The sequence below is a fragment of the Coturnix japonica genome, chromosome 3, assembly GCF_054131305.1.
Source record: "Coturnix japonica strain WE chromosome 3, WE-NBRP24, whole genome shotgun sequence".
NCBI lineage: Eukaryota > Metazoa > Chordata > Aves > Galliformes > Phasianidae > Coturnix > Coturnix japonica.
Window position 1 is genome coordinate 41,160,125 of NC_140665.1, and position 288,358 is coordinate 41,448,482.

Here is a 288,358-nt window from a genome sequence, read left to right on the forward strand (position 1 = left end):
AGCCTGAATGCTCGTGGCTGAACTGCGTCTTGGGAGCTGTCATAGGCTCTGAGGCTGTGTGGGATAATGTGTTTTTGTGGCTGTCTGCAAGTTGTTCTTTTTTTTGTGTAAGCCTTTCACAGTTAGTCGACAAGGAGGGAGACAGCTCCTCTCTCTTAGGCAATATGGGTATGCTTCTCCTCCTCTCCCTCATTGCCAAAAAGCCTTTTAAAATAGATGTGTTTAAGAGTGCTTGCGCATGACTCAGGTGAATGACTTGCGGATATTAACGATAGCATTTATAGTAAATCAATTGTATCATAAGGAAGAGTGCATTGAGGACATACTCTGTTTTATGGTTGTACAAGGAAAGAATGGGACAAAATCCTACTGCCTTCATCTGTTGGCTCAGGAGGTCATTAACTTCCTGATAAGTGAGCAATAACATGGGGATATTTACTGGCTCTGAATTTTCTTTGTGCTTAGGCAGATTTATTGATGGATGGAGAGTAAATTACAGCTTTGGGAATGTGTTTTTGGAGGATGGGATGCTTGCTTAAGCTTTCAGCTTCCTTTTGTCAGCTTAGACTAGAGCTGAGCACTCATTAAAATGTTAATATTGCTGTGGAAGTTGGGTTTAGGAAGTATGACCTGAAGTGCTCTCTCTTCTTAGCAAAAGTTGCTGTTCTACGTCTCAAATTTAGCTTATGCATGAATAATCTTGTTCCATTCTCTTGTAATTTCTCTGACAAACCCAGTTTCAACTGTTCATTGGCCATTTTAGTGCCACTGTGCTCTTGCTTTCTTCTATGTGCTCAAAGTAATATATGTATTTTTACATGTATGTAAAGTTGTGAACACCTGAATAGCTCATGTACATACTCAGCAAATAGTACATGGCTTTATCATAGCTTATATGAAGGCTGCCCTGAAAGTAACGCCTCCTATTTTATTATGTTGGTGAGTGGTGGTACAGAAGCAGAGGCTGAACCAGTATCCCATTACTTTTTGTTGTTGTGTGACAGATGGCAGCAGAGAGGCAGTCTGACAAAATGGCATCTGACATGGAAGTGCAAATGAAGCAAAAGCATATCATTGGAGTCCTCCATGCAGGGAAAGTAGCATCCATTGACATTCATCAACACTTGCCGGACATTTATGGAGACCAAACAGTGCTTTATCAGCACAGTGAGGTGGTGGGTGCTGCATTTCAGCTGTAGGTGACAGTGGATCTCTTCTGCTGGTACAAGTTTTGGACAAGTGTGGCATGCAGGTTCCTGTTCATTGCTGGCAAAAATGAATAGCTAATGGTGACTGTATTGGAAAAATAGCACTTTATTGCTGATAATTTGCTCTATCAGATAGTATTATTGTGCTCTTTGTTTCGATTGTAGTTTCCATGGAAAAAGAGACGTTACTTTCAGAGCAACCTACGCATCTCTATGAGAGGAAGATATTACCTGCATTAAATGGGAATGGCTGAATGTGCCTGTAGTGGTAGAATAAATTTGGAATGATGTAACCGACTAAATGTAAACCCACTGCTTTGCACTAAAATCTGGCTTAGAGCTGTTTCTTTCTCAAGAATGTATATTTACATGAAAATGTTCCTTTCTGTTCCCTAGCCTGTGGTGGAAGAAGCTACCCTGGATGAAGAACCTGCAAAAGAGGCAAGTCTGTGTATCTGTGTTTCACACATTAGTGAATGATTATAATATAACCTTCTGCCTAACAGAAATAGAATGTCTGAGGAGCTTTCTCTGTGTATGCTCCTGGCCTTGAAGTGCAATGTGGTTGCTTTTCCTTTATTGTTTTTTTTTGGCTTTAAAGAAGAAATACAAAGGTGGTCAACTGAAAACTAGGGAAAACTATTTTCTTCTGCTTCCATTCCCAGAAAGAACACAACTTCTCCAGGCTGGTGCCTTTCCTAAGGGGGAGATTTTGTAATGGCCTCAGGAAGAGTAACCACTATCGTAACGCTGCTTCTGTGTCATGAACTGTGCCTGACTGATTAGTTTTACATGTTGTTAGACTTTGATTCCTGTACATCCACTGGGGCAGTTCTTCATCGAGAGCATGAATAATTGTTTCATGCAAGTTTTATTTATTTGCATTATTGTGGCACTGCACTATTTTTCTAAAAAGAAAGAGTTGTAGAAAAATACTGTCCTTGCCTCAGAGCTCAAATTCCAAGTAGAAGCAATGGAAGGTGATAGGGAGCTGAGAAGCAGCTGAGAACAAAATAAGCGTTGACTCTACTGATTAGCTGAGGGCAAAACCTGACTGCATAACTGGTTGCTGCTGACCAGAGCTGTCAGCAGATGGTAATGCTGCTGGTCTGAGACAGTAAGTGAAGGATGTTGTCAAAGGCCCTGTATTTCCTTATTTCAAAAAGTGAAGGAGGCTGACAATTTTAGGACTGAAGGGAGGTTGCAAAGATGTTTGTCTAAATTGCCTCCTTTGAACACACAAAGCCTCCCAGCTTCTGGTAAGCTCCTTTTAAGCTTTGGAATTTCATGTTTTTCCTTTGAGATATTTGGGTTTATGAGAAGGGTATGGTGGTTGTTGTTACTTATTGCTATGCTGAAGGAAAATCTTAAGCTCTTACGGTAGAAAGGGGGGATGGAGTCTTGGTTTTTGAGCTCTTTGGAATAGGTACAGCTTCATAATGTAAACTTCTCCCTCGTCCAATTTTTAAAGACAGCAACAAATTATTCTCCAAAAAGCCTGGGGCTGAAATCAAGTGCAGGTAACAGTCCTCATCTTAAAATCTTCTGAGAATATTGCTGAAAATTAAGGTCATGGTTAGTGGGCTCTTGGGTTTCAGCAGGATATTTTTGCTTCACTCCCTAAATGAATTTAAACCTACTTCATTTTCATTAAGGATGCACCTTAGTATTCTTAACTTTTAGGTGAGATAAAACATACAGGTAATGATTATGTAGAAATCCCAGCCTTATGTTCTCTTATTTTTGGATGTGTTTTCTGCTCTAAGTACAATTTGCTATTTGGTATCTGTAATTGTGTTTAGCTCCTGCTGCAGAAAGGCGGTTGTGGTGCCTGCATTTCTAGTGGGAGTGATGCAGTCATGTCTGACAGAAACTTGTAATTATATATTAGAAAACACGCACAGTGTCAACTAGCATATCCTCCACAGTGAAATGTCTGTCAAATGTCAAAGTTCCCTCGCCATTCAATTAACTTTACTTGGTGTTCTACAGAGAATATCATTAAGGAAAATGGTTGGCTTTCTTTGCCCTTACTCTGCTGCTGTCATGTCATTTCAGACGTTGCCTGGCTGAGGCTGTAAGCGTGATAATTTCAGTGAAGTGTACATTTTGCTGCAAGGGTCTTGAAGGGAACTGTCTGCTGTTGAGGTGAATTCTCTTACTGACTGCTTTTCTGCCCAATTCCAAAGTCGGTTTTTCTACATAACATTAAAGTGTGACTTAGGTGGTGAATCGAAATCAGGATATGCAATGTATAATACTTGTTCAGAGGATGCTCTTGTCAAAACCTTGCTCTGGGCTATGTTGGCCTCCTGCTGTTTCTCTTATCAAGGACATAGTACAGACAAATGAGACAGTGGCAAATACATTATGGAAGCTTCACTTCTTATGTGATCTTGTGTTGATGGACAAGTTTTTTCTTATAAATGTCTTGAAGAGCATAACTAATTAATGCTGAAGCATCACTTGTGTGAGTTGTCCAGGGTCTATCCTGAGCAGTGTTGAAGCAGGACTCTGCTGATAAGGATCTTGCTTCTGTTCTTGTTACTCCAAGAAGTACCCATGCAGTGAGATGGTGCAGCTTGCACAGTTCAGGGAAACGATTTGCATCGTGTTACATTTCACCTCCTTTCCATTTCTTTCATTTTATTTTTATGTCCTAAGTAGGCACCAGTGCAACCTGGTATGATCCTATTGTTCAGTATGTAGTAATGGGCAGTCCGGTGCTTTGGACCATAGCAGTCAGTGCTGTGTAAATGTTGAGTAAATGCTGAATAAGGGGGAAAAGGTCGTTATAAAAGATACACAAGTTGTGAAGCATTTAACAGAATCAGGATGCTTGATTTTTGGACAAGGGTTATTACTCTAAGGGAAAAAAAGTTCATCTGTGGGGAAAAGTGTTTGCTCATGCAAATTAACTTGTTCTACAATGGCAGTTGGTGCCCAAGAGACTGTGCTACCTATGAACTAATGGTGTCACTGAGAGAAGTGAGTCACTTGGCAGCTGTAATAAATTCTTTCTGTGATGACTGTCGTGCTCCTAGAGAGCTGTGGTTTTGGAGTTATTCTTGACTCTTATTTTAACTGGGGGGAGGGGGCGGGGAATGCACAAATTTTACACACAGATAATTGCAGCTCTAGGATTAAGAAGTCCATTATTCTGTTTTGTTATAATAAACTGAAAAAGTCAATGTTCTCCCCAAATTTTCTTGTTGACTGCAGTTTGTTCTCTCATAAGAACATAGTGTTTCACATTAGAATAAAAAGTCTTTCACTGAACTCTCTTTTCTTTAACTCCCAGCTTGTGTATTATTTTAACTCTTAAACCTTGAACATAGCTACTTTCCCCAAAGTAAAATTGAAGTGGCAAAAATGAAGGAAGCAAAACAAACACTGCTGCTCTGGAAGAAATAAAGCTTTCCACTGACTACTTTCTTTCAAGGGGATGCCATGATGGGGAATGCCAGAACGTAGCCCCACCAACTGTGCCTTAAATACATGTATTCCCAAATGGATGTTGTTAGGCATAAGGTAATTATTCTGTTAGAATTGTAGGTGACAAGAATTAAACTTCTGTTTCCAAGTACTTATTTGATTTAGTGTGCAATATAATTTTATTCAAGAAGCTACCTGGTTCTATGTGGTTTTCCTGTTGACTGGAAAGGGAGCCACAGGTAGTTAAGCTCATGACTAAATTGCAGGCTCTTCACATTGGTGTGTAGCAGTAGGACGAAGAGTAATGGGCAAAGAATTTGAATGTAGGAAGTTCCATAGAAACACGCAGAACATTTTTTACTGTAAGGTTGATGGAGCACTGGAGCAGACTGCCTAGAGAGGTTGTTGAGTCTCCCTCCTTCCATGCAGGTATTCAAGACTTCAAGACCCAGCAGCATACATGTGCTGCTTATTGTAGAAAGCCTTTAATGGGGGGGACAGAACGGGGGGTGGGGGGGGGTCTGGGCTCAGTGATCTCTTGAGATCCCTCCGAACCCCTGTGATTCTGTGTGATCAAATGACCTTTTGGTAGTTTAAAGCCTTAGGTTTTAACTTCATATTAGTACTTCAGATGCACAGAAGGAGCTTAGTAAATTAGATTCTACCAGTGTTTACACCGGTCTTGGATTCCCTGATAGCTATTTTCATCTGTTTTGTAGCTTCTTTCTTCCCCCTTTAATTGCTGTTTGTGTGAAGTCAGTAATTAAGCAGACTGATTGCTGGGTTCTTTCAGTTCTGTCTGGGTTTCTTTCTGTCATCAATCTGAAAAGGACAAAAAAAAGGGGGGGGAAAGGGGAATGTTCTGTGAACTAATAAGAAATTGAATGTATGATGGATGACTAAAGTACTTCCTACTCCTTTTGCTGATGTCTTTTGTTATCTGTGGTGCCCTTAGTTTTAAATTGTGCTGTTAAAGTGTATTTATTAATGTTCAAATATCTGTAAGGATGGCCTGCTCATTTCATGTGCTGCTGTGAGCACAGATCTCATCTCTAGTGATCTGAAACTGATGGGGTCCATGACACTTGCCAACGTAAGAATTTATTCTTTTTATTTCTTTTTAGTCTAGTTTTCAACTGCAGGAAGAAGGATATCACAACATATATAGTAGTACCTCTTGAGGAAGAAAATACAATTAATAGATCTATAAGAAATACGTTACTGTTAATGTGACCAGATTGCTTCCTGATATGCTCCTGTATGTGCACTAATTTATCCCCTGCATTCCTTTAAAAAAAATAAAATAAAATAGATCTTCTATGATAAAAAGGTTTGAGGGACGTACAAGAATGTGACAGCACTTTTTTTTAATATTATTTCCTTTATATTTAAGGAAAGAAAGTTATGAATCACCCTTCCTACAAAAGGTGCTGATAGAAAGAGATTAAGAAGCACAGGCAGTGCCTTGGTTAGGTCAGTGAGCCCTCTTCAGGGAGGGCTCTCTCGCCTGGAAATTGTTTCCAGTTTGAATAGGCAAGGTAGTCTTAATCATTTCCCCATCCTGCAGTGTGCGCCTGGGGGCTGTGTTACATCATCTGTTAAAGATGCAGAGCGCCCTGTTTGTCATGCTGCAGCCATGATCTTGCAAAGCTGTCGTGTGGTCTCTGTCCAGCTAAATAGGAAAGTCATGCAAAGAGTAATTCAGTATGATCTTAGGTGAAAAGGATAAAATTCTTGATCTTTACATCTCCTTTGAAATCTTTCTGGGAGGCCTCTCAAAAGGAGAAGAATGTGCTGAATTCTTTGGCTGGTGTTAAGACCCTGAAAGAGCCTTCTAGGTTGGATTGGCACCAGTCAGTGCTGCTGGCAATGCACACAATTTTTCCTTGGCATGAGTAAAAGTCCATGACAGTTTTTGCTAATGTAAGGCTTAACAGCTAGGACAAACTATGTAGAGCTGTTTGCTTCTTTCCCAGCCACCTCTATTAATTTATTGTTGTACTGGGAGGAATAACACAACACTTCTGTAACTTTTCTGGCATTTCCGTCACTGTTTTGATTGTTTCACTGTGATAGTGATTCTATTAACAAGTGTGATAGAAAGAAATGGGAACAATGCAGCAGATATTCAGTGCCTGTTTTAGCTTTGACTAGCAAGATTTTAGTGTTGCTTTGCTGTGCCAAACCTGTAACATGAGAATGAGTGCTAGAATCAAGTGGAGGTCTTCCCATATTTTCTTGGTTGCTTTAGTGTTCTTGAACTTGTGGGTTCCGTATTGACTAGGAGAGCTGGCCACCATGAAGATCAATGCAGTGGTGATGGAAAGTACCAGGTAGAACTGGTAGTGTAGGATGACTGATTATCTTGTTGCGGTCTACTTACAAACCTTCATAGTGGAGGAGGGCAAAGGGTAATAAGGTGCTTTGGTTTCCTTGCACCAATATAGAGTGGTATTGATATATATTCTTAATTTAATTTGTATATGTATGGGAAGTGATTTGTAGCTCTCATGGATATCCTTTTAAACTAGACACTTTTTGCATGTTTTTATTTTTATTTTTATTTTTGTGGCTTTCAATTTGTAAAATGTCTTTTCACTCTCTGTTGTTCTGTCAAAGACAAGAACTGCGGTGGGTAACCAGTGAACAACAGACAAATGTTGATATTTACATACTTATTTTAGCACCAGAATCATGTTGTGTGTGCTTCACTTCTGCTGGCAGTTCAGCTCAGTGTTGCCTCTTAAGGCATCTCCTTGTTAAGTGAAGCAGCTCAGGATACTGCTGTGTCTTGCAGTATGCAAATAGAGGGTAACAAATAACAATAACTATGGTAATACTGGGTAAATGTAGTGTCATGAACAATGATGGTACATGACTTTATGCCAATGATGTTACCAGTGTCTCTTCCTGTTAGTGTTTGGGCTAAAGTGAGAGCAGTGGATGAGTGTTGCAGCCTCAGTGAGTGATGCACTGATGGGTGGAAATAGGGATGATGCCAATGCCAATCCCACAAATATTGGTAGTGGAGCATCTGTGCCTAGTTATTTATTGATCTGTTTTTGTTGTATTTTCTTTTTACCCCCATCTTATTCTTATCTGCCTTATGCTTGAGCATGAAGCAGAAGGCTTCCTCTTGGATTCCTGCTGTAGTAGGTAATTATTCAGCTCCAGGAGTAAGCATTTAAGCTTTTATGTTGTTCTGAGCTGCTCCTGTGATCTAGCTTCCATGATTCATGCCTGTGCTTGCCAACAAGAGTTAGTGTAAACCTTAATTAAATGTGTAAAACATTTTGAACTTACTGAGTCATTTTCCTGAGATACAGCTTATGATGCTGTGTGTCACTGGCAGACTTGCACACCTTTTGGGTCCTCAGTGCCAGCTTTGAATAAATAATTGGCTTATGGGGGGCGGAGTGTGTATGTGTGTTTCTGAATAGTCAAACTTGAAATAACTGAATAAAAAGAATATTCAATAATAAAGAAATACCCAAGACTAGTATACTCAGTTTGCAATTGAAGAATGTGTGCTTTTGTCTCCTTCATGCTCATCATAGGATTTGAAAACTCCAAAGGCTTTGATGTCTAATTGAATCTGACATAGTCCTACTGATGATGATACCAGGCAAAATTGAGCCATCCTCTCTTGAGCTCTGCAGCTTCCCTGGATTTAGGACAAATTTGATAACTATTTGCTTTCTCGACATGGAAATGGTTCACCTGTGGAGATCAACTGGAATTCTCTCTGATATTGTGACTTCAGGAATTCTCGCTTTGGCTTCCATAATAGTTCATCTTTTCATTAAATGCTCTTGCAAGTGTAGCATTATAAATGGAATATTTTAAGCTCTAATTGTGGTGAAGAATAGAAAACTAGCTAGAATATCTGAATTGGAAAAGAAGTGTGACTTCAGCTTCCATATAGGAAAACTACTTAACTGGCTGATGATTCATGGCTGTGATTGAGTAGAGCAGTAGGAAATATTCTTGTTCTGACAGATTTTTATCAGGTTCTACAAGTTTTTGTTTTTAACTGGTGTCTTAAAGCAGTCTAATTTGCTGCATCCTCTTTGGGAGGAAATGAGACAATCTGATCAAAGCTGCTTAGAAAAACCTGAAGTTGAGTTTGAGTTTTTTGGTTTTGGTTTTTTTTTTTTTTGGACTGCTGGTGTACTGTAGACATCTGAGATATTTGATTTTTTTCTTCTTTTAAACTGGTCACTGTATAGGTACAGAAAATGCTGGCATGGAAGTAGGGGGACAGACTCTTCAGCAGGTTCTGTGCTGACAGAACAAGGGGAAATGGTTTCAAGTTTAAAGAGGGCAGATTTAGGTTAGATGTAAGGAAAAAGTCTTCTACGGTGAGAGTGGTAAGGCAGTGGAACAGGTTGTACAGCAGTACGGTGTATGCACTGTCCCTGGGGGCTTTCGAGGCAAGGCTGGATAAGGCAGAGGAGTTGGACTAGATGGCCAGCTGTATGCCGGGATGATGGTAGTTCTTCCAAGTTGATGTAGTAAGGGGATAGCCACAAAGGGTTTCTTGGGAACCATCAGACCACCAGCTCCCGCACTCCTGGCTGGAGCTGAAGATCCTTCTGGAATTAACTGTAGTCAGCTTAAACAGAAATGCTTCCCATATTCCTTCTACACAGTCGTTTGTTTGTTGTGGCCTATATGTAGCGTCCATTCTTTAAATATTTCTTTTAATTGTTTTTTTTTTTATTTGTTTGTTTGCCTTTAAGGCAAGTACTATGTGGTCTTGAAACTGGTAGTGTGTAAAGCTTCATTGCAAGCATACTTTTGGACAGTGAGCATGTTAGCACCTGGTGATCTGAACAGCTGTGAATGTCAGTGTACATTTGAGCCTCCTTTCTGACAGTTGCAAATATAAAATCAAGATACTTCTGGATTAGCCAAGTCAACTTTTTCTTTGCTGATGATATTAAGGGAGAGAGTTCTTTGCCCTATGCCAGTCTACAGGGCCTTGATTTATTCCTTCTAATATACTATATTTTAGTATAAGTAATCCTTGTAAAGATATTTGCCTTTGGCTTTGCTGATATAAGTAAAGTCATATTTTGCAGCGTCTCAGGCACGGACTCAGATGTGAACGATCCAAATCATTTATTACAAGTTCTCACATCCCTTATATACCTTCACAAGTTGTTATTTTCTAACTTTCCCATCCGCCCTTACAACTTTCCCAAACATCTTACATGTCAACAAAGCATTCTACAAAACACTTTTCAACTGTCCATGCAGGCACATATCCAATCAGAGCTGTGAGACTCTTCTTCTCCTTGCAGAGGTGTCCTTGGTTCTCATGCTGTTTATCTTGCTCCACAGCTGCTGCTCTGAACAGCTTTTCTTGTATTCCCACAATATTTGACTTCAAATGCATCTGGTTCATGAAGACCAGTAGGAAACGTGTGCAGTGCAAATGTTTACAGGACATTCAAGCAGGCCAGCTGAGCAGAGGCACAGTGGCATGCTGTCCCAGCAGTACAGCTGTACTAAGATCAGTCCCTGGTACTGTGAGAAGAACAGGCATTCAAACCTTGCTTTCCCCAGCTACTGTTTTCCTACTCAGTTTTAACTGACATAGGTGTGCTGTGCACAAGAACAGTTGGAAAAGCTTTTCAAGAAACTGTACTCCTTGCTGATGGTGCAGGGAAGCATTTAAAGATGCACGAGAGAGACGCTGACTGCAGGAGAAGCAGTGTAAGCTCTGTTTTCCTTAGCCATCTGGGTATAGTGACTCGTGCTGCTTTGAAGAGTAAAACTAACCCAGATTAAGGTGTTTGTTTGCAATAATTAAAGGCTTTCTGGAGGATGGTGAGCACTTGCAAATCCTGTTTGCTTTGCTGCATCAGAGAATACAGGTGCTTGGATGTATCCTCTTGTATTGGATGTATTTGCAGGGTGAATTTCATTGCTTATGCGCTGTTCAGCAGGATGGAGAAGAAAAATGAAAGCAAGCAAAATCAGCTTAAGTTTTTACAGTATTGGGACTGAGGAGTGTGTCAGGGCCTGAGTAGCTAGTTGTCTTTCTTGCACAGTCCTTGAGTACTGCATGTGTGCTGTGGCTGAGACAGAGATACCACCGTCTTCTGTACAAAGAGAACAGGTCTGCCCGAAGTCTAGGGCTTTGGGCTTGAATAACTACAAATTTGTTTGTTTTTTATCTGATGGGAAAATGACCGTCATTTAAAAGGTTAGAAAAAAAACAGTGGTTTTGTGAAATGTTACTGTAGTCTGGACACACAAACCTATCTGCATATGCAGAATTATTTTAACAGAAAGATCTTCAAGACTGAAAAAAAATAATGTCATTATTTCTCCTTGTTTCTGAGATATTTTGATTTCAATATATGGCAAAATAATCAGTGGAGTAAATTTGTTAGTGTAGAAACAAAAGAGCTTCCTATGTGATTTCTTGAGGAAGAAAGTATGTGGGAGGCACCAGCTGTATACAATGGTGTTTTAAGGCATCCATTGGTTTCTCTTTTCCTCTTGCCTTCTGACTAATTTGAAGGATAAACGTGAGGCAGCATAAACATAAAAGCAACCTAGAACTTGTGGGTTTGTGTGCTCAATGGTGATACTGCATTTAAAACCAGTTTCATTGTAGATTTCATTGTAGAACTCTTCACAGGGCTATGACAGCACTGTGATTGGCAGATAGTGCTTTCACTTTAAACAAGGCGGGACTTTAATTCAGTTTTTTTATTATAATAAGCTTGATGAGAGGATTAAGATGTTTGCACTCAGAGGAAATTTTACATATATATATATATATAATGTGAAACCTGAAGACAACCATAGTTCAAAGATCTAATGGAACCAAACAGCTTGTTGGGTACCTCTATTTTTGGTATGGAACAAGTGGTTTCTCTTGTCCCATGTCTGTGTTACTCTTGAATATTTTAGGTGACTGTTTGAGTGACAGGGACAGGGCACAATGTATGTCCTATATATCTTTTAAAGTAATCTTAATATATCGCACTTCCAGACAGTGAATGTTGACATAATTTGGAAAGAATAGCCATCTCTTACCAGGTGCTGCTCTGTATCTGATGTTGTCTCACTGCAGCTGTGGGATGGAAGTTCAGCACCAGGAGCATCTGAGGAATGGCAGCATGAGCTGTAGCAAATAAATGTGTGCTGGGTGTCTGAGGATCCTAAGCCATGCTGCTTTGCCTGTTCTCCTATATTGTTTTGTATTAGGTAGGGTGAAACTAGCAAATGAACTGCAGGCCTGTCTTCCAATTGCAGCATGGCCATACCTGCAGTGTTGCCATGGGAACAAAAACATCTCATTTAAAGACTTGCACTGAAAACTACTGTACTTAGAGATAGCACTGCCTGTAAGCAAGCAATTATGCAGCTGTTTGTTGCTGAAGGATGCCATGGTTGACAGATTAAGTTCAATTTATTCTGAATAATTGGTTTTCACTTGAAAAATCTTTAGCCTGTTCCTAAGGCAACTCATAATTGCACTGCTAGTGTAGTCTCAACAGTAATTTTCAGATATTGTGGCCACCTTCAGTCAGACCTGAAAGAGCAGCAGCATTTTCAGAAAAACTCCTCAAAAGTTTTGGGTGAGTTGACAGCTGAGCAGAGATGAGAGGCCCAGAATGGAGTTCTACCAAGGGAGGAAATCAGCAAAACACTCCAGTGCGTGCTGCTTGAGCTAGCAAGCTGGCCTGCTTCTGTCCCTGTCCAAGAAAAGGGAAGGGGAAGAGTTGTCTGAGGGATGGAGACCACAAACTGTGTTTTCTGCTTCTTGTATTACAGATTACCTACCTTTACTTGTGGGAGACTGTGCTCCCTGAATAAAAAGAACAGAAGTTTGATGGCTTCTTTGTTTCTCTACAGAAAGTAGAACGTACTTTTGAAGATGCGCATCCACTTGGTTTTGAACTTCGCTTTTATGTAGTTACAAAACCAGACCAGCTTTGAGGGAGAATGCATCTTAAAGGTGCAGAATGTTATTTTGTAGCACATGCCTGTGTGAATTAAAAGCAGGCGTAATTCTTTTTAACTGAGTCCTTCAGCATGTACTTGGCCAGCCTCAGCTGCACTGTCTTGTAAGCAATACTGACATCTAGTGCAACTTAAGTACCGCTGAGCAGCCTGCTTTTGAAGCTTCTATAGGAACTTAACTTTTAAGATGTCAAAAATTTCTGATGTTTGTGATTTAATCAGTTTGGGATTCAGGCAGCTCACACACACACCTTGCTCATTTTCTGAAAACTTGCTGCAGGGAGTGGTGCAGCCTCAGGATTCTGATGTTTTGGGATGTGTGTTCCCTTCTTACCTCTAGGGATGTCCTTCCCTGGGTGGGCAAATTAAGTTGATGGAGGACATGTTTCCATATCATATAATACATATTCCTGTCCTCCTGATATTTTCTATGGCATGTCCTCATTTATGTTACTGTCATTCTTTAGGTATTGGTACAATGCTTGTACTACTAAGGGTAATGCAGTACTGTGCTTTTTTGGTTAGTGCTCAATGAGCTGTCATAGAGGAAGTCTTGGAGAGCTCAAACAAACCACCAAAGCAGGGTGATGCTTCAATATGGCAACTATCTTGAAGATAAGCTACTGAATGGATTTTAGCAGAGCTTCCAAATAGGTTTTGTATATTCATGTACAAAACTATATTGTGTGATACACATCTTGTATACTTGTAGCCTGATAAATTGCGTTGGGTTAAGTGTGAGAGAGAATGTCAAGTACTTCTCAGATGGGTAGGTATCATAACCAAAATTATTTATTAAGGCAAGGCTCTATCATAATTATCTGCGTTACCGTGTTTCACTCAAGTTTCAAAACAAACGAGCAAAGAAGTTCCCCTATAAATTCTGCTAAATCTCGCCCCTCCCACTCCATAACTATCCCGTTTCTGGACGGAGCCTGAGACTGATCCAGCCCAGGACCGGTTTCTACTTGGAGCAGGAGGTGTTGGTCTGAGTGACCTCTAGAGGTCGCCTCAACCTGAGTTATTCTAAGGATGAGGATTTCAGCCTCTTGCCTGCTCTTCCTTTTCTGGAATGAAAGATACAGAAAGGTCCTTTCTGTGCTTCTTTTTTAGTCCAATTCATCTGAGTGGATGGTGCATGAGAAATATTGGGTGTTTCCTAACTAAATGACTAGGCAACCTCTTCAGCTGTGCTGGAAGCATCTGCACAGTGCTGCAGGCCATGGTGACTTGGTGTAGTGAGAGACTGGCCCCAAGGAGCCCGGTACAGTGATTCAATGAAACTTATCCCTTTGAGTGTTGTTTGGGTTGCTGTGTCTTTCTGAGTGGCACACATTAGTTGTGGTGTCATAGAGCTCAGTTTGGGCCGGTCTGAAGCATAGCCATGATATTTTGGTATTCAAGGTAAATGCATTAATTTTACACCCCTCCCATATTTCTCAAAAGGCTTTCTGCTCTTCCATCTTCTGAGCCTGGCAGGTCTAGACTCAGATCCACAGCTCTGTATCTCATACAGCCACAGCAGCAGTACAAGGAGCAGCTCACTGTGATGCTCAGAGTGCATTTGTTTCTATTTGATGGCCTCTTGAAAAGAAATGCATTGGAAGAGAGGGATGCCTTACCTCATCTTCATGTGATAGGCAATCTCTATCTGGTTGCCTCTGAGAGACTGTACTCCTACTCTGCAGAGAGTTCCTTGAGTTGCAGACCTGTAAACAATAACAAGAGTAATTTGTGCAGTTGTCCAGAGAGGTGGCAAATGCCCAGTTCTTGGTGATATTCAGGGTCAGGCTAAGCGGTGCTCCAAGTGATCTGATCTAGCTGTAAGTTTTCCTGTTCTCTGCAGGGAGTTGGACTAGATGACCTTTAGGAGTACCTTCTAACTCAAATGTTTCTATGAAGTTGTTCTGGGCTAGTTCTTGAGCTTGCAGTAACTTTGTCCGACAGTAGAGGTCTGTCTTGTTTGGAAGAAATGTGGAGATTTTTATCAGTTAAGAGTTAATCAGCACTGTGAGAACCTGAGTCACTTTTCAGTGTTAGCTTTTGTTTCTTGAATGCCAATATGAACACTTTTATGATGACAGCAGCTGACACTGAAGTGCCGCATGCAATTCAGTGAATGATGTCAGCCAGTGGTTAGGGAAATGCTGCCAGCCAAATGCAAGAAGCTGGGCTGGGCAGCTCAAGTGCCTGCTTTCCAATCCTAACAGCAGAGAGGAACCAAGAAAGTCAGAGACCACAGCCAGATTTCTAAGACTGTGGATGAATAATCAATGGAAAAAAACACACGAGATGTTGCAGTTTGTCCTTCTCTTGAAGTTTTTAAGTCAGGCTAAATGCTTTTCTTAAAAAAATTGCTTTCTAGAAAATAGTTAAGTTCTATCTTTCAGGCTTCACTTAGGTGAAGGAGGATGAAATCACATGGATCGCATCAGGCAGGAATTTTTACGGTAAGTGATCATAGCTGTTTCTTTCAAGGTTTAAAAAATAAAGTTCCGCAATCATTCTTATTTTTCAACCTGAATCAGTTCTAAGTATTCTTTGTATCTATTTCATCTTTTAGGTCTATGAATGGTGCAACTCTGAGCAGTTTAGAAACTTTTTCACTAAACCTCTTAAGAGCACAGGACTCCAAAGTGAGACTTTGATTACCTATGACTCATACCTCCTCTAGGACTGACAATTAAAATATACAAAATTTCCCTTCTTTAACCCTTTGTTCATACTGTTGTGGTATGATTATTTCATTTAAAGTGTGAAGCTGTTTTGCACTGAGCCAACACAGATCTATTTATTGCTTTTGCTGAAGTTCAACGACCTCAGCCCAAACAAGTCAAAGCTATGACAGCTCCTTCTAATCATCCTGTAAGTTAATCATCCCACAGCTTGGCTAACTATGCAGTGTACAGACGGTTCTCCTGCTCTGTCTATCCAAACTTAACATATGCTTGCTCTTGATCAATATTGATTTCAGAATCCTGTTGTCAAATCCATTCCTCATTTTGCAAAATATATTTGGGGAGGGATTATCTCATTTAAGGCCATAACCCACAGATGGACTGCTTTCTCCCATTAGCTCTGTAGCTGCAGTTATTTGGGTTCGCTGTTGAAAGATTATGGAAGGTAAATGTGATGCAAAGTTATGGTTGAATGAACAATTCTATTCCCCACTGCTGCTTGTTTTGTGCAGTGCATGGGAGGCACTGGGGGCAGAAGGAAGGGAATAGCCTGTGACAGCAGAGCTATGCTAGTATGCTGACTTTTCCTTGTTTGAAATTCTATCTTAATTTCCTGACATTTTGCCTTAGAAATACATAGTGGAATATGATTATTGAGATGAAATATCTAGTGAATATGTTTAGAGGAATAGAGAGAATTTTGTATGAAGAGATGAGGGGAAAAAAGTAATTGTTTTTCTTTTATGTGTTGATCAGTGAAGATCAACTAATTTCAGAAGCAATTTAAATCTTCCATGTACAGATATTTGAAGTGTGCATGAATCACATTAAGTTACAGGTAGATTTGGATGGACGCTAATAAATGAGAAGAAAAGGACTAAGGATGACTTTTTCCTAAAGGAAATAAGTGAAATATTTTCAGCTGTAGGTTCTCTTGCTCTCCTCTGAAGTCTGTGGCTGACGTTTCGCATTAATTATTTCTAAATGCTCTATAGCATGAGCAAGACATGGAGGTCATGGATAGAATAAACTGTTACTATAACTCTGAAAAATCTGCATTTGGATAGTCTCTAATCTTAGAATAACTGGGCTGCCCAAAAGGATGAACAAGAAGTAAATACTTGTTAGAACATGCTAATATTCTAACTATATGCTGAGATGAAAGTCTGAATACAATAAGGCATTTGCTTCTGGCAATAAGCTTCCCTGGCTCATGGTGATAAGGAATTATCCACTGTGAGAATTCACCCTCACAGTGATTATTGTAGTAAGGAAAGGATATGATACAGAAGCTAAACTATTCCCATGCCATTTTAAGCACCCAGATAATTTATTTGGATCTATTCTGCCTGTAGGAAAAGTCAGAGTTTTAAAGAACTCGTTCAAAGTCTGTCTTCCAATAGCTGTTGAAAGTTTTAGAGTTTATAGCTAACAATAATTTGTTGATGTGAAGTATTCTTGGGTAATCTCTGTATGTTTGGTGTCTACCACATATGAAAAATGGGGGGAACAGCCCAAGGTGTAGCAACCCTCTGTAATTCCAGTTTGCATCCAGAACTGAATGTTCAGTTACTCCTTCTGCATATACATATACATACATACATACATACACATATATATAGTGTTGATTTGCACTAAGAAAGACTTGCTGAAAAACCTTTTAGAAGGCTACCATATATATACATTTTTCTTTTCTTGTTCCTCCTGGACACTGTGCAATTGGTTTCTAAACATGAACATCTAGACCATTGCTGTCAAGCATTGTGTCTGAGGTCAGAACCACTGTGCCTATGGGAAAGTGGCTGTTTGACCTTGTGTTTATGAGGTGTGTTTTATGTCTTTTTGTTGTTGTTTTAGGAAAGGCAGAAAGCGGTTGAATCCTTTAAAACCTTGGCCACAAGATTCCTTAACCTTTTGGGCATGTGCAGCTGACAAGTGTATAGTTGACAGATAAACAGAGGTTAAACCAGATGTTCTGTATGAAAGATTATCATGATAGAAAGATAATCAATGGTAAATGGAAAACGCTTACTGATGTCTAAAGCTCACTGTAAACTCCAAACAGGAGTGATCTCCAGAGAAAGAGATGATGTTGCGTCTTTTCAGCTTTGAGTTATGAAGGAAGTAGAAGAGTCACTTTAAAAAATTAGGAACAGAAAGTAATATCTGCAAAACCCACCTAGCTCTTTACCATTGACTTCAGTGTAGAGTAACACTATGCTTACAGTAAAATCTGAGCATTATTTGTTCTTTATTTTAAGTGCTGTAAAGGATGCAGTATATTCCCAACTAAATACAACAGTGGAATGCTTTATTTCTTCCTCAGTCTTGTGATCATGGCTTATGGCTACCTGGCTGCTCCTGGGGTGCAAATTGCCATCTTCTTGATCCTGATGGGATTAGATGAGAGCAGACCTGCCAAGAGCTGTGTAGTTCATCAACAAAGAAGTGCTGAGTATTGCATTGAAGAAAAAGCAATTATCAACTATATCAACTATAGAAACCATGGAAAAATTTGGGATATATTCAGAAAAACCTAAATAATTAAAAAAATAATGCTGGGCTCTGTCATACATACACTGTGGGAAACCTCACATCTTTTATAGACATGAGTGCAGAATTAGAAGTATAGCTAAATTGTTACAGTATGAAAAACTGCAACTTTAAACTTATCCTATTTGACTCCAGCATGATTCTAAGTGATAATCAAGAAACTAAGAATTAATGTAAACCTTGGAGAATTGTGTATGTTTGAAATTAAATGTGATACACTTACTGGCAATATATAGCCAGCAAGTGCAAGTCCTCACAGCATTTTCACCATGTTGTGGCATCTGAAGGTCTTCCCTGCCTTACTCAGTGCATGCTGAGAGTTTTCAATGAAATGTTCTTTTTGCTCTTTTATCAGAATTAGACCCAAAGTTACAGAGCACTTAAAACACCAAAGAAAGAGTTTATGTACTATTGCTCATATTCCCTCCCTGCTATCATGAGGACCATTTCTTATCAGAGGACCTGGATTCTCCTCCTTGGCCCAGCCTCTGGAAGGGGCTGCTCTTGTGCTCGGTGCTCCTCAGAACTCACCTGAATGTTCCTCCAGTACTAGGCTTGGCACCAATAGCCACAGTGTCTTCTAAATACTGTTCTCACCAGATTAATTGCTTATGTTCCCCCATTGGTTTATCTCAGCAGTTGCTCTGCATCTGCATTCTTACGACCATTGCATTTCTCATGACCAGTGTTGTGTCACAGCACATGCTTCTGCACTTGTTGGCTGCAGAGTGCTCTGTGATATTTATGTTTAGGACAGGAGGTTCTTGCTTGGAGCGTCTCAGATTTTAATGCCATTATCTGATTAGTTTTTTTCCTGCAGAGTACCTCAGAAGAGGTAGTACTGGTCAGGGAAGAAGCTTATTCAAGCTAGATGGAAATCAAGTCAATACTAAATTCTGATTCAACTAGCTGCTTCATTGTATGCTCAATCATTAAATGCAGGGATTATCCCATTGGCATTTTTGAGAATGGACATTTTGTTTTAGGTCGGGCTGTCCTACAGCATTCATACAGCATCATAGATTACCACTGACGAAGGCAGTGCATCATTGTTGGTGTGCTGCTGAGCCCACATCCTCTGAATCTGGACGTGAACTCCTCTGGCAGGTTCCCAAAGGGGGAGGCAGTGATGCCCATGATCTCTGATTCCTATGCCACTGAATCAATCTCAGCATTTGTGCACTCTATAAAAACCTCTGCATGTATCTGTATACAACACTTTTGTGTGTAGTCCTTGTTTTCTTTGTACAGGTTTTCTAAAAACCATTCAGAGAAAGCAAATCTCTGAGGGCTGCAAAGCCAACAAATGATAGACTTCCCCATCCTGGATGAGTCACAGCAGCCTGCACAACTAACAGGTGCGCAGTGGCAAAGTGAGCACAGCAGGCAGTGCGGGGTAGCCTTCTCAGTTCTGAATGCTGAGCTCCTTCCCTCTCCAGCACAGGGTTTAAAAGGAGCAGTCAGACACCGAGCTCTTGAACACCTCTTTCATTTTTCCTGTAAATCTTTGCCACTGGATAAGCATCTTTTGTAAATTGGCATATTTTCCAGAGAAAGAGGCAGCCCTCAGACCTGTTCCATTTCTCCCCATGCTGCCAGCACATCCTAGCTCCTGCTGGGGCTACGTATCTGCACGCAGCTCCTGAGTCGAGTCAAAGATTGGATCCAGACTAGCTCTTGCCTTTAATCTGCTGCTGGGCAGGGCTGGTGCCTGGTGACGCGCTGAGCTAAGCTGGCTGCAGCAAGTTAATAGAGAAGCAGGAAGGTGCCAGAGCCCTGCAGAATGGCTCAAGGTCTAGGAGTGTCTGACCAGCACCACGCTCCTGAATGCTGAAATAAGATGATAAAGCTGTCTCACAAGAAACTGCAGAAATTTTTTCTTAGAAAGGTAAAATGCTTTTTTCTTTTCTTTTTTTCTTTCCTTATGTTGGCTTCCTGCTTTGCCTTCCAAAATTAGACTGATGACAAAGTTTGACAGTTGCCTTGTTTTTGTGTGCTCAACCTTGTGTCTCCTTTGCCATGAGATGCCTGAAGCTGTTTTCTTGATGCCGTGTTTTCTTGGCTCGTGGTTTGGGACAGGATGGAAATGATCAGAACTGCACTTGGACAGCATGCTACACAAGCTAGCTTGATTACAGGTTACAGGCTGTGCCACCCTGCCCTTCTGTGCTGCCTTGTAACCTTGTTTTTTGACACTATATTCTGAGTCTCTTGGGTTGAGTTTTAGTGCTCCAAGTTTCATTTGCAGTGCAAGGGAAATACTGCTCATTGTGACCAATGCTTATTTTGGGGGGCTGGGGGAAGGTATTGAAAGCAGGTATCTGTATATTTTTTACATTTGTGTTTTTTACAGTGTTTTCAAATATAGCCTTGTAACTCAGTGAGCATGCTATGCTTTCGAATACTACTATGATCAAAACTATTCGGGTTGTAGTTTGAAACTGCTTCTAGATCATACTTTATTTGGTACTGTACCCATCTGGGTACTTAGTGCTGTAGTGACTGACAGTCCAAAATAGCATTTTCTGAATATCTGATTTATCTCAAGTTGCTGTTATGGCTACATGCAAGCACTACCTTGTAATTATGATAATACACATACTTAATTGTGTTCCTTCCAGTCCCTACTTCTCTTCATTGCTTGTCCATGCAGTTTGCATTCCAGATAACCCTACTGCATAAACACTGTTAGAGGTTTATCTCAGTTTTTAGTATGGGGGCGCCTCAACTATAATGAACTAGGTTCTATGTTTTCACCACAAAATACAATTTCAAATGATGGGATTTCCTACTGATAGACTTGTCTTCTCAACAAAAGTTCAGTATTTGGCTGTGTTTTAGCTAAAAACAATTTTAACAGTGTGTGAATGAAGACAATGGCCATGTTCCTGTGGTGGTTAGATCTGGTACGTAGCTCACTGATTTTGGCACTTTGAAAGATTACGGATAGTTAGCTGTACTGCTTATTTTGGAGTTGGTTTCTAGCACCTAAACACTGACAGCACAGGCATGTAATTGAACTTTTGGGGCTTCTTATGGTACCTGACAATTTTCCCTTTTGCCAGAGAATGTTTTTTACCACTGGCAGTTCCTGATCAAGCGATCATCATTCCACTGTGATAGAACCATAACAGTTGACATTCTGTTAAATTTTTGCATACAGGACTGGAAGTCCCCAGTCAATTAACATGGGTAGAAATGTAAGAGAATGATTGATTCTTTCGAACCATGCTAAATTTGAACTTGGTGTAGTTGTTGGAAATCACGTGTTCTTGCTGAGCCAGTCATTTGAAGTGATAAAGTGAAGGTGGGTGAAACCAAAAAGGAGATAAGTGTAGTTTAACATGCCAATAGCAGTCGGGCATTGATAATCTAATGGGTCTTGCAGGAAAATGCTCTATTGTGAAAAAATATCTATATGGTACCATACAACAGATGCTGAGGATTCACATACTTACCTGTGGTGATGGTTCACATTATTTTCCCTGGAAGTGGGGTGGAGAATTTTCAGTAACATGTTTTGATTTGTGGTGATGTCTGGAAGAGAATTTGTGAGACTGTTTCAAGCTTCTAAAAGTTCTGTGCCCGCTCAGTTTGTAGGGACCTTTTTCTAAATGTTGGAAAATATAGGCACCACAAAGCAAATGGCTCTCTGCTACCACTGACTATGTTTGCATACATCTGAATCAAGCGAGTGTATCAGCATATGAAGACAGAATCTTGACTCGTTCTGATCTTGGGCTGTAAGTCAGGGGAATCAGAGGCCACATCATCCCAGACTGCTTGATCAGACCACAGCTATTATCGAAAGTTCTGTTTTTTTTTAAACACATTTTCAAGCTTGTGTCCTTTGGTTAGATGTGTAGTTCAGCTGATGATTGCTTCCTTTACTTACATAGCCACTGTCCCAGAAATGTCTTTTTCATGAAAGTTTAGAAAAGGACCTATATCGCTTTTCTTGCTTTTGTGATTGCAACTGTACTGCAGTCTACCTGAGTCCTTGCCTACCTGATAATTGTTCAAATATCTCTGTGCACTTAAGTAGCTAAAAGAGCATGCTTGGAACTTTGCACAAAAAAGAATGCCCTGAATTTAATTTACTTTTACCTTAGAACACATAAATAAATAGGCCTTAGAATGGTCCTGTGTCCTCTTGGCAAAAGTATCTATTGAGCAATGACTGCAACACAGGAGACTTGAATCCCGGGGGTTGGACTTGATGATCTCTAAGGTCCCTTCCAACCCGCACGAGACTGTGAGACTGTGTGAGACAGCAAATTGATTCCAGCAATTAGACTCCATCAGAGCTTTCTCTTTAGAAGCAAGCAATTCACATCCCATGTACATTACTAATTGTATGGACACCAGTAGCTACATATGATTGAGTGATTTTTATGTACATGCAGAGTTTCAGAGTTAATCTCTTAATGGTTTTGTGTGAAATGTATAAGTACGCCTCCACTAGAAGTTAATATGGTGTATTTCAAGCTCACAATATTATTCAGTGGAGCTGTATCAGACTAATTAAATTTATAAGATGTCAGAGCTTTTGTTGAATTCATCTGCAAGCTCACCTATTTCTAAAATGTAGGTTTTTTGCTTTTTTTCTTCTTTATTTACCTTAAAGCGTTAGTCCAGTTTCTTTCTACCTGCACAAATCTAACACTGTCTGCAGCATCTGAGAATGTAACCAACAGGAATTCTGAAGGCAATTTGTTTGGACATCAGATGTGTTGTCTGTTTCTTTTGTTTATTTATTTGTTCTAAATAATTGCAGCTTTGATTGCAAGCAGAACTTGGTTGGCATCCCTATATTTAATAATCTCACTGAGTCAGTAGGGAAATAAGAAGTGAGTGGAAAACATTGATTTGAATGTTATTCTAGTAGAAAAATAGATTTTACTAAAAATGAGTGATTTTTGAACTTTGCTGCTCTACAGCAAGATGTTATCTCTGTTAACAGGAGAGAAGCACTTAGGCAAAACAAAACAAGTCATTTATAGTGATCTGGTGCTGTAAGTTCATATTTGTATATATTCAAATACATGCTTGTAGCATTAAAAAAAGGCTTAGTTACTCTTTTTCGGAGCTGTGTAAAATTAATTGGAAACAACTGCAATGTTATTACTCTTTTGTGGTTTGTGTGACATCTCCCTACCTTTTCTCCATCACTGCCAACAGAAGTTTCTGTCCTAAGGGAACATATGACTGAGCCATTGATAGAAAGCAGAGAAAAGAATGAAAGACTGCGTAGCTCCAAAGGAATCTGAGAGAGAGCAGATCTTTTAGACTTTACCTTCACATGTATGTGAGTCATACTCATGGGCAAGGTATTTGTAATCTTTATGATGCTTTTTGTGTTAATTTTAATATAAAGCAATATGCTTCACACGTCTAATAGTTTTCTTTATCATGTGCTGTCCCTTGTAAGGCAGTCTGTATTATTAGGGATCTGGGCAGCTCCTTTATCTGTGCATTGCAACAGCATCCACCTGGCTATTTGCAGGGCTTGGGCATAAGCAAGATAAGAAAAAAGACTAATTTGCTATGTACAGCAGTCTGCTTCTCTTGGAATCACCTGCTTTGTCTACATCAAGAGTTGTCCCTGATGCTGCATTGTCTTCCAGTTGTAAATCAGTGACAGGGATTTCTTGCAAAAATGCATCGTTTGACTGTAAGTACATGGATGTCTCTCTTGCAAGAAAGTTGTCTGAAAATTACACTTCTAGAAGTATGTGATTATTTATAATTCTTCAGATCCTTCAAAATTCAGAACTAGTAATGACTAAGCATGCCCACATGAGTAAGTGATGGCATTCAGAGAAATTGTCCAAAGAGCCCTTAAAACAGCTGTTTTCAGAGGAAACAAAATTGGAAGCAACTGGATGTGTTCCTGTCTGGGTTTAAGTGGAAAAGCTGCAAGCAAGAACAGCTCAGACCTCTAACTTTTATACTCCTTTCTGCACACATAAAAAAGATGTGTCCATCAATTGCAAGTGTGACACTGAGAATGTCTCATAGACAGGCAACAATTAGGACTCTGAAGTTTTGGGTCCTGTGCTGTGGGTGGTAGAGGATGCAGCTATTTGTTTTGTTAGTAGTCTGCTTGGAAAAATCGTAAGGGAAGCTTTCCAAGCATACGAACCTCCTAGATTTCATGAGATACTAAGAAGAAAAAATGTACTTGTGAAGATAGTTTTACTGTAGCTTCAGTAGAGTGTGTTTAATTCTAGGCATCTACATAGAATTACAAATGAAACATATTACAAATGAAAATTGTATCTCCATATAAAAGCAGTGTTAAGGTTGAATATTATAAGGCACTTTTGCATTTAAATCCCTTGATTATTTTAAGAAGATATAAGTGCTACGAAATAATCTTTTGGCATTATGTTTTGTACTACCTCCATGCAGGAGGAATTAGTGTCAGAATTGCAAAGGGATGTTTTAGTTGAGGGAATTGGGGATGGGTTTGTTTTTGAACTAAGCAAAGTGTATACTTTCTTTCTCACCTTGCTGCCTAAAATAGCTGAACCTGTCAAGCTTGTAAGTTTGTGAAAGAATTGAGCCCAAGGCAGGCTTCCGATGTGGAAGACTTCAGTCTAAATAGACTTGATTTGGCAGAAACAGGAGCAACTGAAGCATAATTCTGTGATGGGGATGCGTCAGCAGATTCCACAGAAGGTGGTGCTCATGGAGATGGTGTGAGAACAACCACACTGAAGTAGACTGAAATTGAGCTGTTGGGGTTCTATGTCCTTGATTCTTTCTTTTTCCAATTTGAGTGCATTTTGAGCAATGCTGTGCCAAATTCTGTGAGCACAAATGAAAATGTCCTACTCATACACTACCACTATGTTGGCACTTCCACTGCAGTCACTGGGATGGATACTGTTACGTAAGGGTTGTGTAACTGAATTGCAGGTGTCATGCAAATGAAGTCTAAGCCCAACTGACAATTTATTGTATATGATGAATTTGAGCCAATGCAGTCTGGGTGGAGTTCTTGGTGTTTTATTTGCCATGCATGGTATGGCAATCATTTCAAGGTTAGGGAACAAATATGAGCCAAGCACTTTACCTTTACCTGAGGGAACAGAAAACAGGTTCCTTTTAAACCATCAGGGCACTCCTAATGAGAGGTATGGATTGAATAGCAGCAGTTATGTGGAATAGATTTGTATGTTATGTATTTAAGTATAATATGAAAACTCCCTGAATTTTTCATATGAATAAAACCATTACAGGAGGTTAAATAACAGCTTTACTTTCATGGGTCAAAAGGCTTGGTAGAGCTGTGTCATAGTTTTATGTTGGCAGGCTTTCTTCTTCACATATTTTCTAAACAAATGAAAAGCAACCTCCTTAGATGTACCTATAGGCCTTTTATAAAATTGCTTATATGAATCCTAACTAATACACAGGCAAAGATTACAATACAGGTTTCTCTCCTCCCTTCTTTATTAATGCACTTCTTGACACTGTGGATTGTCTACAGAGACTGTGTGACTCATCCCTTCAGCTCACAAAAGGTCTCACCCCCAGTATCTCTCTGTTTTTTGCCAGCAGGCAAGTGCTTGCCACTGGCACTCTGCTGGCTCTTGAAAAATGCTTCTGGACTTGAACTACACCCATTTACTCTGTCTTCTGGGGTAAATGCTGAAGTGATAGAAACCTGTCAAATAACAGAACCATTGTGACTTTTGGAAAGGATTGCTCAGGTTAGTTGCATGGCACAGCCTTGCTCTGTGATGTGCTGCATGACCGTTATCAGATTACAGACTGGCCTGGCTTGGAAGGGACCTCCAGGTTCATGAATCTCCAGCCCCCTCACCGCAGGCAAGGCTGACAGCCTCCACATCTAGTACTAGACCAGGCTGCCCAGGACCCCATCCAACCTGTCCCTGAACACCTTCAGGGATGGGGCATCCACAACCTCTCTGTGCAGCCTTTTCCAGCACCTCACCAACCTCATAGTAAAGAACTTTCCCGATACCCAACCTAAATCTTCCCTCCTTCAACTTAAGACCATTTCCCCTTGTCCTGCTGTTATCTACCATTTCAGAGAGTTGTCTCTCCTCCTGTTTACAGGCTCCCTTCAGGTACTGAAAAACTGCAATTATGTCACCCCACAGCCTTCTTTTCTCCATGCTGAACAAGCCCAGCTCCTTCAGCCTGTCTTCATAGGGGAGGTGCTCCAGCCCTCTGGTCATCTCTATGGCCCTCCTCTGGACCCTCTCCAACAGAAAGACACTATCTTCTATTGGGGACTCCAGACCTGGACACAGTACTCCAGATAAATCTAGGGCATTCTCTAAAACTGCTGTTTTTGCTTATTTTCCCCCAAGGAAACACTTTTCACTGAGCATGATAATTTTACTGCCAAGTCTATTGCACTATTTTCTTCTACTACATCCAAATGATGCCATTTGGAAAATGGAACTCCTTTTTCTTCACCTAAATGACTTTATCCTCTTGGCTAAATCCTCAAATTGTACCCTGTCCTCAAGCATGATCCCTTCACTCTTAGCTTGTTTTCAAGTGGTTTCCCACTTCTGTTACCTCTATCTGGGATTCAGCACTGTAGCTAACAGCAAAATACGCATACTGTGCACCTTCTGCTGCAGCACAAAGGATTCTTCCTGTAGGCAGAATGCTTGAGAAACCTGAATGCCATTCTGGCCTGGTTCATATTTTTTTTTTCCCCCTGTTTTACCGGTGTGATAGGTCACTGACTTTTCAATTGAATTCATGTGGTCTTCCATTTCTTTAGTTGTGTTCCTTTGAGAACAGGCATCAAGTATCTGTGCATTAGTTATGGTCTATGTGATCTTCCTGGTCTTGTAATTCATGTGTAGCTGCATTATTTGCTTGCTGTTCTGAGTCCAGCATTAGCACTGACATGTGCCAGCTTTTGTAGCTTTCTGGAGTGATACACAATCTCCTTTTCAGCAGCTACTTCTGACCTTTAATGATTATTTTTAAAAGGCAGAAACATATGAGCTTTCTGTTTTGAAACTCTCAAGAAGTAAAAGGTGCGAGCTTGGCACTGATCTATTATCAACAAGTTCTGGTGCTACTATATAAATGAAGGTATGAGACATGCAAATAAGGTTGCTTCTGGCGTGTTTCCAGGTATCACACAGATTTAACTATTTCTTCCTTTGCTTGTGTTTTTTTAATCTATTTCAAATTTGATGCAGGCTACAAAATTGGGTGAGTCTTAGAGGAAATGTATATACTGTGTTTTCTCGAGAATAGTATTACATATCTACACTTCAGTTGTGTAGGCAAAGAGATTGCTTCACCTACCTTATGCTAGTGGTTGTCTCAGCTCAGTGCCAACTAATTTAACAGGAAAAAAGTAGCTCTAAGATACATCTTCATTTTAAGCTGTCCTGTGGGCTTGTCTGTATTTCATCTGTGGCTCTCTGATTTTCTGTCTCAAGCAGATTAATGTTCTATCAAACACAGTAAAAATCATTACTCACAGTACACTTGTAACCTAGTATATAAGTGAAGATTTAATACTTGCTACAAATGTACTGTGCAGCTCTAACCGTATATTTCTAAAACTAAAGATAACTTAAGATGTCTTCAGAGATGTAGGATGATGAGATGCCTGTGTTAAATCTTCAGCAACACTCTATTAAAGAAATGGGTTTGTTGTTAGGTCTACATGCAAGCAGTAATCCCAAGGAAGTCTATTGTGAGATCATAAAATCATGGAATGGCTTGGGTTAGAAGGGACACCAAAGGTCATTGAGTAACAGCCCCTTGCCACAGGCAGGGCTACTAACCTCCAGACCTGTATTAGACCAGGCTGCCCAGGACCGTCTGCTTTCGTATTCTGATGGATGTAGACCTCTTGTGCTCTCAAAAAGGCATCCTTTAAGAGTAGCCAGCTTTGTTTTGCTCCTTTGCCTTTAAGGACAGCTTCCTAGGAGGTAAATGGCCTAATGAAGAGGGAGGCTGGGTGCTGTTGGGTATAAAAGCAGAATATGCTCTATGGAAACATGTGACTAGTTTTATTAGCTCTAGTGCCCAACATCTTGCAGCCAGTTTTTTTGGAAGGTTGATGCAGAAAGGAAATCATTTGTGTTTTGTTGTTGTTTGTTTTTCAGCAGGATGTTAATAAGATCTCATTCCCTTTTATTCTCCTTTTCCTACCCTGTGCTGCTAGATAATTGAACATTTCCCCCTTGTCTGAAGGATGAAAGAAAGCCTTATCTACTTAAATACAAGCCATCTGTTAATCTAGAAAATAAAGGTGTGTTTGTGTAGATCGATATGACTGAGGAAACTGGTAGAGGCATTCTAGCTTTTGTTTAATATTTTTAATAAAAAGGAAAACGAATTCATACTTAAGTTTAATCTCAGGGGAAATATCTCTGGGAGTCTTAACAGGATGCATTGTTAAGCTCTGAAAATCAAGGTGATCTCACAGCCCTCTCAACGAACGAGTTTATGTATGAGGGCATCTGCTGTGTCTCACTTGTGAGCTTGGTGGGGAAGAAAGTCATCTTAGTACAAACCTAGCAGCTATGGTAAATGAAAGGAAAACTGGTTAGAATTATTTATTTATTTATTTATTTATTTAAATCTCACCTTTTATATTGCTTCAGGGAATAGCAGATTTTCTTTAACAGAAGGTGTTAGAAGGTGCATGGTTGTGCAGGGAAAAATGAGCCATTTATAAAAGTATTAGAAAAGCTGAAGTGCATTTCAGTTTGAAGTGCTGAGCATTGCCACAACCTTGCACCTATTTATGCGTGCATTCGTAAGAAATATTGTGAGCAGGGAGGACTGGACACTGGGAATCAGACTTCTGGTACTGATTTGTCTGAATCACCTTACAAATGCAAATATGCTTATTTATTTGGGATTACCAACAGCTTGGGGAATCTGGGCAACAATATCCAGTTATGAAAATGACTTCCCCTTCATAGATGAAGGAAAGACTGAACAGCAGTAACAGAAGTGGAGAGAGGGAGACTGGGGGAAAAAGTCTGTCACAAAAACTTCAGTTTTCTCAGAATCCATAGTTTTTTCAGCATCGTAGATTTTACAAAAGACTGTTCTGTTACTTTGTCTTTTAAGGTAATAATGAACTGCAGTATTTATCAAATGACATAAAACCTGTGTAAAATAGCTGAGGATGCTATAGCAAGGGACTTTTTGGTAAAAAAGAGAACATGCAGAAGACGAAGGTGATAAATGCAAGAAAGTTGTTTTCTTTGTCTTGATCTTTTGCCTTTCAGTTTCATGCTGGAACAGAATGTGCCTTTTGTGGTCTCCTGGGTTAACATTTACATACTACACATTTTACATCAAAAGGACATTTAAAATAACCTCATTCTCTTAGAAGTTGTATCTGAACTCTTCAACTTATCATCTGATTGTAATGAAAAAGAGAAATTCAAGTGCAGAAAGCAATCATCTTGATTGAAAGACAAGCCCTGCTTCTAGAAGTGGTTATGCAGCTGCACTTGTTGCACACTTGAGTAAATCCAGGCTAATAGACCTATGATTTTCTCTAGCTTCTGCACTGAGAATTTGCTGCTATTGTTCTCCTAATGCTGAACATCGTTTGTTAGAGCAAGCGGTCAACTAATGCAGATAATAATTGGTTACTCTAAACAGGCTTACATCTAGTACTTGCTTGCAAGTGTTCCACTAAAAAAATGATGTTTACCAATGGCTTTCGTATCTTCATTGTACAATAAGGTCCAGCTTGTTCTTGTCAAGTCTATTAAAAAGCTTAGAAAAGATTGTGAAATTTGATGCCTTTCCATCAGGCACTAGGAAACTGAAACTGAGAAAACATGCCAAAGTTGTTGAACATTAAGGTTTTCAAAAATGCGTTTAAAACGTTTTTATGCCATCATCTTTTGGTTGGAAGACATAGGTTCAGTTTAGTAATGAAATCTTAACGTAAATACCATGGAGAGATTTGGAAAATGGTTGATAGAAGCTTCACAAGACATGTTATTTGGTGGCAGCAGTGGTGAGTGTTTTATCACCTCTCCCTTTAGACTTCACAGTGCTTATCTCTGCTTCTGAAGAGGACATATATAGTCCTCAGGTCTGAAACTGCATGCCAGTACTCATACCAGAAAAGCGTCTTGTTTACCTGTTAAAGCCTCACCTAATCACTATCGGTAGTCGTGAATAGAAGTTACTCGGTATGCTTTGTGTGTGCCTGTATGAAATCTGCTCTGCAGTTCAATGCCTATCGTTGGGAGAGCAGTTGAAACAGAATAGAAGATGATTCCTCAAATGAGATTGCATTAGTAACCAGTTTCATGGGCTACCAGTTAAGGGAGCAGAATGTAAACAGTGTGCTGAATAAAACATGCTGTAGATTTGGTTTTGGACAGGGTTTCCATGGCAGCATGGGACACAGTGACCTAATGCCGTTGGGGAAGCTGGCCTCAAAGCAAACTCATGACTCTTGTGTACGTATGTCAAGGGAACATGAGGGAGGAAACTCCTAGCTCCAGTTCTCTGGGCAGAAATGTCTCCTATGGAAACAGCTAGAGTTCAGGGAAATCAACTTTGCAACAAGGCAAACCATGGGAGTCCACACAAGATCAGTGGGAGAAGGAAGGTAGGAGGGAGCATTTCTAAATTGTTGAAAGAAGGTGACTGATCATTCCTGCAGCCCTGTGATAGTGAGCTCTCCTTGCTCGGAGGAAGAGGCCCAGGCAGAACACAACTGAAGGAGGGGGAAAGTTGAAGCTTCTGCTCGCTATTGCTTTACACACCCTCCCAACATGCGTCACTGTAGAAGGATCTGTATACTTGTATTTTAATTAAGAAGTTTAGACTGGAATCCTACAAAAGCCGATTTGGGAATCTAGTATTTACAGATGAGTGATGATTTTTAATTTTCCTCTTACGTTTCTGGAGAGAAGCTTGTGGGGGGGGTGGGGGGCAACCCACTGTGTTGTGTACTCAAATTTGAGCAGTGTCATAGATGTGGAAAAAGAACTTGGGACAAAGATTACAGTATTCAAAGTGTTATTAGATTGAGACTGGCATAATTTTTTGTACCACTGAAGTCTGGCAAAGCGGAGTTTACTTTATGTAAACTGCAGTATAGTAACTTAAATAGGATAAGATAGAATAACTGATTCTGTTTGCATCGTTTGGAGAATCTTCAGATTTGCACCTTTCATGATGAGTGAGAGAGTGTCTAAAGATTATACACCTTTCGCAAATGACTGAAGTGTAGACTGAAAGTGACCCATTGCTGCAAACAGTGGAGGTCAGCAATGGGATAATGTTTCACATTAAGCGAATTGAACAGAATGATGAGTACAAAAAACATATCAAATCCCTTAATTCCTTTTAAAACCCCACTAATCTCTGTGATTGTAGATAATCCTCTGAAGCAGCACCAAACTGATATGTGCAGTGTATGGCCATAAGCACAATATTTAGCCTTGTAGATTGCTCGAACTCCACTGGTCGCTTTCAGAAACTCCATTGCATGTCATTTTCTTATTTCTTCACACATACTGAAGTATAGAGTGTTGTGAAACTTGGAAGTGCTCTCTTTGTTCCTACCCTCTTCCTTAGGTTTTGTCAAGAAACGGTTCCATATTACAGTGTTAAATAAATAAATAAATAAATAAATGCAAACGTGCTTTTCCAAATATTCCAAAGACAGGTTGTATTTGGTCAACAATGGAAAAAGACAACAAGAAGGTTGCTGACTTGCTGGGAAGAAACAACACCCTCATGTTATTTACGAATAGTGTGCTGGGGCTGTTTACTTCAATCTTAATATTCTTTACCAAAACTATTGGAAATTGAAGATTAATAATACTTTATCTCCTTGAAAGAACATTTGTCCTACTATGATCTCATCTCATTCCATTCCTTTTCTGTTTTCCCCACCACTTAGAAATATGTTTCAAGACAAGCAAGTGAAAAATTCCAGATTCTCAGCTGGAAGTTAGGAGACTGAATGAGAAGCTAAAAGACCTAATAACAACTACAGAAATTGGTCTTTCCTGATCAACACACTCTTTCTTCTTCCTTTACCAAAGTTTACATTTAAAATGAATCAATTTCTGTTTTCTTTAAAGATGGATATGCACATCAGAGCTATCTTGAATCTGTGGAGCTGGAAAATGAGGTAGGATTAGATGCAGGGAAAGTATCCTTACAGGTATAATCACACACACTTCACCAGGAATACAGTTTAATTGAAAGGCAGCTTTGTTTATTGTTTAGCTTCATAAGCTTTTATTTACTCTTTGCGGCCCTGATTTCTGTGCAAATAGCTCCTCTAAGCTTTAGCAGCTTTACAACTACAACTTGTTCAGACAGACAGATGGTGTGATGTTAAATCCACCTGACTGCATCATCAATGATGAGAGGAGGCATGAATGGTTTAGCTGGTTTGGGGGTTGCGAGGCTGGGGGCTAATAGGGAAGCAAAACTAATACTAAAACAAATTAATGCATTGTTGTTCCCAGCTGCCCCGACAAGTGATAATGAGAAATCCTGAAATTTTTACCTATATATATAGGTATATATATAGATAGGTAAATATATAAATAAATATTCATATATATATATACCTTTTATTTATATATATAGCTATATATATATATATAATTAAATGGTACTTTAACTGTTGTCTCATTTTGGGTCTCATTTGAGTTTATATAGTTACACTAGATTAAATAATTATAAATAAATAATTATAATTTAAATGTATGTAAGTAAAAGCTTATGGAGGTAACTAAGATCTTAATAAAATACCAAATTATAATGTCTTTCTGAGAAAACAGAGCAGCAATCAAAAAACATATGTGAATGACTTGTAATGGCTCTTGCAGGTTGCTGAACCACCTGATGTAAGGATTTTTTCTCATAACTTCTAATCTGTCGGAAAAGATTAGGAATTGTACCGATAATAGCCAGTGGTATTAATCACTGCACTCACTAAACTTGTGTGTGTGTGGGGGGGGGGGGGAGGTGGTAGGGAGGAACAACACAAAAATCTTTCTACGTTTCTTGCAGTCTATGAGTTTTTGTGTGCCTTTCTTTAACACTGAACTAGTGATTTAGGATGGTTTTTTTTCTATTGACTGGTCACTGTTGCTTTCTACAGCATTTGGACGTATTTTAAACTGTTTTGATCTAGGCCAATCTCAAACCACCATCTTGTAGAGACCTGCAGGGTATAACATCAAAGGCAGAGAAGCTTCTAAGTCTGTATGATTTTATTATTTCAAAAATGAAGAAGGAATGTGCTTCTTGCATCTGAATGTCAGTTATTTCAGTTAATAGTTGCTCTGAATGCTGCATTTTCTTATGAGATGACCCATCTTTTTTCTTGCCCACAAAACACACGAGTTTAATCTCTTTGGAGGTGCCTGTTTTTGTATAGCTAAGTGAAAAAAGAGGAAGATTAGAAGCAAGTGATGATATGGGAGATATAGTAAAAAATACTTAGCTTTGATGTTCTGCATTCTTAATGAGCAAGTCTCATAATTTTCACAGGAAAGGTCATAGTGCATCCTTTGCATAATTTAATATCTTAACTGGGGGCAAAAGGGATGCCTTTAAAAATTGGATGATAAAACACAGTCACAGTGCCCAGAGAGATACTGTAATGACCAGCTTTCCTGAATTTAGAAGTCCATTTAGTAATCCATTTCCTAAGTAACAGTGGCTGGTAAAGTCAGAGAAGTGAGATGTCCCAAAATGTGTGATCACAACTCTTACAACATATTCCAAAGGTTATTCCTGTACCCACTTAGCCCACATGTCTGCAAAATAATGTGTCTTGTATATCTCAACTATGCTTTTTCTATTAGCTTACTCCACTACTCCCATTGGAAGGCTTCTCTTCTTTCCCAATTGTGAATTATCAGCACTTTTAACTATACTTTATTAACCCCTCTGACCTTGGGTTTGTGATGTATAGAGATGTTAGTGGGTTTTGAAGTGTTAATGGTCAGAGCTAATGACAAGCTTTCCAAGCGTATTGCTGAGCTCATTAAAGGTTAAGCAATGCTTTTGTGTATTTAATGGATAACCAATAGTATTAAATATTTGCTGAGTAAACGTCCAGGAATTGAATCATCTATTACAGGTAGCAGATAAAATAAGTGCAAGATGACCTAATTTATGCAAACTTTTTAAAAGGATGGCCATGCAAAATGATCTTGTAGTTATCACTCTATTTAACAACTCTTAGTTTCAGGGTTAATGTTGGACACAGGAGTTAAAGACCTAAATAGTTTTTCTGGATGTTTTCTCCAACCGACAGTAATGGTTTTGTACAACTAAATCTCTTTGTGAAAGAAACGGCATTCAGATTTGTGCAGTGCTTGGACCTTTGGATTTACTTCTATATGAAATTCAAGATAGCTACCAAAGGAAAGCAGTGGTTTTAGTATGATCCAAAAGACCAGTCACTTGTTTAGACACTTGCATTCTGTTTAGAGATTGAATTGTGCATGGCTGGAGAAGAGACTACTTTTTTTTTAGCTTTCTGTTATGGTTTAACCTGGCAGGTGACTGAGCACCACACAGTCATTTGCTCAGTCCCTCGTCTTTCCCAATGGGATGGAGAAGACAACTGGGGGTGAAAAAAAGTTAAACTCACGGGTTGAGATGAAGTTATTTACTAAGAGAAAAAGGAAGAAGATAGTAGTTATGACTATATACATAAATACATATGTATTTATATACAATTATGACTATATAAATATATTTTTAAAAATGTACCTAACAAGTGATGCATAAGCAAGTTCTCACCACCCCCTAGCTAGTCCCCTGAGCAGCAAAAGAGGAAGAGATGAGCTTCTGCTGCTTCCTTTTCCCTTCCAGCACCTTGGGCCCTTCACTGAGAATGGATTTAGCTCAGTATAGCGCTGCTTCACGGCAACTATAACCTTTGGTGTGTTATGAACGTTGTTTTTCTTGTAGAACCAAAACAGCATCATGCGAGACACTCTGAAGAAAATAATTCCATCCCAGTTGATGGATACACTTTGTCTGAAGGAATATAATATATATGCACCAAAATCATTAGGTGATTCCAACCAAAGTGCATTATCATGGATGATTTGCTTCATAATCTCATTAGTACTCTTAAATAAAATGCAACTGTAGGCATAGCCACGGGGGCAGTAGAATTGGAGTTTTATAATCTCAGGGAGTGAATGCAACGATATAATTAGAGGATCCTGCTTTTCTTAGCAATTTAGTACTTGTTTCTGTATTCTGCTGGCCAACTTGGGCAGAAATATCTGTACCCTCATTAACTGTATACTCTGGTCTTCTTTTTCAGCAGCTAGTTTGTATTGTACAAGATAAAGTATATGGATTGCTTTCTGCATTGTTCATGTGTGTAATGATGTAGACTGACTCAATTTATTTTGGTATAGCATTTTTCAGTTACTAGAGCTGAGTAGTTCAGAAGATAGCCAAACGCTCTACAATTTTCCACTTCAGAAATGGCAGTGCAGCAGCTGGAGTGAAAATGTTCACGTACATGCAATCTTCAACTTGAGTAAATAAAAAAAATTGACATTGACATATTGCTGCTGGGGATCTAGGCCATCAGATAGATAATGTACAATGAATAAAACTTGATTGAAGTGTGCTATGAGATTTGTGTGAAAGATGTTATTTGTGGAAAATAATATGTAATACATCTGTGCAGGTCTGGAGGTATTGCATAGGTAGACTGTTTTCTAAACTGAGTTAATAACCAGCTAATGTAAAGTGTAATGTGGAGGGGACAGGAAATAATTGTCATGTCCAAAGTAGTGATATATGCTTTGATGCATAAAATCAAAATAAAACAGTGTCAGCTTATGATCTCCTGGCATGGTAACATCTTCTCTCTTAATTTGTCCCCATAACACTGTTTAGATAACTTGCTGTATATCAAGAAAATAGTTTGTTCTGCTGATGCAGATCTCTTACTGACTAGTAATTAAAAACGAATCTTGATTTGCTAGCTATTGGCAAGCTTTAGCCATGACTTAATTTGAGTGCCAGACACTAAATGCTGTAAGAAATCCTCAACGTGCTGCTGGGAGGAAACCCACACACTAACAGTTCAACTTGGTTTCTGTTTCTTTTTATTTTTTAATGTACAGGAAAATATGGTTTTCTGATGATATATACTTTATTGGGATGTTAATATTTTTATTTATTTTTGAAGATGTTGTGTAGACTAAATCTTATTTCCAAGCCCCATGGACTTGATCTCCCCTCCTGCAGCAAAGCTGAGCCCTGCAAACTGATGAAAGAAGTCCCAGCTGAATTGTTTCTCTTGTCAGTTTTATAGGACTGAGTTCCAGCTGACAGCTTTACACAGTTCTCCCTTTTTCTCTGTCCTGGATTTCTTCATCTGCAGATGAAGTTCTTGTGGAATTGCTGCACTGTCACTCTGCAAGTGATGAGTGCTTTACAGCATGGTGTTTTGCTGTGGGGAGATTGACAGCTTCCCCTTTTCAATTTCATATTTGTTTCCCATCCTTTTCTTCCAAGAGTTCATCAACCTCCATCAGAAGAGCACACGGTGGAACTTCCAGTTCCATGTTCCTGCTTGCTTAGAACACACCTACAGTAAAGCACTGTTTTTTTCTTTATTACTTATTTTGAAAAACATTTTTTTTTTTTTTTCGATGGGGAACTTTCTCTTTCAAAAGTATTAGGCTAGCAGAGTGCTGAGTAAACATTAAGAAACACGGCACTTGGCTACCCCAGGTATTTCAGATGAAAAGACACATGGGCTTGAATTCCCAACAATGGAGATATTATAGGAAAAGGTAAATATTTCTCACTTCAAACTTTAGAGCTACTGAAACACACAAATATAATAACCAAAGTCCATGTGCTTATTTTAAATATACAGTAGAATCCATCAGTTTCCTGAGAGCCCTTTTTCCAGCATGTTTTCTAGTTGTACTTATGGCTATACTGAGAATATTCTTGGGAAGGTGGAGGAACCACGTGTATGCAGAGGCCTTTTCTGCTATTGTTTATTCTGTGACTTTGTATATTTCAGCCTGATACTCCGTGCTATGTATGAGCAGCCAAAATATAAACTATGAATTTCTATGCTGCCTCATTGCTTTGAAAGTTTTGGCATCAGATCATTTGGCTGCCAAGAGAATCAGCTTTTCACAGAGTTAAGAAGTTCTTTATGGGGAAGTGCTGAAACAACATTAATTCCTTTGTGGATGGATTAGTTGATTTAGACTCATTTTCTTGTTATTTGTCTTCTATAGGCTTTGAGAAAGAGGTAATGCGTAATAATTTTTATTTTGTATTTTCTATTCATTTCAATCAGAAAATAAAATTTGCCATTCTGTCCTTCTAGAATGATTTTGTGTTAGAGATGCTAAAAAAATAAGCGTGTATAATGTAATAACCAGATTATGTTTTTCCTTCAGTAACAAGTAGAAGATGCAACTTGGGCATGAGAGACCAGGGCATGAGGCCAGTCAGGTTTTATTTACACACCCTCTTTTCTCCTCAGAAACTTGCTCCTATTTGAAAGTCACAGTTTCTCTGTAAAAGCATTTGATAAGGGGATAGGTATCTTTAGATTTCTACCTGAATGCACAATTTAACAACATTTTCAAGGCAGCAACATGACTTCGGGTACAAAAATGAGATTCTTTGGCCCTCAGCTTTCATTGTTAATGTTGCTATTTCTTTCTGTTGTTGTTACGCTGTAATGATTTTATTACTCCTTTATAAACAAACCTGGGCTTTTCTCTTACATTAACTGTGCAGCTGCACAATTGAAAAATTAGTTTTTGCCTCAGACTGCATTAATCACAAGCTTTCACCTCATCTTTATTTTCTGTAAGCCAAAACAATGGTATTTTTTTCATGCTGGTTGCTCATATCTCATGCTTTGTAGTTAATTTACATCTACTAAACACAGATCATCAAGTCTGTAAGAGGACAACTCAAGAAGACGATAGGGGGTTGTAATTTTAACCCCCTAAATGTCTTCTTTGGAATAATTACGTGGATTTTTTGAGTAAAAAGTAGTCAATTTTTTTTTATTTTATTTTTTTTTTTTTTAGGAAAATAACGAACAACATTTCTTTTTCTTTTGATGCTGTTGAGCACTGCTGTTTTAATATATATGGCAAGCTATTAAATAGTTGAAGAACATAAAATGAACGTTTTGAATAGCTGCCTTTCTCCATAGCTTTATTCTAATGCCTTACTCAAGTGCCTTCTTTCTCGGGGAAAAAATCCAAACAACAGCAACAAAACAACACCAGTAGTTTTTGTATAACACCAGTATATTGCCAGAGAGATTTTGATTCAGTACTATCCACTGAATCAAATTTATGAGAATATTCTTAAGATACCTGAAGAACCCATCAATTTCAGAGGGCCTGAGTTGATAAATAGCCTTGTCCGCCCCATGGTGCTGTAGAGTGTTGGATGCATGCTGTGCATAACAAGTTGCACTCATGCAATTGTCTTCATCCAGAGAAGGAGATGATTTTTCAAATACAGGGAGCAAAGGAGATTACAGGCCAGGTTCTGCTCTGCCTTGTACCTATTGGAGCTGTTAGCATCAGTGCAGGCCAGCATGTTTAAGCTGGGTTTTGAACACTGGGTAGAGGCTCTATGAACAAGACTAAGGAGCATGCTAGTGCTTCTCCTGATTAGATCACAACACATGGGATGAGTAGTGGCTTACCTGATGGCCTCAGTCAGTACAAGGCTTTTACTTTGCCAAATACTAGAAATGTTCAAGAAAGAATAATAAACCTTTTCCTAGGCTTAATGGCCTTAAACAAATACCTGGCAAATGAATATGGGCAGAAAAAATTAAAGTCTCTTTCTCAATATGTTGCGGACTTTTTTCTGGATTTTCTGTTTGTTTTTAAATGTTCTTTTTTGCCAGGTCAGAAGAGCTGCTCAAAAAATGGAATAAACACACTTTCTGACCTACTTGTAACTGATTCTCAGCACCTACTACTACAGATAGGAAATATAACTGTCTTGCTTAATACCGATTTCCTGTGACCCAAATAAGACTTTCGGTGGAAATCTTGAGAATAATATAGGAATAGAATGAGGCATATTTTTCTTTAAAAGTGGGAATAATATTGTTTATTTTGGTGTAGCGTATTTTCTCACTATCAATTTTAGCCTGAAACTGATGAATTGTTAATGTGATAGCATTGAATTTCTAAATGTATTTTCCTATGGGTGATGTGTTTTAAGTGATTAAAATCTGTGTGTAGCAGTAGCATTACACACAGATGATGACAAATGGTATCTTGTGAATGGGAGATTTTTCAAAGCTATAGACACAGCAACTGTCAAACACCCACTAAAGTTTGTGACCTGTTTGACAGCTCGTAATCATTGTTTAAGGAGTCTCATGTGTGTTCCGTTCCTTGCAGCCTCCTTCATTGGCATTCAAATTTTGAAATCAACAGTGATACCTGCAGTATACAGGTTCCAGGTTTCAGTGACTTGTCTGCTAGGATGTGTGTACATGTTTTGTGAGATGGGATGACCTGAAAAACCCAAAATTAAATGTACATAGGGATACCTACTGTAGCAGAAATGCTAAGTCACAGCCTGAACCAATGATGGAGCACCTGGTGGGAAAGCAGGGCCAACTCAGGGGAGTTCAAGTGCGTGCAATGTACCTGAGTGGCCAGAAGGGGTGGAGTCAGGAGCCACCCCTTCCCAGACCTCATTTAAGGGTTGGCAGTGGAGGCAGAGATATCTTGGTGGAGATCCCTGTGTACTTGAAGTCTTCTAAGGGTAAGTGGATTTTTATTTTTTATTTTTTCTCCTTTTTGTCTATGGTTGCTGCATTTGGGCTTCTCCTTGCTTTTTGCAGCCAAAGGCTTTGCTACCCTACTATTATTGCTGTGGTTTCTACTGCATTATAGTGTTACATCTCCTGTAGTGAGTTGATTTTGGTCATACCACTGGTAAAAACACCTGTTGCTGGTTCAGACCCTTGATTAATCACTTGTTATTAGCAACTGAAAGTATCTGCAGTGGCTAGGAGAAAGAAGAAGGCTGGGTGAGTTGGGGAAGAAAATTTTTATGTATTCTTGCTGTTTTCTCAAACATAGTTTACAAGCATGTCTGAAGCAAACACTGCTCTAGTTGGTCTGACCCTGGGCCTCCTCTTGTTCTTGTCTCCTTTGTATTTCATAACCACTTGAAGCTGTTCTGACTAATTAGGATAGTTTAAGCACAAACTTGAGGGAGACAGAACTTGAGCAGGCTTTTTGGATAACTTTTTATTAAGGTTGCTGCTGTTGCGGTTTTTAAGTTTATTGCTTCTAGGCAGTACATGTGTTTAATGTGTACTGTAGTGATCTGGTGCTTCAGATCGGTGACTCTACCCTGAATACTTTATTTCTAAGAGGCTGAAATGTTCCTTTTTTTTTTTTTTTTTTTAATTTTTTCCTAATTATTTTTCCTTAGTTTGAGGTGCCTCCATTCTGATTTAAAATGTCATGAGATTTCTGCTGCTGTGGTAGAAATGTATCCACAAAAGAAATAACTACATACTTTATTTTCAAAAGTAACCATCATGCAGGCATGTATGTATGTGTGTCTATATATCTATTTACATTATTATTTTTAATTGGAGTATCTGAATTTGAAACAATAGCTACCACTGTCTATGTCTTCCATTCTTCAAGGAGGGTGAGCATTTATTCTGCTAGTTGTTGTCTGTTATAGGTTCTATTTTAGTATTATCCAATATAAGAAAACTAAAAATCCCTTCTTGCTGCTATGGTAATCCTTTTGTTTTCTCAGCAATAGTTCTCTTTTGAGCTAGTATTGGTCTGCATATAAAGATTGGCAGTGTTTGTGAGCTTGAGTCAGAAATAATTGATGTATAAGTCAATGGATATGTTATTTCAGGCAAGCTATTTCTGTGTGTTTCTGCTTCAGGTTAGCAAGCGAAGAAGAAAGAATGCTGGCTTTCATCATCTATTCTTGTTAGTTGTGAATGTATGGTGTTGGCCAATACATTATTCCATTTCTGAGGCTTTACTGGTAGTTGTCTTGTTTTGCACCATCACTTGGGTTGTTTAAGTGAGGTCAAGCAATCAATCAATGTGTGTAGTTTTCCACAGAAAGTAGAGTATTTCTACCCTATTACTACTATAATCTCATGCAGTGTTTGAGAGTAAAAATCATGTTCCCACTTCACTGAGTAAAGATCAAGTGATATGTTTTAGAAAAGTTACTAAGTGTGTGCCAAGGTACCATTTTATCAAAGGAATCGATGCCAGAGATTAATTACTAATGGGTAGGAGTTTGCTTTGCATGCTAGTTTTTCAAGATGTGTTTACATTAGTTAACAAGTGGGTGGTGTCAAGGACCAGGATGTTTCTTTTTATTTATAGGTATAGAAGATGAGGTTTTGATTTAAAATCACAGTACCATGGAAAGGCTTGGTTTAGAAAGGACCCTAAAGCCCATCCAGTTTCTACGCTCTGCCATGGGCAGAGCTGCTGCTCAGAAGCCTGGGCTGCCCAAACTTCTAACTGTATCCTGGATTACAAATGGTGAAGAAACTATTCAGTCTGCATTTGTGAAAAACTGTCCTGTGTTTCTCTCAAAAGAGCTACATTTTTAAGGTTTGTTTTCTTCACCCACTGCCCTTTCAAGGGACGGTTCTTCAGCTTCCACACAGCCTCTGGCAGGAGCAAGGGAGAAAGAGAACATCAGAGCTCCACTGTGGTTTTCTGCTATACACTAAACTGACTCCTGCCAGATCATTAAAACTATGGTGATGTATGACAACAGTTGCCTGGTCTATTTGGGTCCAGAAGAAATAATTATAATTAAATCAGCTTCTGCAGGAACAAGATCACATGCAGGTGATTGGTGTTGCTATTCATGTATTGCCAGCTGAGTGACCATGCATGCTAAGAGTGGGATCTCTGCAACTTCAGCAGGTGAAAGAATGAGGGATAGGATGAGGTCATTGGAAGTTCCCAATTCCTGTGACCATATGTGCGGCAATCACCTGGTGTTGATTAGTGTCTTGTAGGGAAATGCACCTGTGCACTTCTCACTAGTGAAATGGGGAGAGGTGCAGTTCTGAAAACTCAATGGAGATTTTAGGGGTGATCCTACAAGAATTTAGTGTAAAAATTAACACCTGAAATCAACAGCATCATGCTGTGGATGTTTAAATACAACAATTACAAGTTTAATTGTACATTCTGTGCTTGAAGCAACTGAAATGAGGGGAAGAGAATGGCTCATAAGTTTTATGAATGAACAGGAACTAGACTGCCTGCTTGAGGCTGTAGAATTTCTGTACGTGGTCTGAAAAATTTAGATTGAACTAGAGTGCATTTGTTTAGAAAGAAGGCTAGAATGAACTTGCAGCCTTTAAGGGGATTGGATGCGCCTTCATTTTACTGCTACTCTGCATGTCATTTAATTTATTGTGTTTCATCTTCAAATCTATTTTTAGCTTAATTAGGTCCTCTCTGTAGTTGATTTCAGAGGCACAGACTTCTTCAAAGGTTAATTTACAGTCCCACTGTTCTGCGTCACCAAGCTGTCAGTGCAGGTTTGAGCCCATTGCTGATACAGTGTGCCTCTTGAATCCACCATCACTTGTGTAGATGACTCCAGAGCAGCTGCCTGTGTCCCTGTGACTTGGACCTCCTTGTGGCCCAATGCTTCTACTTCAGAGCAAATGTTCTGCTTTCATTAAGCTGCCTTGCTTCCAGAAGGGTCACATGTGTCACTTCTGACATCTGGGTGCTTATCTGTTAGCCACCCGCAGAGTGTTGTCTTTCAAATACTGATTAAACTGCACTACTGCTATGAAGAATACAGTTATGGCCCTGTTCTCCCTCCATTATTTTCAAATGAAGTGGATGAAGAAAGCAAGTGCAGTTGTCTATAATTTCAAATAAGAAGTCTGTTTCTCACTTTTTCTGGCTTTAACTTTCTTTTTTTTTTTTTTTTTGGCTGGATCACACTGCAGCAGTAGTAAGATTAAGTGGATAAAGATACAGTTACAACCCAAAAGCAAGTCTTAATTCCTGTTTGATCCTCAATTTTAGGAGCCTGAAAGGCAAGGAAACTGTTTCATAGAATCGCAGAATATCTTGAGTTGAAAGGGACCCACTAGGATCACTGAGTCCAGATGCTGGCTCCCCACAGGAACACCCAAAAATCAGACCTTACATCTGCAAGTTCAGATGCTTCTTGAACTTTGGCAGCTTAGGGCTGTGACTGCTGCCCTAGGGATAGGATCATAGCATATCCTAGGTTGGAAGATGCCCATAAGGAATTTCAGGAGGAGTTGAGCTTATTCTTGTGAGTTCATAGAGCTATTCTGTCACTTGCAAATGGAAGCAGTCTTACTACTCACTGCCCTGGTCAAATGCCTCCAATAACTACTTTAGTTTTGTTATTCCATAAGCTTTAGTAGCTTCCAGAACTTCTATATGGGTTGAATCTGGCTGTTGATCTAGCAAAAAGCTTTACAAAATTAGAAGTGGATGCTAGAGCCTGTTTTTGCACAAATAACTGAGGACAGGGATTGTGCCTGCTCGTTGCAGCCCAGCTGTGGAGCTGCACACATGTTTCTGGCTGAACTGCTCTGGAGGCTGCATAGTTGTAGAAATTTATTTGTTAAGAGATTGACCACTTTTACATGTGGGTAGAATGGTCATCCATGTTGAGTAAGACTGTTGTATGTACACAAAGGAAAACTTATCATGTGTATGATTTTCCAGAGTTTGCTTTGTGTTGACAAATGTTAAAAACCATCTGCTCTTTCTTAACTTAAATATCTGCAGCATTGTAACTCTTCAGGATGCAGTAGTCGATAGACTTGAGGTTTCTTTCATTTGTTTGGTCATCTGGTAATGCTCAGCAACATTTCTCATGGACAGTTGCAGTGAAGGCAGTGTGATTCCTGATTGGGCTTATTTGGGTATTGGAAATCCCCATTCAGACCACTTAGTGCTTGCCTTTTGCTATATGAGCTACTATATTTTCTGTCTTGTTCATGTCCTTTTTATTTGTGGATCTTGCATGATGAGCTGTTTAGGGAATTGGTTATCTTTGTTTTATTGAAGTGGTGTTTGTGTCTGGTAAGTGTTTAATAACACTGGTATTAATGAATGATGTTTGTTTATTAGTGCTGGAACCATTGTCTCAGCTGGAACTCACACCATTCAGCTTCTAGACAAGTTGAAGGAAATAAGATTTACATTTTTTGATTCAGAAACTGAGGGATTTAGAGTCTTTGGTTCAATATTTATTGTTCATTGTAGTGTTTCCAGCATTATCTCTAAAATCACAGCTGCTAGAAGTGAGCTAATCATTAGAAATGCTGCTTTATTCTATCTGTTTAAAGCAAGAAGTCTAACTGCTTGTTTTGAAGAAGCCTTGAAAGTGTTATTCAAGTGCAACACAGTGCGAAGAGCTGGAAGGCAAATAAAAAGGCATTAATCAGTCCAAAGAACCTCCTTATTTTTGAGCAAGCCTCACGGTTTCCAGTAGCTATGTCTGCTTCTTGTGTTTCTATGCTGACCTGTTTGGTGCCTGAGAACTCGCTGGGCCACCTATGGGCCAATGCTGTGGGAGAGAGCTGGGTGTGCTGCTGCCTAGGTCTGCTGCGTCCTCTGTGGGTACCCAGCAGAGCTGCAGTCTGGAGCTGCTACTGAACCCTCAGCGTCTCAGTGCAAGGAAAGGATTACATAGCCCACCAGTTGTCCTCTCACCGTGGTTTTGAAAAGGAAATTTATTGAAAATATATATTACGGAATGCAACATTGAAACACAATGACACCCTTTGACTATTCCTTGACAGGTGCATTTAAGCTGTTCCTCAGCTCAAATAGGCTCTTGATACGGAAATTCCTACAGGTGGGTGAGAAATCCTAAATAGGTAGTAACCCTGTTACTGATGAGTCTGCCCTAACCTCCTGGTGGTTAATTGTAAGGTGGGAGGTTTTGTATTGGTAGGAGTTGAGTGTTAAAAAGAGGCAATTTCACAGCATCGATCTCTCTTTCTCATCTCCTCAGTAACATGGAGTGGCATCCTTACCAATCAGGCAGCTGTGATGATAATGATATCTCTGGCACAGCAGAGTGCTGCCCTAAGTCTGGGAACTTCTAGAATACTGCTGTCAATCTATGTTGTTCCAAAGCTATGGATAATCAATCTGTGTTTTTGCAACAGTTGAACAAAAGTGTCTTTCTTTATGAGAGAGTTGATATTTACACCTCTAAAGTATGTTATTGTTTTGTTTTTTGCTATCTTCAGTGCATTGCTAAACAAAATCTCATGTGAGAAAACAGAGGCAGAACTTTCTTAGTCCCTTGTTTATCTTACTGGGAAAAATATACTTCACAGCTTTCTCTATGCTAAGAGGTATCTCACTAATAGATTTCCAGACTTGTTTTTATTTTTAAGTTGCAATATAGTGTTTGACCACTAAATGTCTCTGAAAACCATGTAAAATTCTGGGAGCAGTGCATATGTCACTGGTAAAGAGCAGAGAAGCCACAGCCCCATCTGTCACTGGTGATGGAGACTCAGTACATGAATAGTGTTACTTGTGATGTAGTGTGTTCTGATAATTGGCACTTTTTCTTGAAGTTACTCTGATTCTTTCTTCTTCACATATTCATAGGGTATAAGTCTGTAGCAAACTCTCCTGCTGTATGTTCAGACTGGTTATGTCTCCTTGTCCTCGTGGCACCTGCAGTACTTATAGGAATGTGCATATTTTTTGGACACTACCGAGAAGTTGTGCATGGATTATTTCATTGCTTGAAGAGCCAGCTATGAAGTAGTGAATGAAAGGGAAAAAATAATACCAGACAAAAAAAGTCTAAATAAAATTGTTATGTAAATGATGACAAAGGTATGACTCACTGTGCTTATAACGGTTGACTCGTATTGTTCAACTTTACAACATCAATTCCTGCTGGAATTGAATTATTTATCAAATTTCCAACTCCTACTTTTTGAAAACCAGCAACAACCACCAACACTCTGTATTGGCTGATTTCAGTAGAAGATGCTCTCATCAGAGCTCACCTTTTCAGGGCAGTTTTCCTGCAGCTGATGTAAGGAAGTATTTCTGGGGTTGTGGACAGAGCAGAGCCTGTGTAGGAAAGGATCACCTGCTGGACTGTGAAGAAGAGCCTGCCAGGCTTGGGAAGCACAACAAGAGGGAGACGTGTAAGTACTGTGGGGGGCAGAGCCAGGGTGCAACATTTTCATAAAAGCTACAGGAAAAATGCTGCCACAATGTAAGGTGTATGTTTGTGTGAAGGACTTCATCTGCCTACCCTTTAAGGGCTGAAGAGGCTTGTTAGATGCCCCAAAGAAACTGCCAGTGCTGTGTTATGGATTCCTCAGTAGTCTAATAAGTTCTGGGGAACTAGCTTATGCTGCCTAGTAATATATCACTTCTACGTGCAGGCTGTTTGTCTTGTGTTGCCACTGATGGATGTCACTGAGAAGCACTGTACTGCTTCCACATTGTGCATGTTGTAATGGTTTCCAAGCACAGTGCCTGACCACATATCACAGAAAAATAACTGCAGTTAGTACCCTACCCTTTTTCAGTAAACCACTGCTAGAGGTCTGCGTAGTTCTTTCTGATGTCTCTGAGAACTTATGAAGGTGAATGTGTGGGAGGGACTTGTCTGCTTGCTTTGTTTTGGTGAATTTTTAAGTGTAGAGAGACTTTATGCCACCTGTTGGTGCTGAGCTGGCAGAGTTTTAAGAAGTTAGGTAATTTCTTTCTTTTGGGGGGTTTATACAATAGCTGCTATTTATCTACCACTCTTTTCACAGGAGAGTCTGGGTAGAGTACGCTGTTGAAAGCCATTGCCAAATTAGAGATGGTACTCACTGTGTGAGTAGTACCACTGAGCTCAAGATGCATAGAGAAGTGCTCCCTGGAGCTCCCATGATCCATGAAAAATTATTTGTAAGACCCATTTGCATGCATTTAAAATTTGGTAATTTATGGAGCAAATCATAACTGTGACACAGTTTAAGATTGTAATGAGCTTAATTTAGACTTCTTCACTTTCATGGTCTTTGCAATAAGTAGCTTATTGCCAAAAAGTATATATGTGTGTTCTTGCCAAGTAGGAGATGCATTTTTGTACTTTGAGGAAGGTATTTCAGATGAGATGTTGGGGCGGGGGATGAAGGGGCGGAGAAGGGATTGCTAATTCACAATAGGGTTTTTTGCCTGTGAACTTGTGATAAGTTTCAGATTTATCAAAATATATTAATAAATTAATAAAAAAATTAGGGGATTGTTTCAGCTAAAAGTAAACGTTTTTATAGTTATGAACTGTTTTTCTCTTCCTCTCCAAACATTTCCAAAACATCGTTATTGAGAAACTATATTACTTCATAAAATGGCTTTTTCTCTGGAGATATTCAAGACCCAACTGGACGCCTAACTATGTGACTTGGTGTAGGGAACCTGCTTTGGCAGGGGGGTTGGACTCTATCTCTAGAGGTCCCTTCCAACCACTACAATTCTGTGATTCTTCTTGGCTATGATGTTTGCAGAATTGGACAATGTGCATTTGTTTTGTTTTACTTGCTTCTGTCTGCTGTCACTTGAACAGTAGTATATACTCACTTCCCTTTTAGATCTAAGGAGGAGGATGTCACTCTTGTTTTACATACATGTAATGCACAGACAATTGGTGTTCTCCCAGCACTGTACCTGGCCTTCTCAAAGCATGAGCTGGTGCCTTCCTTCCTGCCTCGGCTCAGAGGGAGATTCCTTGGCACATATGTTATGTTATGTTCTGCTAGGAGATAGAATCACCAGGGTTGGAAGAGACCTCCAAGATCATCTAGTCCATATGTCTACTTACCGCTAACCTCACTAAACCATGCCACTCTGTACGTATAAATATTTCTTGAACACCTCCAAAGATGGTGACTTGATCGCCTCCCTGGGTGGCCAGTTCCAGTGCATGACCACTCTTTTGGAGGAGAAATTTATCCTAATATCCAACCTAAATCTCCCCTGGTTTAACTTAAGGTTGTTCCCTCTAGAGCTATCATTGGGATGAGAGGCACACTGGAGATGCATTGTTGATATCAATTTACATGAGAGAAGAACATCAGATTTCATTCATTCCTTAGCACCAGGTGGTTTGTATATCCTTGAAGATTTGGTTCTTGGTGACATTTCTGTGCTGCGCAGAGCTGCATCTCTTCAGCACAGATGGGGCAGTTGGATGGTACTTGTATCTTGTATTTCTTCATTATTTTATAAAGTATTACTATTCTACTATTTTATAGCAAAGAGGAAGGATTTAGAAGAACTTAGGGCCTCTCAACTTATAGAACTCTGTCGCTTTTACTTAAGGCATGATTTTATCAAAGCAGTGAGCCTACATTGCTCCAGTCCTTTCACAGTGGTCACTTGCAAGTTCCTAATAGCAAAGGCTGGTGTGTTGTCAGTGTTGATTTTGGATTTATCCCTATGTTTATAAAGGCAGTTATTTACTAAGGGAAGTGCAGAGAGTTCTTGAAATATGTTCCCATTGTGTTTTCCTGGCTGTAGTCACCCAAGAATTTCTGAATGGCTTATGTGGATAGATTTTCTTGAGCATCAGTGCACTTATAAACTCTTTGAGAGCAGAATAAGAAGTGCAGTGATACTGCATTACTACTTATAGTACTGTTTGTGTAGCTTTTGAGAATTGCTCTGCCTTCGTGTTTCAAAAGATAGGATAGATAAGAGAGTATGAGTAGCTTATGTACATTAAGACATAGGAGAAGAAAGAAGGTGTGTTTCTTTTCCTTTTTTGTTCCTTTTTTTATTTTTTTTTTAACTGTGATTGCCTGGCTGGGAGGATCCCTTTCCCTCTTCAGGTGGTCAGTTTCATAGCCAGCTGTGTCACTCAGGTCCCTTTGCAGATGCAGTCCTCAAGATCTATTAGTGTTCTCCTTCAGCAGAATGCTATGCTTGTGCTGAGAAGAGAGAATGCTTTGTACACTGGAGATACTTGTTTTGAATTACTTTTAATCAATTACAGAGGAAGATATAGAGGATCTTCCTCTTTTCCTGCTTGTGAGGAGTATTTATTTTTTGTCATTGTAGGTCTTAAATGAGCTTGCTAAGGATTTATGAGATCTTACAATATTGTGGTTGAATAGTGCTTATGAAGTGTGGAACAGTACTACATCAGTTTTGTTACTGAATTAAATGTGGGTATATAATCAACTGTACAGCACAGGCAAAAACAAATCTAATAACCTCTTCACAGGAGCTATGGGATGTTATTCCTTTTCTAGTATATAGAAAAAGGATGTGCAGCTTCTATTTTACAGAGAAAGGTGAGGAGGGAAAGTGTAGATGAAATTGGCCTAACTATTGGTGACTGTACTTCAGTAATTGTGCCTATAAACCCATGCAGGTGTCTCCCAGGAAAACAGGTATTGCTACAGGTATTTGTTTCTTTTCAAGGCAGGCACAAGTGAAGGCAGTCCTTCTCTCAAGGAAATAAACTTTGGTGTAGCTATGTGGTTGTAATTTCTTACATTTAGCATTTTCTTTTAAGTTCTGACAGTGTACTTGGTGCTGTTTGTGATAGTGCATGAATTTGATGGCAGATGAGACCTGGGGGGGGGAGGGAAGTTTTTAGAATCCATAAAGGTTTTCATTTCCTTCAGGGGAATAACTTGTCTCTTTCAGTACCCTTTTGCTGATATCTTAGATGCTTCTGTTTCTCTTTCCTCTGAGGTACTTTCACAAGATACAATGCATAACATACATAGAATGCCAAGTTTAGGTGCTGCAACCAGCTGAATGCAGATGATGGCAAGGAGAAGCAGTCTGGACAAATTGCTGCTATCTTGTTCTTTAGCCTGTTCCAAGTGTTAATGGGAGGAGATGCAGCCCTGCCTACTAAATCCATACCTTTAATTATGATGAATAGGAGGATCGGTGTAGCGTCTCACACTATAGGCAGTCTGGTAAAATTGTAGCTTATACCAGAAATCTCTTGAGTATCTTGGGAAGGATATCTCAGTTCTTATCAGGACAAGTTAGCGACTCTGTTTTCAAGCAGAAGGGAGAATGGAGAAATTGTGAAATGAAATATTTTATGGGCAAAGCTAGTCATCTGAACAGCCCTTTAAGGCTAATTGAGGGAGGGCTGTTAAATTCTCAGAGCCTGAGAGGGGAATAAAATATGAAAGATAAAATATAGTTAATATTTTTCATTTTGGCAGGAAAAATTGTTGAGGAGAATACATCAAGCTGGTCATCTGTTCTCTAGCATATGCTTTTAAATGGAGCTTTATCTAAGTCTGAAACTTGTGTGACTTTAACATTTTCTTAAAGCCTGGAAGTGGCAGTGATTTTGAGAAAGAACACTAAACTATGTTCTGCGATATATTCTGCCATGAGTCTGAATAATAAAGCAAACCTCATATCAGTAATGACTTAGCTAGATCATCTGCTAAATTAGAAAAACAAGAGCTATTTTTGCTTAACTAAAATGGGGCTTGATTTAATGGCTTGTTGGAAGTCCATCCCTTAGTAACAAGGTAGCTTTATTTAACTCTTGTACTTTGTAGAAGAAATGTGATGTCAGAGGTGTGTCAGGGCATTGCCAAGCAGAATGTGTTTTTGAAGCCTGAAAACTGCAATAGTAAATTTCTAGGCTTAGGGAGAAATGGGGATGTAAGTAAAATAAACATTTTGGCATTGATTTATAATTTAATATCAGACAATATCATCTAATTGGGTAGAATTTCAACTGTATTTAGCCCTTTCTGAGCAGCAGGAGCTATGAGATATACCACTGTGGGGTCTGCTACAGTGGTCACAGTTCTGTATGAACTACAGCCTGAGCTGTGTGTGTTGGAAGGGCCTTGTGAGTAGGTTTCCACACTGTGGTTGGCCAAATCTGAGGTATGTGAGGGCATTAGAACCAACTGTGTGTTGGTTAGCTCAAGATAAACCTTGTCACTGTGGACTTTGCTTCTTGGTTTTCTTTTAATGGTGCATTTTCAGCACAGCAGAGAGTAAGGGGAAAATAATTGTCCTCATATCTGCCCAAGTTGTGTTTTAAAGACATGTTTTTGGTTTCCAGAAGGACAGCTGTCTTTTAATCTTACCTTTAAAGTCAGAACTTAAGTCTTGTATTTGTCCCAAGCTGTGACCTAATGCGATTGTCGCTGAAGGGGCTAATTCTGCTTTCACCCTATCCCTCTGTTGTTGTCTTGCATCCTAGAGGTGACTGTGTTGAAGAAGCATTTTATGGTTGAGAATGTGCTCTATCTAATAGTGCTATGGTGCTCTTTGTTCCTGTTGTGGTTTCTATGGAAGTAAATAGTAGGCACTACTTTTAGAGCAACCTATGTATGAGAAAATACAGGAATTTATGGTTTTATAGTGCTCATTGAAATTTACCAATATAATCTCCAATGAATGAATAAACAAAACATGGAAATAAAATAATTTTGTGGGTTTGTGAGAGGACTTTACAACATTTGGTGATTCCACTGATATGATTATAGAAGTTGAATTGTAACTCTGTGCATTTTACACTAGGAAAAAGATACTCCACTGTTCTCAGTTTAGACAGCTAAAGGAGGAGATTAAGCTTTTATAAGTTTTGAATCAATTACTATATCAAGTACTTGAGTACTTGAAGTAAAACTGGAAGATATGGATTACAATGCCACGTAAGTTATCTTTTGTTTCAGTTCAGTTTTCAAGTTGCAGCCAGTTCCAGTTCACAAATTAGCATGCTGGTAGCCTTTCACTGCATTTACTTCAGTTTTTCAGTGAGCAATAGTTGACTAATTGGTGTGTCTCTGACCAGATGGCAAAAACTTATATCTGATTCTGATCTTGCTTAGATAAGGATTAAAAAGAAATAGTGGTGTTTACCCCAGTGAAGTAACTTAGAACAGAAATGGTTTAGGAGAGATCATGATGAAACCATTGGTGTTTCCCCCACCCCCCTCCCCCCCTCCCTAGGAAGGCTAGCACAGCAGGCTGGGAATACTTAATTGAGGTTGGTAGAATTACACTCAGGATGAAATGGCCTGTAAGTTTTAATTTATTTTAGTCTTCCTAGTAAAAACAATGTAAAACAAACTCCCACAGATCTGATATTTGTCTCACATTTATGCTACCTTTTAAAAGGAACATGAGATAGAGAATATATGAAGTGTGCTGTTTTTTGTCTTCTGCTTTTTGTTCTCATCTTCGTATATTGGATTTAATCCTAATGATAATTATGTTTTACGTGATTTCTCTGAAGTCTCAAAGAGCCTTAAAAGCCATTATTAAGTGATGTTGCATCTTTATGGAATTATACGTGTCATCTCAACCTCACGAGCAATCGGTATATCTGCTCAAAACAAATGATGGACATTTTTTTCTGGATTTTATGATCTGGGAGTCTTAGTAATTAAATAAAAGCGGTATCTGCTGTTCTAGGTTTTAATTCAGAGGATACTCAACTGAAGATTCACAGTAAAAAGACATTACATGGGTTATTTTTCAACATAGTGTATTTGAATCCTTTTAAAGGTGTTAACTGCATCAGCTTCATCTTTAGGTTGATTCTCACAAAGTGAGCAGCAGCTTATGTAGTGTGTCTCAGTGTTGTTTCAGCTGTCCAGCCATAGAGACAGCATGAATTTGCATGCTTCACCTGAGCTGCAACCAGTGCAACACATCTGAATGTCTTATTTTTTTTTTAGGTGAATGTTTAGCAAATCCTTCTTGTCAGGGAGAAGGGATTGTTCTCTGGTTGCTGAGACAAATTCAGGAAAAGAGTAAGATCAGAGCTTTCATCCTGTTAACTTCCCCACTGAACTTGTCTTATTATACCCTGCAAAGTTTTTACTCTACAGAGATTTCAAATGAACTCAGAAATGAAAATATAATAAAAATTAAAAAGCACGAGAAACAAAACAAATCCACAAAATCCAGGGTGTTGGCAAGAGTCAGTTTAATTAAATAAAAAATGGTAGCGTGAGGAAGTCATTTTTATGTTGGATGTTGCCAAAGTGTTCCAAAGGTCTGGGAATAAGACCGTAAGATGGCCATCTTGTGATTGAGTACTTGTGACTAGGTGACTTGACGCTGCATCTAATTACACAATCACGTGATCATTTATTTCCAGGAGTGCTTTATTAATTCAGCTAACTAGTGTATGCGTGCTGATTGTTTGCTTTTATCCTCTTTCAGCATGAGATTTAAGGATTGAACTTACTATGCATTATTGTTATCTGCTCTGAAGGCTGTCTTAGCAATTTCCTTCCTTTCATACAGCATGCATTAGTAAAATCCCAGGGTGCTCTAGCAAAAATGATGCTTTATGATAAATGGGGTCTGTTTTTTAGCTTGAAGATGGGTAGACTATGGCATAGATATGAAAATGGAAGGACTTTGGAGGATTTTCAGGAATGAGATAAAATGCTTTGGGGGTGAAACTTCCCTACAAAAATCCTGAAGCATAAGTATGACCATTTGAAGGGAAACTTCACTTGGTAGCCTCTGCTGAAATTAGGAGTAGCTGAAAGTATAGTCAAGTAAAGGAAGCATTGTGCTTAATATAAAGCAATTCTGTATCCCTGCCTGTACCAGTAGCGGAAATAGTTATTGGTACTTCAGCATACACTAAATTTGATTCATTGTTTTGTTTTCTAGTAGTTTTCTCCATATATTTTGTCTGAGAAACATAACAGTAAGAATTGTATTTAAGAGAAATATTTTTAGCAATGGTATGGCATTGGTTAGTCATGAATCATACCTGTTGTATTATGTAATGCTCAGCTAAGAGGAGATGCTTCTGGGTCCTCTTCAATAACTTGTCTTTACAATATGAGTCCAGTGAGTGATCAGTGTGTTATCCTGTACTAAGCTTTTAATGTGGAGAGGAGGCATATATTGACTGCTACTTGCAATATCTACTGTGTGTGTGTGTGTATATATATATGCATATATATTTTGTCTTGGATCATATCAGACCTTGTGCATGTGGTTCTTCAGTTTTGAAAAGAGAGGATACAAAAATCTGTTGATTCTGTTGACTGAGTTAAACCTACAAGGTGCACAAAAGGTTCAGTATTCCTCCCAGCTACATTTAAAATCTTGGATTATCTTGGTCTGTTGCACTATGGAGATGCATGGCAAAGGATCTAAGCAGCTACCTCTCAGTCTGTGATCTTGCCACTAAAATTCAGGTAAGCCTCTACAAAGAATAGCAAGGAGAGGTACTAAGGTATCTGTTATTGTCTCTTTTACCTGAATGCTTCCAGATACATCTGGGAGTGCAAGTGGCAAGGGGCTTTGCTCAAGATCAAATGCTTCAGTTCTTGGCAAAGGAGTAGGGGCTGTTTGCAGTGATCCCTTTGACAAGTCATTAGAACTGCAGGTCTCTTTTTCTTGATTTACCAAGGCTTTACAGTGATTTCTTTTACAGGGATCTGCAGGAAGGTGGATATAATCTGTTTGGATTAGGTCAAGTAGCATTTCCCAGTGGTGGTTTCCTAGTGAGGTAGTGGTAGAATAGCAAGTTGAACTTAGGATTTCTGAGAAATAAGCTGGGGTCCTATCAGTAAGAACAGCCTGTTTTTTCTCAGATTTATCTGTGGAACTGGAGGAGGCTTCCTTCTAGGTATTTATTTTTGATTGTCAGTTGTGGAGAAATGCTAGAAAGTAGCGTGTACTCTCAGTAACGGTGTTTTTAAACATTTAGTGTCTGGATGGAATACATTGCTTGTGAATCACTGGTGTAATAAGGAAAATACTTTATCAGAAAGCATTTGAGTCTCTTTCCTGAGCAGCTGAATAAACTGCTTTCTTGAGGCAAATATTGTTGTTCTGTGCAAGGCAATTTTTATCACAGTTCAGACTAGGTCTAAAAGATATTTCTCGCCTTCCTTTCCCCTCACGCTATCTGCTCCTATTCAACCTCTTACTGAAAGATTTTTGTATAACAAAGGACATGGGAGCCTTGGAGCCAGTATATATGATGGCAAAGGCCAATTTTTGCTATCAGCGTGTGTCTGACCATTTTGCAACTTACTGATGGAAAGGAGGAGGAGTTCCAGGCTACTTGAAGCTTTGGTATTTACCTAGGACATATTTTTCTTCTATCAACAGCAGAAGAAACTAGATAATGGTGGTTTTTCCGTTTTGGCACAAGTGTATGTTGTTTCTTTGTGCAGCCTTTCTGTGGATTTGAAAGAAAAGCGGAGAACATGAGAGAATATAATTTAGCAGCTGTTCCTATGAAGATGATACAGGATAGCTAGAAATCCTGGGGGTGAGCAGCAGGGTGACTGGGTTTGGCAGACCTTCCTGCATTGTGTTTCAAGTACACCACTGAGTTTACACCTCACCAGCTCGTCTGTCTTCACCACTAACCTTGACAACCGAAGCCTCCTTGCAGCACACATCACTGTTCCATAGATGTGGTTGGGGCATGTAAACTCCTAGATCTGGCGCTGTCTTTTGCTCACAGCGAATTTCTATTTTACCTGCTTTGCTCCCTTGGGTTGAAGATCAGGCTTCATCTTCCCAATTGGAAATGAATGTCAGCTTACTTTCCTGGAACAGTTGGAGGTTCATTCAATAGGATGTCTCAGATTTCTCCAGAGACCCATATGCCTGAGAGCTCTATCTTCTCAATTAAACCATAGATCCTCTCTTTTTCAATTTCCTGTTACTGCTGAAAAGTGATTTTTTTTTTTCTTGTTACAGTTTCTTTAGGGTTTTTCTGTCTTCTTTTTGTTGTCATTATTTGTATTCCTGGTAGAATTTGACTGTTAACAACTTGTTTGCAGGTATCTGGATAAGGATTTTTCCAGGACTGGTATGGTGATGGCTTGTACGTCATCTTGATTTTCCTGTGCTTCTGTTCCTTCACTGACTGAAATTGCAATGGAGAGGAACGGATGAAAGAAAAAAGTGAGAGGGAATAGCATGGAAGATATGGAAGACACCCGCACCTGTTTTCTTAATTAGTACCAAAATTTTCCCTGTGGCTTTTTTTTTTTTTTTTTTTTTTTTTTTCCTTAAGGGAAATTTCAAAACTATTAAGAGCACATTGAAATTGTTTTGCTTTCTGAATGTTATGAAGTTGAAAGATTGTAGAGTAATTTTACCTGTAAGGCAGATATAAGCTTATTGCAGACTGGAAGACAAGCGTAGTTCAAACAACTTTTTTGTGCATCCATGCAAGTTAATTCATGTGCAAGAAAGTTGTGTGTAACTGCATTGTTTGATAGGCTGGTGTTCATCTATTAACAAATATTCATATTTAATATATGTATGCTTGCTTTTACATAAATATCATAATTTAAATCAATGCATCCATTTATTGAGAAACCAAGATTTTGAAGAAGCATTTGAGAATTTTATTGCAACATTTTATAGGTAGAATGGTTTGTCGTATGTGATCTAAGCCCTAACCTGGTTTTTAGCATATTCAATTCAAATTGGAATATCATTCTATGCTAGACTTATCCTACAGTAGCATATTAGTTAAATAGCCATGCTGTCAATTTAATATACAATTACCAACCTTTATTTTTCTACATCATTTTTTTTAGAAGTATCAGCTGTGGAAAACTTTATGCTAAGAGGAGGAAAGATTTTAAGAAATATTCCTGAATAAAATAGTTAAAAGTAATTAGCATACATTTAAGAAATGTGTTTAGCTGACTTTTAACAACAATTAAAATTTTAGCGCTATCTCTTAAATGTGATCTATTTAGTCTGGGGAAGAGGAAGCTGGATGAGGGCAAATGGCCTTAAGTTGTGCCGGGGAAATTTAGGTTGGATATCAGGAAAAACTTCTTTACAACTTTCTTACAGAAAAGGTTGTTAAGCACTGGAATAGGCTCCCCAAGGAGGCAGTTGAGTCACCATCCCTGGATGTGTTTAAAAGCAGTTTGGATGTGGTGCTCAGGGACGCGATTTAACGGAGGGTTATTAGGTAGTATGGTTAGGTCGTGGTTGGATTTGGTGATCTTTAAGATCTTTTCCAACCTGAGTAATTCTATGATTCTATATATGCACACCTATGTGTGTGTATGTATGTGTGTGCCTATTATTATAGACAATATCTATGTCTGGGACAGCTGTTCAACATCAAAAATTAACAACTTGGGAGCACCGTCCTTAACAGTGTGCACACAATGTCATGTATTTAAGTTCTTTGAATGTAGTTCAAATTGAGAGCTTGAAATTGTTGCCAGTGTCCTTTATGAATGTCTTAACCTTGAGGCAATTTGGGGTGTTACGATATCAATCTCTAGTGAAAATAGCATGTTTTATGTAATTAATTAAAATACTAATTGAATCTGGGTCTTTCACAATTTAGGATGAGTCCCATAACCAGTGAGCTTAGAAGAACAGCCTTGTTAGCCCTGTGGATGTGTAATTAGTTATGCAAGATGAGGTTACTCTAGTAGAATAATTGAGATCAGTTCACCTGAGAATATCTCAGAGCCAGGTATTTAGTGCACTCGCTCACCTAGGTTATAGAATATCCTGCTATGATTTAGCCTGAGCTGGGATTTGATTTATTGCATCTCATTGAGGCTGTCTCTTAGATTATGAGCTTCTTCAGAGAAAGCTTGTCTAGAATTTTTTTAGTGGTTTGGGGTTTATTTGGATGAAGTTGATAAAAACTGATCCTTACAAATTTTAGTAGTGAAAGAAAAGGGTTTCTTCTCAAAGGATAACCAAACAAGAAAATGAAGAACTTCAGTAAAAATGCATCTACAATTACTGACTCCTGGAATTATAAACTGGTTAATATTATGGTTTATCACAGTGTCTAATAAAAGTCACTCCGGTTGTTGATAGGAAAAGTAGATGGGGGAAACATGATATTTGCGTTGGCTTATATTTATGTCCTGAATGCTGCCATTGTTTATACATCTTTATTTCTCTTGATGTTGGATTTATGGAAAAGCCTTAGCACTTGTTTATAATAGATTCTGCCTACTTAGCAGCAGTTCCTTTGGGAAAACAGAAGTTGGATAACTAGGTAACATTGCAGCCTGTCTGCTGCTCATAGGATATGACAGCCTTCCTCCTTGCGTGATGTGTGATTGTGTGCCTGTTGGCGCCCTTGTCAGCCTGCTTCCAGACAGCTGTGATATGAGCTGTCCCCTGCCAGATGTTTTCTGGGGTTAGGCTGCGGGTAATACTGGCAAAATACACTTGCATGGATTCTGCTGCCCAAAACCTTGACTGTATCTGTTTCTCAGAATAAATGGAGAACTTCCATCCAAGTATACCAAGAAGGAATTTGAACTCCAAATATTATTAACCCCTTACAGAACTTCAAGTGGAACAGAAACCATTTTGGTCGGCTGTAATTGCATGCTGTTTGCATGTAGGTGAACCTGCAACTAGTTGCTTGTTTTGGGCTCCACCCAAGAACTCAAGTTCTTCTCTGCAGGGTTGCTTCGTACACGTGTTTGGGATTGCTCCAACCCAACTGCTACAGCTTGTACTTGAACTTGCTGAACTTAATCAGGCTCTCATGGGCACACTTCTCAAGCATATCCAGGTCCCTCCAGACAGCACCCTTTCCTTCTGTTGCTAACTACACCACTCAGTTTAACATCAGCAGTAAACTTGGTAAGGGTGCATTCAATCTCACTAGAGTCTAAGTTGTTGATAGAGATGTTGAAGAGCAGTCCATTTGTGGATTCACATGGAGCAACTATTAGCCTTGTTATTTTTTTTTTTTTTTGCCTTCCATACCAAGGATGTGACCAACATGTGTCTGCTAGTAATTTGTCTGTTTCTGTCATTTGGAAAATGAAATGGAAATAATTGCAATATATTGTAAATTTCTAACTCAAGTTTTCTCACACAAAGCTTTTTAGTTTGATTGCAGGAGACAACTTTGTTGCACTTTGATTGTGGCTGGTGTTAAAAATAATATTAATATTATACATTCTTGTATTATTCCAGTTACTACTACAAACCATTAGACTTTGTGATAGCATGGCTACTTTCAAAAGCTTTTTGGGAATCTCTAACATTTTTCATGAAAGGTTCTTGTCACTTCACGTTAGCTCTATAGAACGAGAGGAGCCACTTGATGCTGATGGCTTAAAACTTCTTTGGTGCTTTATGCTCTGGAAACCTACTTGCTTCTTGACAGGTTGTGGAAGAAAATTGTGCTTCATTTTTTTTTTTTTTCTCATATTGAGAACAATCCAGTTTGTGGTTTTTTTTCCTATATGTGGAGACTAACAGTGCTACTATAATCTGAAATGCTCATTCTGGGTCTTCTGGGTCCCTTTTTTGATTGCATCCTTGTCTTCTGAACAGTCTGTAACCTCTTCTAGTGCATTAGAGGTGACTAAAGGTCTATTTGTTGCTTACTTAACAAAGGCTCTCTCACTTTCCATTTGTGTCTACTCACCTCTGTTTCTGATGCATTGAGCCTTTTAAATCACTGCTGAACTGTCAGAAGGTCTTTATTGTGAGGTCTTGTCCTTTTCTTTTTCTTCTTCTTTTTTTTTTTTTTAAGACTTATCCATTCAAGACAATATAGACATACGTGTCTTTTAACTTCGCTCTTTACTAAGAATTTTTCTGCTTAGGTTGACAGGGCTTCAGTACCTCTTTCAAGAAATCTATTAGCTGTTTAGTTGCTCTATACAGATAGTTTACAAATAAGAAAGCTCTCTTTTTCACTCATATTTTCAATTTCCAGATACAATTTGTTGAAGTGTGTCCTCTAACCCTTTTTTGACTCATTTTGGCCTATCAGCCAGTGTCACAGGGCTTTTGTCCCTTGTTTTTCCTCCTAGCTTCATATCCAGTCCTTTTTCTGCCCCCTACCCCCCCCCCCCCCCCCCGCTACCAAAATAGTGTCAGAAATGTTTTTTAAGGTTTGGGGATTTCTGTTATCTATCATTACCTGGAACCTATTTTTGAGGTTCTTATCCTTAATTTTCACTTTTAAATTTACAAATTTGTTGTATTCTGTGGTTCTGTGTTTGTAAACTTTTGTTGTGGAATTTTAAAAAATTGCTTTAAAAGGAAAACACTTAAATTTCTATCTTCTTGCAAGTAGAAAATATGGGTCAAACTTGAGGCTTTCTTTGTGGAAACCACATGACAACTTTAAAAGCAGTTAGGACTTAATTTCTATACCACTTTTGGGGCACCAGCTCTGCCCTCATGAGATGCACAGACTGCATGTAACATGCAAATCTAAGTCATCAGAGGAGGAGTAATGGATGCTGAGTCATGAGGAGGACAAGATATGGCTATAAAAAAGAGCTAGGTGGAAAAAAAGAAGATAAAATGCTAAAGAGTATTATAAATGTTGATGTCAATGACTGATTTTCATTTCAAGTGGGAATTATTGCTTTAAGTTTGGATAGATTTAAAAATAAAGGTAGAAACTGACTTGTATTTTCTAGAAAACTGTCTAGGAATCAGCTAGGCAGAAGATGTAGAGTTTATTACTTGCATCATTTGTTCCTCTGTTTTAAATCTCCTTATTATTATTTTTTTAATTGTATGTAGATTATCCTCACCATTAGAAAAATGAGGATATTTTGGGACCACAGAAGTCTTGTAATTTTTCTAAGAACTCCTGTATATAACTTCCTTTCAGTCTGATTTATGATTCCCTCTTTCAAAAGGCATGTGAGATTGCAGACTGTTTTTTCCATTCTTGCAGTTTTTACAAATCTTAGGTATGTGTGTTATGCTGCATCTGTTGTTGATCTGATACGGAAGCTACAGCTTTCCTTTATTTTTTGTTCCCATGGGAATTTCATAGTGTTTTTCAGTGTAGGTTTATTTTCTGGTTTATTTCTCCTTGTTTGGTGATATTTTGCTTAATTATCTAAAGATTTAAAATCCATGGGGCTTCATGTTGTTGTTACTTTGTTTCCTTGTTTGTTTGTTTGTCTTTCCAGTACTTTCAACTGGCAACAGAAGTGTTTGGCAAAACTCTAGCTGTGAATATATGTGCTATTTTCAAGGTCTGTTTTCCAAGATCTGATGCAGACTGGAAGTATGTTGCTGTAAATGTGCGCTTGCATGAGTGAGTAGAGTGTGTGTATCTTTGTGCATTCATTTTTGTTGGGGTGGGCAAACTAGCAAGACAAGACTTATTCCAAAAGAAATATCTGGGAATGAGCTAGTTGTGTGGAATATCGTGATAATGGATTTTGGGCATGCAAGCATTTTTTTTCCTGAGGTAATATCCGAATTCTTTGTACATCACAGTATATATCTGTTAGGTGCTCTCTACTAAGAGTGCTGTGTAGGTGTATCAGCAGATGGATTTCAGTGGGAGCTATCTGGAAGTGTCAGACAAACTTTTGCTTATTATCTCTATGTAATGATTAAGTAGAAGGATGCTTCTCAAAGACTTGCAAGTATTAGGGACAGACAGGACCATCCAACCATGCAGTCAGATTTTTTTTTTTTTGTATGTCAGAACAATGTATTTCTGAAAATAATTCTAATGCTACCAAACTGCTATAGTGACTTAATGAGATATGCTGCCTAGGATATGAAACAGTGCAGCTGAGGGAAGGAAGTATTGAGCTCCTTATGTTGGTGACAGGTCATCACACCTCAAGTGCTTTACAGTGAATTCACCAAATGTTCTACTTGGTAAGTATTGGGAAACAAATGTCTTTCTTTTTGATGGCATACTGGAAAGACTTCTTTCATCCCATGTAACTGAATATTAGTTTAAATGATTGTGTCAGGGTGTGTTCATATTGTAGTTTGTGAATGTCATTAAAAACAAATTAGTGCTTTTCCTGGCAGCATTACTAGTGATTTCAGATGGTTTATATCACCTCAAATTGACTCATTTCTGCACTTCCCTGATGTCCTGTTTCTTTGCAAGGGTGGGCAACCCCATTCCGGTGAAGTCCAGGGCATTCTTGTGCTCCTCTACCCACTGAGGTTAGTGTGAGAATGCTTAGTTATTTCAGAAGGAAACCTGTTTGGAAATCAGTAAAATGCTGTCACTTCAACCCACCTGCCTACCAACACTTCTGCTTAATTACCAGAGATTAGAATAGTAAAACTGAACACAGTTACTTGCTTACTGGAAAATGTGGTGGTTGTTTTTTTTTTTTCCTTTTCTACATGCTTCCCCATTAGGTCTGAGCCTTGCCTAAGGGTAGAGCTTATTTGTTTATGTTCAGAGGGCTTACCACCACTGTGACAAGCAGTTCACCTGCAGTAGTGATGGCAGTGGGATTGAGGGTGGAAGTAATCCCAGTTTATGTATGTAGTGATTGATCTGAATTTGACTGTTACTACTGAAAAAAGAGGGCTGGAGTAATTATGGACAGCTGTGAAAGAATGTCAGCACAGTGCTCAGTAGCCATGTAAAACAACAAATTACTAGAGGAAAGCAGAGATCAAAGTGACTGTCATTATACCATGGTAGATTTTTATGAGATATCTATGCATACATTTCCATTCCTCCTGCATTTCAGAAAAGGATGTCATGGAAGTGAGAACAGTACAAAGAAAAGCACTCAGTAATCAAATATGTAGAAGAGCTTCTGTATGAGGAATAACTAAACTGAGAATTCTTCAACCTGAGGAGGAGACAGCTGAGGGGGCTGTGATAGAAACCTTCAGTGTCTCAGGTTGAAGAAGGTAAGCAGCTGTTAGCTGACATCTAATGCAAAAACAAGGCGGTAAAGAATGAACCTAGTGAGGGCCTTTCGTAGAGCCATGTCCTGAGCTCTGCTTTGTGATCTGCCTAAGCCAGACCGTGACACTCCTTGTTGCTGGGTGCTTTATGTGCTAATACTGTGTATAGATTTAATCAAGACTGAAAAAGAAGAAAAATTCATGACTATTGAGTGTTAAGATGTCTTCTGTCTCAGGTGATCACTGGCCTAAGCTCAGTGCTAGGAGGAACCACCAATGTGATTGTGCCATGTCCTCCTCTTCCGTTTTGTCCAATTTCTATGGGCTACTGTTGGAGGGAGGATACTGTTCTCCATGGATCTTTGGTATGAGCTGTGTGTTTTGCTTCAAGGCTGATAAATTCCTTGTTTCCATTGTCAGGGCCATTGCTACAAATGTAGAAGACCTCTCCAATGCTCTTGATCAGCTTCTCAATCTATACTCTCTCTGGGGAGTTTTATTGCCTGGTATCACAGAACAGATTACTAAGGCTTCAGATAGGAATCCTGTTGTGGCTGTAGCAAAAACTTATTTAAGCACAAGATGTTTCAGAGGAAATATCAGGAGGCAACAAATGGATGTTTTCAATAAAAATTCAGACAAGAAAAAGAACAGAAAGGTAAATCAGGTGCTAGCACTCACCTTTGCTGTAAGTTGTAGTCTATTCTGTAACTGAAGCAAAGTCATGGTGCCTCCTGTTCTTTTCTTTATTCAGTGAACACCTGCTGTCAGTGCCTGATCACATAAGTTGACATTATTGCATTTTAGGGAGTTTTACAACTCCTAAATGATGCCCTTCAGTGCAGCTATAGAGGATCCCTGAAGTAGTAAATCTGTCTGTTCTGTGCTGTTCGGAGTTAATCTATAGCAACTGTTCCACTTTTTTTCTTCACTGTGCAAATTTGAGCACAGTATTTGAAGCATAGCCTAGGTAGGAAGCCTTGCAAAAGAGGAAAAACAACAGAGTTTACAGGTCAGGGAGGGAAAGGGAACATTTTTGTAGCTCACTCATTCCAGCCTGTCAAATTTTCCATAGTTCTGCAATATGTAGTCATGTTTTTTGGCACATATGTTACCTGCTACTGAAAGCCTTGTCTAGGAGTGCATGATCTGCTATGCAGCTGTCCATGTTGCTCTCTCTAGATGCTGATGGGATATTCCTTCTGACAGTAAATACGTGGAGCAACTGTCTGCATCCAGTTAACACTGAAAAATCAGTCAGTAATGATTAAAGCTGTGGATCTGCTATTCTGCAGCACTTCCCTGAATATACCTGCTATCTTATAGCATTTAGATGCTGTAAAAAATGTAATTTGATCATAGGTAATCACCATTATCTAGCACAGTCTTGATCACAAATTTCTGCTCAGAGTGGACCTTCTAGTCCAAGTTTTACAAGGTCATCTGTGGTGGATTTTCTCCTGATTTTGCAGGAGGTAGAACATAACCATGCCCCAAATATTTACTTTATCTGGAAAGTTCACAGAGGTTTCTTTTTTCCCTGGAAGCCTTTCTCCATCTTACTCATCTACAACCAATCTCAAAACTGTAAACACTATAACCTCTCTGTGGTGTAATACTGTTCCTTTTCCCCTCCTTTTTTTTCCTGTACTGCTGTCAGTTTCCACAGTATGTTTTTAAACCTCATCAGGAAAAATATGTTTGGGATTTAAAAAAAAAAAGTCAAGAAATAATACGGTGACATGAATGTTATGCTGGTCGTTATTTTTTCCCAGTCCATGTTTAACCACTGACTCTCTGAACTGCTGCTGAATCCCCTATTTCTTGCACGAAAATCTTAGCTTAGCATCTCTGGCATATTTGTTTCTGCAAAAGTAATGGTGCATTGACTTGGTATCTTGGCCAACTGTCCATCCAGGTAATTACATTTTTGTCTATATAAATTTAGCTCTGACTTTTATTTCAATAGCTGGCCATATTCTGTCTGCTGCATTTCAAACCATCCTTCTTGGTTTTTTTGCTTTTGTTTTTCAGTTGTTGTCTGATATTACTTAAAATTACCTTCATTTTGAGTTGTGTGGCAATCCATTACTCTATTTTCTCTCTTGATACAGTGCATATTGAAACCTTTACAGAGGTAATATACTTCTGTGCATCACTATTATTAGTTAAATTACTATTATGAAATGGAAAATATGGATATATCTTCAAGTTAAAATCAAGATGATACAGCAGAGGAAAAACATCAAAATATTTTAATATTAAAATTCAAGATAAGACAGTCCAATTTTTTTTTTGTTTGACCAGAATGTCTTATACATAAGTGAATAAAATAATTAGCCTAAATTTGTATTTTTTTTTTAATGTTATTCTATTCTAGCCCTTTTTTTCAGTATTCTTCCTGGCCCTGAGAAGAAGAGTAGTTTGTACAAAGATTTTTGCTAATTGACAATGAGTTAATTTCTAGTTCTTCAGGAACTCATACGTCTGCTTTAGGTTTTTGTGATTTAAAGAATGTGAAAGGCCCTTGCTTCCAAAATTAGCGTCTGTTCTTCAACAAGCTTTTGATTTGTATGCTTCCAATGTAGATCTGATTGCTACCAAGTAATGGTAATTAAGTATGAATTCTACTGTATTCAAAGCCTAATATCTAATGTTTTCTGGCCATCTCTTTTGTTGGAGCTCATGATCTAGTAGGATTTCTGGGCTTCAAGTGCACACTGTACTTTCACATCAAGTTTTAATTTGACCAGAACACACAAGTCCCTTTACACAGGGCTGCTCTCATTGAGTTCTTCCAGTCTGCATGCATACCTGGGATTGCCTTGACCCAAGTGCAATGACTTGCACTTGGCCTTGTTGAAACTCTGAATCCTTTTGGATGACATTCCTTCCTTCTCTTGTATCAACTGCACAACTTGGTGTCATCAGCAAATTTGCTGAGATTGTACGCAGTCTCCTTTTCTAGGTCACTGCTAAAGATATTGAAGAGTGCCAGTTCCCAGATGGACCCTGGGAGCTCCCGCTTGTTGCCAGCCTGCAGCTGGGCCGTGGTATCTGTTTACTGCGACCCTTTGGCTGTGAATGTCCAACCAATTCCTTATCATCTGAATACTCCATGTTTCAAATCCATATCTTTCCAATTTAGGAAAGAGAATGTGATGTGGGACCATATCAAAGGCCTTGTAGAAGTCCAGGTAGATGAAATCAGTTGCTCAGTGCCATTACTCTATTATAGAAAAGCTATCAGATTGGTCAGGCTTGACTTTTCCTTGGTGAAGCCATGCTATCTGTCTTGGATCAACTTTTTATCTCAAATATATCTTAACATCTTTTCCAGGAGGATCTTTTCCATGATTTTCCCAGACACAGATGTGAAGCTTACAATTTTCTCCCTTTCCTTAAAATGGCAGTGATGTTCCCCTTGTTATGGTCACTGGGGACTTCACCTGATAGCCACAGCTTTTCAAATATGATGAAGAGTGTATTGACAACTGCATCAGACAAATCCTTCAGAACCCTGGGATGCATATCACTGAGCCCTATAGACTTGTGTATGTTCAGTTTCATCAGGTAGACTTAAACTTGCTCATTGTTTACAGAGGGAGGGATTTTGCTCCTCTGCTCCTGCCTAGAAGATTGTCCCTAAGCTATTGTATTTCTCTACTTCATTTTCCTGTGCTATTGGCAGATACAGCATTTCCATACTTCTGTCACTTGTTCTGGTCTTTTGTTTATCCATTCATGTTCCTTAGAATGCTGATGGACTGGACCTCTTGATTTTATGGTGTATACAAGAGGTGAAGTTTTATTCCATTTTATTTTATTAAGTTGTGGCAGCATGTACTGGTCTCTTGGGGACTTAATGCATTTCACTCTTCCAGAAAGATGTTTGAGTTATTTGTTTCTTATTAGGTGTGTGCAGTTATTCTGTGTCTCAAGGAATGCCCTTTAAAGTCTAGATAGGGTGGATCAGTATTCACCTGTAAATATTTCATATTTGTTTAAAATACTGTGCATTAGTAGTAACAAATCTTTTATTGCTACAAAATATGATACTGAGGTAATACTAATGGGAGTCCTCGCAGTCAGTGTGATTTCATGATCTGGAGCAAAAAGCATAGAGGGTACACAGTAAGAATCCAACATCTGACAAAGAGAATGAGATTGTCATGTGCTGTGAAGCACTTGAGATCACCTACTTCGGTACTGGTGAGATGCACTGAGCAAGTCACTATCAATGTGAACTCCAGGCTTCAGCATCTTGCACCTGTATCATGCTGATTGTTGAGCCTGGGTGCTGGTGCTTATTCTACTGGCTGCTCCTTACAGGCCCTGAGAGCATCAGTGCCGAACCTTAGCTCAGCTATTTGCTGAGTGTAGCACTGGAACAACACAGTTTGCCCTGGAGCTTGGTTACCTTTGCAGTCTGCTGACTACATAGAACAAAAGTGTAAGGCAGTTGTTTCTGTTACTTTGTGCAGGCTAATTTATATGAAATTACTGTTGGGAGCTACCTTCTGGGTACAATTTACACATCTTACTAGTAGTTTGCAGTCACTGCCTTGAGGCACTCCTCCTGACCTAGTATGAGCAAAGATGTGTGACTCTGGGAACTGTTGTCTGCCATCTGTACTGGCTGGTGTGCTCTTCTAGACACATCCCCTGAGGCTAAGGGAAAGAACAATGCAGTTGGGAGGATTTTACCCATTCAAAAAACACTTGCTTTTTGTTTGGGTATGACTTTATCTGTTAGCCATTAATTAATTATATAAAAGCAGCCTAAAACCTATGGCTGAAGTTCAAGGGAGTTTGTACACTGTATACAAACTTGTTTGAAATAGTTGTGCTTTAATTCTAAGTTCCAGTTGTTGGTAATTTTCTGTTAGAAGGAATCACTTAACCTGACTCATTTCAAGTTATATGAATGTTAGGATGCCTGTACAATTTTGTTACTAGGTTCTTGAAATAAGCCATCTGTTGGCATGATTTACATCAAAAAGTAACTTCCACTCTGAATTGGCCACATAATGTGAGAACAATGCTCACTGATATATATGGAACTTTCTTCGTGGTTTCCAGCACTTACCACTGTCTTTCTTCAGTTTTGCTCACCCATATTCAAGTCAGTTGTACTTAACCTGTGGGAAATTTGAATGCAAAAAGCAAAGTAATGTATATACTGGACTGAATGCAAGCTGAGCCCCTCAGCTTTCACAGGAAGACAAATAGTTATGTCACAGTATTTCATCAGCTATGTCCATTGTGAATAAGAGTCAGTTACGATCTGAATTACCACATTATTTCTGATTTCTTGAAAGAGAGACAAGCATATGAATCTGTGTAAATACCAGTTTGTGGATACTGATGTATTACCCAGACAGGCTGTGAGTGCTTCATCCTTGGAGGTGTTCAAGGCTGGGTTGGATGGGCCCCTGGGTGACCTAATCTAGTACTTGATCCACTGGCTGACAACCTTGCCCGTAACAGAGGGGTTGGAACTTGATGATCCTTGAAGTCCCTTCCAACCCAAGATGTTCTATCCTTTAATGATATCTACTATTCTGCCTGTTCTTCTCTTTTTTCTCCAGGAGAAAAATATTAATTTCTCTCCATTATTAATCCTCACCTGAGACACCACTTGGTGCTAAGACCACCTAATTGCAAGAACATTTCAGGTCTATGCATTCTCTTTATTTTTCCTTTGTGGATAATTTCCCTCTTTCCATAATGGAAAGTCAGCCTGTCTGAGGATTTATAAAATGGAAGTTTTGTAAGCTTTGGGTTGCTGCAAACCTGATTCTTTGTCCCTTGTCACCCCCCTCCCCCTTTCTTCTTTTCTACTAACTACTGCTTTACACAGTGAATAATTGATGTCAAAGTGCAGTTTGGTTTGGTGAGTGATGCAGTGTAATATAAACTTAGGGCAGTGTTTCAGATGCTTGGGTGAAATCCTGAGCTGTCTGCAGGACCTTTGTTTAAGGTAGCTCTACTGATCTCATGGCAATGGGCACCCACCCACCAAGGTGGACCGCTGCTGTTTTGGGGCTCTTACTCAGGTGACTTTTTCCCACCACTGAGCATCTTTTACTTTCTTCTTTCACTCATAGCAAATAAAACATTTACTTCCATTTATCATGTATTGTAAGTTCTAAGGCAAAACAGGTGAAGTGTTTTGTAAAGGAAAAGCTGAACAGGTTTTTTGTAACTGTAAGTTAATGAGTATCTTCATGTAGTTAAGTATTATGAAGTGTGTTTATAAGCTTCACAAAAAGTTTTCAACTTGCCAGTAATATGTATAAATAAGGATAACTTTCCCAACATATTCCAAGTTTTCTCCTTACTGAGTACTGGAAGCAGTGAAGTGAGAGAATTAAATATAAGAAAAGAGATGAATAAATACTGCAGTCCACGAGTAGGTATATTGACTCTGAGATGCAGACTTAGACTCCTTTATGATACTGTTGGAAACAGAGTAACTTAGATCATTCAGGAAATGGCAATGATTACTTAATAGATATTATCAATGTTGAGTGCTGCCCCAGCCTGAAAAATAATTGCATAGCAACTGGAAATGAAAAATGCCTTTTATTTCCATAGTTTGTATCTTTGTCCAAGCAAAGTTTTTCTAAAAGTCTAAACGATTCAGTAAGGTGCAGTTTGATATAAAATATTCTAAGCTTGTGCTATTAGCAAAATTTTAGAAGATTTTTCCCAAGTTCTATTGTCCAAAAGCTTGTTCTAGAATGCAGCCCAAATATTCCCTGACAATTTTATCCTGTTGCCTCTAGTATGATGCATGTATTCTTCTATAGTGTTCCCTTATCACCTTCCCACTTAGTTTTTCCTTACTTTCTTACATTTTAATTAATTTCTCTTTTAGCCATTTCTAAGCTCTCTTTATAAGTAAATAGGAAAGTAAAGTAAAATTGCTTGCGTTTTGCTTGGTTCTGTGTGCTACCTCTCGCTTTTGGCTGAGCAGCCCAGCACTTCCCTGGCCCAGAGGAAAGGTGCATTTGACTGGGGACAGGTGCACTATCCTAAATACTGTGGTTGTTTTGGTGCAGAAGAAGGTCAGACATGAGGAAGTTTGGAGCATCTCCCTGTGAATTTAACTCAGAGCAACAACAGTTTGTGGTTAGCTTTTTTTTTTTTTTTTTTTGAGATACCTTTTCTAGGACTTGAATGCTGGTGAAGCCTGTACTTGTCTTTGGCTCTTATGGGGCTGCTGCTCAGTTGTGTTTAGCTCTCCACAGGGTGGCCACTAGCTAGTGTAATTTTATATTGCCACACATCATCATAATCTTGAGGCAAACATACTGAGCTAAGTACTACCACTTATTGGGACTTGGATAACATTTCTGAACAACTCTGTTAGCACAAGCACAGATTAATAATAATAATATTTGAAGGAAAAAATTGTGCTACGATCTTCCCATGCCAAACCTATTCCAGAGACTGATAGTTATTCATGTGGCCATCTCCATGTAAGGTTTCGTTAGTTGTTTTGCTTTTGAGGAAATGTGGAAGCAGTCAGGAGATAGCACAATGTAGGGAGCCAGCTTTCTGTGCTAGGATTTCAATTGCAGAAATCATCTTTACTTAAAAATAATATATATACATATATACATAAGTGCACTTTAGATCTATATCAGATAAATCTATATCTTTGTGTCTAGGTACCTCGCATTTTGTTTAAGGCAGACAGGAGTAATGGAAAGCTTTTTGTGTTGGTTAACAGATGAAGTTCTTTGTGTTAGCTGTGACTGCACACCACAAGCAGCAATCTGCTGCTCCTGCTAATCCTTTCAGCCCCTCCCAAGTGCTTCTGGGACTGTGCAGCCTGAGTTCATCAATGTTAGCGTAGAATCAAATAAATATTTTTCAAAGAGTATTACAAATGTTGTTTATAATAAAAGCCCTGTAATTCCTGACTTACTGTGTGCTGAACATGTGAGCAGATGGAAAGCTTTCCGTGCAGGCTGGGCTGGGAGAGCACCATCTGCTTGGCCAGGCTACCTCCTGGTGCCTCTGCCACCAGTTTGGCTCTGAAGGGTGGCCTGAAAGTGCTCAGCTTTTTTCTCCTGTTTTTCTAATCATTTATTTCTCCAACCTGACAAAGTGAAAAGCTTGTAGCAGTAGAAGCTCAAGTGCAAATGTAAATAATTTTCTTGTTTATTCTTAAAATATAAAAATCTAATTAAACTGGCTGATTTTCTTATCTTGTTGGTGGCATGCAGTAATAGAATAAGGATACTTGCTTAGAAGAGCACTGCATGAAAAAGAAAAATAGACATGCGTTAGATTTCTATCTTAAACTACTAAATGGAACTCATCAAGAACTTAATTTTCCATGAACTCCACTAAGCTGTATAAGTATTCAAATGTATCAGCATCTTGAGTCTTGAAATTGTGCTTTTATTGCATTCTTTTGTTTCCCATTTCCAAGCAAAATGGTCTGACGGTAAAACTGCATCAAGCAGTGTCATTTCTTGCAAATATAATTGTGAGGTGCATGTTCATTAATCTGCAAAGACTGACCTAGATCCCTGTTCCTCCTGTGCTAATCAGGTGACAGGTGACTGATGTAAAATGTGTACCTGAATCCTATGACATTGCAGGTTTGCCTGTGCTGAAGCCTCTGCTTGAGGGAGGTAAATAAGCTGAGCAGGAAAGAGCAGCAATTTGGAAAGGCAGACTGACTGGAGATGGCCCCACTACAGTTCTCTTACAGGAACAGGAGTTATTCCTATAATTCTTTCAGAACTAGTCTTGAAAGGAAATGCTACTCTATGTGCAGCACTTTGTGGTTTTTGTCTAGGCATTTTTGCAGACACAGTTTAAAGAGAACTTTTCTTTTTTACTTTAGAAAACCAACAAGAAAACAGTATCTGCTTTCTGCTATTTGAAAGGAGGGATGTCTGCTAGCACAAACCCCATTCCTAGAGGGCACATCTGGCTGTCCTCATTATAGCTGTCCTCATTATAGCTGTCCTCAGTGGTGATGTGTATGGATTGGGAAATGTCCTTTGCTGTAGCTACCTGATCTAGAGACTGTACCCTGATTTATAAATGTGTTTTATGTATGTACACTGGGACTAGAGGGAGGATAGGGAATTTTGTGCAGTTTTCAACCTAGTATACATTCACATTACTGGATATGCAAGATCTACTTTGCATTGCACTTGTGTTTCAGAAGATATTTAATCTGCATCATTGTGAAAAAGAAAAATTTACTGTTCAGTGGCAAAAATTAAGTGCTTTTGTCCAAGTCAACTCTCTCGGACCACATTCTTAGACATAGGCCTTAATTCTTCCCTAAATGCTGATGCTTTCATAAATAATGCACATGTAGTACTGTTTGCTGTTGTATGTGTGCAGTGACTCTCATCTGCCGTTTTGTGAATAAAGTACCTGGCAAAGAGGAGGGGTCTGTTTTCACCATGCAGGCAAAATTTTTTGTATGAAGTACCAAACCACAACATGCTGTATTTACTTTTAAGCTCCACAAATTGTTCTGGGATTCTTGAAGTCAATTGTAATGCATTGGCTCAGTCAGTTCCACCGCTTCCATTAGTGCCTTTCCTAAAGCATGCTGTGCAGTCATTTGCTGGTAGCTATGGATAGGTGATTGTTGTGAGCTACTACATGACCCAAATAGAAAATTATTCTTCTGCTTCCCAAGCAGCAAATCTTATTTTTGACTGCAGTGCACACTGTCATTTGCAACTTGAGCTCTCTAGACTGAATCTTTATATTTTTTAATTTGACTCGCTGCCAGTAATGTAAATGCATAGAGAAGTCAATTCCATGCCATAATGCACAATATGGAAGTTAATTGAAACTCTTGAGAAAGATGGCTTTGAAATGCTTTTCCAGTATGTACTTAACAGGACTTAAGAGCTATTTCCTTCGCTGTTTGATTTCTTTGAAGAGGTCAGAGTCCTGGAGGCAAATTTTTGTTCAAGCTATTATTTTCTTCCCATTAGATACAATAAGGGATGGACAAGCTTAAATTGTCAAATTGCAGCCTGTCCTAGAATTTCCTCTTGTTTTGGAGTGATGCTGATTTGACTGTGACTCAGAGCTGAAATTTAAGATATCAAATGCTGTCTGTTAGCATCATATTTATTCCATTCTGACCTTCTGAAAAGAATTTAACATTCGTCTTGGCCCAATACTCCTTTCTCTCCTCGTTCAGTGCTTCTGCATTGTTCCCCCTGCCAGTTTAATCCATTGCTTCATTTCCCTCTTTTTTTTTCCCCCTCAGAATATTCAAACTGCACTACCTCTCATTGGTTGACTAGAGCTAAAAGAGCATGAATGAGTCAAGTTTCAAGCAACAAATTTGAAGTTAACATGTTGTATTCCACATACTGATGAATGTCAACAATGCAGGTGCCACCCACCAGTATATTGTTTGCCAATCACAAGGAACCTTGTGCCAAAGGCTGTGGTGAGGCCAAAGCTTTCTCTGTTTTGCCTTAGCTCAAAACTCAGTGTCTGACCTCAATCTAATTAACTGTCATACAGTTGATTAAAGAATTATTCTTTCCTTTTTTTTATATATTGTTTTGCTTGTGAGCCTGTTTGAATACAGACTAGGTTATTAACAGCTCTTGTTAGCACCATTTGTGAATGTTATTTAAAATGAAGATAATAAATAATTATGCATTCTCTCCACAGTTTATAACGAAACTTTATTACCTGATTTCCTTGCTTTAAGAGGTTTCATTACGACAAAAGAATAATGATGTTATACTGCTTTGATTAAGACCTAGTAATAGTAGTATGCAAAGTGCAAAAGTTCTAAGCCTTTTATATTGCTTTTATTTGGATAGATGCTGATCTAGCTCAAAATGCCAGCTATCGTTCAGTGGTAGGGATTTCATTTCATGTAATTTTTTTCAAGGTCAAAATATTTCTGTTGTATCAGGCTTTAAAAAAAAAAAAACAACAAACACCAATCACACAAAATAAGGGGTAGGGCCTGCCTGAATAAATATAATGAATTTATATTAAAATGTATTTGTCTAAAATATATTATAAAACAAATGATATAATGTTTGTGTTATTTCAGTAATGCTTTCAGTCCTTGCTTGCATCCCTCAGCTGAATGGGGGATATTTCTTCACTTTTCTGTTCAAAATCAAAATGCAGCCTTTATGGCGTTGCTGGTTTAGATGTGAATCTATTGATCCATAGTGCCCAAATGTGTCTTGATTCTTCTAGATATCTCCAATTATTCAGTAACTTTTGTTTTGGCTCTGGATATTTCATGCTCCTTTTTTCTGTGATAGGATGTGCTTTTGGAGAAACACATTTTGTGGTTTTTCATGCTTCCCAGAGAATCCACCATTGGGTTTCAGAATAATTAGGGAAGGTATTAAATTTAGAAACTTTTAAAAGACATTCTCTTTTAAAATCATAACCCTTTGTTTTTTATATTAACCAGTAGTGTTCATATGCATACGTGTAAAAGTATCTGGGATAAAGGCAGTGTATGGTATTTCCAAAGGCACAGATGGCTGCTAAGTCTTTCCTGGCCCTACACAAAACCAAATGTTCTGTTTCAGCTGTAGAAATTATTAACATAGCATGAAAACATGAAATATTATGAATTCAGATCAGTTTTCATTTCTGAGAGTCTAAATAGGAAAGAGAAGGTTCTTCATTTGTGTAAGTGCTGGGATAGCAGCTGTTTATGTGGTGGCCCCTTTCCTTCCTCCTGGTGATGCAGACGTGCTGCAAATTGATGCAACACGGTTTTATCCACTTCTAGGCCTCTTTCTGCTAATAGGCCAGGCCAAAGAGGGTTGTAGTTAAATGATAATGATTCTATTAATTATAACATGCCACCTTATGTTATTTTAATGAGAAGACGCTTTGGATGGGAATGTAAATTTGCTTAGCTAAAGATGATGTCATCTATTATCCTGCCTTGAAAACAATATGGCCATTACTTGCAAAGCAATTTTTGCTAGAAAAGGTGCTGAATTCAGAAAGTACTAAAAAAGCACTCTGTAATGGATGTGGAAAGTGAATTTTATGCAGTAACTTACAGACCAGCTTCCCTGAATATCATACAGCTCATTGCCTTTTGTATGAATTTCTTCTGCATGATATTGAAGTGCAAGGGGAATAAGTGTTGTTCAGGATCTCTGGGCAGATAAGCGCATAAATCTGCGAGATCTGATGATAGGGAACTAAGTTCTAGTTATGTGTTGATTCTGAATGTCTCTGTAGTAGCTTCAGCTGTCATTCCAGATGATGTATATATAATTCTTCTACGTCATCTGCATGCTGTTTTAGGGAAGTAGAAATAAGTTATAGCATTACAGCACTCAGATCTGCAAAGATTTATTTGGAACAACTTGCTGTCTTTCATAAGGGTTATTAGGTCATCTGTGTCATTATGTAGGAAGAAAATTTGTATTTCTTAGCCTCATCAGGAAATCACTGCAGGTTTTATATATAAAAAAAAGACAGGACCAAATATTATATTCCAGTACCACAAATAAATGTGTTTGCATTCATCACTTTGTTTCAGTCTTTTTTTTTTTTTTTCTAATGAAAATTTAAATTTGAAGTTTCGTGACGCAGCAGAAACTTCAGCTGTCTGAGCTGTTGCATACCTCTCAAAAAAGCTGTGGCTCTGGGGAGAAGTGAGTTTGACCTTCTGAATGTGTGCCAGTCCTAGTTGGGATTAGCAGTCTAAACAAATGAGACTGATAAATATTTGAGGATAGTAGAATTGCTTATAATTACCCTATTGATGAGAATCGCATAAGTCACAGAGGAAGACTTTATATGCTATTTGCATTCTGTGATGTGTTTTGTTTTGTTTTTCACAGAAGCGTTTAGAAGTTTTGCATAGAGCTGTGCTAGCTGCTTGCGTGATTCTTATCCTTCTGAGCCCAAACATATATTCCTTGTACGCTGTGCATCTTCTGCTTCTGTCTTCTCCAGAGACCGAGGCCCAGAAAAGTGCTTCTGCAGTGTGAGAAGATTCTCTGAGAAATGCTTCAAGCCCCTACCCTCTTTCTGAGCTGGGGGTGTGTTAATGGCTTCCCTCATGGCCATTTGAGAAGGACAAGTCTAGTCGTTAATGTATGTCTCTAGAACAGGGAGAAGTGCTCCAAACAGGAGTTGTCATTCAAGAGCTGGAATTTTAAGAGGAGACTGCTGTTGCTACAAAATTAGAGCATTGCTTTTACTGAAAGACTTATGTAATATGAGAACAATGAAAACCTTCCAGAAGTCCCATTGCTTTAACTGGATGTAACAGGCCATTTTAGACTGCAGGGGAAAGAGGTGTATTGTGCATGACTTTCCTTGTAGTTTCGATAACGTTAAATGAGTATATAGGTGTTGATGATTCAGAACCAAAATGAGAAGTATGGCTGCTCTACTTAATGGTGTGCTGATTCATGCTCAGCTGAACAGCCCTCTGCTCCCTTGCCAATTTTTTTTTTAGAGGATTGCTCACAAAGTGAGTAACCTAACTATACCTGGTTGGCAGAGTCCTCTTAGTGCAGAATATAGAGATAACTCTAGTCTTGCGTAGTTTTGCCCCACAGATTTCAGCAGGTCTCTGATATCTTTATAGTGCCAATTAGCGTTAGTGAAAAATGAAAGGAGCAACAGCAGCACTTCAGAATTTATCTCTGAAAAAAGTGTTGGTAATATATTAACACATAATAGTATTGCCAAAGTAGCAAATGTGGGAGTGTGCTGGCCTGAATAACTTTTTAACCAGGTGTTTTAAACCAAGGAACACCAAAAGCACCTACATTTGAATGAGTAAATCTGCCTTTAATCGTGTACTTACTAGTTACCCAGGCTGAAACTGAGAGTATCGTTTCTTTATTCTGGATTCCCTCTCACTCGCTCCTTCCTCAATATTGTTTAATTTGGATTTATCTTCTTTACATATCCAACTGTTTCTTTTGGATCACATGTGACTGCACACAATCAGAGACTGCTGTCTCTGTGTTACTGGGCAGAAATTCCTGTTAAAGGAGGGGTCTTTAATGTCGAGGATCCTTTACAAAAACCTGAAACTTCTCTGTGGGCAATAATGATATGACGCAGAATGGAAACTTAACTGAAATCCGGGTTTCCCTTTTAGAAAATACAATTGTGCATAGGAAAAAGAAGGTAATAAGAAGGTTTATGAAAATTTGTCTAAATGCACAGGAAGTAATGAGTTGTTGATGATGTGTGTCATGTTGTCTGTTGCTGTGGGAAGACTCGTTGCAAAGTTGGTGAGCAGAATCCTGCCTATATATGGGAAAGACTATGGAACAGTTGATATGGATTAAACTATGATGGGCTTTCTTGAAATTTTAAAATGCTAATCAAATTAAGCTTTATATTAAATGTTGCAATTCCATCTCATTCTCCAGAAAGTGTTGCTATGTATAGCTTCCAATAAGCAAAGCAAAAGCCTTTGACCCTCATCTTTCTTGAATGTTCAACATTCAGAGCCTGCATTTCCCTGGAGCTTCCCTAAGAACCATCAGGAGCTGTGTACTGGGATGATATGAGGCTGATGTGTAAGTGAGAATGCTGCTGAGGGTTTTCAGAAGAATGCTGTGGGGTGGAGATCAGGTGAAAGTATGAGGTGGAGAGGCAGGAAAAAAATCCTTCAAAAATAATTTATCTAGAAATGTTGTTTGTATTACTCTGATATGCCCTGAAAAAACCCATGTGAGATGACAAAAGTAGTGCTGTAGAAAATCCTAGGTACCATATCAGATAGTAAAAGTATCCATCTATGAGGAGCTGCTTATGGTTGAGTTGTTATTCTTCATATGTTATTTTTATTACATAAAGTGATTTGAGGAGGAAAAGTAAGTATTTGAAACTTCAGATCTACTTTTAGCAAACAGCTTGATGAGCTTACAATAGGGAGATACCTACTGGTACTTATTTTCTAACACACAAGCTTAGTACCTCAGAAGCAAATCAAGTGCTATTGGAGGAAGCTTGGTAATGAAACTGAACCGCTGGTTGCGCTTATTATTGAAAATTTCATTGTGTGTGCTGAAAAGTTGATTTTTAAAGCACGGTGCGTAAAGACAGTGATTTGTAGAGCTTGGGGTGTTTTTTACCATCAGAAATTTTCACTGAGGGGGGAAAAAAAGGAAGGCTTCAGTTGATAGTGTAACAATTTTCCTTGATAAATGAAAAAGTATAGTGAAATTTTTGTCATTTATTGAGATTCTGATGCTGTTATAATGGGTTCTTGGTGAAAGCCAGATACAGTTTATAGTCAGAATTGTGCTTGCATTATCCTAGACTTCTCTGAAATATTCTAACTTAGCTGTAAACTTGCACTGAGAATAGATGTCCTTTAACTCAAGAATGGGCAAAACTCAGTTGTAGTCTACAAGCAACAACCACGATGGTGAATAGAGGAAAAAAAAGATAAGTTTGTTGTTACGAATAATATATATAATGGCATATTATTAGATGTACAGTGAAATCAGTTATGAAAGGCCAATTTTTGGAGCATGTTGTTGTTATTTAATAATCTGTTACTTGTTCTCAATATTTAAAATAATTAAAAGTTCTTATTTCTTTATTCCCACTTTTGTGCTATGCTTTTGTGTAGCTCCTTTCTGTATTTTGCAAGATGGTTTAATTCTTCAAACTGAGATGCAGTCATTATTGATTTCTGCACTGTTGGTTTTTTTGTGTTAGTCAAGCTCTTAATATATGCTTGGTGTTGATAGAGAGAACATGCATTTTCTCTGAAGAGTTGACTGCGAGCAAAGGTCTTGATCCTGAGAATACTGAATTATGCAGGTACTTTTCTGGGGATGAATAATCCTTTCCCAATTAAAAAACAAACAAGCAAAAAGAAAAGCTAAAAAACCCACAGAATACTACCCAAACAAAAAATAAATAAAAGCCAGTAAATTGTTTACATACATTTCCCTTTCTTGCGTTAAATGTTAATATGATTGTGTATGCTTGCCATGTATATAAGGAGAGGTAAAAAAGCTTGCTTTTAGCTACTGGATGTGGAGAACAACATGGATTCACTCTTTAATTTTCACCTTTTGCAATCTTAGCATTACTATCTCCTTGTGACTAACAGTATTGAGTTCTGCAGATTTATTTATTGGCAAGAAATCCTAGGGTATTTTATGGTGCTACCACCTTTATCTTCAGAAAGAGGAGGAGACATGATGTCAGTTGCCTGTATCAATTAGTAAATAAACAACTTCTTATCAAGTTCCTTGAATGCAGTAATTAATGTCAATTCATGAGTTTAAAAGCCTGGCAACCCTGGGTTTTGAAAAGGTTTTAGAAGTCTCCTATGCTACAGGTCATAGAATGCATGGAAGATCTTGCTATTGATCCTGATGTACATATGAAAAATGTGTATCTAGTCTTGTTCTGAATTTCTGCACTGCATGAGAACAGGTCAGCCCCAGGGAGCAGCACAATTGAGCTTCCTTATGTGCACAGTGTACAGAGGCACAGGTACGCATTTACCATGAGAAATTTCAGGCAGAAGTAGGAGAGACACAACATGTTTGCTGTAGGGTGGCACAGGGATGCGAAAAGCATAAAGTCAAAAGCAGCTTGAGGTATGGGGTCTCAGTGTTGGGTAATGCCAACTTAACATCCCATTTGACATTGCAGCTAAACCTACTTAGTGATGAGCTCTCCTATTCTCATCGTCATTGCTGAAGTCTTGAAAATCGGCCAGTCTCTTGCAGGTGACTTCAGGGGGCAGAACCAGCAGAAAGTTTGCTTTTATAGTGTGGTTCTTCTGTAGGATTAACTCCTTGGACAGGTCCACTGTGCTCTTCCTAGTGCAAGTAATTTTGTCAGCAAAAAGCAAGACAAAGGAGAAGGAAAGGTAACAGTGTGGGAACTTTGCAACTGAAAGATGTGTTTGGTTAATATAAGACCTTGACCCAAAGCAGTGGATGACTGCCAAGGGAGGCAGATGACATTATGTGACAAGGCAGGCAGTTGAAAGGGGGTGAGTCTGTGTTTCAGATGGACACAATTCTCTTATTCTTTCACATACTGGCTGAGGACTTGAGCAAACCAGCTTTCTCCCTCATTGACTGTTTCTCCACATTAAGCAGCATTTTCTCGTTAACTGCTTTTACACAGCTATTTAGATTTTCTCTGATGGGGAATGTTGTAGAAGCAAAGTTATGAAGTAAATTGTTTTAAATATGGGTAATTATTAAAAGGCACAACATTTTTCTGTACTTCAGCATTGCTTGGAATTTACAGGATTAAAAAAAAAAAAGCTTTCTTTAATTAAAGTTAAAGCTTCATTACTCCTAAGTTGATAAGAGCTCAGTATGAAAATATCATTGCTACTCAGAACTACCAGAATCTATTGCAAGTCATTTGTGAATCATCTCTAATTAACAAGGTGCTCTATTACAGAGCTGTCTGAACAATGACAGGCTATTTCATGCAACCCTCTAAGCTAAAATCAATTAGCTATATATTATCTCAATTATTTTTAGTATTCTGGAGAAGCTGTTTATGGCTTTTGCCTGCCAAAGAACTCCAAAAAGCAAAGTTACTACTGAAATATAAAGGCATGGACTTTGCCTCCAAACACCCCAAGAAGGATCTGCAGATCCCCCAAAATATCTGGAAACCAGAGTTGTATGGATTTTCTATGTAATCTATTTGTATGTTCTTTAGACCTGCTGTTCATTTTCAGCCAAGACGTCATCAGGAAATATGCTAGGTTTCATACGCAAGTGAAAGCAATGACAGAGGCCAAATCATCTACATTTAAGCTAAGAACAAAGTCTTGCAGCACACCAATGATTGTAAGACATTCAGTGTATATTCATGACCTCACTGAGAGAAGTTAGTCAGTCCTGGTTGTAGGCATGAGAAAAAGGAAACATACAGCTTGATGTAACCTTAAAACTACCTTAAATAGTGCAGGATGTACTTCAGTTTTTATTGCTTATCAAAAATGCATCAAGGTTACAAAAAATGAAGTCTGCTTCAAAGGCAATTGTTTTGTCTGTCTGATGCAAGTGTTCTGTAAGCATTGAGAAAGTCACTGTGGCAAGGTTTTTAACTATTAGAGGAAAGTGAATTTTTAGACAGCCTCCAAGGGGAGCAGCAAGCACTAGGAATTTGAATAAAATGCATGATGATATTAAACCAAGTTTATGATAGTTTGAGGAATTACACATTGAATGACTGCTTGTGGTTATATCCATCTTCTGCTTAATACTGGTTATCAAATTCACTGAGCTGTATGCATCAAATACAACTGCGCTGTAGAGCTCAGGTCATTCTGTGTCCTTACACCTTGTCTGCATGGGCAGCATTCAGTCTGCCTGTAGGGATGAGGTCTGCTTATGTAACTCCACACTTGTTCTGCCTCCAGTTTTCCTTAGTTAGCTTGCTCCACTACCGGGCTTGTGAGCAGCTGGATAAATACATAGAATATAAAAGGGAGTAGTTAGAGTATGTATACAAACTTAGGCCCGGATTAACTTCGCAGTACATGTTATGCTTGAATGGCAAAGGTGCAAGCCTGAGCAAATCCGAAGCTCGCTGTCTCTAGGAGTCTCACTGTATTCTATAGTTTTGGTAGCAGAGTTGCTGAAAAGATGATGTAGGACTAGTAATAATTAAAGGTAGAATAATTTACATCTCATAACTGTAGCACCTAATGTACTCAAGTACTCCATATACTCTCATATATGCTACAGTTTCGTGCAGAAATTTATGAGAGGTGTATGTTTCTGTGTGCAGTTATACAGGTGTAGCAAAATGTGGAAAGGCCTGACAAGAGAAGTATTGGTATTAGCATCTCCAAGTCAATTAAACAGACGTATAATGTCCTGAATTTTTGCAGTATGACTCTGGATTTCTCATTCTCACTCTTAGGAATCTTTTTCCTTTCAAACAGGCTGAGAATCATTTATAGATTTGACTTTTTAAAACACATAATGGCATCTCATTGTTTCAGATCTTGTGAATATTTAGCCAGTTCATTTCTGCAGATTTTATAAGAGAAATAATTTAGGATATTTTAAAATGCTCTATGCATGCCAGAATTATTCTTTAAACTTCCATTATCAAAGGTAGTTTGACATGGGCTACTTACTCAGTGACTCCAGTTCTTCACCAGGCAAGTGGCTTCCACATCTGGGAAGCTGGTAGCTAATATGGGCACAACTCTTCCCAGCTGAAGAAGGAGTCACTCACAAGGATATGTTCCTGCCTCCACCACAGGAACAAATGTTGGGTTGGCACTAACATTTGTACAGCCACCCCGTGAAAAAGATCAGGGAACTGAAGTAGTTTAAAATTCTGGGATGGGTTTTGGCTCAGTTTTAACTTGGGTCAGTTCTCCAGTTTGGTTCATTCTGTGGCTGTATGCATAATGGAACCAATAGAGAGGAAGAAAGAAATTGTAGCTTGAAGATGGTGGAGTGAGACCACAAGTAATGGTCTTATTTCAGGACTAGCGATATCAATGTTAAAGCCAAGATCCTTGTCTGAAATGCAAAAAAACTTTGTGTAGCTTTCAGACCCATTAGTATCCTTATAAGAAGCAAGTGGCATTAGCTTCATTCCTTCTTCCCATGAAGAATTTAATTCACTTCCAGTTTGCCTGCATGCATCGCTTACACCTACACCCACCTTGCAGCAGGTTAACTGGACTAGGGCAGCCCGTTGTATTTGTTTTCTTCAATGAAATATGATGTTTCTCATGTATTTCCATGAGTTTGTAAACCAAGAGATAAGGCATGATAGAAGACATGCAGTAATACTGCATGAGTCAACTTTGCTGCATGAAGGATTTTTTTATGTCTTTATTTCTGGCCTAGATGTTGTTATGTAGTATGTGTATTTCCCTAAATGCTCTATTCTGATTTCTTCTCTCTCACCTTCCTTCCTGTGTATTTGGACCTCCTGAATTCTAGAGATACACAATAAAGTAGTCCTTAAAAATCACATAGTTGAAATTAATCCTTCTCCCTTTAAACTCAAGTTTAATTTTTATTATTTCATTTCACTTGAGTTAGGACAAGAGGGATGAAAGTAATAAGAAATGAGCCACACATGTAAAGGAAAGATCTGGGGAATAGGAAGTGAGAAAGGAAATGAGCAGAGGATAAAGTAACAAAATAAGGAAAAGATACTGCAAATGTTAAGAACATAGTCATATTGCAGTTATAAGCAGTTTTGAGCCCACAAGATGTTTAGCTGCAATTTATTTGCAGCTTCTGTGGATGCTATCTTAATTCCTGCACTACAGTTACTGCTAGAGAGGAAACTGTTTAGAAGCTGAATACTAAAGGCTCCCATTGAATTCTGTGTGTTGGCCCGTGTGAGATTAAATAATATTTGAATGTTGTATGGACACCTTTTTTTTAAAGCAAGTTAAAAATAATAGTAATAATAATAATAAAAAAAGAGGTGAAATATAATAGTCTGCTTTTTGTTAAGAGCACCACAACAGTCAGAGAGGCAGTGAAATGAACATTTTCTACTGAATAATATAGAATTGACAGCAGTCTGTAGGCCTAGATTCAGCTCACGAGAATGAGAGCAGCTATTCTCTCCCAGTACAATAATATGTCTAGGCTGTCCGTATATTGCCAATCCTAAGTTATTCACTATGCTTTCAAGGTTTACTTAGTTTGTAAAAAGTATTTTGGATTTTCATAGCAGATTTATTCCTTTCTTTGAGGAAGGAATTACTAAGATTGATACCCCATGGCTGGGGCTGCCTTTGGTCCTGTTACAGCCCTAACTCGGACTCCTCTGTTCGGTCTTGGAGGCTGATGTTTGTGGGTCAGGGCATGGCCTGTGCCAGAGCCACCTCTGCTACTAGTTCTCCTCACTCTTCAGGAGCAGCATCTGCTTCCTGAAAGCCAGACGAGGGAGACCATCACACTCCTGAAATACTGCCTTCAGGTGGGATGCTGCTCTATCTTGGGAGAGGCTGTCTGGCTGCCTCACATCAGCAAGCTGCCCTTGAAACCTCTGTAATGGAGGGAGGGGGAACTGGTTACCTATCTGTGTAACAATTGTAATGTTTGCCCCTCTATTTGGGACAGATAATTCTTCACTGGGAGTTAAAATTGAACAGCCTCCTAATGGATGGATGTTCTTATCCACGGGATAAGATTGCATATTGGATTGCATATTGGAGAATAGCAGAGATAGATCCCAGTAATGTATTAGGATTAAAGTATCACATTTCAATGAATGCATGATGTGTGAATTGCACCTCACACGTGGCATGCTTTATGGATTTCAGATGTTTTGTGACATTAACATTAAGCTCACCTTTTGGAAAAAGATGGCCCTTGTAGGATTTTTTTCATTGGTTCAAAGAAAATTTAAATATAATCAGTTTACTGGTGAAGTAACGAATTTAAGATTTGTTTTAAAGCATGTTCCATATTGTTTGGATCCACAGTAGCATATTGTGTTGAGGTAAACTGGTGCACTTGGAAAGATTTTTAAGACATCTTGGCCGCAAGTATTCATTGTAGCACGTAGAGTAGTAAGAAGAACACTGGCAGTTCTTCATGATTTGAATTAGTGTATCTAAGGGTATGAATGAGCAGTTGAACTTGTATTCAGTGGTATGGCTTACATAACGGTAGAATCGATTGCACATTTTTATCTCTACTTGAGGAAAAACAGACAAAACAAACTGCCAATTTGGCATTGCACATATGGAAAATAGATTCTCCCTTCATATGTGTTTGTGTTATACAGTGTGCTTCTTTCTATCTGTACCTTGTTGAATTATAGGTTTATTTCAGGATTTGAAAGGTCATACTAAATTCACTAAGATATGTCCGAAGCTTTAGGCAACTTAATAAGTTGTCATTTCTTTACCCATTAGGTTATCATTAGATTAATCAGATGTTTGGATATTTATTTCATATTCTGTATATATCCTTTCAACAATTTTCACACAGTTGTCTGATGAGTAGGAAGACGTACAAAATGTTGATGTTTCTTCCAGATTTGTTGAAGCATATGTTAAGCAGACTCATCTCCAGTGTGGACAGGAGCCATTAGGCAAAAAGAGTATGTTCTTCTTGCTACCTGGTAGCTTGGAGGAGAGATGTGGCACAACGGTTAAGAGAAGGAGACACTGAGTAGCTGAATTCACATTAGGCTGCAGCAAACGGTTGTCTAATGTATATACATTGAACATATTCAAATTATGCCAGCCTTCAACATCATAATAGCAATCATTGCTAACCCAGAGGTGGAGACATTCATATAGTCTATCTTTCTTGTTTTTATCTAAGATGTTTCCACTGAACCACAATATCTGTTTCTGGACCCGTGTTGTCCTTGTGACAGGGGGATATCGTCTTATTCATTCTTGCTTGTTTGGTCAGTTATTGAGTGGAGGATATTTTACTTTGGTTCCAAAGAAGCTGTCTAAGAATATGCTTCTACGTTTGTGTACTACTGTGAGGTTATGTATATATATTTCAGGGCATGTGAATGATTTCAAGTTAGCTCTAAAAATTCAAGTTTTATTGCTTCATCATTAAATCTTAGTTACTAACATAGTCATTTTGCTAGTCCTCATGTTATCCTCTACTTCTGGTGCTACAAAATCCTGATATAAGTATTTTTGTTTTACTATATAAAGTGGATGGAAACTGAGTTAAATGCTGGTTTTAGTTTGTTAGTGGCAAAATGGGACATTGTACAAGGAGAACTAAGAAATAAGTATATGGTTTTGTAAATATCAGATGGAACCTAATGAACTTCTTTGGCAGTTGAAATTATTTTGTGTTTTGCATGATTTTTTTTTTCAGTTTCAAATTTCTTTTGTAGCTGTATTGGAGAGGAAAAGGAAGAAAAAAAAGCACAACACTTCAGTTTTTTTTTTCTTTTTTTTTCTCTGCACTGTTTCTTCTGTAATCTGGATTTAAGAACTGCCACTATAGTAAGTTAAGACAGGACTTCAAAATTCAAGTGATGAAAGAAGTCCAACAAGAAGGAAGTCAAGGCTTAAGATTTCAGGACTATGGATTATTGAACAAATGTCATTCTTGTGGTATTTTACATGGGATATTCACGCAGTCTTGATCTTGACTTTTGGTGAGCAGTAGATGTCACGTATTTTGAAAACATCTATTATGTCTTTTGTCCTACTAGCTATAATATCTACCAAGGTAAATTTGCGTGTGTCATTGGTTTATTCTTTTTTGACGTTACTCACAGTTAGTCTATTTTTTTAAGAAAAGCTAGCAACTACGTGCCCTGCCTAAACTGATATTTTGGCTTAAAGCACAATAGTGATCATTGTGTTTTGTCTGAAACAGCTCCTTTGAATTGGCAGACTATTCCATCTCTATTTTATCAAAGGAGATTTGGAGTGGTGAGGTGTCTAAATAGCAGTGCAGTTGCACATGCTTCAGAATCTGAGTTTGACACACCATTGAGAGGCACAACCATTTGTACAAATTAAGATCCTGACCAGAAAGTAGATTTCTCCTGTTAGATGTATAATATCTTTCAGAATCTATCGGTGCAAATTTATGTATCAGTAGATTTACAATGAATGCATTCCTTTGTAGAGTTGTTCATAGCCAGTCTGAATAAACAGTAAACATATGCTGTGCATAATGGAGTTCTGCCATCCAATTTTGTGTTGTATAACGTTCACTAAAAGTAGATATTCATAAACATGTAGTACAGTTGTTCATACTTCAGTTACCAAGTAGCATCTTTCTTTCAATAAATATCTAGTTTGTTACAGGAGTCTGTTTCTGCTTATTATCAAAACAAAAGAAAGCAGAATTGTTTCTTTATCAGTCTCCTTCAACTGCATTGGAGTAGGAGCTTGTGCAACATAAACGAGATTGGACACCAAATTCCAAGTATGACCAATATCAACCAATGGAGTGAAAGTCTGACATCATTAAAAAGAAAAAAACAAAACAATTGAAGCTGATTCCTTTCTGGCCCATTTTCAGTGCAAGTTACTAGATGACCTGATGAAACAGTTCACAGTAAACTGGCATGTGTGTGGCCATTGATGATGTTGCACACTGTTTTGAGTCTATAAGTAGCAAAGAACGTGAGGAAGTGGTCAATACAGCACTTGTTACACTTGCTAATTTGATGCTCAAGCAAGCGCTATTACAAGATTCTTTTGTGAGGGTTAAAACATCTATCATCTGGTGAAAACTCAGTCAAATCTTGTTGTCTTGTCATCAAACCATTATTTGTGTAGCAGTCTCAGTTCCCTACACACAAATAAGATCAACTCATACATCTGTGTGGTACAGGGAAGGCTATTGCCAGGAGTCTGCTCCTATCTGTTTCCTGCCCATTTATTGGATACAGGTAGACAACATGTGTGGCTTTGATTTCTTTCTTCTGAACAGTGATTTTAATTTGCAAAATGGCTAAAGGGAACTGTGCATCTACTGGAAAAATTCTCTTGCATCCTTTTTCAGAGAACATTGCTGATCACTTGCTTATCATTGCTGGTGAGAAGCATGTCTGAGCTGGCAAATTGTTGCCTGTATTTCACATTGCTGCCTGGGCAGTGTATCCGTGTTTTTGAGACATCACTCCAGTCAAGTAAGCAAGACACTGCACTGGACAAAATATTCAACCAGATTCAGCAGCTGGAAAGGCTGGAAATACAGATTGCTGTACTGACCTAATGAGATCCAAGCACTTCTTGACTATCATGTTCTGTTAGTTTGTTTGGGGTGGGTTTTTTTTTTTTGTTGTTGTTGTTGTTGTTCTTAAATAAGCATCAATAAGAAAAATAACTACCACACTTGCTCACTGAGAAAACAAAAGCCAAGTGGAAATTTGCCTAACATTCAAGATCAGGAAACAGCAATAACCAAGAGTCAGGTACCATCTAATCACTTAGGAAAAGGTGGGGGTTGCTTTTCTGTGGTCTTTTCTGTTTTTCTTGTGTAGTTATTGAGGAAAGATAGCAAGCATTATTACATATGCAAAGAACGTAGCATCAATTTGTATGATTTTACTTTTACAGTGATCTCTAAATTTGCTCAAGTAGCAGAGTCATTTTGGTTTTGCTTATAAATAGATGATTCACATAAAAGGTAGGAAGTCCATTCTGGTCATAGCATCTGACGTGCCGTGTATAAGCAGTATAGAATTTCTGTCAGTAATTTTATAATACAAGCCACTGTTCTTTCTTTCAGGCAAACAATTAGCTCATGTTTCCTTGTTACTTTCAAACTTGATTCACACAGTGCTTTCTGTTGGCATCCTATTGCTGTGGTTCTGTGCAGGTTACTTTGCTGTAAATTTCCCACATCTGTGTCCTTTAGTTAGATACTGCTGTTATTATGGTCCTTTAGTTTTCATGGGATATTATTGGCAATACTGTTTAGCTTTTAAAATTTGGAACTTGTGCTGCGCAATGTCCAGTTTTGAGCAGTTTCTCTTGGAGAGTTTCTTTTAAATTCTGGGCTTGGGTTTCTCTTGCTTGTTTTTTTTAAGTTCTTTTCCAATTGAAGTGATCTTTATTTTGGGATTTTGGTCACTGGTAGCTGCCATGGTCTTTTATTTATTTATTTTGTGCTACAACAAATACAATAACATTTTTAGGAAGTTCAGAATACAGGGAATTGCTGCTTGATATAATTGCATCATATGCCCCACCTTCTCTGCCAGTTTTATTGTTTATTCTTCTCTTAAATTTGATATTTTTAGTAATATCAAGCAGTTCTTTCAGCAGTTAAAATTGTTCAAAGAAGAACTGATAATAATTTATGGCCATGAATTTCTAAGTGCAATGAATTTTTCAAGTAGCTGGTTGATCTGGCAATTGTATGTTTATAAATATATTGATGAGTGTTCTATTTTAATCTAAATGGTATTTTGACTTGCACCTTTTCTGCTAGAGTCATTGGGGAAAATGGATATTATCCCATCAGCTGAAAGTCTGAGATTTTTTTTTAAACCTCTTCACATTGTTTGTTCTGAAGCAAAGCTAAATTCCACGTCCTGGTAGCATACTGTGTGAATGCAACAGGAGACAGCTTTGCTTTTCAAATCTGTTGTTGTGTTTAGTTTACATGCTCATGTATTCTCTTTGATTTCTGTATTTGTACTATTCCTTCAGTAAGTTTTTGCAACTCAGTTTCTTGTATTGCTTACAGCTGGAAGATGCACTCAGCAGCTGCTCTACTGCTTTCTTGTCCCACAGGTGAAGACAAGCATCCTGGCACTGATGATTATTTGTCCTTCTGTATTTAATCCCTAAGCACCTGGTTGGAAGGGGCATAAGAAAGCAGGCAGATCATGCCTACTTCCAAGCCTGCACCTGTGTCTTGGCAGGGATGTGAGAAGAGACTTGCCCCCAAACTGGGCATGCTGCATGTGTTGCAGTGTAACCTTTAGCATCAAGCAACAGCTTCTACTCGTTAACTATATGTTGACAGGGGTAGTGTGTAGTTGTATGTTAAAGCACTCTGTGCATCGTGGAAAGTGAAGGCTGTGATAAACCTACTAGCATAGGTAGTAACAACCTCTCACCTGCTACTGCTTATTGTTATATAGGGCATTTCTGTATGTTTGAGGATGGGAAATGATCTTCTCTGCATGATGCTGGTGTCCCAGCAGGCCTCTGTTATGTATCTGAGGGGCAGGGAGCTACCCTGATCCTTGCCCGATTTCTATTTAAAGCTGGAATGGCTTACCAGAATGAGAATGTGTGGCTCTGAAAAGCCTTTGTCAGTGTGAAAGCAAGGCTGAGTGAAGATGCCCCTTCTGCAGGCAGAGGGCAGGGCACACACAGAGGTCCTGGTGAAGGCCCAGGAGAGGGCCAGGTGAGCGCCTCAGGCCCTTGCACCACTCAGTGCTGCTGCTGCAATTAGGTCACCACGTGAGGGGACATGGAACTCTGCTGCATAAATTGCATCAGCAAATAATTTTGGTGCTGATGCAGCTCTACTAACAAAATAGCTTTTTACCTGCTTCTTGCTTTTGAAAAGGGTTTTTGGTGTACCTGGAATAGCTTAGTTTCTGCCAGACCAGCTGCCTTCACTCTGTTTAGCCAGAAGTCAACACAGCTGTCATGGTAAAGGGCTCCTAGGCTTTGCTCAGTGCACACTGAAGCTGCACCCCCATAGCAGTACTGGAAGATACACTCCTGCTGCCAAAACAGAGAATTAGAGAAACAGTCAGAAGGAAGCATCAAATAGAGAAAAGGACAAAGCAGATTGCCACTCTGCTACATGTGCTGTACTGCAGTTATCTTAGGTGGGGGAGGCAGCAGCAATCAGGGCACAGAGGAGTCAGAGGCCACAGAAAATTGCGGACTGAAGTAGCTATTCAAACCTGACCTCCTTTTTGGGGAAACCATAAATGCCAAACTATTCATTTGCTTGTTTTTATTTGCTTGCTTTTCCAGGTACAGAGATGACAGTGAGCTTTAAACAAAAGAGAGGGGACAGAGCCTGTGAACAAAGCAGGTAGTGACAGGCACAGCCAGCATGGTTCACAGCAGAGCCCAGACAGGCAATTAAAGTAAAATCCAACCCTACTTAGAACAGATCGACTGGAGTAGTATTGTCATTTAACCTCTGAGAGCTTTCTCAGGCTGTAGTGGTGTCAGCTCTCTCTGGGCTTATTTATCTGAGTCATTAATAAGTCATCAGAGCCATTCAATTTCCATATGGGGATATGGGAGAAAGGCATGTCTGGGTATTCCTTGCTAGTCAGAAAGGAAAGACTGCCAAGGACAAGGAGCCTGAGCTGTTCACAGCAGGCAGAGATAGCTCTTCGGTCTCTGGATCACACTCAGATTCATTAGTTTCTGAATAAAAGCTGAAAAATGCATATATAAGGGGAGGGGGTGTGGGTAGCTGTAAGTCTTCATGCTTCCAGTATAGTGAGCAGCTCAGAGCTGCAGCCTGCAAATAGATGCACATATTTAACCTCTGAGAAGGGCTGTAGCTGTCTGCTGGAGTACAATAAGAATAGTAATACTTACCATTTAGAGTGTGCTTTCTATTTTCAGAGCTGTGCCAGCATTAGGTATTATAATGTAGCCTGGTAGGTAATCTAAGCTGGTGGGTCATTATAAGCTTTCTGATTTTAGAGTGGGGGAAGCATCTCTGAGCATGTCCCCTGAGTGAGAGGAGGCTGAGACCCCCCCGTTCTGACTGCAGGTTCATGGCGTCCTCAGCCCTCTCCCGGGAGAGGCTCTGGTGCGGGAGCTCTTCTCTCACATCTGACCACTGGAGCCCTCGGTAATTATAGCGGCATTGAAATTCCGGGCTAAAAACAGAAGTGTAGCATGTGCCTGTTCCCCATGTGATTCAGAAACCAGGAAATCGAAAGAGTCTGGCTGAGAGGAGGGGAGTGCAAAGCCATAGACACATCTAATATTTATCTCAAACCTGCTACGCCGGGGACTCGGAGCTGTCATCTACTGGAGCTGATTATGCATGCAGCAGCACCGGAGCCTGATTGGGCGTAGTAGGTCCTAAGGCGAGGGGGAGAGGGAGTGGGAAGTGAGTTGGGCTTGCAGCACCGAAATGTAAACAGTGGGAAGGCAGACGGAGAACAACGCCGGTGGGTGCCGAGCAGCGCACTTCTCGCCTACTGCCCGCCGGGCTGGATGGGCAGGGGCAGGCACGCCGGGCATCTCCTGCCTGTGGATATCCGTCGGGGCTATCGGGATGCGCTAGCTTTCTCCAGCGCTGCAGCTCCGCCGTGCTCCGCACCGGAGCTCGGACGGGGCAATGGACATGAACATGAAGAAGTTCACGGTGCGGCGGTTCTTTTCCGTTTATCTCCGCAAGAAGTCTCGGTCGAAGAGCTCGAGCCTGAGTAGATTTGAGGTAAAATCCGTGTTAACTTTGTTATATGCAGCAAATACCGTTACGTGCTTCTGACAGAGATGTGAGAGAACGTCTGCGTTTGCTGACATGGTAAATAGTTAAGAGATGGTCTTTCCCTAGAGCTGCTGATGCTCACACCTGACGTCCTTTGTTTCTGTGTAATTCAGGGCTTTTCCTTGGGAGCCTTCAATACGTTGCATAATATATTTAGTGCGTTGCTAAGGATCCTTTTATCAGCCTGGCACAGGGGGAGGGAGCTGATTCAGGACATCATGAAGTTGTAGGAAATACTTACAGATTCACTTAAATTAGCACAGATGGCACTATGATTTGCAGTAGCCTCATGTTTTAATCTTTCTCCCCTGCAAACATCATTTCTTCTCAGTGCTAGATTTCCAAACAAGTAATCAATTTGCTAGTGCCTTGCATATCTATTGTATGCAAGATAGAGGTTTTCTTGCTTATTTTTCAGTAGAATCTGTGTAAGAATCAGAATCGCATCAGAATCTTGTGTTCATCTTCTCTTTCTGCATCCTGGTATTTCTTTTTGTTTTACTGTAATAAGAAGTTGCATTCTTCAGAAGCGGGGGAGCAACGTCAAATTAAACCTAAAATGGTTCGGCAGCATCAGGAGATACAAAGCAGTTCAGGTCGGGATTATTGGCAGATAGGAACGCGTGAATGGGGGAGAAGCAGGATTTCTGCCTCCCTTCCTTGAACCATTGTTCTTCAGCCCTATATTTGGAGCTGCAAACAGTCGGCAGGAAGTGAGATCAATCGAATAAATGTCAGTTTTATTTATGTTGTTCACTTTATCATTGCAGATGATCTGCAACCTCTGCATTAAAATAAAGTTGGATGGGGCCTGATTCTCCTCTGGCACACATTTGTTTTACGCTGGTGTACTTCAGCTGACCTCCAAGGAGTTACTCTGATTTGCACCGGTATTCCCAGGAGGAGGATTAGTCTCATGCTGTGTGAATACATTTTAAAATGTTACTCCCTTAGTGTTCTATTTAAAGAAGTAGGTAATTGTCTAGACATAAAGTTCTTCATATGTCATTGCTTAAGCAGGACAGAAAAAAAAAAAAAAGCTCAGTTTGAAGCTGATCTTTTATTCTTAACTCTTTAAAATCATTTTCCTTGAGGAAAAATTGGGTAAGATGTACCTAACTTTGTTTCATTTGTTGGGAAGCCATGCTATGTGTTTAAAACAAACTAATAAATAACAGTTGCCATTAGTCGATCAAGTTCCCTCCTTTCTCCAGCCCTAATTGATAAAGGGAAAAGGGTTGTGAACCCCAACTTGCAAAGTCTAGGCTGACAGAAATATTCCCTGTAACACACTATAAATTCACGAGGCTCATGCTCCACCAGAGCCAACAGAAAGTAGAGTTGCTGAGTTGCATGAAGCTCTCCTGTGACAGATGAGTATCTTCAGAGGCTGTCAGTGTCAGGGTGTGATGCTGGGAGGGGTTTTTGAGACAGTGGAGCCCTACTGGATCTCATAGTTTCTCATTTAACAATATCATAGTTTGAGAGAAACAGCTTTCACCACACTGAATGTTTTGCTCACTGAATAGTTGATAGTTGATTCAGTATCTATAGTATTGGTTTTCCTTAGGTGGGTTGTCTTACACCAAATTTATTTTCTAATCTTAAATAATTCTTAATTAAGTTGCTTTGAGAAACATCCTGATGCGTATCCTGCTGCATATGTAAGTTCAGAACATTACATCCGCTTCTCCCCTCTCTCCCTTGATTTGGCAGTAATGACCAACTTTATGCAAAGTAACTCAGCATTATAAAGCAACAGGGAATATGGATTGTTCCAACCAGGAAGAAAAAGTGATTCATGAAATCTCTTCTGCTATTTTAAGTGTGAAAATCATCAGAGATGTTCCTACTTAGAGGAGAAAAACAAAACATGAACATCAAGCCTCCTCTGGGATTCCCATTTGTGTTTAAATTTGCAGCTGTGGGCTAATCAGTGTTCCACAGCCAAATAGAAAGTGCAAAGAAGTCTATTGGTAGGAAGATTGTCAGAAGTCAGAATATACTTCATCCTAATAGGTAGATATTTTACAGAGGCAATAAAAAATCATGGATGATTACCTCATGGTAAATGAGTAAAGTAAAGAGAAGAAATCTGGAGGGCACACAAGTGGCATTGCTTTGCTTAGTGTATCTTAACTAATGTACCAGGTGGAAGTTACATGTTGCTAGACAACATTTGAAATTTGTAACAGGAATGCTGTTTCTAAGTTGTGGAGGGTTTTCTTTTGGTATTTGTTTTGAAGGTTGATGGAAAGGGCTGAAGGCTTTAGGATAAGCATTCCTGGATTCAATCAGTTGAAGTTCTAAAAATACCACTGTAAGCATAGATACAAAATAATATCATATAAGTTGTTAAAATCATAGGATTGGTTAATTTTGCTTCTGTAGTATTTTGCTTTAAATTGATTTGCAGTGAGCTTCATAACTTAGAGAACAGGGATATAAAAGTAGAAAATGACTTGGCAAATCACAACCTGTAGCTTGACCTTTCCTTAGTCAATTCATATGCCAATATAATTGCTGTATCTGAGACAACAAGGTTGTTGCCCTGTGAAGATGGCTAAGTTTCACACAGTCCTGCTGAAGGAGGCAAAGCACACACTGGTGCAGAAGATATTGCAAGGATTTTTGTTTTATCTTGCCTAAAACATATGCCATTTTGATTGTTCTGGGAAAACCTGGCTGAAATTTGAACTTATTTGGCTGTGCTTTCAGGTTTCAGTTTGTTATTTTTCAGTATGGCCCACATCGCTCTTCATTTATAAGGCATCTAGTGATGTAATTTTATTAAATGCACAGAGCCAAGTTCCGCATGCACACAGAATTCTTATTGAAGTCAGCTGAAAATCCAGTGAAGTCAATGGGAACTGCATGTGTGCATCTGAGAGAAGGGCTTTGTTTATGGTTCTTGCTGAGTGTTGATGAACATGAATGTGAAACCATCAGGAGAAAGTCGCACAGTGTGGCTGTACTACAGACTTTGAGCCCCAGTGGAATGCATCTTACAGCAGAGAGCAATATTCCTTCATTTATAAATTGAAAGTTAATTATGCCATTTGAATAAGGTAGAAAAGATCTAAGCACACAAATAACTTGATTATATTTATACCACTGGTGAGGAAGCCTTTCTTGCTTTTATTTTTTTTTTTTTGGAGATTTTTTTTTTTACTCCACTTGTGTATTTGTAAGTCTTCTTACTCCTTAATGCTTTTAATTCTCATTTTGTCTTTCTGCTAATGGTGAATCTAAATTCTACTTTGTGTATGTATGGCACTTAGTGTCCACCAGAGCTTTTCCAAATTAATTCATGTTAATTTGAAGCCTAGTGACTGTCATCACAGGCACCGGAGATGGTTAGGACCTCCAGTTAATGACTGGAATGTGATCGTCTTGGGTTCCAAAGCTATTCTGTATTGAGTTGACAAGAAACTATGAAGTCGGGAAAGGAGTAGTAGAGCAGGACAGGTACTGAATTTATAATACTGTTATGATAGATTTTCAGTTCTTATCTTCACTTTGAATTCTGATTTCTCACTGGCTTGAGTTCCAGCAGCTTAAGGAAAGTGTTCAGTAAAAGCTGAGCTAGGCATCTCTGTTTGCACACTGGGCTGGAACAATGCTTTACTTGCAAGCACTTGTGAACTCTTCTATGCTTGCCCAGCAGTACCTTTCTTTATCAGTAGTGCCTCTTTTATTCTGCCTTCTCTTTTTTTTCAAATATGAGAATTAACAGCCCAAGATAAACTCCACAAGGTGCAAGTCCTGAAGTGGATTTAGAACTTTTTTTTTCTTTGTAACTATAATCTCTGTGATGTGTGTCCTTCCTACAGAAGTTATCAGGGCTATTGTGGTCTGACTTCCCACAGCTGCAGGCAAGAGTTTTATGAGGAAATGCTACAATTCTTGTAATCTTGCATTGCCTGGACAAGGGGGAGGGAGAGCAAGGAAGGGGAATGAGAGCATGTAGTCCATCAAATAGGTCACTTTGAGGAACCAGTAATGCTGTGTCATTACAGACAATTAGACCTCTGTTCCCCATGTTCTCTGTTTGTAAGATGGAAATCGCGATGCCTGTTCAAATTCTTTAGCATAAGCCTACCTACCTAAATTGAGTTTGGTAGTAAGAGAGCACACATTGGTTTATACGTAATAAAGAAATGGATCCTCCATTTCCCAAATACTTCTGACTTTGTTGTGCTCCTCCCACCGAGTCTCAAATTAACAAAGCTGAGATGCAGAAAAGGAAAATTAAACAGGTACATCCACAGGAAGATCACAGAAAAAAAATAAGGCTGGGAGAGATCTCAAAAGCCTCATTTTGAACATACTTTCCTCCTCAGAAAATATCAGCTATAGCTAAACCAAACAAGTTTGTCTGATTATGTCTTAAAGACTTCCCACAGTAAATGCCATATAGCATCCCTAAGAAGCATGTTTCACGATGTTACCCTTAGTGACTGAGAGCTTTTCTGTCAGTGTCTGACACTGGTATTACTTACGGCAATTTAAGCCAGTGTCACCTTGTCCTACTCATTACAACTGAGAGACAGATTGTGGGTTTTTTTTTCTTTGTTTTTTTCTTTTCTTTTCTTTTCTTTTTTTTTTTTAACTTTACAGCAGAATTTTTTTATTCATTTAAATGCTTTTTGTGTCCTATTTCTCAGTCTTTGTACTAGGGTGGGAAAAAATGGTTTTCCTTTTTCCTGAAAGTTGACTTGTCCCTCGCTACAAGAAAGGTATCAAAACCCTGGAGCCTGTCCAGAAAAGGGCAATGAAGCTGTTTAGGGGTCTGGAGTACAAGTCTGGAGTAGCTGAGGGATCTAAGATTGTTCAGTCTGGAGCAGAGAAGGTTCAGGGGAGACTTAATTATTCTCTACAACTGCCTTTAAGGAGGTTGTGGTGAGGGGGGCAATTGACCTCTTCTGCGAAGTAACTGATGAGAGGACCAGAGGAAATGGCCTCAAGTTGTGCCAGGGGAGATTCAGGTTGGACATTAGGAAAAATTTCTGCTCATATACATTCTGATCATGTATTAGAATGGGCTGCCCACAGAGGTGGTGGAGCCTCTGTCCTTAGAGTAATTTGAGGAATATTTCGGTGTTGTACTAAGGGACATGGTTTAGTGGGAAATACAGGTGGTAGGTGGATGGTTGGACCAACCTTGGTGATTCTATGATTTTCAAGATATGACCCTGTGCTGGTCTAAGCAGCATTGTTTGCATACAAAAGAAAGGAAGATCTTCTAATGGCCTCTTTATTTTGAAGGGTCCTCTCTTGTCAAAGACCAATTGAAATTGTTACTTTATGCTTGATCTGATGCTATTTGGCATGCAGTCCAGAAATGGTGAATCCTGTCAGCTGACTCTGATGTCACATTGATTCTGATATGTTGCAAGACTGAATACAGACTCGATTCACTCAGCCGAGGTCCCCGTCTGTTTGGATATAGAGCAGTGGCCTGATTCCCACATGTAACACAAGATATCTTTTTTTGATTGTGGAATGGGCTCTGAATGATCAGCTGATAGACCGTGTGCTTGCATGCCTTATGTGGCTGGTGATAACACAGCAGTATGGTGAGTGCATGTTGGGTTCTGTCCATGAATGCATGATAAAATGAATGAAAATGGACATTAAAGACCATCCAGTTACAACCTCCTGCTATAGGCAAAGCTGCCACCCAGCAAGCAGATCAGGCTCCCCAGGGCCCCACTGCCCCATCCAGCCTGGTTTTGAATATCCTCAGAGATAGGGCATCCGCAACCACTCTGGGCAACCTGTGCCAGTGCTTCACCACCCTCTGAATAAAAATTTCCTGCTAGCTTCTAATCTAATGCCAGAATAATGTTGTCTGAACTCTTTACGTTGTTCAGAGAACTATCATGCGTTTCAGAGTTTGAACTGTTTCAGTGCATGTTACAATTTATCTAGCTTAAGAAAGAAAGCCAGTGGATTGGTGTAATGTGTGGTCAGAGTTAAGCATGAAAGGACCCCTACTCCTAGCAGACCATGTGGTGGGACTTGGTAGAATGTGTCCCACTGAAACTGTTACTCGCAGTAACCTACACAGTAGCCTTGTGACTACCAGTAAGGCAACTGGAGAGTGTTTAACTGCCCTTAACCTTTCTTCCTCCTTCATTGCCATAGTTATGGTGCCCTGTCTGTAGAACTAGGTGATGTAGGCTTGTGAACAGCCTGTATTTAATTTGCCTAAATTGTCTGAAAATGCTGCCAGCACCAGCATTTTGGCTAAGTTGCTTTCACTGTGGGATGCAGGAGAGACTTGAGCCCTCCTCTAGCTGAACACCAGAAGTCCAATGATACTGGAAGTGCAAAGAAGTGCACAGGCTTCTGTGTGCAGTGTTCAGAAAATGAACAAGGTGGTCATAGTGAGAACTGTGTATTACAGAATGTGCTCTAGGAGTGAGCCTTTTCTGGGATGATAATGCTGGCAAAAGAGATTTGTTCTTGGCATCTATCAATCCTGCCTATTCCAGAAGCTGGTGCTTCGGTCTAACACTTGGACAGAGGAATAACCACACTGGCTGTTCACTAAGTGTCCCAACGCATTACATAATTTATATGCAAACTGGCTAGAACTGGTAGAAGACATGAAAGAAAACATCTATAAGATGCATACGATTACACAAGTAATTTTGCTGAAAAATAGGTGAAAAGCCTGGGTGATTATTTGCTTTTCTCAGTCTGGGAGTTTTTTTCCTTTAGTGGAAATTACTGTTGTTTTACTAGTGAGTAACAAAGAAAATCCTGAAGCTATTCAACTTTTTCTTCACTTCCGCACTGAGAGAAACTCATGAACAAATTCTGTCACCATGGCAGATAATGTTTGTTTCTAACTTCTGCATCAGCATGTCTCCATGCCTGCCTTTCCTGCACAAAGCAATGCCAGTCTGTGACTAGAAAATGCCTGGGACTGCAAGTGAATATTGTAATTGTGTACACCTTAAACTCGTCTGTATAAATATCTTAAAACCCATTTACTTGCTAGTCTGCACAATATCTATTTTAATCCTATATGATTATGTGTTACAATTCTAACTAAACTCTAATCTGAAAGCAAGGCTTTATGTTAGATTATTTCTATGACACAGTTCAAGACCTTTTCATTTAACTGAATTTGAATTTTAGTCTACTAAATGTGTGCAGATGTAAAATATTACATGTTTCATACGTTGTTTTTAAATAACATTTCTTTATGTTGAAAAGACCTGAAGCTTTTCCCTGGCAAGTAAAATCACTGGTCTTTCAAAAGGAACTCCTTAACATTTTACTAAATCAGTATTATTGAGGTACCTAAACCAAGACATTTTCTAAATATGTATGATTTTCCGATAGTGATAATACAAAAGAAATAGAGAGTGTTGGCATTTTCTAGCCAACATTTTGCAGAGCCTTAATTTGGAAGACTTTGTTCTTCTCTGAAGATGATGCAACTGTCCTTATTTTCCAGATTCTCATACCATTGGGAGTTACCTTCTTCTTTGAATATGGTAACTAGTGAAATAGTCACAAGAGGGAAGAAAGTATGTTAGTGAATCTTAGCTGTTATTTCTTCATTCTGATAGTTTTCCTTAAGATCCTGCTCCCAAAGGTGGAACTCCATGTTTAGACTTGGTCAAGAAGTAGATGGAATTTGTGCCAGTCAACACAGAAAAAGTGCTGTGCTATGTGGAGTTAGAAAAGTCCTAGTGAAAACATATCAGGTGATGCCTTTCAGTTTCTGCCTTGTTGCGAAGTTGTCTGGGTTTACGATGTCTGTCAGTTTGAGGTAATGTAATTCACTGTCTTGAAAATTTAAATAATAATAATAATATTAAAAAGCTGTTGTATCATTATGTATTGAACAGCATTGCTAGTATGATGGACAGCAGAACTTACACCTGCACACAGCATATAGAGACAGCATTTACTTTACTTACTTCCCTCACTTCCACCAGTGCTATGATTGAGTTTTTGAAAATTGATTGAGTTTTTGAATATATTCTTTCAGAATATCAGGATAAAGTTCACTGGCCAGTTTACTTTAGACACTTGATATCATTCTATTAAGGGGTGTAAATGTGTTTAGAAAAATCATGGGAATGATGCCATCTACCTGTTCTTCCCCTGCTTGTCTTAAGCGTTTTCTTGTTCTGTAATAGGCTTACAAAAGAAGCCATAACAATCATTTGATTTATACTTGCATTTAAAGAAATGCTATAACACGCCAACATCTGTAAAGCTATAATGGAAGTTGTTCTTGGATAGCTTTGTTTTTATGGAAGATTTATCTAGGGTTGTAAGGAAGGTCTTAAGTTTTGGACTTAACATCTCCATCTCTCTCATAATGCATGTTCAAATGAGTGGATTAAAAATGTAATCATTTCTAATACAGACAATCTTGGACATTTAAAAAACAGCTTTTTTGAGGAGCTTTATTTATAAAAAATGGGTCAGTTCTTTGATTCCTCTCTTTACCACTTGTTTCTTATTTATCTGTTTAGTTTTTTTCCCCCTGCTGCTTCTTTAGATCATATCAATTCCTCCCCATTGTTTTCCACGTGCACAAATATTGGTGATTATAATACAGCTCCAGGGAACTGTGGGCATGCCAAACAAAATGTAATGTGCTGTACACTCCACAGCCAAAAGAAAGCTTGTTCTTTTCCCCTTGCTTTTTAAATTCTTTTGCTAGTGTGACATTTGTGGGACGGAGACAGAGATAATAGCATGGTACTCTGTGGAGTACTACCATAGTCTGCAAGCACTCCTTTATCATTCCTGGTGACCAGAATGTTATCACTGCCTGGGTCATTGTATCATCTCTTCAGGGAGGCATATCAACTCCAATTTCCATTTTCCGTTTACTGAGGAGGGGAAATTAAGGCATTTCGCCTTCCTGTTATATGATTCTTTTCTCTTGTCTCGAGGCTTTGCTTCCCTATTGTAAAAGAATGTGAACGATTTGGACATTCTATGTACTGATATGTATACTCCCATGACTGGACTATGGAAATGTGGAATCCCATGCACAGAATACATACCGTAAACTGTGGGCTCCTGTTATTGTTGAAACTCTCATTTTGCCTTCTCAGATGTTTTCTCTGTAAGGTAACAATTCAATTTTTTCCCTTCTTCCAGTCATTCGCCTGATTCAGCATTTTTAATTTATGCTTTAGGATCAGACAATGGGAATCACATCTTTTTACTTTTCTTGCACTGAGTCTGTTTTGGTACTTTCCACACTCAGTTTACTGAGGTATCTTGAGGGTCATCAGTGAAAACAAAGCTTTGTGCTGAGAAGTGCTGAATCAGAGGGCGCACTCAGCTGAGTCTGGACAATGGCCAGACAGCTCTAAAGCAAATCACAAATACAGTGCTTGCTACACATCTCAAATCTCACTCTCATGTGTGTAATCTTAACCTGTTTCTCTTCAAATGGCTCTACATTCTGACTCTCTGTAGCCAAAGCTCCTAGTGAGCCTACTTACAGCAACAGGCTCCAAATGTATTGGTGAGGGTTTCATACCAATGACCTAACTCAGCTTCCAACCAGGCGTGAATGTCTGTCTGGGTTTTTAGCTCTATACAGTACCATTTTTCACAGCACCGTTCTTAGTTTTTAAAGTCATTTCACTATACAGTGGCTATCCACATTACCATTTTGCTTTCAATGCTGACCTTTTTTTTTTTTTTCTTTCTCTGGTGTTCACCCCCTAGTTTTTCATTTGAACTTTGAATGAGAAACCTCAAAGTGAAAATCAGCTTTGGTCAATTGTCATTTCAGATGCAAGAATTCATGCAGAGCCTAATGGCTTTGCGTGGTTTCTGCACAGTCATCATCATCCATCTCAACTGGAAGGCATACACTTGTTCATCTTGAGAATTTCATTACAGATTTTGAAATGGCCTGCATTAGTTTAAGTAATCACAAGTACAGTGCAGTATCCCGGTGACTTAAGGGCTACTGCTCCTTTTAAATTTGCTGTGCTATAAAGCCTAAGACTCTCACAGTGCACATCTACCCAATTCAAAGCAAAATGAAAAGAAAATTCAAATTGCTGTTTTTGTTTGTTTTTGGAATCAGATCTAAATTGGAAGAAAACTTGTATTCCTTTCATTGTGATGTTAAACATGTTACCAGAGTGGTGGTGGTGCTAGCACAGCAGAATTCATTTCTCCTTGACAACACCTAAGGTCTAACAGAATGCATGGGCAGTCTACCATTGTTGTAAACACTCTTCAGCTCCAGTTCATCTGCTAGCTGGTGACATCAAGCTGCCTGTAAACACTACACAAAATATTGCCTCCAGGCTTTGGACTTTAAGTTGGTCTTTTAAGTGGAACCCAGCAAGCTAATTCTGATTGAGTTGTATGTTAGAGATGTTAACACATCTGCATCTGAAATCATAATGTTCTCTACATATGGCTTCTATCTTGAGGTTGTTAAATCTGGAATCTCTCTTCTCAGTGTAATTCTGACTGTTGCCTAACTATATCTAGTGTTTTGTTCTTCTAAATTGAATATTCTTCAAGGCATAGGAGAAAGAAACAGTATAATTGTAAGTGGTGGGCCCTTTGATGTTTTTGTGCTACAAGTCTATTCATGTAAAATTTTCATTTATCATTTTTCATTAACTACAGTACAAGGAAGTGGATTTAGAGCTCTTGAAGTTCCTAGTACACAAAAAGAGACCCATCCAACTGTATGCAAACTGAAATGTCAGATATTTGTATTTTTTCTCCTTTACTTTTCTGAGACAGTAGTCTGTCCATATGCTGTCTGTAGGTTATCTGAAGGGATTTGCTTGTGTGTGAGCACAGGAAATTACTGCAAATCTGAATTGTTGACTTAGATCCATTTTTAGCCAAGTGTTCTAAAGAAAAGAAACTTTATACGTTTTTTGTTCTTTCCTCTCTATTGTCCTTTAGCTTTTGAACCATTCTACATTTAACAGATGTAGACAGAAGAATAGTGTTACTAAGGACACAATGTTCATATAAGATTCATGAAAATATTACATTAAACAAGTAGATCCTGCTAGTTCCATGAAATGAAAGAGTAAGGAGCAGTAAGATAGGAAATGTACTGTTTGGCCTCTAATGAAGCCAATTGGATGGCATGAGAGTGGAAGAGAATGTTATAGGAAACTGAGCTTCCTCATTATGCCATTTACAAATAGTTTGTGTGCTTCAAGGCCAGGAAGCAAGCTAGGATTATCTGTGAGGAGTGTGTTTGGATTTGCTGCAGAAACAAGTGGATTAGTCTATTTACCTGTATAAATATTTAGGCTTAGAGATACTTATATAATAAAATTATTTATCATATTAGTGTGGTCTTTTAGTAATGTTCTCCTATAGTACAAAATAAGCAGGCTTATTCCTGCTTCCAATCTAATTGTTGAGGCAGAAGAAGTAACAAGCAGCAGTATTTTGTCAAGGTTATTGAGATGTTTTGAGATAAGCAATGTGCAATATGGTGTGAGGCTGGTCATTTTTCTCTGCAGCCCAGGGATCCTCTTTGTGTTGAAGCATCAAGGTTGCTTGTTTGGAGCCACTTATAATGTGGTACAATGAGGGGGGAAAAAAGAGGCAACTTATTATAGTATATGGAGAAAAGGATTTACAGAAGTTAATATAAAATGACTGATTTATCAATAGAAGTATTATAACAATTCTACAGATGTCAATAGAAGCCTAAGCTGCTAGAGTAAGAATATACTGGGGAAGAAAACATAATACATTATCTCAGTAGGTTTTAGAATACTTATTACAGAATTATAATTCAACATCAACGTTTGCTTGAAACATCCTGTCTTGCTAGCTGATGATGACATGAATAATTCATTTATCTGGATAAAAGTGGATATATTAAAAGTAAGAGATGCTTTGGAGAGTGCAACAATGAGACCTCAGGCTTTCTGGAGCAAACAAGCCTAGGAAGTATATTAGAATTTTTTTCACTTGTTCAGACTTTGCAGTAATTATTACAATGTGTTATTTCAAACTTCTGTTGGACGGGGCTATACTTACACGTGACCAGGTTATTTAGATAGTTTGTTGTCTCATATTTTCACGCTGAACTATCATGTGGGTCAACACAGTTTTGATGATAGCTGTGTCAAGAGCAAGGCAAGATTTCTGCATGGTTAGACTGTAGAATTTCAAATTTTCTATTTAGTCAAGCCCTGACTGTGTAACAGTGTCCTACAGTCTGGAATTAAAACGGGCCTGTTTTGTACAGCCTCCTTACACTTTGCCTCTGAATTGCAGATGAGACATTTATGCGTACAGGAGAGACAGAGAGTAAGGTGGGATTGTTCAACAAAAGTTTTACATTAACCAACCAGCACATCCTGTTGTCAGACACTCATTGCAAATCACAAAACAGTATGTAAGCAATTAATACCTAGTGCTACTTTTACTTCTTTTTAAGACTATTTTTGAATGAAATTCATATTATATAATATCTAAGGAATTCCTTGTAATTATGAACATATTCTGTGTGTATGTATGTAGAAATCTATATGAATTATGCATATAACAATGTGAATTCATATAGCAATGCAGTTTTTCTGTGGAAAATGCTACTAAGAGGATTAGAGTTTGATCTCATAATACCATACACAACCTCTTATTGACTCAGAGCGGAGGTTTGTTTAGTTCTGCTTGACACCAAACAGATTAACAGCTCGGGTTTTTGCTGCTGACATTCCTTTCAGACTGAAAATTACCTCAAAGTTCACTTCTATTTTTAATCCGTGGAAATATCCCCCTCAAAAATAGTGCTGTATAGAGTATTCTTAAAATTGTTTCTCTCATTCAGGATCAGCACTCCTCTTAAAGTAATTTTCAGGGCATGACTGAACAGTTTCTGACCTTGTTCCTTCCTTTTTGTTCTCATGATCCAGCTATACTTCTAGATCATCTCCTGTCCTCACAGGTGTAGGCTTTTCCCCTTTGGTCTTTAAGAGGTTCTTCCGGCCCCTGAAAATTGCTGCTGATGAAATCATCATTTTGCTGGTTGCTTCAGATGCATCTTCTGTTCTACTTAACCTTGTAGGAATAAAGACCAGCTGAAGCCCATCTTGTACATTAAACGACTTCTATCTGTGTGTTTAAATATCATATAAACAGCTATTCCTGCCACTAGCTGAAGCAAACAAACTCAGAAGAGCAGTCATACTGCAAGTGCAATTTCCCAGAAATTTCTGTGATTCTTCTGTGGCCATCATTTCCAATCTGCAGCTATTCCTGTTGCCCATTCTTCTGGTGTCATGCCAAAAGCTGTAGAACCCCTTGGTCAGATTATATGTTAGTCATTGAGAATAGAACCTCATTCCTGCTTTAGTCCTAAATACTGGGAGATGTTATCACCATTGCACAGCTGTTTTCTAACCTGCATCAATCACCATCTAATAGTGACACATTACCCAGCAAAATGTAATGTGAAATCACCAGTGGAGTACACTTGTGGAGTTTTTAGATCTGTGATGTTTTACCATTCCTTCTGCTTTTATAGGAAGTCATGTCAGGGAAACCAGTGATCTGTACCCAGTGTTTACTATTAGCTGTGTTGTATTTATTGGCATAAAGACTAGGAAAGTTATTGATGTTATATGATAATCAAGACTGCTTACGTGACTACTGTTGGAAAACTGTGAAACAGAAAAACAGACATTTCTTTTGATCCTAATCATGGATTTGTATGTTTGCCAGTTAAGTTCTCAATTTCTCAGCGGTAAACACAGGAGTGTACCTCTGCTATCAGTCTTCCTTAGCATAAATATCTGTTGTATTTCACAACCAAGTCCTCTCTATGATCTGTATTCATCAGCTAGTAGTTACTGGAAGAAACTTGAAGATGGGGAATGCTCTGTGTGTGTTTGCTGTGCAAGTGTTACTCATATCATATGGAGTCTCCCCACTGCATGCTCATGAGGTGCAGATATTTATTGTCCCACCTCTATGGGCCCAGGTGTTCTTGGTCCTGATTCCTAATGTGTGACAGCTAGCTTTCTCATTGGTCGTCCTTGTAAACTTCTTGGGAACCAGCTTTATGTTTACTCCTCCTCTGCTGAAGTGCTGTGTTTCAAGTGTCTGACCAACAAATGCTGAATTTCCCAGCAGTCTTTAAGTTCACCTTTCCAAGTTTTTGTTGTGTATACACCCTAGATTCACATTCAGGATTTCTGGTAGTTTGAGCAAAAGGACAGATTTTGTCAGGTTTCCAAACCCAAACTGTTTTATGTTACCACTGGAAAAACAAAACAAAACGTATATATATATATATGGTGTCAGAAAAATAAAAAGCGTGCATATGTGTCCTTGCTGTGCTTAGGTGTTCTTTGGCTTTGATCAGGTTGCTCTAATGGGTTTTGTGGATTTATATTGAGATCTCTGTTTCTGATTAATCTTAGGGAAAAGTTTTATATCCTACCCAATCCTGTATGCCTTCTCATCCCGATTACTCTTCTGAAAGGATGTGTTCTAACCACATTGTTTCTCTTCCTGACTAGTCACATTCAACAGTATCACTCTCTGGAGGGATGTGTAAACAGGAAAACAACTAAATATAGATCAGAGAAAGAAAAGGAATAGAATGCAACAGTGTGCACAGAGAGAAGTGCTTAGACAGATGGTGTAAGGCCTAGAGGAAATCTGGAGAGAAAGAAAGAGACTTGAGAATGAACAACAGAGATGAAAAAAATCAGATTTACCCATGGTGTGACTGGTTCACAAGAGAAAGGAAGTGAACGGAACATCGCTCTGTTCCCTGGAGCAGCCTATAATAAGCTTGAGTTATCATGAACAGAGGCTAAAACAGAGTTGGAACATTGTTTACTTGCAAGTATCTGCCCTCTTGGTCACAAGCTGGTCAGCAGAATGCCCTGGGGTGCTGCAGCTTGCTCTTGCTGACGGTCTGCATTTGTGGTGGGGAGGTGAGTCTCCTTATTAAACAGAACAGGAACATCTGATGAAATGGAAAACCATGGGAAGTTTAGTGAGATACCGCTTCAAACATCATCCTGTTTTGGCTTCTTACTATTTTCAGTTTGATTCTCTTCTGTTGTATTAAGAGAAGGACTGATCCCAAGCAGTTCAAGGCACTCCTGACAAACAGAAGTGAAGGGGTAGCCCTTCACCTACAGTTCTTATTTGCAAACCCCCTGGCACCAGCCATCACACTTCTTGCCCAAGCAGGAGAGTGTACACTGAGTGTGGCCATTCACTTGTACACACACACCGGGACCATCTGCAGTTAGGTTACCACTCTCCACAGCTCTCCAATGGTGTGAATGGTGATTCTGATGGCTGGAGCCTTGGTTCATTTGTGGAAGGACTCTCAGGGATCTGGGCAAATTAGGATAGGATTCAAAACCTCCTGGCAGTTCTTTCTGCACTCAGGTGGCATCTGTTCTAAGTACAGGTTGTCTTTCTCTTCCCCAGCATCTTTCCAACAGATCTACCTATAGCAGGGGGATCGGAACTAGATGAGCTTAGAGATCCCTTCCAACCCAAACCATCCTATGATTCTGTGGTCTTTATAGGCTAAGCTGGCTGTTGATGATATCTTCTTGAAATTATGATGATTACATAAGATATTTTATATTGCAGAGTAATTTTACACTGCTTTGCTTTCTCTTCTCTGTTTGCCTTCAGTTACTCCTATTTCTTCTTTAGAAACATGTTTGGAGAAAAATGCATTGATAGTAAATATCTGTCACATCCCACTTAATGTTTAGAAATATTGTTCATCCTGTCTCTTATTCTTAAAATGAGACATGTTCATCTGAGGCAAGTTTTACTCTTGTTTGAGCAAACATGAGAAAAATAAGAGAAACCTAGAGAAACTGAAAAAAGTACCATTTTCTGGAAGTCAGGAGAGCATGTGGATAATGATACTTTATTTTGAGAAACCATTTACTAAATTACAAACATTTAGAATATTATTTTGATGTTTACTTTTACTTTTAAGGTAGAACACTGTTACGAATCTGTTGTTCATTTGGTTATAGAATGTTACATCATCTTGGGTGAGACTGCGTCTCATGTACATGTCTTTGTAGGATTGAAGCAGTGGTCTTTGTGCTTCACTATTTTACTGGTGTTCCTCAAGCCTCAGGTTTTCAGAAAGTGATCATAATGTACACACTTAGGAGATTTATTGGATCTAGCCACTATACAATTAAAATAACTTATCTTGCAGTGAGTAATTCAAGCCTGTCTCCAGTCTTGTGTGTGAGTCAATGAAGCTTTGTACATGCTCGGTCATAATCCAGTTGGAGAATTAAAACATTTGTACAATTACTGATAATGTAGTGTGAATATACTGCTGGTCCTTTATAGCTGAGGGCTGCTTTCCATTTGTCCAATGGCTCTTTTTTTCTTTCAGTCAGTGAAGGTATCTGAGATAGAATTTGGTCACGTTAATTAGTGTTTGTTGTGATGATGAATATTTTTAACAGCACTGCTCATTATACGTGTCTGACCCATGCTGGAGAAGGATTAACAAGAATGCAAAGTGGTCAAGAATCTGTAGAGTAGTCTGTGATCTCTGTAAGCCAAATTAAGCTTATTGTTATGCATTGTGAACTCTGAGTTTTTGGAGCTCTTTGTGTCAGCTTGTAATATCTCATGCAACTTTAAATATTGTATATTTATGAGAGACTGTAATTCAAATAACGATCAGTTTTAGGCTTTATTTTCAATACCTAATGCAAATGTACAATGCTGCAGATTTTCTACTGCCCTCCTCTGCTTTTACCAGTTCAGGCTTCTGATGCTATCAGTGGTCTTGCTGCGGTTTCTGGATATGCACAATAGAATGCACAAATTCATGCATGATCATGCACATCCATTTCCCCTACCTTACCTGTGCTCTTAATAACTCATTTAATAGATTCTAATACCTGTCCCCAGCTGGGAACCAGCAGGCACCCCCGGCTGACTCCCTTGATCTGTGGCATGACCCTGAGTCACTCTCAAGAAGAGGCTGAGATGTGAGGGAGGAATGAGGAATTACAAACTCTTATCTTTTTAAGACAATTTGCCACACCATAGGTTTAAGAGAAAGGGTGAGCTTTCAGTTCAGTTGAGAAGCCTAGGCATTGACTGGGGTTGCTTTATGTTGGTACCCAGTGATTAAGTAAGAAGTGGACATTGCTGTGCTACTGCATTGACAGGGAGAAATGGGAAATGCCCTGAGGACTTTACATGTAGTGCATGTGGATGACAGGCTGGAGTTAGTAGTGTGAGGGGCTCCAGCTGGAGGAGGAAGTTCAGCACAACTCGAGCTGTTAGAGATGCAGTGCTGCTTGCATTGCTGTGGTTATGTTGGAAGAGAAAAAGGCTTCCTCAGGAATAAATCCAAAATGAGAGGAGAAGGGAGAAGAGAAGAAGGTGGCAGGTGGAAAGGAGGCCCAGTGAAGCAAAAGGCAGAGAAATAAGAGAGTGGAGAGGGTTGGAGTGAACAAACAAGCATGTGGGGTTTTGGATGTGTGAGTTAAAAACAAAACAAGAACACCACCATCACACTCTTCTGACTGTTTCAGTGGCTTTTGCTGCCAGCTGGTTTTATACTCTGCACATCTTGGTACCCACCTCTGTTCTCCCCAAGGTGCAGTGTGGTGAATCACAACTGTTGATTACTGCTGTAGATGCAGAGTTTGTGCTGAGGAAAGCTAATACCTTTTGGTGTTTCCAAGTTTTGCTTGAAAATTCTACAACAGATAGCTACTTCACAAATTGCTCTTTTTTCTTGCATAGCTATGCTCGGAAAGTCCAGGAATGAACATATGCAGCTTGCTCCAGCGGTGTTACAGAGGAATGCATTAAAATGTCTTCCTGAGAGAGGGAAGCAAAACAACCAGAATATATGGGGCTCATCCAAGTTACATCTGTGTACCAGGCATCTTTTCTTTTCTAGTGGTCACAAATGACAAACCTAGGAAAGCAAAACCTTAATGTTTTAGACCAAGCCTAAAACACCAGAGACATAAGCCAGCAAACTTCATGTCTCATTTTCAGTACCTTCTTTTCCAAGTTAATTTTGCTGTTTTGTAGCTCTCAGCAGAGCATTGCTGGCAGACTGCCATTTAAGATTTTAAGTGCTTTACTAAAAGAAAAAGTCTGCCCTTTACAACATAAACTGCACTGTCATTGGGCTACAACAGCAATGTAGAAAACAGCACTGACGTGATGTTACTAGGTTGTTATCTATGGTTTTTTTTCCAGATCAAGTTTTTATTATTCTGATTTTAACAAGAAGTTAGTCTTTAAATATCACTTGTATGTCACATTTTACACAGTTCATAGACCTTGCATTTCCTAAGCTTGGAAAAGAAAGCAAGTCAATAGATTTGATTCTGTGATAGATGCATATATTTTACCATCAGACTCCACTGTGTTAATTTTGTTAGATGAATTGGGCCCAGAAACTTAAATGCTCATTTGTTAATGCCATTAGCTAGTGAGAATACATGATCCATGTCAGTTTCTCCAAAACTGGTGTGTTGATATGTACAAAGAATAAGGGACTAGTGAAAGAAACGTTTCTGTGTCTCTATTGCTGTAAAGAATCGAAAGCCATGCAAACAAAACCTGATTCTGCATTTAACTCTTCAGTAATGGCATCATTTACTACTATTACTGCCATAGCTCTAAATTCTAATGCTATTCCTTTCCTAGTTAGTTCTACTTACTTAAAAATATGTTGCAGTATCGCTTTATTTGATGGTAAGCTTAAGCAATGCCTTCCACATTGTATTTAGGTCTTGAATTTAAAATTGTAACATTCATTTTCAGAATGTAAGCCAGTGTTACTTGCTGAGACAAGGCTCCATTTAATGTGGAACATAAAAGCAATACTGTAGAGAGTAATGAAAGATAAAGCGTAAGGTTTAGCTATTAAAACTTAGTTCCGAAGACTTGAGTTCCTGCTAGATGACCTGCTAGATTGAGTTTCCATCCAAAAGGAACTTTTTGATTGCTCTTGTTTTTGTGTAAACTGTATAAAATAGAAATAGCAACTTACGGATGCATGCGTGCTCCCAGTCCTGAGCTTATAATGCATCCAGCTGGAAATTCACATGCAAGTCAATAAGCATGTGACAGTAAATTAAATCTTGGTACCAAATAACATTCCAAACTACAACTTGGAAGAGTAAGTTATTTTTCTGAGCATGAGATATACACAGAAGATCAATTTTCTATTGGAATTATATGTGGCAACATTCCAGTGGTAGTTTTTCACTGGGCTGCCCAGGCAAATGATTCAGGGCTGGCATGTGAGCTTGCTGCTGTAAACACCATGGGCTATGTTCTTCCAGACTAGAATGTAAAAAGCTAGGAACCTTTTCCAAGTGCTTTTATTGAGCTGTGATTCTCTGAGTTCTAACTCTGTAGAGTCATAGGATCTATCATGTCACCTGAGCTAAGCATTAACATGAAGAAGACAAAGATTAACACACAGCACACTTAGGTGAACAAGTAAATATTCAGCTGTTGGGTGCTAGTTTTACCAACAGTTAATGTAAGTGCCTAATACGTTCTCTTCCTGATGATTTTGTCCCCTCACTGCTGACAGGATGTAGTAAAAATAACCTCCAGTCTACAGATATCTAAACAGTGAAACTAGGATAAAACTTCAGAGGGGAGTGCTACCCCCAAACTATTTATTACTACTAAGCAACAGCAGGAGGCAAAACCAATTTCAGTTAATTTAGATTAGTAAAAAAAAAAAAAATCTGTCCCGAGATTAGAAAGTAATTTCTTCCTCATTTTACTTTCAGAGAATAGCTTGAAACAGTAGTATACATTCCCCTTGAGGAGTAGTGTAGTTTGTTTAAAATTTCCATAGTAATCTATACATAGTTCAAAAGCTAATCTTGCAAACCTGAAGAGTTGCTGAATGAACTCCAGTATGGAGGAAGTAATGGAATTTTGTGTTGTACTTGGAACAAATATGACTGTTTCCAGTTACAATAGCTGATTAAAAGCTGTAGATACCTTAATAGGTATGAAAAATATTATCTCAGCAATAGATGAATTGATCCTAGTTCATCTTATAAAGCAAGGTAGAAATGAATATCCGTACTCCAAGGCAGAGATTAAGATTCTGCCTTCTGAAATAAGTTCCCTGTGCCTGGAAATTAATTTATGCTAATGCTCCTTGTTGCATTTTTGCTCAGTGCACTGAGCCTTTATGCCACAATGTCAGGAGTTTCTTTGCCTTTTTATTTGGCCATGGCATGAAAAATAAGGAAAGTTGTGGTAGAACAGTTTTTTGATTTGTTCAGTTTCCAAATGTAGACATCTTCTCTTAACTTTGTGGGCTGCTGCTGGGGTCTTCGGCCTTTTCCCAACATCATGGTCCGATGAACAGAACATGAGTTCTGTGACAAGCGATTATTAAGGGACATGCAGGGGTATCTCTTCTAGTGGACACATGGGAGCTGAAGTTCTGTTCCCACTATGTTTGTTGGAAGGATTCCAGGAAAGGCAGCAAAGGTGTTGAAATGTGGCCACGAACCAAGTGCAATGCATGCTGAGCACTGAATGATAAAGGCAAAACAGCTTCTCCACACATTTTATTATAGAGTTTGATATAAGCTAAATTGAAATATATAATCTGAGCTGTGTTTTTTTGGTGAGTGAATAGCAGACAGGGGATCTATTTTCCTATGAAAAGCAATGGATGACCTTGTAGCGCTATTTACATGCTTATTGTTAATGATATAAACTATTATGTGCTAGGAATAGAATGTGAATGTTATTACTGCATTTATCACACAAATCATGATTGCTAGACAAGTCCAGGCAAAGACCTCAATGCTTATGAATAATACAGTACTGTGTACTTTAGTTGTGACTGACTCTGCAAAAATTTTGACTACTTCACTGAAGTGAATAAGCTTCCTCTTAAGTAATGCTTGTTGGCACTCAGAAGCAATGGGATTGTTGGTCTGCATATCCTCTAGCTCTTACTTCTCACCACCACCTACTCTTCTGAGGTTTTTTTTTATTGACCTCAGACAGTCTTCTCTGATTTGTCTATTTTGCCCACTACTCTCTACTTGGTCCCTTGCACATTCCCCACTCTCCTGTCCCTTCCCATGGGAAACTGTGTCTTTGTTTAGGACAAAAAAAGAGTATCTATATTGCAAAGAGACATACAGTGTTATCCCGAGGAAGCTGCCAGTGTGAGATGCGAGCTTTTTATCATCCATTAGTCACTAGCTATGACTGCCAGTAAGATGTAATCAGGAGGTTCAAAAATATTTGAGGACCTGTTGCAGGAATACAAGCAGCTGCAAGCCAGTACTCTCCCCTCATCAGTTCCACTCACAAATTTTATGTTACAAGGCTGAAGAAATACAGAGTACCCACCTGCTTGTGTCTGAGCCCTAAAGACCATCCCTAGCCAAGGCTCTGCCCAAATGAGTGGCTTGCCATACAACTGAAGGACTGTAGATGGCAGGAAACTTCAGGACCTCTCCTTGATCAAAGATTGATGAGATCTGAAGAATTTATTTTGGCAATAAAACAGTAATTTTAATGCAAATGGGGCTGAATTTTGGAAACTGCTAAAAAAAAATAATAAAAAAATGAGAGAGATTTGCTTCTTGATGTTGGATCCCAGTGTTTGGGTTTTTGGTTTTTTTTTTTTTGCTTCCTTTTCTAGTTATTCAAGGTGATTCCTGCAGCATGTTTCAAACGTGCCTCTAAAAGTTTGTCTGGTAAATTACATTTTTATGGTGAAGAGGACCTAGAGCCTCATACTCTTCTGCTGTCCTCAGGTAGGGGGACAGGTACAAAATGTGATGAAAAAGCAGCCTAAAAAACCCTTACAGTGTGAATTAGAGATGGCGTTCTTCCACTCAACTTTATGTCCTTTGGCAACTCCTTTCACAGCTCAGACTTTCCACCCAGGAGCACTTCCCCTCCAGTTCTCAAGTGCTCTGCAGTAGTCCCTCTTTTGATACTCAAAAGTGAAGTTCCCTTAGGTGATTGTGAGGAAGGAATGCAAGTCATGGACTTCTTTTCTTCTACCTTAGGAAAAAGTAACTGATTCCTAGATCAAGCTGCAAAAATTGCAATGAAACAATGGTAATTGCAATGACAGTAATTCTGATAGGTTCTTTTGCTAGGTGTTCCACTTGTATCTTTAGGTGCAAATGCAAGTATTAAAAATCAGATTTTGAGTTCAAAAAAGTTAACCCTAAGAATGTACTCAGGAATGCTTGAGTTCCGAAATGGCCAGCTACTATCTGCAAGCCTTTCCTTATTTACTCCTCTTACTAGAAACATACTTTTCCTCAGACATAATTGTCACAAAAAATTGAACACAAGGGTTTGTTTAGCAGATGTGAACTGCTAGTTTTCTCATCATTATTATGCCCTATTGTTTTCCTTTGTGTGTGTCTTCTCTTGTCCTTTTCTGAAGAACTGCAAGCCAGAAGAAGCATTTTTATTTAATGTCTGGAATGACACGTCTCATCCAACTGCCTCCCAGCATGTTGGCTGTAATAGACATGTTGAGTAGTTGCACCGTTCAAAACTGCTATGACAGATGACATAATTTAATGTATCACTTTGGAAATCTGAAAAGGGCAACAGTCTGCGGAGCAAGCAGTCAAGGATCTTAAGAGAAGGAGTAACCTTTAGGCACTGTTGCCTGTTCTTTGGCAGGGTGGGTGGAAATATAACTATTAAAATGTTTGCAAATACAGAAGATTCCTCTTCTTGCAATTTCCTTTACATTCTTCATCTCTTTCTTGGTATAATCTCTCACTCCCATCTTTGTAACACCATTTACAGCTGGAGTTGCCATCTGGTTGCTAAGAGAAAGGGAAAAAAAGAACCCACGTCTGATTAATTGTTGTTGTATGTGCAGACACTGGATGCACAAAAGCATCAACTTTAGTGGATCCAGGACACAGGAGACCTAGTAAAAATGTGGAGAGTAACTTGCATAAGCCTAAAGTGGCATGCTGAATTTTGTTGTCACCTTGTATGCTTACTTAAAAAGAACATCATAAGCAAGTGAAAACTGGAGGGCAGTGTATGTCTTGTCTGTTAAAGGTCATGCAGGTCAATAGATTATTTGTACAGGAGCTGTTTGCATATGCATTTTAGAAAAAAAAGAAAAAGCTTTTTGAGTCATGTGCCTTTTCTCTGCCTTGGAAAATGTCTGACATGTGAAGGACACAGGAGATCTGTTCCATCTAGAGCAGTGAGGTGGAACTGCGGTTTGGCTGTCCCACATTTCTGGTAGCGATGGGTGCAAGTTTGATTTTTTAAATAGAGCTGAGTGCTCAGCACAGGGGAAAGGGACGTTCAGCTGCTGCAAGTTGCTTTAGCTCATGTAGCTCCTCCTAGGGGTTTACCTAAGCCTTACCAGCAGTTAGGGTTTCCTTCAGTTCCTGTAGAAATTTAGAGTGGGAAAGAAAACTAGTGAGTTTATGGTTTTGGAAGCCAACAAGACTTTCTGTTTATGAGCAGAAAAATTGAGTACCCCTTTTCTTCTTTACTAGTGCACGTTGGACCTAATAGAAATAAGACAAGATGGTAATTCAGTTTTTATACCTAGTTGTATTTCTGCTGATCACAGTAAGAGGATATGGCTTGTGGCAGTAGTCTTTACCGTATGCATTTATGAGGATTTCACTGAAGAGCACAGAAGTAATTTGTACAACTTAGCTCACTTCTAAGAACTGTAACCTTGCTACATTTAAGTGAATACCAAAAGTAATGTCTCACTAGTCAATTCTGTAGCTTTTACCTCTTCAGTTTTTAGTCTTATTTTACCTGTAAATGCCACTCATTCTGTATTCTGTGGGTTTTATTTTGGAGTTCACAAAGGATCTGCAGGTGCTGCAGGAAAGAGACTGTCTTGCAAGCATAAAAACCATATCAGGGTTGTTTTCTCAATATTTCAGTGTCTTGTTTCCCTTTTTGCATGTTGTTCCCATCTCCCTCACCAGGGTCTGATGAAAAAACAGCTGTTTATGATAAGCTGTGCGAAAACTACAAACAGAGCACTGTACACCGATAGGCAGTTGCTTGCAAAAAGTTCTGGACATTTTCTTTCTTATATTTCATCCTCTTTTTTTTTTTTTTTTTTTTTTCCTTTTCCCTCTCTTTTCTTCTTTTTTGTTGTTAAAACCTTCCTGAGAGCTCAAAGGTATTGCAATTTTATTCCAGATGATCCAGAACAGAGCATAGCTCATTAACAGGCCTCTTTTGATGGCTTGCTATAGGCTGACAATGAACTCTGTCATAACAGTTTTGTTCTTTGTAACTGCTATCTGGACTTGCAAATGAAATAAGGCCTTTGGAAGTTTGCATTAGAGGAGCCTCTCTTGTAGATATGGTTTAGTGGTTTGTGATAGCAGCGGTAAAGGGAGGACGGTTGGACTACATGATCTTGTAGGTCCTTTCTGACCTTGTGATTCTATGACTCACTGCATTGACAGCAGTGCATATAAGCTCATAAGGCAGCAATCATACATAATTATGGGGCAATGATAGCCAAATCACAAAATTTGGTATTTCTTTCAACCTTTTTTAGTGGATCTTATATGAAATGATCAAGATTGAAAGTAGATGAGTAAGATTTTTATCTTCTGTATTAGGAGGCAAATTATCCTACTCCAAAAAAGGAAAGAGAGAAATAGTGGAGGTACAGGCCTTTCATGTGGGCAACAGCAAGATGAAGCAACAAAAGCCAGCTTTGAACTATTAAGAATGTTCATAAAATGAGAGAAAAGTGTCTTTGATTTCCTCTTACATCACTGGAATTCGTTATCTGCTTAGTAGTATTGAAAAATAGCAGATCATGGGAAAAGTGCAACTCTCTGCCAGTCTGCTCCATAAGCAAGAACTATTAATGGGAGTTGTTTTATTGGAACTGATGACAGAATCTGCCTTTTTTACTTCTTATTTTTTTTTTTTTTTTAAATTGAAATGTTGTTTTCAGTACTGATTTTTAGCAGTTTACTTATAGCATGCAGGAACTAAGGATGCTTTTCTTCAGAATTACTGAGCTCTACCTCACTTATTCCAGTGCTCATAGATTTTTCTTGGAAGAATGTTCTCAGGAGCAGTCAACATAGATATTCACCAAGAGGAAATCTTGCTTGGGCAAACCAGTAGTCTTCAGTTTACTGTGTCCAGTTCTGGGCTCCCCAGTACAAAAAAGACAGGGATCTCTTGGAAAGAGTCCAGCGGAAGGCCACAAAGATGGTGAAGGGCCTGCAGCATCTCCCCTATGAGGAGAGACTAAGCGAACTGGGTCTCTTTAGCCTTGAGAAAAGAAGGCTGAGAGGGGATTTGATCCAGGTTTATAAATACATGAGGTGTGGGGGCCATAGTGGCGAGGCTGGTCTCTTTTCAGTAGTGCGTGGGGACAGGACTAGGGGAAACTACAGCATAGGAATGAATGTGCGCAAGAACTTTACAGTGAGGGTGATGGAGCACTGGAACAGGCTGCCCGGGGAGGTGGTAGAGTCTCCTTTGGAGATATTCAAGACCTGCCTGGACACCTACCTGCGAGACCTGGTGTAGGGAACCTGCTTTGGCAGGGGGGGTTGGACTCGATGATCTCTAGAGATCCCTTCCAACCCCTACAATTCAGTGATTCTATGATGTCATAACCAGTTGGGTAGGTGAAGGGGAAACAGTCGTGTACCTTGGCTGCAGCATAGCTTTTGACACTGTCTCCTGTAACATCCTTGTAGGTAAGATTAGAAAGAGCAGGAAAGATGAGCAGACAGTGAAGTGAAATGGACTGAGAACTGGCTGACTGGCAGAGTTCAGAGTGTTGTGATCCATGGTGCAGAGTCCAGTTGTTCAGCCTGCAGAAGAGATTTCAGGGCAGGAGTGGGGGGGGGGGGGAAGAATTTTATCAGTGCTTGTAAATATCTAAAGAAGCCCAGAGAGCTTGTGGAATCTCTTTCTTTGGAAATATTCAAAACCCATTTGAATTCTTTCCTGTGTAACCTCTTCTGTGGAACCTGCTTTAGCACAGGGGTTGGGACTGCTGTGATCTCCAGAGGTTTCTTCCAACTCCTATGGTTCTATGATTCTGTGATTTTCATGTGCCAAATGTTTCTGGCTCTCTGAATATACCAATGTATTTTATTTCCATTTATCAAATTCTTATTTTAAAGTTCTGCCTCAGGGCTTCATCTACCTTTCCTTTTATGGGACCATGTCCTGTCATACTGTCTTCCACCATCTGGTCTGCAACTGACTGCTTTCTTCAGTGAGGCTGGAAAATTGACTTAAACGCACGCAAAATGTAATGATGCAAAGTGTTGTAGCCACATGATTTCAAGAAAGCTGGTCTGATGTATGGGGAAAGGATAAGACCCATTTAATGTTGAGACAGTCTAGTGGGAAGGAGCTGTCCTGCTCTAACAGGAGGGAGGGACATGGATTACTGCTGTATGGCCCAGACTTGCTGCTGTTAGCGCCATTTTTGATGGATGATATGTTCCAACACTGTGCCATTGTAACACCCCTGAACAGGTAAGAGAGAATATAAATTCCACGTGAAGTATGTTTCAGATGCATACAGCTGTCCTAGTTGCGATGGAGAGATCCCTCTGTGTAAAGAATATTTTTTTGAGGTTTTGTGTTTTTAAAGGGCACTGGTAAACATGTATGATGTTCCAGTGAAAAGTGAAGTAATACTTGAAAGAAAACATTTTTTTCTTCAGTAGGAGAGAAAAACTCCTTTTGGTGAAATAACAAAAGTACATCTGAATATGATTTTTATTAAATCCAAGAGCTTCTTGTTGTTGTTGCAAGAAGGTTGCTAATGTTACAATTTTTGCTCTTGTTGAAGCTGTGCATGAGTAGTTGCATCTCTTTCCTAGATTGTAATAAGCATTTTCAGGCATATATAGAATCAAACATAGTTGCTATGTTCATGTACTAGCTACGGTCTCAAGAACACTATAAATCATTGGCACAGGCCTACACATGGAACTATTAATGCTGTGTGGAGAGTTTCTGGCAAAATGCCTGCAATAATGTGATTCAGGCTTTTCATGTCCTAAGCTAGAACCTCTGCTTAGCTCCATGTTACGCGAGGTACTTAAGTTTGTAATTGTCATGTAATCATTCATAGAGTGATTTGAAAGTGTGATGTGCTGTGAATGATTGGAGTTATTTATTTTTGTTCCAAAGTATGGACTGGAAATATGAGTGAATTGAAAGGAAACTGGGAATGGAGCCCATATCCTGCAGATACTTATGCAGATGTAGCAGATGAGTAGGCATGCTTATATTTAATTGTGCGCATAAATGTTGACATGAATAGTGCTTTGTTTTCTATCTGTAAAGGAAGGAGGTTCTTTTAAATTGCAGCCTTTTGTCAATTCATTTTATAAATTAAAACATACTAACATCTTTTCTTTTTAGCTTCTTGTAAAACCTGCTTGTGGTGCAAAATGTCCTTTCAGATTTGTCATAGCTAGGGATCTAGAAAAAAGAAATGAGCATTGCACAGTTCTAAGTAGCACAGATAACAAACTTATTCAGTAGAATAGTTTCGGTCAAATCAAAGTCAGAATTTAGATTCAGTTCAGGTAAGAATAATGTAGAGCATCCACTTGCTGACATTTATAGCAAAAGCCCTCAAAATCTGCAAACGCTTCAGGCATGCAAGAAACTTCATGCAGATGAGTTGTCCTCTGTAGTTTGATGGAATATAGGATTAACACTAGTAATTAACTTTCTGGGATCCAAACAGCAGCTTACCTCAAAAAAAAAAACCAAAAACCAAACAACAAAAAACAAAACAAAACAAAACAAAAAAACCTGAAAGATTATACCAGCTCAGGAGTGCAGAAGTTTCAGAGTATTTTTATTACATGAGCAGCATTTGGCTGGATGTTTGGATAGTTGGCTGAGGTTTTATGTGAACTTCTTGTTGAACTTCTTATATAGTATCTCAGAATATTTCACGAGTTGGGAATGTAATGCCACAATGCCATGCAGCCAAGCCATGAAGATTTCAAGAGTGTGAAGGTTTGCTTTAAATCTTGCTTAGGTTAATTTCACAATTACTATTCACTAAGTAAATGCAAGCAAAGATCTTTCACAGAGCTATTGGGTAAAACAGTAAGAATCACTGATGCAACTACAGTCTATGAGCAAAGCAGTCTGGAACGGGTTGCCTAAGCTCAAGTAAACTGATAAACCTTAAATTTTGTGTGAGAACATGAAAATGGGGCCCACAGACGAGGCACCTTGGAAGCTGGCCTCTGTGTAGCCTCAGAGGGACTTCTTGGTGAACTGCCTGGCCAAGATCTAATGTCTGGGTGCAAAGACTCAGTTTATCCTGTTCTATGACTGCGCTTGATTTGAAGATAAAGTTGTATAAGGTAGCTGATTCTATCAACTCCCTTCCAGTGAAAGTGGATGAAAGATATCCTTAGATGGAAGTTATTAACAGGTATATTGTTAAATATCAGTTTGCATTAAATTGAGGAAACTTAGTATAGCTGATGTATAATCCTATACATCATAAATGGTTATGGGGATTCACCTTTTCTAGTTGTATAAATTTATGTGTTAAATGCTTCAAATTTCATTTTTGTGTTGTTGGACAGGCAATTTTTTTTAATGTATTGGATACCGAATTAGTAGGTTTTCAGTAGAGGAAATAAACAGCGTTGTTTATTTTTCTAGAGAACATTTTCCATATAATGGAATTCAACAGGTTTGAAGGAGTAAAAGTATGAGTTGCAGTAAGTAGAGACAAGTTGCAGTGAATCCACGAGTTAGCTATCTCTGCTGAAAGTATTGACAATTTTATTTATATAAGCTGTTGTGCTTTGTATCTGTTGGTTTTTTGTTGTTTTATTTTTTCCCCAGCGTGTCTTCTGTGACTCATCTTTCTTAAAATAGTTCATTTGGTAATTCAGAAAAGACAATACATTGCCTACACTTTTCCTTACAGGACTGCAGGGTGAAAATGGCAGAGTGGGGTTGGGCTGAGGAAAGATGCAAATAAACAGATCCATCTGCAGAAGAGAGCAGGTCTGTGGCTGACTGCAGGGAGCAGTAAAAGTTCTGTCTCCTAGATAAAATATATAGAGGAAAAAAAGTCTGGTTCAGTATTTATTAAAAAATAATTAAAAAAAAAATAAAAAAAAATTGAAGTATTTAGCCAATAGGAGAGTGCCAAGCAAGTGAATCATTATTTGTCTCTGGTATCAGCCGATCTGGAGGAAGAATGTGAAGCCAGAAAAAAGAGGTCTTGAGCTTGTTTCTGATTTATCTTTTTCAAAATATTACGGAAAAACACGTCCAAATTCCACTGTAATCTAATGAACTTGGGAGGAGGGCAGAAGCAGTAGGAGAGAAAAAAGAAGCCAACAGAGGATGAGAAGTAAGTTGTAGGAATGAAAACTATTTGCAGTAGGAACCGAGAAGCTACTCCCATGATCGCTATTCTGTGAATTACTTCTGCTGACATCGTGGGCACAGGAAGTCAACAGGAGAAAAAGTCCTGGTATTTGCTAGCAAATTAAATATCCTTCATGGTATCTTCTTAATACCAGTGCCTTACCCATTCCCCTTACTCCTTTTAGATTGTGGTAAGTTTTTTCAATTGCAGAAATATTTTTTCCCCACTATATTTAGGTTGGATGTTAGGGGGAAGTTCTTCACTAGGAGAGTGGTTAGGCCCTGGAACAGGCTGCCCAGGGAGGTTGTGGATGCCCCGTCCTTGGAGGTGTTCAAGACCAGGTTGGACGGGGCCCTGGGCAACCTGATCTAGTAAAGGTGTATGTTTGGTGGCCCTGCCAGGCAGGGGGGTTGGAACTACATGATCCTTGAGGTCCCTTCCAACCCGGGTCATTCTATGTGATTCTGTGTATTGGTAGGCATCTGGTGAGGACTGCAGTTGAGAATGCAGGTCAGTGAAATTAGCCATGTAGTAAAGCAGTCAAAATGCTCCAGCCTTTCTGAGAAGGGGTTACAGCTCCAGATGCTTCTTTGTGCGTGACTTTGCCAGGACACCTGTCCTTACACTACTGGAGAGGAGCTCACCCAGGGAGGGAACTAAGCCTGTAGCTTATTGTGCATTCAGTTGGAGCTTGGAAACAACGTGCAAAATTGAAAAAATGACAAAAATAGTGTGATGGTCCACCTGTGTTTCCACATATCTTTCAAGAGCTTTTCATACTGTCAGTTTTCAAAGGTATATTTCATCTCAGTCTTCTTGCCCAGCTTCATTTTCTGGTCTCTCCCAGTTTTCTTAAGATGATATTGGAAGCACAACCTTTTAATAAAAAGTGCCTATTTAGATTCTAACCTAAATCATGCAACTCAGTACACATGACTTTAATAAGGACTTCAAGTTCTTCAGGTGATCAATAACCTATTCAGATTCTTCCCAGTTTTCCACTTCAGAATGACAGAGCTTTATGTATAAGCTGCTTGTCAGTTTATATTTCTGCTGATAAGATGAAAAAAAAAAAGTTGTTTCAGGAAAGCTGTCTCTTCACTCCTTTCTGTACTGATCACAGACTCTTAAAGGAAAGAGCTGAAGACCCAGGTGGATACAGAAGAGACAGGAAGCTGCCAGGGAGGTGAAGAATCAGGCTTTTTTCTTTGGAGGCACAAAGTCTGGCTTGCAGAATAGATGTGATCAGAGAATGCAGTTATCCTTGCAGCCAGAGTATTGTCCAAAACCCATCCAAATTACTTTGCCTGCGCTCTCATGTCTCTTTGGCTAATGCAATTAATGTCCACTTGTTCAAATCAGAATAGAGAAAAGCTATTATCATTCTGCTAGAGGTAGGGCCAGGGAAGGAATGGGTAAATAGTCACTATAGGCTCAAATGCTATTCAAATCTAGAAGTTTTAAAGCACATAACATAACACATTTCTGTCAATGCATATAAATTACATTTTGTTTTCATGGTCTTACTTTGCCTGGAAGTGTTTTCAGGGTTGGTTTTGTTTGTTTGTTTGTTTTTTGTTTTTTGTTTGTTTTTTGGTTTTTGTTTTTTTGTTTGTTTGTTTGTTTTTGTTAAATCTTTATGGAGAAGGAAAATCCAGATTAGAAATTAGGGTCAGCTAAATGAAGGCAGTTAAGCAGATAGCCAGCTGCTCATATAGCTTAGAGAAAGCTACCTAGTATACAAACATGTGGATGAAATATTGGCTTTTTTGTTTGTCTTCAAGTATAAAAGCCCAATTGGGCTTTAATTAATCTATTGCTACTTCAAATAGTTTGACTCCTGCTCTGAAAAAATCTTTCAAAGGTCATCTTTTCGAGACTGAATTGAAATGGCTATCAGAAGTCTTAAAATATATCAAATCCTAGATCTGCGATTATTTCCACACTCTAAGGTGTAAAATCTCTCTCTCAAAAAAAACAACAAACACCTACTCAAAAACCTGCTTTGAACACAGGTGTAGGGCTATATTTAAAGTATGTTCTGTGTTTGTTTGTTTCTTTCCAGCCAACATTATCTTTGCTAAAGAATGTATAGCATTCCAAAAGTCTTCCATGCAGCAAAAATCCAAAGCCGCTATCTCAGATATTTATTTATTTTACCTTTGCCCTTCCAGCTGCTGATTTCCACTTGGCCATATTTTGCGAAATGATGAGTAACTGAAATGTGACAGTAGAGATCTAGCACATACTATTTAGAAACAGTTGAGCTATGCAAGTCATGAAATTCAATGCTTCAGCTGTGCCCTGATCTACACTACCTGCAGCAGCTCTTGAAGAGACTATGAGAATGTGTTTGTGCATCATCTGTACTGTGATGTTTCAGTCTGATTTGTACATCTCATGAGAATAGCGCTGGTGCGGCTAGGAAATGTGTCAAGGACCAGTTCAAAGAGGTCTGTTGCAATTCGGTGGAATGTAACTTCATCTATTTCTTGTGTACGAGCTTGAATGCTCCTAGCAAGTAAAATAAAGCAAGTGTTTGAAACAGACTCTAAATCCTTTATTTCAGGAATGTTTAAATATAGACTTGACAGTTGCAGCAGTGTCTCCATGTAATCATGAATTTTATATTTGTTTGACTAGAAGAACTGTGTTGTTCAACATGTTGGTTCCTATTTCCCTACCTCCCCACTCTCATTAAGGGTGAGAAGTGAAGTAATCCATGAGACTGTGAACACACATGACATCTCTGTGAAAGGTTTTTGCTTAGAGGATAGAGATGCTACCTCACAAAGCAAAACACTTGAGATGTTTACCATCAAAATACCCAGTTAGTTTAAGGCTTGGCTTGCCAAAAGTGTTTGCGAACATGTGTAACTCGTGTTAGTAACTTAAACTGGCTTATTGATGGAGACCCTGCTATCCTTTATTTCCAAGTGCATGGGTGAGGCAGTCAGATATATCCTTGAAGAGGATTTGGCTAAGTTAGGTCTGGATATAATTTTATTGTCTTTTCTTTAACTCTGTGGAAATGTGTCTCTGGATACCATATATGTATATGGTTTATTTGCTTTATATTAATATTGCATACACAGTTACAGTGTGCCAATGAAAGTTGCATGACATAATTTCCCAGTTCAAGGAGGAGGCCTGGAACCAAGCTAACTCTTAGGAGGTTCAGAATGTGGGATCCATCCATATGACCACTTGATAATAAGGTTTTGTCTTCATAACAGACACTCTAGATAGAATTTATTAGGTCAGCATTCATCTTCTATGAAAGCTAAATTGAGTACATATAACTGCCAGTGTCTTTAAGGTCAAGATGATTTTTTTCTTACAGTGAAATGTGGTATTTTACTCGGATTCTGTTTCTTAAATGTCTTAGGGTATGGTTTATTTACTGAAGCAGAGATAACAATTTTGTCCATGCCTCCCAAGCTACTGAAGGTTCTTGACTACCATTATTTGACTGTCAGGGAGCCATGGTTGTTGTTGGTTAGATGGCAGCATGAAAGTCAGAGACTCTATCTATTTATCTATTTATTGTCAGGCAGCATATATACTCATTTAGGAATCAAAACAAGATAAATGTTTTATCAACTGTTTGGACTTGCTCCACAATTACCTTGAAGAAGTATGAAGCACTGATGTACAAGTATATTTATCTGTCACTATGAAGGACGATTTAGAAACTGACATGTAGTTGGGGATTTTTTTGTGCGTGGTATGTGAATTGCTTAGAAGAATTTCAGAATTATCTAGAGAAAGGTCTTGGTTGTTCTATATATCAAAGGCAAACAAAACTGCCTAATGTCAGTGCCTTTCATGTGAAGATCAGCTTAAAAGAAAAACAATATAAGCATTATTTCATGTTTTGTTAATCTCTGAAAATTTTTAGTTTATAGTGGTTTAGCCTCTGAAAGCTACCTTCACCTTTAAATTTTAGCTAGGGGATAAAATCAGTTAAAGGGAATGAAGGATGCTATTGTTTTTATGCTCACATACTGAAGTTTTGTCTCATTAAGTCAGGACCAAATGTGATGTGTGGATCTCAGTTTAAGTCAATATGTGAGATTGAGAAAAAAAAAAAAAGCACAACAAAAAGAAACACACGCATACAAAAAAACCCAAACCAAAACAAACAAACAAACAAACAAAAACACCAAAAAAACCCAAACCACACAAGGATGATACCAAAGTAATGTGAAGTTTGATGAAGGCCATTTGGTTTGGGTGTCACGGGATTTTTATTTTGAGACGGAGATGTATAAGGTTGTGAGAGGAGGAAGAAATGGTGGTTTTCGGCAATGACTGAAAAATAAACTTGGTGGTGTCAGATTAACTAAGTATATTAGGAACAGCTGCCTTTCATGTATACCAAACAGGATCCCTGAATATCAGCTATCAAATTTTCTAGCAGGCATCTGGAGTTCTGAATGTGATATACAGCAGCTCATGACTATTTTGAACAAGACCTCATATTTCTTCTTCTAAAGATATATTGAGAACCTGCAGTTCTGGTGACCTGGAGCAGACTTGTATGGCTTAAGCACCCAGGATCTCATTTCTTCCTTGATAATTGTTTCCTTACTGTCTATCTCCCCTGAATATTGATGATGTCAGTTTGTTTTGATCCCTGTGTGACAGTGATGTTCTGCATTAGAAATCAGTGCTATGACCCAGTTTGGCCTGTCATTCAGGAGGTGCTTCAGGAGAACTGAAAGTGGGAGGGTCTTTACTCAGTGTTCATCCCTAACAATCCCAGTCAGTGATGAGGGCTTGTTGAAATGGTATTCATGCTTAAATTAGTTAAATGCATTGGCATAGAGCATGTACATCAGAGTAACACAATAATCCAAACAATTTACATTGGCTACTTGTGCTGTGCTAATGAAAAAGAGAGGCTGAAGGAATCATAGTGAACAGGAGAACGTGAGTAGCTTTCTGGCTATTTTCCTTCCTTAGGCAATCAGCAAGCTCACGACTCAAAAAAAAAACCAACACAATTACATTGACTTTGGCGCAGATGTTTGTCTGTAGCTCTGGGAATAGCTTGTCCCTGGCTGGATGGCATAGAGGATTTGCATTCAATTTTTATGAACCTTAATAAGGCCATTGTTCTCCAGTTTCTGATTGATTGTCTTTATGTAATGAGGGCAACTAAGAAAGACTCATCAGAGTGACTGAGGAAGGTCAGCTGTGACTGCTTTAGTTTAACGCAAGCTGCTAAAGTTTCAAGATGAATTACTTTTCATTGCATGCGTTGAAAAGTGTGCTACTGAAGTTTTTTTTTCCTTTTTTTTTTCTTTTTTTTTCCTTTTAACTGATGCCCGAGGAATATGCTTTTGTCCTTCAAACTGTACTCTGTCATATGATAACCCTAATTGCAGTTTAGCTTTTGTTGATTAATATCCTCTGGTTGATGTTTTCAAAAGTCCCTGATTGGAGGCGCTCTTTAAGTGAGGTATCGGTTTGCAGAGTTGGGTGATCAGTCAACACTCAACAATCAGTTCAAACTCAGGTGTTTTCATGCCTACACTTTTTACTGATCATTACTAGTGCTACTATAGAGCGTGAGTAGAGATCTGTAAGCCCATGAATTCTGGATAAAGTCTGCTCAAGGCCTGCAACTTCACACACTCTTGAATTCAGTTGCTTTATATCTGTTACAGTGTAATGCTGAAGGCTGTGTTGATATGAGTATAATATGTCAGAAATACCTATCAGGACTTCTGCAACAAAGATTTCCTCCCTTCTGGCAGTGAGCCTCAAAGTCCCGTAACCCATTGCATCAGCCCTCCATTAAACCAAAACATGAAGAAGACAGTTCTGCAGAGTTGTTAAGTAGTTCTCTGCTCGCTCTTGGTCCAGATGGAGCAGCAGAAACCAGTACTGGATGCAGTTTTGCTCAGATGAGGCTACCTCCATTCTGGGCTCCCCTTTCAAAATAAAACTCTTGTCTCCTGCTGTGAACAATAAAAAGCCCACTACCACAAGTACCTGCCAAAATTATACAAGACAGAAGACCCAGAGGTTTCAGCTTCCTGATTGTTGTCTACCTCATCTGGTGGGCCAGTTGTCATCCTGAAATAGATGGTTCAATTCTCAAGGCTTTATAGTCATCCCAGTCTTAGTTTGTCTCTAGATTGGTGCTGGGTACTAGGACCTTGCAACTGTTTTTTCCAGCACAGGACAAATAAGTTTCTTTCCTTGTGCTTGGCACTCGCTCTAGTGCCAGGCTGCTAGGCTCACTAAATCATAGTAGTTCTTACTGTGCATACTTATATATGTATCTCTGAGAGTATTTTTGGTGATCTGAGTTTCCAGCCCCTGAGGCAGAGAAACTGGAAAATCATTCATAGAAGTCTTGTCAGGGAGACAGAATTTCTTAAGGTGGATGGAGAATTTCTAATGGGAGATGTGTTTTTGCTTCATTTCTAGAGCTGAATGGATTTTAATTCTAATGTAGTGTGAATTGCTATCCTAATCTGAGAAGCTGCTAACTTAGCACATTTGCAAGCGCAGAAGTGATGGTTGTATGTTTTCTATATGCTCTGCTATTACTATAAATGGTCGTTGTGTGAAGTTGGATTGAGCATTTTTCTGGTTATTAATTCTGGTGGCCATGTCATGTTGCCAGAGCCTTGCTACCCATACCCATCTGCACAAACATGCTGAAAATGCTTTCTTTAACTGATGATTTTACATTCAGACAGTGGCACCTCGGTGTGCTGAGGTTTGTTAACCACAACTCTTCCATCACAGTTTTCCATGCTGCATGGCTCAGGTCATGTCCTCCATAAAGGCAGTTTGAGTAATTGATCAGAAAGCTTCCCAGTATGAAGTTTGTAGGATAGGTACATGATGGGGTGGATATTAAGGAGAAAGGCAGCACTTAACGTGACTTTGACTTTTGGTCTGTTGCCAGAGAGACTTAGCATTATTGCTCTGTTGGATTGTAACTGACGTGATGCCTTAGGGTTTGATGGAGAAAGGTTCTGGGGACCTTGCTGGACTCTGCCTGTACAGCATGGCTACACTTTCTTATGATATCTTCTGACTGTTGCATTTCTGTCTGTACTATTTCCTTGTTACTACAGGAAGACTTGGTAGCAGTGCTTTCAACTTAGATGAAAGCAAATTATGTTATCTATATAAAAATGAATCATGGAATATATATAGGTTGTGAAGTGAACTTCTGTGAAAATAATGACTTGGATAAATCCATAGACTGATGCTTGTACACACAGCTCTGAAAAAAACCTCCCTGGATCTAAGGTTTTGTTATATGATCCACAGGGATTTGTTAATCTTAGGATGAGAGATTATATATATATATATATATATAAATAAATGTTCTGCTTCTGTGTCACATAAATAATGTATGAGGTTGTGAAGAATGATGTTAAGAACAAATCGATAATGAGAAAAATGTTATTGCACAGAAATGCTGTAGTTCAGGCAGTGGGTCCTCACCTGAACTTGTTGCTGTTACTGTTTGAGGGGATCCATACTGAGAATATATATGTAAAATATTTCATCCACAAGGCCTTATTACATTTACAGGGAAACACGAAGGAAACACTGGAGTAATATTAATTACAACATAGAAACACTGTAGTAGACATTGATTTTTTGATCTATACTTAGGTCCCCAAGAAAGAAAACAAAGCGGTTCATTCAGAAACAACATTGAGTGAAATAGGTTTGTTGAGAAACTGAAACTAGGTAAGGGAAAGCAGAATTTATGAGGAAGAAGTCACCTTGCCTTATGGCACTGCCCTCAACATCAACTCTGAGATAGGCTGCCATCCTCTCTGGCCTCAGAGCTGCTTTCAGTGGGAAGGATGTACTTCCAGAAATATTCCATCCTATGCAGCTTTTTTGTTTTACCTAATTTTGTATTTCTTCTGCCCAGCAGAAGATTAATAAATCTGTCGTAAGTCTGTATGAGAAATAAATTTATTTTGAAATTGTCTGGAAAATTGAATGTTCCTATTTAGTATTGTTTCATTCCTGCCATCTGTGGATCTTTCATGCTGTCAGAATAGAGGCTAGCTAGAAAATCTGATTTAGGATTAGGGTCAATCTCTAGCTAAATTTGACCGGGGTGGCAGTGAAAGCTTAAGAACTCTTGCTAATGAATTATTTTTTCAGTCATCTTCATGGTACTGGAATAAATAATGTCCATTAGAAGATCAATTTATTATTTCAGCTGAAGAATTTTGTAATACAGAATATCAAACAGATGTTAAACTAAACTACATGCATTGTATATGTAAGTGGAAGTATAAGAAAGCTGCTAATGAAAACATTAATTATATCCTTCTCAAAGGAAAAAACCAAAACTTTCATAAAGGTAGGACTAAGAGATGTAGTAAATAAAAAAGAACCCTGTGACCAAAAGGTGTGCGTATAGCCCATTATACTCTACACAGCACTGAATTTATTGAATTTGTTTCTTGATTTGTGCCACTGTTAAAGCTGTATTAATATGATTTTATTTAGGCTTGTATCTGTTTTTCAATGATCACTACTTGAATTCTTTCAACATAATTGCTCAGTCATTGAATTCCCAGTAATTCCTCTGATAATGTGAAATTGTATTTAAATATCTTTACTTCTCTTTCTTCTTATAAGTCAAGTTTGATAGAAATGCACCCAGGTTTCCTGAGTAAAGACTGCAGCTTACTCTTGTAAAGGTAAAGCATTTTACTCCTGAAGTTCCTGTGTTTTAAAGCCAGGATTTTGGTCCCAGTAGAACACCTGAGACCTTCCTGCTGCAGTCAGGTGTGTTGGTCACAGCAGGTGTGAGGTGGGATCTGGGAAGTGGCTGTGAGCACCACACACATGCTAGAGGTAGTGTCAGGTCTGCAGCCCTCTCTGTGATACCTATGAGACTGAAATCCACTGCCTGGAACATGTGTTACAGTGGGAGACAGGTTCTGGCAAAGAAGGCTTCAATATTGCCAGGTCTCGCCAGAAGATAAAATCTGTGCATTTCAGAACAAAGTTCTGTCATTTGATGAGACCCTGTGACAAGAGGTGTGGTTTCTGCATGTATGTGTTGTGTCTGTAGGTATATGTACTGTTTTCATTTCTGCCTTAAAAGCATTAAGTGCCTTTAAAGCGTAAAAGGAGTTTTTAATGAGAATTAATCTCACTATGTGGTTTTTTACCTGATCCTGTCATTGCTTGTTCCCTAAATCACAGGGGAATAAAACCTCCCCATATAACCTTATTTTGCAGTGCGGCATTGTTGCGGTCTGTCCTTGTACCAAGAGGCAGGCAGGGAAAGAAGGGGGTGGTCTGATGAGCAGAAGTGTGGTGCCCCCCTAAAGCCTTTCAGACAGCAATCAGTTTGGTTTGGGGTTTGTATGCTTTTCCCAAGGCTGCATAGTTAGTGAATTTTAGTGACATCTCTTTTAGTGATATATTTCTCATGCATTATATGGTTAATCATTGCGCTGTAAGGTGAAGCATTGGTTACTTTGAGGTTGTGTCCACCCGTTTGATTTACCTGCAGCGCTCATTAAGCATCCAGCTACATCATTTTCTGGTGGTGCTGCTTTCTGCCATTGTGTGTCAGCCTGGAGTGGAACAGATGCATTACTCAGCAAATGTGTGTGGCAACAGTGGCTTGTAATTGCTAATTAGGCAAATGTATAGTAATTTAGCAAGTGAGATATTATAGCCATCCTTGATTTAATTATATGCTGCATGGATTTGAATAGCACAGTGAGAGAAACTACAGAGGAAAAATACGACATGAAGTGCTCAAATTGCTTTGTTCAACAGTTTGGATTTTCCTTGGGATACAGCTTTCATACACCAGTTTGAGGACTGTTTTCTTTAGGATTCTATGTATACATCACCACCTGAATAGACATCGTTAATTGCTGATAGTAGGTCTTAGCCATCGCTGCACTTTGCTCCCTTCCTCACAGGGGATAGTTACCTCCTGCCTAAGTGTTTGTATTGCTCATTTTTTATCTATAGGCAGAGAACATGGCAAATATACTGAAATGTTGTGTATTTCCTCCTCATACGCATAATCTGTGAAGTACTTAGAATCTGCTCAAGTCGTAGGTGTAATCTCTTCTAAAATATATTCACAGTGTGTGGGGGGACAGGAGGAGGAAGGAGCAGAGAGAAGTGGCACGATCCACTTTTAAATTATCAGTGTTTTAAATGTAATGGGCTGGATACTCCAGCCAGCTTCTTTGCATAGTACAGGACGACACAATGCAAACAGTGAAATATCTTCCTCATAAGGGTCATCTCAGTCTCCATGGTGGCCTTTTCTACAGAATATCCACTTCTTTCTCCCTCCTAGTATAGATGAGAGGAGGCAGAATGTATAAGGGAAAGTGGATATTACTCTTCTGCTGGTGCCACTCTCTTTTGTGCTAAAAACAGCTTTGTACGCAGTTTTCTGAGCACTATTTTCTCCTGACTGCTGCTTGCTTTGTCAGAGTACAGCTTGTGCAAAGGAGAAGTGATTCCAGCATTACCTACAAGACTTTCTGAAAGGGTTGAAGGGTTTTGAGCTGTAACGTGGCATGCAGATGTGATGGAGCTGTATGTGCAAACACAGATGCATTATGGTTTCTTATGTCACAGCAACATCCTCCTACTCTCTTAGGAGTATGTTACTGCTGCCTGGATTTAGTGCATAAAATAGATGACGCCTTGATCTCTGTCACTCTCAGGGTAAAAGGGAAGTCAAGGCAGAGTTGAGAGCTGAGACAGAGCCACACCTCTTTCTTAGCATGATGCCCACACTTCAGATGTACTTTAGGGGAGCAAGTAATTTACAAAGTAATTAGCTACATTTGCTTTTATATGGAAAACAAAGGTTGACAGTGTTTCTCAAGCAGCCAATGATCTGAAACTGTTCCAAAGGTGACTACCTCTTCCATTGGCCAGCTGCAGTGAGGTGCAGTCTGCTGTACTGGCTGTGTAGTCAGACATGACGGCTGCACTTAAAAGGGCTGTTGACAGAATTTTTAGCAGCGTGGCTACAGATCTCCTTTATCATGGGCTTTTCAGCAATACTTTTACTTATGCTTGAACCTTTTGCTGGCTGTAATTTATTACAGTCAGACAGTGTTTGTCTGTCTTTCTGGTACATCACAGGTGGATGGCTGGGGTTAGTTCAGTGCATAGATTGATGATACAGCTTCAGGATTTTGAAAGGCATTCCGACACTCAGAGAATGGAAACTGAACTTTTCTAAATATCAGTGCACACATGTGAAATAAGCCACATCAAAATTTTATTTAATGATACATAATACTATGAATCACAGGAGGCTGTGATATTAATATGTAGACAGTAATGTATCATTTAAATTTGTGCTATTTGGGTTAGAAACAAAAAAGCTAGATGACTAATAAAAAAAAGCTTCATTTGACTTGTTCTGAATAAATTCAGGACCTATCTATTCTAGCTTGGCTTCCAAAATGATGTATCTTGGAATGCTTCCAAGGGCTAATCAATATATATGGTGTGATACACAGCCTATTTTTAAAATGTGTGTGACCATATTCCAGTTTTAGATCAGTCATGATAGGCAGATTATCAGCTCCCAGTGAACTCCTAAGCAATTATTCAGTGCCTCAGCATGGTTGCATTTCTATAATCTTGTCCTGGCGTAACAGCAGTGAGTGGCCTGGGAAGTTTGGAAATAAGCAAGAAGTTCTCCAGCCTCCCAGACTCTCCATGAGGTCTTTCTCTTTTCTCTGCTCCCCTCATCACTGTGGAGTTTGGGCAGGATTTTGCCTAGGAGCAGAAGACTAATGTAAACATGGAAGACTAATAGCCACTAGTTGCATCAATTTGAATGGAATTTTCCAGTATATTTGTTACTTATTGCATGTAAAACCACTACCCTGGCACTCTACAGAGGACAGAAGGTGGCCCAGCCCACTGACCTTGTCAGGTACATAAGAAATGGTGCAGAACAGGGAAAGAAATGTTTTCATTTGCACTCTCTGCATCACTGGTTCTCATCAGTGGCTTGCTCAACCTGTTGAGTCTATGTCTGATGTAATTAAGGGCTGCAACATTTGCAGAAGAACCTGAAGACTTTCAGTCTTGGCAAATTTTGAAAGTTATTCAGCTTTTAAGGCAAGTCAGTAGTACATATCAAGAAAGAATTTGGGGGATCTTTGATGAATTTTCTCTGGGAATTCCGACTGTGGCAGCACATAAAAAGCACCAAAGAAACACATTAAAAAATGAAAAAAGAAGTTCTCTTCCTACTTACTTTCTTCCTTGATGAAAATCTCAGGTTTAAATGCTAGCATTTTGCTAGCATTTTTATCCTTTCCCTACGAGGATCTTCTAATTTCTTTAATATATTTCTGGAACATGCAGTGGAAATTTTAATTAGTGAATTATTCATTTCCTATTAGCAATGACAGTGATCCATATGAATAATCTCCAGACATAATATTGTTGATTTTATACGTTAGATTCCATTTCAGAGGCTTCAGTTGCAATTAGAAATTCTTATTCGATATAAATTTGAGATTGGCATGATTTTAAATAAAAGATACTTTATGAAATCCTAGTGGCACTGATATTGATCTAATAGATATCCTTATGAAAATTATAGACCTGACTCTATATTCTGAAGGAGAAATGTGAAAGTATTATCTTCTTCCAAATACAAGGAAAAAAAAATTCTCATAGCTTTCAGCTTCCAATACTGATGTGTACTCAAAGTGTAGGTGTGATTAGCAGTGTAATAAAAGTCCATTTTCTCTACAAGAAGAAAAAAGAAAGTTACTTTGCCCTTGATGATAGCACTTCTAGACATCCCTAATCTTTAGGGATTTACTGAATTTATGAGCAGTCTTCTGAAGTAGCTGCAGAGAGATTTTGAAACTTGGAAAATTTTTTTAATTAGATTTTTTTTTCTTTGGGTCTCAAAATCAGATCCCTATACAGAAAGCTTTTATGAAATAGGTATTTGTGTATTATTTAAATGCTTCCTTACTGAAAAATTACCAAAACGTTTAATTCCACTAGTTGTAAAGATGGATGTGCTTTTTAGTGATTCACTGCTACAGTTGAAAGCAAAATACTGCAGCCTTATGATCCTAACTTTTCCCCATTCTTGGGGGGACCTGACCTTCAGGTTGACTGTGCTTCAACATGAAGGACTAGCACTGGGGAAGGTGCAACAGGTGTGCTTGGGTGCTGGGCTTACATGAATTTTGGAGTTCTGCAGTGTTTCTACTAAAGATCTCTGTTGACTGACAGCTTATTTATCACGAATTGGAGTTACCTAGGATTAGGGGAGAGAGGGGATGGCAAAGCTTTTGGAGCTGTAAGCTCTTCCCATGTGGCAGCCTGCAGCAGGAACGGGAGGTTTGGTTGGTGTTGTGGACCATCCCCTGCTAAAGACAGCAGCATTTACTAAACTAGGTTGGGCCACAAGGTTCCCAGCAAAATTAAACAAGAATAAGCAGGTAGGACAGTGGGTGGAGGCTCTCTTGGGGCTCCTACTACAAGGCAGCCCCTGTTAATGTCCCACCAGTCCCAGCTCACTTCAAGTACCATACAGAGCTCAATGGATTGCAGAGGCTCTGTTTGGCTCACCCTGCTGTCAAAGTACGAGTTTTGACCTTCATAGAACCATAGAATATCTTGAGTTGGAAGGGACTCACAGGGATTGAGTCCAACTCCTGACTCCACACAGGGCCACCCAAAATTCAAACTTCATGCCTGAGATACTCCTTGAAATTTCCCTAACCCCCCAAATGATCCTTCCCTAACCCAGTTCCATGCTATTCCCTTGGGCCCTGTCACTAAAAGCAGAACAAACCCAGGGACCTCAGTCTCTTTCCATACACCTTGCCCTCCAGCCTCTTCCTTCTGCAAGTCCCATTTTAACAGCCTCAAGCATTAGTTTATTTTGGACTGAACAGGAAGCGTTACGTAACCTTAATTGTGGCTTTTTTGTTGTGCTTACCTCAGGCTGGGAGAGATAGTGCTTTAGCTGTGTTTATGAAGGGGTTTTGTGACACTGGTTTATATAAGACACTTAATTCTATTTTTTCCTTTAAGTCATTCTCTGTCATGTCCCTTATGTTGCTGCCTTACGGCCTCCATTGTATGTACATGCTCTTTACAGCTCACTTAGCTTTTTGCGTAAAGCTCCCTGCCTCTATGATGTGTTGGCAGGGCTTGCCCCTCCCCAGAAGGAAGCAAATGGCTCAAAAATGGGTTTTGTGTGTAACCATAAGGAGGGAGCAGTTCAGGACCTTACAGTGCCCCACAACCATCCTGCTGCCCACGTGGCTGCTTTGGCCAGTGCTGGGTTGGCTCCAATTCTGCTACACACTCACAGGTTTGGGCCCAGGATTATTGTTCTGATTTGGAGGCAAATTCTTCTACCCTGTGTTTCCCAAGTAAGGAAAGGTGGTGTGAAATTGTGCTGTTTGAGTTAACAACAGTCCTGGCAGATCTTGCATGCATGTCTGTGTGTGTGCTTTCCATCTCATCTATACCCACGTCTCTGGCTGTTACTTTGGTACATCTGTTGCTGTATCACCATGCTGTAGCTACAGCTGCATAACTAATATGATCTTTCATATAGAATTACTTTACTTAACTAGATTTTCTTAAATCACAAAGTTGTAGCATTTATAACCACGTGGATACGTTCAAGGCCAGGTTAGATGGGGCCATGGGCTGACTGTTCTGCTGGGCTGCAGGCCTGTGGTTGGCGGAGGGTTTGGAGCCTGGTGATCGTCGGTGTCCCTTCCAACCTAGGCCTTTAATGATAGCAACTTAAGTTGCATTAATCATAAAAACCCTCCCTCAAACTTTTTGAAAACTGTATAATGCTTTCTGTGTATAATGTTTTAATTTTGGTCCTAGGGTGTTCTCAAAAGCAACATCTTTTTTTCTTAAACAACTTCAAACTATATATATATATATATATATATATATATATATAAAGAGTTTTTGTCAGCTTCCTTTAAAGATTTGTTTTCTAAAACCCCAGCTTAAAAGTGGTTCTCAGAATATGCTTGTTCAGAAAAAAACAAAACAAAATGCTTGCTGTAGTCTTATTAATGGATGTCTTCTTGTGTTGTAGCTATCTTTATTTTATTACCTAAGTAACCTGAATAACTAGGTGCTTCTAGCTCTGCTGTTAGTTAGTCATATGGTTAGACATAACAGAATCATTAAGGTTGGAAAAGATCTCTAAGATAACCTATGTCATTGTAAGTGTAGGTAGTCGCAGAAATTGTTCATGATCAAGTGATTGTTGGTGAGAACCTCAGCTGGTATTGACTAAGTGCTTTTTCTTTTCCTCATACTTAGTTGTTTACTCTGGAATTGGTTAATCACTAGAAGCGTTAACACAGTCTACATTTAGTGACACGGCAAGTGTCAGTTTCACTGTTTGTTTCCTGAAATACTGGAGTTGACGTATTTTGAAGGAGAGAAACCCATTTTAGTGTGGGTGGCACTTAGAAGATTAAAAACTGTTTCTGTGCAAATAGCGTCTACTTGGAGGATTACTGTCATCGGTGTTGATGTTTGTTGGATCTGTGGAGATGGCTATTTTCAGTATGTCTGCAGGTAATGACTGTTCTCTGACTCGTTAATCTTCTAATTATCCAAACAGATGTTGCTTAAGCTACAAAATAGCTAGGACCGGTAAGATCTCAGAGACCAATCAAGCATACAAGACAGAGGGAAAGTTATAAGAAAAAGATGAGGAAGGGACAACCAGCCAGCAGGAGAGGTGAAGGCACAATAAAGACAGAGAAACCGGAAATAATTTTTGAAACAGTATTTTGCACATGCAAAACTTTCTACAAAGGTAGACTTTGGGATTGGGTGAGTACCAAAGATAGATTCTAGACATAGAAGGGGTATGATGATCTGAAGTGCATGCTCATTTAAAGGGATGAGTTGAGCACATTCTCATTAGTAGAACTAGGACTGGTGAACAGGCAATTGAACCCTTTATGAGTTCCTTTAATGAGCTACTGTTTGATCTTTTGTAAACTGGAGTATCATTTGAGTGAGAGTAGATACGTTCTACTGAACTAGGCACATATCTGCACGCTTTGTGAGAGTACATTGCAGATGTACAAAATTTCATGGTCTTTGCCTTCTTGTGATAGGGCTAGGGAATCGTGAAATTCGGCTTTTATTCTTGGTTCCTCTCAAATTCATTGTGTGGCCATATGTAAGCAGCTTAATTTTGCAGCATCTGAAGGTACTTACCTGTCTTGCATGTTTTCTGAGACTTCAATAATGTTTCTGTTATTTTGTCTTCTTGAAATGTACTATATCTACAGTGTATGTGCTGTTGTTGATAATAACAATGCAGAAGAATGAAATATATATTTTCTATTTTTATAGACAAAATATGGTAGAAGTTGCAGCCTATAAGTTTTAACTTTTTGAAGAATGCTGCATAGTATTTTATAGAAATAGTTACAGATAATCAAGGAAGTTGATTTGTGTAGAAATTAAAGTTTGTTTGTTTTTAACAAAATTACTTAACATAGGGTTTTGATGACCCAAATTAAGCGAGCTTTGCCATTTAGCAATACAGGAATACAGAAACTCTCCAATGGAAAATCATAGCGATGTATTCCCTCAGGAAATAAATGTACAAAGCAATCGTTTCTGTGGCACTCAAAAGGAAACCATCAATTTTTCATTGCTTTATAGATGCAGCTACAAATTGCAGCTCTCATCTTCTTTCATAGTAGGTGGTATGGGGAGGTCTTTGGCATTAGTGGTCAGCAGAGTAAATCCTGTATTTGAATTGCTTAAATGTTTTGCAGTGGTAGTGGAAACTTGGAAGAAAATTTGATTTCACAGAGAAGGAAAGCAAAAATAAAAGAATGCTGAATTACTAATACAGTGCTGTGCTGCTATTCAGGCAATTTACCTTACTTGTTTATAAACAAAGGTTATATATTGACCTTTTGTAATGAAGTAGTTCTGTTTGGCAAACAATTTCAACTGGATTACTAAAGATTTTAAGTGTTTACTAAAGCAGGTAAACCATGCAGTTTCTCATTTAGTTTTCAGCTGAATTATATTTGAATTACTGGATTTGATACAGCTGTGCATAATGCAAAGATATTTGCAAGGCATGAAGCATCTTCTGGCATTCCATGTAAGGAGCTTTCAAATCTGGATGAAAACATAGATGTTTGTAGTAATTTCCTATGTATTTGTTGGGGTTGGGTTTTATGTTGTTGTTGTTTTGCTGTAATGGGTTATATTTTCAGACCTGTATCACTTCAGAAAAAGTTTCTTTGAAACTTCCAGGTAGTACTTTTTAATGTGGTTTGTTTACTGTTGCTCTTTGTGAAGCATTACATTTTGGACTGAGCTCATTTATTCAGAGAATTGCTAGTCTAAGTGGCTGAGGGACTGAGCTCTTCTGGCTACAATGATATGTTGGGAGCATCAGGAAGTCTTCCCCCTGCAGACATTCATATCAGGAATATATGGCCCAGATGCTTTCTTCTGAGGATAGAGTCAGTGGCTTTTACCATTTTCAGAGAAGACTTGCATACTGAAGGGAGATGAACTTGTGCAATTCTAGCATTTTCTTTCTACTCCCTTTAAAAAAATAAAAGTGAATGGTTGTTAGTCTGTACCAATACAGCCAAGCAGCAAGTAAAATGAAGGCTTAATTCTTCAAACCTTTTTGCCTTCATCAATATATTATCCCACTCCTGTAAATCTCATTTTTGTGTCTGTCTTCAAACAGGATCTACTTATTTCTTCTTTAACTTTTAGAAACCCAACCAATAAAAGTACTCTTCTTCCTTGATTTTTTTTTCACAGAGTGATTCTATTTATATAGTTAGATCTTTATCTCTTGTCTGTAGAACGTCCTTTGATGGTCTTTGAATCGAGCAAGTAATTTGTTAACAGTTTGTTCCTGTCTTCTTTTACTGCTTCATACTTAGCAAAAATGAATTTAGAAACTCTCCTTGTTTACAAAGGAGATGACAGTGGTAGCTGATTAAAAGGGGTGTAATTTGTTGCAGCAATTATCTCATTTTGTTGATTAGTTGCAACAGACGGTGATGCCCAATTCACTTTTTAAATGAGTAAATTTGGCACGTATGCATGATAGCTCCTCCTCCTCTTGTACCATCATCAACAGATTCCAACTAGCTGGCATTCTACCACCATGGAAAGTGAGAGTTGTTTTCACTCAGTGCGCATCTTGTGTTCGCCATCTGTATCTGCCTTCACGTAGGTCCTGCTACTGAAAAACTACTAAAAGTGGAGTTTATTCTCAAACTTCTCCTTACGTTGCTGGTAGTAGAGCTAAAAGCATAAATAAGAACTATGCCTATTAATGGAGTGAAGGCTTTTTAGATCTAGGCCCCCAATTCGTAAGGTGGATCTTGAGTATCTGCCTTAAATCTTGCAATGGCTATCATTTATTAATAGTATTTTTTATATTCATAGCCATGTGCACACAATATAGGCCATTGGCAAAGACATGAGCATAATATCATGGTAAAACACAAGATGCAGTTGAGAGTAAGTAAGATATGATCTGGTTACATGTTGCTCAGGTGGTATCTGTTCTGGCATATCTCTGACTTTGCCATGGAAAAATTGCTCTGATGGCTAACCAGAATCTTTCATGTTGTGATGAAGTTTATTGCTTCTGACTTCATTAGATGATTTATATTTGCTGCATATGTCTCTAGTCTCTCATAATTAGCAGATTAGTGTTGGTAGAAATAAAGAGGGAATTTACATGTAGGAAAGGAGGGTTCTGGTTTGCTTGTTCATTGGTGAAGAAAATATCACAAGGGATTACATGCCTTTCCTTGGTGACTACCAAGGAACACGTGTTCAGTATCTGATATAGCTGATAGGTGCTGTTTAGTACATGATGGACTACTTAGATATTTAAATAAACTTTCATTTTTTAGTAAGCCTTTTTTTTCCTGATTTTTCTCTGTATGTTTAATATATATGTATGCATAAACAACAACTTTTTTCTTGTTAATAACTGGAAACAATGCTGTATCTTTTCTGTAGTTCTTACCATATCTGGTAAACATCACCTTGGAACAACTTAGAGCCCATGTACAAAAGGATGCCTCTACCTTCAGTATATACCCTTGACTGTGATAAAAATGGCTTGGATTGTTCTGTTCTCTGTGGTTCCAGGAATTCTGGTTACAGAAGCACCTAAACAACCTTCAGTGTCCTTAAAACAGAGTTCCTGTTTGTTGGTATAAGAGCAGTTACAAAAATTAGAATCTGATGTGAATTTTTACTTCCTTTCATTCTTACTTCCAAATGAATACTATACAGCAGCATTATATGTCACTCAGCTTCATTTAATATTCCATATAATTAGTTCAGATATTGCAAGTGTGCAAGATCATAATTCTCACTTTTTTTCCTCAAAGTACTGGCTTAAAGAACAGAAGTTTTAGCTGCCATGGCTTCTCGGAAAAACATTGTTCAGTATTTATGACAGGACAACAGGGGAAAATAAGTGAGCCCTGAACTTGTGTTTGATTAAACACTTATTTGAGGTAAAATTTTGTAGAGCTACGGCTTTCCTCCTTGGTCTCTACTTGTCACCTGACTGTATTGTCTAGTTTTCTTTTGGTCCACAGTATTAATTCCAGGTTTCTCTCGTTACTGATTGAATTACTTCTCTTACCCTTCAGTTGTCTTTATGCTATTACTGATAAAACATTAATGTAGCAGCAAGTGCTGCAGATATGGTAGGCTGACTGGGATTATAAAATAAGTCCTGATATAAAGGCTGTATTCTACTGCAGATGTTATTGCCTAGGATTCACTGAGGAGTCCAATAATGCCTTATCTATAAAGAAACACAGGTTGCTTGGTGTCCTGCATATCCTGTAGGATTACTGAGTCTGAGTGGGCTTCCATTTTTCTCTGTGGCAAAAAAATAAAGATTGGTGGTTATAATGTTGCATCTGTTTCTTCTTCGGAATTCCTCTTCCAGATTTATTTAGGCTTTTGCTGTGTTCCAGTCTGATGGAACTGCCTGATTTTTTTACTATCGTTGTAATCATTTTTCACCATAGAAAGCATTTTTCCTTAGGTAGTTTAACTTTAGAACAGCTTTCTATGAAATGTGACTTAGAAGTGGAACAGGAAGAATGCCTGTAGACTATGCCCCTTCTGTTGCTTCTGAATAGAAGGTTAGCTTTTTCCAGAGGAATCCCAGGAAGCTTTGTGTCTGCCCTGAGCATAAGAATAATCTTGCCTACTATGCTGTATTTAAGCCTTTAATTCCCTTGTCTGGCTCATGGGAGAGGTCATATAGTTGCAATATGCTGATGTATCAAAGAAAACAAATGCTTTAATCTGTACTCTATTTATTTATTTGTTTGTTTGTTTTAGGTGTAGCTTTACAATAGCTTATGAGAAAAATCCATCTGCTTGCTAGGACAGTATGTATGGATTGCTCTTCTCTCTGTGCCGTGTCTGCCGTGTCCATTAACTCTGCACTGTGCTGCGTGTGGGACTGCAGAATTGCTCCTGCTTTGAGATTAGATAGCCTCAGTGGGCCAGAAGGATTCTATCCCACATGTGTAGGCTGGCAGGACAGCCTAGCAGGCCAGGACACTGTTTGCTGTTTGCAATTATTATTTTCAGTAAAGCCATTTGGATCTTAGCAGGAAATTTTAATCTCAGTTTGATCTTCTGCATGTTTGCATATATGCAGAAAAGGTACTTGCAGAATGGAGGCTCGAGCAGTGAATTTACTCTAGAGCTGATATCCTCAATGCTTTAAAACACCAGAGGATTATACACAGAAATGGATTAAACAAAAGTGCTCCTTTCCACAGCTTGCTTCCGTCATGTTCCTTCACCTTCAATAGAGCTTTTGTGTGAATGAAGTAGCTGAAGACAGGAATCAAGAGCACATGATGTAAAGGTCCCTGTACATGATTGCAGCAGAATAAGAAAACTGTAGGGCAACTGAAAGCCGCATCTCAGTGTCTGCAGACACCAAGTACCGCAATTGGGCTCAGTGTTAGGTTGTATTAGCAGTCTTCTGACTGATATCAGTGGAACTAGTGGGCTAAATACTGTCAGGATTGCGCTATAGCATAATGTATATTTTGAATGGAGAGACTGAAGAAACCTGCGTTTTCTTACATTTGTTGTGAAGCTCCCTCTAGTTTGAAAATTTGGCCTGATATCTGACACAGCATAGTGATTTTTAGCTTCTAGTTTCAAGCACAAGAAGAACACCAACACACTATTATTTCTCTGGCTTGTGGCAGATAATGGCATTTGCTGGGCCAGATAGCAGTCTGCCTGCAGAAAGATATCACTGTAGCTGTAACAGGTACGTGCGAGGCCAGAAAGATGAAACATTGGGAGCATCTCACATAGTTCCACTGGAGACTGTAGAAAATCCATGAGAAATGTAGGATGAAGCAAAGCTTGGAAATATAATGAGCATGCATCTTCTGGAAGATACTTATGCTCCATCCAAAGCTGAAGGAGGCACTAAGAAAGGGAGAAATAATCTGTATGTGAACTAATCAGCCTAGAGTTCTTTTTCAGTTAGCAGACAAAAAGTTGTACGCTTAACAAGTGCTGTTTTAAAGCCTTGCTTTTATCTGGCATAGATCAGAGCCTAAAAGTACTCAGTTCTCTGCCAGCTACACAAAAGTTTAGACAGCTAGCTCAGATATAAACATTTTTTGGATGAATCAACCCTGGAAGTCCTTCCAGATTCTGGATCAGCCTTGGCTGAGCTGTTGATCCATTTCTGTATTTGAGCACATTTACATAATAGCTCTTTTCTGTTCTTAAATATATTATTGTTTTATAAACAGTAAATAAAATTAAATATTTTTGGCTGATGGTATTGAGGAATTTGATATTGAATTGATGGTTTATGAAAAGATTTTGCAGCCATGAAGCTGTCATGGTAAGCTGAGGATCACCAAACTTCCCCCCTCCCCTTTTGTTATGGAAAAAAAGTACACTGTATTTTGAAAATCACTGCAGAAGACCAAGACTAGTGCAGTAGTTTGACGCTTCTGAAATGAGTGTCTTCCAAACAGTGTGGCAGAGGTATTTGTGTGTGTGTGTGTGTGTGTGTCCAGATGGATTTTTCACATTGTTTATTCTCACCCCATCTTTTCAGTGTGGTGTACATACAAAATATACACTTTTGTTTAGAACTATATAACATGCACAGTAAATAATTTTTGCCTTCTTAGAAAGAGGACCTGTGATGGTCAATAAGCAATCCACTCCTTAGATATTCACCATATGTATCTTTGAAATATGCTAGAGGTTTCTTTGTATTTCACAAGTCTGCAAATATAGCAGGCCTTTCTCTGGACCAGATTTCCAGTAGACTGCTAAAAATCTGCTTAGAGAGATACTTGTTGTGTGGTAACAGTTCTCAGGCATTGAAAGACAAGCATGTTCGACTGTCATGGCAATGAGGCCTACTCCGGCTGTCCACAGCTCAGAGTGCCAGCTGTGCCCATGTTCCTGGAAGCAGGAAACAAAATCTTGCAGCAGAAAGGGGATATATTGTGGTTTAACCTGGCAGGTAGCTCAGCACCACACAGTTATTCTCTCACTCCAACTTCCCAGTGGAATGGGATAGAGAATCAGGAAAAAAAAAAAAAAACAACCAACAAAGCAGAACTCTTGGGATGAGGTAAAAACTATTCACTAAGACAGAAAAGGAAGAGAGGAGAATAATAATAGTAATGATAATAGTAATGTTAATAGTATAAAATATATTTACAAAGCCAATGATGCATGAAACAACTGCTCGCTAACCAACACCCAGCCAATCTCTGAGCAGCAGATGACTTCCCACTGTTTTTAATGTGTTTTTTTTTTTTTTTTTAATGATGTCATTTGGTATGGAATACCCCTTTGGTGCATTTAGGTTATCTGGCTTGGTTCTGTCTCCTCCAACCCCCTCACTATCAGGACAGAACAAGTTGTTGTAACGTCCTTGGCTTTGTGCAGTCATTGCTCAGCAACAACTGAAACACCAGCTTGCTGTCAGCATTGTTTTTGCTCCTTAAGCCATAACACAGCATCATACCAGACACTGTGAGGGGAGCATAAAAGCTCTATCTCAGCTGAAACCAAGACAGGGAAGAACAACATACTATTTCTCCTGACATACGGAAACTATCCTGATCTCAGGCAAACTTACACTGCTCCAGGGGACTCTCCCTCAAAGGCCCCTGTGGCCTCTCCACTCAAAAAACTCAGCTTTCTTTCCCCAGCTGCTGCTTCCTCTTTCCTTGGTGTCACATACAATTAGCTTTTTTTTTTTTTTTTTTTGTCATTATGTTGAGCTATTAACTGTACCACAGCTCATTCTTGCTCTGGAAAAAGCCCTCTATGTCTAGACTTGATTTTCAGGTTGTTTCATACTACAGCTATGGTAGTTTGCAAAGTCAAAACGGTTTTCTACCATTTTCATCTCAATTGACTTCTCTGCTAACATAAGCACAAACCACAGTTTCTCTTGTCTTGTAATTGTTACCCTTTGGGATACCTCCTTTTCTCTTGGTGGTATTCCTATTCCTTTGTTGTTCCTAAGTCCTGTAATGTTTTTCCTGCTGAATTTTCCTTTTGCCAAAACCACCTTCTGTCAGATTTACGCAACCCTATAGAGCCTTAGGTGCCTTCACTGGAGCTCTGAGCTGTGAACAGTAGCACTGAAACTACTTTGTATTTGCCTTGACTCCTTAATGGCCTTGAATCAGTCTGTTTTTCTGTTAAGACAGTTAAACACCACTGTGATAATAAACCTCATTACAATATATTTTTTCCTAACCTAGCCATAACAAGTATTCCAGTTTGTGGTGTGAGCTAGCTGAATCCTTTGCTGATGCTTAATGTAATTATCAGATGATTCAAAATGTGCTAGTGGGCTTATACTTCTCTTAGAATTACAATTACCAACCCTGCAAGTGATTTTGAAATGGCAAAATGGTGTTTTTCCCAAACTGAGTAACCAGTTAATAATGTGATTAGTTCTTCATAAAGACTTTTGTCCACTCCACCCCACAGTTTAAAACTAAATCTGATATATTGTCTTTGAATATGCATATTCAGTACTTTTAAATCATCATATAAATGTACCAGGGCTTTTTACGGTGTTTTTTACCTATTATGCAGCAATACTGTTTATACTATTATGCTTAGCAGTGTTTTCTTTGGTTCACTTGGAAACACTGAGGAAATGGTTACAAATATGTTTTGCTTAAGTAGTTTATCTTCTTAATGCAGCTGGAGTTTTTATTTCACACTGCCTGCACTAGTACGACATCAGGAATTTCTTCTCTAGTCTGTTAAGAAGCTGAGCATAGCAATAAGTGAACTGGAGACAGTAACTTGCTATGTTTCTTGAATAGTATCCAGAACAGAAAGATTTTTTGTTTGCTTTCCTGCTTCTGTGAGCTTGATATCACAGTACTGAAGAATTTAATATTCTTTCTGGTGTCCTTCTGCTCCAATAACACCATGAAAGGAAAATGGCCTTGTCTGCAGTTTAGAAATGAGGCACAGATGCATATGGGGCTCTCCATGCCCTGTAACACAAACACATGACTAATGGGTTGCCATTACATTAGGATAGTCATTAGGGATACCTGCAAGGACTGGTTCACTGCAGCAGATGCCAGGCAGCTCTGGAAAGAGGGCTGCAGTGGTAGAAGATGGTGGCACTCCTGGGACATCTCCACAGAAGCCACCCGAGCTGCTTGCAAAGAATTTACAGGTCGTTCAGAAAAGAGCACACAGGGCATTTGCTGACCTAGCAGCAGAGCCTGAGCTATGGTGGAGCCGTGCCATATGTGTGCTGTCCCTTACCATTCCATGCAGTCTTCATAATTCTGCTTAATGTTACAAACTCAGCACCCTAAGGAAATAAGAACACTTATCTTTTAGAAGTAAGAACAGTTTCTTCTATGCACTGGATCCACTCTTAATTATTGTTTGTTCATTAGTGAATGAGCAGCAAGTTCTTTTCCTTTGCCTGTAGTACAATTGGTACTGGACCTTACAACTCTTTTGAGATGTAATGCAAAAAGCAGAGATGTAAACCAAGCCTAAAAGGATGTCGATGAAAATTTTCTTGCTTGTATTTATTGTAGCTCAGAGCAGTGTAGATTTTTTGTCATTGAATGGTGTGACTCATTTTGAGACTGTTAAAGTTCACAAATGTATTTGAGTATTTGTAGAGTGCTGCTGTGTGAGTAAAGCTGGCCAACTGTTTGTATATTTTGTGACCAGATGGTTCTGCTTTTCTTCTGCTTTATTTTTATTGCTTCAATAGTATTTTTTTTAATTTTTATTTTTTATTAATGCCTTCTACTCACTGCTCCACATAAATCTTTGCAGGTTGCACCAATGAAATGTGTCAATGTGCGATAATTTCACTCACACACGCACACACATATATATATATTTCTTTTTTCTGTGCTAATTCTCACAGTATTCTCAAGAGTGATTAATCAAAGATACACAGAATGTCTTGTAGCACAGAAGCCAAATCTCTCTAATACTCAAACTTCCAGCTCATGGAGTTCACCAATTTATCCAGCACATCATTGTAGTTGCTGGCCTTGATCTCTGTGATTCTCCTGAAAGCCTTTTTTCGCTTCTAGTTTTATTTCAGCTGAACCTCAAATGTCAAGACATATTAGGAAGGAAGGAAGAAAGAAAGAGAAAAAGCAAGAGAGAAAGAAAGGAGAAAGAAAAAGAAGAAAATAAAGTTGAATACAGAGTTGGGGAAATGTTGAGAGAGGATCTTTGGCACACTGGGCATTCTTTTAAAATGGAAGATTTAATATTTTTTTTTTTAATTATTTTTTATTTATTTCTTTTAAATCTAAAAACTACTGGAGATGGGCTTGAGAGGAGGCTAATGAAAATACTTATATACTTTTTTTTTTAAATGTGAATATTTTTTCTTAAAGAATTGAACACAGGCCAGCATTTAATTTCCTGTGCTAGGCATTCAAATAGCCTGTTACATCTTGATTTAAATTACTCTCCTATGGCTTGAACCAGAGTAGAACCTCTGAAACAGTGATGAAAACTGGAATCATTATTGTCAGACATATCCTGTCCTAACTGTTCCCATATCAGAGTTTTAAATGTGCTTCCCTAATGAACCATGTTATTTTGAAGTGTTGTGTTGCCTATGATACTTGGATGTTGAATAGTTGTGATTCGGTTTTATATTACGTGGTAACCTACCAAATGGTAAGGCAAGTAACAAAATAAAGTCTGTATCTTGAGCATATGCTACATACTAATAATGATTCTCTGGAAGAGATAACTTCTCTTTAGGATTACCATTGTTTTCTCTTGCAACATTTTAATTCATGTCTTTATGGACTTCAGTCCCTAAAGCATGTAAGCCCGTCAGATATGAAGGCTGGAAAATCCGCATATTAAAATTCCAGATATTTTTATTGGAAAATGAAGGCAACATGGGTGCATGGCAGTTTTGATTGTGTGAAACTGGGGAGGTAAAGGAAGAAAGATCAGAATTGTGTCCAACAAGCTGCAAACCAATAACCATCTTCCATTAGCAACATATCTAACTTCTGTGTAATGTAATTGCATAAAATTATCTGTTGCTAAAAGTAGGTGTCTCTGGAATGGCACCATCTCCCAGCTATTTCACACCAGTTCAGGAAGTCTTGGAAAGGAAAGGTATTGCATGTGATTGAAATGTATTGTTCACAAGAGAGGTGGTCTCTGGGTTTGAAGTTGACCTTAGCTCCTCTCCTTCAGAGACCTGGGGGAGGTCTTGCTGAAGGGCTGTGGTGTGGGCAACAAGAGGCTATGTGGCTGAAAAGGGCTACCCTCCTGAATGTTTTGTGCTTCCACATGACTTTTTGTATCCCATTTCCAAGTCTATGCTCCTGCATTTTCCAGTCCTTCTCATACATGCAACAGTGAGTCATTACTTTCTGTCAGTTGGAAAAGTTCTCTGTGGTTGCTTCCTGGCAGCATCTGAGCACTACTGCATCTTTCTCCGAAATCTGTGTGAGGAAATCTTGTAAGTGAGCTGAGATCAGAGTTAGAGGGAGCAGCTTGCCTTCTGTGTTGCCCCTGCTGCCTCCGGGAAATACCAAAGCAGATGCATCTCAGCTATCTGCAGTCACAGGCAAGGGCAGAAGCTCTGTTATCCTGTGTCACAATGGAAAGGAGATAAAAAAGATACTTATGTCTATATCCTGGGTTACTTGTTTGTCCAAAATTTCTACTGAATTGGGGTGCAGGTGAGTGCTTAAGTGAATAATGGAAAGCAGTTCTGAATTGGTTTGTCTTATATTAATTAGCACAGAGAAAAACACTCTATTTGTCTTCCATCATCATGCAGTTCATTGCCCTCTCTCCCATCATCTGTGTTGCTCAGTTATGTGTTTCCTTGAAGCTGTCTCACTTTTGTCACAGGATGATGCTTTTTGTGCAAACGTAAATATTTACAGAAGTTTGCAAAAGATTAAGCCTCATCAAGACAAGCATTTCTGCTAATGCAGTGTCGGGACAAGTCAGCAGGGAGCAAGAGCCTGGGCTGCTGTGCACAGCTGTTGCAAGACCAAACTGTGGAACATTCATTTTTGAGTTACTGATCAAAACCATTTTGGTGATTGAAACATGGATTGTTTATTTTTTTCCAGACTGGAATTCTTTCCACTTTCTACATATTGTGCACAGAAGTCTGATTGTTGTCTGCAGTATGAATATTTTGCATCAGTTTAGTTGTTGTAATGCAAATTGCTAGTGCAGATAAGTTATGCTTGCTGGACCAAGCAATTGAAAAATGCAGCTCAAAATAAAAATAACTGGAGTTCTGCCCACAGCACTTGTACTCCGTTAGTTTAGTTCTCATTCTAATCATCAGTACCTGAGGAAAATTATCCCACATTCCATCATAGGGATGATAGGGGAAAATCCAAGTAAGTAAGAATATTATAATGGAACCATAAAACTATGTTTGTTTTTCTAGGAGGGTAAAACAAGCAGAAGTCATTCAAATATTTGTGCAGCCAAATAAGTTATGAGGATGTTGAATGTGTGCAAGGAAATGCATGGCCTGGCACTGATAACCCTTGGATTCTTCTGTGGTCTTTACTCACATCATTGGCTAATAGGCAAGAGCAAAAAAACCTTAGCTAAACTATTTGGATAGCTCTAGACAAACATCAGTGACAATTTTCTTGCTGCTGCTTATTTGTGGAAATCTACAGAAAGCCACCAAGCAGCTCAAGAATTAGCTAAGCATTGTAAGACTAATTAGGGTACCTTCAGGTACCTTTACACCTTGGGTCCTGCTTGTTAAGATTACACCTGCATATCTGAATTCTAATCACTCCAAGTTATCATCTCTTTGAGAATGTGTTCCCTTCCACTAATTTAGATTAACACAATTCTTTATGTAGTATGTTTTCATGGCATACAGGATGCTCAGTCAAGAGCATTTCTAAGACCAGTGCTTCATCCTGCATATTTCCAATTCACTTTCACTCTTTCCCACTATGTAGTTACAGAAAATTACATTTCCTCAGTAGCTCTAACTACTCTAACAAGAGAATCTTCATGCTGATGCTTCAATAAAAATAGAAGTGCCTGGTGTTGATAGTCGCTTAATGCACATGGTTAAGTGTGTGGTAGTGTGGTTGCTCCATTGATTCTGAGTGGTGGTAAAGGCATTCAGCATCTTCTGATGTTGTGGGAAAATGGATAGTTTTCAGCCTTGACTGTTTCTCTGCTGAAGTCTTGTAAATGGCTGAACTTAAAATACCTCAGCCCAGTGTCGGAGAGCAAGAAACACAATGCATGGGAATATATTTCCTTAAAGGGGCTTCATGTTCAGTCTCGAGGGAGGTGGGGATTTGTCATACCAACTAAAATACCAGCTGTCCCCTGGCAGTTCACAAGCAATGCCACTGTAGTGGTGATTGGCAGACAAAGGAGCAGTCTGGCACGTTTTTCTTCAATGCTGCTTTGTTGCCTCTTCCTAGTGAGGAGACCACAGGAAATCCACAGGAAATCCTGCCTTCCTAGATAAACATCCTGCTTCCTCCTAAGAACCCCTAGAGCAGGCAGCTTGACATGACTGTGGGCATTTCTGCGCCAGGCAAATTGAAGAAGAATAATCTTTCATAGGAAGCGGCTCAAGCAACATTATTTGAGGTACTGAGAAGTACAATGGACAAAAACCAGCCAGCCTGATCAAGTGTCTGTGGTAGTCTGAGCAGGAGTGTTGGGCTAGATGTCCTCCAGAAGTCCCTTCTGACCAACACTTTTATGATTCTTTGAATCATATTCTAACAGCCTTTTTCCCTCCTTAAAATGAGTGCAATGGTAAGACACTACCCAGCCTTCTACGTGGTCCTGTTCTTTTTGAAATATATACATTTTTTGAGATTTAATTAAATATACATGTAATTAAAGTATTGTTCTTATGGTAAGTTATGAAATAATTATGCTATTCTCTGGGAATGCTTGAATTCATCATCTTAATACTCCCAAGACATTACTGTAACTGAACACACTGAATGGAAGAAGTTATATTAAATTTAATAACACAATGGGAAAAATGCTTATGGTTGTAGACCTGTGGCTTTGATGACTAATCTTAATGGATAAATTGAAACTCACTCATCATTTAAACTTGCAAATGTAGCTGAAATGACTGCATGGTTCAGGCTGAAATGCAGCCTCACAAAAATGACTGGATTTGGTGTTCTCTTCAGGTAGTAGATTTCAATCACAAACTTTGAGATGTTAGATCAAAGTAGAAGCAAATCTGAGGAAGATGGAGTATATAAAACTGAAGTTCGTCTTTTTTTCCTTCTGCCTTCATCTTGTTCTGAGGGATGGTCCTTGCTGTGCTTCTGGGCAAACAGGGGTGAGCAAAATCATGAAACGGTGACTGAGTGTTGTGAAGGTGTTCTTACTTGAGAATGAAGTCATTCAGTATTTTCACTGTTTGATATTTCTTAAGAGACGTACACACAGAGATGCTGGCCTGTGGAAGCCAGTCATCCCAGAAGACTGTTTATGGTCAGTGGAGAATCAACTCCCAAACATATAAGGTCTGGTGTACAGAGTAAAGGATGATGAATCAGGGTAGGAGCCTGACTGTATGGGGAATAACTCTTTGTGTGTACAATGGCTGGTGATCCACATTACATAGATACTTTACCAAAGCAGTAGTATAGCCCAACAGGCTTATCTCAAAATGATATTCCTAACAGAGTGCACATTTCTCAGCTGCAGGCAGTTAATGTAAAAATGCATGTCCCTCAGTATAAAAGCTCACCAGTCCAGGACTTGATGATGACTTCCATTTCTCCTTATAGTTCCATAAGAAACAGTGGTTTTGAAAATTTATTTTAGTTTATTATTGTTTATATTATATGGAAGAAGAATGAAATGAAGCATGTATATGTACATACATATTTAATCAGAAAGATACTCTGTTCTCCACAGTAATTAAAGCCAGAAAAATAAGAGGCTTTTGGCAGTTATACACTGTCAGAAAAGCTTTAAATCTCTCTGTGAAAACTGGTTGTTAGTATCAAGCATTTCCCTTCATGCAAATCACTTTAACTAGAGGAATTAGGATCACAAAAACTAGTTGCTGTCAGATGATGATTGTTTTCCATTATTCTGGGAGCATATGTAAAGTACAGGAAACGTTCCAAACCAAGAAGAGGATATAGTCCCCATTCCAAAGCACATGAGTGTAAAGAGTAAGGAAAGAAAGAAGAGGGATGAAGCTGCAGCTTGCAGAACTGTTAGGGTAATGCTAGCCATGCATCAGATGAGTTATTATAGCTGGTAGGAAGTAACAGCAGTTTTCTTGGAGGAGAGATGGAGTGAAAGAATGAGCATTTGTTTAATTTAGTAAATGAATATGTTTTGGCCAAATATGTTTGTGAATGCAATTTCATTTTAGGTTATTATTTCTATTTTTACTATGTGTAGCTTAAGAAGGGAAAAAAGCTTTATACATGTGTTATATATCAATATATCTTACTAAAAAAAAAAAAAAAAAGAAAAGAAAAGGAGAATTACAGCAAAATTCAAACTAACAGTAATGTTTCAAAGTTTCCAGTGATTTTTAGTAGATGCATAAATATTCAGATCTACTCCTAAGTGAGCAGTTCCCCTCAATCTGGGAAATCAAACAAAATAAACCTTATACTAAAAAACCACACTTTAGTTGTTGAGAAATTAGAACAACTATTTTTAATAGAAAAGTGCCCTCAAATGTAGGTATACAAAGCAGTTCAGAAATAAGAAGGCATGTAAATAGTATCTTCCCTCACCACTGTGTCCTTGAAGAGAAGATATTTCTTTCAGGTTTCTCTTCAGCTTAAAGAATTTCTATGTTGCTGCAAACTCAGTGTAATCCCTCTGGCTCTCCTGCAACCCAGCCACTCTCTTTTTAGAGGAACATGCCATAATAACATTATATGAACTACTAAATCAAATATCCCTTGTTACAGATAAAAATAGTCCTTGTACAGCTGTCTCTTGTGTTTGCCATTCTTTCCCCTTCCACCTCACTTTCACATCTAAATCTTTAATTTGTTTTCTGCTTAGAAGGCTACCAGTAGTAATTTTCCATTGTTCAAGGTGAGTTGGAAGATGTACTTTCACTAGTGCCCTTTCTTTATAGTCTACTCGTAAGAACTGCTGCTTGAGCCTAAAGTGAGCTTTGCTTTTTAAGGTGAATTAGAAGTGATGCTTTGAGCAAGAATGAAGCAATGAGCAAGTATGTGGAAAGAAGTGTGCTGGAGTCTCTGTAGTACTAATCTGGGAACGTAGAACTATGTTATCAAGGTCTGCCATAAGCACTGAGCTCTGTGGTATATTTCTCTTTCAGTTTGCTATAGATTTATTTTGATATAATATTGAGATTGATGAACAGGAGGATGTCCTGGTATCTAACACATTACCCTGTCCTGCATGTTAAAGGCACATGGAATATTTGAACAAACATTTGCTTCTATTTTCAAAATTTCAAACATGATTAAAGCATTACACAAGATGAGATTTTAATTAACAGTATGTTTCCTTGGGATGATGGTTCTGATTTGGCAATTTTGTTTTTTTGTTATTTCCTTTGCAGGAAGAAGGTATTGTGAAGGAAATAGACATCAGTCACCATGTGAAGGAAGGTTTTGAAAAAGCAGATCCTTCTCAGTTTGAACTGCTGAAAGTATTAGGACAAGGTTCATATGGAAAGGTAATTTTTAATGCCTTCTAATAACTTAGAGCAACAATGAAAATGTTTCATTCTTTCTCTGAGTTCATTTTCACTGATAACACTGCCCAGAAATACTGTATTGTAAAGGCAGATAAACGTTTTCTGCCTTCATTTTAATAATCTGTCTGTCTTTACTGGTATCCTGTATATAGAACAGTTTAGAAAATAATATTTCTCACTCTGGACCTAGTCTAAGGAACAGAAGTAAGCATTAGTGAACAGCACTGTTTATAAGTTAGACTCCTTTCCCCCTTTCTGACCTATTCACTAGTTAAGTAAGTGTGCTACTGCTGCTTAGTTGTAGGAATGCTGAAAAGCTTAAAAGAAGTTTGCTTCCCAATTTCTGCTAAGGGGAGATGTGATCCCAAGCATATTTTAAAGTCCCCAACTTTCACACTGCTGGTTACCTCACAGTGATTTTGTAAGAAAAGCTGCTTTCTTAGACTTAGATGCTAAGGACTTAATTTTCATTGCAGTGTCTTCGTTTTGAGTTTCGACACCAGTAACTGTATTTCTTTATACTTTTCACTGCCAAGTGCTTATGAAAGTATATATGTATGCATACTGTATACATAAAGCACATGTACTGAAAAAACTGCCTACTTGCATGACCACAAGCTATTGAGAAACAGCATTTTTATCTTAAGTCCAAGGCTTTTCTCAATCCCACAGGCAATTCCTTTTCAAACAAACAAACAAAAAGCAGCTCTTTTGAGTGTATTTAGTAGCTTTCTGAGTATTCCAGAATTATACTGATCAGAAAGGTTGTTACAAGATCCCTGAGATGACAGATATCAAAAGAATTAGCATTCACTACCAAGTTTTGATGTAGAGAACTGCTTGAGAGCACCGTAATGATATTTGGGTTTTGAATGTCTTAGATTGTACTGATGTATTTCATTATTAACTGTCAAATTCAGCATTCTAGCTTCAGGCACTGTATAATTGAAACGTCTAGCCTCTGCTACCACTTCCTAAAATGAGATAAGATTTCTTTGACACATTCCACTCAGTTTGCTGCAGGATCAGTATGTGAGTGTGGACATTAGACCTGTCTAAATTGTGCGATTGTAAGCCCCTTTAGTATCTCATGTGAAATTTGCCAGTAAATTCACAAAAGCATCATAGAAGTGAAGTCTGGTCAGAGATTTTTGTGCAGCCTCTAAATGTGTGAATTTTCACCACTTCAGTATTTCAGCTGATGACTCAAATCTGTAAGTCTCTGGGGATGCAAAGATGTTTTTCAGGTTTCTCACCTGAGACTTACATCATTTTCTGTAGAATTAAAGAAACTGCCTTTGGTTTCAGAGGGAGTACGCTTAACACTATTGAAAGTCACAGTGCTTGCTTAGATTTCTGGAGTAGGATTTTGGAGGTGTACTCAGTACTCCAGCTAAGGGGCTTTTACTAGTTCCAGCAATACATTTGCTTACTCATAACCTGAGGTGTTTTCATGCAAATCATACTAGAAAACTGAAATTCTGCTCAGGAATACGCCCATACTGTTCTGATAAATTATTATTTTATAGCTAATGTAAGGAGTCCAGTAAGTAATCCATGACCACTAGTCTCAAGAACTATCAAGACTATACCTTTAAGAATAGTTGGGAAGCAAACACCAATTTGTAATGCAATGCATTTTAATTTGTTCTTTTTCCTTTTTCATTTGATAATTTCAGTACCCTCTGAAACAGCACACGGTGTTCTTGAGTCATCTGTTTTGGAGGGAACACAGACCAAATGCCCTATCCCATGTTGCATAGAACAGCTGAACAGTGAATAGGAATGTAAATTGATTAGTTATTAGTTATTAGCAACTAGGATACTAGTTTTGCAATATAACGTGGAGGATAGGGGTTATTTCTAGAACTGTAGCCTATTTCTGCAGATGCAGCATACTGTATTGTTGTATGTGCAGTAAGTCCTAAAATTATAACATTAAGATTTCAGGATTTAGCATTTTCTCTTTTTCCTTTTTTTTTTTTTTTTTTTCCCTTAAGTAATAATAATAATAATAAAATCCATACCTATTTATTCACAATAATATTAATGCTAAAAATCTAGTGTTTTGGCAAAATTACTTTGAGACTTTTTCCTCCCTTATGAAGCAATGCAAAAATTAAACCTTTCACTTGGACTGGATGGAAAAATATCCCAATGTTTTTCTTTCTATTTGAACTTCTAAATGAATTGATTTCATTTTAATATTGGAGCAGCTGAGCTTAATTTATTATGAATGTTAATGAAAAACACTTCAGAAAATCTTATGTGTTCCTGTTGCATCCAGATTTCGTATTTATTTCTGCAGTTGTGAGTACCAGAGGTACTTGCACGTTCTTCAAACTGGGAAACAGGAGACAGGAACCAGCAACATGTGCCCAATCTCAGCAAGTTAGGGCAGCTTAGCTGTAGAACTGTGTATATCTCTCATGTACAGGAAACATCTTGAGAATGAAAGCCTCAACAAAAATGTATCAGATCGTATAGCAGGAGTGTTGTAACTGTGATGTTGTGCAGATGTAAGAGTCCTGGTTAACATGTTCAGAGAGAATTTACTCTTTTTTTTCCCTTCAGCTTCTCTGGAAGGGTGTTAAAAGTTATCTCCTCCCACAAACCTTTTCTCAGAGAGCACTTGAGAAAACTGGTTGTTTTACAGATTTTTATATATATTGTTTTTTAGAAGGAAGTGTCTTTCAACTTACGAATAATGTGCTAGAAACAGACTTCCTCCTTTCTTTTTTTGGCTTTTCATGTTTCGGATGGAGGCAATTTGCAAGGCTGCATTGCTCTTGAGTAAATGATGAATTAAAATAGCTGCCACATATTTTTGCAATCTAAGTAGACATTCTACAGTAAAATAATTTCATTTAGACTTGAATTCATATGTATATGTTACGTATGAGGGCTTTGTGGTGCTTTGATTGTAGTTTGGCTTTACTTCCAGCTTCTGTCCAATAGTAAAAGTGCTGAATTAAGAGTTGGGCCCCTGATGTCGTGTTTTTGACCTCTGCAGATGGAGTGCGTCCTGGAAATTAAATAAGATATTGATTAATTTTCAAATATTAAAATCCTGAACATCCTATAAAGACTGTACTAAATTACTGGTTCCTTTTCTGTTGTCCTAGTGCACAAACTAACTCAGAGTCAGATAAGAAGAATTGTTTCATGGAGTTAAACAAACAAACAAACAAACCACAAAAATTCATCTAAAATTTATTTTATTTCAGTTCAAACTTTACCCTGTCAGAAGCTGTAACCTAGGATGCTGTAACAAGGAAAGGTGTCTTCTTTTAATGACCTATCAATTAATCCAAATTATCCTACCTTTTGTTAAGTATGCTTGAGCAAATTTTCAGCTGCAAAAACTTTTTGCTTCCCTTACTTCTTATGTTAATCATCTTTCATGATTTATGACAGAAGTTAAACCTTTTTTTTTCTCCTTAATTACTTCAAATAATTAAAAAAATAAAAATCTGTATTCCTAAGCACAAGCAGGATTTTACATACTTCATGTAAAGCCATTCATATTATGCAGAAATGTGCATGCATTCATTATGACTACTCATCTTCAACTGAATCTTAAAAGTCTATTAATAATATTGAACATATTTTCCTTGTCAGGAATTAAAAGCTTAAAATGGAAGCTTTCCAGAACCAGCTCAACCAATTGCAGGTGAAACATATGAAGTACTTTCAGCTAAGAATTTTCATTGGAATTCCCAGATTTTAGTATATGTTTCTCTGTTAAATCCTGCACAGCTTGTAACTAAGAGCTTGGCCCCCATTTACACAAACTGTCTGCTTTTTCAGGTATTTCTAGTGAGGAAGATCAAAGGATCTGATGCAGGTCAGCTTTATGCCATGAAGGTACTTAAAAAAGCAACTCTGAAAGGTAAGGTTTTGGGCGCTGGCTGCAATTCTCTACTACTTCAACATCTACTTTTTTTGTCATTTTTGCATTACTATTGTCTGATGGTATACAGGAGTTTATCAACACAGTGAAAGTTCTAGAAAAAAAGGTACACAAAATATGTTACCTACAGTGTGAGAACATGAAAACAGGGCAGTAGCACATCCTACCAGCTTGCTTTCTTCATTTTTTTAGGATTACTTCAAGAACTTTACTGCATATGTATTAAATTGTATCAGAATGGCAGTATCTCTCTGCTGCTGGAGTAAACTAAAGCAAATACTTTTAAATATGGACATTGCTGAAGTAGAGCATGATGTATTATTGGGCAGGAAGGCCTTCAAGGTGGTGCTTCTTGCTACATGCCTGAAAATTCACAGTAACTTATTTTCAAGTGTGCTTAGTCATTCTGAGGTTCTTGAGACCGTGCTGTTTCCTAACTCATGACTAGTCAGCATGTGGCCTCCACTCATCTCAGGCCAAATACTGATGATTGAAGCTGGTCAACCTTTTCTGGGGTCATTGGCTGCTGCAACCTTACTATGATCACAAGGAGGTTTCTAGTAATGGGAGAGGTAGAGAGGACTGAATAATAAGTATGTAAGTTTCATCTCAACAGAAGCCCTTATTGTTTGTTCCTCCAGAGAGTTAGGAAGATCCATGCTTTCTCCTGTTTCCCTGACCTAGTACTGTACTCTGCTTGTAACCCCCAAAAGCCTGTATGTGTTTTTTTCTGGGTTTGTTTTGTCCAGGGCAACTTACTCAGAGACAGTGAGTGTTTGCACAGTGCAGAATTGTACCTACATGTTTATCCTCAAGTGAAAAGAGCTAACTTTTAAATAGTTTTGATGGCTTAAGAATCCAAATTGCTTTAGCATGTATTGGTGTGGAGAACAAAAAGAAGTGAAGCTACAGATGACTGCAAGGAAATGTTTCAGCAGGCGGTACCTGTTGTGAGTGCTAGCTGAGTTCAGAAAGTTGCAAGCCAGGAACTTCCAAGGTCCTTTCCCCTGCCAAAGCCTTTTCAGATAAATATGAACTTGAAGTGATGCCTGTGCACCGATATTTTTCATTAGGATGTAGATAGGAAAGTTTGTTCTGGAAGAAGAGCACAGTGTAGTCACCTAAATAGTATTGGACTTAATACATAAAAAGTAAAAGGTTAGGCCTGTGTATTAAATATGTGTAATAGAGTGAATCTCTGACTCAGTTGATAGAGAACCACTAATTGCCCTGAGATGAACTAAACTCTTAGAGTTTACCTCTCTGATGAAAACTGTTTCCTACAGAGTACTGCGTCTCAGAAAGGACATTTACATCTCTGATGTAAATGCATATCAGAGATTTTTTTCTGTTTCTATTGAGAACTCTCAACTTTTCACCTAATGTGTAAACTGGATAGTCTCTCTGTTTTCTGTGTGTAGATATGGGGTGTGTTTAGCAGAATCAACTTTGGGTTGGGAGAGGGTTTCTTCTACAGCCTCAAACACCTTATTGTTACTGAATATATGATAGCTACATCTGTAATCTTAGATTCCACTGGAAATGTAATGTCAGTTTATAGTCAACGTAATGGCAGTTTTTTAGGATATCTCAAAACATATATGGTGATTTTAAACTATTCAAAGTTTAGTCTCTGTTACACCAAGAATAACAGGCATCTCTAGATACTTTTTGTGTTTACAGTTCTTTATAGCACAGAGCTGCTGCCTCTCTCTTTGTCAGCCTTTTACAGCATGATATTTATTAGTTTCTCAAGTGTGAGTGAACAAGGTCCAAAAGTTAAAGCTGCTCTGTATTGCATTTCTCTCCCACTCAGGCTACTTGTCTCTTTGACTGGTAACTCTGGGTTTCTTGGCAATCTCATGGTAGCTAGCCCATGAGTAGGAACTAATTTGTCCATACTAACCACTGCAAATAAGCTAAATTCAACAGCTATTTAAATCAAGGTGCAAAAATGAAGACAAAACCCTGTTAGCACAGGGCAAATGAGAACTGCGAAAAAAATGAAGATTGCTGTCAGTGAGCTTTCTTGTAATTTCTGGCACAGAAATGATATTTCTGACAGCTTAATTTCATCTTCTAAGTGAGAGTGCTGAATTGCTGCTGCTGCCTACCTACACTCAAAAAGGCTGGGAGTCACTTCAATGTGAGCTATTTATTACCATGTCGAGTAATGGGAGCAAAGCCATAAGTACTTGTTAGCACTGCATTCAGTATTTACTGACAAAAGGCATTCTATGAGACAAATTTCTGGATTATTTTCCTTCCTAATCTTTACTGCACAGTATAATGTGGAATGAAAAATTCAAAGCTCTAGGATCCAGTGCCATTAGTGTGGTCACACTGCCACAAATATCTTCACAGTTCTTTTCTTTTGCAAGGCAAATTTGTGAAACATGAAATGGAAGAATGAGAAGAAAGGAGGGGAAAAAAAGAGGGGGGGAGCCTGAAGAATTAAAACACACATAAATAGGAATATGAAGAAGTTAAATGCCTTCAGGGGTGAAGGGTTAAAAAAAGCTTTGTACTTTAATTTGAAAAACATCCATGTGTGGGTCCTGTCAAGGTGTTTCCCACCCCAGGAGTAGGACTTTGGCAGTGACCAGATGAGAATGTATGGGAAGCTACAGAAGTACAAAATGGTGGTTACTCCAGTGTATCTACTGCCTTTTGCCAAGGTAGTCTCTTGCTAGATAACATGGCCCCAAATACACCAACAGTGAAGGCTAGTATGAAAAGACTCCTGCAACCAGCAGCTGCACTCTCCAAGTTTTTGGAGCTCAGATAAATTGTTTGATACAAAAGAGTCTTTGTAGATCAATTGCATTTGTAGATCCAAGTTTGAAGAAATCTGCCTAACAACAGAACGACTTCTGAACTCCTGATATGAAAGCAGAATTAAAATTCAAAGTATTCCAGTTTAGTTTGTAAAGACTTCCAAAGGCACATGCTGCAGACACAAACATTTGTGGAAATGAAATTAATCCTTACCATATTAAAGTTTATGTTAAATGTAAAATATATCTGAGTAAACACTGATAGGAACATGGATTTTTGATAGAGAAAGCCACTGTTCCAGTTGGTTGTAAATGAGAACACCACACGCAATTTTGTCTCCTTCATACTTCATTTCCTTTTGCAGGAACTTGTGAATTAGATAATACTGTTAAATTCCATCTTAAGAATGTTAGTTTTGTGTCTTCATTACATTTTTTTCTTTCTTGTAAATGGGATTTTTAGATTTAAAAAAAAAAAAAAAAAAAAAAAGCAAGGTAATAAAATTGATCTTAACATAGTATTGTAGAATTGCTTAGGTTGGAAGGGACCTTGCAGACCACCTGGTTCCAAACTCCTGACAACAGCAGGGCTGCCACCCACCTGATCAGGCTGCCCAGGACCCCATTTGAACTGGCCTTGAAAGCCTCCAGGAGTGCAGCATCTGCAGCTTCTCTGAACAGTCTGTGCCCATGCCCCACTTAGCCGAGTGTCTTGACTGCCTGTTCTGAACGCTCTGGGAGAATGAGGAAACAAGCAGAAAACGGGGACTGATTATTCTGTGTATATGTGTGCCTTACATTCATAATCAAAGCTGGAGCAGAGGATAAGGGCAGGCATATTGTTTTAGTTCACTCAGTATTTCACTAACACTCTCTTCAGCTTTACTGAAGGTGCTTCAGAATTTCATGAACAAGAGCTGTTTACATTGTTTACAATGCGAGCTTCATTAAATAAGTGTGAAGTATTCATAAATCACCCACAGGCTTCTGAGCTGGAATATATGGGCTACCTCCAGAGCCTGAAAATTGAACGTGCATCCCTCCAGGAGATACGCAGTCTTACAGAAAGTGGCATGAAACCATGAATTACTGATATAATTCCTCTGAACTTCATAAATGTTACAGTGATGAGGTATGATCTAGAAAAAGTTATGTGTTGGGTTATGAGGAAGTAGTCTGCATCTGCCCATTTTGTTGGCTGTGTGAATCTCAGCACTGGAAACTGTTTCGCACTGAGAACTCAGATATTATACCTTTTTCTACTTACAGGGTTTAGAAAAGGTAATCTGTATTGTCAAAGGCTCTGAAGTGCTTTGCAGTTTATGATCCCCCTCAGAGTTAGCCAGTAGGCTTATGAGTTTATAGTTGTGCTGACTGCAAGCGATGTTTATAGATGCAGTAAGCTCTGACTGCAGCTCTGCTGACTCACAGAGAGCTTCCCTGTGTTCTTAGAGATGTTAGATAATTGATAATAATAGTACACTAAATTTAACAGCTGAGATGTCACCAGCTGGACTGTGATTGCCATCCAAACCCTTGGAAAATTGTAGTAGTGGCTTCCCTGTTTGGATGTCAGCTGAAGTGTCTTCTTCAGTTTTCTGTTTTATCTGATTGAATTTTCCTGTAATACTTCTGGTGTTGATATCTAAGACACTGAACTATAATGTTTTCCTTCTGGTTTGAAAGGAACAAAAAATGCAACAAAAGATAAATCTAAGGACAGTTTAACTTCATGAAGCAGGACTCAAACAGCCTTCACCTGAGATAAACAGACTTTTGGTGCTCAAGTTTTCGTGGTGTCTAGTCCTATTCAATTTGGTCCCTGTGATGGGGTGAAAGGCCCTGCTACTTTTCTTGCTCTGACCTTTAGATTTTGATTAAATTTTGATATTAAAGTGTGCCTCAAACTTTTTAATATCTTCCTTGACCTCTTATTATCCTCTTCTAAACACTTCATTGTGGAAGTTCTGACCACACATCCAATTTCCTATGAGTACAAACCCAAGCAGAAGTCCCCTTCCTTCACTGTCTGAGGAAAGGCTACATGCTCAGCATCCTCAGGAACTGCCACAGTGTGCGCTGCTTCCTACACACAGCTTCTTGACAGATTCTCCCTTACTCTAAGATTTTCCTTATCTAGGGCTTGCTTTCTTAAACAGGAAAGGGTACAGTGCATTTCAGAGAGCACATTTACATTGTTTCTAAGGGTCTGTGGAGAAAAAAATGTGTTCTTATAAGGAGAAAGAACTGTGATTAAGGGCGAACCTTACCATGTCAGCAAATGTTATAGGGCATCTTGTCCTGGATATACTAGATGTTAACAGATGTTTATCTTCATGGGGTTTACTAGGAGCATTAATGTGCATTCATCGAGGCTGTAGCTTCTGGCTTAAGTACTCAATATTCTATGGTGATTCTGTACAGTGTTTGGATGAGAAGGGAATGTTTTTGCCTATAAAAATAAACTGAGCGTGCATCACTTAAAGATTTTATTATCTGTTTCTGTCCAAGCCCTGTGGAATTCTCATTGTATAACATTCTGGTTAAATTACAGCCCCCTTACAGTGCTAAGTGCATGATGAAGATCCTGCTATTGGGTAAAATTTCCCACTGTGAAGATGTTCAGAAAATGAACTCTGGAAATTTAAAATGTTTTCTGTTTTCTCAGGGAGATTTTGGCTGTCATTGGTTTTTCCTTTTTTTAAAACAAAGCAAAACAAAAATGTATTATTATTAATGGAGCTTTTTCTAAGAACCAGTGGAAATTCAGAATTTCCTTCATGCAAATTTTGGTTGTCAAGTTGTACAAGGTCCCACTGCTAAAAGTTCTACTTAGGTTGCAAGGTAGGAAGTAGTTACCGTTGTCCAAAAGAGGACAGAATAAGTAAGCTTTCACCTAAAAACAGCTGAAAATTATAATCACTTTCCCTATCATTTTCCATATCTTTCACATAGAATCACACTCTTCCACTCCTGTCATACACTTTGTACATAAATGCAGCAATATTGCCCAGTTCCTTCCTGTTCCCAGATTTGTTCAAGTACAACTTTCCTATTACAGTAAAATGAAAATGTAGCCCCCTGTATAGTTGTATGTTCATTTGGAACACAACTTCAGCAGCTTAGTATCTTGCTTACCAAGTTAGCCCAGTTTTATTCCCCCCAAAGTTAACTTTCTCACAGTCACAGCTTCTAATCTGAGTAGCTCCATAGGCCCTCTTAGCAGCATCAGAAAGTTTTGCATGTTCAGGTATTCATATGATGATTCCCTGAAGTGTACAAAGGAAATTCAAATCAGAAAAAGAGATCACTGAAAAGTCTGTTGGTTTCTTTAGTAGAAAGGGGATATATTCTTCACCTGTGATCAAATTATATGAGTTTGTTCTACACACTTGTTGAATCACACTCTATTGACAGTGAAATGTAGAAAAAAAAAAAGACTTCTTTAAAGAGCAGCAGATCATGCAGGCTATTCCAGCTGGGAGAGGAGTGATGACCCTTTTCTCAGGAATCAGTAGTTCATCATGCTTTTAAAATTATCGATAGTAAAAACTGGTTTTCATAATCTCTTTGTGATTTTCAGTCAATTTACCATGTAACTCTTTAAAAATTCATTTGGTAATGCCATTCTTGACACTGTGAGTAAGTATCATTGGAGCCACTTTAAACTGCAGCTCCCATAGGTGCCATCAGTAAATACATTTCAGACTCAAACACATCCATCAGAGTCCCCGTAACAGACCTAATCAATGTGATTTCATTACTGCTTGGTTTCCCTTGGATCATTCTTCTTGTCATATTCATTGCGCTGTATATCTAGTGGCAGCTATTTGCAATCGCAGTTTATCCCAAATCATTTGTCACTGCACAGAAAAGACCACATTTGATATTTTCCACTATCAAGTAGTAGATTGCTGTTGTTTTTATTGTGGCTTCAGGAACAAAGAGAGTAACTTGGAGGTTGTCCTGAAGCTAATAGTGAAATGTGTATCCTATTTAATAAATATAATGCAATTCCACTTTATCTGTAGAAAACCCACTTCTGCTACGAAAGTACTGAGAAGTACAAAGTATTACACAACTGTCATACATCTCACCCGCAGTAGCTGGGGAGCACAGAAAGGAAAGCATAGCTTGCTTTAACTGAAGCAGGTCTACAAGAGTGATGTGAAATTCCAGCTTAATGAAAAATTCTGCGGTGAGGTGGGTGCTGCTGCCTGTGTGAAAGAACGGCTCTGCCTAGGTGGCACAAACCACCAGCTGATCCCTAGAACAGCTGCAGGGACTTGCTTGATTTGCACTCGTGTTGTTTAGATGTTGGAAGTTTGCCCATTTGGAGAATCCCATTCAGAGCAGGCTCCTAGGAAAAGCCAGTCCTTGGATTTGTTCATCATATGACTGCTACCTGCACAGCTGCACAATGTTTCCAGTTTCTTATGGTTGCCCACAGCTGTCAACTTCCATACTCCCTCTCTTCTGTGTTTAGCTTCAGAATTAAACATAGTATTGATGGACAGGATGTACCTAGACCAGTCTGGGTTTGGTAGTGTTAATGGTCACTGTTTTACCTTATCTGCTGCCCTCTTCCTTTTGCCTTTCTGCCTAACCAATCAGGAATCTTTAAATCTGCTTTGCTGGTTTTATTTTGGCTTAGTGTTGAGGCTTATTTGTAGTTTTTATGTTGCTTTTTGTTCTCATTTGGCATGCAGTGCTTTTAAGGAGGCTTGTGGGCTTCCTGCTTGCTTGTGCTTCTATTTTTAAGAAACCCAGTGCTGAAAAGAGAAGCTATTGTCTGTGACCTATTCAGTCAGCTTAGCGGTACATGAAGGGACTATTGGAAACCATTTTTAATCCTGCCCTATCTCCTGTGGTTATCTCCAGTTTGTAGGAAAGGTGGGAAATCATAGAAAATTTGCTCTTTTGGCTACTACAGGATTAGGTGCTTTCAGACTTCATCTCTTTGAATTATTGTCATGTAGTCTGTTTTTTGATGGCAGATTGTATGTGGTGTAGGAGCTGGTACCTCAGTTCAGGTGTTCCAAGACTTTAATTCTGCTTGTGTCTCTGCTGCCAGCTTGCTTCACAAACATCAGCCAGCTATTACTGCTGCTCCTCTTCTCAACCTCTATACTTGCAGTGTAAACTTAATAGTGCCAGCCTCTTCTTCACTGTGCTCAATGTCCTTGTGAAAAGTAATAGTCAGATACTAACGATGATGTTATTAACACTCCTCCCCACTTAAATGTAATCTGTGGCATTCTGCAATGTAATGGCTAAAGAATCCCAAACAAGAAATTGCTAGGCAATGTCTCTTCTGTATAATGCAATGACTATTTGAAATAATCAGAGCTATGAATCAACAGTACTTCTACATAAAATTATAGCTGTAGTGGAAAGCTAAATTGGAAATACAATGGCTAAATATCCCTGGGATTTTTAACATCACTTAATGGTCTCTGAAAATCATTGGCTGTGGTACAAATCCATTATCTTTATGAAAAACATTTGTTGTTTGTTCAGTTCACTAAATATGTTGGACCAGTTGGAAAATCCAATGTAATTGCCATTTAACCAATTTCAGATGCCTGCAACTGCAGTACTTTTATAGATGGCTGGAAACTGAATTCATAGCCGTCCTCTGAGAGCTTCATCCCACTGCCTTTACTGGTTCCCATGATAAAAAAGAAAATTTTACTGCTTTAAAGCATGAGGACAGATTAACAAAGGTCAACAATGGCATTTGATGGCATTTCAAATCAGAATGACCACAGGAAGTAGGGATTATTTGGGCTGGCAGTAGTTCTTGTCACAACATTCCAGTCTGAATGTGTGCAAATCTTCACAGAATAGGTGTGCTGTTCACACCTACTGCTGGAGGTATGCTGGCTTTCAGTTGACTCTATAGAAGGGAGATGGCACTGTATAGGAGGCTGCCATCTGGGATTTGTCTCAACGGAAGCGAAATTATTGTTTGTGGTTTTATACTTTTTATGTGGGTTGTTCATGTCAGTTATGGTTTCCTCATGCCTGTGGCATTTGCTCCAATTTGGAGGCTTTTATGATGTTCAAAAAGAGGCTAGCAATCAGTGACAGTGACCTTTCTATTTTGTCTGTAGCATTTTCTGTCTGCATGTGACTGTCCTTTACACGTCTGAAAGGTTTCCATGTCACCCTAATTTAACTGATGTTTTCTCGTCAGTGGGAGATTATTTCTGTAAATGTAGGCAAAGTCTGAATTACTCAGATAATTGCACTGTGTCTTGGTCATCTTTTTTTATGTTGTGATATAGTTCCCTTTTAGCGGGCAATTGTCAGCACCAACACCATTATCTCAGAGCTGCCTTCATGCTCAGATGGAGCACACTTTGATGTTGGTATCAGGAAATAATGGACTGGTTGGGACTGACAAGGCCATTGGGATGCATCTGCTCCAACTCCTGTGCAGCAGGGACACCTAGAGCAGGGAAGCAGGGTGCCTGGATCTGTGCCCACACAGCTTCAGAAGATCTCCAAGACCCCACAGCCTCTCTGAGCAATCTGTACCAGTGCTACATCACCCACATCACAGAAGTGCTGCCTGGCATTTGGACAGTACCTTGTGCTAGTTTGTGCACTATGTCTTTTGTCCTTGAAGTGGGCAGAACCTGTCTCTGTCCTTTTTGCAACCTCCCTTCAGGTATTTATAGACATTTATGAGATCCTCCCTGAGCCAGCCTTCTCCAGGCTGAACAGTCCCATATCTCTCAGCTTGTCCTCATTGGAGAGATACTTCAGCCCCTTCATCATTTTCTTAGCCTTCAGTTGGACTCCAGAGGTCATTACTCAGTGACTGAGCATTGTGATGGGAGTGAGACAGGGCCTAGCATTCTTTGGACCTTCAGGAAGCAGGCAGTAACATTGCCCTTCTTCAGCTTCTCCAGAACATTGCTCTCCTCCAGATGCTTTCTTCTTAAGGCTGCAAAAGAAGAGTGCTAACCATTCCCATGTGGCTTCTTAGTTCCCTGTTTTTCCTTTGCTTTGCTGAAATATTATGGCATAATTTTATAGGCATTAATCCTAACATAAATGACTGCTCTGTTTCAGTCAGTCACCCAAATGCTTGTGTATATTAGTTAAGGGACTTTTATTCACTTGGAGTCCCTGCAGCAAAGCATCACACAGTACAAGATGCAGCCCCTTTCTGCTATTACCAGAGCAGGCTAGTATCTTACTAAATCGTTATTTAGATTTTTGTTCCCATTTCTGCTTTAAAAAATGCGTGAGGAGATGAGGCTGCAATCACAGCTCTTTTCTCTGCTTCCAGTGGTTCGTTCTGTTATGGTTTGCCTGGCACATCCCATACTTATGTGCATTTTCTATTCCTTTCTTTCCTTGTATTTTGATAAATAATTCTTCTCTACCCATCGTGTTTGCATCCTTTAAATATTTATCTGCCCTTTTCCTGTCCCCCTTTAGTCATTTCTTAGTAAGGTTTATGTTTAGCTCTTGGCAATTATGCAGTGACATAGGAAAATGGCAAATTTCCTCTTCTAATTCAAACAGTCACAGATATTTTCAGAACTGTATACAAGGATGGAGATGTAGATGGTGAGATCTTATTAATGTCAATGACGGTTTTACTACTGACTGTTTTAGGGCCGTGATTTCACCCAGAAACTCTCTGAACTTAATCATATCTTCCACTGGGCTCCCTATACGGTAGTGAAGTCCAGACTGAACAACCTTTTTCAGTTGTTTGAGCAGTGCATTGTCTTTCCTTGTAGGAAAAAAAAAGATTCCGTTGGTCTTTATTCCCTTGCTGTTTGTGCGGACAAGTTTTCCTGGTTGCAGCATTTCAGTCAGTGACTCATTAACAACACGAGACCAGGCTTTTCCTTATGCTCTCATTTAGTATTTGACTGTGCCTCGACTTCACACTCCGCTTGCTGCTTGGGTTGGGGGGCTTTCACAGCGACAGACAGCCATCACGCAGATGCTCATTTCCAAGGCAAACAGATCAGCTGAGCTACATAAACCGTGTCTGCATAGCATGTTGGAGCCTGGGCAAAGCAAAGGTTTGGTTTGACTGGTTGTTGACATTAAATGCTGAAATTTTCCTGAAATATCTGTATTGTAAACTCCCCGTTGTGCTGTGTGCAGGTAGCTCAGAGAGCTGTTTGCATGGTTTTGTCCTGCTTGGTTTACAAACAGAAGTTGTGACAGGGCCTCAGATCTCTTAAAAGAAACAAGAGTCCTTGTGTTTAGATGATGAGCTACTATCTCATCTCCCTCAGTGATGTCTTAGACATACTATCTACTTATTTCACAAATCAAAATATTTAGAATTTAGTAACCAGAAATGCTTATCCAAAATATGTCCTTAGCCCAAGGAAGATTGGCTCTAAGTTTACTGAGTGCAAACAGCCTAATGGAGCAAGTGTTCAGGGTGGAAAGGCAGTTCAGTGCATCTGAGTGAGGTGGCTGCTTAGCTCAGGGCAAGTATTAACATTTACCTCATGCTCTGTGACGAACCTATGCAAATCCCTCTTCCTAAGAAACTCGTGTTGCTGACAAGCCACAGCCTTGCTTTAGCGCTAGCAGAACTAAGCTGGCAAATGACTCTCAGCTTATGGTAGTCACAAAAACATTATTTATTAATTTTGTGTTGCTACCCTACACTTGGAAAACATGTGGTTGGGTGATTTTGTTTAAGAACTTCTGGTGAGTTTGGCGAACTTATTTTTTCTGTTATGCAGCTTTAACTCTTCTGATTTAATATTCTGTCTTCTTCTGAATGTACATTACAATTGAGAAGTTGTTCCTTTTCTGGTAGCTTGTCTATCCACAGCGATAGACCATTAGGTGAAACTGCATTTGAAAAATCATCGACAGTAAGCATTTCAGTGCAGGCAGACCGTTCTTTCTCAGTTATATTTATTTTTTAAAGTGTTTTTATAGCTAGTTGTATGTCAAGCTAATGTTTAAGAAATAATAGGTCAAAAATGAAATTAAAAACCCTTAGCAAAACAGTACTTTGATGAACCAAAACCAATTATTTGCAATTCAGTTTTGGCATAACTTGCTGAATTTAGACTTTTTGTTCCAATTCAGATCAAAAACCACAGTAAAAACATATTTTAAAATGTCTGAAATTACCAGTTTCAAGCAGCTCTACAGCAGGCATTTACCAGAACTATGAGCAAAACTGACCTGGTGGCAAATTACAGCATCTCAGTACATGCTTTCTCCACACAGGGATAACACCACATTTCCTCTCCTTCCAGGAATTCTCACTTAATGTTGTATGAAACACTGTTGTGTTTCATACATTACATCCCAGCTTGTCCAAGCAGAAGATTTCATACTGAGCCATTGAGGAAAATTTAGGAGCTCTTAAACAAAATGGAAGGGACTCAGTGGGCTTAAAATCACAGCTTCCAGTTCTGTCAGTGAATTTCTAGTTTCTCAAAGGACGTGATGTAGAGGGAAGTTCCCTTTCAATACTCCCAGCTTCTTAGGACTTTAAAGAACTAAATAAAGGGAATCTTTTTTCTTTATCCAAGACAAACACTCATTTAATACTGGAATGCTCCATGAACAGGAAAAATGAAGCTTGGTGCTGCCTCTTATTTCTAGCTGTACACTAACTGTCCAGCACGAGCACTGCAGCATGGCAATGGCTGTGAGAGAGCAAGAGCCTGGCAGGAGATATTGTGAAGACAGGAAATCGTGATGGAGAACGTTCATTCCTCTTGGAACTGTAGGACTGTGAGCTGTATACGCTTGTCATAGAATCATAGAATGGCCTGGGTTGAAAAGGACCACAGTTTCAACCCCCCTGCAACATGCAGGGTTGCCAACCAGCAGACCAGGCTGCCCAGAGCCACATCCAGCCTGGCCTTGAATGCCTCCAGGATGGGGCATCCACATGGGCAACATGTTCCAGTGCATAACCACCCTCTGTGTGAAAAACTTCCCCTAGTATCCAGATGCTGAAGAGCACCAGTCCCAGGAGTGTGTGGGACTCGGCTTGTGACCGGCCTCCACCCTGATGCAAAACCATTAATCACAACCCTTTGGTGCATCCAGCCAGCCAATTCCTAATCCACTGAACAGTAAGTCCTTGTTGGATTCTTGTAAATTGGTACCAAGTTTAAAATATATATTGTACAAAGGTGGAAAAAAAGGACAACTGTCTCCTAACTGTCTTAATCAACTTTTCTTTATTGTGAAACTGTATGAAATAGCCAGCAGTTTCTCCTTTCGGATTATCATCATTTCCAGAGTCACTGATGAGCAGTGTCTACTGGCATCTCTGAATTCTGAGGCCAGCTCTTATTGATTTCTCATTTGGAAGTTATTCCTAGAGCATTAGATAATTATTACCTGTCTCTGAGAGATAATAGTGAAATTGTTACTATTGCTTGCAATTACAATAATAATTATATGCTGATTCAACTTAAGGAAAAATAATACAAAATATGGATAGATTACAGCAGAACAGAAATATGCCGTCACACTAATCATTTTACAGGGTAACTTGTCCACTAAGGTAAATAAGTTTAAATAAAACTTATATGTCTTGCATCAGAATACAATGGCTGAGGTATAGCTGTGCAGAAGTTTTGAAAGCTTTCAGCTTCCCAGAAGTCATGGACAGATATGTAGTTTCTGGCTTTTTTGAGGATGTTCCATTCTAGCAACTGTCAGCTTACTCTTCTCTTCATCTAGTCCTTTATTCAGTACATTTTTACAGTACATTTTACAGCACATTTTGATTTATGTGAATGCGAGGGGTGTAATTCTGACTTCATTGGTGTTGTACCCCTGTAAGTTAAGGCTTATTTGATTTTGTTGCACATCTGCTGCTTACATACCTTGGCTGAAGGAGGAATGTGTTCACATCTGTGCATATCCAGTTGGTCCAGTTCTGCTTCAAAATATGTAGAAATTCAAATTTCACCTCTATGTAAAGATACATGATTTTTATAGGATTTTTTCTACTGGTCTGTCTGTTGGTGCACTTTTAATGATGGGGTTGAGCTCACTGGCTAATTTCAACCATAAAGCTAAAACATGCTCATGCTCCTTCAGTGTCTGTGGTGTTTGCCAAGGAGAGATCTTCTGGTTTGTTTCCCAGCAAGAAGGGGATCTGAGCCCCACTTGCAGCAGTGGCCCCAGGGCGGCAGACAAAGCCCAGGCAGCGTGTTTGGAAAGGTGCAGGAGGGAGCTCAAATTGCTGCCGGAAGAAAAGCACCAAGACTCTGTAAATCATAATGCTGTAGGGAACAAGGCTTTCTCTATTCACCTGCTATAGGGAGCCTGCTTTTGCGGGCAGTTGGACTCAGTAGTATCTAGAGGTCCCTTCCAACCCATGCAGTTCTATATTTCTGTGATTCTCACACTTGCACAACTTATTTTTCCATTTCCTTGAATATTTTCTGTGACTTTTTCAAGTTTATACATCAGAGCTTGTTGTTTTGAGCTTTCAGGGACACCAAGCAAGAGATGCACCACTTATTTATATTTGCTTTCAGAAATGCTGTTATATACTAGAAACCCATATTTGCTCCTGTCAATCCACCCACTTGATTTGTTTTGAAGCAATAGGCTTCATCAATCTGTCCTTTAGTTCTCCATGTTTGAAAATGGAGTAAGGTACTTAAGAAAGATGTTATGAGATTGACATACTTTTCCAAAAATTTGGAGAGAATCGTGAACTTTTGGTTGTAAATAATAGAATTCCAACCTGATCTTTGAAATTTCAAAAAATATATGTCTGACCTTCTTAATCTCAATACTGAAACGTTCCAGCTACTTTACAGAATCACAGAACCACAGGGGGTTGGAAGGGACCTCTGGAAATCATTGAGTCCAACCCCCTGCTAACACAGGGTCCTTACAGTATGCTGCACAGGAAAGCATCCAGATGGGTTTGGGATATCTTTAATTAAGAAAAAAAAAAAAAGTACAAAAGCAAAGTCTTTGATCTCTTATAAGCAAAATGTGATCTTTTATATAAAAGGGGGGAAAAAAAAAAAAAAAAGGAAGAAGGATGGGGAGAACAAAATGACCTCCTCTAGACTCTGGACTCCTAATAACAGTCTGTGTCCATATTGATTTTCCAGAGTGCTTTTCTACAGACGTGCTTCATGCCTTGTAATTCTGTTTTATTCCTTTGCTGCAGCAGCACTAGGGCTGAGTAGTAAAGCTCTGGTTGTAAAGGCGCTTTCCATATCTCTGTGATGTTTTGTTTTTGAAGGCACAGAAGACCTTTCTTCCAGAAAAATAAATGTCATAAATTTATATACATCTCACAAAAAATGCCTGTAAAATCCCTCCATGCCTCTACTGGTACTACTGGTATACTTCTGCATTCAGGTGGCTGCAGAGGTCTTCTATTTTATTCTGTGATACAACAATCCTGTGTGAAGGTAGGACATGAAAGGCTGATGTATAGAGGATTTTAATGTAATACTGTGTGGAACAGAAATGCAGTCATGCAAATAGTATTCCCAAGCAGAACCAGTGAAAACTGATTGCATTCTTTTTTTGGAAAGTGTATTTTTTCATATCTCATGTAAATAGTCACCACACAAGCACTTCGTCTTCCAGACATACACAGTGTGGATTTGTAATTAGAATCCAGCTCTCTACTTTTGCCTACAGCAGCCAGGATTGAAAAAAGAAAAAAACAGAAATAGGATTTCAAAAGAACGTTGCACATGATTTCATATATATATATATATATATATATGATTTTGTGTGTCATTGGCATGTGACATTGCTAAGTGAAAAATCTGAAGTTGAATTGTATATTCCCAAGGCTGAGTTATATTTTTTTCCTTCTTTTCCTCTCAAGACATGTTACTGACTTCTAGGAAAGTAAGAAGGTAAAGGATGAAGTTTAGATCCTTTGCTTATGCACTGATTTCTTTTGCTAACAACATTTTCCAGTGATGATTTGTTTAAGTTAATGTAGATCCTGTCTTCCCTGTTCTTGCTTTTTAATTCGTGTTTCACTCCCAATAGAGCATGGATATTGTCTAACAAAAGGTCATTTTGAAAGGTAGGGGTGGGTAAATTATTTATGGTCATTGAAGCTTTTTGCCAAGCATCCTAGCAAACTTTTCATTGTTCAGGTTCAGGGCGGGCCACAGGTATTCACACAGAGAGCATAGTCATATAGGGACTTACACACTAAACACTTGCTGAAGAAAAGTAAGTTATCCCTTTGGTGCTGTTGAAGCATGGTAGAACTGTCTTCAGCTTTAGATACCTCATGGACTTGGCTTGGTTGTGGTAGGTAAGGTCCCTAGATCATCATTGCTTGACAGTGTCTGTAGCTAGAGATGCGCTGACTTTTAGTCAGTGACAGATATGAAATTAATTGGCTGAAAATTAATTTATCTTTCTGCATTTAAATCTAAACCAAAGATTGTATTATAAAAACTTTAGTGAAGGAAATAAGATTATGCTTTTATTTTCTGTTTTAATAAATAGACTGCTAATCCATTTTTGAGAAGGAATATTTTTCCCTTTGGAAGGTGCTCTGAATGTATTTTTCCTTTTCCCTTATTTATTTCATAACTATTGAAATTGAAACAGCCTTGAAAATAAAATTCATATATTAAATGAAAACCCCTCCTTAAGCATTAAATAAAATAAACGATAAATTTCTCTTCTTTGATGTTCAGAGCTAGACAGACAGAAGAGAATAATCTGAGTTTATCTGCATGCATACACAGCTGTCTCCATTTCTCTTTCTTATCATGGTAATACCTAGAAATGGGAGTTGTTTTTATTTCAGGGTGGCAGGTGCTTCCTCCCCTGTTACAGGTCCCACTGGTCTGGTCTTTCCTGCCTTGTGACATGAAGGATTATTCAGGGATGGTTAGCTGGCCCAAGAGCTTGCAAACAATCTTTATGACTTTGTGCTCATTGCTCCAGGATTTGTGCCCTGCTTCCATCTGCTGTATGATTTAAGGATAAGCAGAAAAACCCATGAGTAGAAAGGGCAAGAGTTTAGCAGTTTATCACCAGTTCTAATGGGAATTGTATTTGTGAAAGAAAACACCTGGTGCAGGCAGAATCTGCCAAAGCCACCTGCACCTCTCCTTTGTGTGCTGCTTTGAGCCCCTGCAAGTGGTAGAAAGCAGGAGAGGTAGCTAAAGTTATCCAGTCCCCATCTGTACCAAGGGCTGGGCAGAAACTCTGAGCTTGAGAGCAGCCCTGTGCCAGAGGGTCCTATCTATAGATTCAGTTGCTTTGGAAATGAATGGAGAACTTCATTGTGATACATACTAACTGGTCCCAGAATGAGATCATACAAAAATGTATGTGAAAAGGCAAGAGGGCCTTGAGCTACGTGTTTATTGAATACCATATCTTGTCGTAGCATCATTAAATATTAATATATGTATAATTAAATACCATGTTAAATGTTGGATGTTTTAAAATATGATGACAGTAAATGCTCAGCATAACGCAGTGCCCTGTGGTGTGCAAGCTGCTGTGAGCAGGCAGGTATCCTAGAGAGGTGACTTTGGAATTTGAAACTAAATGTTGCCCAGATACATGGAGGCAATCAGTAAGAAAAGAATACAAATAAAATAAAATAAAGAAAAAAGTCTATGGATTTGCCTTCCTAGACATTATAATTAATTAAAATATCTGGGCCTATGTGACTTCTGCCCTCAGAGCATTTAAATCAAGCAGCATTTGATGCTGGAAGATGCAGAGGGCAGGTCACCAACACACATGCCAAGTTGTAATCCCAATTACAGGTTCTAATTATCTCTTTTGGCAGGCACTGCAAAGGTAGTGATTACAGCAGCTTTGGAGAGACCAGGTTCATGAGAGGCTATCAGGCCATGACTAGAGATTTAGGTGTCTCCTGCAATGACAGAGACTTTGCTTTAATGTCCCCATGACTCTGGGCACACACGGGGAACAAGGATGACACTAATCCTGCATGTCCACAGCCTGTAACTCCTGTAGTAGAGGCCACTGCAGCAGGATGCAGGGAAAAGGACTTCAGCAAACCACCCAGTGGCACAGCTGTTCAGAGCCTTCAGTGCTGGTGGTAGGAGGACATGCTGCTGTCTGCCAGCAAATGCCAAATTTGCTGCTGACACTGGAATGTCCCTCAGATGGATAACTTCTGCATTCTGCAGCCAGTACACTCCCAACCTTGAGTAACTTAAGTCTGTGTCCATTCAGTGCTATAGTCAATGCTGGATAGAGCGGGTAGATGGATGACAGTGTGTGTTGCACAGAATAGCTGTTCTTTGCCCTTGCAGCATGATTGATGCTGTTATCCAGCTGTGCACGGCAAACCACCCAGCTGGTGTACAAAATATCCTGTGGATTTTGAGGGATATGTCATTGTGTGAGCATATGGAGCTACAGAGAGGCACTTTGTGAGGCTATCTAACTACACCTATCAGGAAGTATTCCACTCACCCACCTGTCCACCAAGAATTCCTGCCTGGGAGCATTCGTGCATATCACAAGGGTCTGGATCTATGGCTAAGGGATACTCTCCCATCACATAGGATAAGCATTTTGTAATTGTATGAAACTGTATTTATATTCATGAGATAATGAGTTAAGATTCTGAAATCCCTTTGTTTTGCTTTTTTATCTACAAGGTAGCTTAGGTTGGATAACTAGTAAATTATATATTGCTAGTGACACAAGTAAAGCATCAAAACTGCAAGAAATCCAAGTGTTCCATCACTCCTATTTAAGGTTTTCAGATCAGATGTTTGGTCCTATTTCTGTGCATCAGTTCTCAATGTGCAGCAGCAGGGTATGTGGTTTCATTATCGTATGTTCATTACTGAGGCGCTGGGAGTGCTTGGCTTCTCAGCAAATACACATCACATGCAGGTGATGACAGCATCTCACCGAGATCTCCTCAGGTTTTACCACCTAAAATAGTCACATAGCATTCCTCATGGATGCTTTTGGCTGCAAACAATATCGGCATTGTGTAACGCAGAGAAAGGAGTAGAAAATTTTAATACTTTCACTGAGGATTTTAAAAAAATAGCAATTGACTGGAAAATAACTAAGATGAAGAGCTGTCAATCTGTGAGCCTGAGTACCCCTCAACATCTGAACATTGTTAAAGGTACTTGCTTCAAAATCTTCACTTTGATGAGTATGAACCCAGCTTACTGCCCTAACTCCTTTTTCTTTTAGTCTCTGCTGATCTCAGCCATAAGCGTTTTCCTAAATCCTTTCCCACAGGGATTTCTCTCTATGTGTGAAAATTGTTTTTTATTATTTCTAATCCTCTTTTTTCTTTATTATTGATTGTCTAGGAGTATTGTTGGAGACTTACTATAGTTCATATTAATAATTTCCAGACAATGCTATCTAGAGATATCTAGCTATCTAGGCTGCTAGCATCAGCACAACACAAAGTGTTAATTTGCACAAGGTTAGCCTGGTAAGCTCTGCTCTGAGACTGGTACGTTTGGTGTAATCTTAAGTGAGATAGCGTTTATAGAGTTTTAAGTCTCATATTGGCAAAACACAATCTTTCCCCTCAGTTGTAACACTGTGGTGCTTTTGGTTCAGGCTGTCAGAGGAGGCGGTGTCCTCCTGAAGAGCTCACCCTTTGCAGATGCAAGACAGGCAGAAAAAGGGGCTACCAGTGGTTTGCCAGTGGTCATACCACAAGCCCTTAAGGGAGCAAAAGCAGAACCCAGCTCACCTGTATCCAGCAGACCATGATGCCTCTTCTTAATGATTTGCTTTTCTTATTGTTCTTTCCTTATAGTTCGGGATCGGGTACGGTCGAAAATGGAGAGAGATATTTTGGCAGAAGTCAATCATCCTTTCATAGTCAAGCTTCATTATGGTAACTACAATAAAGTATAATCCATATTTGTTCTTTAATTGGTTGGAGAATTGTAACCAGATGTGTTATAATTTCATATAGGTACTGGCTGCCTATGTATGTGATTGTCTCTAACAAAATCATAGAATTTTAGTATAAGTAGCTCTTAGCCATTTATCCATCAGAATGCGTTTGACATGAAATGTAATGCGATGTGTTGTGCTAGTGGAATTGCTGATGAGTTACACCCCCTCACCTGCTGTCAGGTATCACCTAAGAAAACAGGAATTGCTTTAAATAATCAGTATATTAGTGACTGTGAATGCAGTGTCTTGCTGGAGCTACATTCCTCAGCCTCAGGAGCTCCCAAGGCCCATTACTACTTACTGTGAAGGGCCCTCTGTGAACAGGGCAGGCTCTGCCTTGCTCAAGGTCTGGGTGCTTCTCACTGTGCCCAGCCCTCCATGTCTTCTGGTATTTGTACAGTGAAAAGCAATATGAATATATATGTGTTTAAAATTGAATGGAATATTTTAGTAATACATCATTGTCACTCAGCTGATACTATTTTCCCCTTAAGATTGCTTATTGCTGTAGAGAAGTTAATTCTTCTGTTCTTTAAGTGAAAAATGATAGTGCTAATATCACCAGTGATATACCATCAGTCAACAATATTTATTCTTTGGAGACTTTTTCTTGATTCAGATTTCCAACATCTCAATTTTTTTCTAATGCAGCATTTCAAACAGAGGGGAAGTTGTATCTAATACTAGATTTCCTGCGGGGAGGGGACCTTTTCACAAGACTCTCTAAAGAGGTAAGCTGAAAGGTTTTAACTTTGAAAATGGAAGACTATCCTGGATTTTCAGAAACTAATGAAGCTGCTTGGAATGATGAGGGGCCTTGAATATAGTCCATATATATATATACATACAGGCTATATATAAATAAAAGCAATAGATAGATAGATAGATAGACAGACAGTCAGACAGAGGCTATGTATGTAGTAGAGCTGAATCATCCTGCGTCTCTAAGTGGGTTCTTATTAATTATATTTGAATAATGCCACAGATAATTAAGCATTTAGACAGTAAGCATCATAAGACAGAAAACTAGTAGACATCATCACAAGAAAATACCTCCAGGCTCATTGATAACCAAATATAACTTGGCTGTAATGAGAGGCAATCTGAGAAGCCCATCTCCAATACATTCTGCCTGGGATGTGAGCACAGAGCTGCTGTAAAAGCACAACTGCTGCCAGCATGAAGAGATGCTGTCAGTCAGGGTCTGACCCCTGCAGAAGGTGTGCAGAAGATTAGGGCATCAGTCCCCAGCAGTACAGTGCCACTTGCTGCAGTTGCTGCTGGAAGTAGGTTGGAGGCCATGCCCTGCCTCAGGCTCGCAGTTTGATTGTCATCTGCCTGTCCTGCTATCCTCACCTCCCTGACCTCAATTGGTCCCCTGCCCTCTGCTCCTGCCTGTGGGGAGATGCTGAAGAATAGGATAGTTAGAAAACCAAAGCTAAGTCTCACTAACACCAGCAGAGAGGTAACTGCAAGTTGTCTACATTCATTTAGTGCTTGCTTGTTTCGCCTAGTGCTTCTTGGAGCCACTTGTCTATGATTCCCGCAGGCAGAGGTAGTGCTTTGGTGGGGCAGCCCTACCACCACCAGGGAGGAGCCAGGGGGCCTTTGGAGTCCCAAGAATTGTCTGCGTTCCAGGGTTTGATGTCACCAGTGTAGTGTCCTCAGCCCTTTGTCTCTGTCCAGACTGTGGGGATGAGGTGCGGTATCCACTTGAGACAGACTATTTAAAGATAAGATGGAGATATCTTAAGTGTCACCTTAAGGGGAGTCTCTCTTTGTTCTGGGGAGTTTATGGATGGACTGTGAGAACAGAATCTTCATGCAGAAGTTCCCTAGCTGCATTTTCCACCCCACAAACCCAGTCTGTCAGACAGTGGCAGCTGGTGAGATGCTGCTGTGGAATGGGCTGACAGGAAGACTGCTGAGTCCACCACGGGCTATAAATCCAAGTGTTCTCTTTCCAGACTTGTCTGTTAATGCAGGGAGACATCAGCAATGGGATGACTGCAGTGCCAAGTAGTAGTACCTGGATGTGTATTTTCTATATGGAATCAGTTATTTTAAACAGAATGAAAAAGATTCAAGGAAATAAAAAATATCTTCCTGCTGCTTGTTATGAAGTATGGATTTGTAACACTGCACTGTCTTTAAAGAATCTCTCTGATTTCCTGGAAGAAGAGAGAAAAAGTGATTCTTGACACATTCTGCACAGTGAGGGAACGTGGAAGTATGGCTCAGATTCTGTACTCATTTGAAACTTGTTTTTCCCAAAGCTTTCACAATTCAGCGCCCTGCTTTCTCTGCTTTATGCTATCAATAATGAGATCTGTTAGCTTGGCAGCCCTGGTACATCTCTTTTTTGTGTTCGCAGCTCATCTCATCTACCAACTCGTTTGACTTGGCAAGGACTTTTAAAGGCCATCTAGTCCTACTCCCCTGCAATTAAAACAGGGACACCTGCACCTAAATCAGATTGCTCAGAGCCTGGTCCAGCCTGGCCTGGAGTGTCTCCAGGGATGGGTCTTCCAACACATCTCTGAGCAAAAATCTGTATATTTCTGTTGAGATGACTCATTTTATTTCTGTCATATGTAGTATTTGCATTTGCATATCCAGTGCACCAGCTTCTCATTCTGCCTTAATTTTGCTGTGCAAATTGAGCTTTAATTAGAGAGAAGTAAATATCAACTGGGATACAATAAATGTTGAACCAGTCTAGGAACAAAAGGATTTTCTTGGCATCTGAGCTCAGTTTTTCTGAGCTTAGTGATTTGTTTTGTTTACAGAAGTTTCTTTCCACCTTCCAGTGTTGGTAGTGTCTACTGAAAGACAAGCACCATCAGTCCTGTGTGTTGTCCATCACATCATTGCTTAGGGGATCTGCACCAGGATTGCTAAGTTTCAGCTTGAGGTCATGCTCCCTGATCATTTGCACTGGATCTGTCCCTGGCTCTGGCTCAGGGGGGAAACTGTTTCTTCTCCAACGGCCAAAACATAGGCACTGTTGTAGGTGCTCCTTTGCACTGGGGACACTTCTTTTAGCTGTCATGCGTAAGGATATGCCAGGTTTCTTTCTTTCACGCCCACCAATGCTATCCCAAACCATACACGCTCAAGTAATACCATGCTGAAAACCTCTGGCACACTGTGTCAGATATTTCCATTTGGAAAACTGTAATCAAAATTCTATGCTTTAGGATATCAATAGCGCTCTGCTTGAGGTTGAAGGGCCCCTATCCTTCCTGTGCAGAAGCTGGGGATCTTTCCCTGTGAGAGTCTGGTGGCCCCTAGAGATTCATTGGAGCTTTAATGCATGGGGGTTTAAATCTGTCTCAGAATGTTTTCATGCTGTGTATTCTGCTCATATTTGGGAAAAATATATGTTTCAGTTTCTAAAATGAGAAGTGTTACACTTCCCCAGAGGGGTTCCTCGTATTGTTCACTGAGAATTCAGGAATCAAATGCCAAGATTTTAGCAAATTGAGAGGTATAAAAACAATAAAGGCTGTAGTGTTGAATGTTGAATTTTGCCACCGACTTCCAAAGGCTAAGGAGTTAGAACCTTATTTATATTATTGTGACATGATGTCATGTAAACAGATCAAACAGATGAATGAGAGCAGTGTGTTTTAAGGAACAGGAGTGCTCGGCAGATCAAGTTTTGTTTTATAAGGAGAATCTGGTAAGAATTGTTAATGTGAGCTCAGACAAATTATGGAAAATTGAACCTGATATGATGGGCCTTCCAGCATTCCTGAGTTAGACAATTCCTTCCCTGTGTCTGCTTAATGCAAGCCAGCCCACCACTGTCTAGTAAATAGACATGTTCTTCTTTTCCTTCTCTCTAGGTGATGTTTACAGAAGAGGATGTCAAGTTCTACTTAGCTGAGCTGGCCTTGGCTTTAGACCACCTCCATGGACTTGGAATTATTTACAGGGATCTAAAACCAGAAAAGTAAGTTAATGAGAAAGAGTGAACTAAAACATAAATACATGAGCTTTTAGGTTGTTTCTGCTCCTCATCTTGTTAGTAAGTCAAAAGGTACCAGACTGCTTTCCTTCCTGTGTGAGAGACTATGCATGAGAACTTAACCATCAGGAGTAGATTTTGTCCATTCTGAGTGGTTGATAAGGTAGGGAAGGACCACATACTTTCCCCAGTAAAGCATGGGAAGTGGTGAATCATGTTGGAACAAGAGCTGAGACCATGGTGCTGTGGTAATTACAGAAGCAGTCAAGGTGGTAATAACTGGGAGATCCTGTGATGTCTGGAACAGAGGCACTGCAATCTCTTTACCTGTGTTTATTTTAGGTTCTACCACAAGGCTAAGGCATAAATTCAGCATCAGTCCTGACAGCCCCAGCCTCTGAGTCTTTCTATTGTTTTATTTTTAACACAAGGATACTTGACTGATACGTGACTGTGCTCTGGTATGACTTAGCCTCAGTTTAATGAGTAAGCTCAGAGTAAGGGTTCAGACATGTTCTGTTCCCATCAGTATCACTGTTCTTGACTTGCATTATTTAATCTGCCCTTCCCCTTGATGAGACAGAGACTGTCCAAAGCAACTCCACTTCTAGCTCATACAACATGTGTGGTAGCACCATTCAGTTTTACTGCATCCACTGCTTAACATAAATGAGACTCTGTGAAAACTGATGTATGTGGTGGCTCATGACAGATAATAATCAGTATTTTAAAAATATTTTTATTAACAATCAAAGCTGTTGTCCCAGAATGATTCTAGCTGATATTTGCAGCTATTTGATGTTGTTAATGTGGTGCTCTGTAGATTTTTCCTTTCTCTTTTTTCCTTTGCAGTACATCAATAGACTAAATGACACCCACAGAGCTATGGCTGGAAGTCATGTGATACTGCCTTTATTCTGTTCCACTTGGCTGGTGCTTTGCCTGCTTCTCCTGTGCCAGCTCCAATAAAGCAGACTGCAGCATGTCAAACTTCCAGCCTTCTCAGTGCAATGGCCACAACCATTTTAAAATGATAACCACTGAGAACTGTCTGCTTGGCTGTTTATACTTCCAAAGTGTAACAGCAGAGCAAACTTTTTCCTTTCATGACACAAATTTTAAAAAATAAGAAATTCTTTCCATCACACTCACAGAAAAAATAAGAAACCAAGAGTAAGGGAAGTTGGATTTTGTAGGTGAAAAGCAGAAGTAGAAGAGGATAATTATCATAGTACTATGTGATATAAACTTTAAATTCAGTTTAGTGATTTTGTTACAATAGTGATAGTAGTAGTACAATATGAATTCAAATTGGTTAACCTAACAAAAGCTCTCAGTCCTTTGAGCTAGAGACCCTTTCAGGTGATCAAGATTTCCACCTGCTATACTCTGAATTAAACAGCCAGAGGAATAAAGGTACCAGCTGCTTTTATGATATGAGATGCAGGTGGGTAGTGATCATGCCACATTCTATTGCATCATCTGTCAGCAGCTCTTTGGGCTCAGGTTTGTTATTTTGTTAATTCAGCTTCAACAGATATGAATATTACAGAATAACTCCCTGTACATTGCAGAGAAGTTGGATTAGATGACTTTTAGGGGTCTCTTGCAACTCAGATGATGCTATGAACTCCAGTTAGAGCTTTTTGGTTTTAAACTTTGTTTCTGGTGAGTGTTAATAAGAAACATCTGCTTTTCTTTCTCATGTTAAATATACTCTTTTTCATACTAGCATATGATATATGAAGCAGCTATTAGAAGTTATGCAAATAAGAGCCTGTATATTCAAATATAAGTCATGGTGCTGCTACATTTATAGTCATGTGCCAGATTTTATTTTTTTTTTTCTTGCTTTAAGAGAAGTTGGAAACTGAGGAGAAAATTAAATGCACGTCAAAACTATTCACTGTATTTGAAATATGCACAAGCTGATTTTTCAGGGTTCTCACCATTACGTGTCACTTTGCATTTCAATACACATCTCTCTCTGAATTCAGTTTCAAGTGACAGTACTTAATATTTTTGCAGACCAAACCACAGTGTCTCTTCTCAGGGATCAGTGAATCAGGAAATTAGAGCTCATATAAGGAAAGGAGATATGAGTGATTTGCCACTGCCACACAGAAAATGCCAATCTCGGAACTAGTTCTCTGCATTTTCATCTGTCCTAAGACTAGTCAACCATCCCCTTTGCTTTATAGCTTTGCTAAAATCCCTGGGTACTGTCTATCTGTTCTGCAACTTGTGGTAGTTCTCTGGAAGAAAACAGGAAGACTCGCCATGTAACTAAAGACCTTTATAGAGTGAGGTTAGACTAAGATGAGAGCCCTCATCTGGTATTTCTTAGCTTTCAAATGTACATTTTTACAACCTGACATTTTAGTATGGTCCTTAATGTGCACTTAATTAGATACTGGTGATATCATTGAACGCCTTAGTAGTGAGTTACATTATTATTGCTATTATTGAACAAGAGTAGGAATAACGCAGATTGGGAATAAATCAAGGCATCTGTTTAAGTAAAAAGAAAAAACAATAACAAAAACCTTTTAAAATGTCTTTATAAGTGCCAAATCTATGTATAGTCACATCTCAGACAGAAAAACATGACAGCCTGTGGCTGTTCCAAGCTTAAAGTTTAGAAAAGGAAACCAGGTAGCAGAAAAAAATTCATTCTGAAGGGGAGAAAAAGCCATATTTTTAAGTAAAATCTAGAAAAGGATAGATTACTAGATGAGATGGTGCTAGAAAATGAGAACTATCACAGGATGATCTCATCTTCCTCTTGCCAGGATCAAATGTATCAAGCTCACTGCAGGCTTGTTGCTAACCTACTCTTAAAACAGTTGGTGGAGACTCCACAGCCTCCATAACATGGCTTTCAGTGTTGTTCTATCATTTGTATGGCTGGTATCTAGAATCTTGGATGCCCCCAGCAGCTAATTAGATGTTTTTTTGGTGCAGTTACAGGCTGTGCTCCTTGGCCTGTCCTTCCAAACTCCCCAGGCAGCACACCCGGTTATCATCAGCAGCCTCATGAGCACATCCTCATCCCCTCAGTTCTCTCTTCTGTAGACCAAACAACCCAGTCACTGAGAATGTTCTTACCAGTCAGTCTTTCTAGGCATTCATTTTCATTCCTCCACTTCAATTTCTTTTGATCCTTATCCCATCTGAAGTACAACATCCAGAATTGCACTGTGTCTTCAGGAGAAGCATTACTGGTCTGATAAAAAAAGATTTACTCAATCAGATCAGACTGCAAATCAAAGAAATTGGGATAAATTACTTTGTAACTTCCCACTGTCCTTCTCCTTTGCTGAAAGATAAGCACTGCATTTGTCCTTCTTCCATTGCTTAGTGCTCTTGCCATCCTCCTGAAGTTCCCAAAAGTAACTGCTGATAAATTTGAGATTGCTTCTGTCAGCTGTGCAAGTATCCTAAAATGAAGCTCACTGGGCTTGTTTATGTCAAAAGAGACTTGTTAGAAAACAGCTCTGTTCAAAGCACTTTAAAAAACCTTCAGTACATTAAAATGTCAGGTTCAATATTTTTCTATGACTCCCTGAACAAAAATTCATATTAACAATTCAAAGCTATGAATTAAATTTAGGCACAGCCAAAATACGTACCCTGGGAGTTGTCATAAAGTGAGCTGTACTTATTTTTAAAAGGGCAAACAATTGATTTTGCTGGTAAAAGTCTTGTATAGAACAAGGAGATAATTATGCTTTTAAATTGTTGATGCCACGTCATTCTTCTTGATTTGTCTTGGTGATTTCAGTGAGGTCCCTGGTGGAACAAGGTGCTGCTTGGTCATGTTGAAGCTGATGAAATGAATGAGACCTCATTTACTCAGTGAGGCCTGTTTCTGCTTAAGAACTGCAGCATCAAACTATTAAATATGACTATACTAAGCTATAAAAATGGAAACTTATTTTGAAGTATTTTATGAAATGCATGCTGTGGTATAAGAGTGTGAATGGCTTAGAAGTAACTCTACCTTCTAAGAATGCACAGGTACTACTGGCCTTGGTTCTAAAATACAGTATGAAATAATGCCAACAACTAACGTTGAAGGCTTTTTATCCCTGTGTGCAGAAAAAAACCCACACCAAACAAACAACAACTAACAGCTGAGTTAGTTGCAGTCCTAGCTCTACCATGAGCTTCTCCTGTAGCCTGGAGAGCATCATTCCCCTGCTACTAGGCCAGCTTCCCATCCTCTGACGTGGAGGATTTCAGATTATTTTTTTTATCTAGGCGTACATTTAAACTGAGATCTGTTAAAAGAGTTTAATTTTTTTGTTGGACCATCCTGAGGATAAAATGATGTTGTTCTTGAGCAGTGTTGTTTAGAAACAAATTGACAATGGCAGCATCCTGTAAACACGGTTAAATCTTAAACGGAGAATATAAAATGGAAAAATCTGGTAACGAAAGATTATCACTCAGTGGAATTATAGCTTCATTTGACATTCTCCTTCTCGTGTTTTTCTTGTTATAATTTCAAAACTTTAATTGAGAAGAAAGATTTTTCTCAAGCCCGGATCACATTAACAACCTCTAGTTCTTTTTTCCTTCCCCTAAATGGCAGTAGCCTATTTCAGTTTAGCTGATCCTGCAAACTATAGCTAACATAATTTAATTGTCATAGTAGAATTGCTATTTGACACTGTGGGATATAAAGCAGCAATAGAGTGATAAAGATAAAAGAAAACAGAATGATCAGAGAGTAAATTTGCCTCTACAATCAAAGAAAAAATATTTGTCAGTTGCTGTAATGTGGATACTTTGCTTCTTAATGCCATTCAGAGCTGTTTCACTGCAGCAATTATATTTTTCTCCTGGTTAGATGCTATTTTCCTTTTACATCAAAATTAATTTTTCAATTCATAACTATAGCATTGTATGCATTGGCAGATGGCAAATGCGGAAACCCACAGCTGTCCCACGCATATTGCCAGGGGCGAAGGGAAGCTGAAGGCAGCCAAGGGTTCTGTGTAAGGGCAGATTTAGGGAATGTGAGGCAGAAGGGAACTATACAGCATTCAGGAATAAAGGTTATGTGCCCCTAGCAAACCAGGATCCATTCATTTAGTCGCTCATACAAACATTTAGAGTGAGAAAGTCTATTGTACACTTCTGCCTCACTTAGCCTAACTGAGTCTGATAGCTGTATGGCTGTTGCCTTCATACTTCTAATGGAGACGAAAGATATGAAAACCATATATTGCATCGTAGAAAAGCAGCATGAATTTACCATAGGAAGTCAATGAATTATAAAATCAACGTTTCTGTTGAAAATTCCACACCCCTTGATTTGCATGGTTACTCACAGGAACTCAATGGGCATGGGACAAAATCTGTGGTGATTTCTGTGAGCTGTGCTCCCTCAACCACTATTGCAGAGCTGAGTCTGTGGGGCTCAGGCATTCTCAAGCTGGCAGGTGTTTTATTTGATTCTCTTCTGAAGCACAAGCCTCTTGTTTAAGGATTATGGTCACAAAACTACACTTAAGCAAGCCTGCTATGTTCTTGTACTTAAATTTTATACCTCTTCAAAAAATCTGCAGAGAAAAAAAATTGAAGAAAAGAAGCTTTTAGTGAGAAGAAAAGGTTTAATTATTGAACATATAGTAGTGACTCAGCTGCTGGCCTTTATTTGATGAGTTACACAATAACAGCCTGTTCCAAACACACAAATGGATGGCAGAAGATCACCTCTTTTCAATTATGTTTCAGCGCAGAGGAAACTTTTAACAAGAGTTACACACAACCTTGCCCGATGTCTTAGATTCATTTCTGTCTTATTTTCTTCCTGTATAAATAGATCACAGTGACTCTGTAAGAGAATGGAAGTATAAAAATAGCTGACATCTTGTTAGACCAGTTTGAAAACACAAGCGCACTAAATCTAATGGGAACTGAAGAAACACCATCCTCATTACTGTATCAGCACTAATGGGCAGAAAATTTAACAAAATCTTATTATTACTTAGTTTCACCAATCCTTGTTTTTGAGAAAAGCAAACACACAAAACAAAAACAAAACCAGCATTTTTGTTGTGTGTGAACTACAGTAATTTTTCTTATAGAAATGCTGGAGTGCCTTTGTGAGAATAAGAAATGTTGGCAGGTGGCAAACGTGAGAATGCACTTGAATTTAGCTTCCAGGCTGAATTTTCATTTATGCTTCTGACAGAATAAATTAGCAGGGGCTGAGATCCATGCAGCTAGGCTGTGACTAGTCATTATGCTCTACAATCACTTTTATTACTTCAACATGAACATATCTACCTTTGGAGTTAATTTTAGACCCAGTGAGTCCAAGCCCTCATTATTTTTGTGCTTGCCTTTATTATTATGAGAACAGCAGAAAACCTATAGCTTTGTCCCCTGCTGGAAGCAAATACGCAGTTGGTGTTTGCTTTGAACACCATGTTCTTTGTGAGCTCAGCTCACATCTTCATCCTGAGCATGCTACCGAGTAAGGAGGAGGCTGCCTGTGCAACTGCCACAGGCAGTGATTGATTCGGGCACGAGGTTAGGCTTTGGGGGATCATTTTTCTTTACGGAAGCGTATAATGTAGTGAGGGTTTGTTTGCACATGTATTTGAATAGCATATATCTCATTACTTGTCTTAAACATGTTTTATCCGTTATTGTTAACTTGAGTCTGTGGCTATGTAATGAATGTGTCTTTGCTTTTTGTTTTACAGCATTCTTCTTGATGAAGAGGGCCACATTAAGATAACAGGTATGTGAGGAAACTTAATGCCTACAGGCTGATTTAATATGCATGCAATGCAACTTTATCATTGTTTAAAAAGAAAGAAAAGAAGAAAGAAAGGAAAAAAACCTTAAGAAGCAGAAGAGTTTGGGTATTGGTGTTATTTTTTTTGGCAGTTTGTTACTCCCTCAGTCTTCACAGCACATGGAGAACAGAAGTTCTCCTGGTAAAATCATTCTCCTGACTGACAGAGCTTTCATTCTTGACTGCCTGCTACCATGGATGGAAGGATGTTCTCAGTATGACTGCTTACTCCAGATTAAATTCTCTGAATTTATAGCTGTGTAGAGGACATCTTGGAAAACCATCCCTTTGTGTGATATGTGTTACCACCATTTTCTATCTGGGATTATTACCATTAATGCTATGGTAAACTAAGAGAGAACCTTAACCAGCATTGTCTTTGCCAAATTTGAACTGTTTCTGCTGACTTTTAGAAATTTGACAAGTCTTTTTGGTTTGATTTATTTAGATTTCGGTCTGAGCAAAGAAGCCATCGACCATGACAAGAGAGCATATTCGTTCTGTGGGACAATAGAGTATATGGCTCCAGAAGTGGTCAACCGCAGAGGACACACGCAGAGCGCCGACTGGTGGTCTTTTGGTGTGCTCATGGTAATAGAAAAGTTGTATTTATTTGTTGGACTGGTAGCTGGAAAGTGAGCAGTCACCTGAGATAACAAATATCACTTTCAGTAGCTAAGGGTCAATAGGGAAGTAGACGTGCTTGATCATTTTCATTGCATCAAGAATAGGAAACAAACTGCCCCTGGCAGCACAGGAGCTAAAATTGCCCCTACATTCTCTCTCTCTTCTTTATCTCATTTCTGTCAATAGTACATTGTTTCAGTTGGTTGCTTTGAGCCACAAATATTTCTGTTCCACAGGAACAGAGTGGGACAAGCTTGTAAGAGCGCAGGCATTTCAGAAGAAATGTCAATGTAGTTACTAGCACAGATTTTTTCAGAGACATTCCCCAAGGCAGGAAATTTCAGAGGTTAGGGGCATATTCTTGATGAAACTCAGGAGTGTGCACTTTTTTTAATTTTAATTTTTATTTTTGTAAATATACTTTAAAAACAATGTATTTTTGAGGGCACTCTGAGTGCTTCACAGTACCTCAGTGGTTCTTTTGTCATTAGTCTGCCTTCTTTACCTCAGCATTTCTAAACAAAGTCACTCTCATGTGCCTTTATTTAAAGTATTTCATTCAGTGCTGCAGGAGCAAGTTACTAATTTGAGGTGGTCATTAGTCCAAGAACTGCCTATACCATCCAGAAATGTACCACAAGGAAAAACACAATAGAGAGAAAGGAGTTGTTCATGCTAAAAAATAATGTTACCCTAAAGGCAGATAGGAATTAACCCTTCCAGAAATGACGGAGTTTATTTAAATTTTGTTTACCCTAAGTGAACAAATGGTTCCAACAAAAGTAACAAAAGGAAGTAATGTGAAAACTAGTGAGTATATTTTGGGACAGGGCCTACACTGATGATCTAGCTAGTTGACAGTAGTTAATCTAGGGTAAAGAGTGTAATTAATTACCTGAATGCAAAAGAAGGACATCCTTATCTTCCAGAAACACAAATCTATTTGTGAGTGCTGAGCACTTTTGAATCGCATATGTTTGTTCAGAAAAATCGATAGGTTATGTCTCCTATAATAAATATACTGCAACCCTTTAAATTTTTTATCTGTTTACTTTTGGAGAATATCTGTGCTTTCTCACTATCTGTCTCCAGTTAAAAAGGAACACTGATGTATTTGGTGCATAGATTGGTTTTCCTTCACCTCCTAATGAACTTGGCTCTTTGCCATGTTTTCTTGTGCCAGGTCTCTCTTTTTCTTTTCTTTCTCAATTTCTTTCTTCTTCATATCATCTCCCAGGGATTCAACATGTTAGAATTGGAAAAGATAAGAATCTATTAAAAGAGAGTAAGATTATTTTAATTGTAAGCTGATGCCTTAAGCCTCTGAGTGCTACTGGACACCTTAGAGAAAAATACATTTAATCAGTTCAACTTTTTTTCCTCTTTATAAATTAACTGATTACGGCAAGGTGATTTTCATACACTAGAAGTGCACAAGGATTTCCAGTGCTGTCTTGGGCACTGCTCATCACTTGAATCTTCTGTTAGATAAGCTGTTTTTACACTAATCTGAAAAGCTGACAGGAATTCAACAGTATCCAACTTCACCCTTCTCAAATGTTCTGCAAGTGCCTGCCTCATGTTTAATAGGTAATGATGACTGTTTGTACCCAACTGAAAATGTGGTTTATCATGTCCAGACTCTTCTTTTTTTTTCCCTTCTTGCATCTTACTTATTGTACTGAAGATTTTAGAATGTTGCTCAGTTTTAACACTACTCTTCAGAAATATTGCATCAAGAGACATGCACAAGCAATTCAATTAACATACATACATTTGTATGTATGATAAATCCATTTTGAGGAGCACCACAAGATCCTTGATGCTCAAACTACCATTTCTGATGCTCAGGTAAACTGGTCTGCAACACAACATGTGCAAGTCTCTTGGAAGGTGGCTCAAAGGAGCAGGTTTGTAGTTCATTTTACTGGTTTACAGTGCCACAGCTATCATGGTAGTTGTGTATCTTCTAACTTTGGGAGAAAGTACTTCACACCATTGAGCATTATGTCAACAGAGACAATCTCTAACTAGAGAACGAAGGGATGATATGACTCCATAGGAAGTCCCAAATAAAAAGAAATGAGTTTTTGTTTATTCTTCAATGTAGTGAAAAATGTACAAGAAACGAAAAAACTCCTCTTGCTAGTCAATATACTCTATTTTATGGTAGTTTCCAGTTTAACCTGTACAATGGCCCTGGAAAAATCAATATAATACATCAAAGCAATAAGGTCTTCTTTTGCAAAATCCTATCATAATATTCTTGTTTTATTCCCATTACACTGGCTAACATTCTTAATGAACCATATTTTGAACATTTATGCTAGCTGCTACATGAAGGTATTCAAATCCTTTGGAAGAAATTAAATTTATTATGCTTCATATATAGATAATAATGATAAATAAAGCATTTTACGGATGGTAAAACTGAATGCCTGACCAACTCCCAACCGCCTGGAAAATTGCTGGAAGTGTTGGGAGGGGAAGCCAGCTCTTCTGACAAGGGTGTCTCCACTCCCCAGATCTGAATAATATCAAGTTTCTTTTGTAACTCAAGTTTTTGTTGTAGGCTCACAATATTCAGGCAGATTTCGGCTCAGATTATTTGCACAGTCTGCTGTCCTTCCATCTGCTAGGAATATTCATCTGGCACTTACCCCAGGCTGTGGGTTTTTCTTGTAGTTTCTCTTCCTTAGTGACCTAACAGGATCACTTCTCGTATCCATTCCCACCAAGCTTGTTCTGTGGTTGTATTAATAGGCAACTGAACTGGAGCAGGGAATATTTGCCTTTCTTGCTGAATATTGGTATGGAAAGGAAGCCAAAGCTAGAAGGAGACAATGTCTTCTGAAGTGCTGGCTATGAGAAGGCAACCCTCCAGAATACCCAAGAAGTGAGTAGTTGGGAGGGAAGAAGCAAACCAGCAGATGGTTTATACAGATGGGGAAGCAGGAAGGTTGAAGAGTGTATTTTCCAGCAAAACTATGGATTTCACTTTAATGGCCAAAAATGCTGTAAAGTTTGTTCACACCTAGGCTCAGCTCCAAGTCAGCCTACCATGACCCATATAACTCCGAATTTATGTGAAACATTAGCAGCAAATACTTGCTTCTGTTTTCGTGTTTAGATTTAGCAAGGGTCTTGATATTAAGAAAGAAAGAGAGAGAGAACAACAAACCAGAGTGTTGTGCAGCAACTTTTTAACTATTTTCATTTTTCATACTTTTCTTCAGTTTCATTGTTTCATTTTTAATCATGAACAGATTTTAGAATCAGGGCAGCATTTGTAAGAACCAGTGCTTTCTTCCAGCTGCTGCTCAGTAGTGTTCATAGTAGTCAAAAGCTCTGGTATATTTAACATACTATAAAGGCAGTTTACTTTAAATATTGATGTTAAGTGCATTTCTTGTGAATCTGCATTAGTCTGAGCATTAGGCTTGTCAAATTGGTAACAAAGTGCTAGCTGTTGGAGCAGAGCAGTAAATACTCCCTGTAACCCTCTAAGACTAGTGACTTCCCTTGATCCTTCCTGCAACTTCCATTTTTTCTTTCCTTCCTTCCTCCTTCAATACTGCACATGAATTTCTTGCCCTCGGGCTGCTTTTCCCTTTACACATAGTGTATTTGCAGATCGGTCTCTGGTATCCTGGTGGGTTGGAGCTACAGTCAGTGTCTTCTCACAGAGTCATTGGCCAAGCAGTAGCATATACCTGTTATACATCAGCAGCTTCAAGCCCTTTTCTGTCTAAATAAATGAGCTGTAGTAGTCATTGTTAGTGCTGCTAAATTAGACCTGCTATAACAACAAATTGACATGAGCAGGCGTAAGAGAATATTAGATACTTGCCTAGAGTACAGAGGAAACTCTTTAGAAATCGTGATAAAGGTTTCATACAATATGTGCCACTTTTGTTCCTGCTCTGGGAAGTGATCTTGTCTGCTCCTTGTCACAAGGATATATGACCATTTTTGTCAGGACAAAGGCTCTTATAGGTCAGAGTTATTCCCAAAATAGTTCTTGATCTCCTCTGTCATTTAGACAGTTTCAACAATTCTAGTCCATTACATTTCTTTTTAGCAGACAGGCTGCTTTTCTCAGACTTTTTTAGATGAATCAGGACTTAAAACCTTGGCATTTTCCAAAACTTGTCTGTACTTTTCAGTCATACAGACATTTTAAAAATATTTTTTCCATGATTCTGGCTCATATTTTATTATCTTGAGGTAATTTGTTTATAATGCAAATACATCCTTTAATTAATTATAATCAATTAGTTATTTGTCTTCTAAGCCTCTCATCTGCCCTCCTCACAAAACTAGTCTAACAGTTTCATAGGTAGTATTTTCTTATGCCCTCAGATAGCTTTCTTATGGCACAGCTGTATTTAATCTCAGATAAGAAACAACAGTGAAGCTTTTGTGCAATAATTCACAGAAACTACAAAATGGTTGCGGAGTCTGTCCTGCTTTAAGAGGTATTTAATTACAATAATGAGCATTAATCAGCAGGTACTTATCCTAGAAGAGATCCAAAGCCTGAATCTCAGATGCAAGTGGATAACTGTTCTCTTTTCTCTTAATGGATATTGTCCTCCCTTGATAGCCCTTGATCCTCCCTTGATAGCCCTATGAAACACTGCATCTGAAGGACCTGCTATTGAATCCATACTATACAAGATTGTCTAGGTACAGTCAGTGAAGTAAACAAGACTGTATAACAATGGCATTGTTAAGTAGTGCAGATATGCAATCAGCAAAGGTGATAAGACTCAGATAAAAGAATATCCTGAGTTAGAAGTCACCTATGAGGATTGTGGCTCCACACAGCACTAACCAAGTTCTAAAGTTCTAAACGATACGTCTGAGAATGTTGTCCAAATGTACTATGGCAGCTTGGGGCTGTGACTACTGCCCTGGAGAGCCTGTTCTAGTTCCCAGCCACCCTCTTGTGAAGAACTTCTTCCTAAAACCAACCTGATGCTTCTCTGATGCAGCTGCATGTGATTCCCTCAGAAGGGCATAGTGAATCCCTTTGCTCCTCACCGCAGTCTATGCCAAATGCCTAAAAACAACTGTATCTGTTCAAACTAAAGGTCCATCCAGCCAATAGCATCGATGTTATCTCCAATATTGGGCACAGAACAGGTGCTGGAAATAGCAGCGCATGTGATGCTTCTCCCCAAATTTACCAAAATTTGCCATCAAGTATCAGTATAACCAATTTAAGACCCTTGAACTAAGTAGTCATATTGGTCCATAATATTCTGCATAATCTAGACTTGCTGTATCATTTTTTTTCCATAACTACTGTTTGTTGGACCATTCCTTCTCAGTTTTTCAGTTGTGTTTGAAATACAGAAAATGGTTGGCATGTGATGAGCTGTCCAGGCTGTTTCAACACTTACTCAATTTATCATTTTTTGTTATTCCATAGTTTGAGATGCTGACAGGATCATTACCATTCCAGGGAAAAGACAGAAAGGAAACAATGGCTCTTATACTCAAGTGAGTATTGAAATCTATTTCATTCCCTTAACTATGACCTAGCTGTACCCTTGGGGCAGCCTATAGGTCCAAAGTATGAAAAGTAGAGAATAATAATGTGTATAATGAGTTTTTCAAAGCTTTTTAAGGCATTCACAGCTAGATCCTATTTGTGGTTCTAAAATTGTCTTCAGAGTGAATAGCAGGAAGTGAATTACCAGCAGGCCTTACAAAAGAAATATGCATTAGTTTCTGTAATACAGAATGTCATTATCCATACAGAAGTGGAAATAGACTCTGAAGGACAGCTTATGTTCCATTGTCTCAGGGTTTCACATCTTTTCCTTAGAGAATTTACCACTCATTTAGTGTTAAGAACAGACGCAAGTATTTCAGAGCTTGAAGCTTACCCTTTATTAAAGTTACATTTCTTCTCCGTAGCTGTGAATCACTGAGAGAAAAGTGTTGTTCTCTCTAATCAATATATGACTTATTAATATTGTTTGCGTAATACTTTATTTCTTTAAATTTCCCTGCATTCCCAAAATTGTTCCAATGAACTAAAAAATTTAAATGCCATAGGAAAAATATCTCCTAAGGTTTTGCAAAAAGTATTAAGAGATTCATTAGACATATTCAAGTGATGCCAGTGGTAAAACATACTTTAACTTCAACAGAATAAGATCAGTCCTTCAGTTGGTAGTGTGGTATGTTTAGGTAGTCATGCCGTTGGTCAGCAAGTTCCTAAGTGCTGCTCTGCTGCTTTTTAAACTGAAGTGTGATGTAGAAAAGTTTTGAAAAATCTATTTTCTTTTCAAGTGTTGTGTCCTTTCAGAGCCAAGCTGGGAATGCCGCAGTTCTTGAGCATAGAAGCCCAGAGCCTGCTGCGAGCCCTCTTCAAAAGGAACCCATCTAACAGATTAGGTACGCGCATGCATTAAGTGGATGCATTTCTTACAGATGCTTGGTCTTGTCTGGTGATGATCATTTCTCTCAGACCGTCTTCCCTGACAGTCATCCTGTTCATTACGTGTGCATTTTACATGCCTTCTTAGAATGCAGGAAACCTTCAGAATGCTAGAGAAACTTGCAAGGAGCACGATTATAGCATCAAAATACAAAATATGTTATTAGCTTGTGTTTTCTTTTTTAGGAAGAGGGAGGGTAAACCACCATCATTTATGAACTGTGTAAGGCAACTTGTGCATATGATAATATACAGAACTTGGATGACAGGGATCTTTTGTTTTATTCTGAGTAGATGAGCTGCAAATCAGAAGGGGGGGAAATAAAGGCAGTAAAATTTATCACGAGCTCCCCTATTCTAAAATGCATTTTGATGCTGTCTCACTTTGGTTGCTAGGAACGTTTTAACATTAGGTTTTCTTTATTGCCTTAAGCATGTTATGTCCTTTCTCACTGACATACTTTCCCTCTTTGTTAGTAATTCAATTTAAATTGTGATAAACTAGAGGGGTATATTGGATTTTGTATCTTATGCCATCTCTGCATTTGTTTGGGAGTTTTATTAAGGAATTCATTACATTTGGTAAGATCATAGGCCTTGCCAGGCACATAATTGTCATTGAAAATTTAATCTTCAGTTTTTATGTGGAAAAAATAAGAATAGTCATATCAAGTGAATAATACCAAGATAATAGTATTGTCCTCTTTTTCATTTAAAAAATCACATCTTGTTCTTTAAAAAAAAAAAAAAAAAAGAAATCGAAGGTTTATTTTTACCTCACACCTTTCTTATATTTGCTGCGTTTTAGATGAGTAAGGGAAGAATTTGTTTTTAAAGGAAAAGGAAAAACCAAAGAGCAATGTGGGATAACTTCAAAGTGCACGTCTCATATTCATCCTAGTTTCCTTCTCCTTTGTAACCCCTTCCGCAGGACTTTTGAGCTGGGGCCTGAGGAGCTGGCTAGGAGTGGGGTCCCTGTCCTTTGGCATGCTGCTGTGCCCCCTCTTCTCTTGGGAGGACTCCACATAACCCACAGTAACCATGTACTCCATGGGTCCTTTCTCTTAACCTAATAATAGGTCTTGTAGATTGATAGGGGAGAAAGTGCAAGAACACCATTTTCTCAACAGGCTTCAATTGTTTCAATTAGAGAAAATTAGAGTGTTGGAATTTCCAGGTTTAATCCACGTTTGGGAAGATAAGACTCAGCAATAAATATAAACTTTTCCTCACTTATTCCTTCCTTTGTTTCTTTCTGCTTTCTTTCCTTTCTCCATCTCGTTTTGTTCCGCTCCACTCATTTTGTGGTTTCCCACAATTTGCTCTGCAACCAAAATGTGCTCTGCTAAAGTCAGTGGGCAGTTCTGGATACTAAGCCTTAAGAAAAAAAAAAACAACATAATTAAATAAACAAAATTCTTTAGTATTAGAAACATGCTATGTAGCCCCTGTTATTTTTTTTCATTCTGATGAAGGAAAAACTTATAAAGTTTATAATCTCATAAAATTGAAAAATAAAGTTTTCTATGCATCAAAGAAGAATGTATCTTCTCTATCTTCTCCAGCTAGAGTATACAGAAAGAATGACCATTTCTTTGGCCTCTATGCTTAATCTACTGGTACATGCTTTTATGTTTTATTTTACATGAAATATAGTTTCATGGCCAAATCTTTAGAGGTACCAGAAGAAAGCTTCAGAAAGCTCTCTGTATTTTAGCTGATTGAGAATCAGAATTAATGGTGATAAAAGGAGATTTGAAAAAGAAATATTTAAATGATTGGCTTAAATGCTGGACAGAAATCAGTAAATAAAAGCCCTGCTTCATCTTTGTAGATTTTGGGTTTTTCAGGGAAAGGAAAAATTGTCTAAAGTTGAATGGCAAGTGCAGTTATACATTGTGTTTTGAAAAATCTTTGGAAAAACAGTGGAGCATGCTAAAATTAAGTGGAAACTATATTACAGATCAAACACTTGTTTTCAGTCCTTCTTTCAGATTTGTGCTAATCTGGAGATTGTCTGTATTCAGTCCAAAATGTTTCTAACTTTAGCAAGCTGAAAGAAGCTGGGCTTCAAAAATCATTTTGTTCTATCATCTCGCTTTTTGTTGTTTGATGTTGACATTTTAACAAATAGAAGTAAAGACTGACTAGAAGATTTACAACTTTGTTTTAATCCTTTGTTTAAAACTCTTGATTATGAATGAAAAAATTCAGGCTGGACATTAGGAAGTATTACTTCTCAGAAAGGGTAGTCAGGCATTGGAATGCACTGCCCAGGGAGGTGGTAGAGTCACCGACCATGGGAGTGTTCAAGAAACGTTTGGATGTGGTGTTGAGGAATATGATATGGTTGGACTAGATGATCATCTAGGTATTTTCCAACCTTGATAATTCTGTGATTCTGTGAAATACTAGAACTGAATGGAAAGAATGAAGTTCATAGTCCTGTGTCTCTGATTTTGCCTTAAAATCTCATGCTGATACTACCTCTTTCTAACAGAATTTTAAGGAATGGAATTTGTTGCACTCTTTGGCATCCCTTGTTATGGACACTGTCATTTTCTGAAGCTGAATACTCTACTTTACAAATAGTCTGCATAGCACTGCTTTGGTAGTATTGCTCTGATTAAATACAACAAATTGCAGATTATGAATGGACATAATTTTATATTACTACAGCATGTTAACTGGAATATCAGGCAAAGAAGGTGTAAGCATCTTAGAAAGGAAATCATATGATAAAAGTATGAGTTTATTGCATTGATAGTAATTAAGCAGTGGACTAAATCTCAGATACCCAAAAGTCTGGATCTGTTCAGGTGGGTGAATTAATGTAGAGTATTACAGAAACTGTTTACACTGCTGAGAGGTACAAAGGTTTCAGAGTCCTCAAAATTGACAGTTTTGGCCAAGAAAGTATGAAGCAAAAGCATGTGCTAGTACATTCAACATAGAGGCCAAATAAGTGGTTATTTTTTCCTCAGTCCCAATTAGTTTCAATTGTAGGAGATGACAATCTTTAAAAAACAAGTTTGTCTTTCATCGAGTGACTGTATATCTTCCTTGTAGACCTTAGATTGAATTTCAAAATGTCTGTCACTGACCGGGAAGCTGTAGAAACACAAACATTCTATTTGCTGAGACTAAAATTCTGGAAAATCCTTGGGCTCATTTTGAATATTCAGATAATCAAGTTTCCTATTGTCTCCCTTTTCCCCTTAGTTTGTTTCAAGGCTCATGTTGTCCATAATAATTCAACCATCAAAAACAATTACAAGTAAAACATTCTCCTGTTACTGCACACAGACACTTTTATTACAGGCATAAAACAATCTTAGATAATTAAGTTCTCAGTTATTAACATGAGGCAACTTTTATATAAATCCTTGCACTCTATAATGTGTTTAACCTTGCAATTTGATCTGACAGCATCATTTATCATCTTGGACCCTTGTGAGACTGTAGGGCAGCACTCACATGCAGTAGTTTTGATGCCACAGATCATTCTTCACAAGTAGATCTGATTACAAAGTTGTGGCTAAAGTGAAGTTAAACAAACAAACAAAAACAACAGATAGAAATCCAGAGGAAGGTGGTGGGTGTGTGGGCATGGCATTTGCCACCATGTGCTGCAATTCTTCTTAGTTCTTCTTAGTGTCTTCTTAGTTCTGAGTTCAGGGTGGATCCAGAGAGGTAGTACTGTAAGCACCTCCGCTGTAACTTCTCCCTTTGATTTCCACACAAGGCCATCCCTAGGATAAACTGCCCTCAAGGCTAACACCCTCATACCATATCTCTCCTGCTTTGGAGGGGACCAGGTCATAAGCCACTGCCTGCAGCCAGAGCACAGGGGCTGGGAGGCAGCTGTGGTCTCACGGAAGGGAAGATCTGGGATTAAAAACTGCAGGAAGGTCTTAGCCTTCTCTGCAATATAAAATCAGCTGCTATGAGTTAGAAGTCCATTGCTCTTTGCAAACATAGGCTATTTCCACTCTAAATCTCTTTAATACACCAAGCTAGCCAGAGATGGAGACAAGCCATCACATTCCCAACAACGTATTATTTATGTGCCAGAGCTCCAAGGTGGCTTCAATTGGGAAATACTAATTTTTCAAACAAATACCCATGTCAACTGCATGCCACATTCCTTACTTCACACTTCGGTCCTCCACGAACAGAAGTATTTGTGGGTGGGCTTGTTTCTTGGTTCTGATTTCTGTGGTTTTATAGAGAAAAAAAAAAAAAAAAAAAGTGTGGATTACAAATAGATCATCTTAAAAAGGTGGGTCCTTCCCATCACACAGTGACGTATCCATAAGCCTACAAAACAGGAAAAAGAGAAATGGGGCAGAGAAGATTGAATATACTGCCAGTTATCCTCAGCCTAGGGAATGCTACCAGTTACTTAGGAGTGTTTGTAGCATTTATCCTAGCTTTTTGACGCTGGTTTGGCACTTGAGTTTCATCCTCATTTAGTAAAGAAAATCGAATGCACATTACAAAGTTTCCAGTCACCACCAACTGAGCACAAGACATTTATCACAGATATTTCTTCTCCGAAGAGTTGTTAAATGTAATACTTTTCAGTGTAACTTTGTCGGTTTCATCTTTCCATTGGAACTGCTGAAATCAGAATGAATCAGCTGGGGATATCTAGTGCAGACTTAGACAATGCATGGAAAAAACTAAGCTAAGGAAGACATAAAACAAGTCTTGTTACTGTCTTAGTCTATTCTCAGCATAGTCTTAGTATATTCTTGGTGAATAGCTAGAAGTCATAAACTGCATCACAAAGAGCAAGAATAGAATAAGCATGTAATACTTCACCCAAAGTCTCCACCTGCTTTAAGCTCAAGCAAGGAGTTTTCTGAACCTCTTTTGGTTTGTCAACGAAGCACATTTCTTCAGCAGATGTATTTTTCATGCACTTTTATGGTCTCCTCCTGAACCTATGTAAGTATTTTACCTCCTTGTCCTCTTTTTCTCAGAATTCCACATCACACAGCTGGCTGCTGCCTAAAGAAAGACCTCCAGGTTGCTCTGTACCTGATTCCCAACACCGTTATTTACTGACCTAAATCAAGTACTGGAAAAGATGCAAAACAGTTGATCCCCATCCCTGCTTTCCAAGCAGTCATAACTTCTTGATCTCTGATATATACTCTCCTCAGTTATATGTTTCCACATTAAAAACTGTCAGTCTACTCAGTCATTCCATACTCTTCCTCTCTGCCTTTTTGATTTTTCTACCTATCAAAAATACCCCCTTTACTAGGTGAGGCAATCAACTATAATCCACACTAACGTTGCAGGTGTGCAACATACGCATATCGTGATGCAACGATGTTCAGTGTTTGTTCTCTTTAGTCTCTCTAAGATTTGGTTTAATAATGCATTTTTCTAGAGCTATTCACCATAACCCAAAGGGTCACCTCAGCACATACAATTTTTTATACCAAGCTCAGATTGTTTATCCTCATGTGCGTCACTTATGTTTGTCTATACTATAAGATTACCAGGACAGGGAAGTAATCAGATCTGCATTTCTTTTGAAATATTATCCAGGAGGCCTGACATAATCCTGAGTATTCTGTTCACAAAGTCTTTGCTTTTTGTATTCATTCATCAGTGAACATTAAGCAGACTGTAGGAAGCTGCTCCTGATCAGTACATTTTGGCAAACACTGGTAATGTCTCATACACAAGGAGAGCAGATGTCACATTTTACAAAAGCTGGAGTTGACAAGACCTTTCTAAAACTGCCTGTAATGTTAACTCTTCAGTACAAATACTGCATTTAAAAAGCTGAGTCCTCTGAGGTGCTGATTACCTTTTGCAAGGTCCTTATTAATCCTGAGTCCTTTCGGAAATCTTGGCTGCTCAACATCCTTGTAAAGTAGTGCTCGGTACCTTTCAAAAAAAAGGTTTCAAAACTGCAGTGTGAAGCCTTTGCTTCCAAGTGTTATTTCTCATACTGAAAAAATAATGAAAAGTACTATTAATAAAGTCAAATCAAACACCCCGAAATAGCATTCTAAACCATCTCTGAGAGTTGTTTAAATATTACTGAATGCTTGGTTGTTTGTTTTTTTTGGGTTTTTTTTGTATGTTTTTGGTTTTGTTTGTTTGTTTGTTTTTTGCTTGTTTGTTTTTTTTTGTGATGGCATTGGAGCAAATAAATTCAACAAAATTGCCTTTCTAGATTAAGATTCATTATCAGATCTCAGAGGAGAGTTTTCTTAAATATCCAATAGAGTACTTAAGAGGAAATTAACACTATTACCAATGAAGGTAAGATACCACTGAGAGTGATGACTCATGCAAATTTGAATGTGATATTTGAAAAGGGGGAACCTGAAACGTTGCCTTATCTCAAATCAATTGGAACCTTTTGGTATTTTGAGTCAGAACTTACTTGTATTTCATCTTTTACCTGTAGAGGAAGAGGAGGATTAGAGAAGATTTGGCAATCAACAGCAACCACTGTTGGTGGTAGTAGGCAACCATAGCCTTGGAGGGGCATCAGGACAGTTTGGAACCTCACCTGGCCTGGCTAGTATCTGTGCTCTGCTGTAGCTGAAATCCTACATCTTACCTGAAGCCCAAAGAGAGCTATCTTGGCAATGACCTCACTTAAAGGAAAATAGAATCCCTCAGCCATCAAGTTCTCATTAATGAAGTGTCATTGTCTATATATATGTTTATTTATACAGTTATGGCAGTCGTACTGCTCATGTTTTCTTGATTGGAAGAAAATTTTAGATGGTGACTCCGGTTTTATCAGAAAAAGAGGAACTGGGGAGAAAATGTGAATAAGATGTGCCATGCAGCACTCTAATAAACATGATATTATTTTTATTCTTTCTCTTTCATGTCAGGTGCTGGATTCGATGGAGTGGAAGAAATCAAACGTCACCCTTTCTTTATTACTATAGACTGGAACGTAAGTGGAGAAACCTTTTAATTTTTTCATTTTTCTGAGCTACATTTATGAAGTTTAACTTCCATGTTTAGCACAAAGGTTAAGTGAACTCTAACACAGAAGATCCAGGATCTAGAGCCTTTTAAGTTGGTTGCTGTATTTCTTGCGTATGTATAAATATTATTTATGTATGTTTTTTAATATAATTATGAAAGAAACAGAAAGCTGCTCAGTATTCTCTGAGTTCTTTTTTATGTTTTGTTTGATGGGCTGTCTTATCACATTACTATCTGAGGCTATTTGTCTAATTCCTACATTCAGCTCTGCATCAACTGTGAAAGTTGAGTCAGAGTGAAATGATCAGCTTTAGATGAAACTATTCCTGTAATATTTCATATTGTTTATACTCAGCCCTGCTGAGGCTGCATCTCGAGTACTGTGTTCAGTTTTGGGCCCCTTACTACAAGAAAGTCATCAAGGTCCTGGAGCAAGTTCAGAGAAGGGCTATGACACTGTGAGGGGTCTGAAGCACAGGCCATATAAGGAGTGGCTGAGGGAGCTGGGATTGTTCATTCTGGAGAAGAGGAGGCTCAGAGGAGACCTTATTGTTCTCTATAACTACATGAAGGGAGGTTGTGGAGGGGCAGGAGTTGGCCTCTTCTGTCATGTAACTAGCAACAGGACTAGAGGGAATGGCTTCAAGTTGTGCCAGGCAAGATTCAGATTGGGTATTAGGAAATATTTCTCCAAGAGAGTGGTCAGGCACTGGAATGGGCTGCTCAGGGAGTCACCAATCCTGGGGGTTTTCAAGAAACCTTTAGCTGTTGTACTGAGGGACATGGTTTAGTGAGAACTACTGGTAATAGGTGGATGGCTGGACTGGATGACCTTATATGTCTTTTCCAAGCTTCTTGATTCTGTGATTCTATATTTTAATTGCAAAGGAAAACATAGCCAAACAACTGGATTTGAAGGAGATGCTCAAAAGAGAAGCTGATGTTCTCCATTTTTATCCTTTTATGTTCCATATTGATATACTTGCCCTTGCTCATTGGATCTGGCAAGTGGGACTAAATCCTAGTTTTATTCTTTACAATGTCAGGGACCTCCAGGAATCCCTTCTCTCTTGGAATTATTCAGAGTAGCTCCAGATCCTCTCTTACACGTATCAGCCTCAAGACTTCCAGACTCACTGTTTCACAAACACAACTACTGGCACTGGCTAGTGTACAGCAGGTTGTGCTACATCATGCCAGGCAATTCATAAATCTTCTAAGGTGGCTTTATTGACACCTTCTTGTCTGTTTTGGCCTATGTTAATATCAGACAGGATCTGACTTTGCTACAATACTATGATGGGTGCTACAGAGATGTACTAAATAGGAGGATTTTCAGAACAGTGCTTTTACATTACTGGGTATACAGTACAGCCAACCAGTACAGTAAACAGCAGCTTCTCTCACAAGTTGTTGATGTTTTATTGAGGTGAGTCATTAATTTAACATCAGTGTTCAAAATTGGAACAGCAGTCGTTTTATCAAATATAACATAGTTCCAATAAAAAATGTCAGACAGACATGATTCATAGAGTGGTAAACAAGGATTTATTTTATTGCTATCAGATACAGCTCATAAAGCTAGCAGCAGAGGTTAGCTAAATATTCAATTCAGATTTGCAGCAGGTTAAGTCTTGCTTTTTTAAAGAAACTTGGAGGCAAACACTTTTTATTCATGATTTTGGCATCTTTCGATGCATCTGAGCTCCTTTTTTCTGCATCCGCTAGTATTTTCTTGTTTAGTTTTGTCTGACTTGTGTTATGGTATTGTTCTGTTTCTGCAAAACATGTCACTGTTCTTACTGGTGCCGTTCTTACAATAAATTCTGGTAAAACTGTGAATGTCTGTCACACAGCCATCCTCAAACTGCTGCCTAGGACTTTTCAATAAAGCTAATTCCTCTGTGAAAGCACATTTTAAGGTGCCCAAGTGGCCTCTCAATGGCCTGCAGAATCATTTATTTTGGAAAACCACATGAAGCTACTTTGAACAGCGTGCTGAAGAGTTGGCATGAGTCATTAGCATGTTACAAGATGATCAGTGAAAGTTTGAGACTTTTCTTCCTGGCGCCACTAATTTTTTGTCCTCTTACATATGTTCTGGAGTCTAGGTTCTCCTTCATCTTCTGCTTCTTACTGATTATAAGATGCTATATAAAAGCTTTACAACTTTATCAACTCTAAAGGTATTCAAACAAACAGAGAACCTGGAAGAAGTTTTTATTAGTACTATTACTGCTTCTGTTCCTCTTATATCTCCACGGTCTTCACCATCAGGGCAGGTGTTTAAATCTTAATTTAGTTGGGAACATTGGAATACTGATGGCATTTATTCTTTCCCTTTTGCTATTGTAGCATCTCCTCAAATAATGGAGAAATGTGCCAGTGTATCTTGACAATCCACTCTTGCTTATCCTAACGAATTTAAACAATCCTCCATCATTTGAGAAAGTTCATGTGGGCAGGCAAGCGAAATATATACCATGACCAGGCTACATAAGCATGAGCATAGATTGGAGCTAGAGGGGGAAGTATAATTAACTCCCTATGATGTCTTATTTAGACTGTAATTTCATTGTAAAATATAGCTGTAAAAACTTATATTCATTCAATCTGATTAGTTCTCATTGCACTCTCTTGGATACGGATGAATCACTATTGCACTGGTCATCTATCATCCTTATAGTATAGTTCCTCATTTAATCCTAATTTTACTATCACTCAGGGAGATCTTGGGAGACTTACATAGGTACAGAATGCATTTCAGAGTGATATGAGCCAGTCCTTAACTAAAGCCAAGACCTGGAGTTAGGATTGTGATCTGTTAACAGGTTCTCTATGGACAGAAGCAGAGCGTGTATTGAAAGCAGAAATGGATCAGGCATAGGTGTTTAGTGCTGATCTCTGTATAGCTGCAAGAAGAATCAACAACACTGATGAGGCAGGATGTGAATTTGATTTATATATTTGTATCATAAAGGTCTCCATGAGGCAATCTCTCCTGGAGAGCTGCTAAGGTACCTTGACAGCTGTGATAGGCAAGACTTGTGCAATTGGCAGCACTGAAACTTTCAGAGGCTGTAGCAAAATGATCCTACATCATAAGTCTCTTTATCGCAAAGGATCACAGTGGGTTATTGCCTTCTAGAAACCCAGTGTAAAAAGAGGTAAGCAAGTTTTTTCTTACAGCAGGATTGACATGCGGACTAGGAAAAAAACACACCAATCTGCTTAGTATCAGTTTATAAAAAGATTCAAAACAGAAACGAGAGTTCGTTCCTTCTTTCCAAGTTATATGTGATGTCTAGATATCATACTGATGAAGTCATTAGAATCGCAGGCAGAAATGTATAAATTGTATCTTCACTTACTGTCAGAGCTGTTCCCTTGGGTTTTGAATAAGGCCTTGGTTATTGTCTCTATCAGTGAAATGTTTACCTGTTGGAGCAGTCATTTCCCACTTGTTTCCCATCTTTCACTGTCTTTAGACAGACACAACCAGACACAGTGTCTGGTTTGGATGCAGGCAGTGAACACGGTGGAAATGACTTACATGGTGTAAGGAGCCCTGTTATGATGCTCCAGATGCTCATGCTAAGCAGAGCAGAAGCAGTAGGTGCAATCCTGGAAAATATAGATATGACTATAGAAAATCGTCCTCCTCTGGTCTTTTCCCACAATATCTTGGCTGCGTTCTTATATTCTGGGGCACTGTCCTTCAGTCCAGGTGTAACATTTGCTGTGTAGGTAGCACTGAATGAATTAAAGTCTAACACAGGGTATTTATGCCAAAACATAAATTATAGCATGAGCTAATTTCTGTATGAGTGTTATTTTTACAACTATTGTCATCTAGCAACAAAACTTCAAGTTCCCATTTCCCTGGATGAAAGATAGATGAAGTTTTCTGCAGAAATCTGTCTTGCTGCTCTAAAGCTTTCTGTTGGCAATGTGACACAAATTGGATAGATCTTTTGTTAAATGAACAAACTGTCTTTTGTAATCAAACCTGGCATTCACGGGAAGATCAGCTGTCCAGCACCTTTTAAGTGTCAACTGCTTCTTGCCCTTGCACTCTTATCTCCCTAAGACAAAGAGACCCAAACTGAGTTGTCTTCAGATAATTCCAGTCACTGGATCTTAGAAAGCACAGCCCGGTTCCTGCTATTTGTATTACTGTTTCTTCTTTCCAGGTCATGCTTAAAGAATTTCTGGCTTTTCATTGAAAATGAAAAATGAAATCCATTTTGCAGAGAGCAGGCAGAGGAGTGAGACAAAACCAGTGTTTTTTGTTCAGATGGCAGACTAAATTAGAACTGGAGCAAAAGGCATACTAGAAAATGAACTGTCAGATACAGCTAGGAAGAAGTACGAAGAAACAGGACACAAGTTCTATTTCCTCTAATATTAATCAGAGATCAAACTGAACTGGAATTGTGTTGTATAAGGCAGATTTTAACAACAGCAAAAGTTGGTCTGGAGTCCTTTATTCTGCTAGCTTTTCTATCATTTGCAGGTAATAATGTTGTGCCATTAATCTAGGAGAGGACAAACTTTTTAGAAGGTGGTTCATCTTTTTGTCTGCTTATTGGATTTTCTATGACAGGCAGGTGTATCCTTGCACTACAGGTGCATCATTGTGGAGGGTAGCATCCTTCTACTTCTGAAAAGTGTCTGAGGAATAATTCAATTTTTATTTATTTATTTATTTATTTATTGTCAAAGAGGATATGAGGAAATGACTAAATTGATTATATTTTTCTTATTATTTATTTTTTTTTCTTTAATATGTTTTCCAGGCATGTATGCAGACATTTTCTTCTATGGGTTTTTTTGGAGTACAAACCAGGACTGCTATGACTAGAGTTCACAGAAGCATGGAATGGCTTGGGTTGGAAGGGATCTCAAGGATCCTCAAGTTCCAGTCCCCCCTCCACAGGCAGGGTTGCCAGCCACTAGATCAGGCACTTGATGAGGCTGCCCAGAGCTCCATCCAACCTGGCCTTAAACATCTCCAGGATGGGGCTTCCCCATCCTCTCTGGGCAACCCATTATAGCACCTCACCACTCTTTCAGTATAAAAATTTCCCTTCTAAATCTCCACTGCTTTAGTTTTAAAGTCCTATCACTATCTACCTGTGTAAAAAGTTGATTTCCCTCCTGCTGGGGCCTCACAAGGGCAGAGTAGAGGGGAACAATCACCTTCCCCTGCTGGCCATCCCTCATCTGATGGGACTCATGTTACCATTGGCCTTCTGAACTGGAAACATGTGCTTCTGGCTCACGTTAAGATTTCCATCAACCAGGATCCCATAGTCCTTCACAGCAGGACTACTTTCAAGGAGTTATCCCAGTTTGTTTACATTTCTTGGATTACTTCAACCCAACTGCAAAACCTTGCACTTTGCTTTGTTGAACCTCATTAGGTTCACAAGGTCCCACCTATCATGTTTATCAAAGTCTCTCTGGATGGCAACCTTTCCTTCTGCTTTATCAACCACACTGCTCAGCTTGGTGACATCAGCAAACGTGATGATAGCTGTTTAAAATTTACCAGAAGTTATTTGAGAGCCTGTATGGGAAATTGGTAATCACAGCCTGAACCTCTGATTAATCAGCTGAGGCAAGTGTTGGGTCAGCTGTGGGAGCACAGGTGAAGGTAATTTAGCTGTGCTCCCAGAAGGGGTGGAGCTTGACTCCACCTCCTCTAGACCTCATTTAAGGGTTGACCACCACTAAGGCAGCATCTCTTGGCGATTGCTCCTTGGTGGAGGTTGCCTCAGTGGTTCCCAGTAGACCAAAGTCTTCCACATGGGTGAGTTTTTCCTGTAAATAACTTTTTGGATATTTACTACTATCTTTTCATTATTGTCACCAAACAGAGCCTGATAAAAATGGTCAAATATAGTAGTCCAGACTTATCTTGTTATGTCATTTGCCACTGTTTGATTTATGTTGGAAGAGATCAGTGTGGAATAAACATGCCACCAGCCTCAAATAGTTTTGAGGCTGTGATAAGACATGATCAGTAAATATTTTTTGCCTCAAATGAGAAATATTCTTGGAAAAACTAAAAGTATCTCAGATCCTCTGAGAGATTTGATCTCTGTTTTCATGGAAAACAGTGGCCATGTGGTCAGTTTGTGTCATTTGTGAATTGGTGTCTACAGAATATGGGCCATTTAAGGGAAGATATGTTCTGCTTGCAGTAAGCCCGCACTTTGAACTTTGCACTGTGGTTTAGTTCACTTCAGTGAACTGACTTTTGTTGTAGTGGCTCTCTCAGAGCAGTAGAGCTAGGAAAGCAAAGCCTGCAGATGAGTCTGCTCATTCTTATTCCTCACAATTCAATCTAGCTACCTGATTCAAAAAGCTGGGGGAAAAAAAATATTTTAGGCTGTTGGCCTTTTGCTGTTCCTAATCATTTAGTCAGAAACACTGGAAACAACCTCAATCGCAAGTGGAAAAGGAAATGGAAAAGGGTGTCAACCAGTTTGCACTCAGTAGGTTCCTTTCTCCCACACAAGCAACTTCTTTGTTTCCATCCCCTCCCAGCAAGTGGATTTGTGATTACACATCTTTAGGTGGCATGTGACTCATGATGAATCTCAAATCCCTCCTCAGTAGAGGAGGATGTGGGTTAGGGATTCGAAACACAAAAGTGGCTCCAACAGTACTTAAGAAACTACAGATGGAAGGAAGAATCAAGAGGCTGGGCAGAATATGGTTATGATAATGAAAAGAGAGTGCAGTTCCCAAATGATGTACAGTTCTAAAATGTTTTCCAATTTTTGGACCTCACAGGATGAGGAGTGCATTTAATTCAAGGAGGAAGCATGTGTGTGAGACCAGATTGCTTTTTGCAGTAGAGGCACTGCAGTTGTGAATTAAGACAAATAGAAGGAAGCTGGAAGCAAATAGCTTATTCAAGGTTAAATCCTAGTGAGAGAAAAACCCACAGTAGGTACTGAGTGCTCTTTGAAAGTGCCCCGCAGACAGAAAAATGTGTATGTTAATTAATAGGTTGATATTTTTCAGTTGATGAGTGACACTTCCTGCTTGAGATCGCAATTGGCTTTTAATTATTTGGAAGACTAGCTTTTCATTGTGGCTTACAACAATTATTTATCTCTTTTTCTCTCAGAAGATATGGAGTAGTTTTGCGCAAGCAGGAACTTTTTATGGTGAAATGGCCATTAATTATTGCAGAGTCATTTCCAACCTCACCATTCCACTTTTCCGAGGAATCATAATTCAGCCACAAACATCTGCTTTATACTAATGCTATGCTGCAGAATGTCCTGCCTCAATAGCTGTTATTTATCTATGCAAAGTAAAATTTAAATGATAATGATGCATATATATATTAGGTTTGACCACATGCATTATATTATAAAAGTTAATTCACCACAAAAATCACAGTTTAAAAAAAAAAATAAAAATCTTCCTGCTTGCAGAGAGCTGGACAGGCATTTATTAATTTCCATTAAATGTTTTGGAAAACCAGCTCATTATGAAGTTGTTTTTAAAGTTACCTTGAAAATATATGTATTATAAACAGCCATTAAATTGCTCTCCAGCTCTTATCCTGATTTGAAAGTTTGAAAGAAACAAAGTATTTCTGCTCAGACATTCTAATTATTGGAAACTGTCTGTGGCAACTAATTCAGTACTTTGAAACCTGAGAACAAAAGCATTGCCAGAAAGGGAGCGAGCCTAGGTATGGAAACATGGGGCAGGGAGTCAAATGGGAGCTTTGTTCCTGGTGCTGCCATCAGCCTGGTGCTCAGGTTTGGCCAGTTCAAGCAGAGACAATGCAAAGATAGTTGAAATCAATCAGACTCTTTCTTTTGACCTCTGTAGGCTCTGGGTCAGTTCCAGACATACTAAGTTTATTCATCTTTCTCTGTGTGTTTGTGTGTGAGAGAGAGAGAATAGGAGTGGTTGCAAAAGAACATAGTGGAGAAGTTTCTTAAACGTTGTTAAGTACGAGTAAAGAGGCCAGGAGATTCCTTGTAATGAAGGCAAGGTATTAGTGTATATATATATATATATATATATTGTGCCTATTATTTAGGTGGTCCTTTACATGCTCCCTCACTCCCCAGCACAAACTCACCCAGATGTCACCTGTTGTACACCTTCCCCTCTTCCTCAATGTTTTTCTTGGTTTTGTTCCTCTGCTCAATCTACATTTACAGATTTCCCACCCATCTGTAAAGCTTTCTTCCTACTGTCTTCAGATGGGAAGATTGGATGGATTTCATATCATCTTCTGTGAGCTTCTTCCATTTCACCAGATATGCCAAAAGAACAAATCTCTTGTTTAGGTTGTGAGCTCCAAGCAGCAAGGCCTGTTGCTCAGCTCCGTCTGGCAGGGTGTCAAACATATTGCTAGTTCTTGACAAACAAAAAATGCTAAAGCAGTCACTGCTTCCTGGAGGTTCTTCGAGCTTGTTATCCTTAATGTGATGCTCAGCTCACCCATACGTGGTTTCCTAGTGTTATCACTGCATGTTCCAATCCTGCCCTTAAGATAGTGAAATTCCAGATGCTCCAGATAGACTGTCCATGCTAAATTTTGACCAGTAATATCACGTTTACATTCTGATTCCTGATAACTAAGAACTTCAGGGACTAGACAGGGCATAGATTTGAAGCCTGCTAGTTAAACAAGAGCCAGTACTGTGGCTTCATAATCCTCTTTGTCAGTGCTGCAAGGATAGCACTGGGCTAACAAAGGCTGCACTAAGCAGGGAAGCCTATATGTGAGTGTTGAAGTAGCAGAATTTTTTGCCAGGTTGCTGACTGTGATTTGTTCTTCTTCTAGAAACTGTATAGAAAAGAAATCAAGCCGCCTTTCAAGCCTGCAGTGGGACGGCCAGAAGACACTTTTCATTTTGATCCAGAGTTCACATCTCGGACCCCCACAGGTTAGTGCAGTGGCACATGGATCCTTTTAGTGATTTGATTCATTCATATTCTCCATCCCTGTTCCACTGAGTCAAAAAGTCTGATCACCTGTGGAGTTGCTGGGTTTCGTGATACCCAACAACAACCACAAAGTATTTTGCGTTTCTAAGAGAAGACAGAAACATTTCACCAGCTTCACATTATTATGTCTGCATTGTTTATAATGAAACAACACTTCACTATTTTATTGCTATTATTGCTTACATTAGCTGATTGTAACTGTTCTAGGCTTCAAATAACTTTTTATCTCTACAAGCTAGCATTTAATTATGTATTCCATAGATGTTTCTTCAATCATTTAAAGAGCTCTACTGCCTAGAATCAGGTTTAGTCCAAGTTTTGCATGCAGTCACTTGCCAGTCTAGTTGTTTGCTGTTTCACAGAAAGCTTTCTTTAGTCTGGAGGTTGAAACAGCTTTCTGCAGATTCCTAAGCTTTCCTCTGATGATTCTAAAGATGCAATTCCAATACTAACAGTTCATCATTGTGGGTACAGTTTTACATTACCTTTTCTCAGGGATTCATACGAGTTTGAGTCAGTTTTTCTGGTCACTTATTTCTGAAGTCCACATCAACATTTCATTTATGTTGACTCAGCTCTACGGAGCCTCACAGGGAGCAGAAGTGATCCATGCTATAAGTGGTGATTTGAACATGAATCAAACCAAGATCATTGCGGTAATCCAACTTAAAGTTCAGCCCACAAATGGTTGCACAGTTGTAAGTGATTGGGCAGTTTTCCACAACCAGCACAGGCTTCATAGGCTGGCTTTACCTCTGAGAAAATGTATGTAAAACTGCACCTCAGGCATCTAAATCTATGCTTCTACAAATAATATAATAATGTTTGCTAACCCCAGCGAAGCACACTAAAGTAAATTACTTCAGATTTATCAGGCCTTTATGAATACTGTAATGTGGGATGCTCAGGAAGGACAAAGCAGTATTGATTTCACAGTTAGGAAGATAACCATTATAGGAGGTTGGTTCTTGCAAGTGGGTCAGACATATAAAATGATTCAATATTTCTCAAGACTAGGAAAAGGATTTAAGATTCATAACTATCACAGTTAACATAAAACATAAAATGGAGTTTTGCACTTAATGCAAATGTATTAACATCCATTCTATACGATGGGCAGATTAGTCAGTGGTAATGAATATTGACAGTGAACACCAAACAAATGGTTGTTCTTATACAGTGTTTCGTAAAGAGATTAGCAGTAAATTATGAAGGAACAGTTATTTTTCATAGAGATGACCTAGCATTTGTGGTTTGGAGCTGAATCACAACTCTTTTATAGATCAATAGTGTTCAAGATTTGAATTATTCCCATTCAATTTCAAAATAAATACTGTTTTCTCTTTATTAGTCTATTTTGGAAAACTACACTAGTATATATGCCATTGTAAGAAGTACACAGTGATGCAAGAGGTCTGGTGAGATTCATCCATGTATTTGTAAGGACTGTTCTTATTGACACACTATATACAAATAGCCCACTTTCTTTTACCAAAGAATAGGCTTTTCCACATAGTTTGGAGTGAGGTTAGACTTGCTGTGCTTGTTTCTGACTCCAGCCAAAGCTGAGACCTTGTAAAGATGTAGAATTAGCTGCAGTCTCAGCTCTATTTTTCTGAGCAGATCAATTGTTTCTACCATATTACGGCTTCAGAAAGACTGAACTTTGTATAGTAAACCACATGTTACATTTTAGGAAACACAAGGGGAATAGAGAATATCCACAGTTTACATTTTACGTGCCCAGGAATGGTTTGTATTGCTGCTCTTACTGCTTATGAAGGTGCCCTGGACAAAACATACACTATGGGAGAAAGATCTCTTTAAAGCATTTCAGAATTCTAAGCGTAGCACCTTCTTGCTTTGGCAGGATGTTTCTCTCATTGAGTGATAGCAACGGTACCAGAGACTGTGCTCTCATTGTTTCATTCCAAAGGCAGAACAATTCAGGGCCTTTTGAACTCCCCTGGAGTGGGGAGGTTAGTTGCAACACTCCCAGCCAGTTTGTTCACCTTACAACAAGTCAGCCAGCCACCTTCTAGGGTCAATCCCAGCTCCTAAAGCTGCTCCAGAAAGATCCCTTTGAGACTGCAAACCACCACTCTGGGATCATTGTGCTTTTACACTTTTGTGCTTTTACACTTGCTTCAGGTGTTTTCTTCTTTGCATTCTCCTCATCCACACACCACACTGCATTACTTTAGCAATTGCAATTTCCGTAGTCAAGGTGTTCCACAAAGGACAGATAAAGCATCCCAGAGCTTTCTTTCCTCTCCCTGGAGAACTTCTGCTAATCCAAAGTGGTGCCCTGCCTTGAGCTATCTATCCATTCTTCTCCTGTTCTTGTTATACTGTCCCTTCTCTGCCTGTGCAGACTCCTGGCACAGATGGTGCTTCACACTGGAATGAAAATTTACCAAGATTAAACCTCTGTATCCAAGAGGTGTTATCTTGCAGACAATACCCCTGCACTGCTCACATCCAGAGGAAAGGGATGGAGAAGGAACATCAGAGTCTTTATTATGGAGGTGAATTAGATGAATACATGTCTACCAGTTCAGTAGTGTGCAGCTGACTGACAGGGGTGACCAAGTCTATTGCAGTTGTTGTGCTATTACTTTCTGATCCTTTGTGCCACTCATGAAGTCATTTTTTTCTTTCTACAGATTCCCCAGGTGTTCCTCCAAGTGCCAATGCTCATCATCTTTTCAGAGGTTTCAGCTTTGTTGCCTCTAACTTGGTGCAGGAGCCTGCACAGCAGGATGTGCACAAAATCACCGTTCATCCAATTGTGCAGGTACAGACGCTGATGTTACTTTGCACTTGATGGGCAGGTTCAAATGTGCATATTGTATTTAAACTGCCTCAGTATTTCAGATTTACCCAAGTTTCATCTGTTTCCATGCTGCATGCAGGAGATGAAAAATTAGATGTATTTTTTCACAGAGGCTTTTATCTTTACATTCACATCCTCCACTGCCCTACAAAGGAAATAGGGATCACACCTTATCACAGCTCAGATGAAGAAGTATTTCTGCACACCAGAAACACTACTAAAGGGCAGGTAATGGAAGGCTGTTTTTTAGTGACGTTATTCTCAACAGTTTTGTTTAGAATTATGTGATACAGTCGGTATTGGCAGAGAGGCCTAATGAATTATTTCTGTAGGATCCCACAAACATGGAGCCTGAAATTCTGAGTGTAGAACACAACAGTGCTCCTGTTGTGATTACACAAAAGCCTGGTCATGCTCACATAACCCAGACTGACTTGGCAGTGGAAGGAAAATTGCCAGATCCTCAGTTTCTTGCTGCCATTCCCCTATGACTTTCTCTCTAGTAATTGTTATTTCACACTAGAGTAAACCAGAAATGAATTTCTACAAATGGCTCAACACATCAGAGGAATAGTGAATCAGGAGATGAACAGGGCTTCTCAAAGGCACTGCAGATTTTCCCACAAGGAAAAAGCTTTTCTCTTACCCACAGCAAGAGATACACATGCCTCAAGGGGAAGAGTCTTTGCTTATGGTATCAGCTTTCATCCTTATTTTAATAATTCCTAGTTTATTATTGAAAACACTTGTCTGCACCAAGTGAATTATTATCCAGGCAATTACACCCCCAAAAAATGTAACTATGTTTTCTTCTAAAAATGCACATCTTACATTGTTACATGTCTGACAAGGTTCTGTTTAGGCTTTCCTAGTGAGGATGCATTTTTAGGCAGGTGGTGCTAGAGGATTTTTAGTGGTGCTGGTCATTTCTTAAATTCTGGAATGGAGTTTGTAGCAAGGTTTCAAATGTGGGCTTTGGGAGGGCATCATCACCTAATCAATCTGCCTGCCCAAATTATCTGGCCCTTCATTAATTAGAAATAAGTTTATGTAGTTGAGAAATGTGAATTTCTCAAGAGATTTAGGCCTGCAGTTCCCTGTGAATTTCTAATAGGAAGTGGTTGTCTGCATTCCATAAATAGTTTACAAAATTACTGCTTCTATTTTTTTTCTTTTTTTCTTTTCTTTCTTTTTTTTTTTTTTTTTTTTTTTGCCATTACTTCTAAATGAAAAACTCCCTCTTACAGACTGAGAAAAGTTAAAAAGCATGGTACACACTTCTTCAGATGAAGAGCTTAAGGTGATTTTAAATTGAACTTAGAACACACCATCTAAGAACAAGAGGATTCTGTGGAGAAGATGAGATTGAGCATTTTGTGAACAATTAGGCTAGTCCTTGCTTTTATGTACTCATGTCCTGATTACCTTGTTTATTTTATCTTTTTCTATAGCAATTACATGGAAACAATATTCACTTTACAGATGGATATGACATCAAAGAGGACATAGGAATTGGCTCCTATTCAGTGTGCAAGAGATGTGTTCATAAAGCAACAGAAACAGAGTTTGCAGTGAAGGTAAGAAATCAGTCTTACACTGCTGCCTTATTGCTTTTTGATGTTCCTTGGTTCTTTGTCATCCAAGTGATCCAAACTGCAGGTCATAAGTTACTGGTGGTAAACAGAGTTATACTGAAGTATTTATTCAGTCTTATTTTCGATTATAAAATGGATGATAATTCAGTATCCATTGAAGTCCATGAAAGTTTTGGTGTCTCCAATTAGTGGCCACGAAACTCTGGGAACCATTAATAATTCACAAGTTGTTGATATCACTGTTCAAACAACAGGCTATTTCATAACCAGAAGCACAGCCCTACAAGCAGGCCTTGGGCTTGCACAGGAACATGATAGGATTTTCATTTTTAATGAATGGAAAAATTACGTTTTTCCAGTGGCCTGTTAATTTTCAGCTTTTCAGTTTTCCAGTTCTTGCTGCTTTCTTGTTATGCTGGTAGGTCTTGATTTTGACGAACAGTTTAGGCATCTCAGTCTGCAAGTCAGTTTCCAACACAGAGTGAGTCAAACATGTGGCACAGACTTTGAGTTGCAGACGGCTGCTGGCTTTCTATTTGTGCATGTTGACTGCTCCCTACTTGATTATTATTCCTACAAATATGTTGGTTTTATTATTCTTCCATTTTTTTTTTCTATTTGATATCAAGATTGTATCATTTTGTTATTAAAGGAGCTCACTTTCATAAAGATTGCACAATGCCAACCATTTCAAGTAATTAGATGGTACAGGAGTTGCAACTGACATTATCTTAATTATATATCAGTTCCTTTTGACATGCATCTTTTAACTCTGTATAAAAATCACCGAAATTAGATTCTCTTGATTTCTTTCAGTAAGCATAATTTTTCTTCATGGTCCTTAACATGTAATAATAACAGGAAAAAATATCTACAGCCATCATTCATACGATAGGCAGTTTCCCCGTTTGTCTGGTAACACGTCATTAAAAGCTCCCTAGTAAAGGCTGACTGCTGAGCATCCTCTTATCTCCTCAGAGGATACTGACAATAATGAAGGAGTTAAGGAAATGACGTGATGGCATCACTGTGGGAAGGGATTTATAATGTCATCCTGTAAATAAACCCTCCACGGAGTCTGCAGCTCACCAGGCCTTATTTACTATGGCTGTTTAGAGCCATACTGAGACAACAGAGTACTGAGCTAGAGTAACGTGAGTCAGAGCTACTGCCAGAAAATCCACACAGAAAAACAAAACCTTTCCAAACATATTTGTCAGAAACATTTCATTCCTTTTGCTTTTGCTGGCCATCTGCAACTAATTGGAGACCATCTAATAGAGACAATTAGAGGTCTAGCAATGTAAAGATGCTGTTTGTTGATGTGACAAAAGCACTTGAACAGATCTGTAATTTAACTCTTTACAGTGTTCAGTGAGATGAAATAGACAAATTCTGTGTCTATACTAGACCTGCCCTAAATAAAGGCTCCTAAATATAATGCTTAAGAATTGAGACTTAACACAACATGTTCTTCTGAAAGCATTTCAATATCATACTGCCAGATTACCTGCACGCTAAGTCTAACCTGAAATTAGTGGAACAAACCTGGGTCAGTGCAGGTAGATTTAGGTTTAGTAAATCTTTGTGTAATATTCTACTGCATGTACATAATCTGAATTACCTTTAAAATGTTACTCCTAGGCTTTTTTTTTGCCATCTCTTTCCGAAGGGAAAATTGGGAATATAAAGTTATGAAATACATAAATACTGTCCATTCTTTGGAAAGTTTTATAAGGCTCTGGTATACAGAAGAAAGCTGGGGAAAGAAAAAGTGTTATGATGAATCTCTAATGTTTCAGATTCTCCTGCTCAAATATTGATCATCAGGATCAATACAGCAGGATGATTTTTAATAACAAAGGGAACAGACAGTGTCAATCAGAATTACAAGCATCAAATGGGTACAAATGTAACAATGAGATCAGAAGGAATAGAAAATCAGACTAAACAATTTCAATTGCATCACTATCTAGTATCTAGAGAAAGTAAGGCAGTTAATTAGAAGATTGATTCTAGAGCAGATGGAAGGGATTTCTATGTGCGGAGAAAAGGCTGTGATGGAAACATGTACACATTATCCAAAAGAGCTGCCTTGTGGAAAACAAAGAAGATATGAGAGTTTTGGATGTATCTGACTTTTTAAAACCTGCCAGAGATTTGATGCAATTAGTTTATGTCAAATGTTTTTTGCTTCATCTAAAATCACTGCACTGGCTTCAAAATTGGATCACTGCTTGAAGCTTTCAAGCTGAATTTTCAAATACGCCTCTTACTGAAGCCAGATGAAGTTTGCAAAAAACCTGACTGCATCTCAAGATTTTTCTACTTAGACTGACATCTCCCCTTTCCAGGAGAGATTACTGGAAGAATAGCCAAAGTGAAAACTCCTTCTGCTATGGCCTATTCTACCCCCTTTACATTATCTGTACCAAACTGCAGAGGTGGGGGGACAAAAGCCAGGTTCAACAGCTTGAAGGCAACTTCTTTCTTCTCTGGGTCGGTAGACTATCTATCTGGTTAAATCTTACAGATTCTTAGTCTTCATATGCTGTTGGAGCCAGGGCAAATGACTGGGTAAAAGGACAAGTTACACTCTTCGTTCTCCCCTGAGGAGGCAAAGCATAAAGCAGAGGTTGTCCCACATGAGAAGTTCAGTTTTGCAGATGCCAGTACTACAGTGGAATTTGGATCTTGAACACGTGTGAATTTCATTACTTTTTTCCTATCTCTGTAATGCACTGACAAACTATTTTGTTCCAAATGTTCCCAGCTGTGATCAAGGCTAGATTTTTTTCAGTGTCTATCTGCCTGTGGGATACAGGGTAGGTTATGCTGGAGACCTAGTAAATCCTACGGTTTGTATATTTCTGGTAATTGCTAAGCATCAAAAATGCATTTATCTCAGCATATTTTGGTATGGGCAGAAGATACCATTTAAAGAGCTATAAAAATGCAGTTCTCCACTGATAACTGGAGAAGTGACATCAACATGCTATCAATAAACAGAAGTCAGTAACTCCTGAGAGCTGTTTTTAGTAGGCCTGTGCAGTTAGACTTGCTATATAACTCTACTTATGTGCTAGTGGCAGTCACCAGATGACATGGACAGAAATTGGATCTGATATTAGTGGAGTTGTAGCCTTACAATATATGGGGTCAGAATTATAAGATTATTTCTTACCTTGATAAATTAGAGAGAACAATTATGAAGCCTATGAAGTTTGGCTTATAAAGCTGGTATTTGTGAAATCCTGTTATTCAGAGTCTTCAGCAGAAGATTATTTTCACTGCTTGAAGGATATTTAAGCCAGTAATGTGGCAACAGACTCAATAGGATATAAAGTATCATGTGGGAGGTACAGATTTCGGAGATGATTTAGACATAAATCTCTGTGTTGCTTTGGATTTGCACAGGGAGGGCAGTTTTCCAGAGGGGTGCTCATCTGGCACTCTGCAAAAGAACCAGTATGGAAAGCTTCAGACTGCAAATAGAAGTATATGGAAAGAATGCTTACAAACAGCATGAGCTGGTGTCCCCAGTATGTGTCGGAGAGAGAAAACTGATTGCAGTAAAACTGATGGAATAGCAAAGAAGTGCAGTGGAGAAAGTTTTCTGTGAGGGTCTTGCATCTATTCTGTGAGTGTATTTTGAAGGCTGTCCAAGTTGTCTCATTTTGAGTAACTTCAAAGGTCTTGACTTCCGTGCGGAATGTTATTGTGAACATGCTCACTATAGCAAGGGTTGACAGAGAATATTTAATGCTGTTGTCATTTTGTAAGATTTGAGCTTAATCAGATGCCTGCCAAGCTTCATTCAGCCTCACTTGTTTTAATTCAGTGTGCTCAGGTTTCTACTGGGTACACTCACTGTAAGTCAGCTTTTCAGAGAAGCACATCTCAAACAGACAGGACCCTTCAGCTACATCTACCAGTGAAGAGTGTGGGACTGTGCTTGAAGGGCTTAGAAGAGGGCAGGGCAGAGAGCCAGGGGCATCCTGAACACTTTTACAAGCAGTGAACTTGTTTATAGCAGCAAGAGCCATTGCTGGGTGGTGACAATTGGCTAAATGGGATGAAGGTGTTACATAAGTCTCATCAGATAAGCAGAGGAGGCATATAGAAATGTGGGTAGACCATCTCTTAAACTCTGCTTTGAGCTAAATCTGAGATGTACAGTGGCTCTACAGCCCCTCCAGCATTAAGATATTACAGTCTCCCTCCCATTTGGTTACAGAGCTCACAGTGCAACTCTCCTTAACGTTGCTGAGCTTCTCGGGAATATAAGATGATGCTGTTTTTCAGCACTGACTGGATCTTTTCTAAGATGCAGGATCAGGCAGCAGCTTTCATACGGTTTAGCAGTATCATGTTTCTTGTCTCTAGCTTGCTTGCCAAACATCTAAGCATTTTGGACAGCATTTGGTCCTTTGTGGCTCTGTTCCTCTTTTGGGGCCATTTAAACTGTTTCTTGTATTTGTCTTCCATATTGATGTAATAATCTTCCCCTTTTGTAACATCCAAATATGATACAGTGGTTTTCACCCCTGAAGCTTTTTGTTAGAGGGGGTGGGAGTAGTGCTGCAGTCATCTCACAAACTGAAAACTCATCAGTCTGATCCACAGGTGTGTGCTAGGACTGTGCAGAGCAGGCTAAAACAGTGGAGAGCTTTTCACACTCGGCCATTCTCCCTCTAAAATTGCAGGCTTCTGTCTAATATGAGTTTTCTGCTTCATGGGTGCTGTCGAAACAAATTTTGTTAGTGTTTGTGTTGCTTAGAAAATGTGTGCAGCTGTATAGGCCATAATTAATACGTATTAAAGTTGCAGTCGACAGCTTGGGAGTGCTAAGTCAGCAATGGGCATGCTCTGCCTTTAGAAATCTTAATGCCTCACCTACATATATTGATCCGATGGCTAATGTTCATTTCAGAAAAGCAGCAGTAATTAGGCCCGTTTCTTTTAATATGCATTTCACTATTTTTTCTGAAAGATTTAAGCAAGGATGGGGGAAGTGAAACTCTGGAGCTAATCAAAACTAATAGCACAGCAAATAGTCCCTCCGAAACTATTAGGCTTGGAATAGCTCTCCTTGGAGACACGTTAAATGTAAAATTATACCATGGCCTGTTAAATAATGTTAGCCTTTCTGCAGTGATTTTCCTCCAGCTTTAGTAATTTGACATCAAAAATTGAACCAAATTAAAACAGATGCTTGGCGTGAAAAGGACTTGTTTTTGGAAGAAAATATTACTGAAACTGAAACCTGTATATTTTCCAGCTCACAAAACTGAGAACCGTATCTCTGTGACACTGTTCTTGGAATTAATGCTGGAGATGAATCTGTCGGTATAAAATGTCTGTGTTGTTATACCTTCCTGTAGAAAAGATGAATATCCCATCTATAGTCAGTTCCACTCACTCTTAGTGTCCTGGGTTTCAGATTTGGAATTCAGCCCATAGATGGACTGGAAAAAAAAAAAAAAAAAGAGAGATGAAAAATTCCTACAGGGAGCATTGCATCACACCATTGCTCTTATATGAATCTCTTCTTAAATATGATTAACCCGTATTTACATTGCGGACAGGCTGTAGAGAAAAATGCAAGATAGGTAGTAGAAAATAAAGCATCTTTAGAAAGTATACAAACCCCTCTTTCTCTTCTTTGCTTTTTGCACGTTCATGCTGATTAAAAGATGCTTTCAGTCATCCTGCTTCTTAAATACATTGGCAACCTCAGCTGTGGCTGTTCAAGGTGTTGCAGTGCTCAGGTCTCTGGCCTGACCTGCTGGACTCTGCTTCTGGAGCCAGAGCACCAAGCTAGAACTGTGCCCATGGCTCAGCTGCCCCATTTCACATTCCTGTGTCTCAGTTTCAGAGGCATCTTTCTAAAGAGGAAGAAGCAAATGAGAGCCAAGCAAATGTTTCAGTGCAGTTGTTTATTCGTTAAAGATGTATGTAAACCTTTTCCCCCAGCCCAGGAAGACTCAAACAGCAGCATTTCCTTACTTCTCACTCCAGCTTACCCTGGCCAGAGCCCTTCCTCTTTCCAAAGGCCGTTATCAGGGCTGTTCCCCATCACTGCATCTCATATTTCTCTGCAGTCTTCATTCTCACTCAACTGCTTTTCTCTTACCTTTTCTTTTAGTTTATTCATTTTCCAGACAGCAGAGGCAGTTAAATTGCCACCTCCCACCTCTTGCCTTTTTCCAGTATCTCAACCATAGTGATGGAGAGCTTCATGTGAGGAACAGTCATCCTTCTCGCACAAGGTCATCCAGGTTAATTTCAGCTGTTTTAAAAGACAGTTTGCATTCACAGGGCTAATTCTGCCCAAAGTAGATTAGGGAGCGCTCACACATACCATTTCTTTGGCAGGACTGTGAGGGCTATAAATCCCAGCTGGTGGGTGGTATCAGACAGCTGAAGACTGTAACATCTGCTAATGGCATAACTAGCTCCAGAAGAAGAAATTTATCTACACAGTCAGAGATGCAAAAATACCTCTGAAGAACTGCAGCCAGCAAATATATACTGTCTGTATAGTTACTGTACCATTTTCAGGGAGGTTAGACCAATTCACACAGATCTGTATTGATGATCTTTATTGTACTCAGCAGTACACCTGGCAAGGCTGAAGACATTGAATACCCATTAGTAAGGAAGAATCAGGTGGGTTTTTTTTCCCATGCGAAGGACATGTGACAGCACTTGTGAAAACTGGCCAGACATTTTAAATAGGATTTTGAAAATATTATCTCCTGATCCTTTCTCCCTTGAGAGAGAGTTTAGTATTATCCCTCGATGGAGCTTGACTCATTTTAAAATATCATGATGTTTTTACCCTAAATTCCACAGAAGAAAGTATAACTTTTCTTTCAAGTAGTCAGTACAATAGACTAAGAATGCATTAGCCAAAGGACAACAACAAAAAAATCACCAGTAGAACAAGCTGAACAAAGGAACGCACTTTTACGTGTGTTGAGCCCATTTTACCCTGAAATTGTTTCCTCCAGAGTTAATACAGTATCTGTAGGCAGTCCCTGAATGCCCACTACAGACAGAAAAATCAGTTTCTTATTTTTACTAAAGGACTACAGTAAACCTGACTACTTAATAGCTCTTTTCTTCCAGTGTACAATAGAACTTCTGTTACATTTTCAGTTAAATTATTTATACATTACGATGTCTTTCCAAGTCAGTTTTCTTCCCCGTACATCTACAGAGTGAAATAGAAGAATAGCAGCATTGCATATTACCTCGGGGCTGGAAGCAGAGAAAACCTTCCCTGAAGTCTGTAATGGAGGGTGTCTGTGCATCCATTTAGTTGAGTTCAAATCACTATGACTTTTCTCAAGGAAGATCATTCCTTGTGCAAGAAATGCTGCAGGATGTTCACGGTCCACCATAAGAGAGGAATAGGGAAGAGACTGCCTTCATGCAAGACATAATATCCCAGGGGAAACAAAGAGTAGCCAGGCTAGGGAATAGTCTTTGGCACCACAAGAACTTTATGAGTGAAATAGCTCAGCTTTTAATCAGGTGATTAAGAGTTCAGTGGGAATGTATCAGTGTTTATATCTATACCCATAACATTTAATGCCTTCCTCTTTCTAGCTAATTGTAAAATGGTGGAGTGGTGGCAACCATCCTGAATGCATGATGTCACGGGGCTGCAGAGAGGCAGCTGAAAGTATGCCCTACAGGGTCTCTGCAGTGGTTGGTTGGGTGCTCTGGGCAGCTTGTCCATGTAGTCACAGCATTGCAGCTTCTGCGTGAATTGAAGTAAAAGTTATGCGTATTTAGCAGGGCTGTTCTGAGATGAATATTTATAAAGCATGTTGGGAATGAAAAGCATTACATATTATCTGCTGCTGTTGCTACTAAATCACTAGCAAACTGCTTCAGGCTATGTTGTTTTGAGTTTTATTTCAATAGCTAAAACTAATTTTGGTTTGGTTTTTTAGGGAACAAAATATATATATATATATATATATAGTTATATTCCCACATTATTAATAGCTGCTTAAAGTTTTCCACAGCTCTAGATAACTTCTTTCACAGGAAAAGCAACCCCAGAATATATCACTTGCTGCAGCACGGTGGTGGTAGCAGTGCTTCCCACAGTAGCAGTAATACTTGCTGTTCTGCTGGTTTGTAGGAGGCAGGTAGATCTTAACAAGCACACATTTATGTAACTCCATTAATTTGACAAGGGCTATATTAGTTTTCTCCAGCCAAGAAAGTGGTCCTGAGTATATTTTTATATGTTAGTTATTGGTTGAGTGGGACACATTCAGCCACTGTAGTTTTATTTATGAGGGATTTCATTGGGTTTTTGAGGATGTGTGTACTGAACTAGAAGAACAACATTATTCTAAGGAGTTGTCTAGTAGGATTTTCTCCACACTGCTGTTGTTGAATTTTTACCTTCATTTATTTGAATGTGTACAACTGCTGCTTACTTGCATCATTTCCCTGCTGCACTTGAACTTGTCACTCTGCTGTTCAGTCAGAATCAAATCACTCATATGGGTTCAGATGCATAATGCAACCACCATCAGCATTATCGGTACAAATGCATGTCAGTCATGAGGAGTACAAAACCTCTGATGTATGCACTAATGTGACTGATGCACTAAATTCTAGATATGTACTTAAATATGTATCACCACAATTAAACAATGGAAACACACGCAAAAACAGACAGGCATTTATCTCCATTAACAAAAGAGGTTTTTAAAAAGCCATATTTCCTTTCAAACACCATTGAATCTGTGCTGAGTTCTTACAGAGAGCTAATCACATCCGATAACAGAATTACGAATTTCTGAATAATGCCACCCATTATTCTATAAAGCTGTTATTCGAATGCACTGCTGCTGCTTTCTAGAAAGGGGAAATTCTTACCAAAATACTCTTAATGAGTTCCTGGCAGAACTAATTTTTTTGCCACACCCTGTGAAGTTACATTTGAATTTCAAAGTGTAGGTATCTTCTTTGGGTTATTTTTTGGTTTGTAGTTATCACATCTGCAAAAGAGAATCACTAATCCATCACGGCAATTATGCTATCATAGGCAGCTACTAGGTTGGTCAGGCAGGACTTGGTGAAGCCATGCTGGTTATTTTGTTTCACTGCCCTGTCTTCCATGTGCCTTAGTACAGGAGAGTCTGCTTTATGACATTTTCCAGCGCAGAGTTGAGGCTGGCAAGTCAGTAGTTTCTTGGGTCATCCTTTCTACCCTTTTTAAAAATTGATGTAATACTATCTTTTTTTCCAGTCATCAGGGACTTTACCTGATGATCATGACTTTTCAAATATCATTTTCACATGTTTGAGCTGGCCTTTACTAGAAAAATTATTAGTAAAAGGATTTTAGATATTAGTTTAAGTTTTGCTTTGTTCTTAATGTTGCCAGCTGGTATTTTACCATGCACTGCTTCATTTATTCCAGATAATTGACAAGAGCAAGAGAGACCCCTCTGAAGAAATAGAGATTCTCTTGCGATATGGACAGCATCCAAACATCATTACTCTCAAAGATGTGAGTACTCACTGAGCACTACAATAACAAATAATTTTCACTTCATTATCAGGTTCAATTCCTATCTGGAAAATTCTCTACTAAAAGCTTGGAGCTAAAACAAGACACATTGAAATCAAGGGGAAAAAATATGTAGCTTTAACAAATTATTGGTCAGGTTGTACACTCTCCAAGTCTTGTCTATCAACTGTGGATAAAATCAAAGGTGTACCATGCTGGAGAGCAACCAAATACACCTGGTTTTGACCTCATTGCAGCCTTTCAATACCTGAAGGGAACTTACACCCAGGAGGGGAGTAAACTCTTCGAAAGGGCTGACAATAGCAGGACACAGGGAAATGGTTTTAAGTTGAAAGAAGGAAGATTTAGGTTGGATGTTAGGGGGAAGTTCTTCACTAGGAGAGTGGTTAGGCCCTGGAACAGGCTGCCCAGGGAGGTTGTGGATGCCCCGTCCTTGGAGGTGTTCAAGACCAGGTTGGACGGGGCCCTGGGCAACCTGATCTAGTAAATGTGTATGTTTGGTGGCCCTGCCAGGCAGGGGGGTTGGAACTACATGATCCTTGAGGTTCCTTCCAACCCGGGTGATTCTGTGGTTTTGCAGTACTTTCCAGAAGTGAGATCTCACCTGGGGTTGTCTGCACTGTGGCACATGCAGAGTTTAAATAAAAAGATCCTGCTTGTGTTACTGGCCAATAACACATTATGGCTCAGACCTTACAGAAGTCTATACAGATTTTTTTATCACATACCCCAAGAAAAATGTCACTCAATTCCTAACTATTAGAGTATCTTAAAATTGTGCAAGATAAATTGTATTCCTTTCCTAAAGCATCTAGCATTGATGACTGCAACACTGTCTATTATTTCAACCTAGATAAAAGATTATGACATGAAAATAGACATCTTTCAATTTAGACAAAGAAATGTCTTTTCCCCCTTTCAATCGACATTGAAAATAAGTACATGTTACAGCTCATGCCAATATACTCATCAGAACTACAAATAAAATCTCTATGACACCACTGGAAGCAGGTCTTGGCCAACAGTATAATAGAGTTCATTTAGCTGATCATGAGTCAAAGGGAAATATTGTTATTTAAAATGGCAAACGTTACCCTGTAAAACGGGAAAGAGCACATTACGGGGAAGGAGACTTGGGTGAGAGCCATGAGACATTTCAGGCTGTGTGAAGTTGTGCTGCTTTTAGCATTTTGGTCTACTCAGCCGACATGATATCAGATCAGGAGGGCTGAGCTTCTGCACAGACAAATCAGCAAATTGCTACAGACATAAGAAAAAGGTGATGATGAGGTTGTGTTATATAGTTGCCTTTTCTGATGTTAAGCTTAACAAGCACATTTCCCATGTGTTAGCTGACAATTTCTTATTCCAATATCTTAAAATCAAGCCAATAGGCTGATCAAAAGGCTGACCTTCACCAAGTTAGATGAAGTTTGAGTCCAAAGCATATATTAATTATATTACTCTTACAGGTCTATGACGATGGGAAATATGTGTATCTGGTGATGGAGTTGATGCGAGGAGGAGAGCTCCTGGACCGCATTCTTCAACAGAAGTGTTTTTCAGAGAGAGAGGCCAGCGCGGTTCTGTGCACTATCACCAGGACTGTGGACTACCTGCACTCCCAGGGGGTGAGCATTACTGTTCTGGTTTCCTGCAGCAACCTCCATAAACTCCAACACTTGGAAAAAGCGAATGGTTGTGATTATCCTTCTCCAAAATATAAACATATTTTTTTCCCCAAAAAATATTTTTCAGTGAAGTTACGTTTCATTCTTTTTCCACATTTAGAATTGTATTTGAGCTGTAAAATAGAGTTGTAGCCTTTATAGCCATTTTGCTTCTGAACTGCAATACATCAAAAAAGTGTTTTCATCCCTGAATTATACTGATTTTTGGGTATCTTTCTGAGAAAGTAATTATTTACTGGTTATTCTTTTCTGTTTATTGAAGTGATTATTGCAGTGTCTTTTATCAGATTTTCCAGTAGCATATCTGAGTGAGGTAGAAATCTACCTGAAATAGGTAGAAAATAAATACTCAGCTTCCAAACTGAAGTGGCTGTTTGAGCAGCTGATGTGAAAGTTTCCTGACATGCTGTTGGAGAGCTGACTTGAAATCCAAGCTTCCTCTCCTTTTCCACTTTTCAAGGAGAAACAGTTTGGATAACTATTCAAATATTTGATTCTTTTTCCTTTCATGGTTAAAGCAAGCATATTTTGTGTTTGGACGGGTGTGTTTTCATGATTGTTTTCCAGTTGTATGATCAGTAAAGGTTGTTTTCCCACTACAGAAATGCAGCACTTGTTGTAAAATATGCATCATTGGGTGCCTATAGGGAAGGTTTTTGTAAAAATTAACCCCACTTTTTGGGCATGAACCGCTTCTATGTCACAAGAAGACCCTTACAGACTTTTTTCAATGACAGGATTTCATTGTGACCTTTCCTGCTGAATATTTCAGGGCTATCTTAGAGCCCCTGACACCAATGTGTTTGTATAGCAGTCTCTTTTGACCACCCTCAAGAAGGTTGCCCACCCCTTAGAACAACTGTCTCCATCATATTTCAAAAGAGGTTGCAAAGCAAACTTTTTTATTTTAACAGATTTAAAACTTTTTTTTTTTTTTGCCTTTATTTACCTGAGGTTTTTATGTAGTTTCTCTCCAAAACTGAAACATCTTGAGCGAGAGCTCTTGACTTAGTCAAACAACAAGCCAGATGTGGAAGCGAATCCTGTATGCTCCTCCTCTCATTCTTTATCCCCTGCTTTCTCATTAAGGTGGTGCACCGAGATTTAAAGCCAAGTAATATCCTCTACATGGATGAATCAGGAAACCCAGACTCCATCAGGATTTGTGACTTTGGCTTTGCCAAGCAACTGAGAGCAGAGAACGGGCTGCTCATGACTCCCTGCTACACCGCCAACTTTGTCGCCCCTGAGGTAGGATCACATTTCAAAGCTGTGACTAACACATACGACATAGGAAGAAGTCCTCTGTCTCTTTCACCCTTTTCTTGTTGCATTTCAAAGAGCAGGGTAGAAACCCAACTAAAAGAACTTCAATATATTTTATTGCCATAAGTTTCCTATTCCTGTCAGTCTTTTGGGGGAAGTTGTTTTTAGTCTTAATATCAGGTAAGACCCAAATAGAAATACCCATGGATAAAATCCTTACTACACTGAAGTTGGTAGGAGCTTTGCAATGATTTAACGGAGAAACTGAAACATCCCTCCTCCTGACCTTTTCAAGTACTGATCTCACTGTTACAGGGGATGCAGGAACTTGATAGTAAAGATAGGAAAATTGTATAGATCTCAAAACCCCTCCCCCCAGAGGCCTCCCTGTCTGTCCTTACTCTCATGTTGGAAACAGAGTGCATTTATTTGTGGCATCAAGTCTCTGGGTTTCTTATGCCATTTCTCTTACCATAACCAGCCGAGCTGCTCATAGAGAAACAGACAGTTTTGTGCGAGTAATAGCCTAGAACTGACCTGCCCTTTTCTGCTGAATTGCAATAAGCTTAGGTTCCCATCACTACCAGACCTAACAACACCTGTGTGAGGGAGGGAGGAGAGGGCTGCTTTCCTATTTTCACAGACATGAAAACAGAGACAAGCCAAATAAGTACCACATCCAGGGAGTGGTAGTTCTGCATTGCCAATGGGCTTTGCTCCTCCCTCTTTTTCTTCCCCATAACTGTCCTCCACCCAATGTTCATCTGTATGGATGCAACTGAGAAGTGAAAAATGGGATGATTTTCCCTTACATAGTCTTTCCACAATGCAACAAGATACAAGGATCACAGCCTTCCAGCATCAGAAAGAGAATTTGTTAAAAGGATACTATTGCCAGGGGCAGTATTAATTCAAAGCAGAATATTTTTTTTCAGTAAAAAAACATTCCACTGCCAAGACAGATTGTGTTGTTGTATTATCACTGTTTTGATGGCTTTTCATTTTAGATACTGGAATAAGCTACATGAAATTTATCAAAAAAAGGAATGAAAGATCTGCAGCACCCACAAATGTTTACTTTCCAAATAAAAAATTAGCTGTGTTTACAAGATTTAGAGGACTGACGTTTTCTCCAAGATACAACGTGATTAAAATAGGTGGAGGTGTTTTTCCTGATGGGCTGTTTTGCTCAGTGTCTGTAATCACAGATGCTGTCAGCCCAGTGCTGTTTCAGCTTAGCCTCTTCTGGTTTCAACTGAAGGCAGGACTCACACTCCCCGTTGTTTGTGATGAGCAAGACAAGTCCAACTAAAGCAGGAAATGTCTGAGATTAATTGAAATGTTACTGGAACTGACAGAGATTACATAGAGCCCTCACTACTTTTACACTTGTGATATAATCCTGCCCTCCAGCCTGGACCTGACTTCTGCGTTTTCCAAGCCCCACCGCAGCATCTGTAATATGCTGGTGACACAGACCAAGAAGGCAGGAAGTCAGATGGAATGATGACACAAAAGAATAGTGGCAGAGGGCTGACGACAAGTTTGCATACTTGCTTAATGTGGAAACATTTAATTTGTAGTTCTGATGAAAATATTGGAAAAGTTCAAAGCCCTCAGAAAGAAAGAAGCACTCTGCCACCTAGTGTGAGCAATGTCGTTTGCAGAGAGTGAACAGTGACTGAACAGCCTACTGAGCCCCTATAGTACAGCATAACCCTTGCATAAACTAAAGTAACTTCCCTCTGCAGATTTCTTCCAAATTCTGTGAACTCTTTTTTTCATTAGAAATGATAAGACTATTATCCTTCATGCCCATACACATCCCTGTTGGTGTTACAGCTGAGAAAAGCCTGTATTTATAGCGCTATTAATCTCAGAATTCAAAATGTATAGAAATAGGATTTAGAGAAGCATCTGAGCCATATTTTTTCAATGTGGCCAAAGTTCTCCCAGCAGATACCTGACAGATGGCTGCTTTACCGCTCATCATTTGTAAAATCTGTCAAGGCAACATTTTCTGAAACTGTTTTCTTCCAGCAACTGTTTTCTGTGATAAACTTCAAATAGCTGACATCACTACTGGATAATAACCAGGTCTGAGAAAGACTTGCTGAATTTGTACCTTTGTTTTTCATGCCTTTTGGAAAATAATAATAATGATGCATCTGATCCACCAGAAGGGGAACTAAACTCTTCTTGTGTGTCAGAACTGAGGTTAAGTAAACGGAATGGTAGTTCGCCTTTATGAACAAGTAGAAGATCTGAAGGTGGCTCATGAGTCTTTGTGAGCCAAAGAGAAACACAGCTCTTCCCCTCATCTCAGCAGGGCTCATCAGTCATTGACTTTACTTTCACTTGGACCCGCAGGGACTCAAGCATGTTTCTTCTGGTATGCATTTGCATAAAATAAATCCATATTACATCTTTGCTGGTCCAACTGTCCATCCTGAACCAGTCCTGAACCTTCTCATATCTCTTCAGAATACTATGATATTTGCTTTCTCAACGTGGAAAAGTTTTCATGCATTACTTGTTAATTCCCATATAAATGCTGCCCGCTTTGCTTAAACCAGAAGAAGATAAGCCTTTTAGCTTTCTTTGCAGTTGTAATGCATCTGTATGAGTATGACATAAAATATGGGTTAGTGAGCATCCAGTTGCTGTATCAGATCCAAACAAAACTTGGACATGCTTACCACTGTCAGTCAGCCCCATGCTTGATTCTTCCACAGTGAACTTGGTGACCTCTCTGATTGGAGGACACATTTAAGAGCATTAAGAGCTTTCTTCAGTAAATATTTAAAACACTGAAAAAAGTAGAGAGGGTTGCCCTGCTTTAATGGTGAAGGCCAATAAACCACCTCCTGCTTAATCCCTGCAGAGATGGGCCTGCAAACTGACCGACCAATCTTGGCCTGAGCCCCTCTGTGCCCCACACTATTACCAACAGCTGGCTCCTGAGCAGATATGTCTTCAAGGCAGGTGTGAGGGCAAGTCCTGGAAATGCTGCCTGACACAATCTCTAATCAGTGCTTTTTGCAACACAGAAGCAAAAATTCAGGAATCAGATTAACTTGTATTTTTTCACCCATCTTTTTTCACGTAGGTCCTTAAGCGCCAAGGTTACGATGCAGCCTGTGACATCTGGAGCTTGGGGATCCTGTTGTACACCATGCTGGCAGGGTAAGATGAGAGGTTTTCCTCCAGTGGGTATATTTCAGCAGTGATTAAGCCAGAAAGGAGTCTAAGATAGAGACAGCCAACTGCCTGGCCTATTCTGGGAGATGTGCTCAGTTGTAAGAGGCAAGAAAACAAATGTCAAGACTTAGAATTAGAACAGCTTTTTTCCAAAACATATGAATATCCTTGACACTTACAAGCCACTTAGGTTTTTAATAGCCTGGGCCCATAAATGTTCACTGAGATTTTGAGTCCTAAAACGTTCACTGAACACTGAAGTAGCATGAAAGTGTTACACTGGGACAGCAATGTTGGAGTGTATTCCAGATCATGTCCACCTTACCCATAAGAGGAGATTTATTTGTTTCTATTAATACATGTATTCTCTTTAGCTTCATTCTTCTCTTATGATTGTTGTTATTGAGGTATCTGAGCAATTTAAAAGGCTAAAAAAAAGCCATAATAAAACATAATTTTCAGATGCTATTAAAAATATATATATACTGCAGAAGAGGCAAAGTAAACAGACCAGCAAGGACAGGAACAGGCAGCAGAAGCTTCTTGGGGGATATTTGGATTAGGAAACCTACCAGTGGGTTGGCTAAATATTGATGCAAAAAGACTGAGAGAAAGAGTGAAGTAAGTAAGTAAGTAAGCAGAGTGGGATAAGAATAAGGTGTGCTGGAGGGAATGGGAAACACCTTGTGCAAATCCAAGGTGGATTTATTAGGCCCCTGAACTTCATTTCTCTTGCTGGATGCAGGCTATTATGTGAGCGTATTAATCCTATTTGTTGGTGCAGCTTGGAACTTTGCAGTGACCACTCACAGCTCTTTAGTCTATGTCATGATCATTCAGCCATGGCAAGAAAGTTGTATTCCTAAGTTCATGCAGAAACCAAACAGGTCCTGTCATTATGTTATTTGGGTCATTTTCCTTGTGAAGTACAGAAGAGGTGCCAGGAGTTCCTGCCCTATTTCGCTCCTGAGTACAGGTGTGCTCAACATTAGCTGAAATATAATGGGGCATTCTGGAACAGCCTCCAGTCTGATCTGGTACCTGGAAAAAAAAGTTTCTATTTGGCTAAAAACATGGGTTTGCACTGATACACAACCAGAATTAGTAAATAAAATCAACACAATACCCACAGTCCCAGTAGTTAGCTGAATATATTGTTGTGGTTTAACCCAGCTCAGCAACAACCAAACTATCAGTGTGCTAGTAATGCTGTCTCAGCTAAAAACAGGACAATACATTCAAAATGTTTTGTTTTAAAATATATCCAAAAGGAGGTTGGCGGCCCTGCATGTGGCAGGAGGGTTGGAGCTTGATGATCCTTGAGGTCCCTTCCAACCCAAACCATTCTATGATTCTAAATGTATTTGAATCTGAAATGCAAATTACACAGTTGAGGTGCCACTACTGTATCGTGGATGCTTTTATTCTTCCTTACCAGAGGAAAGCAGTAGGAGCTATTATATGAACCTATGATGTTATTCTCCTCCCAGAGTTGCTATAAGCAGAGAGTGCTGAGATATGAAGGGCTGGAGCACAGGTCTAGAATACTATTAACACCAGGAATGGCCAACTTTGGAGTGTCAGCCATTCCTGAACTCTCAGCGTATCCCTTTGGTGGGAATGGAATAACAGCCTGTATCTTTCTGGGCTGAACTGTGAAATCTGAAGCACTGGTGGAAATGAGAAAATACAGCTTGAGAAATTGAATGTGCTTTTACAAAACAAGGAGATAGGAACCTGTGGCCAAATCCAAGTATCTGTTTAACAGCAGAACCAAACTGGTGGGTATCCAGGACAGCAAAAACAGACAGAAGGGAAGGCATAAAAATCCCAGACACCCCCCTTCTTCTAAAAGTAGACAGCTGTTTGAGATCGCTGAGTAAAATTTGGCCTGGTATATTTTAGTCAGTTGCGAAATCTGATCACTTGTCAGTCTGTGAAGAAAAAATATCTGGGCCCTGTACATGTGGCACTGATTTTGTAAAGCTGAGTATACATTACTACTGATTTCTGACTGGCTAGATCAGGAAGTTTTTAAAGCACCTATTGCATAAAATCTGTTTTGTCCAGCAAACTTGCATGTTATGATTAACAAAGGACTGAAGAATAGATTACAAGCATTTTTTTTTCTTTTTCCTTTTTTGTTTCAGAAATGATTTTATATTTTTTTGCTTCATTATTTTTACCTCTCATTCCCATTATGAAGGAAGAAAATCCCTGTTGAAATCTATGGCTTTTATCACTAGATCCTAGAAATCCAATACCTGCAAATAAAACTTTACCTTTTATTTCTAATAGGTTCACTCCTTTTGCAAATGGGCCAGATGACACCCCAGAGGAGATTCTGGCCAGGATTGGCAGTGGCAAATATGCTCTTACTGGAGGAAACTGGGATTCAGTATCAGATACTGCGAAGGTCAGTGGATGCTTCCTGAGATTCTTTTCCTATCCTCTTAAATGGGCTGGCAGTCTGCAGTCATAACCAAGAGAGGGTCAGAAGGGTTATTTCTCAGTGCCCTGTTTATGTTCATACCACTCTGCACAAAATAGTATTTGGACTTTTAGTAGTTATTTTAATTAAACTAAGGCATAACATAGCACTTTCAATTAGGAATGCTCTCAAATTAGCACACAGCTCTTCTGTTGTGCAACTGAACTTTGGAGAAAAGCTCAGGGTAGTCAATGACATGAAGTCATGGTCTATATGTGAGCCACCTTTTTGGTCCTCAAAGCTAAGCATGAGCAGGCAGTTTATAAACAAGTATTTTTAACTCCTGTACTGTCTGTAGTTGAGGCCACACATCTATCACAAAGCCTGGAAACCCCAGGAGCTGGAATTAAAACTGGTGCTGAGACACACAAATCTATGGACTGGTCTGTGAGATAGCTAAATGGGTAGGAAAGCTATTGAGCTTCCAATTGTCTGGCATTAATTAGAAACTTTGACACAGTTTATGCATTCCTCCAGGAGATTTCAGGTTTACTAGCTGGCATTATCAAATGGGAAAACAATAATATATTCAATCTCAAAACTGCAGTTAATCCTAGTGACTTACTTGCCTCCAGATGGCATCCTCTCTAGGCAGAGTTTATCACCTTTACATAGTCACTATAATTATTAACACTCAGTAAACTGAATACCTGCCACATTATCTTTCAGTTGTATTATCATTTCAGAATTGGATGTTACACCTGAACTTTTCAGACATGAGACTTTTTATTTAAAAAATATAAAGCATTTCTAAAATGCAGCCCCCTCTCATTTGTACAGGCTGGTGATAACTGTGTCATTGGGAAGATCTTATTAAATCCTGCGCTGCTATTAATTACTTCTTCCCTTCTACTGTTTTCTTCCTTTTGAACTTAGGATATTGTGTCTAAGATGCTTCACGTAGACCCACATCAGCGTCTCACAGCAGTTCAAGTGTTGAGACATCCATGGATAGTGAACAGGGAGTATCTATCTCAAAATCAACTCAGCAGACAGGATGTTCACCTGGTGAAGGTATGTCCTACTCTCCTGAATATCCCTATCTGGCAGAAATATATGGGATTTTTGTAGATATTCTGGAAAGGGAGAGAGGAATTGGGAAAATAGTTTGCCACAGAAGTGAAATTTAATATGGTGCTGCATTAAAAGTAAAGCTTTTGGACTCATCATCTGCTTGATATTGTTAGCTTTCAGCTGCATTACAATGAACTGGTGGGCTCTGTGTATGTACTGTTGCCCACTGCTTTGGATCAGACTCCAGCAGACACTGTTATCATTTAATGGAAACTGGGCCTGCACCCAGGGCATTGGACTGGGAAAGGGAGGGAAGAAGCATCAAATAAATGAATTTTATCTCAATGTTTTCTCTTTTTCTGTTGTACAGGGTGCAATGGCAGCCACTTACTTTGCTTTAAACCGAACACCTCAGGCACCAAGGCTGGAGCCTGTATTGTCCTCCAATCTGGCTCAGCGGAGGGGCATGAAAAGACTTACCTCAACCAGATTGTAGCAGTACCCCCACAAGGCCTCTTTGGAAACCCACCGTTTATTATTTGAGAGATTCATCTTTACTTGGTTAGTAGAACTTTTTGGACAACTTGCACATGAAATCGCCGGAACTAGCGGAAGTACAGCATAAGGCAAAGTCTGCCTTTCCTCCATCATTTCTTTTACATTCCAGCCAGGATCCTGAGTTTAACAACTTCACAAAGATGTGCCAATTTTGCTGGTAGCTCTGTTTCCTTACTGAGATAAAGCCAAATAAAGTAGAGATGCTCCATCCCTCCCTAGAAGAGTCTTTAAGATGTTCTTCAGGAACATAGTTTTCACTTTTTTTTTCCTCAAGAAAAGCACGTTTTGTAATGAAGATGCAGTCGGGTTTGAATGTTCTCAGCAGTTCTCACAAGCATCACGATGAAGTGCTTGGCTGGTCGCCTGCTGGTCTCCACTCACCCCAGGAGGACTGAAGGCTGCAGAGACACATAGATGATACCTTACTGGAAATAAATGCTATACAGCATGAAGGAGAACACGCTGTCTCTGATGGAAACACCTTCTGATTTTGAGAAATCTTTTGCACTTTGCCCCTGTTTTGTCTGGAACAAAGTCAGCAGCACTCAAGGAGGAGTGTATCCCATGAGCTTAACTTTGGTGGAGGTCAGGTCCTTTGAGAGCAGAAAGTCTCTGAGAAACACAGGCCTCCAAGGGGATTATTGGGTCCCATGGGTCTGTGGGAAAGCATTTGTCTGAAGTAGTGGGGTAGGAGCCTGTGGATGAGAGGTGACAAAGGTGTCTGGTCTCAGCTCACAAGGAGGCTGGCTGCAGGCAAGGCCACCACTGCTCCCTGCTGGGGAGTGCTTGTTTCTGAAGGATCCAGCCAACTCTGTCACAAGCTTTAATGCTAATAAATCAGGAGGAGAAACAGGATGATGCTGTGCTTTTATATTTATATAAATATATATACATGTATATTTATATATATATATATATATATAGATCTGCACCCTAATGCCTGGATTTTTCAGGTTCAGGGAAATAAAACCTGGTTGAGAAGGTCTCAACAAAGTGGACCTTTTTACTCATTCCCTGAGCTACTTTTTTATTGTTTTTCTTACCCGCTGTGGCATATGGTGATCACAAGCTGCCCAGGATTCTTCTTTATAGTGCTTTTGTTTTGTTTTCTGAGTGAATTTTGTCACTTCAGATGCTCTGTGGGAGAAGCTAATGTGCTATATTGGCTTTTTGTCTATTTTGAAAGGAGAAAAAAAGAAAAACGTGAATATGGAGCTTTGTATGCTAGAGGTGACAATTGTCTGGCTGGGTAGTGGTGCGCTATGGTGCCATGTGAAATTACCAGGTCATGGCATCAATGTCCAATGGGATGAGGAGTTGCATTTGCTATAGCAATATGCTTCCTAAAACTGTGTTCCAGTGTTAACAGAACTTTGTTTGTTTGCATTAGTCTATTTTTGAATTTAAATTTATTCTTAATAATTTAAACCAATATTTAATGTCCAGGTTTATGTGCTGTGCACACAGGAATGCTGCAAAGCAGCTCTTCTTGAAGGCCTTCTCTTTTCTAGAATAAACAATGCTGTGAAAATTCACACAGAGAACGAATTGGCTTGAATTGCTGTGTGGGAACATGCACACGTGTGGCTATGTTTATTTACAAAGCAGCAGGGAATAATGTGCTTAATTCTCTACTCTAGCTAATCTATGCTCAATGTCAGCTATTTGCTGCTTTTACACTTCTTCTCTCATTAGAAGTTAATTAAATCTCATACATTTCTGCTGTCAGAGTGCTGGGAGAAGTCCTGACTGATACAGAGATGTTTTGGTCCACTCCCTGGATGTGACTTCTGTCTGCAGGAAGGCAAGGTGGCACAGGGATGCTGAGGGCACCTGGAGGGAGGGCTGGACTTTCCGGTGTCCCAGTTGATTTGAATTGTTTCCACAAAATGTCGTTTTAAGGTGTCATCATTGTGCATGGGTAGAAAAAGTGCTGTAAATGCTAGGTGCAGTTTTTGTCTCCACTCGAAATTTCCTGGCATCTTTCATTGATTCAATTTGATTTCTCTTCACAGTCATTGGAAACAGTCTGATCCCTTCTTGATGTACTCAGTCTTAATTTTTTCGAGCTTTTTTTTTTCCCCATCTGATTGTGTTGTAGGCCAAGCTTACAGGATGCTGCTCTTCCAGAAGTTCAATTGTTTGAATCTCTTCCTGGTTGAGATTTTTCTAGCCCACCAGCTATCACTCTATTAACCATACAAGGTTTGGGCCATGTACAGAATGCTACATGTTGATGTTCATTAATTATTTTCATTTATAAGCCTATCAATTACATATAATGATATTTGATTATCAGGATTTTCTTGCCATTGCGTCCAGATATGTGTGTGTAAATACACAAAGAGGTAAAGTCCCAGTGAGAATGTCAGTATAGTCAGTGTTTGATGCAATGCTGAGGAGCTGTGTTTGTGACATTTTTAGCAATCTGATGCTGAATACGGGAGTGGTTGCCCTAGGTGTGGATAGGCACATGCTCAGCAAGCAGCTGTGCCTAGGGGAGAGATTGTGTGGGGTATGCACCCCATCCTGGCTGTGCAGCCCTCTGCACTCCTCCACAGATTATGCCACCAGTGGTGTTCTCATGAGGGTGTTCTGACCTGTTTTGGTCAAAGTGAACCCAGTTCATCCACTTCCACAATTGGTCTGGCTGATGCAGTCATTTGGACTGAAACACAGCATACGTTTAGCTCCTAAAAGTCTAACAATCTCTTTGAATTAGGGAAAAAAAACAGAACCACAGAATCACCAAGGTTGGAAAAAAACTACAAGATCATCTAGTCCAACCATCCATCATCTTGCAGGTTATTAGTCCACACCATGAACTAGTGCCTTAGGCTGTTAGAAATAACATATTTCAGTTTCTGAACTATCCAAGTGAGCAAAGCAATGGCAGTCCAAGGCATGCTCAAGCGCCTCCGTGACACAAAATCAGAGCTGTCCTTCAGCACAGCAGAGCAGGCTGCCCAGTGGCAGAAGGCATCTCTTGAGTGCCTAAAGGGCTTGTTATACCACTGCTCTGCAGCTTCAGCCAGCATGTGCCAGTGCTGATGCTAAAAGAGGGAGCCACTTGCTTTCTCTCTACCTTAGTTGCTCCTCCCTTATCCAGATCATCACAGGGCAAAGCGAATGTTTGGCATATGAGCAGGCAGGGGATGGCAGAAAGGCATCAAGGCACCAGCTCTGCTGTGACATGTATTAGCATGGGGCAGTAGGGCAATGGGCTTTGTAGACAAGAAGCTTACCCACACCAGGTTGTGCATGCAGAGCTGGGAGCCAAATCCTGGCTTCAAGGAGTGTGCCACAAGTTTGTGTAAAATGCCAGGTGTTTGCTTTCAGATGATGTGCTGTGGGGAAATGGTGCTGGCTGTTTGTGTTTTTGCCACTGTGGAGATTATAAAGAAGAAATCCTGAGGTTTGTTGTGAAATCATCAGTTTTCACAGAGGAAATTCTTGATTTTATAGAGCAATCCCTGGCAGGAAGAAGGCAGACAAACATGGAAGGCAAAGCAGATTACTGTAGCAGAAAAGAGGTATCTAAGTTTCCATACAAAAATGGTTTTCATTCAGGTCTGTTGAAGCTGTATCTATGGAACTTTCTAGCAAAATATGCCAAAGCAAACAATCAGAAGCAAAATTCCCTTGGAGAACATCTGTGGACTGTTCCTTTAAGCAACAGCCAAGGGAGATCCTGACATCTAAATCCTAAAAGATGCACAACTCGGCCAACAAGCTTAGATATCCTTCAGACTAAAATAAAAAGGCTTAAAGTAATGCTGATGTTTTAGTACAGTTTGTAACAAAGAAAAATGTGCAAGCCCGTTCCCATCTGTCCATTGGAAGCACACATCCAAACTGCGTAGAAGTATGTGCTCCCTGCAAAACACAGACCATGATTTAGCACTTTGTTTACAGGCTCCACGTTGATGTTTACAGTGATTTCTGAGGCTTGTGCTTTTTATGTTTTCTGTATGAGAAGGGCAGCTGGTGTACAGGTATTTATTATGTTTACTGGCATTTCCGAATAGATTTTTTTTATAGTACATGGTTTTATGAAGTGTAATATTTTTATAGCAGATTGACGATCTTTGGACTTTCTATATTGTTACACACAACTGCTTGCAAACAAGCCCTTTGCTCCCCTTTTCCTGTGCACTGTGTCCAGAGCTGCTGCTGTTGTGCTGCTGCCATCAGCTGCTGCTCCTACAAGCTGACGGTGTTGTGAAGCCACATGAACAGACTGCAAAAAGCTGTGAGCGGATGGGAAGGTGGGCAGCATGCTGGGACTGGCTGGAGGGCTGGGTGCTGAGCTGAAGCGGGCAAGGGCTGGCTGTGGGGAGATGCCTCAGTGCTCACCTGTCTGTACTCTGTTGTTTTGGCTTGGCATGCCTATCTTTTCCTTTCTTTATAAAGAAATAAAAAAATAAAAAAAATAAAAAAAAAAAGAGGGAGAGAGAAAAAGGGATCCTGCTTGGTTTTGCATGATGCCTTTCCAGTTCCAAGCACTGGTCATGCTTGAATGACAGGTATGGTGATGTTAAAGGCACATCTTTACCTTTCCAAGTCAGACTGGAGCTGTTACCTCTGTGCAGCCTGCATACTCAAGCCTCTGATTTGGGAAGCAACAAGTAATTCTGTAACCCTCCATCAGCAGACAGTTCACCCACCAGACATATTTGGGGTTTCACTGCCAGGCAAATGCGAGCATTCATACGAGCTGCCTGGCATGGATTTCTTCTCAGAGACCTCCTATCATATGGTACTTCTGAGAACCACTAGCAAGGAGACAGCATAACCTCTTCTTGCTGAGCTTACTGGTGACTGCAAAGCAAAGCCAGCCTGTGTTCCTGGGAGGAAGTGGGTCTGCCTCCCTGGCATTACCACCATTACAATTCTCTTCTCTGTGATATCCAGCAGCATCACAGAAGTAGTGAGTCCAGCTCAGGGAACTGCATTTGGTACCAGACATGGAAAAACTGCATGCGACCCAGGTCCAAGTAAGCATAACCAAGGGAAGCTGGACTTCAAATTCATGGCACAGCATCTTTGCTGCGCCCGTGGGTAACCAAGTGCTAATGCTCTTCTGCCAGCTGCTCCTGTCCTCCTACTTCTATCACTTCTTTTCTCTGTCCCTAACAGAAGCAACCCTTTCTGCGCCTTTACTCCTCATTGTTCTTCTCCACTAAGACATATGTCTCTATCCTCTTCCTTGTGTCTTCCACAGATCATTCCTCCTTTCCTTTACCAAGCTTTTCCCCCTGAGAGGTCCATACCATGGCTTGTAGAACCTCTCCAGGGAGGCAGGGCAACAACTGCCCTTCAACATATTCAGGTTCAGGAGCAACCCAAGCTTAATCAGTGTTTGTCACACACAGTTATGCAGAGGACATGGTTAAAAGTCACTCCTATCTGAGTAGCACTTTGTTCACGGGCAATACAACTGCTGGCTGAGGGCATCAGACAGTAAGAACAGTAAGTAGCAGGTACTAACAATAAAAGCTAATGTCTGAAAATCACAAGCATGGATTTTTCACTAAAAGCTATGGAGCAGAAAAGGAGAGTTTTTGTCTATGTCCAGCTATTCAGGTTGACCACAGATTGCTTGCAGTGCACTAGCTGCTGACAATGCTGTCCACCCATTTTCCAAATGCAAGGTAGAAGTGGATCTCTATCCATTCATCCATTTGGACAGGAGAGCTATTTGTAGTGCTCTCACTGGATGTTTTCTAAACATCCAAAGCTGGCCTGAGCCCAATTCCATTCTTTGTTGGGGAAATTACTCTATAATAAGGCTGGTGAATCACAGCCTGTGGTGAGGCTGCATGTTTTGCTGGGTTGGCACACTCCTGCCTGTCTGATTCTTCCTGTCTTTCAGGTTCTGCTCTCACCAGCAAAAGCAGCCACAGTCACAAACCTTCACACCTTCCTACTGCAAAAAAGTGGGCTTGAATTCTAATGCTGGCCTCCTTGTTAAGACATGCAGGCAATGTGATTTCCAGGGCATTTACCCAGACTTTCTGATTATACATGCCAGTGGACTTCAGGTATGAATCTCCACCGTTGTTACCTGAGCAACGCAACCAAGTGGGACACAGCAGGGATGTCACTCCCAGCGTCTGTCACTGTCTCCCCCTAGAGTCAGAAGCCGGGTACTGAGTGTTACCGGGTTAATGCATATGAGAACCACCAGGGGGCCTCAAACAAACGGGTTACCAGCATGAATGAAACCTTCCAGCACAAAGAGGTTAAAAAAGCTTAAATCTTGAATACGTTCTCCGATTAGAATGAAGCTATTTTAAAGAGTGTGACAAAACAGACCACAAAACCTTCAGCTCTTAAATTCCTCCAGTACCTGGAGCAGTGCCCCTGAAGCGTGAAGTGGCAGAAAATGTATCGATCCCATCAGGGTACCCTACTGTAGGGTGACAGTCCCCTGTTTAGACCAAAGAGTCTGAAAGAGCCTGTACAGACAGAAGCCTCTGCCATGTTCCCATGAGGTGGGGTGTATGGGTTTGGCCAACATCAGTCCGAGGAAAGAGCTGATGGGGCTCCCTGCACTGCAGCACCCTTGGCAAGCACTGGTAACACAAGGTATCCACATGGTGCAATGACAGTGTTCACGCTGTCTCCTCCTGAATTTTATGAAGGAATGTAGCAGCTGTGCTATGTAGGTTGGAAAAACTGACCTCTGCACAGCATTCAGGAAGGGCACTCTGGGCAAAAAGAAGGAGCCACGTCACAGGCTGCTGGCATGATAAGGGCATTCCACTGCTCCAGATTTCCTGTTGTTAGGGTTATGTTGAACTTCCATGCTCCTGCATGGCTAATTCTTCCCCTCCTTGTTGCCCAGGTGACAAAGCGTGGCACACAGAGCAGGCCTTGAGCTCCTCTCCAGGCATGAAGCCTGTAGCTTGGTGTATAGGCTTGGATCAGCCAGGAATTGCACTGCTTTGTGGCACAGGCTCTCATGTTTACATTATAAGGCTCTAAGTGTAATAAATGAAGATATCTTTTCAAGTCCTTGAGATCCGAACTGTAGCCTTAACGCTTAATATTAATGTTTATTAGGAAGATCAGTACTTGTCTAAAAGAGGACCTCTGACTTTCGGGCACGTGAGTGTATGTGGTTTGTTTTTTTTTTCTTAAAAGCACACCTATTTGCATCAGTGACTTTTTTTTCTGCTGGGCTTTGTATGAACCTAAATGACTCCCTGTTGAGTCCTGAGTGACCTTGTAGAAGTCCACCAGGATCTATCATTTATTTTGCTTTGATCCCAGCAGCTTTGGAAAGGACTTTGGTATGTTTACCTTCAAGTTACTCATCTTGTATGCCCATAGTTTGTTTATCCGCTGTAGCCCACTGAAATCTCACCCCCCCCTTTTAACCTGTTAAAGAAATAGGCCAAAGGTGATTTTATGGCCCCTATCTGGGTAAGCATCACCAGTTCCATCAGAGACAACCTTTGACTTTCTCTTGTAAGTCAGCAGCATCCCAGATCTGTCATGCTCTCACCAGCCACCAGCAAGTGGAGAAATCTCAGCCCTCTGAGACAAAAATTGGCTCCACCTGAAGCAGATTTAACACCACTGAGGATACAGCAATTAAACCAAAGACAGCCCATGTGTAATCACAGCCTTCTGATTCAAGAGTGCTCATCTGCTTCTATACATCCAGGCAGTTGCATTGGCATTATATGGTTTTTATGTTTTTGACGGGTTGGAGGTTTGACTTGATGATCTTAGAGGTCTTTTCCAAACTTAATGTTTGTATGATTCAATGCTATTAGTGTTCAAGGCTTTCCAGGTGAATTATTCCTTAGCAGAAGAAGGACTGGAAACAGTGAGAAGCAAAGAACTGTTCTGATCCACCAAGACTGACACCCCTTCCCCTCCCCCAAGCCAACCCCCAGCCTCAAATGGGAAGAGGTACAGCATATATAAGCAATAGGCATGACTTTATTCATGGTGAAGCATACTTGAAATTTGTCTTTTTGTCATGTTCTACTGAACTGACATTTAGTCAGTTCACTAGTGACCTATGATTTCTGAGGAGAGGGTTATGCAGCTAAAGTGACTGTCATTAATTAACAGTGCATCTGAACTTTGATCCCTTCAGTTTCTGCCATTGAGCAGACACTTGATTTCAGTCCCCATGCAAGTCTGGGGACATTTTTATTGGATAAAACTCCTTGAGGTAGTCATTCAAAGCTTAAGAGAAAACTACTGTGTCTGGTTCTCCTTATGAAACATGTATGTTTCACCACACGGTTTGCAAAGTGTGAAACCTCCCTCACAACATCAGCCAAGCTGTTCATGATATGCCATGTCATCAATTCTCCTTCCTCAGAAAACTATTTCTACCGTTTATTTTTCAATCCAGCTGGAATACTCTCCAGTTTCTGCTTTGCAGCCCAGTTCAGCCCTTCTGGAAGGTGTGGCCTGCCAGGTGAGAGCTGCCAGTCTGCCTGCTCTGCTCCACTGAAGATGACAATTACAGCAGTAAAACTACATGTGACATTTATATGATGTTTAACTGTAAAAGAAGATTCTTCTGCCTGAGTGAAGGAGGAGAATTTTGCAATGTGCTATTGCAAAAAGCAGCCCTCTTACCCTAGCAGCCATGATTTTGCAATATACAGTAGAGTGCACCTGACTGAACTAGCACTCCTCAACCCTTCCTCCTCAAACACAAGCAATTGCTTGAAGGATGCCAGCTATGTAGCATGGTGATATTAGGAAAAACAAGGCAGTCATCTTCCTCATAAGGATCCGATATGGACCAATGTTGCAAAACCTGGCTAATTCTAAGCAGCCTTACCTATGCACGCTTATATTTAAAAATAGAGCCTGAAATGGTCTCCTTTGAAGCACTGTTAAATAAATAAACTGCAGAGATGTTCTTTAACCCAGAAAAATAAATCTTAAAATACTTAATGCCATCTTAGTCTTCACAATGGTAAAAGATCAGATAAAAACAGCCAAAACTACTAGAGGTGAATACAGCATGAAATAGACTTAAATAATTCCAGCCGCAGTTCTGGCTGGCTGTTTTATTGTGTGTGACTAATTTAGGACTCACCCCAGAGAAGCCACATCTTCCAGCTGCCCTGCAGCTCTGCCGCCTTCAGCACACACCACGCACACTGAGTGCTGCCTGAGTAGGGTGCACCCTTTGTCTGCAGTCACTTGGCTTACAGGGATAAAAACTGCCAGGAGGAAATTGAGTTTAAGCAATGGCTTTACCACAAGCTTAAGTATGGAAAGGCACAGGAGTATTTTGTTTGGTTGGAGTTTCTGTACTTACATCCAACAGACCATGACAGGGTCAGAGTTTGCTCAATATAGTTTAGAACAATGAGAATAAAAGTTTCTCATGTTCAGACCTGCCTGACCTATAGCAGTGACAGCTGAGTCCTTCTGCAGGGAAAGTAGGGAAAGGCAGTGATAATTGCACCAACTACCTGAAATAGCTTATTTTCTATGCTGACAAAATTATTTTGTTCTTCGTTATAGGCAGAACCTCTTGCTTCAGTTCCTGCTGCCCAGCTATTTCTTGGCTACCCAGTTACAATAGCCAATGAATTTAGTTGTTAATTTGCTGATACTGATGTTCTAGCAATCCAAATTCTTTTTCAGATCCATTTTGCATCTATTTTACTCTTCCCTTCTCAACCTTGCTGCTTATAATTCCCACAGCACAGTGTTCCTTTGGCCATTTATAAATGTGGGTCTGTCTTCCTTGCTGTGATTTTAAAAATATTATATCACTGCCTTCTTATCAGCACCTCCTTGGCATTTATGGTTTTCGATCCTTGCTCCAACTTCAGATCCTACTGAGAGCTGCAGGTGAAGAAATACATGTAGCTCCACTATGTAAAAACTTAACTGATCAGGTTTTGCAATGAGACTAATTAGCCAGCTCCTAAAGATAAAGCATCTGTAATGAAAGATAGAAAGACAAATGCAGGTGTCGCATCAAGCTGTGCTCTAGCTTGGCTCCATTTAATAATGCAGGCTAACTAAATGTCATAGTCAATGGCTCAAGTCAGTCTTCCCATCTTCCTACCAGACAACTTGTCTCCACCTTAATGAAGTAGTATTTCATTACTACAGAAGACTGGGGTAGCAGTTCATCTTCTCATTTTTATGCACCTATGGAGTTGTAATAGAAGGGAAATGATACCTAGCTCATCTCTGAAGTCACAGTGCGCTTAACAGCCTAAGTGCTGTACCCTTGGCTGTCATGCAGCACTCCAAATTACTTGATCCTTCAGTTCCAAAGCACCATTGTTTTTCCCTGCAGGTGTTCAATAGTACTTGTGATAGGTATATCCTATAGGACTGGTATCATGTCTGACATCAGAAGCATGACTATTGAATAACATTGGTGCACCACCTCTTCAGTTCTGTGATGTCCGCAACGTAACTTTTTCCACTGGTTCCATTGACAGACAGGTAGTACATTCCTCACTCCCAGCCAAAGACATGCTCCCATGGCATGCCAACAGGAAGAAAGAGATGTCCTCAGTGGAGAAAAATGGTAGACCCCCTTACATAGGCAACTGGACCAACATCTGCTCACATCAGGAAGTATGCATTCCTCAACAGTAGCTTTGGGATGAGAAGAACAGGATGGTCCTTCAGCTGGGTGGCTCACCTTGCTAAGCTGCACACAGAAATGGTGGATCTGAGATATGGAAAACCCCTTCTGTGGGAAACACATCAGCCATTAGATAAGCAAAGCTGTCAAGCCAACACCACACCTTCTCTCATAGCCAAAATCTGAGATACTGTGAAAAATTACTAAGGTTTACTCCACCTCGTGTGTGTGTGTCCATGTGTGCAAAAATGCCAGTGCTAGATGTGCTAGCACTACAGATTTGGAGGAGCCAAGCTGAAGGGGCCAGTCCATTCCACCAGCTGCAGGTGCAGGTGAGGCCAGAGCAAATGTGTGCTGGCAGGAAGAGATGATGATCTCTCCAAACAGTATTTACAGAAAGCTTTTGACTTCCTCCGTAACTGGAGAGTATCGCATGGAGAGCAGCTGCTGGAGAATGGGAGGAGTTTAGCTGCTAAAAGTGAGGAAGGGAATTCAAGGGCACCAGCTTGCTAATCCAGCATTGCTAATGCAGTCATTGGGGATTCCAGGAATAAATATCAGAAAATGCCACGTAGATTTTTTGTTTAAATTATCTAAGGGGAAAAAAAATGCAGGGGATCTATCTGTTAGAAAAACAAAGGAGAAAAACTAAAGAAAAGTTAGAAAAACTGAAGAAGTTTGATAAAAGCAATAGAAATTAAAATGCAACAAAGAAAATTGCAGACACTGAAAATTACGGGAAGAACCCACAAAAACCAAATGCAGAAGTATGACAATAATAACTCCAACAGGTATAAATAATGAGTAAAGTCTGATAGCATGATTGTTCAGAGCAGAAAAAAAAAGGGATGGGGGGCTAAAATATACTTTAGATGTGTGGTGGGACCTGATGAAACTTAATTCTAAGAGCCACCAGGACCTAGCAGAAGCAGCTTGAGATCAGTGATCATTGTCCAGCTCATGGAGAGATGGGGACAAGTTCAGGAGCATTTGAGAAGACCAAGTGTCTGAGGAAAAGGGGTCAGTAAATTATAAGTCAAATGGTACAACAAAAAGCTTACTAGGATAACTTATTAAATAATCAGGGAACAAAGTAGAATCATAGAATCACCAAGGTTGGAAAAGACCTAAAAGATCATCCAGTCCAACTGTTCACCTATTACCAATAGCTCCCACTAAACCATGTCACTCAGCACAACATCCAGTCATTCCTTGTACTGGTCATAAACAAATCCTGTAAAATCAATCTGATTTATTTATTTAACAGTCTTGGTGGATAACAGGGAAGCTGTGAATGTGATAAATTAAAGGTTGTTGGTGTTATTTTTTTTATTTTTTGGATGGGGAGAGGATTGCGTTGGTTTGGCTATTGACACAGTTCTATATAAGAAACCTAAAAAAAACCTGAATGTAAATATAACTGCCATAAATGCATACAGAACTGCAGCAAAAGCCCACTTCAAATTATTGCTGGCTGCTTTTGCTGCTCAGCTGCTAGTGCTTGTCACTTGGGGCTGGTGTCTTCTGGGCACATGTCTAGTTAATTATTTTTCTATTAACTGTTTTGAAAACAAAGTGGGATACACTCAGAATCAGAGGACTCTGCACTGCTGGAAAGGCTTTCACTCAAACACCATGAACCACGTTGGAAAGCTGCAAACAAGAGTCTAGATGGAGTAAGGAAAGCAATAGAAGATTTAAAAGGCACAGCTTATGAGACAGAGCTGAATGGGCTTGTGTATTCTTGGAAGAAAGTCTAAAGAACACTGTTTTCCCAAGCGGGTGAAAGATTTTTTCCTTCTCCTTACACAGTTTCAACATATGATGTGTTCTCAGTGAAGGACTTCAGCTAAAACTGTAGCTCAGAAACTACTGAAAAAGGTTGCATCATGCAAGATACAAGGAATCCCAGTACATAAGAGTTTGTTTGCACATACAGGACTGACTTTTGTAGACCCTCCCCATGTTGGCACAAGTTGAACCAACTTGAATAGCAACTCCTTCAAAACCCCTTTTGGATTCCCTTTTCTGCTTTTAAATAAGCAGCCTAACTAGTCCATGGAAACACACACTGAAGCTTTTTAAGCAAGTAATGCAGCTGAAAAGGGACACACAGAATCACAGAATGACCCAGGTTGGAAGGGACCTCAAGGATCATGTAGTTCCAACCCCCCTGCCTGGCAGGGCCACCAAACATACACATTTACTAGATCAGGTTGCCCAGGGCCCCGTCCAACCTGGTCTTGAGCACCTCCAAGGACGGGGCATCCACAACCTCCCTGGGCAGCCTGTTCCAGGGCCTAACCACTCTCCTAGTAAAAACACACGGAGAGCAGGGAGTTGCTGTGTGTTCCTGTGCTGTGCATGGCCCAGGCTGCACTCAGCCGCCAGCCCAGCTGTGAAGGTGCTGCACAGGCCTTGAGAAAGCAGTGGGAGCAGATAAACATCCATTTTCACTATCTCTAGTACACCGAGCAAAGATAAGGAGTCATTCGCATACGGGTATTTGTTTGACCGGCCCGAATTTTATGGAGAAGGTATTATAGCAAGGTTAGAGTTTATCTGTCAGTCTAAACAAGCAACCTCTGCGAGAGAAGAAAATGGAAAGTGTCTGAGTGCCAGACCCCGCGTCCTGTGCGCGATGGGGGAAGGCTGAACGCACTGCTCCCCATCTGCAAACCCAAAGTTCGTCCAATGTCGACTCGGCAACGCTCCTCCCCTCGGGCTGCGGAGGAACGCCGCTGGTTCAGCTTCGCGATCGCTCCCCCCCCGTTTCCTTCACGCCGCTTTACGGCGCTCCGCCTCGGCGCTGAGCGCCGCTACCGGCTCGACTCGCAGCGGGAGGGAGGCGGGGCCGCGGCGGCCAATGAGCGCGGGGAGAGCCGCGCTGACGGAAGGGGAGGGGGCGCGGGAGCTGCCGTAAAGCGGGCGGTGGTGCGGGGTAGTCGGTTGCGGCCAGGGCTGCACGCGAGGCGGGCGCTGCCCGTCTGTTGCTGGGCCGCCATGGCGGGGGCGCTGGCCCGTAAGGCCGCGGACTATGTGCGCAGCAAGGAGTTCCGGGACTACCTGATGAGGTGAGTGCCGGGGGGATAACGCCTGCAACCGGGGGTTTGACCTTGAGGTGGGCGAGTGCCGCGAGCTGCGGACGGACGGACGGTGGGCTCTTCTAATGACGTTAGGAAACCTCTCGCTGTGCTGCCTACAGCCGTTACAGCTGCTGCTCGTTGTGCAAGCTCGTGGGAAGGCACCTGCTAGTGTTAGGAACAGCAGTGGTTGGGGCAGGTAGGGTGGGCCTGCGTGGGAGAGAGCTCTGGGGAGCAGAATGCCTGAAGCTCGGGGCTCTGTGCGAGGTAGGGAGTAATGCAGAAGCAGTGACCCAGATGTAGGATGAGCAAGAGCAGTTTTGCAGTGAGATGGCAGCTAGAGCAGGCCTCAGCAGGGATTCGTTCTGAGGGTATCCTTTAAGCTCAGTGGATGCTTTGTGATGTTAACACTTTGTTACTGTGCTGGCATTCATTTGGAGCACGTATGTTGTGGTAATGGATTGGTCTGCTCTGTAATAAAGGAAAGTAAGCGGCTTCTGGAGTAACAAATTGCTCCCTAACACCACCAAGGTTATCTGCTGAAGTGTCACTTTCCATACCAAAGACTTAAAGGCAGCTGCAACAACGACAAAAATCAGCTGTATTTCATCCTGGTTCTGGTCTTGAAGTAAACAAAGTATTATTTAAAAAAGCATGCACAGGATTCTTGCTTTGTAAAATGGCCACTATCTTTAGTCCTTTTATTATTGGGTGTGCCATGAAGCCAATTGAACCACACAGAGCAGCCGTTCAGTATTGTCTCTGCCCTAGGAAAGCAGTACAAGCTCTTGGTTGTGCTTCATAGGGTGCACAGTTTAGCTAACTGTCAGTAAAAGGCTGCAGTCTGCTGCTGTAGCAGAAACGTAGTGTGTCGACTTAAGAATTGTATCCCAGTGTGTTCCTTCCTGAAAGCTCTTGTTTTACCAGGCTGGAGGGCTCTGCGTCTTACACAAAACTAATCTTTTTAGAGCAAAAGTTTCCTCAATGCTGTGAGTTTATTCTGACTACCTCAGAAATTGGTATCTGATCACTTCAGTAATTACAGTGAGGCTTTCAAGTGTGTAACTTCTTAGTGAGAGAAAAAAAATGACTGGAGATCTTGCTTGCAACACTTAGATCGTACATCTTCACGCTTGACCTTTGATACATAGTCACAATTGCCCAAAGCAGTGGAGTTATGTAGTGAGTTGTGAGCTGTTATGTCTTAGTACACTCAGTCCTTGTGGAGGTCCGTTAGGGTAAGTAGCTTCAGTTTTGGCTTCATAACTGAAAATCATGAAAGCTGGTGTGATGAACACACGCTGCTTTTCCCAGGTGGCTGTATTTGGCATTACATCACAAACTACCTTCTGGATCTTGTACAAAGAGAAGATAAATTACTTTTAAAGCTGTCATAAATAATTAAATGTTTTGCCAGTTTCACTTCTGGCTTCTCTGAAGTGGTGTTTAATAGGAATTTGAATGACTGTAAATCATGTAAATATAGATTTGCCCTAATAATGTCTTGAGGTTTTAAAGTAAGTGTGGTAAGAATGTAAGCTCTAGGTAAAGCTTCTTTTTCTCCTTGTAAACTGCAGCAGCAATGTTAGCTTAAAACAAGCTGAGTGGCATATTAAGGTTTGACATTTTAGTACAAAATGCTCTTTGTCACGGGATTGAATGTAATTGTTGGAAGCCACAGATTTGGAGCTGTATGTCTTCAGGAATAGATATATGCAGTTGCACAGTATCTGAAATAAGGATACTCCAGCAGTTGTAGCTGTGTTGGCTGCCGAGCTTTGAGGCTGGGTGCTTCTAGAGGAGCTGCATGACCTTGTTCTGCCCTCTTCTGGGAGCAAAAAAACTGTTCCAGTTTCACGTGAGCATGGGGATGGCTGCAAGACCTGCGCCAGAACTGTTAGCAGCAGGCAGTATGGTTCTATTTTAGGCTTCTGTGTGCATGTGAACAACTTGCAGCTTAGAAAAGAAGATTGGATTCTGTTAGCACAGAAACACTGTGCTGGGAGAACTATTTGGTTTTTTAAGGTTTTACCCCCCCCAAAAAAAAGTGGAATGTGCACTTAGCCTGTAGAATAAGTGGTTAGGTTGGTCAAGGATGTACTAACTGCTTCTTGACTGAGACTGCTGCTTGTAACGGAGCTTGACCTCTGAAGTAGGCCTGTCTACTTACCGTAGCCATTTGGTAGGTGATCATGGAAAACATTGTGATGGGAGTGACTAATAGTAATATAGATCAGTATTAATAGTTCTGGTAATTATGCGGTGTCTTAAGTGAAGCCCATATGTTCTTGTTGTGTTCATGGCACGTTAGATCACTGAATATGTTATAGCTTACCAAGGTCATTGCCTAGATAAATTACTGACTTGTCTTTCATTTCATGTGAGCATCAATCATAGATGAATTATGAAGGAAACTAATACTTTTTTTCCTTTTTGTCTCCCATTTGTTTTTTTTTTGTTTTTTTTTTTTTGAATGGCAAACAATGATGGCCTACTTCAACAGCACGGTAAGGAGTGGGGAATGGACTTTGTTTCATTTTCATGTATGAGTTCAGTATCTTGTCAGCTTTTTCTGCCTCAGCACTGTTCATGAAGTTGCCTGTATATGAAAAGCACCAGGAGAGGTGCACTAATAATACTTAATTGCAGATCTAGGCTTTATGTGACTGAACATCAGCTCCTTCAGTTCATCCCACAGTAGTCAATAGGAAATCAAAGGGGCTTCACCTTTTCCCACATTCTTCTCTAATTAATCTATCTGGAGCCACTCTTCTATATAGCAGAGACACTGGTAGTTTAGTAGCAACTGAATTACCTTGCTTGACTTAATTCTTTTTGACCAGCTTTACTTCAGACAATAAATGATACTATATAACCATAATGATAATCTAGTTTCGTTGCCCCTGCGGTGTGCAGGGACACCAATCACCAGACCAGGCTCCCCAGAGCCACATCCAGGCTGGCCTTGAATGCCTGCAGGGATGGGGCATCCACAACCTCCTTGGGTGACCTGTTCCAGTTTGTCACCACCCTAAGAGTGCAAACAGTGACAGGGTTAGAGCCTTAAAGACCCCTTTTATGAAACTGAAATTGCCATTTGTGCTCAGACTCAGTGTGATAATGTGGATACGTTTGTCTTAGCCATGATTTGCACAGGAAGATAGTTGATGTGATTAGGTACCTGTTACTGGCCCACTTGCTGTTCTTTAAAAGGTTTCATTAAAGAACTGGAAAAAAGTATCCTATGTACCACTGACATTGTCTGCTGTAAATGCTGTTCTTCTGTTGCAGCAAATACTTTGTGCATAAGTTACAGATACATTTCTTTACACTATGTAGCCATACTGTGAAGTATAGATACTATGTAACCATGCAGCTATGCTCAGTTACGTCATTTTCTCATGGGAATCTTCAACTGTTAAAGGTGTTGATTTTTCTGTCAGCAGAAATACAGTAAAAATAAATGCATTTGTTGCATCCCTCAGATACTCCTTTAAATCTGAATTTGAACCAATGCAGTCTGTAGACACAAATATCACACTTTTTGTGTGTACTGCATGAAGGCCAAACTATGAAATAGTATGTAATGTAACATTTCAGTTTTCTATATAGTTTCTAGTTAAGTTACTGATACAACCTAAATTTGCAGGAAACAAATATGGCTTTTAATCTAGGTCTAATTATAATGTTACAAGCTGATACTCAGACTGGCGAAATGTTAATCTTGAAATTTCAATTGTAAGAAACTTAAATGTCCCTTGACAATTCCAAAATATTAAAATAATAGCCAGTATCCCCATTAGAGGAGGAAACAAAGTATAAGCTTAATTGCTATCTGCAAAGCTTATTTTTTCCCCTTCCTCTCCAGCACTTTTGGGGGCCAGTAGCCAACTGGGGACTTCCTGTTGCTGCTTTTAATGATATGAAGAAATCTCCAGAAATCATTAGTGGCCGAATGACATTTGGTAAGTATCAAGTCAAGCATCTTCTCAGTGAATTAAGTGTAGATCAGCAATTCCACACTTAAAGCAGTGTGGTATTAACAGTTTCTTATTAACTGGTGATCAGAACAGATACAGATATTAAAAATCTTTCTATATTATCTTGGAAGACATTTACTGAATTGCTCAAGAGTTGCAAAGGTCTTTTTGCAGAGCTTTTCAGTAACTTTTTTTGTGTGTGTGCAGAGCCCTGGTGCATAGTTTTGGTCGCAAGACTTAAGTATTGTTTTGATATCCTCTGCTACGGCATGTGGTAGTTCAGAATGCATCTTTTCCAGTTCTACTCTTTTCATCAATGATACTGATACAGTGTGATTGGTGTGAGAACACTTCATGTAGACTAATTCCGTCCAAGCAGTTGCCTGAATGTCAGGTTATTATGGCTCTTAATGTGATGATGTAAGACTTCCATTTTTAAATACATAAGCGACAATTGTTCTGCCTTTTTTTTTTTTTGCATGTATATAGCCTTTGTTGAAGTGTCTGTGCATTTTAAGTTCTTCTGTATTATTGTAAAACAGGTAATTTACTTTATTAAACAGGTACTTTAAAACTAGTATAATTACAGTTAGACTGATTAAGGAATTTACAAGTTCTTTCCAAGTAATTTTTCTCCCCCAAGTAAAATACTCTTGGGTTAAGGAAATAGATTGCCTCATCTATACTGGATTCTTCTTAGAGTAATTCAATCTATTAATCTGTCCTAGAGATGAAAGACTAGTTTGAATGTCATCTCCTGTACAGCAATAGTGTGTTTTGCAAATTATTTTTGGTGGCAGATATCCAGTTCAGACATTTTTAGACAGAAACAAAGCACACTGTAGTTCTGCTTCAGCTGCCTTAGCTCCTGCCACAAAAAAGAACTCATTTACTTTAATTGCTGTAGAGTTTGAAGCTCATCAGCAAACCTAGTATTTTTAAAAATAAAATCCTTCTTGATATTTGCTTTTTTGTCAAATAAAATTTGCTGATTTTGCTGGTTTTATCACCCTATCTGCTTTAAAAAAATACTAATTGAATGTAGGCATTCAGATACAAAATTATGCAGGATACAGTTTGGAGAGTAATGGATGTTTGTTAATGCTTTCTTTTTTTTTTTAGTTACAGCTACTTATTTCTGCTTGTTTCAGTTATACCACAGCAATATAAAGTTTTTGTGGTTTTTTTTTTTTTGCTGTTAACTCCAGCCCCACAATTTCCTATGTAGTAAAACTGGCACTTATCCTCTTTAAGGATCCAGTGCAGAAAAATGTATAAGTTTGTAACGCAACTGGGAAACTCAAATGCCAGTGAGAAGCATTTTGTGTATGTTACATTTTGTGTATTGTTACATTTTGCTGGTGTGAAAACTTCTCACCAAAATGCATGTATTTAAAATAATCCACTGATATCTATATTTTGCAGCACTGTGTTGTTACTCCTTGACTTTCATGAGATTTGCCTACAAAGTGCAGCCAAGGAACTGGCTTCTCTTTGCATGCCACTTCACTAATGAAGTTGCACAACTTATTCAAGGAGGGCGACTGATCAAATACAGGCAAGTTCTGCTTTAACAATGGGAAGCCATAAATTGATGACGCTCAGGATGCTCTTTCACTAGTTTTTACTTGTGGTGCAAGCCCCTGCATGGCTTCTGGGCCTGTTAATAGGCATGCAGAAGATAATGAAGAAAAACAAGCTTGTTGTTACAAGTTAAAATGTGACTTGTCTTGCACGTCCTGTGAGCTTTGTAGAGGGCCCACACAGAAAAGGCTGGGAGGTTATGGGTGCGGATGAGGCTTTCAGAAGCTGCTGGCATCTTTGGTTTTTGCTTAATGTATTATATTATTGATCCATATGTGTCTATTTCTGTGACTTATGAGACCGAAACATTCATAAAATGGTGAAGGGGTTGTATGTCTGAAAGATGAAAAGAAACTAAGCTGACCATTCTTGTATGTATGGGGTAGATCTGGGATTTAATATTATGTATTAAATATGTATTAAATATTATGTATTATAAAGTGCAATTTTTGCACTTTATAATAAAAAAATAAATAAATAAACCAACCTTGTTCTTCTCCTGGCAGGTTGGAGAAAAAGAACTAAATATCAGACTTGAACTAAGCCAAGGAATATGTTCATCCTGAATTACCACCAAGGAAGATCTGCCATCTACAGTTGCTGTGACAAAGACAACGGATATAAAACAAATGTACCCGTTGCGAACAACCCCATCAGTAATACTTCTAATTTTATCTTGCCTTTTATAAAAGTACTATACAACAATGGGATCCACTGCTTCTAATGTTTTGTTGCCTTATTTGTCCTTAGTAACTACCCTTCTAACAGAGTTTGATATTCAAACAACCAGCACTATTTGAAAACCAGTTTCTTATTATGAAAGTAAAATAGCTTGTGGTGGCTTCACAGACTTGTTTTCAAATGAACCTGAGCAGACGGCAGTAAAACAGAACTGTAGGTGGTGGTGTTCCATACATTAATGTTCTTAAAAGCCATTTAACTTGGGTGCATTCATTCCTAGTCTTTTTTTAACTTAAGCAGTGGCTTGCTAATCTACCAGAACAAACACGTAGACACGCAGCCTGGAAGCAGCCAGCTTTCCCTCTTACTGCATGCCTTGTCTCAGTGAAGAGACATAACAGTAACATAATTTTTAAGTCGCACATTACTTAATAAAGACGGTAAAAACAAAAGCATTGCACTGAAGGAAGGCAACAAAGTGTGATACTATTTTTCAGGTAATTCTAACTTGTTTTCCTACTGCTCGAGTTGTTCTAGATGTATGTAATTTTTATTCAGGCAAAAACTTACGTAACTTAACTTGTTTGGAGACTGGGATGTGAAGGACACAAGGTGCCTTTCATTAGTTTTTTGGTTTTTTTTTTTTGATGTTGTTGAAGAGTGATTTTCATGCATGACCTGCCTGGAAGTTACATCATTGTTAAAGATGTAGATGACAAAGAATGTCATTGATGGATTTTATTTAGGTGCAGTGTTTTGAACAATAAAACATATTCCAAATGGCAATAAACCTTCTCAAAATTGTGAAAAGTTTTGTTTATCATACTGTGATATCAGATCCTAAAATGAAATTTTAGGAGGGAGAGTCTATTACTATGATGTCATGGAGGAAAAACAGATTAGAAAAGTAAATGGTGTTATCCTTTCCATGTGGTGAGTCAAGGCAAATATCCTCTGGATCCTATACCCTAGAACTTCCTTTTCCTTTAGGATAAAGGAGGTGAGCGTTTGGCTGAGTACTACAGTAGACAGTATTGAATTTGTACTATTTCTCAGCTGTGTAACAAGCAACGTATGTTCTGGTTCTCTATACTGTAGTAATGGCAGCTAGTAATAATGGGTTTGCCAGCTGTAGCAGGTTAAAAGACTTGAATTCCAGGCTAATATTGTATTGTTCCTAATAGCATACTAGCTGAACAATGTAGCAGGTATACAACCAGGAGTCAAATAGGGTATGTCCTGCTTGATGAGTAAAGCAACAACTTGCTAAAGCTACTTGCTGCTTTGAGAAGTTGCTGTTTGTTAACTTCTAGTAACTTCATTAAGTAGTGAATAGCATTTACAAGAGTATCTCCTTCCGTTTTCTTAGTGTGTAGCAGCCTGTACTATATCTTTTCATGTGTTTCCTTTTTTTTCCTTTCATCTCCCTATAGCTATTTGCTAGGGCAAGGCTTAAGTTCTTTCATATCAGAGTTGTATGGGGTGCCCAGTTCTCTAGTGTAGAATACTGAAACGCATTGTTATTTGAGCATTTTGAGGATGGTATTTTGGAGTAACCTGAAATAAGCACATTTTAGGGAGACTGGAGGTCTTTACATTATGGAATCTGACCAACTTAATGGAGATGATGGCTTCCCTTGTTTCACTCAGGTTGTGTTGAATAAAAGCAAGAGGCTGCTCCAGTTTCACTGATTAACAGTAATCCAAAGCTTGTGCTCTGTATTTGTGTTACAGGGCTTGTCTCTACATGCTGTTATTTTGGAGCAGCTATTTGGTTTTAATTTCACAGCCTGGCTTAATCCTAATAATCTTTCAGCAGTGGGATACCTCCTTCACTAGAAACCTGTTGCACAATGATTCCAAGCCCTTCTCTGAGTCTACTGTTCCTATTTCACGGTAGCGTTACCAGGAAAAACGTAGCTTTTCCTGTCTTGCTGCAGCCTCGGTTGCTGCTTTGTCTCATGTCATTAGACAGGAAGGAATTTGTCACATTTCTGAGTAAGTTCTGCCAGATTGCTGTGAAGGAATGCGGCACCTTTGGGAATCTGGGTGGGTGGCAGCACCAGTGATGCTCCTGGTCTCTGCCATGCCCTCCTGCTGAGGTTGAGATCTCTTGACCCTCTTCTTCCTGAGGAGACCGATTGTTTGCTGTAGTGTTAAAATAGCTTGTGATTTCTTCTGCTGTTGTGAGACTAAGTATCTTTGCTCTGGAAGCTTGTTGATTTATAATTCAAATGTGGAGGTCGTTTGCTAGCACAGTAGTAAACCTACTGAGTAATGTAGTAGTAAGTAGTAAACCTACTGGGCTGAGAGAGACTTTGGAGTATGGCTCTGGAATCCAGCGCTGGATTAGGACAGAGAAGCCTTCCAACTACTCTAGTGCTTTCCCTCAGCTCTCGCCATGAATGTCAATGTAAACTGCAGTGTGGTTTAATACGTAAGGCATCAAATGTATGTAATTCAGTTATGTGTGTTTCTGGTGTAGACAAGCCCATTTAACAATGGCACAGCTGCAGACACATTACTGCTTTACATGCCAGTTATAAGAAAGTGAAAGGAGTGAAGAACAGCAGGAATAAAAAGATGAAATAGTGGATAGTGACAGTGGCACATTCACAGGTTGACTTAGCACAAAGCCATTATGTGTACAACCATTTCTTTATGGTAAGAGGGCAGGCTACTGACAATATAAAACGGTGATGGCAAAAGATTTATACACACAGTTACTCTTTTATGTCTTCAGCCCATATATCACAGACATGTTGGTCCCATGTGCTTTTGGGTAAGAGAAATGCTAACTAGCTAACAATGCATCTGTAGTTCTGCTTTTATAGGACTTGAATATTTCTGCTTTCATCTTAAACAGAGGCTAAAAACCTTATTGTGATTGAATAAGACATTGCTGCAAATTTCCCTATCATTGTGAAGTGAAAGTTGACACAGTTTCTTTAGTAAATAAATCATGAAGGAATACTTCCCTCCACGCAATCCTTTTCTCCGTTTGCCAATCCAATAGCAACTAGTGCATTTTTGCCCCTGTGGTTGTCACTTAGAAAAAAAAGCTATGTCTGTAAGATGAACCCAACAGCAGAGTGCGGAAAGATGGCTGCCTGGGTAGCTCGCTCTTAAATGTCATCACCAACGCTCTGTTCCTTCAAGGTCCTCACTGTAGCCTTATCATATGACCTAACCCTGGCTATAGTATCGCTACTTTATTTTCCTACTTTTTCTCTGCCCTCTTCCTTCCCTTCTTCAACAGCAGATTTCAAGTAACTATGGCAACAAGCCTAAGAATTTTCAGCCTATTCATTAGTATGAAATCTGGGTTATGATGTTTGCTTAAGTGAAACAGTTACATGGAGATAACTGCCCCAAACTCAGCCTCAGTGCAGGTAAAAGCAATGCTGATTATAGCAGCACTGGCAAGCATTTATGTGATGGCTCTTTCTGGCCTGCTGCGAAGAAATACGTAATGGCACAAAACAAACTGCTTATGATTTTGAAAAATGTTAATACTTTTGAAATAATTTAACTCATATATTATCTGAAACATAATCATGTTGTAACTTGTTTCAGTTGGTTGATATACAAGGTGGTTGGAATAGACTCACATCATGCTTGTTGTCCTGGGAGTTGCATTAACTGAAGAGATGCCTTCTCAGAGTAGTACTGAGATAAATGAGACTGGTATCCTTGCTCATCCTTTGTAGGAGACGTGGTGGTGTGAAATCTTAAAGTTGTTTCCTTGAAGGACAAGATATTAATCTCTAACCTGTCCCTATGTAGTGTATCTGGATCCAAGATGGTGGCTTAAGGACAAAAAGATCTTTAGATTTTAATGTGTATTAATGCTAAGGGGAAAGAGTGATTGTCTCAAACATTCCTCCCTTGCACATTCAGGAAGCCCAAGTCTCGTTGTCCCTGAGATCCCAAGGCAATTATTCTGTTTGTTCATGAGGAAATCGTATGAGACAGCAATTACAAATATTTCTGTTCATGCTTCATGGGTCACCTGGGAGCACAGTACAAAACCAACAATGTGATCAGTAACCTAATACTTTGTGGTTTTTGTACTGTGACTTGGTAAATATTAGCATCAGCTCTCAGCCAGGTTATTGTTAGGAAGAGGAACAGGTTCAAAGGCTCAAAGATTTGGCAAGGTGCTCACTATTATATTAGTTAGCCAAACCACTGTGATACCTGACCCAAGTGTATGAAGCCACAGAAAGATGAACTCACAAGGCTGTTCATTATGTCCTTGTGTTGGTTGCGTTAGCCATCATGGGCCAATGAAGGCTATTACCTTTCCCTGCAAAGCTTTCCAGTAGCTCATGAGAATGACAACCCATGACAACAACTATACTTTGGAGGCAGCACAGGCAGTGTGCCTCAATTATGAAGGTCTTGACCAGCTCATCAGTTGATAGTGATAGGACAAGAGGGAATGATGTTAAACTAAGATGGGAGATTTAGATTAGATATTAAGAGGAAGTTTTTAACTCAGAGGGTGGTGACGCACTGGAACAGGTTTTCCAGGGAGGCTGTGAATGCCTCATCACTGGAGTCATTCAAGGCCAGGCTGGATGTGGCTCTGGGCAGCCTGGTCTGGTGGCTGGTGACCCTGCACATAGCAGAGGGGTTGAAACTAGATGATCTTTGAGGTCCTTTTCAACTCAGGTGATTCTATGATTCTGTGATCCAGTGCTTGTTTGAACACCTTTGAGCCCTGGATTGCCATAGAGCAGAGTTATACCACAATGATTCAGTCTCCCACAGTTTCTGCACCTTTCCACGCAGCCCTTTTTCCCTCCTCAAACAGAGTGGATTAGAGGCTGATGGCATGGTGATGGTGGTGCATCTAAAAATACTCTGGAAGACATCAGCAGGTCACAGGGGCACACTAGAAATTCAAAGCAGGTGGCAGTCAGCATGAATGGCCTGGGTTGAAAAGGACCAGAATGATCGACTAGTTTCAAACCCCCTGCAAAACACATAGGAGAACAGGCTGCCTAAGGAGGTTGTGGATGTTCCTTACCTGGAGGCATTCAAGGTCAGGCTGGATGTGGCTCTGGACAGCCTGGTCTGGTGGTTGGTGACCCTGCATGTAGCAGAGGGGTTGAAACTAGATGACCATTGTGACCCTTTTCAACCCAAGCCATTCTATGATTCTGATTCTATGTGGACCTGGCCAGGAGCTCTGGGGAGCCAGGGAGGGGAAGCGTTGTGCTCTGCACGGCCCCATTAAAGGCTCTGCCCTTCTCTTATCATCTCCCCCATGCAGCAGCAGCTCACATATCCCTTATCACATCCTCCTCTCCCGCAGCTGCACCACACGCTGCCTGCTGCTCCTTCATAGGGAAGCGGGTGAGTTTAACAACCGAGAAATCGCGCTACTGAGCAAATACAAACCACTTTTAATGGACACACTGAAATAAGCAAATTCCGTAACAGTTGAGGTAACCAAGAACACAACAACCACACTCCCTCAACTCCACGCCCCACCAGGCTCCGCACATGCGCCCAGTCGCCGCTGTGTCTGGAGGCGGAGCTCGCCATTTCCCGTAGGGCCGCCGAGCGGTCCCGGCCCCGCCATGGAGAAGCTGCGGCGGGTGCTGAGCGGACAGGACGACGAGGAGCAGGGGCTGACGGCACAGGTACCGCCTCATGGAGACCTCTTCGTCTCTCTCTGCCCGCATTGACGGTTGTTGCTCTTAGCTGCCTGCTGAGCCGAGGCCCTGCCCTGACCGAGAGGCGCGGGGCCCGCTGGGCCGTGCCTGCACCGGGAGTGGGCCGAGGGGCGCTGCTCGGCCCCCGCCGAGTTTTGCTTTCTGTGTCTTGCTTTGAAATTAACGAGGTTTCCCTGTCCTGCATGTACTGACTCTCCTACGAATTTATGGAAGCGAAAAATGGACTCTCTAGACACGTAGTTCTCTGTATAGTCTGCTGAAGTTCTTTTTTGCCTCGCCCTCCTGAAGTACTGCTTATTGTTTTTATTTCCTCCTCCTCTTTGGTTATTTCCAACTGTGTATAGGCATCTGGTGCTTCTGATATGTCACTTCAGTCCACGTGCTGCTCCGCTCATAAAGGTCTGGTTGTCCATTTATGCAAGCCAGCTCTCTTTCTGTGACTGCAGATCCAAGCACCCCACGTTGTGGGAGATCTTGGTTCCCTGTGCTGCAGGATGCAGGAGCATGGCAGGGAAAGTTGGAAAACAAAGTAGCCTCAGCCTGAGCTTTGGTGAACCGGAACAGCTGCAGCATAGTTGGTATCCATGGCACAGTTCAATGCCAAGAGAATTACTTAGTCTATCATCCCTAGGCACGTTTCAGATGAGGCACAAATGATGAGAGCGTTATCCTTTACTTAATGCTGCGGTGTTTGTTTCAAGGCAGCAATCTGCAGATAAATGGCTGAGTATTCAATAATTTGGTATTTCAGGTGTTGTCAACAGAAACTTCATTTGTTGAATGCCAGTAAAACCTTTCTGTGTTTGGGATGACCTTTCTGGAGCTGAAGCATGCGTTTGATTAAACACAATGACCCCCTCTTAAGAGGAGTTGTTAGTTGTGTAATAGAAATCACGTGTTTTATGCTCATGGATGTCCCTGTGTTCTGCTCATTCTTGATCTTTGCAGAACGATAGCCATGAGGTCGGCAGTAATTCCTGTTAAAGGAAGTCAAAGTAAAGTACATAGCGAGACAATTGTGTGGGGATTCAGTGAAATCTTTGTGCACTTCCTAAACTCTTCGGATAAACAACTGTTGTATTGCTGCAGTTTGAGCAATGATTCTTGGGGGGGGGGGGGTTGTTTCTTTGATTAATAGATAGATTTATTTATTCATTTATTTTGAGTGACCCTTACATAAAATCTTCTTGCCTGAGAGTTTTGCATTAAAGCTTAGCTGTAGAAAGTGGGGGTTTCTACTTATTGGTTTCTGGTTACATTATGTCTTGTTTTATTCTTTCTTGTTTAGAAATAAACTGAAGAGCAGTATAGCAAACTGAATATGTTTTACAGGAACTCCCTTACCCCCCATCAGTTCACAGTTCCCCTTCTCATAAAACCATGACAGATTTTTTTCCCCAGATATAGAATTTGCATAGAAATTTTGCCAATCTTATTTAAGTAATGGCTTCTGCTAAGGCAAGTATTTTAGAGAGTAGTGCCAACTCTTTATCTGAAATCCAGGATTACCTTTACACTTAGGTCAGACTTGTTTCTTTTTTCTTTTCCTTCTCCCAAAGTCCTAATGTTACCTTCAGTAGTTTGTTTCTGATCAGGAGCGGAAAGAACTGTTTCTGCTTGTTGTGCAGGTGTGATTAGTTGCATAAATAGATGATTCTATGATTCTAAATAGATGTGACTGAAAACAAGCTGCCTGTTTTAAATGTGTTGCTCTTCCTGCCCTTCTCGCCTTCTGAATGTAAGCATTCAGGAATACGACTGTCAAAACTGGTTTCAAATACTAAACCATCTTTCAGTTACTGTTTTTATCTTTCTTTAATGCATACATAAGGATAAAAAGGTGGACCTAACAAGGTAAGCTGCATCTTCTGACCTTTGGGAAGTTCTGTCTTAACTACTGAGCACAGAAAAGAAACAAAATGGAGAGCTATATTATGTTCCAGCAATGTGTCTGTTCAGTCAGGATGCAGACATTAATATTTACTAAAAGTACAGCTTTTAAAGTATTTAACCTGATTAAATAAGGCTATGAATAGAGAGTTGTCTGAACTGTTTTCTGTTGACACATGTTCAGGGACTGATTCACTGTAGTGTGAACATGTATGTGCTTCCTACTGTTTCAGTTAAGTGCGGATTCTTTATTCATAGAGACATGAAATCCTTCTAACTATTAACCAAAGAGTTAGTTTGGTAGGCCTTAACAAGACAGCAGCTCAAAGGGGTTGTTCTACCAGCTCTGTGGTCCTCCCTCTTTCCTGGTATCAGGAAACCTTGCTGTTTTCCTGACATCTTGCTGAGCTGGTTTGGCATATTACTCTTGTATGGGAGTGAGGCAGAAAATGAAAGGAGCTCTAGTTCTCTTCTGGCTTCACAAGCTGTGTTGGCTGGCTCAGCTCATCAGGTGCTGAAATCACCCTGGAGAAACAGGAAACAAAATTACCCCTTTCAGCAATTCACTATTTTGAGACAAGCTGGGTTACTGTGTCTACACCTTCACCCTGTAAAGAATGGGAAGTAAGGAGGAATTGTGATGCTCTCAGAGGATCCTTGTATTAACAAGCACAATGGATTCCATCTAGCAAGAGGAAAGAGTGGTATCATCATAGGAGGACTCAGCACTGAACAAATAGTTCTGTTCTGCTTTGGTGCAGTCATGAGAATTTTCAGTTGTAATTACCTGGGGAAGGGAAGGTCTCTGCAAATGGAGAAGTGTTGTTGGACTTGCCTTCACATGTTCTGTCTTCTTGGTGTGTGTTTCCAAATGACAATAGCAGGACATGGGGAAATGGTTTTAAATTAAAAGAGGGAAGATTTAGGTTGGATATTAGAGGGAAGTTCTTCACTAGGAGAGTGGTTAGGCCCTGGAACAGGCTGCCCAGGGAGGCTGTGGATGCCCCGTCCTTGGAGGTGTTCAAGGCCAGGTTGGACGGGGCCCTGGGCAACCTGATCTAGTAAAGGTGTATGTTTGGTGGCCCTGCCAGGCAGGGGGGTTGGAACTACATGATCCTTGAGGTCCCTTCCAACCCGGGTCATTCTGTGATTCTGTAAATGTCCTTAAGACCATTCAAAGCTGTTTTTGTAATATCCATTGTTTTCCTTTCCTCCTCCTAAGGTTCTCGATGCCTCAACACTTAGCTTTGGTACACGAGTCAAGTGGTTTGCCATATGTTTCATTGCTGGCGTTGCATGTTCTATTCTTGTAAGTAACTGTTTTTTACTCTACGCTTTATTAAATGTTCTATGGTAGAACATCATTCATATTCATCCATCGTATGTGGTAGTATTTACTTGATCTTGAATCTTAAATTTTTTCTCCATAAATTTAATGGACTGTAAAATGTGTAAGTGGCACGTAGGGACTGCTGATCTGTAAATGATATTTCTGGCCATCTTTCTTAGGGTCACAGCAAAGGATGTTTTTATTTTATGATAATAAAATTTCTTTCTAAGAGGCCTGAACACAGACAAAATATACTGCGTTTCTTACTTAGATGTGTCTGGTGTGCCAAAGAGAGGTTTTTGCTGTTTGATTTATACCCATTCTATTTTAATGTATGTATTCTTTTCATGGGAGGGGAAAGCTTGAGAGGTTTTTAAAGGCTGAAGAAACCGCAAGCGTAGCTTGTCAGACCTACAGATCAGTAGGTGATGACTGTGTAATGTGCTTTAAGTTTTGGTTAACCCCAAAGTGGTTAAGCACTTGGGTTCTTGTAGGTAATTTTTGTAGGTCCCTTCCAACTGAACTATTCAATTCATTTGAATTCATAATTTACTGTAAAGTACATTTATATGTAATAAAATTCAAGGGACTTGGTAATTACAGGAGAAAACAGCTGTGAAGGAGAAGCATGTTGTGGCATTTGGCCATAGTGACTTACTGGATTCTCCTGCAGGTGCAAAATCTGCCAGCTGTATGTTGAGGCTGGTCCCGGGAGCTTGGGATTGGGTTGGGAACCCTCTCTGTTTAGGGTTGAGAACTAGTTGCATGACTGCTCCCTGCTGCTTTCCTCACAGGCAGTGTTTAACTTACATGCTCACATGTGCCAGGTTTGTGCTTTAATGTCTACTGGAGCTGAGTGCTGTTAACTACCCCTTCTCTCAGATCTCAGACCTTTGCTGCTATGCTAAAGAGACCCTCAAAGAAACGCTGAAGCCATCCCTTACAGGCCTATATCTGACCTCCTAGATTTCATGTGTATGCAGCCTGGTAGATATTCTACGTCCTGTGTTTGTGTGATGGGCTTCGTGATGAAGCTGAAAGTGTCGTAAAGAGAATGAAAAAGATGTAAATGAATGTTAGGAACAGTGTATTTAAACATAGCCTAGTTGTGAAATTGTTGCAAAATGTACTAAATCAGTACATTATTTTGCCAGTAGGTGGCAATGGAAGCGTGCAGAATTGAGAGCATTGGAATGTGCTGGTGTATGTTAAATGGAACTCCTGTAATCTCTGAAAGTCTTTGGGATTTTATAGTCTATAATTAACAAATTGAACTAATTACTTACAAACATAACCTTTCTTTTTTTTAAGGGAACAGCATTGTTATGGCTCCCAAGGGGAATCAAACTTTTTGCATTGTTTTACACCCTGGGAAACATTGCTGCATTGGCCAGGTATGATTTCTTAATCATCATTATTAGGAAAACACTTTCCTTTTAATCTGTATTTCCATTTACTGTGCAATGGTGTGTGTTTAATATATATAAACAACATTGTTTTCATACTGGAATATTAATGAAAATCTCAGTTTTGAAATCGTTATAAGCAGAGAATGTCAGTTTTCCCTTTTTTCTTGTTCTAATGAAATGTCTGATATGTTTGTTTTGTGGATGAATCACAATTGCTGTCTGAAGGGCGAATAACAGGTTGCTGGGTGTTTGGGGGTATTTACACCTTCAGTCATTCTGAGGTACCCCAGTTTCAGGGACAGCTGGTAGCCTGCCTGCTGTGTGAGTGGGTAAAAAGTTTGTGGTAGCGATGGTAATAAGAGGATGGTTGGACTAGATAATCCTGTAGATTACAGAATCACAGAATGACCCGGGTTGGAAGGGACCTCAAGGATCATGTAGTTCCAACCCCCCTGCCTGGCAGGGCCACCAAACATACACCTTTACTAGATCAGGTTGCCCAGGGCCCCGTCCAACCTGGCCTTGAACACCTCCAAGGACGGGGCATCCACAACCTCCCTGGGCAGCCTGTTCCAGGGCCTAACCACTCTCCTAGTGAAGAACTTCCCCCTAACATCCAACCTAAATCTTCCCTCTTTCAACTTAAAACCATTTCCCTGTGTCCTGCTACTGTCAGCCCTTTCGAAGAGTTTACTCCCCTCCTGGGAGTAAGTTCCCTTCAGGTATTGAAAGGCTGCAATGAGGTCACCCCGCAACCTTCTCTTCTCCAGGCTGAACAAACCCTACTCCCTCAGCCTGTCCTCATAGGGGAGGTGCTCCAGCCCCCTGATCATCTTCATGGCCCTCCTCTGGACCCTTTCCAAAATCTCTATGTCTTTTTTGTACTGAGGGCTCCACACCTGGACACAGATTCTTTCCAACCTGGTGATTCTGTGAGCACATTGTTGTGAGAGGAGACTTTACTTTTGACAGGTGTTGCTTTCATGATTTTAGGAAAACTCTTTAAAAATAAGAGGCTTAATTAAAAAGTCCTTTTGACTTTGGGGTCAAGCAGAATGTAAAAATCTTTCACAGTGTATGTAGCTTGTGCCTGGTTCTTTGCAGTAATCCTGTCTGGCAGTTAATCATAAGAAATTTATAGAGGGACTTCATAGGATTTAAAACAATTGCCTGTTCTTTCACTGTTTGAAAGGCATGTAAGAAGCAATGTAACTAGTGTCAGTAATGAATCAGGTAAAGTGCTCTGTTGGTGTCCTTCTCCCTCTGTCTTGGCATCATTAAAGCACAGTTGTAGGACTTATATCAAGTGGATGCTGATCTTACTTTCATGGATTCTGTGGCTGTCATGTAACTCCTGAGTCAAGGCATTATTAATCTGCTGCATGTGAACAATGTGGCATTACTATTTGAGTAGTGTGGTGGTGTACTACTTTACAACTAACTTGCTGGAGGGTGAAGTTATTTATACTGGAATTGTCTCTATGTAATTACCCCATCTTTTATTAAAACAAGACAAAATTGCCGCTACTAGGGTAGGCAAAACTGTGTGTTCCCATTTCTCTCCCTTTTGTTGTTTGCTATTTTTTAGTTTTTAACTGGTATCCTGGGTGTGTTTTCACTGCTTCAGATAAAATTAGCATTTTAGAAAGTCTGTATTAATAAAGTCCTAATTCTCTGTGAACTAAGAGGGAAGCTTCTACAGGCTGGTGTTTGTTTTCTGCATTTCCCTAAAATAACCTGAAATGCAGCTAAAAACAGAAGTAAAAAGAAGCCCTCTGTCTTTTCAGTAATTCTATTTGATGTAAACAGCAGGCAGCTGTGCTTTAAGTACACTGGGAAATGAAAATGAAACCCTAACTTGATGAGGTTTAAACTTTTTTCAGGTTGGTTTGCACCTCTGGATTAGAAAAATAAATGAAAAAATAAAGCTATCAGCATAAGTAAATAGTCCTTTCTGGCCTGATTTTACTGTATTATCTATCAACATATATGGAATTAATTCCTGGGCTGACGAGTAGATCTCCTATAGATTGTGTTGTGTTATGTGTAAGAAATAACATATGTAAGTGGAAGATCTTGGCATTTCATTTTTTCTTGGACTTTCTGCCCCCTGTGGATTGATTCTCTTTACCTTTCTGAAGATGTTCTTGTTATAATATCTGTCCTGCAATGCTTTAATCTTAATTTAGTTTTAGGGCCAAGATAAGATATTCTGAGAAGTTAGTTTGGAATGAAGAGAATTTGCAATATTTATTCCAATTGAATTGAGAATTATTGTTTTGGTGTTGTTTTTCTTTTCATTTAGCATGGGCTTTTATAAATAAGTATTACCTAGAAGGGGAGTTAAACACGCATGTCTTTCTCCAGTGAAACATTCAGAGCACCACCTAACTATAGGGATCCTCTTTCTAGTTAAATATTTTCTTCAAAACAGAGTGGCTTCAATAGGAGAGAAGGAAGAGTCTCATCTCAGAATATTTGTAGCCAGATGATTATTCCTATAATTGTGAATTCTTGATTCCCATCACATTTCTTTGAATGAACAGATAAAGCTGAGAGTAGATGATAGGTTTCATAGAATGGTTTGGGTTGGAAGAGACCTTTAAGATGACCCAGTTCCAACCCCCCTGCTATAGGTAGAGAAGTCTCCCTCTAGACCAGGTTGCTCAAAGTCCCATTCATCCTGGCCTTGAATGCTTCCAGGGAGGTGGCAACCACAGCCTCTCTGGGCAACCTGTTCCAGTGTCTCACCACCTTCACAGTAAAGAATGTATTCCTAATGTCTATTCTAAATCTACCCTCTTCCAGTTGAAAACCATTTCCCCTCATCCTGTTGCTACGTACCCTTATAAGAAGTCCCTCCCCAGCTTTCCTGTAGGCCCCCTTCAGGTACAGGAAAGCTTACTGTAAGGACTTCCCAGGGCCTTCTCTTCTCCAGGCTGAAGAGCCCAAACTCTCTGAGCCCGTCCTCGTAGTGGAGTTGCTCCAGCCAACTTTAAACAAAAAGATTTAGAACTGTTCTTTAATTTTGAATGTAGTTATTTGCATGCTGCCTGGGTGATAAGCTTGGTTTTTAAAACAGACGTTTTCTACAGAAGTTTGGTATTTGAATTCTGTACATACTTTAGGCAAGTCTGTTCTTAAAACAGCCTCAAAATCAGCTTCAAATTGACTTTCAAATTTCAGAGGAGGGCGACAAAGCTGGTGAGGGGTCTGGAGCACAGGTCTTATGAGGACAGGCTGAGGGAGCTGGGATTGTTCAGCCTGGAGAAGAGGAGGCTCAGGGGAGACCTTATTGCTCTCTGTAACTTCCTGAAGGGAGGTTGTAGTGAGCTAGGGGTTGGCCTCTTCTCTCGTGTAATTGTTGGTAGAACTAGAGGGAATGGTTTTAAGCTGTGTCAGGGGAGATTCAGGCTGGACATTAGGAAGTATTACTTCTCGGAAAGGGTGGTCGGGCATTGGAATGCACTGCCCAGGGAGGTGGTGGAGTCACCGACCATGGGAGTGTTCAAGAAACTTTTGGATGTGGTGTTGATGAATATGATTTAACTGGGAAGTATTGGGAATGGTTGGACTAGATGATCTTCTAGGTCTTTTCCAACCTTGATAATTCTGTGATTCTGTGACCCTCTGCTGGGTGTGGTAGTGTGGAAAGAATTTCATAGCCAAGGGTGATTCACTATGTGAGCTTTTTCCAGGACTGGTAAGTTCATGGACTGCTTTACCTTTCATCCTAGCAGGTGTCTGTTGTTAAACACTGAAATGCCTTTCATAGCCCTGTAGTCATCTGACTGTTGGCAAATTAATTAATTACCTGTTGTCTTTTGCAAAGATTTGAATGTGTCTTTTGTTTTTGTTTTTTCCTCCTCCCATTAGTACGTGTTTCCTGATGGGGCCACTGAAGCAACTGAAGGCGATGTTTGAGCCCAAAAGATTAGTTGCTACACTTGTAATGCTGGTAAGTATACTTTTACTTTTTCTCCTGTGCAGTCTTTTGCTAAAAAGGTTTTGAGGCTCAGTGAAACAGAGGATGTTTCTGAATCCACATCTTGTGCTGAATAATTACTCAGTCAAGCTGAGTCAGTGATCATCAAGTCTAGCTTGGAAGTTGTTTGTTGGCTGCAGCTTCTCTGTATAGCTCAGTGGTTCAGTGCTTTCAAAGAAGGAAAAGTTATTCCGTCAAAATCAAGAAAACCACATATTCATCCTCACAGTTCTCCTTCAGTTCCTTTACTTCAGTTAAGTAGCATTTCCTCTTCAAGGAGGATCACAGAATCACTGAATTGTAGGGGTTGGAAGGGACCTCTAGAGATCATCAAGTCCATCATGGAGTCTCCAGAGAAGGAGACTCCACCACCTCCCTGGGCAGCCTGTTCCAGTGCTCCATCACCCTCACTGTAAAGTTCTTCTGCACATTTGTGCAGAACTTCCTATGCTGTAGTTTTATCCCATTACCACTAGTTCTGTCCCCACGCACTACTGAAAAGAGACCAGCCTCACCACTATGGCTCCCACACCTCAGGTATTTATAAACCTGGATCAAATCCCCTCTCAGCCTTCTTTTCTCAAGGCTAAACAGACCCGGGATGGGGAAAAACAAGACCCAGCCCCTAGGGTAAGGATAGGGTAATTAGCATTTTTCCTTAAAACCATGAAAGATTGCATATATAATTTTAAGTACAGAACTCCACCTGAAAAGAGTTGAAGAGCTGCAAAATTAGCTTCAATAAATGTTCGGCTTTCTCACTCCATGTAAGGCAGCTGCTCCCTGCTGGCCTCTTCTTTACTGTCACAACATTTAACAAAAAGGGGGGAGGGGAGAGAAAGGGAAGAGCTGAGGCACCGAAGGAGCAGAGCCCGTGTTTGCCAAATGCAGTGTTTAGAAATGGATATTTAGGAATGGATTGCTTGTTATGATGCACAGATGTTGTTGGATTTTGATTCTGTGAGTATCAGATTGAGAGCGACACTGTGCTCTGAATGAGTAGAACAATTCCTACTCTCCTTGGTTGCTTTCAAGCAAGCTTTATCATCCAAGCCCACCACTTAATAGTCCTGATGCATATAAGTACATAGACCTGGTCATATTTCTTTCAACTCCTAAAGGCAGTTTCTGCCTTCCTTTCTTCTGAGGCTGGTCCCATACTTTGGCCTTAGAGCACATCATGCTGTGCTTTGGAAAACACTGATTTTTATGAAGTTCAGCATATAGGCACTGTGTGACAGCCTTTAGCTCTGCTGCTTTCATGCATCAATTCTTGAATATACTGATTATCCTCTGGAAATATTGAGGCAGTATTGTATGTACTTTGTGTGTTTGAATACTAATTCTCTTTTTTTTTTTTTTTTGGTCTCTTCTCCCCCAAGCTTTTTCTAGTTTTGACGCTGTGTGCTGTTTTATGGGTAAGTGGGAGGGCTTTGTTCCCCTCAAAGAGCAATGTAACTGTTATTTTATTGATTGCTTTAATATTTGGTTTGATTGTGGAAAAAAGATAAGCTTGTTTGTGATATTTGAGTTCCTAACTGCAGTTGAATCGGGGTGGAGTGTTCAATCTGTTGACTACAAATGCATCTTTCCACCTGCATGTGATGTAGGTGAGAGCATAAACCAGAGGATTAGTCTGCCTGCAAATCTCTGGACTAAGAACTGAGAATATACTTGACCTATTTCTGTCAAAAAATAGGTTGTGGTCTTTAGAAAATACAGACCATTAAACTAATTAAGATAAACAAAGGAAGAGAGATGGAACAGGTAGACACCACTGAGTGTCCAGAGTGTTTTGAAAACACTGATATGTATTGCACAGAAGTAGGTATGTAGCTGAAATCAACTCCAGGTGTATGATGTGAGTGGAAATTGAAGCATCACCGTTCTGTTTGGTGTTTTTAAAGCTAGAGAAGGTTTTCATTGCACTGTGCTAATGGAGTGATAGTTAAATGAAAGTAGTATCAGTTGTTAGAATGGAAAGAAAATAATTAAGAGGAGGAAATAAAAATTTCATCACTTAACTACATTTTTTGGTTGCCAGTCTATAGCACTTATTCACAATATGCACCGGTGTGAAATAAACTGACCTCTGCAATATTTGTTTTATCTTGACATAGTGGAACAAAAAAGGTTTGGCACTGTTATTCTGCATATTGCAGTCCTTGGCAATGACCTGGTAAGTTTCACTTTGATTTCTTCTCTCATGCCCCTATATCTGCACGTGTGTATAGAGATGGGTAGATATGTATGTGTTTGTGTACCCTTCCTGTAATGTGCCCAGATACTGGTCTCAGTCACGTGCTTTCTGAGCTAGAATATGTAAGCTCAGCAAAATCTACATGCAGTCATCTTGCACAAATAGTAATTTTAAATACATTCTGCCATGTATGGACTTCTTTTTGAAGGATTATGAAAAGAAAGTGGACGCCAAAGCAAATTCTTATTTGCTTTCTCTGCTGTGGAAGTAATTTAATTTTTGTACATCCTGGTTCTGATGACTCGCCCTCTCTTTTGAGTTCTGAGTCTTAATCTTAAAAGTGGAAAAAAAAAATCTAAATCACATTTTTATACTCTGTCCTCAATAATATTTACTGGGTGGTTGTGAGGGGGTCAGTGTAGTGCAGCAGAACTCAACTGACTGGCCAGATACAGTCCTAGGGCTGGGCCTGGGGATGTGTGGGCGCAGTTAAGTGAACGCCTGCAAGCCTGGCAGAAGGTTTAGAAGTGATTTCTTTCTCCATGGAGATGCAACTGAACTTAACTTGATTCCCTTGTCCCGAGTGAATTACTAGGAACTTAAACTTCACTGATCCAAAGTGACCGCAGTTCTTGTTTGAACTTGCCCTGAATAAGCAGCATCATATACTGAACTTTAATCTGAGGAGCAATAACCATTTGTGCAGAATAGGGACTATATGGTGCTGTGCTGGACCCACATGAATGCTTGGGCTGTAGACAGAGAGAAGACTGCTGACTGTAACTGATGGCAGCAGAGAATTGGTCATTTGGCAAGCATCTCAACTTGGTCAGTGTGGGGATGAGGACAAAAGCATAGCATATATACATATATGTATATGTATATATATGTATATATATAGGATGAGGACAAAGGACATAGCATGTATGTAGGGTTGTGAGAAGCAAGTTTCTGAAGACGATAGAGAGCCAGCTGTTTGAATGTCATTACCACAGCATGTTATTCTTACAGCAGACATCTGTATTTATAGCTACACAAATGCTGTTAGCTCTCTATTTTTGCACTACTGTATCTTGTCTTTTTCACTTGGGGGAAAAAAAGAAAAGGTCTTTATTGTCCAGAAGGGTATAATTTTCCCAGAAATCTCTATTTCTTTTGAATCTGATGGTGACAGTAAATCTACAGACTTGTTGTTTTTAAAGTTGAATTTATGTGCGAGGAAAGTAATAGACTATATGAGAAATGATGTTAAAACGAAACCAGGAAGTCCTTGGCAGTACATTGAGTTCTTGTCCAGTTCTGTTTTCTTTTTTACTAGGAAACATTAAATTCCGTAGGTAATGTTAACAAGCTGGAGTCGAACAGATTGCTTTTATTAACACTGGTCTAAAGTAAAGCAAGGGGGCTCTCAGTAAGACAGGAAAGCTCTGTACAGTGGTTTTTTTTCTTCTTTCTTTTTCAGGTATAGCTTGTCATATATTCCTTATGCAAGGTGAGTGCATAATTCCTTTCTAATGGAAAGCTGGTAATGTTTGTTAGAGAGGGAAGGATCCTTTAATTCTGTATGTGGATACACAGCATCCTTCTTTTCTTTCTGATTTTTATAAAGTGATAGACATGAGCTCAGGGTAACGCTTGATAGCTTTAAATACAAGTGCATAGCATTTTCTGCTAAATTTCATTCTAATTTTCATCCTGAAAAGATTTTTAATTTCTCCAGTTATTTAAAATTGCATTGGTGCCGTGGTTGCTTTTTCAGCTCTTAAATTAAAGCCAGCTGGTGGATCTGAGCCCTTAGGTTTAGGCAAGCAAGCAGAACTTCAGCCACTAACTCTGCTTCTGAATTTCTCCATCCTTTTAGGAAAGGGGAAAGTGATTCTTGGTGTTTGTTTTCATTTACTTTTTGGCAGGATTCTCTCTCTTGTGTATGAAATGGGAACACGAGCTGGCCAAATGCACAGCAAAACCACATGCAATTAAACAAACTAAAGAGTGTTTTTTTTCCTATTACGTTTCATGTAAAATGTGGTGTGGTATTTCAGCAGTGTGTTTTCAGAAGAGTAAGGTGCTTCTAAATCTGTGTATATTTTTTAATGAGGCTTTCTGTAATGAAAGCGGGGAGGAAATAAAACAGCAATTACTATATTTATCCCTTTTATCTTCTCAGCCTATAGCATTTCTGCACCTTTGCAGGGAAGCCTGTAATACCAACTTCTTTTTAAAGCTTGAGTTCTTCACACTGAGGGTGGTGATGCACTGGCACAGGTTGCCCAAGGAGGCTGTGGATGCCCCATCCCTGCAGGCATTCAAGGCCAGGCTGGATGTGGCTCTGGGCAGCCTGGTCTGGTGGTTGGTGACCCTGCACATAGCAGAGCTGAGCCCAGAAAGGGTGTAATCCTTTGCCCCCGTTGGTGATGGATGGGTTATCTCTGTCAGTTCAGAGCCTGCATTTGGTCAATAATTATTGTCTTAAATGTTTGCAGTGTTTTTCAGTTTCAGTATATTATGGTTGATGTCTGTAAATGAAACCACAAATCCCTTACCTGGCTTTGTTTTTCTCTCTTTAAAGGGATGCTGTGATAAAATGCTTCACGTCTTGTCTGGAATAAATTGCAAACAAGGACCGCTGTGTACTTTAAAGCAACTCCTCTATCAACTTCCCTTGGAAAGCCTTACTTTTCCACTCCTGCAATTCCCAGTAACACTTTAGTATTTGCCTCCCCTTTTGCCTCCAGGGGGTTAAATAACTTTTACTAGAAGCAGCTTTCAGAACACACGGGATGAACTGTTTACCCCGGAACCTTTGGGCTTTTTAACCAAAAAAAACAAAGTACTTTTAAACACTTTGCAAAGAGCAGCCTTAAAACTGCCCTGTGTGCAGTCACACAGCTCGTTCCCCAGCGCAAGTGGGCTGCTGCAGTGCAGGCTGTGCAGCGTGCATGGGGTTTACATTTACAGCTCTGTCTGAAACCTGCAGCGCTGCTTCTGTTTGTGTCACATTTCTTGTGTGCTTTTCCAAAGACAGTTTTATGAGCATTGTAAGGATGTGGTGAGGTAACTTCTGCCTGTGTTTTGTGGAGAGAGCTTAAGGAGAATACGTGGAAGTTGTGTTAAAAGCGCATTGATTTTATTAAAACTATATTCTCAACTTTTTTACTTTTAAACATAAAAGCTGTTTACTAAGCGAACTTGTGAATAATGTCTAAATAAATGAGTTGTGAGAGAAATCAGCTTGAAAGGTGCTTAAACTTCTTTTTTCTTGCTGAGGGATTGGCTATAGAGGGCTGAACGCTTCACAAGGATCACCTTTAATAAAGTATGAAAATGTACTGGGGGGGTGTTTATAAAAACATAGAATCATTCAGGCTGGAAAAGACCTCCGAGATCATTAAGTACATCATACTACCCTAATGAACAACCCTCTGCTAAGTCTTAACCCCGAGCACCACATCTAAACATACATGTTTTTAAACACAGCCCCCTATGGAGCCTATTCCAGTGCTTAACAACTCACTCTATAAAGAAGTTTTTCCTGATATCCAACCTAAACTTATCCTGGTGTAACTTGAGGCCATTTCCCCTCATCCTGTCATCAGTGAGAAGAGACCAACCCCACTCTCGCTGTTAAGCACCTTTCAGGTACTGGAAGTTAGCAATAAGGTCTCCCCTCAGCCTCCTCTTCCCCAGACTAAACAGCCCCAGTTCCTTCAGTCTCTCCTGATAGGACATATTCTCCAAGCCCTTCACAATCCTGGTGTGCCCTGCAGAAAGTGAGGCTGTACCTGTGTTGGTGGTATAGGGCAGGGTGGCTCCAAGCAGCTGACCCAGGGAGGCCCCATCCTGTGAGGGGTGCTTCGGGGATGGGCAGTTTGTTGCAGTTTTGTTGCCCATTGGCTGCCTGCTTGGGTACAGAATCACCGTGACCTTCATTTAGTGCTGTGTTGGCTATGGGGGTGTTTATGTTGTGTGATGGGTGATGAGTGTTCATGTAATGGTTCACATTAGTGTAACAAAATTAAAATGAGTTCCAAGTGCTAGTCATAAAATCCATATACTGCCACACTGACATGTACACGTAGTTGGTATATTTTACCACGTTACTCTTCCTTTCTTGAAGACTTGATCTGTGATCTGCTTTCCTTATCTGCACTCTGAGCCCATGCTGTGTGCTGCCGTGGCACTTCTTGCTCCTTCGCGTCGTGTCTTAGTTTGCAGTATGACAGTTCACGCAGTGCGTTCTCGTTGCACGACGCACTTCGATGCCCGTGAAGGCACAGCGGTGCGGCTCTCACTCCTCGTGCGTTGCACGGATGGAACCTGCCGCGGGACCGGGGCTCGCTGCGGGACCGGACGGCGCCGGTGCGCCCGATGCTACGCGGGACCGCTCGGCGGGCGCGGACGATCGGCGCGGGCTGCCGGGGCCGCTGCGCTCCCGAAGAGAGGGGAGGGCTGTCGTCGGGGCGGGCGGAGGGCGGGTCGGGGGCGGGCTGCGAAGGGCCGAGCCGCGGCCGGCGGCACCCGCCGAGCGCACACGCGCGCGGCCGCCGGCCCGGGCTGCCGGTGGGGCTCCGGCCATGGGGCTGCAGCCGCGGCGTGCGGCCGGGCCCTGCCCGCCGGCGGGACGGTGCGCGGCGTTGCCCTGGGCCCGCGGCGACGAGCAGGACGGGGTCCCCGGCCGAGCCGCCTCCCTGCCGCCCCTCCTGCCGGCACCCCTCGCCGCCGCCGCCGCCCGGGCGCAGCCGAAGAAGCCGACGGCGACGGCGGTCCCCAGGAAGGCGGCGCCGAGGCCGGCGGACGAGAAGGCGGCTCGGAAGGCGCGAGGGGCGCCGGCGGAGAGGGCCGGCCCCGTCTCCGGCTCCTGGCCGTGTACTTCCCTGCAGCGGCGACCGCCGGCGGAGCGGGGGGCGCGGCCCCAGCCCGGCGCGCCGCAGCCGCGGGGCCGCCCAGGGGCGCCCGGTGCGGGCGGCCGGTCCTGCGAGAGCCCGGGCGGGTCGGCGGGGGAGCCGCGTTTCGCGCTGAGCCTCCCGCCCGAGGCCGTGCGCCTGCTGCAGCGTCGCAGCACCGAGCGCCAGCGCGCACAGCCCGGCATCGGCACCGGCGGGACGGCTGCGGCGCGGAGAGGGGCGCGGTCCGGCGGCGACGTGCGCGCCCTGCTGAAGGTATCCCTGCTCAACGACCGGCACCGCTACGACGACGAGGAGTACGAAGAGGAGGAGGCGGCGGCGCCGGGCGCGGCGCCGGACGAGGGGCTGGTGCGGAAGTGCACCGAGTGGCTGCGAGGCGTCGAGAGCGCGGCCGGGCGAGAGCGCGGGGACCGGCTGGGCAGCCTGCCGCACCTGGGAGCGCGGTGAGCCGCATCCCCGCGGGGAACGGGAGGGGTCGCTCCGCCGGCAGCCGGGGACAAAGGAGCGGCACCGACTCCCGCCCGGCTCGGAAAGCGGCATCATCCCGCCGCCGTTTTTAAGACTTCCCTCTCCTTTGTAAGATGCGCGCGACGGTTTTTTGTACATTTGTACATTTTTATTTATTGGAATAAATGCGGTGATTTCTGTGGTACGACGGTCTCCGTCCCTCCCTGCCGCCGTGCTCCCGCACCCCGCCCCGCGCGGAGGTGGCAGCGCGGCGGCCTCTTTGTTGGCGGACCCGGGGCCGGGGCTCGCCCCTCCTTGTTGTCTCAAGCGGCCGCCGCCGCCGCTCGGTATCCGGCGTGGAACGGCGGTGTTCGCTGCGCTGGGTGAACGCCCTGTCAGCCGGTGCGGGAACCGCTCGATCGAATTGATGAAGCGATATGAAGCGCTTGTGTGCCGCGAACTGGAAACGCTGGGTTTCACTGAGCCGTGAGTCGTGTGAGCAGTGATGCGCGGCTGCTGAGACCCTTCCCTCGAGTAACAGGAGATAAATGGTAAACGATAGTTCGGCTGCATAAAGCGAGGTTGCATCGCGTCCGTGCAGTGTGTCATTTGGATCCGGGTTTGTTCAAACGGGATTTTTCCCCCCCTTCTTTTTCCTTCTTAAGCCTCAGGAATGAGAGCGGAAACGCTTCAAGAATAATGGAATACATTGGTACGGCCACTGAAAATATTACCCACGTAATGCAGGTGTGAAACTGCTCTGCTCAAAGCCTGGAGTAAATAGCGCTGGGCATGAGAACGTGCGGACAGTGACTGTATTTCCCCATCGAGTTGCCTGTAGCGCCAGCTCTGAAGCACACGCGCCTTTGTGTCTTTTTAACCGAGTCTGCACGTGGTTGCGCTGCATCCGCCAGTTTCCAGCAGCGTCTCCAGGCAGCTCTGCCCTAACAATGGCACATCTCCTGCCAAGAGTCATCTGTGCCGGCTGCACGTTGGGCTGCTCCTTTCCTTGGGTAGCAATGAGAACATTGGCTCAGCTAGAGCTGAGCTCCCCTCTCGTGTGTCCATGGGGAGTGGGTGCCTGGCTCATCCCGTGTCTACTCCATCCCTGCTTCCCCACCATGGCACAGGTGGAGAGCTCACATGGGGGAGGGTGGTGTGGGCAGCGCCATCCAGGCCTCACACTGTGCATGTCAGATGTCAGCGGGAGCCTCAGCCTGAGGCTCCCCACTCAGACCCCTTTTAGCGGCTGAGAGGGAGCCGTGAGCAGCTGCTGCCATGCATGTTTAAAGTAATCGATACTGCTTCGGGGTAAAGAGCTTCCCTCTTTCCTCTGAGCATATCAGTGTGATTTATGATCAACAAAACCATGCTCCCCGTGTCTCCTTTTCTAGATGGCTGACGTGGTGTCGGGCTCTCTGCTGCTGGTAAGCGAGGAGCAGATGATGGCTGTGCTGCTGCAATGGAACCGCCTGGCTTTAAGTTTCCTTGTTTTGTTTTTATAAAACTGGAGGCACCTGTTTTCACAGTGAGATGTGGGAGAAAGACCTTAGGTCATTCATTCCATAAGGGCCTACCTATCAGTGGGAGGTGATGGCAGAACAGATCATTGAACAGCTATGGAATGTCCCAAGCTGGAAGGCACCTGTAAAGATCATCAACTGCAACTCCTATGAAATGTTTAGGAGTGATTTCCAGTCTTTACATTAGTTTTACATTGTGGATAAGCCAAGTGTTGAGTAAGGGTCACCAGGTGTTCAGCTTTCAGCACTTTGACTGAGGGTGTGATGGTTTCCTAATCTTTCTCATCATTGAACTTGTGATTGCTGGTCAGTGCTGAGCTCGGAATGAACCAAACCAAAATAAAGAAGTAAATAAATAAAACAATGAAAGAGTTGAGTAACATTTAATTGTCGTGAATTCATTTATAAAGGGTGAGATGTCAGCCTTAACAAAGCAGCTCTGTAATTGGTGTTTTATCAGCCTTCTTCAGCACTGCTGCAAGGACAGAGCTGAACAATGAGCTGTTCTGTCCTCCGGTGCCAGTGCAGCAGCTGATGTCTGCAGTAGCTGCTTGTGATGTGGTGTGTTGCATGGGAACCCCTCTGTGCACACATGCTCAAGGCATCATCCTGGTATACACACAGCTGCAACCCAAACTAGCCCCAGTGTTGCTCATGTAGAAAGCCATGGCTTCTCCCTGTGTGGTTTGTGGGGTCTCAGATTAGCACAGAAGATAGTAAACTGTGGTAATTCTGGGTATTTCAACTTTTTAATTATTATTATTTTTTAACAATGCTGCAATTGAACAGGTCACATCTATCAATGAGGCACCAACTCCAGGTAAGTCTCACAGTGAGAGGATGGGGATTATTTTCAGCTATTTCCTTGTCAGAGCATCTTCTGAATGGAGAATCCCAGTGGGAACAGTGCCACACAATGAAACCTTCAGTGCTTGCAAGATAAATAGGATCTATTCACAGTTTGAAGGGGGGGAACAAACGACAAATCTTCAGAGTGAATTCCATGATTCTAACCCAGTGGGCTGCCCCACATGGTAATGTGCTTTCTCTACCTTAGTTTGGAATGATTGCAACTGCAGCACCAGCACAAAATGCGTGCTGTGGTGACCTGGTGTTAAATGCAAGGTGAGGGTACTTTGTCCTGCTAGATGTTTGCAGCCATACACATACGTAGTTGCTCTCTACACCTCCCTGAAAGGAGGTTGTGGTGGGGTGGGGGGCAGCCTCTTCTCCCATGTAACCAGCAGTAGGACTAGAGTGAATGGTCTCAAGTTGTGCCATAGGGGTTCAGTTTGGTTGTTAGGAAATCTTCTCCAAGAGTGGCCGGGCATTGGAATGGGCTGCTCAGGGAGATGGTGAAGTCACCAACCCTGGAGTTGTTCATGAAACATTTAAATGTTGTACTGTTGGACATGGTTTAGTGCAAAATACTGGTGGTAGGTGAACAGTTGGTCTGAATGGTCTTAGAGGTCTTTTCCAACCTTGTTGATTCTGTGATTGTATAATTCTATATATTCTAAGCAGAACGATTTTTCTCAGCTCACAGGTAGGTAGTCACCGGGCTGCATTTAATTTTGAGAACCTGGCTTTATGCAGGCCATCTTGGGCTTGATGCTTGGCTGATGTATCTGGAGGATTGTACACAAGGTGCCATTAGCATGTCATTGCTCTCAGTCACAGATAGAAGCAAAAACATTCATCTGCCTCTTTCAATCCCACAGCTTCCTAGTTTTTTCCACTGAGCTTACCATAGGCTTCTGTCAGAATGGGAAATACTCTGACCCACTTACTGCCACTGATCACTGTGATGTCTTTAATTCCTGTCTGCAATATCGCCGCATTTAAATCACCACGGAACAGCAAATAATTGGTTTGTATTGATGCTCACAATACCCTTTGGACTTGTTTGTGCTTCCTGGTATGTTTGAATAAGTTTATTGTGCATAGTAAGGCATTCTTATTTATTTATTTTTTGTTCTAGGGTTCTCACAAAACATACATCTCCACAGTGTTTCTCCCTGCTCCCATGGGAAATTCCTTGCTGCAAAGCTGAGATTAACTGGATTATGGTTTGGTTTGTTTGTTTGGTTTGTTTTTTGTTTATCTACAGAAATACAGCAAAATGAACTCTGGTTTGTATGGCAGCAGAAATTAAAGATCTCGCAATCTGTGGATTACTTGGAATTCGCAGGTCATTCCTAAGGGCTTTATGAAGGCAAGCACTGGATCTCTTAATCTCTGGTGGATGAATGCAGCTCTTGAGCAGAGCAGAAAGGGTGTCACAAACCTGCTCAGCAGACAGCTGTGCCTCACTGGCTGACACCTGGCTGTGGCACAGCTCTCACTGCACACAGGCTGATCTGCTTAATGTAACTGCTTCCTTAACCATGGTGTTCAGCATGCGCTTGGCTAGTGTGAGCTGGAGATCTTTGTTCATCAGGTTTGCTCTGGCTTGTACAACTGGGGAAACTTTCTGCCAGCAGCTGAGTCAATGCAAATGAGGTGTTTTGCTATAAATCTCCCGATTATACCCAGCATGACTGAATGCTTTGCTCATACTGCGCTGACCACCTGCAGAGTTTGTATTCCTGTGCATCCTCAGTTTTACCTTTTTCCTTAAGCCATTGCTAGTTAGAAGCAAATGGATACAGAGGATGTGTTGTCAGTGGTCATACAACCGCCTATTTCCATTGCCTTTTAGATGGGGTCATATGGGGTTGGATTTCACCCCAGTGGACGCTGTTCCTAGAGTACCTGCTCTAGTAATTTCTAGGGTAAACAGTGAGTTGTATGAGTAATGCTCTCAGTGTTGCCTGGACATTGCTTGATAGCCACAGGGATCAGCTGTGCTTGAGGTGAAGCTGAGTGGTTCTCTGGCACTTCATTTTTTTCCACTACCATATAGAACATACTTTATTTATGAGATCATATCTTAAGGTCTTGGTTGTTTATATATCATTTATAGGCTTGAAATTTATCTTCAGTTAATATAACAACGAAGATAATAAAATAACCTTTGTTTTGATTCTCTGAATGATTCACATCCCCCCTTCCTGACTGTTTTGTTCAAAAATAAAGAGGTGGGAAGAGAGAATATTCCAAGTACAAAGGCAGAGGATGAAAGCATCGTTCTGTTTCTGTTCCTCCTACATAATATTGCCATAGTAACAAGGAGATGAATGTGGCTGTTCATCACTGGAAGCGGAGGTACAGCAGACACCATTCTTATTCAAGGGAATATTAGTAAAATACAGATTTTTCACATGTCAATAATGAATTAGGAAAAAAATGATCTGCTCTTCATAGCAGACTCCGAACACTAATAATAAAGCACCACTTTGAAAGAAGAGAGAGCAATTAAGGCGTTTAGCAAACATTCATAGTGCTGTAAATCAGAGCATTTTATCTTCCACACAAAGCTGTGCTGAGTTGCAAAGCGCAGTCACAGATAATATATTCTGACATCAAACCTACATGAGACCGGCAGCTTGCTCTCCTCTGTCTGATGTATTTCTGTCACGGCAGTTGGTTGTGGTTGTTGCCAAACGTTTGTGCTGCAGCACTGACTGGTTGTGCTAGACTGGAGCACGAGCGGGTAAACAGTTTTCTGTATTTAGGATTATCTGATGTCTCTTGGATCCCGACGCTGTTTTTTAACCATTAAACCACTTCCAGAGCAGATGAAATTCTATCCTAAATATGCACGTCAGGTTAAAATTTATGTTGGAAATTTCAGTGAAAAATGTTCAGTTACACTCAAAAGTGGAAAAAGAACAAGGTAACACATCTGTCTTGTTGCACTCAATGAAACACCTTCATGCTTTGCAGCAGGGATTTGATAGTTAGCTTGCTGTATTTGTGTCCATTAGTAGTCCTTTCTATATATGTGAGTATATATATATATTATATGTTGGGGGGGGGGGGGGGGGAAGGGGAGGAAAAGTTATTTGTTTTTGATGAAATGATGAATTAAAACTAAAATCTGATACTTTACACACATGCTAAGACTTTGCTAAATTGAAAGCTTATTTATTTTTTCTGGAGGCTTAAAGTGCTTCAGCTGAGGACTGAAGGGTGGAGCAGAGCTTCATTAGCAGCCACAGCTGCCACCTGGGATAGGGAGTGTGAAATGGCAGCAGGAATCACAGTGCTTTGCCAGTTTCCTTTGGCTCTGCTTTGGATTAAAGCAACTGTAACTGGAGGTAACAGATCTGGGGGAAGTGAAGCTGTCCTCATACAGCTGGAGAAATGTTAATCAGAGCCAGGCTCTGGGGACAGGAGACTCAGACATGGGGAACCAGAGGCTCTGCTGCCATTGGGGCTGATAGAAGTGGGGATTGTGCTGAGGGAGCTAGCAAAGATCTGTGAAACCCTGAAGTAGATGGCCTGCCCAAGCTCCTCCTGTGCTTGACCAAGGCAGCAAATGACAACCTGGTAGTAGAGCCATGGCCACTTGCTGCACTCTGCACTGGCACCCAGAAGTTCTACTCCTGTTGGCAGCTGGATGGTAGGCGGAGCATGTGGGATCATTTCTTTGAGAAGCTGGGAGGAAGGTTAGCATTCACCTTTTCCTTTTTGAAAAGAGTCGCCTAGGAAGTTACATATGTGTACATGCTGCAACTGAGAAGTCAAGCATACGAAAGTCAGGTCTTCAGTAATTCACTCTCCCTGTCCTCTAGTTGCTTATGTACTCATACGATTTTTCTAAGTTGCCTCATTTTCATTTATTGTTTGGGATCTGCTCTCCCTTGTACAGCCCATTTACCTTCCTATGAGCTTGTTTGCCATCCATGATTGTTTTTACAATGGTTTCTCTGCACCAGTGAATGGAAAATTCCAACCCCCTGTCTAATTATGCCCCCTGTTTGGTGATGTTGACATGTTCTGCTTGCTGTTGACCATGTTGCCTGGTAAAAAGCTGGCTAACCCTGAGCTTTTGCTTCCTGAGCATACTAATAAGATACTCCTTGCATTTCAGCTGCTGAGGAATCTGTGTGTGTAAAGGGAACAAATAGAGATCGTGTGACTCTGTCTCTTTTCACAGTTTGAACAGTTGCCTGAGGGGCATTTTTATTGCTTGCCTGTGAGTAGTAAATACTTCTCTGTGAAACTGCTGTGGCCTATTTGACTGATGGAGCTCCAGTTTCAAAAGCAGCCCTTTCATTTTTGAGGGCAACTTTCTGTGCGTGGGAAGCTGCGTGTTCACACGGAGATAGGAGAATAGGGTTTGGAAGAGGAAAATTTGTTTATGGAATGCTCTTTCTGGCCAGATTATTGTAATTAGAAGAGAAACCACACATTTTTAGAAGCAAATAAAAAACAGGATTTCCATCCACCTGGTTCATCTCCTTGTCTTAGGCAAATGTTAGAGCTTCATGTGCCCTCTCTGCCTTGTCTAATGGACTTGGAGAAGTAGAATACTCTCACAGAACTGAGACAACAGCCTGGTTGTTATGCTGCTCTCCTGGAAGGTGAAGGGATGTGAGAGTGTATTCTTTCATGAAGAGGAAGCAAATAATAGCTTGTTACAGAAGGTTTTCAATTTTCGAGGACAGTTTGCATTGTTGGAGATGACAGAGTGATGTTCTGATGGTTACATCAGGATTTGTAGTAAAATGTTTGCACGCATATTTGAGAAACCTTGTTTCTTTAGTACTTTTTTCTTCTCTACAGTCTAATCTTGAGAAATGTCTGCATACTTGTGAGAGAGCACATCTCCAGGTCTCAGGCTCTGGGAAGCACTGCTGATGTGGGTTTTGGTGTCTGTCTTAGGCTTGTGAGTACCAGTCTGTAAGCTGAATGCCTTTACGACTATATGGGTCAGTGGCAATACCTCTTTTATTTCTGTGGATTCAGGCCCATGATTTATGTATGTTGTGATTCAGGTGGTTTGGCACAACAGAGATCTGTATTTGATCTTTTTGTGTGAGGAAAATGATAAATTACCGAGGTTAGGACTGTAATGTGTACTTTCTACAGTGCTTTGTTTAAATACTTAAGTCAAGGTGGACAGCATATCATGTAACAGAAGAATGAAGTTTCAGAATAATGTCAGTAGGGAGAAGTGAAGAGCCACAGACTTGCAACAGTCCAGTGTAGGGACAGAGATGTGATCTCAGCCCTACAGAACTTACAGAATTATCTCAAAATGGTACTTTTGCTGGAAACCTCTGTGTGAGGAAAGGCAAGTGTGGTATCATTGGGTAATTGCTGGGTAATCATTGGCAAGATGGAAATACCTTGCCCCTGGAGAATGCGGCTGCCTGCATCATCCATCAGTTCTTCCTTTGTGAGGCAGGAGATCCCTGTGTCATTCAGCATTAACTCGCTGTGGGAGTACATTCATATGAATCCATAGAGTAATAGGTGTTCATTCAACTCACTGGTTTTGATCGGACTGAAGGTTTGCTTCACTCCACTGCTCAGAATTCTTCAAATATAGGATTTAAAAATCCTACAGGCATGGCTGTACTTACTGCTACTGAACTGAAACTTCACCCTTTAGCCCACTTCTCAAGCTCACAAAACTGTCCCAGTGCCATAAGGTACCATTGGGTACCACTGGTGTGTTCCTCCACTCCAGGCATTGTTACTGCCCAACACCTGGGAGGGGAAAGCCATGAGGAGCTGTGCCAGGGCTGCATTCAGGTTTTCTCAGCTCAGTGGGTTCCTGCAGATCTTTCTGCAGGGTGGGAACAGCTGGGATTATGCATGTTTACTCGTGTCCTTGGTAGCAAAGGATTACTTGCAATGCAATCAGGATTCTTCCCACTGTGAGCAATGTGCCTATTGAACAGTAGGTTGGTGTTGAGCCAAACAGACGGATTTTGCAAACAAGAGGGAGGAGGAAGTCATGGCATTTTTTTCTTGGTGCTTCGTTTTCTAAACAAAACAAGGTTTCATTTTGTATGCCAGTCGCTTCTATTTCCTTGACTTTTTCCTTGTTCTGTTTGCTTCTGATTAGATACATGTCAGATATTCATCGGCTTTCAAAATCAGTCACTAGCATTCTGGAGATCCCGTGGAGACCAATTGTACCAGTGACAAAGGACAAAGCAGTGTTGCTCAGAAACATTTCCAGCAATGACAGGTATTCCTGTGAGATGGTATCTATCCTCTTTGCAGACTTCCTGCACTCAGGAAAGGTGTACTCAGACTTGGTCTCAAACTGTGTTAGGGGCAAGTGGGCATATATCTCCTAACTAGTTTGTATTGCCTCTTGAGCACTGGTGGGAAAGCTAGCAGCACCCCAGAAGTGCTGTCGCAAAAGCTACAGCTTTTGTGGCTTGGGAATCCAGGATTGATTTCTGAGGGGTCTGCTTCTGAGAATGACATTTAAAAGTTTGCTGAGCCCTGGAAAGCATCCAGCTAAGTTAGTTTCGTGTATGAGGTACTTGAGCAGTTTAGCTCTTCGAGTCAGTGCTGTTTTGTGCTCTTGCCATTAAATAGCCCATGTGAATCTAGACATCAAAGATCAGAGTTTGCTGGGATCTTATCCTTAACTTGCACATTAAGTGTGCCTAGGATGCTTTCTCGTGATTTTAATTTTGGTTGTAATCTAAGAAATGTTTTGATTCTTAGATATCCTGGTAAAATTCTAGATTTTTCAAAATGTACAATGTGCACTCTGCCTACAAATAGAGCTTGTTTCTTGCATCAAAACCCTGAGTGAACCTTGCCTACGTGTGAGCAACCAGTGCTGTTTTAATGACACAGTATATCCATCTAGAACTCCAGCTATTTCCCACGTCCTACAGGTCCTATGCCATATCTGCTTACCAGTCTGGATGTCCCTGATATGCTATTGCATCACACATGGCTCGAGAGGCCCTGCATTTCAACTGGATTTTATATGTTATGTGGGAGATTTTCACATTTGACTGGTGCAGCCTGAAGGATTTTGGCTGTACAAATCTGTTCTGTACAGCACCCACTCTTTAGGTATTTATAAGCATTGACAAGATCCCCTTCTCAATCTTCTCCAGGCTGAACAGTCCCTGGTCTCAGCATTTCCTCACAAGGGGGATGCTCCAGGCCCCTCACCATCTTTGTGGCCCCCCCCATCTGGACTCTCTCCAGCAGTTCCCCGTCTTTCTTGAACCGAGAAGCACTGAACTGGACACAGAACTCCAGATGTGACCTCACCAAGGCGAAGCAGAGGGGGAGGATCACCTCCCTTGACTTGCTCACCACTCTCTTTTTAATGCACCCCAGGATACCACTGGCCTTCTTGGCCACAAGGGCACCCTGCTGGTTCATGGCCAACCTGTTTTCTGCCAGAACTCCCAGGCCATTCTCTGCAGAGCTCCTGTCCATAGGGTACTCCCAAGCCTGTACAGCTGCATGCAGTTATTTCTCTTCTTCTGCACTTGTGAAGTGCCCAAGCAATTCCTTGATTTAGCTAATAAGAGAAATGATTTTGATACCCCTTGTGGTGATTTTACCTGTTTCTTTAATCCATTTGTTTATTTTTATTGCATGTTTTATTAATTATTTACTTACCTCTAGCATTTCCTCTAACAGAGTGCAGTGGGGCTGTATCTCTGCACAAGCATTGCTGATAACTAGAAGAGATTTGCCTTTAGATTAAATAGAGTCATGATATTTGTATAACAGTGATGTGCAGTAGCATGACAGCTATTTTTTTCTAGTGCCAGAGATTGTAAGTGTACACAGATAAAAAGGCACCTTTCACTCCCCAGCATAAGGGATGAGGCTGAGGGGGCAGGAAACCAGCATAGCTGAGCAAGGACCTGCTGATCAAACTGAGGGAAGAGGTGGAAATATGCAGGCAATCAAAGAAGGGATGTGTGATCTGGGGTGCTGTTTGGACTTGCAGAGAAGGGATCAGAAAAGATACATAGAAGATGGAACTAAACTTGTCAAGGGACATGAAAAATAACAAGACAGTACTGTCTCCCACAGTATTCTCCTGGGGAAGTTGGCAGCCCATGGTTTGAACAGGCACACTGTTTACTGGGTGAAGAACTGGCTGGAAGGCCAGGCCTGGAGAGTGGTGGTGAATGGAGTTAAATTCAGTTGGCAAATGGTAATGAGTGGTGTTCTGCTGGGGTCTGTACTGGAGCCTGTCCTCTTCAATATCTTTACTGTTGACCCAGATGAGGACATTGAGCGCACCCTGAGTAAGTTTGCAGATGACACCAAATCGGCTGGAAGTGTTGATCCACCGGGGGTAGGAAAGCCCTACAGAGAGATCTGAACAGGCTGGATAGCTGGACTGGCTTGGGGCAGAGTGGTTGGAAGACTGTGTAGAGGAAATGGAGCTAGGGGTGTTGACTGACACTTGGCTGAACACGAGGCAACTGTGTGGTGCCCTCTGGTGTCTTTCTTTTATCTTTCATCTGTCCAGGTTATGTGTATTTTTTCACCTTTTATTGATGCATCAGTAACATCAGTGCATGAGAGAAAAATTTCCCCCTTCAGCATTACCTTAAAATGTGTCAGGAACTCTGCATGTGGAGTAATGCTAAATATGCCTACTGAGGATACTTGCTGAGTAGCTAGGTTCAGAAACATGACTTCAGCAGTGATGGAGAAAGCCAAAGTACTCAATAAGTTCTTTGCCTCAGTTGTCACTGGCAGATCAGCTTCCTATGCTGCTCAAGTCACTGAATCTCTAGGCAAGGCCTGGAGGAGAAAAATTTCTCCCACTGTAAGCAAAGAGCAAGTCCAAGATTGCCTCATGATTAAAGGCATGCAGGTGTCTGAAGCTTAAGCAGCGAAGTTCTGTTCTGTTGCTGTGGATATATTCTTCTTGGGTAGGTGGGTGAATACCAGCTGTTACTAAATCAAAGCCAGACCAATGTTGCCATCTGCTGGGGAGTTGCTCTAGTTACCAGTAGTGCTTGGTGAAAAATTCTACTTTCTTGTTGTGTAGACATTAGATATAATTTACAGATTTTTGTATTTCTCTGATATTCTAGAGTTTGAAAATGTACAGATGATGTGTACAAGCTAGTGGTTTATCACCACCAAAGGAAAACCACCTCAGATCTTTCTAGTAGAGTTTAGAGAAAAGAGGCTTTGAGAAACTGGGAAAGATGAAGAGATGGTGGACTAAACCCTCTGGTCTCTTCCATTTTTCTCTGGAAAATAAGACCCACCACCACCACAGAAGGTACTTTCTGGCAGTTATTACTGATCTGTAACT

The 288,358-nt window shown here is 39.8% G+C and overlaps 4 protein-coding genes across 9 annotated transcripts; all 4 read left to right on the forward strand.

Moving 5' to 3' along the window:
• The first annotated feature begins 19,584 nt into the window (after positions 1 to 19,584).
• RPS6KA2 (ribosomal protein S6 kinase A2) lies at positions 19,585 to 236,419 on the forward strand. 4 transcript variants are annotated; one of them, XM_015858006.3, is made up of 21 exons: positions 19,585 to 19,748; positions 153,077 to 153,193; positions 157,025 to 157,106; positions 176,676 to 176,756; positions 177,473 to 177,552; positions 180,673 to 180,779; positions 187,517 to 187,554; positions 188,060 to 188,202; positions 193,676 to 193,746; positions 194,561 to 194,649; positions 201,571 to 201,635; positions 210,501 to 210,603; positions 213,331 to 213,461; positions 214,952 to 215,077; positions 224,553 to 224,642; positions 226,136 to 226,294; positions 227,444 to 227,605; positions 230,730 to 230,806; positions 233,120 to 233,237; positions 234,189 to 234,326; positions 234,697 to 236,419. In XM_015858006.3, the coding sequence occupies exons 1-21, from the start codon at positions 19,701 to 19,703 to the stop codon at positions 234,820 to 234,822; spliced, it is 2,151 nt and encodes a 716-aa protein (XP_015713492.1). In that variant the 5' UTR covers positions 19,585 to 19,700; the 3' UTR covers positions 234,823 to 236,419. The 4 variants fall into 4 exon arrangements, with proteins under 4 accessions (XP_015713492.1, XP_085399572.1, XP_015713491.1 ...); XM_085543446.1 differs by lacking the exon at positions 19,585 to 19,748 and adding an exon at positions 30,363 to 30,470; XM_015858005.3 differs by lacking the exon at positions 19,585 to 19,748 and adding an exon at positions 90,719 to 91,406.
• An 11,981-nt stretch (positions 236,420 to 248,400) lies between these two features.
• Positions 248,401 to 255,602, forward strand: MPC1 (mitochondrial pyruvate carrier 1). Its single transcript, XM_085543449.1, has 4 exons — positions 248,401 to 248,562; positions 252,436 to 252,532; positions 253,973 to 254,105; positions 254,638 to 255,602. Exons 2-4 carry the CDS (start codon positions 252,490 to 252,492, stop codon positions 254,654 to 254,656), a joined length of 195 nt encoding a protein of 64 aa, XP_085399575.1. The 5' UTR covers positions 248,401 to 248,562; positions 252,436 to 252,489; the 3' UTR covers positions 254,657 to 255,602.
• Positions 255,603 to 260,350: 4,748 nt separating this feature from the next.
• Positions 260,351 to 274,541, forward strand: SFT2D1 (SFT2 domain containing 1). 3 transcript variants are annotated; one of them, XR_014944774.1, is made up of 9 exons: positions 260,351 to 260,466; positions 262,331 to 262,353; positions 263,612 to 263,698; positions 265,031 to 265,113; positions 269,005 to 269,086; positions 270,496 to 270,531; positions 271,234 to 271,292; positions 272,776 to 272,805; positions 273,883 to 274,541. XR_014944774.1 is itself a non-coding variant. In XM_015858000.3 (8 exons), the coding sequence occupies exons 1-8, from the start codon at positions 260,404 to 260,406 to the stop codon at positions 273,920 to 273,922; spliced, it is 480 nt and encodes a 159-aa protein (XP_015713486.1). In that variant the 5' UTR covers positions 260,351 to 260,403; the 3' UTR covers positions 273,923 to 274,541. The 3 variants fall into 3 exon arrangements, 2 of the variants coding, with proteins under 2 accessions (XP_015713486.1, XP_085399574.1); XM_015858000.3 differs by lacking the exon at positions 262,331 to 262,353; XM_085543448.1 differs by lacking the exons at positions 262,331 to 262,353; positions 263,612 to 263,698.
• Positions 274,542 to 275,259: 718 nt separating this feature from the next.
• PRR18 (proline rich 18) lies at positions 275,260 to 276,869 on the forward strand. The gene has a single exon (XM_015857951.3). The coding sequence runs from the start codon at positions 275,573 to 275,575 to the stop codon at positions 276,662 to 276,664; it is 1,092 nt and encodes a 363-aa protein (XP_015713437.2). The 5' UTR covers positions 275,260 to 275,572; the 3' UTR covers positions 276,665 to 276,869.
• Positions 276,870 to 288,358: the final 11,489 nt, after the last annotated feature.

Bases quoted from the DNA above. Each gene is read 5' to 3' on its own strand.
- PRR18 (XM_015857951.3), top strand. From the start codon at position 275,573: ATGCCCGTGAAGGCACAGCGGTGCGGCTCTCACTCCTCGTGCGTTGCA.
- MPC1 (XM_085543449.1), top strand. From the start codon at position 252,490: ATGAAGAAATCTCCAGAAATCATTAGTGGCCGAATGACATTTG. The intron at 252,533-253,972 runs GTAAGTATCAAG...TATATTTTGCAG, and splicing joins TAGTGGCCGAATGACATTTG to CACTGTGTTGTTACTCCTTG.
- RPS6KA2 (XM_015858005.3), top strand. From the start codon at position 91,308: ATGGACATGAACATGAAGAAGTTCACGGTGCGGCGGTTCTTTTCCGTT. The intron at 180,780-187,516 runs GTAAGTTAATGA...TTTGTTTTACAG, and splicing joins AGGGATCTAAAACCAGAAAA to CATTCTTCTTGATGAAGAGG. The intron at 233,238-234,188 runs GTCAGTGGATGC...TTTTGAACTTAG, and splicing joins CAGTATCAGATACTGCGAAG to GATATTGTGTCTAAGATGCT.
- SFT2D1 (XM_015858000.3), top strand. From the start codon at position 260,404: ATGGAGAAGCTGCGGCGGGTGCTGAGCGGACAGGACGACGAGGAGCAG. The intron at 269,087-270,495 runs GTAAGTATACTT...TTCTCCCCCAAG, and splicing joins TTGCTACACTTGTAATGCTG to CTTTTTCTAGTTTTGACGCT. The intron at 271,293-272,775 runs GTAAGTTTCACT...TTTCTTTTTCAG, and splicing joins CAGTCCTTGGCAATGACCTG to GTATAGCTTGTCATATATTC.